Raw genomic sequence first — 256,209 nt, 5'->3', positions numbered from 1 at the left:
TTGGGTCCTTTAGGGCCGGCGTGTCCCTGAGCTGTTGTCCGGCCCTGGTCTCCGCAGGTCCTCTAGTGCCGGCGGGGTGGCCTCTTCTTGGGTGGTGCAGAGGCCTGGGAGGAGCTGTTCTTCCTCTTGGGGGCTCGCCGGGGCCCCCCAGGTTGGCACCCTGTGCCCCGCCTGGCACCGGAGGGACCTGGTGCAGCCTCCTGTGGCTCCTCTGGAGGTGCTGCCTGCTCCATGGGGACCGCAGCAGAGGTGGAGTGAGGGCGGCTGGTGTTCCCTCGCAGGCCGTCCCTGGAACTTGCAGGCACCTCATCCCTGCTGGAGCTGGTGGGCTGTGGAGTGGGGGCTGGGACAGGTGGAGGAGCCACCCCTCCGTGTCCGGATGGTCCGGGTGCGGGGCTGGCCTCCCGCTGCTGGGCTGCAGGTGGAGCGTTCAGTCCCAGCAGGCGGTGGGCCTCCCTGCTGCACCGTTGCGCGGCGACTTCCAGGAGCTGACTGACAAATGTCGCCGCGTGGTGGCCGAGGTCGAGCTCCACCAGCTGGACTAGGAGGTCTTCCTCAAGCCCAAAGAGGCGCAGGCTCTCCATGACGGCGTTCTCCAAGATGAGAGCCTCCAAACGCCGTGCCCCGAAGACGCTCCTGAGCTCCCGGCGCACCCAGGAGAGCAGGGGCCGGAGGAGAGCAGGGTGCTCCCGGAAGAGTTGTCCCCAGGTGTCCGCGGGGAGGCCGCCAACGAAGGTGATGGGAGCCCAGACAGGCGGCCTGTCGGCAGATGCCACAGCCGATGGGCTGATGATGAGCTCCTCGAACTGATCATCAGCCTGCACCGAGTGCACTAGAGATGTAATTCTCCTCTTGCAGAGGGGGCACTCGGGCTTGCTGTCCGCCCACCGCCGGATGCACGGATAGCAGAACTGGTGGCAGCACGGCATGGTGAAGGCGGCGCTGCCCCAGGTGTCCAGGCATATGGGGCAGCGGGTGTCCAGTGCCGCGGCCATGCTTGCCACAGTCTGCGGTGGGCTGGGAGGAAGAGCAGGTGACAATCTCCTCCCAGGCACAGGAGCTGCAGCGGCGGGTGTCACTCTGGAAGAGGAAGAGAGGGGTCACCGTAAACCTCTGGCGTGGGGAGGGTCCCTGAAGGAGGAACCTCCTGCTGCCTGTGCAAGGTGTCCCCATGCAACTCACCTCTGCTGCTGCAGGTGCTCCTGCTGGATGTCCCAGCTGCCTGTTGGAAACAGGGCTGGGAGAGAAGCAGAAGTGGCTCTGGAGACGTGAGCACGTTCCAGAACCAAGGCACGCTTTGTTCCTCGCTCCAGTCCTCGCAAAGACGCTCGGATAGAGGGGAGGCACAAACTGGTGGGCTGAGCCGCTGTGCCCAGATTTAAGCAGTGAGGGCCACGCAGTCACAGAGCATCGCCTGGAGACATCGCAGCGCATCAGCGAGATGTCACAGACAGCCACCGGGCACATGGCCGCCCCCCAGTAGGGGACATCGCTGGGAACATCACAATGGGCCATCCTCACCTGCAGCACGTTCTCCAGCAGCTCTCCAGCCCCAGCACATATTTCTGGTCCCCCCCGGGGACCTCCACTAGGAGGGCTTGCATAGGCTGCAATTAAAGGAAAATAAAAGCCGTGACTGTTGCACAGACAGTGTCCTGGTCTGACTCAAAAGGAAGCTCACGGCAGTGCCTGTGGGTGCTGCTAGCCATGGCGTTTCTGGGGGACGCTCGCCTTGAGTCCTGGAATGCTCTGACTCGTCAGGACCCTCTCACACTTTGTGACTAAAGAAAAGGTCCCTGCCCATCATGTGGTGGGGACCCCAGGTCTGAACGCAGGGCTCCAGGTGGGGTCTCACGAGAGCAGAGCAGAAGGGGAGAATCACCTCCATTGCTCTGCTGGCCACGCTGCTTTTGGTCCAGCCCATGGTATGGTTGGCTTTCTGGGCTGCAAGCACACACAGCTGGCTCATGTGGAGCTTCTCATCAACCAACACCCCCAGGTCCTCCTCCTCTGGGCTGCTCTCAATCCAGTTTCTGCCCAGCCTGGATTTGTGCTTGGAATTGTGCTGGCCCAGGTGCAGGAGTTTGCACTTGGCCTTGCTGAACCTAATAAGGTTGCACAGGCCCACCTCTGAGGCCTGCCCATGTCCCTCTGGATGGGATCCCTCTCTGTATGGGCTGCTGCAGGGGAAGTTACCATTCCATGCAGACCCAGTACACTCCCCTGCAGCACGTTGACTACACCACACAGCCTGGCGTTATTGGCAAACTTGCAGAAGCTGCACTCGATCTCACTGTCCATGTCCCCAAGAAAGATGTTAGACGGCGCCGGTCCCAATCCTGAGCCCTGAAGAACTCCACTTGTTGCTGATCTCCAGCAGGACATTGAGCTGTTGACCGCAGCTCTTTGAGTGCGACCATCCAGCCGATTCCTTTCCCACCAAGTGGTCCATCCATCAAATCTGTTTCTCCAGTTTAGATACATGGATAGCCTGGAGGGCAGCATCAAATACATTGCACAAGGCCAGGCAGATGATGTCAGTTGTTCTTCCTCTATCCGCCAGTGCAGAAACCCCATCCTAGAAGACCACCAAATTTTTAAGGCACAGTCTACCCTCAGTGCAGCCATGGAGGGTATAACCAATCTCCTTACTGATCTCCTCCTTGTCCTCCTGGACATTTGATTTGTGAAAGCAAATCAGAAGAGTTTTTTATGTACATCTTGGAAGAGAAATGTGAGAGGGAAATAGCCAGATAACCTAACATGTTTCAGAAGGTCTCAAATGCTGTGCAAAACGAACCCCAGAAGATGCAGCATAAAGCCCTAGGGAAAAACCATTAAAGATGATACAAAAGAGCATAACTTGTAGAGGTGAAATGAGATGATGAAATTTGTTCTTGAGGATGAGTCAGCGTACAGAGGAGCCCATTTCTAAGAAATATGACAGAGGTACAGTCACTGACTAAGACTGAATAACATTCGTGGAATAGCGTAATTGCTGCACTGATGAGGATTATGGACTAGGTAGTGTCTTCTGTGTCTAGGTTTTGTAATTGCCTGGATTTGTTTCCTCTTTCAGCCTATGGCACATAATAGGATTTCATATTGGTGCGGCCCCTTTCAACGACTGTTTTTTAATAGCTTTAATTAATAGTTAAAATTCCTCTTTGAGATCAACAAGTGGTCTGCTTCTTACCCACGAGCTGGGAAAGGGAGATAAGTATGAAACGCAGCTCTCTGTAGGTGGGCGTTTACGAGGTCTGCGCATTACTTTGAATCACTGCTGCCAGAAGAAGAATGGGAAAATATCTGATCCGTGTAAGGAAGGAGCCCATCCTGAACTGTATGTATGAAGTGTCCAGCGAGACTTGCCAGCAGATGAGGAATTATCCAGTGAATGTTTGCAAGTTATTCTTATGAAAACCGTGTTGGACCATTTGACATCCGATGTGTGAAGAAAGTCAAATGAATTGGGACCCTGTGCTGAGCTGTAGGAAATCTTTGTTCAGGTATGGTTGGCAGGCAAGACTTTACCATGAGTTTTTACCAAATAGCGCCCCCTCAGCATTGTCTGGTGCTCGTTTTACATCCTGCAGGTAAAATCCAGAGTAGTGTAGTGAGGACTGCTGTGATTTGCTAGAGAAGTCGAGAATGTCAGAATCTGAGTCAGTGTTTGAAAAGAAGCAAAGGCTCTTTTGTCTGCTTTGACACCTGATACAGAGAGATTTCTGCAGCAAAGATTTCCACTTGCAATGCATAAAAGCGCTGTAGGCCCTGTTTCCTACTTGAGGTATCTGGGGAGTAAATCTCTCAGATTGTTCCAAACGGCACTGATACGTAACGTCAGGAGGAATGTGCAGAGAATGGATATAATGCAGCCAGTTCCAGTGCTGTGTCACCCTCACGGTATCCAAATGCCCTCTCATATTCAGCTGGAACTTCTTGCGTCTCAGTTTGTGGTCGTTGCCTCTTGTTCTGTCACTGGGCACCACCAGAAAGAGTCTGGCTCCAACCTCTTGACACCCTCCCTTGTGATATTTGTACATATTGATGAGATCCCCTCTTGGTCTTCTCTCCTCCAAGCCCTCCTCCAAGCAGGACAGATGCTGCCGTCCCCTCATCTCAGCTGGACTCGCTCCAGCAGCTCCATGTTTGTGGTGCTGGGGAGCCCAGAGCTGGACGCAGCGCTCCAGGTGTGGCCTCCCCAGGGCTGAGCAGAGGGGCAGGATCCCCTCCCTGGCCCCACTGGCAGCACTCTTCCCACTGCACCCCAGGCTACTGTCAGCCTTCTCGGCCACAAGGGCCCAATGCTGGCTCATGGATCTGGGGGTTTTGGCTGATGGGAAGTTGAAAAGCAGTCAGCAGCGTGCCTTGGCTGCCAAAAGGGCTAACCGTGTCCTGGGGTCCTCAGGCACAGCACTGCCAGCTGGTCGAGGGAAGGAACCATCCCACCCTGCTCTGCCTGGGACAGCCTCACCTCGAGCACTCTGCAGTTTTGGTGCCACGATATAAGAAGGGCATAAAACAATTAGTGCCTAAGGGAGGGTCACGAAGGTGGTGAAGGATCTGGAGGACAAGATGCACAAGGAGTGGCTGAGGTTCCTTGGTTTGCTCAGCCGGGGGAAAAGGCGGCTGAGGGGAGGCCTCATGGCGGCCTGCAGCCTCCTCATGAGGGAATGAGAGGGGCGGGCGCTGAGCTCTGCTCTGTGGTGACACCGACAGGACCCGAGGGAACGGCATGGAGCTGGACAGGAGGATTAGGTTTGGTATTAGGAAAAAATTCTGCACGGAGAGGATGGTCAGGCACTGGAACAGGCTCCCCAGGGACGTACTCACGGCACCGAGCCTGTTTGGGTTCAAGGAGCGTATGGACAGTGCTCTCATACACGTGGTCTGCTTTTTGGGTGGTTCTTTGTGGAGCTTTGTGGATTATTGAGTTGGACTCAGTGATCCTTATGGGTCCCTTCCAACTCAGGATGTTGTACTGCATAATTCTGTGTTAAAGGTTGACTGTTGGGCTGCGAGACTTTGGCTGTCCACATGGCTGTTCAGGACCACCAAAGAGTGAATTGCAAGGCCCAAGGAGGCCAAAAGATTCAAAGAACTTGCAAAATATACGAACACAGTGTATACGCAGATCTGTTTTAATGTGTCAGGAATTTCCTTCAAATGCTACCATTATATTTATATAAAATCAATAGTAAACACATTTTATTTTTGTAGGACCTAAACAAAACAATATCTTCTGCTCTGATGCCTGAGAGCCAGCAGAGGGAGTGAAAGTTAACTACTAAACCACCTTGGGCAACGCTCAATTGAGACACTGAGGAAAAAGCTTGTGCACAAACAAATTGCACATCATATTCCTTTCAAGTCCCATTAGAAATGAAGACTAAATAATCAGTCTGGCAAACAGAAAAATATGATAGTGGTAACAGAAAAAACATTTTAATTCCATGCTTCTAAGTGGGTATTAGCAACAATAACACTGAAGACAATTAAACGATAAAAAAGTACTCAAGAGTATCCTATTCACAGTCAGCATGTAGAACCTGATGAGACTTCTGATACATTCTCTCCATTACAGATGCTAGCAGAAAGGAAGTGAAAAATCTCTCTGTTGCCCTTGGCTTGTTCAGATTGTTGTTGTGTTTATTTCTATATTACTCTCTGTCTCTCTAAATAACTTATGGGTTTCAAACACTGTTTTGCTCAGTCACAGTGAAAGATGTTTAATGAATCTTCATTAATATACATGAAATGCTGTTACTGTTATCTGCTGGGGAGTTAACTGTGGCTTTTCCATCTTGGGTCTTAGCATAGTAGCTGTGGGTACAAGAGTGAGAAAGACAGAAAGAGAAACAGAGGAAATAGAAAAGAGAGTTGTTTTGTGTACATATCACAGAATCACAGAATTACAGAATTGAAGGGGTTGGAAGGGACCTCAAAAGATCATTGGGTCCAACCCCCCTGACAAAGCAGGTTCCTTACAGCAGGTTGCCCAGGTAGGCGTCCAGATGGGCCTTGAATAACTCCAGAGAAGGAGACTCCACAACCTCCCTGGGCAGCCTGTCCCAGTGCTCCATCACCCTCACCGTGAAGAAGTTCTTTTGCATGTTGGTGCAGAACTTCCCGGGCTCTATCTTGTGACCATTACTCCTTGTCCTGTCCCTGCAAACCACTGAAAAGAGGTTGGCCAAAGCCCTCTGTCTCCAATACCTCAGCAATTTATACACAATGATGAGATCCCCCCTCAGTCTTCTTTTGAACTCCAGGCTGAACAGACCCACGTCTCTCAGCCTTTCCTCATTAGGAAGATAGGTAGCTTTAAGAAAAAATCTCTTTTTCCTTCTTGTAGAATGTATATTATTTACCAAAGAAGCACTCAATGTAAAGACCCATGTCAAGCAAGTTGAGAGGGGAAAATACTCAAGTTTGGGTTGAAGACATAAGTGGCAGCTAAGGAAAATTAGCCAAGTTTGTACTAAGAGTGGGCACAGCATCAGGAAAGGGAGGAGCAAGCAGCAGGGGTGGGGATGGCAATGACCACTGTGCTGTTTGCAAGACTGACACGTTTTCTGTGATTTTATGATTTTATTTGTACTCTGTGTGGTGGAATAGGACCCTGATGACGTTTGGGTCCTTTAGGGCCGGCGTGTCCCTGAGCTGTTGTCCGGCCCTGGTCTCCGCAGGTCCTCTAGTGCCGGCGGGGTGGCCTCTTCTTGGGTGGTGCAGAGGCCTGGGAGGAGCTGTTCTTCCTCTTGGGGGCTCGCCGGGGCCCCCCAGGTTGGCACCCTGTGCCCCGCCTGGCACCGGAGGGACCTGGTGCAGCCTCCTGTGGCTCCTCTGGAGGTGCTGCCTGCTCCATGGGGACCGCAGCAGAGGTGGAGTGAGGGCGGCTGGTGTTCCCTCGCAGGCCGTCCCTGGAACTTGCAGGCACCTCATCCCTGCTGGAGCTGGTGGGCTGTGGAGTGGGGGCTGGGACAGGTGGAGGAGCCACCCCTCCGTGTCCGGATGGTCCGGGTGCGGGGCTGGCCTCCCGCTGCTGGGCTGCAGGTGGAGCGTTCAGTCCCAGCAGGCGGTGGGCCTCCCTGCTGCACCGTTGCGCGGCGACTTCCAGGAGCTGACTGACAAATGTCGCCGCGTGGTGGCCGAGGTCGAGCTCCACCAGCTGGACTAGGAGGTCTTCCTCAAGCCCAAAGAGGCGCAGGCTCTCCATGACGGCGTTCTCCAAGATGAGAGCCTCCAAACGCCGTGCCCCGAAGACGCTCCTGAGCTCCCGGCGCACCCAGGAGAGCAGGGGCCGGAGGAGAGCAGGGTGCTCCCGGAAGAGTTGTCCCCAGGTGTCCGCGGGGAGGCCGCCAACGAAGGTGATGGGAGCCCAGACAGGCGGCCTGTCGGCAGATGCCACAGCCGATGGGCTGATGATGAGCTCCTCGAACTGATCATCAGCCTGCACCGAGTGCACTAGAGATGTAATTCTCCTCTTGCAGAGGGGGCACTCGGGCTTGCTGTCCGCCCACCGCCGGATGCACGGATAGCAGAACTGGTGGCAGCACGGCATGGTGAAGGCGGCGCTGCCCCAGGTGTCCAGGCATATGGGGCAGCGGGTGTCCAGTGCCGCGGCCATGCTTGCCACAGTCTGCGGTGGGCTGGGAGGAAGAGCAGGTGACAATCTCCTCCCAGGCACAGGAGCTGCAGCGGCGGGTGTCACTCTGGAAGAGGAAGAGAGGGGTCACCGTAAACCTCTGGCGTGGGGAGGGTCCCTGAAGGAGGAACCTCCTGCTGCCTGTGCAAGGTGTCCCCATGCAACTCACCTCTGCTGCTGCAGGTGCTCCTGCTGGATGTCCCAGCTGCCTGTTGGAAACAGGGCTGGGAGAGAAGCAGAAGTGGCTCTGGAGACGTGAGCACGTTCCAGAACCAAGGCACGCTTTGTTCCTCGCTCCAGTCCTCGCAAAGACGCTCGGATAGAGGGGAGGCACAAACTGGTGGGCTGAGCCGCTGTGCCCAGATTTAAGCAGTGAGGGCCACGCAGTCACAGAGCATCGCCTGGAGACATCGCAGCGCATCAGCGAGATGTCACAGACAGCCACCGGGCACATGGCCGCCCCCCAGTAGGGGACATCGCTGGGAACATCACAATGGGCCATCCTCACCTGCAGCACGTTCTCCAGCAGCTCTCCAGCCCCAGCACATATTTCTGGTCCCCCCCGGGGACCTCCACTAGGAGGGCTTGCATAGGCTGCAATTAAAGGAAAATAAAAGCCGTGACTGTTGCACAGACAGTGTCCTGGTCTGACTCAAAAGGAAGCTCACGGCAGTGCCTGTGGGTGCTGCTAGCCATGGCGTTTCTGGGGGACGCTCGCCTTGAGTCCTGGAATGCTCTGACTCGTCAGGACCCTCTCACACTTTGTGACTAAAGAAAAGGTCCCTGCCCATCATGTGGTGGGGACCCCAGGTCTGAACGCAGGGCTCCAGGTGGGGTCTCACGAGAGCAGAGCAGAAGGGGAGAATCACCTCCATTGCTCTGCTGGCCACGCTGCTTTTGGTCCAGCCCATGGTATGGTTGGCTTTCTGGGCTGCAAGCACACACAGCTGGCTCATGTGGAGCTTCTCATCAACCAACACCCCCAGGTCCTTCTCCTTTGGGCTGCTCTCAATCCATTCTCTACCAAGCCTGGATTTGTGCTTGGAATTGTGCTGGCCCAGGTGCAGGAGTTTGCACTTGGCCTTGCTGAACCTAATAAGGTTGCACAGGCCCACCTCTGAGGCCTGCCCAGGTCCCTCTTGATGGGATCCCTCCCCTGCAGCACACTGACCGCACTGCACAGCCTTTTGTTATTGGTAAACTTGCAGAAGCTGCACTCGATCTCACTGTCCATGTCCCTAACAAAGACATTAGAACTCCACTCGTTGCTGATCTCCACCAGGACATTGAGCCGTTGACCGCAGCTCTTTGAGTGCGACCATCCAGCCGATTCCTTTCCCACCAAGTGGTCCATCCATCAAATCCATCTCTCCATCTTAGAGACAAGGATAGCATGGAGGACAGCATCAAATACATTGCACAAGTCCAGGCAGATGATGTCAGTTTTTCTTCCTCTATGCACCAAACCCCGTCGTAGAAGACCACCAAATTTGTTAGGCACAATCTGCCCTTACTGAAGCCATGGTGGATGTCACCAATCTCCTGCTTAATGTGGATAAAATCTTACCAGCATCAGCTCTATGGATGAAGCACCTGGACATTTGATTTGTGAAGGCAAATCAGAAGAGGTTTTTATATACATCTTGGAAGAGAAATGTGAGAGGGAAATAGCCAGATAACCTAACATGTTTCAGAAGGTCTCAAATGCTGTGCAAAACGAACCCCAGAAGATGCAGCATAAAGCCCTAGGGAAAAACCATTAAAGATGATACAAAAGAGCATAACTTGTAGAGGTGAAATGAGATGATGAAATTTGTTCTTGAGGATGAGTCAGCGTACAGAGGAGCCCATTTCTAAGAAATATGACAGAGGTACAGTCACTGACTAAGACTGAATAACATTCGTGGAATAGCGTAATTGCTGCACTGATGAGGATTATGGACTAGGTAGTGTCTTCTGTGTCTAGGTTTTGTAATTGCCTGGATTTGTTTCCTCTTTCAGCCTATGGCACATAATAGGATTTCATATTGGTGCGGCCCCTTTCAACGACTGTTTTTTAATAGCTTTAATTAATAGTTAAAATTCCTCTTTGAGATCAACAAGTGGTCTGCTTCTTACCCACGAGCTGGGAAAGGGAGATAAGTATGAAACGCAGCTCTCTGTAGGTGGGCGTTTACGAGGTCTGCGCATTACTTTGAATCACTGCTGCCAGAAGAAGAATGGGAAAATATCTGATCCGTGTAAGGAAGGAGCCCATCCTGAACTGTATGTATGAAGTGTCCAGCGAGACTTGCCAGCAGATGAGGAATTATCCAGTGAATGTTTGCAAGTTATTCTTATGAAAACCGTGTTGGACCATTTGACATCCGATGTGTGAAGAAAGTCAAATGAATTGGGACCCTGTGCTGAGCTGTAGGAAATCTTTGTTCAGGTATGGTTGGCAGGCAAGACTTTACCATGAGTTTTTACCAAATAGCGCCCCCTCAGCATTGTCTGGTGCTCGTTTTACATCCTGCAGGTAAAATCCAGAGTAGTGTAGTGAGGACTGCTGTGATTTGCTAGAGAAGTCGAGAATGTCAGAATCTGAGTCAGTGTTTGAAAAGAAGCAAAGGCTCTTTTGTCTGCTTTGACACCTGATACAGAGAGATTTCTGCAGCAAAGATTTCCACTTGCAGTGCATAAAAGCGCTGTAGGCCCTGTTTCCTACTTGAGGTATCTGGGGAGTAAATCTCTCAGATTGTTCCAAACGGCACTGATACGTAACGTCAGGAGGAATGTGCAGAGAATGGATATAATGTGAAATATCTACAAGGCTGAAAATAAAAACTAAACACCCCTCTGATCTGCACGCATAATCCCATGGTGCAGCTGACCCAGAATTGTAATGCAAATATTGTAGTTCAATCAGGCTATTTTAAGACAGGCTAGGAATGAGGCTTCTACTTTCCCCAGAAGGAATGTACATCATTGCCTCTTCTTTAATTTCCTTTTGATTAAAAAAATATTAGACTGTCTGAAGAGTATGTGCTATCTTTTCTGTGAGTTGAGGAAAAGAGAAAAATCAAAAGGAATGAGAAATACAGGTGAACTTGTCAATTCAGGTTCAGTGGAAAAAGCTTAGAACTTTTTATAAGTTGCTTTTTATATGATTTAGTGTGGCTGATTAAAAAATTCAATTTCTTTCCTTTTGTCTTTCTAAAATTCCCAAATCCACAACGGAGATTTTAGATAAGGCACTGAGGGGAGGGAACAAGGGGATCTGAGTTAAATTTCTTCCCTTGGAAATTGTTCAAGGTTTATTTACAATTGTCCTAAGTTCAGTGGTTGGTGAGATGCATGTTTTTGATGCCTGAAGTATGCTGGAGCCAAGCTTTATTGTTGCCTCATTTATTGCAGCCAACAAAAATAACTGGTGGCAAAACCTTTGTTTTTGAACTTTGATTGTTTTCTGAGGTTTGCAAAATATTTGCAAAATGAAAGGTCTTACAAAATTTCTAAATGGTTTGCTGTGTTTTTATTATTTAACTGACTGTGGTGGCAATTTTCCGTATATTCTTTGTTTTTGAGCCAAATGGGTTAGCTTATTGTGGTTGACATGTGACTTTTGACCAGCTGTCTGAGCCTTTGAATGGCTGAACCTATCCAGTCCCAGGAGATTCAGCGGAAACTGTTTTTACTCCTTTTCACGTTCTTTACGAAGTGTTTGGGAAATGTCAGATGCAGAAAGCATCCTTCAAATGACTGTCCAGTCTTTTAAGGGTATAATGGGGATAGTCGCTTTCCTGACAGCTTCAGGAAGATACCAGAGAAGAGAATAATATTTCAACAAAAAATCATAAGATGATGGCTTTCTTGTTAAGAAGACAGTATCAAAGAAGGTTGAAGAAAAAAAGAAGCACTGATGCAGAGAGAGAGCTACAGGCTTTATAAGACATATCCTTAAGCAACCAAATGTTGAACTAGTTGAAGCTGTTGAGTTTCTATTTTTATATCTAGTTCTCCTGTCCCACAGCTAGTTTGCATTGTGTAGCTGTAGAATGACAATGAGAATGAATATAGAGCTGATGTAATACTTTTACATGAAGATTTGGATATGGGAAGTAGTAGAAAATCAGACCCTGCATTGTATGTATATACGCAGGAACACAGGTAAAATGATACATAAACCTTTTTAATCCCTGACTTGAGAGAGCCTTATTTTCCATTGATGTGGTTTTCTTCTCCTCTGTATGCAATATTATGTAACAGTTTCTATTACTTTGTTTGTGGCTCTGTCACTCCCACACTTCTCTCCTAAAGCCCAGGATGGTTGCTTTGCACATGAAACTTCAGAACATGGAATTTTGAACTTGCCATGGATTTTCATAGATCTCCCCTCCCACCTATGGTCATTCCATTTGATACAAGCTATGGAAGTTTTCAAGGATTCTAAAGCTTTGCAATATTAATTGATGGATGGAGGAAGTTATTTAGGTGATTCGGTCTTTGTTGAGTCATTGAAAGGAAGGCAGTAAAATCTCAGTTTAATGAAGTTTGGATATACCTAGGTACTGCATTGTGCGGTGCCATAAAACTGTTTGGCTAAAGCATTTCTGTGGGTTTAAGTGACAACATCCCAAGTGAGATGGTGTTGGTGTTTCCAAACACATGACCATAAAACTGTGCCTGCATTCTTGTTGTTGTTGTTGTTTTTTTTTTTTTTTTTTTAAGACACTGCCTTTGTTTAGTCTTTGTCATTTTTTTTTTAAATTTTAGCTTCTTTTTAGCTTCTTCCCTTTTGCAATACATTAGTTACTATAGTAACTATGCTGTGAATGGTATGGAAAGAGGCTAGTGCACCATGGCAGTGAAGTATAAAACCACTTTATATAATAGTTTGAAATTTATATCATGGTTTTGAAAATACAGCAGTTTTTGTGGTGGTTTCCATGACCACGTATGTGGTATAAGTATATATAGCACAGATCTTAGGTCATCACTGGTAATTATCCTGTTCTGCCAGCATCCGAAGGATGGTAACAGGCTCTTCTGAAACTCTACTCCCCAGACAAAGTGTTCATAAAAGGTACCTCCAAGTGCTTCACCACCACCCATTTCCACCTTCTGAATATGCCCAGCTGTTATGGAAAAGCCGTTTGTACCTGTGGGCACGACACCATATTACAGTGAACTTAACTTCTGCTCACCAAACAGGGGGCTGGCGAGGGGCTGTATGTGGAGCAGCCTCCATCCACAGTTTATTGAAATGCTTTGTATTACTCTGTTGCATCCCACCAGTAGAAAAGCCATAGTGTTTGTGCTGTGCTCATGTTATCTCCTAAGATACCCTGCTCCAAGTCAGTATTTTCACAGCTGAATGCCAAACAAAGCAGAAAGTAAAATATTACTGAAGCCACTTGTGACCTGTAGCTTCAGCATAGAAGAGACACCAAAGCACAGGGTAGTGGTTGATGATGTATTACACATCTGACTGATAACTTTTGCTTCTTCTGGTCATTAAGAGATGTGGTGGGGATTTGTTTTGTGTCTTCTATTTTTTTTTCTTTTTCCTGAGAGCAAATTTAAGCACAGCCTGGTATGAGTTCGTACTCTAGGAATCGTGTTGTACCTAAATTCTCCCTGGAGTTTTGAATGAAAGCACTGCCATTCATTACTTCCCGTCCCAAGCACGGTGCTGCCAGCTCTCAGCTTTTATTGAGTCTCAGGACAGTTGTTGTGTTTTCAAAAAGTTCCAGCACCTGAAGTAATGCAAATATGTGAAATAGACTTCATTACATAAAAGGTGTAATCTAAGTTTTTTCAGCTGAGGCAAAACTTGAACTAGAAACTCAGCGCACCATTAAGTCTAGAAAAAATAACTTAAACATGTATTCTTTTTTATATAGCCTCTAATTTAAGCAGGTGTATTTCCAAGTTCCTGACTTGTGAATTTTGGATTCTTGGACTTCACAATTATTTGTCTATTTTTTGCTGTCATACTCAATTCTAGAGTTTGAATGTATCCTTTACTGACAAAATGCTCGTAGAAGAACAAAGTGTAAATTAGAAACCCATTCAAAAAAAATGTTTTGAGATCCTTGGGTAGAAGCTGTGAAAAACCACCCATAGTCTTAAATATGCATCAACATACAAAATGAATGAAAAATTCAGTTCTTAAAACTTTATTGACATGCCCTGGATGTCCCCTGACATCTCTCTTTGACTCTCAATGAGCTGGCCAATTCCTTAGTGAAACTCCAGGAGCCACTTCATGGCTGCCTGGTTTTCTCGGGTGGGTAGGCCTAAGGAGTTCAGACCATCCGCACATTGTCTTTGGTTATGGAAACATCCTTTTTGTCACTATTAGGGTTCACTTCTTAGGGTACAGTGAGTAAAGGGCGACAGTTAGAAGAGAAGAATACCACAGTGTAGAGATTAAAAGGAAAAACTATGCCTGTGTTTGCCTGCATGCCTACATAGGTGTGTGTGTGTGCACAGTTGCTGGCATACTGCTTCTGACAGGTGTGTTGAGCACCGGTGTATAAGAACCCGTGAGCAGGTTGTTTTACAGCTACCTGCTTTCTGCAGGTTTTCTTGGCTGTTCTCTTTCCAATACCCGGAGCTGACCGCTGCCGTAGCATTTGGCTGACGCTCCCCTCTCCTCTTCTCTGCTCCGCTCACCCACACTGGCTGTGTACTGCATTTCAGAAAATAATACAGCAGATGCAAGCTTGGATTTTCCCCTTGCAAAGCAAGTCGGTGGAAGTATTCCTCGCTGTGCAGAAGTTGGATGTTTCTTTCGGTCACAAGAAGTGTTGGATTCCTGGAACTTGGAGCCTGGAGAAGGGGGAAGGAGCGGGAGAGAAGCTGAAATGTTGCTGCACAAACCTCTGGCTGTGGAGCACAGCAACCTCCCCAAAGCTCTGTCATATTTCAGCCAAGTTATAGGAGGAGTTGGAAGCTTTCTTCAAGCAGGCCTAGGAGGAACTTGCATTGTTCACATTACTGCTGGTATTCTCTGTTTTCTGGACAACAGCCAACAGGAAATTCCTGGGACAAATCTTTCCACTGTTTTTTTTTTTTTTTTTAATATATTATTATTATTTAAAAAAAAAAAAAAAAAAGGAAAGAGAGTAAAACTAAGTCTCACAGAACAAAGAAGCCAATATTAACCCCAAATCACAGATACGTAAAGTTTGGGACATCCTTTGTGATTTTATTTTTAAATCTGAAGGATTTATGACCTCACACTCCTTGTTTGTGTGACATCAGATGGCATTGCCACGAGAACCATCTTATTGTCCAACAGGAAAGAATTTTGAAGAATTCTGTAGCAGCACAGGACACAGAATACAAAGTATAAAGAAATTATTTTTTATGTAAATGATAAATCTGTTTTTCTCGGCCCATGATAGCTCTGTCCTGCAAGACTAGAATAAATCTGGCAAAACCAACAACTGTTGCACCTGTTAATCCAGGACTGAATTTGTCCCTACATGCAAAATCTTGGGGATTTCCTTTCTTGCCTACCCCCTCCAAATGACAGATAGCTTCCAAATGCTTTACCATATGAGAATAAACAACAATGTGCTCGTATGAGCTGTACCGTAGCAAAAGAGAGATAAGTAATAGGAAGTTTGTATTGCTGTGATTTAGGTTATTTTAAATTGATGATGTACAATATTGAGTGCAATTCATGCAGACTGAACTATTGAGGAGTCATATTTTGCTTCCATAATCAAAATCAAAGGCCGTGAGCAATTTGGTAGTTCATGTCATTAAATACAGAGCTCTCTAGATCATACCGGGATAGGAGCTGTTCTGCAACAAGGGAATTCCCACCAATGCCCCTGTGGGTAAAAAAGGAACAAAAGGTGATTGAGTACAGTTAAATGTAGAATGTTTAAGCCCTGGCTAAAACAACATGGGATAAACCTGCTAAAAACTAACCGTTAACATATCTTGTGGTTTTATATCCGTGAAAATAGCAAGTGTGTATGACGTGTGTGTAAGCATACAGATAAAATGTACTGATAGGTCTTGCAGTCAAATCTGTATGCAGATCTACGTACAGAATTAATCATAGAGTAGCAGGGGGACAGCCTAGCTTTCCTTACGAAAAAATATGAACGTGGGTCCCCAAAGAAAGTTGTTAGAGGAAATTTTAAAAATTCCTTTCACATATGTATCCTGCTCTAGTTAAGATTCTGCAGCTGCTGAATTTAGTGCCCCAGAACTGTTGCAATATTCCGAAAGACAAGTGATCTCATTGCCATATATTTGCTGGAGTAAAAGTAATATCCACAAGGGGATAGGTAGGTTAAACGCCATATGGTTAACCCCAACATTTCTGTTTTAAATGATTCCCTGCATTTGGGTGTATATCAGTGTTTTGAAATGTTTTGCTGATCTTTTCTTTTATAACGAGGTAACCTGGGGAGGGAGAGAATGATAGTACCTTTAATTACTACTGATTTATATCTGTTCCCTGTCCAATCCACCTCTAAAATGTATTCCCATAGACCTAAGCAGCTTAGAAGTGGATCTGAGGGAATATCAAGGATGCAGAAACCCAGCATGGGAAGGAGAAGCAAAGTGCTGCCTTAAACATTGACACATTGCCAGATGTAGTGCTTTTTAACATTGGTGTGGGCTTGTTCACACTTGTCAAATCACACTGTGCTTGCTAATGTTGCATTTTCATCAAATATATTAGCTCCCTCTCTGTTCCCACTCTTCAGCAACCCTTTTCATTTATCCTTTCTTCCCTTCATTCCACTGCTCTTTGTTTTCCCTTTTTTCCCTTATCCTAGGGCTCCTTTCTTTCCGCCTGACTCCCCCTCACCTGAAAAATCAGTCTGACCCAATCTACATTTTTTTTAGAACACGTAGGTTAAGCAGATGCCTGCCTGGAGGAATTTACAGTCTCATCCTGTGTACAACATGCAAGGAATAAATAGGCTGATATTCAAGAGTGGGAGTAGTAATTGTCAGTCAGCAATTGAAGGATACATGAAAGAAACATGTTTGGGATTTTCTTAGGAAAAAAAAAAGTGTAGCAGTGGATCGCTGACCTGAAGAAAAGGGATGCTTTTCCTGGTGTGCCAAAGGGGGTAATGAAGTAAATGAAGAAAATGAGGTAATGTAAATGTAGAAGTAAATGAAGTAGTGGAGTTCAGACCTGGGGAGTATTTTGTACAGAAAACCTGGATGCACGAGAAATAACAGATTACAGTGGGTGGGAGTTTCTTATAGGTGAAAAAAAGACTCTTAAATTAGTGAAAAAAATAGGTGGGGTTTATGAAGGGATTGAAAAAAAAGATACGCTCAGAGCAGCAGAACATCCCCTCTTCCCCTTTGTTTTTAATCTATGCAATAGAAGAAAGTATTCTAATTCCTTTGCCCCCTTGGCTCTTCTTCCCCATTTCCCTGTGTGATGTGGAAGGATAAAAAGAGAGAGCGTTGAGCTCAGGGTGTCTGATTTGGTTGGACAGGAGAAATACAGAAAAGATCTTTGCCGAAGGCAGATCTGTAGGCGGCAAGCAAGGGTGAGTGGAAAGGAATTGTCCTGAAAGGCTCTTATCCAGGATCTCATCTCATTTCACCCGAGTGGGGGATGTCTGACAAATGCAGCCAGTTAAGCAAGGCCAGTGTTAAACCAGACTGCTGCCCTTCAGTGGTTTGAGAGCTGCTGCTAGAGGGAGAATGCTAAGCAGTACAAAATCCTGAAGGATCACTAAGATAGCCTGAGCTATGTAGGTTATGCTGTTTAGCTGGTATTGGGTGCTCTTAGGGGCAGGTATCATGTTATAATCTTTTTTTTTTTTTTTTCTTTTTCTTTTTTTTTTTTCTCTAGGTTGGAATTCTTTGTGTTCTTATGGTGAAAAATGGTAATGGGTTTAAATCTTCTCTTCAGACTGACAACCTTTTACAAACCACAAAGAAGATTTTTGCCAAGGAAGGAGTTTCTGGTCTCCTGGTAATATCTGTCCTGCGATATGAATGTGTAAATTTGTACAAAAAAAACACAACAAACCAACACAACCAACAAATGAGTTCTTCTAGAAACACAGACAGTGGGGACTCAGTTCCTAAGTTCTACCAGCTCCTTTATGGACTCAGCATCTTTGCCGAATGGGTCACAAAATGGGCTTTGGGCTTTGGTACCTTTCTCAAAATCTGTATATTCAGCTCTTCATCTTGCAGTACGGCTGTTATTCCTCATATTCAGGGACTAAAGGTACAGACTTCGGTAGGATTCTAGTGGGCACTGCTGCACTGGAAGCCCAGGGAAAGTTCTGGTCAGTTATGCTGTGGAAGCAGATACAGCTTCTTGACCCACCAATATTATGGAAGAAGAACTACAGTACTCCTTCACCTCCATCTCTCATTATCCTTACAATGGATAATCACTGCTTTTGTGGCAGCTTAGTATGTCATATCCACACTTGATGTAATACAGATTACTAAAGGTGATATTTATCAACCACAGCCTAGGCTGTAATAATTTTGAGTCCTTACATCCTATGCACAGCATGGGAACATAACCAAATACTTTTCAAAACAATTATGTTTCTTCCCGTTGTTGAGGCAAGGGATACGGTGTGTTCAGGAAAGCGATACGATTTGTTCAGACATAGGCTTACCATAAGCCCTCCATCTTTCCACTGAATGTAATCTGAGGCTTTCCTGTGTTTGGGGAAAGATTTGCTGGGGACTTAAGTAAATTAAGGATGGCTACATGTTAGAAGATACAGAGCTTCCAGTACTCACTGTAATGGTTGTAGATACTGTAATGAACCCTTATCAGAATCCCACTTGCCTGAGACCCTGCATCAATGATTACTTTTCATCTGAAAGAGGCTTTGCCTGAATTAGTGTTTTGATATGGAACAATAGTGCAGTTTGGAAGCAAGTCCCCATATCGTGTCTACTTGCCATGCATCGGAGTGGTTTTGGAATGCATTAACCAGGTTCTGTAGGAGGCACCACACAAAAGCTCCGCTCCAGGAGCAGCACAACCCCAGCAGGGATACAAAGATCCAAAAGAAAGATTGTTCTTACAGATATTCCTGAACCAAATATGTGACAGGAGTACTTGGTCCATGGAACTATGCTAAATGTAGTCCAAAGCTAAACTCCGGAATTGCATTTAGTGTGTGCTTTGATCTACTGATGTGCTCCTATTGTACAAAATTACTTGCAGGATGTTGGCAGAAGTGGCTGGGGTTTAAATCCCAGGATTAAATATAAAGATGAGAAACAGGAGAAACGAGAAGCACACCCATGGCAGTATCTCATCATGTAGTTCATCCCAATAGTTCACACCGTGAGCAGCCCTCTACTTGTCCCCCAGCTTCACATTTGCGTTAGCAGATACAAAGTTCTGGTCTTCTTTGCCTACCAAATCCTCTCAGTGAAGGCAACCCCTCTTTCCTGCACAGAGGAATATGACTGTCAACAGAAGATTTGTGAAAGTTCACTTATCAGAGAAGGACTAAAGCTAAACCCTGCTATCAAGAAGTGAGAACAGTAAATTGTGTGGTATGGGAAGTTATTAGTATGTGCTGCATGCCTATGCATTGCGCTGCAGATTGATCTCCCTGCTGTTCAAAGGACAAGGATACCTGAGACAACCCCAGGGAACTTTAATTTTAAATTCCCTCCCTTCCCCACAAAAGTCTTGTCTTCTGAAGAAGGAAACTGGAGGTAAATGTTCAGGCTTTTCATCTGTGGGGTGGGGCAGCGATTCTCAGCCCGTGGCTGCATGCCATCATTTTTGCCACTATTCTAAAACGGGAAAGGTTTGAAAACTTTCATCTTAGAATTAGAAAACAGCTGGGGTGATTCAAGCACTCCATGCCCCGTGGCTGTCTGCAATTTCCTCTTTCTTCATGATGAGCACAAGCGTAATTGTTTGGTTCTGTTAAGGAGAGAAGGTTATACTTGTTTCTTCCTGATCATTAATATGCATCCCTTGGATTCTGTATTGGGTTTTTCGTCAAAGAGAAGAGAACCACTATGAATGTGGGTGCAAGAATAAGAGATTAAGGTCTGGTACAGCCCTGAGACATGGAGGGAGATGGGACACAATGGATTCATGGGCTGAAGCAGTACTGAAGACAGGAATCCTGTTAGGGGACAGGGGGTTCTGCCATATGCAGTAGTTCATATGGGGTGAGGAAACAAAGGAATTCTTACAGAAAAGCAGCACTGACATTGTTTTCAAGTCGAGCTTTTTGTTCCCGTTAGTTCCATGAAATTTCATGGTGTACCAGTCTAAATTATTACCTCCTAACACTATTGTTGCTCGGCTTGTTTTTGTGAGAATGTTATAAATCTTAATTTTTATGGTGCTTTGCTTGATAATGCATGGATGTTTGGACACATGATTTCCAATGCTAGTTGGTGTAGTTGTTAGTATTATGTTATATGTAATTAAAATACATTAATATTGACCGAGGTTATGTGTTTCTACATTGTCAGCTGAGAGCTTGAACTCAATATGCATAGAAATAAAAAGAAGTTTTATGCACCCTACGTGCATGTAGGAATGAATTTTGGAAAGTGCTGAACATTTTAGCTTAAAACTGTTGAAGGAAAGACTTAGAGCACTGAAGTTTCACTCCTTCATACTATTTTATATCTCAAATTTTTAAAGGAGAAGAACTCCAGCTGACTTACATGTTTCTTTTATATGACTATGGAACATTCAAAGTGTACAAAAGTCATAAATCAGATCCCAGAAGCAAAGGTACTGTCCTGGCTTCTTTCCTCTTACTAGATGCCCTTAAGGATTCTGTTTTCCAGACTCTTCTACACACTTCAGAAACTCTCTTATTTGACAGTGATGACTGCTTTGTAATTGTCTGATTCCAGGAGCTGGATCTTCGTGGAAAATACGAAATACTGCAAGGCAAGACCAGCTTCCAAAATGTGATGTTTGTATATATATATCTGGGCTACAGCTATCTTGGTTGTTGTAGTCTGATGTATTCTGTGCTGTCTTAAATGGAATTTGTTCCATTTACTCCACCTTAAATTCTTCACCGTGGTCTGGCTTTTACACATCTGAATATCCAAAATAATCCTTTTTTCCCCATCACAGCAATCAGGATGACATGGGTCTAGGGAGGAAAACACAAGTACGATATAGTGGAAACCTTGCTTTAGATTTAATTTGGGTAAAATTAGTCTTGACATTTTCTTCCTTATCTTACTGCTTCTTTTCTGTGAAAGGGGAATGAACGCTAGGATTTCCAGGTCAGAGTACAGGAACATGAATCACACCAGAAGACTGCGGGAAGCTTGCCAGTGCCTGCCTACTCTCCACTTCTGTCTGCTACTCTGTAATGTGTGTGATCACTGAATACTATTTCAGAAGAAGAAGAGGAAAAGGACAAGTCTTCCACTGCATGGAGAGGGGTAAGATGAGAAAGCAAGTGACAGAATGTGATCCCAAACAACATGCCTGAGAGATTCAGTTGTGGCTGCAGCTGCTTGCACTACATTCAGTTCAGCCCACTGGGCAACATCAGGGTTTTGCCTTAGTCCCCACGTCTAGTGAATAGTAGCTCCTTCCCTTCATGGACAATTGCAAGGAATCTGTTCAGAAGTACTACTATGTGTGCAAGAGAAGAAAATTTATGGGGCTGACCAGCTCTCCTTTGCTGAATACTACCATCCGCCAGCCAAAGCTCTCTACCAGCTCTCCCCACTGAGCCACCAATCTTTATCTCTGTTGATTTCAACAGGAATAGCTCTGTATTGGCTTGGTAAAGGCACAGGAGCCATGTGAGATGGGCATCAAGTCCATTAGCTGTTCCTTCCTCACTTGGTTTTAGCAGGGGCTGTGCTGGCAGGTAAACTCCTCCGGGCTGTATAGGAAGCAGCTGATGCCGTGCTCCCTCCCCTTGCGCTGCGTGGCTCCACCAGCAGCCCTGTGTGCCTCCTTAGTTGCAGGTTAGAGGCAGTAAAATGTCCCCTTTCTGTCAGTAAATAGCACTTCTGAGTGTTTCTCAGCTGGCAGCCCCAGGCCCCTGCAGCATTTTCATTGATTTTGCTCTGTGTGTGGAGGGTAATTTCTGCCTCGGAGGGCGCAGGAGCCCCACGGTGTTCCTGCAGCTTGGGACGAGCCTGCTGAGCATCACATCCCTGCTACTCGGCTCCTTCCAGAGAGGCTGTCAGCTCGACTTTGCTTCAAATCTGCCTCAGTTTAACAAGCCTGTTGTTAGACTGTAAAATGAAAGGAAAGTTTTCAACTTCTTTGCTTCTCTGACATGATTCTGTATTATACGTATCAATGCAGGCTTGCAAGGCAAGCAGAAGACTACAAGCAGGTCTGTTGTAGGTACCAGTGTTACCACACGATGCCTCCGGGCTTTTCTCAGAGCTCCCATCTGCACACCTCGGTGCAAGTGACCTCTTCCGAAGCTGCCTCTGCCTGAAGGCATCCTGAAGTATGGATGGGCCTTTACGAGAGGCATCTTCCAACTGGGGTCGCTAAAACTCTGGCAGCCAAGCCCGACTCTGCTCGTAGCAGGTATTCGGACAGAGAAATGAAACACCAGTTTCACTGCAAATTCACAGAAGCAGTTTAGGAAGCAGCTTAGAAGCAGTCTAGCATCAGCTTGACTGCTGAAAAAAGGCAGGAGATTTTATTAGTGAAATCCTCTGACACCACATTTCTGGAGCCTTTCCTGAAGGAGCTCAACAGGAGGTGACTGGTGCAAGGAAATCCTTTGCTGTGCAAGTGAGGAGCCTGGGGCTGCAGTCCTGGGACTGTAATGTCCTGCTCAGAAGATCTCAGAGCTGCTATAGGAATATGCTGGGAATCCTGCAGAGTCAATGTGTACTCTCTTCACTTTCTAAATGAAGAAACAAAGTCACAGGCTGGCTTATCTGTGGCAAGCAGACTCTGTTCCACTGGCATGTGAGGCTGCCTTTCTACAGGCAGAGGAGAAAGGTGTCTGCGATATCTTGGTTTTGTTCTCCCTATCTGAAAGCTGTTGGTATGTACTTACCTATAGAGTCCATCAGGGAGAGATCCTACCATTTCTAAAGAGGAAGGTAAGACTTTTCCAGAATATTTGGGACCACTTTCATGCTTCCAATGCTCACAGACCAAACTGGAGAAGGTTTCTTGCTGCTCAGTTCCACTGAGGTCAGTGAAAGTCACCTATGCTCGGTGTTTCTTAGATGAGCGAAGCTTCCACAGAACCACTCCAGAAGTCCCCCCAGCTTGCAGAATTACTTGTTGTGGGTTTGTCTCTCCCTAAGAATGAATTCCAGCTATTGCACATCTTCCCATTCATTGCTCTGTGCCCGCAGCTTTTGGCATATGGGCTGTTTTGTGGAATGCTGTTTATTTTTTTTTTGCACTTCGTCAGGCCCCCGAAGTTACATAATGCTGTGTGTGTTTCCCGAGTGATACTTTTAAAACTGAATTATGGCAAACGCTGTAGCTTGGGTAGGAGTATTCACGTATACCCCTATGCGTGGCAGACATGACCATGCATAAGCTAATATCCATACTTCAACCTCAAGCAATCAAAAATCTTCTACCAGGACATTTAAAAAATAAATTATAAAAACAAACAAACAAAACCAAACCAAAACAACATCAACAACAAAAACCCACATGAGATTAATGAAACTGTGGTTCTTTTTCTTTTCTTTTCTTTTTTTTCCACTGTTCTCCACAAATGAAAAAAAATCAAATAAACTTAGAGTTCCTTCTGCTGAAACAAAGGTTCTTGGACAGTCTTGTGGCCAGAGAAACTGGGGCTTTAAGAAGAAGTTATAAAACTGAGATTCATTACAAGATCTTGAGAGTGGACAAAGCACTAGCACTTACTCATATACAACAGCTTTTGTTGTAAGCAACAAGAAAAGGAAAAAATCAAATACCACACATGAATTCTGAAAATTCACAGTTTTTCACACACGCGCACACACACACAAATAAAACAAAACCCCTAACCCATGTCATTTATTTATATTATTGTCTTCCAGCAGCTTTTCCACTGGCTAATTTTTCTAAACTACTTTGAGATCCTAGGGTCAAACACAAAATGAGGAATAAATTTCAGAGAGCACAGGGAAAGTGAACTTTACTGTGTGTGAGAATAACTAATGAAAAATTCTGGCAATAACTAATTTGTCTCTTTCACTGGTTTCCTGCTCATCTTTAACATTGTGTCCCTTTTTCTTTTCAGAATCTGAATGTTTTCATTAGAATAAATGATGTGACTCTGAGGATAACCTCGCTATGTGGTATTATTTGTAAGAGAAAAGGAAGAGATTTTTCTCCATTGGATGTAACTTCAGAACGTTGCGGTTTGTCCTAGTTTTATCAAGCCAGTGCAGGTTTCCAGGGGGGCCCTGTGCACAACCCTTGCTCTGCAGCAGCGCTGGCACCACACCGATGCTGAAGCCCTGTTCTCTAGCAGACTCTGTGCTGGACTGCCCTGGTGTTCCTTCTTCCCCTGTACTTCATATCCAGCATGCTGTGCTGAGGCTTATAACTCATCTCATTGTCATTTCAGGTTATGGAGCTCTGATCTTCTGCTGTTCTTTCCTAAACACATGTGCTCTGAATGCCTCCCATTTGCGTTAACCCACAATTCAGTAAATGGTAGAGTAAACAACCAGAGAGACTGCAGCATTGCAATTGTTAGTCTCCTTTTGCACAGCAGTGTACACCCACTAAGTATTGTTAGATATTTAATCCACAACCATAAAACCCATTCACAGCTTAAGGCGTTTTCTTTTCCTAAGACCACCTCAAAAAACCCCCATACAATTAGTAGTTATAAAACTCCAGCATTTCTAGCAACTGATTTTGTTGGTTCCTTCCTTCCCTTTTGGTCTTGCTGCTTGCATCCCACTTAATTTTTAATATCTTTCCTTGGTTTTGTCTCTTGTTCTGAAGTTCCTCTGCAGAGCAGCATTGTCCTGCAAGACCAGTTTGCCGGTGCCCAGGTACTACGTAAAGACAACTTGAGATATTATGTGTGCGTCTTGTAAGTTTGGGAAGGGTCTCATGTCTACATCATATTTTTTTTTCTTCTCTGTAACTCTTCTAAATAAGTTAATGAAAAATAAATCAAGTTGTGTGTTGATCATCCCTTTGGTTACCTTACCAATTTAATAACCAGCTGCTGGCCTTCGGTGTGCAGTGCCAGGTCCTTTGGTGCCTGACACTGAGAGTAAGCCTGGGGCTGCTCACTTCAGCTCTGTCCCTTGCCTCGACTACTCAGGTTTTTCCCCTCTTTATGATTTCCAGTTTCTTTTCTGTTTTGGACTCTGACAATGCCTAGGTCATTGGTGTCTGAGAGCAGAGGACATGAGGGGCTGTCCAAACTGAAGCCAGATTCCCCGAGAATTCAATATCCAACGTTGGATTCACTTCTGACAGGTACTGCTGGAAAACATTTGCTAGCAGAGTGTTGATAATGCATCTTTCCTGGGGCACCATGGCCATACTCTGGCTCCAGCTAAAGGCTCTGTGTAGGTTTCAGTATAGGGTCTGCAGTGAACATTTTTTCAGCTGAAAGCTGGATTCCCTAAAGTTATTTATTTGCTCCAAGACCGAGGAAGACCTCTCGTGAGGCAGGCTCTCTCAAGGTTCCTTCTGAAAGTCGCCCTGCTGTTTCAGGGTTTGGGGGTGTCTGTCTGTGAGGGAGCAGCGTGTACGTACAGCTTTTGTACCATGTGCTGTGGAAGTTGCTCTGGCAACTGCACATGGCTTATTGAATGCCAAGGTAAATAATGGCAAAAGACATGCATACACTATTATTCTCATAATTTCCTGCTGCCCTCAGGCAGTAATAACTTACACACCCTATTTTCCAAATGTTTCTAATTTATTTCTCATGAGCAGAATTATCTCATATGTAAAACTCCCCTTTGCAGCTAGTCATGCCTCTTCTTTTACAACTGCCACAAATGAGGTGACCAGTCAAAGGAAAAGATTATGGTTATCGTATTTATGGGTACCTAGTGAAACAGGACGGCTGGAGCAGGCTTAAACTCCTCATGCTGTTCTGCGAGTTGGTCTGCAGCTCTCAAATTCTGCCTTTCCAAGTATTAATTCTGCTTGCAACGCTGCCTGCAGTTCTGCAAACATTTTTCATTCCTTATAATCCTGGATGATGGTTCTCATACAGCTTCTGCTTTTATATCTGAATCCTAGACTGTGATATCCTTGTTATTCCAGTCCCACGTCTGTCATGTGCACCTTGAGCTTGATTTGCAACATGCCTTTTATATCAGCTACTAAGCTGCTCTTGAGAAAGAACAACATATGGAGGGAGTAGCCAACTTTTTTTTTTTTTTTTCTACATAGTAAAGCATAGTTACAGGCCTTCGGCTTTCCTGTGTGGAGGGGCATCTTGATTTTGTCAATACTTTTTCCACCTTATTATCATCTATGTGGAAATCTGAATTGGTTTTGAGAGCAAAGAGATAGCTAATGATTTCAAAATAATTGAAAATGTAAAACATAGAAAACATGCCTCAGAAATAGATTCTGAAGATTGGTTAAGCAAATAAAATTACTCAAAGATGCCATAAAACTATTTCAAAGAAAGCTGAGATTAAATTGCAGGTTGAAAGGAATGCACCTACCCTGGACTGTAAATCCCACTTTATGGCTCCACTCCTGCCTTAACATCCTTTAGCTTGAAGGTCAGCAGTAACTTCCAGGCTCACGAATGAGAGAATCTATCGTAGGGGACTCTGACCCCTGAAAATACACGTTTACATTTTTGGTTTTCTTTTTTTTTATTTTTTTTGGGGGGGGCTCAAAGAATTTACTATTTATGGAATGTGTTTTTCCATTTTAGGTTGGCATGGCCTGCAGTGAACGAGCACTGTGTCTCCATATGAGAGCACTGGCTGTGCATCTTCACTCTTAGTTTGGGGCAACCCTCGAAACAAAAAGGTTTTGGGGCTTCCAGGCCCAGCCAAAGCTCTGAGAAACTAAAAAGCTGCAGTACCCAGCAATAGACACTGACAATCCGTAGCTGTGCATCAAGCTGGTACAAAAATTAAATTATTGCTACAAATATGTAGCTAATGCAGTTTATTTCTCCTTTGTAATCGTCTAGTTTAGCGAGTGAGCTGGTTAAGGGAGCCGGACAGCCTGATCAGTCTTTTAACATGTTTCCACTCTCTTAGTCCCCTGCACTAACATGGCATTATGGTAACTGGGTTGCAAAACACATCTGAGATGTTATTTCTCTCAGGAGTAAATGAAGTAAGCAGGTTTTATTAGTGTATTGGAAAGTAATCAAGAAAAATAAGTTTTCTTCCTCTTTCTATGCTATTTATTGTGCACCCTACCCCACTCTCCCCCCTCCAACTTCCTGCAGCAGACCTGACTCTGCCGACTTCTGCTGCCTGCTCTGCCTTCAGCCAAATAACTCATTATTTTTTTTTCCTCTTGTAGCTGCCCAGCAGAGCCCGGCAGTTGTGGTGGTGGTGTGAGAAGCAGGAGGGAGAGGAAAGGATGCTGAGGAGCAGGGCGGTCGCAGCGTGGTCAGGAGAGGTGGCCGAGGTAGGCAGGCCTGGTGGCTCCCTGCAGTGCTGCCCAGAGAACATTTCCAGGTGGTGGAAATGGTGGCACAGAGTGGGATAAACCCATGGAGGTTGCATCCAGGGTATGGAACTGAGAAGAAAACGTGAATGTGGTTAAAAAAAAAAAACAACACACCAGCCTTTTAGCCTTTTCCCAATTGTATTCAGGTTAGGCTTTTATAGAACTCTTTACTTTTCTTCTTCCTATAACAATGTTTATATGCCACTTTCTTTGAGTGGCCCTTTTCAGGGAACTCGCTTACAAGGGTTTAATTTTGATTTAAGACAGTTGCTTCTGTGCTAAATAAAGCAGCAATTAATTATTAAAAATACACCTTTTGTGGCTGAACATTCCCCTTCATGGCTGTTAAACTCTGAGACATGTTTTGCTTTTTAATAATTAATTTTTTTATTTTTTGAGGATACAATAAGTGCTTTGCGGGAAGCTGGGGGAAGGATGGTCTGGCTGCTGCCTAAGACTGCTGGGTGACCCAGAATAGGTTCCCAGCTCTGATAGAGGCTTACTGAATGGCTGGGCACATATGGGGAGGTACCACGTACGTCTGCCTCGATGTCTTTTAAAAACAGCTGCCTGGTTGTTAGTGATGAGCTTTGTACCTCCTGTGACAGGCTGAGGGGAGTGCTGCAAGATACCTGCTCAGGGGGCTGTCCCACAGATCAGAAATACCTGACGGTGCCAGGATCACCGCAGGCACAGATCAAGTGTGCCATGCATGCTAACACAAAAAGTTGAACGTCCTCCTTCTCTTTCCCCATTGGCAACCTGTGAATCAGAGCAGTACAAACCCAAGATTTTTGTATGAGCTGAGCCACCTCAGCTCTTCTTAATGCTGAGAAAAACTGGTTCTGTATGACAAGAAAAATGGCCAATTTATTTGCTTAAGGTTTAAAAAGTTATTTGTGAGCTTTGGTAAGGAGGAAATTTCATCGTTGAAGAAAGCCTTATGCACTGGGTTCTTTGTGACCAGCACTGCCTCAAGCCCTGTTCTCTAATTACACATCAGATCGGTATGGGGTGGAATCGGCACGATGTCCTCCACCTGACAGACTGACCCTCCATTTTACAGCACTGCTCCTGAAATCTTTGCCTGTGTGCTGGGAACACCACAGGAGCCTGCGAAGGGCAGATCTTAACTCAGCTGGTGCCAGCAGTGTGTGCTGTTACGGCGTGGGAGTATGAGTGGCAAAGCAAGAGCATTAGGAATTGCATAATGGGACCAGATAGGCAGCACCTCTTGCTGGTGTGTTAGGGAGACTTGTGCTGAAAGAGCCTTTTTTTTTTTTTTGGTGAGATTTAAGGCTGTAGCTCTGACCTCCCGTTGCATGTTAGCACTTTCTGCAAGAGATGAGAACTGTTGGCTGGCCAGGTTCCAGTTCTTGGGCTTTGCCTGCCTGGATTCCCTTTGCAGCTTCAGGTACAAGGAGCGCCCAGCTCTGACTATCCTGAACAGTTTGATCACTTTTTAACACTATGCTGCGTCTCTCTGTATCTATCAGTTTCCTCTCCAGAAAGGAGTACACTGCAGTGTAAAGCACTCTCAGAGTTTATACCATTAGGTTTATTCATGTATATGCAAGCAGAAACAGGGGATGAAGTACTAGAGTTGATGGAGAAAGAAAATCCATCCTTCCCTTCTCCCCTGGTTGCCTCACCATGAATGTGAGGGGATGCCTGTTCTTTTGGGGCACGATGATGATCTGAAACAAGGGATGAATTTCCCCAAACTGACTGGGTTATTTGTATAATTTGCTACCAGCCTTGGATACTGCTCCTGCAGAGGGAAGCTGTCTGCAGGGTATCGAGGCCAAACCGTTTAATGATTCAAGCAGAATAATTTTCATCTCAGCTCCCATGTCTATTTACTGCAAAGAGACAAGCACTTGTGAGAAGATTCAAAATGTCCATGGAGGCTGTGAGGGAACAACTGTCTAAAGATAGCCTCAGGATCCGTAAGTACAGGGACTTCAGTAAACTAGAAGCTATGCGAATTTGCTCCCTAGGGCTAGATATGATAAGAGATTTTATAAACTATTCACTAACTGACTGATGTGAACTTGGAGAACAGTCCTGGAAGCAGGGATCAGAGCCTAAAACTCCTTTTTCCAGGTGAGTAAGACGAGTAAGATGCACAAAAAGGCTGGCCCTTTCTGGACAAATAAATCTCAAATTATTTCTGTACAGAGGTGCAGCAGGGGCTGGCTACTGTAAGAAAAGTGAATTCTATCTGTCAGAGCTCCTGAGTGTTGTTATGAACTGAAAGTCATCTCTCTCTCCTTCATTAAAAAGAAGCTTTAAAACTCTAAAAGAGAGGACATCTAGATTAGATGACATAAATTCTTTACTTGGAGGGTGTTAAGGCTCTGGCACAGGCTGCCCAGAGAAGCTGTGGATGCCCCATCCTTGGAGGTACTCAGGGCCAGGCTGGATGGGGCCCTGGGGAACCTGATCTAGTGTGTGGCATCCCTGCCTTGGCAGGGGGCAGGAACAGGATGGTCTGAGGTCCCTTCCAACCCAAACCGTTTTGATTCTGGGGTTTTAAACCAAATTGGGTGGAGGAGCCTGTCCAGCAGAGGGGCTGCCAGGTTGCAGATCCTGGTAGTGCCTTTCTTCGCTCTGAGTCTGACTCTGGGTCATGAGCATCAGAAAATGGAGAGTCCTTGTCCTTGCTGTCTGCCTTGTTCTTGGGGTGCTAAGGAGGACTTCGCTTGGGTAACTCAGGGCTTTGGCATCCATCTTGAGCAATAACCCAGGAGCTCTGCCTGCAGTCTGGGAAGGCTAGAGGGCAATTCCAGAGGGAGAGTCATTTGATCTAACTTAGATGTCTTCCTTGTATCACCCTGACAGAGGTGCCTGGGTCAGGACAAATAAATCTCACTCTGGAAAGCTGAGACTTAGGGATTTAGGCTGGCTTTTGACACAAAAATAAATGGAGGAAAGTTTATATATATGTATATATTTTTTTGGAAACCGGGAATAAATAGGAAAAAACATATTGCATGGAAGATCATAAATTGCCAAGGAAGGCACTGAGCAGAGAAAGCAAATATCTTCAGGAAATACCTGCTGTAGTTTTTGTTTTCAGAAAATGGCATTCAGGAGACAAAGTATAAAAGTGGGGAAGTAGGACTAAGAGCAATCAAACTAAGCAGATCTGTAGTCAAGGATGGTCAGGTTCCTTTCCTGAAATTTCAAACAGGATTTTCCTGTGCTGTTAACATTTGAAGTGCTGAGAATGTATTTAATTAATGACACATACTTGTTATAGTGAAGGGGCACTGAACGGTCCACAGCTGGGCCCACTGAGTGAAATCAAAACAGGAGTCTTTCCCAAGGAGCCTGCAGTTGATAAGAAGTCAAATGGTTAAAAATAAAATGAACAGGGAAGGTAAGGCCAGCAAAAAAAAGTCATGCTTGCTCATGATTTTTTTGGATAGGAGACTCTGGAAGTAGATCAGAGGTAGGAAAAGGCAATAAACAGGAAAGGAAGGCAGGAACAAGTACGAAATGAGCCTGAGGTGTAAACACTGGGAATATCTGGGCGTGAAAAGAGTGACCAAACAACACAGCGTGAAGAAATCTTGATCAAACTCTGGGAAATACTGTCTGTGTTTATCTCTGTCTATACTTTTCCACCGCTTTCTATAGATTCTTCTCTGCTGTTTCTCTGCATGTTGATGTCCTTCTTCTGCACTTCTGATAGGATGTGTACTGTTTACCAGGTACTTTTCTGTAACCATCAAAAATAAAAAAACCTCTCCATTCTCTCTTCCAGTCCAACAGGGGATCTTTGCTAACACAGTGGCATAGCTGTGTGCTCATCTCCAGGTCTGCACGTCTTGCACACTGGATTAGCAGAGGCATGCTAAAAGGAGCAGACTCAGGCCTTCGCTGGAGGTAATTCATTGCATAAGTTCTCTTCCTGTGCCAATATTCAATCACACTTTCTTAGGCTCATTAAGGGATATCTCAATAGATGTAAAGAAAAAATGAGCATTATGAAGACAATTCAGGAACTTATTCATTACCTGGTGGCTGATTCAGAATAATCCTCAATAAAAATAATTAATATTACGAGTAACTACTTTGTGGGCTCCTAGAGTAACATGAGGAATGATGACACTGGCCTTTGGCAGGCACTGAGGAAGAGTTTACTGTGCAGGCTTCCCTGAGAAGTTATGTCAGTGCATATCACATCTGACTTGTTACAGCTCCGCTTCCAGATTCTGGTTTCCAGCTCAGGTCTTGTCTTGAGTAAGATTTTGTCCTTCACTACAATGGGCTCTTTGCATGATGTGTGCAGCTAGAGTGAGGCTCTTGAATCAAATTTTCTACTCATATATAAAATACATACTTTGACCTGTTTTTTTTTCCTGGTGGTGAAAAGCTGAAGAAGTAAGCCATGGTGATGTGGCATGATGGCAGTGGTGGAGTTATTATTTCTGTGCCATGTGTTTTCCAAACAACAAAAACAGAGAGTCTATCTTGAAGGATTTATAGTATGAAACAAGCGAGCAGGAAGAAAAAAGAGGAGGCAGCACACAGTTGTCAAACAGATGTCCAGGCTCTTGGTAATACAGGGATCTGTAGACTACCTTGATGTTAGAAATGTTGCAAGGCAAACTTGATGCAGTGCATGTTAGATATTTCGGAATGAGGTATCCAGCCCGGCACCATGACTTTTTCCTCTTTTGTTATGGAGCTATTGGAAGAAATGTTGTGAAAGTCTTGAGAGCTGGAACTCATCACCCTACAAGAGGACTCTTTTGGTTAGCAAAGTCTGCTTTCTCATGCTCTTAAAAAATAGTCCATTTCTAAGTCTGCTGGGATACCGATATTGTATTCCAAACCTCCCTTTATGAGGACTGTTAAAAATTAGCTTGGCTTTTCACAATGCTGACTCCAGCTTTGCATGTTGGGTTCTCTCAGTCCAGCGTTGTTCTTCTGGGTGTGATGGAGTCTCTGGTCAGGGTGCTCTTGGTTTTTTATAGCATCCATTTTGCCAACCAGGCATGGTCTTCCTGATGCCAGCTGAGCTTGGAGAGAGCTAGAGCTTTGTGTTGCCAACTCTTCCCACACATCATGTGATACCAAAATTACAGAATCGTCCTGATTTCCAGATCAACATAGTGACATGAGATAACCCATTTTTTCAGATGCAGTCTTCAGTATTCCCTTGGGTTCTTCCCCACCCTCTGGTAGAACCTCACCATGCAGGTGAATTTCCATACATAGGAGCTCCTTGGCATAGGTGCCTTCCATTTCGATGGTTTTATTTCTCTTCTGTGTGTGCCTGATTTTTTAGATCGTTCTCCTTGGGAAGACAGAAAACTTTCTTTATAGTGACTGGGAAGTGCTTTTGAGTGCATATTCTGGAAACCAACTTGCACTTCTTAGTGTAAATGATTATCCTACGCTGAATCCATTCAAAAGCAGTGATATTTCATGTTATGGGGGCAAGGGGAGACATGGGGCTTAGTTAAAATAGCACTCTGCATTTGGCAGGAACATACAGAGTAATGCTGATCAGACTGCTTATGAGAGCAGCGAGGCTGGAATGTATGCTGTGGAAGCAACGAATAGGAGATTTCTGCTATCTTCAGCCCAAATTAATTAGCATTATGTAAGTGGAGAGAAAAGCAAAAATTTAAAGGGAAGGGAGACATCTGTTATGTCTCTGAGTTTTCAGGCTTGCCTGCAAATACAGGTCTCCTGGAAAGGCAGAAGTACCTCTGTGCTTTTGAAACGGGGAGAGGAGTAAGTGATGAGGAGTCAGTGGCTAAACTCCAGTAGTGTGGTTATTGCTAATCCTGGCTCTTTCTTACCAGGGGTGGTTTGCTCTTGCAACTCTTTGTGGTTACTTATTCTTATATCATGATAAGGATTATATAGCAGTAGGACAAACCAAAACCTCCAAGTCCTCTCCCAACAGATCTGAGCAGAGTGGCAGCATCTAAGAAACTGATGGGTAAAATTCCCAAATATTCTTATCTACAGAATAAGGAAGTTTTCTGCAATACCGAGAAATTCTTGCGCAGGAATGTGTTCAAACAGAACACAGCTCTAATTTGCTGCTGGCAAAGGCACAGTGGCTCAAGAATACTCTCGAATATGTACCAAGCAAAGAGCTGATTACAGTGGCGAGGTGGGAGGTAATGTTCCAGCAATTTGGAAATCACTGTTGAGAGTTATAATGTTTAGCTAAGGAAACACTTCTCTGAAGTAAGACGTTAAGGCAGGCTGACTACTTCTCCCCCCACTGCTTTCCTCTGGTGGATTCTATTAAAGTGTGTTGGGAAGAATAAAAGGAGTGAGGTCAGGTCAGACTGCGTGGCAAGGAAGGTCAGACAGGGTTAAGCAGGTCAGGTCACATTTCTGTGTCTTCTGTGGCTCTCCAAGAATTTGGGGTCACTGCTTAGAAACTGTGCTATTTGATCAGCTGGTGGTAATTTGAACATTACACAAGAGCAAGCAGAATCAAAGATGATTCCTGAAGGTGAATGATTGGAAAGAGGGAATGAATGGAACACTGTTACATTAAAAAATTAAATACGCCAATCTTTTATTTCACCCCCCTTTCAAATCAGCCATCATGGCTGGTTGACCTAGAAACAAGTACTGTCTGGCTCAGCAGCCAGAAGCATGTATTTCACTGTGCTTAAGAAATGAATTCAGAAAAGACCATGTGTCTGGGAAAGGAGGACACAAAGCTGAGACATGTGCATAAGGTGGTGGTGTTCTGAGAAAATTAGCTTGTCACTTCAGAGGTGTCTGGGCTCCAGGCTTGGGCAGTAGCTGCTTACAATGTCTGGTAAGAGAAGGAATTCTGCTGAACAGCTAAAAATAATCTTTATCCAGTAATTGCAAGGTATTTAATAACTTTTTAAGAAAGTGTATTATGAAACAGTTTTCATCGCCATTCATCGGACTGGCAAATTGAGACATTCAGAGGTTAAATAACTTGCCTAAGGTCACAGCAGACCAATAGCAGTGCTGGCAGGGAGATCCAGTTCTAAGCCATGCCTGCTGAAATTACTGTCTTGGAAAGAAAGTAAATTCAGGGTGGATAAATTAACTTTTCTTGAATGATGACAATGCCAATAGGATCAAGCAAGGGGAGGAAAAGTGTGGTGTCGGTAGCTTAGAGAAGAAAACTTCAGGATGGCTTTCCTATTCCCAGGAGAATGCAGGTAGATAAAGGAAAACTCTCTCCCTATGTATCTTTATTTATTTATTTATTATTATTATTTTTCCAGATTGTGTTTTTTTGAGCCCTGGCCAAGAATTTGGCTCAGGTGTTTGTAGTCCAATCTCCTTATAAAATAATATTTTCAAGCCTAAAGGTAGCAACATGTAGAAAAGCAGATCCACGTGAGCCTGTTAGCTCATTAGGAGGCTCTCCTCTAATTGTTGCTCTGTCCCGAGCCATCCTTGTTCACATCTCTTTCTTGGTTTCCCAGCCCTGGGAACAGCTCTCCAGCACACACAAGAAAGGAAACACCTAGCAGAGGGAGGACCTCAGCCCTTTATATTCATAAGGAAAAGCCTGTTGCAAAGACAGACATGGAAGACAAAGTTTATTTGCAGCCCAGCAATGAAAGTGAGTTTCAAGGAGACATATTTTGTGGCTGTTTTACTGAAAATATACGAACTTCGGTACTCTCGCTTGTTATGTCACTCTGGAATTTTGTAATGCAGCTCAGAGTTCCTACTTCACCCTTTTCCTCTACCCACTCTTGCTTGGCAGCTTGATCATCTGAGCATTCATTTTGGAGCCCTGACAGATTCCTGAACAAAACAGCAATCGCTGCTCTGCGATTTCCCCAAGGTTCTCTCGTGTTCCCATGCACCTGCACCCCCAGAGACTGAACATCTCATATCCCTTTATGAGGAAATGGCTACTTCTGAGTTAAACTATTGCTAGGGTGGAAGAAGAAAGCCCATCAAACCGTCGTGTTTATTGAAGCATTCAGTGAACTTAGAGTGCATGTTAATTGTATGTACCATAAAACTGAAATACTGCAATAGCTTTATTGGAACCGGATGCTTTAAAGTCATTTAAGCCTAAACACATTTAATTCATGACAGAGTTTCTGGTTTCTGGGTCCTGAGAATCCTACTGGTGTTAGTATGGGGGAAAGAAGAAGCACAAAGATAACATCACGAGAACTTTAATGACTTTTCATCCCTTTCACAAACGAAGGAGCAGCCTTATACATGTGTGGAAATGTGATGATGGAGTGGCTTTAAAAGCAGGGTTGGAAAGGGAAGACTTTCAAGAAGGGCAGTGCACCCTCTTTTCCTGTGCCTGCTCAGTCTCTTGTACTTCGTGTTTTGGGTCCAGGTCCTGTGTTCTGACCATGCTCTGCTTCCAGAAAATAGCTGCATGAATTCTCTTCTCTGAAGGTTTGGAGGAAGAACAACCAAAGCCAAAATCTAGGGACTAATTCTGGCATTGACAACATGGCAATAAAAGTATTTCCCTCCGGTTATGAACAGGCTGAAAAGTAGACACTCCAGATATGCTACCTTATTTTCAGTGGCTTATTAATAATGTGTACAGTTATTTCTCCTCCATAACACTATCAAAAGCAGCTTGTTTAAAAACAACACGCAGGCAAATGTATCCTTCCTTTTTATAGCAGGAGAGAGAAGGATGAGTGTCAGTCAGTCAAGACTGGTTCCAAAAACGTCTCCAACGAGGCTCCTACAGAGTAAGTGATGTTGGCCAGGGGCCATCTGGAGTACACAGGGCTATAACTCTTTACAGAGTGTTTGTTATGGATTTCTACAGCGGAGATATTTACCCCAGAAGAACAAACAGATCCTGCTACTGTGTTTCCTTGTGCTTTGTAGAAGTGCTTAACTATTCACAGTGTTGCCTAATACTGTCTAGATTAGTTTCATTTTCTGTGCATTCTTTCATCCCACTCTGTGTTAGGGTCAGTGTGGATGCAAACTGCCCAAAACAACACATCTAATTCCCATGGTACCCCAGTGTTGTTGCAAAATCTCACAATCACTCCTCAGGGAGTATGGCAGCGTCTGCAGAAAGCATCCCAACTCACTTGCTCCAGAGCAGTGTGACTGCAGAGATAGCCAAACTTGGAAGTAATTTAGCCTGCCCACTCTGCAAATGTCCTCGAGCTTAATCCAGTGCAGTGCTTCAGGGTTATTCACCAGTGATTTCTGCTTTGGACAAAGCCTGGGAAGTTTATGTTCAGGACACAACCCTCCTGAAAGCTTTTGCACCTCTTTGTTGGAATAAGAGTGTTAGGATTTCATTGTACCTCCAGGAGGAGGTATGAATTCCCTGTCCTTGGGTGATATAGGAAGCTCAAGGTAAACTAAGGAGTGAATTTCACTTGATGCAATAACTAAGTCATTTTTGGCTTTATCATAACCTCAGGATGTTTGCCTTATTCAGAGTTTTCTTGTATAATTTGATATTGCTTCTTTGCTTCCTTTAAGAGATATTTCATACATTTTTTTCAACTTTTTACGTACCTGTAGTGCTTAAGGAATTATTCGACTTAGAACACAAAGCAACAAAAAGTAACTGTCTGTGGACAAAACCAAATATTTTAATCATTTAAACTATTATTTTAAATGTTCGTATAATCTTTCAGGCATCTCCACATGATATTTGCCATTTTTAAAGATACTAAGATGATTTATTCTCCTATGAAGACCAACTTACGGCTATTTTGGTTCCAAGAGGACAGGGAACTGGAGAGCCCTTGTGGCGGCGGAGGGACAGAAACTGCAGGGACTGTGGGTGAGTGGTATCTGCTGCAGGAAATTTGGCAGAAGAAAGCACAGGGAGAGGAGTGTGGGCTGCAGGAAGGTGGGCAGGGATTCTGGCTGGGTTGAAGGTCTGGGACTCTGGCTGGAGATGCAGGGACATTGTGGTATTAGAAAGCAAAGAGATTTCTGGGGAAGAAAGAGGCATCACATAAAAAAGAAATAAGCTGTGTGACTGATCAGTGCACCAGTGAGAAGGCGTCCTTGCACCAAGGATTCTTCAGAGGCCAGCACCACTGGCCTGGTGCTCAGTATTTGTTTTTCTTTTCCTTGCTTGTTAATTATTGAAGCCAATGGCCATTAAGGCAGTGGACCTCCTGCTATTGGGTTTATCTCTCCTTTTACAGTCCTGTCAAGCAGCAGTAATGTAGATAAGCTGCTGGGTGGCGGCTCTTCAGACAGCAATTAAAACTATACTCAGAATTACAAGGAAAAATTCAGCTGCGTTGATACTGGAAATAAACTTTAAGTAGAAGAGAAATCAGTTTAACCCTGGCAGTCAAATGGCAATGCCGAGCTCTGCTGGGTCACCTCCTGCCTGACTTAAGGTTTAGACAGACCTAGTAAAACATATAATAAAAGTAAGGCTTTGCCAAGAATTACACACTCATTGCATAATGTCACCAAAGCAAGAAAGCAAGCCCCCCTATAAAACAGTCGGTTCCTGATAAGCTTTTATTTTCTACCATGGTACTTCCACTGATTTTAGCAGGGCTCAAGAGCCCCATGCTTACACAGCAGCACAGACACATGTGCCCTCTGTCAAAGGGTCTGTACTCTTTGGCTGAACCACAAGAGGCTTCTGTAGTCTTTTGCCGGGAATCTTGACACTATCTATTATTTACAGTTCTGTGAAAGGAATTCAAGAGTTGAGGGCAGCAGAAAGGATGCAATCTGGAAGGGTGAAAATGTTACCTTTCGTACGGTGTGTGTAACTGGCAAGGTTCAGTCTCACAAAGAGCAAACATACCACTTTCATATCCATCCTGCCAAAGGATGCGAATGGCACTGCTTATTAGGGTGTTTCATCTGAAATGACAAACTTCAGAGGCCAGGGCAATTTGAGGACAACTTAAATGTCAGAAGGTGTATTGGGAGACAAGGGGAAGGATTAGAGTCTGGAAGTGTAGAAGGTGGGACGGAAGATGCCTTGCTGCAGAGGCGCCGTTGTTCTGGTAGCTGGATGTGACACAGACAATGCCTTGCTGTGCATCAAGGGCAGAACATACGTCTGCCTCTGGAGCAGGGCGTACGCCTACTAATCCCTCAGAAGCAGCTGCTTAATTAATAAAGCCATGAAGGAAACTCTCTTTGGCTTTGTTTCTCAGTTTTTCTGACTTCAGGGTCGATGAGTTTGAGGAACCACTCAAAAACTGTTTATTGCAATGTCTTGGGCGCTTCCAGCAGGAGAAAGCTTGCTTTTTTAACAGCTGTTTTGTTGGAAATAACAGTCACGTATTTGCGGAGAGTTGAGGAGCGCTGTTTTATTCCATGCAAGTTTTAATGTGGCAGCTGAACAGCTCCTGCCACACGAAAATTGCAGCATCAAGTAGCACTCGGGCCATATCACTCTGCAGCAGCAAAACATACTAGAAAGTAGGTCGTGGAAATAATCCTGCTGGTTCCAGTAATCAGAGTATACAATGGGGTCGAAAGTTCAGGCAGAGCTGGGGAATGCAGTTGGAGAGTTTCTTCGGCCTGAGCGCTGGACACGGCCTGCGCCCTCTGAAGGGCTGCGGGAAGGAGGAGCTGCTCTCAGGCAGGACAGCCAGCGGCTGGGCTCCACAGCAAACATGAAGTTTACAGGCTCATCTCATCCCTGGAACCTGGTTTCTTCCTTCGTCTCTGAAGAATGAAGTTCTCCAGAGCAGAAAGTAGGGAGAGGAAGCTGGCTAGTTTCTGATGTGCAGTTCCCCATACCAGAAGTGTGCCTGGGTTCTGCGCAGCTCTGTGATGGTTTCTTCATTCCTCCTCGAAGAAGGGGTCAGGGAGAAAGCTGACTGGATGCAGGTCAAGAATTTTAAGATGACTTAAGATTAATTTTGGGCTAGAAGCTGTGTATAATTATTCCTCTTTTTTTTTTTTTTTTTTTTTTTTTTTAAGTGGTTAAATTATCTTGTAATTTCAGATTGCTTATCCTTGTGGTATTGTGGCTGCTCCTGCCCCAGGATGAGGACCCAGAATCCAAAGCCATGCTGTGACCTTGTTTCAGAACCCAGACCTCCCGCAGAGGGCTGCTTAAATGTACCCCTATTTATCCCTGTGCTCCCAGTCAAAGTAGAAATTCTCTTTGAAAACTCTGAGGATGTCAGGGCAGCTCACCTGACTTCTGTGTATTTATGGCACCTGAATAATATACAACCAACAACTGCTCTGCTGGGTAAACTAGGGCTGCATATAGGCTATGCATAGGATAAAGTCCTGCTTTCGTGTCCTCCTGGCCCCTTGCAGTTGTAGTTTATGGTGTATCTTTATATGAGGGACTCACCTAAGTCATGATGTTTAATACGTAGCGGTGGATCAGTCCTCCATGGAATATTTTAAGGCCTTTCAAGTCATGTTGCCTCCACAAAATCCTGCATCAATGAATTCGAGTTTCAATTATGAAATGTCTAAAAGAGAATGAATATCTTTGTTTTGTCTGGTTTTAAACTAAATTACTGCATTTCTTCACCATGGATCCTTGTTCTTTGTAATGTGAGAAATGTTAAATATTAATATTTCATCCACTTTATCTGCCCTACTCAGGATTTGCATCTCTCTTCTTTACCCCTTCTCCAAGCTGAAGATAAACAGTTAATACAACTTTGTCACTGCTGCAGAGTCCTTGCGTGGCTCTGCTCCTTAGTGTCTCTGCATGTGAAATAAGGACAATACTCCTTACACGATAAGGTAATTGGTGCTTTTAAAGAACTTAAGGACCATTATATAAAAAAGGTATCGCAGCATTCACAACCTAGAAATTAATTTACAAGTATGCATACCGGTGACATGAGTATAAATTTGGTCATTCTCATTCACAAGTTGTTTTTCATACAAAGTACAAATATCAATTACAGGCATTGCTTTTGGCAAATAAGACCATTATTTGATGGAAAACGCTCCTAAAATTTTCTTGGTTCTAAAATATGAATATTGCTATGTAAGAAAAGTATACAGTGAGCCCATTCAAAATGTTAATTGCTGTTAGCTGAAAGAAATGTCCCCCACACCTCCTTATTCATTCCCTCCCTCATGAATCACAATTCATATAATGAATCCATCATTCCTGGACCAAGTGAAAGGATAAGACAAAAATCCTATGTAAGTATTTCTTAAGTAATTTAACTGTTATTAAATTGTGATTTGTCTCATTCAAACCCTTCTTTCCCTTGCTAAATCTTTGAAAGAGAGATTAGCTCTAAGTGAAGAGTTTTAATGGGAACTTTTAAGTTCTACCAGGTTCTCTTCTCAAGGATTTGGATATAACCAGGATCTTAATCTGTAAAGCTTTTTTTTCCCTTTCAGATTGTCTATTCAGATTGCTTTGTTTTCCTTAATGTAAATATTCCAGCAAATTTCAGAACCAAATAGTGATGAATGTGATTAGAATCAGAGCTTTGTTAAGCGGTATGAAAAGATCCTTTATTTCAACAAGGGAGATATATCACCTCTGTTGCAAATTATATCATGCTGACAGAGTGAAATGTACTGTAACCTGATGAAAAAAGAACATGAGCTAACTGTATTGATACAGGGGGAAAGAAATGCACACAATGTTCAAAACAAGTATGTCACTAAGAGTTTGGTTTTTTCCTTGTTTTCATTTTCTGAAGCAGATAGTGAGGTAATTGTTTCTCTGGCTATATGAGTACAGCCAGTGCCTGGCTGATAGGTGGGTCTTATTCATTTGCTCATTAATTGTCAGTTTTTGGTATGTATAAGAGGGACAATCACAGTAAGAATTATGAGGAGCCATCTCGAACAGAAAACATTACAGGATCCCATCTTCTGAAATTATACACGGAACCCTTTTTAAAAACCTTTTTTCAGGGAAACGGATTGTTTACAGGCAATAATTAAGACCATGTCCCTTTCCCAAAATGCTTTTGATGTCAGGGCCAATTTTCATTTACTATTATATCAAATCTCAGATTAAGTCATTATCTACCTCATCCAAGCCAACAGAAACAGTCTGGATTAACGTAAGGGCTGTTGGGAGGAATATCTCCTTGAAGCACATAGATGGCAACAGAGAAAGGAAAGCCAAATTATGAAAAGCAGTATTATTGAACCCTAATACGAAGCAACATTGTTTGGGTTTGACATCTGTTTTACTTCTTTGCTGGATACTTTGCTTTGCTGGAGAGATCCCAGCATGAGTTGCAACTCACAAACTCAGCTGCTCATCTGAAAACTGATGGAGATTTCTTGAGGTCAGGTAGAGTGGCAGAGCTCACAGGTGGTTGCTCACACACAGGATTTTACAAATATGTAAATACTTTCATCTGTCATTGATGCAGGTATCTGTTAAAGGCATCATCATGTTCAAGCTAATGAAAAGGAGTAGCAGGAGTGCTTGAAGCACTGTCATGTGCACATAAAATCCTCTATCATTATTCTCAAAGACTGATTAATATGGGAGTTGAAGCTAGAGCTTCTTGAATGGATTTAATATATTTTATTTTAAAAAGTAGTTTATCTGTCAAAGCAATTTCTTTTTGCATCCTGCAGTCATTGACACTGCTGAACCTGTCTGTTTTACTGCTCCATCACTGCGCTCTTAATTCTATGCCACTACTACAAAACACGTTTCTAGAGAAGAAACCCATTTCCAACTGAAATATAACACAAAGCTTCCACTACACTTACTTTGTAAGCATAAGTACCCATTTTTCACATCATCAGGTGTATCAATAAATGTACCTACTCTTTGTAAGCGTTCATTAAACCCCTACTTAAATGGGGCTTTGAAATGACAGAAAATTGCATGTTGGATTTATCATTAATGGGGGGCAAAGAGGAGGAAAGAAGGAAAAAACATTGTCTAGTGTACGAGTAAAAGAACAAGGAAGCTTTTTATTTCCTCATCGCTCATTTTTCAAACAGTGGAGGTTGCAGTAAAGATGGAAAGAAATGTCCCAGGGCACTCGTGATAGTCATGAACAAATGTGTTAAATCTGAAACGTAACCCCAAACTTGAAAGAGTGCTTACCCACTTCTAAATCCTCGACTATGTTTTCAAAATGTGTTACATGGCATGCTTTTCTTCATGTTCTGAACTGCCATGAAACACTGAAATCCCGATATGACCATCTACTTCTGCTGTCAAAGCAGTCTCCTCTGACTTCGGTGTGGTTATCGCTTGTTCCTTAAAGGCACTGCCTTTCCCCGCATCAATAGCGACTAGTTACCACGGCACATCAGCTTAAGTTTTCAAAATTGTTTTGAAAATTAGTAGGCAAATATATATATACATACATACCCTGTGTTGTTACCGTCAGTCTTACAAACATGTGGAAATAAAAGTGTTTTAATAAATAAATAAAAAGTATTTTTGCAATACTTGGTCAAATGACAGCAAAGTTGCATTTTTTAACTTTTAAACTTCTGAGTTCCGTATTACCCGAGCGATCATTTTCTGCACTTGTGTAAAACAAAAATAGTTTTCCTCTTAAAAGATGAGATTTGGCACTCAGGGCAAAATTTTCCTCTCCAATCTGCAATGCAGATGCCTTAGCCGCAGAGCAGATTTCAGCTGCTTTTCTGCATTCATTTTATGCATAAAACTTCCACTGACGTCTATGGGAGCTCCATGCACGGGCTCTGCTCAGACGACACAGAACAGGCCAGGGGGAAGAATATTCCCCTGGTTTACCTTGAATGCCTAGGACCGAGATTAAGCCCAGGACTGAAGTCAGGCTGCTAGCAAGCATTTTAAGCTGGTTCTTATGGGATTGAAAAATTTTCTTGGAGGAACTGTGAACAGTCTGTGGTCTGTTGGAGAAGTTGGCGAGGGTTTGCACACTTCTGTGACTAGCTTCTCTAATCTGACTTCATCACGAGGCGATAACTCTGCAAACCTGCTAGCTAAAATTTGCCGTTAGAGACAAATCCCTGCAGCCTGGGTTACGGGCAGGGCTGTTAGCAGCATGTGGGAAGAATTAATTTCCCCACAGTGCTGCCTTAAAGATGTCTGCATCACCTTCATTAGCAGCTGGGCTGGAGTGGTTGGCTGGGGAAGCTGTTGCTGTCCCTCCAACCCATCCTTTCTGTCATGTGCAGAGAATTCCAGAGGGAGGAGACCCCTAGGATGAAATGGATCTGAATCCTTTCACTATTTGTACAAGGGAAGGTAACTTTTCTGTCCCTTGTGTAGGAAGAATGTGTTAAAGCCAATGTCAATTGCTGCTTCTGCATGCCTCGAGGCAATGCAAGCAGGATTTTCTCTTTAAATTGCAGCTAATTAGAATGAATAAACCCAATGAAATAGCAGCAGTGAATATTAATTGGAATAAAATCCTAAATCTCACCTAGGTGTATTTTGGATTTTCTGTTGAATTTTTTTGTCCGTCCAGACTCATACAAATACATTTGCGTGTGTCCATGCCTACAGCAGTGTGAAAAGCAAATTAAAAATCACAAACAGCAATAGAATTGTATTTCGGTAGTAATTTCCAACAAAAGTATTTATGTAGCCATTTTGAAATCTGTGTGCTCCTGCCTGGAACACTTTATGCGAGAAAAGATAGAGGGCAAGACAAGGCATCCAGTTTAGATTTTAACCCAAGCCATTGTATAATTTCCATGATATGTATGGCAAATAGATAAAGATACAGGGTGAAATTTTTGAAAATTTTCGTTGGAATGGGACCTGGGCACCTGACAGTCCTGAAAATCAGTGGGGCTTGGATAATTTCATCAATTCTGGAATTGTTAGAAATTTTGTTAGTAATTACAAATTTCATTAGTAATTACATTACTAATTTTGAAATATTATTTCTCCTGTTGCAAGGACAAAAGTCAGTTCAGGAGACCTGATGAAACAAATCCCCAGGAGTTGGAATCTTCATGCATTGCAGACTGAAGAATGGGCTAAATCCATGTGCTACAGATGTTTGCTGAGTGCAGTTGGATGCATATTTCCAGGAACAGAAACTCACCCTACTGTAAGTCCTGTGCTCTTTACTCTCCTTTGATTTCAGTGAGACCATGCATGAGAGGACACAGTCTTTGCAGGTCCAATTTCTAGATAAAGCAATTTATTTATTTGTTAATGATAAAATAGAAAATCAAAAATGTATGCATTTTCCCTGTGTTTTAATGATGTGGTAGAAAATTCTTTTACCTAATTGTAACAAAGACTGGCAGTTTCCCACAGTAATAACACTGGATGGGATTGAGGACAGTAAAAGTCTTTCTGGAAAACAGATATTAGAACATAAACTCATAGAAGTTTTGTTGTATAGGAAGAATAGGAAGACTTTCTTTACATCTTACTACTGGCTTACTACTTAAATTACTGGCTTACTACCTAAAACTATTTTCCTTTACAGAACAAGCAATTTAAAATGCAGTATTACAAACACCTTTGTCTGGAATTCTGATTCTTAAAGATATATTATTTTTAAAATTCTTGGATGGGGCAAAAGACCTTTTAATTTAAGTGTTTGACTTGGATCTACAGTTTCTGTCTGGTTGTTTCTCTATACATTTTTTCATAATGCTGGACAAGTCACCTCAGTTTCATTCAAGCTCAAATTGGATGCCAAGAGCTGGAGCCTGCCTGCTGTCTTTGCCCCCTTCATAGCCTTAAAGAGAAGCCTCAGTAAGAAGGAAAGTGAAGGATTAATTAACATCACTTGATCTGGCATTATTCATTCACTCAAAAGATAGCATGTGAGAGACAATAGGATGGAACGATTGAGGTTGATTAAATATGTGAAGTGCATCTTTTTCAAAGAGTTGGTGCTGGCTCAAGCTTTGAAAAGGTTTTGAGAGATATTGCTTTGCTTACATGATTTATGTGTGGTTTGTTTTTTAATGTGTTTCTGGTCTTCTCGATTCAATGGAAAAGCTGAAAGAATCAAATTACCCTTTTCAAAGATAAAATAATACAAAAAGGGAAACAATTATTTTCAACCTCTTCCTTTTCAAGGTGTAATCAACACAAAAGCTAAACACATTGCAGAAGGTATATTCTATTCTGCTGTTTGCAAAATTACCAGTTCCAGTGCCCAAAGCAGCTTTGAGCTGTCTCTTCTCATACTCTAGGACAGCCTATCTCCTCTCCAGTGAATTTAGTGGAAGTCCTTGTGATCAGTGTCTCTACGAGGGCCCATTTTCCCATCCCCAGCCTATTACTGCATTACACAAGAAATCTCCAATTTAGCCTCTAATCTTGGCAAGCATTTCTTGGACCATACCACTATCCTTTCATGTTGGCCAAGTTTAAAGGGGGAGAAGGAGGAGGCGAAAAAATAGCCAGCTGCTTTTAAAAACCATCGGAGCATACTGTATTTACTGAGATGGGTAATAAAGACAAACTTTGGTTCTGTTGTTTTCATTTTGGATGAAGCCTGTGTTATGTTTCGGGAACAGAGATCACGTTTTCTTGCACTTGTGTCCTATGATTGGCGTCTTGCTTAAAGACTGTGAGGAATAATCTTGTGCTCCAAAGGAAGTTGGCAATAAAGTTTACTCTATAAAAAGAAACATGCAGTTAGGATACAGTTTCCTATTCTGAGTCAAAGCAGGGTGTCGAGTCAGAAATTCCAACCTAGAGGGTCAGGAAGGATTCCAGGACTTCCTGAATCACAACTGAAATGTGCAGCCACCCTCCTGTTCCCTTCCTTTCACCCTTTTGGCCCAAGTCCCACTGGGCTTACTACTCAGACTTACTTGATTCAAATCACTGTATGGCTGGTGCTTAATGTGAATAGATACCATGCTTTCCCGTGCTGTTGCTTCTCCTCATGCGTCAGTTGAGTACTCTTGTTTCTCCCCTAACATGCTGTGCACATGACCAGTTTCCCCCCATATTTAGGAGACTTTTTCATACCTAAACCACAGGAGACACTGAACTCTACCCTAAACTGTTGTAGATAACAACTCTTGTTTCCAATGTCTTTGCTCACGACATTTCACTTGTAAAACAGAAATACTAATGAAGCTCTTTGGATAGGGATTTTATTCCATACCCACTTCTTTGTTAGAATTATTTTGAGAACACAACTTTTTAAGCAAAGATTTTTTTTCTCCTTTAAAAACCTTTTGACAGTAGAACAAAAGCACGCGCTTTTTCCGTATGATCACGTTTACAATAAAGACAGCTCACGGTGCTGTGTTTATTATGTGGCAGAGCGTTCTGTATTGGCTGTGACTTTGCAGACACACTTGTGTTGGGAACTTTCCTCACTTCTCTGTTTCTACATGTAGATGCTTGGCAACTTAACCAGAGAATAGGAAATATTTCTCATAGTTTTCATTCTCACATCATTCTGGCTCCCAAATATACGGTCACAAAGTAATATAAGAAACCATAAATGATACATGCAGTGTATCACATTGTTCTGTAATACTTTATGATGTGAAGAAGTGAAATTTCAAATCTGCCTGGAAAGAAGGCAAAGTGTAAAATGAATTAATATCTCTTGTAATGTAGAACTGCTTAAATTTGATGAAGTGGAGCTAGTAGAACTGACTTACCTGGATGGTTTTACTGAGTCATTTATTGTATCCCATCCCCCCGGTCTTCTTGCAAAGAAATATTAAATGAACTTATGACATGATTTCTTTCTCTCCACCAGCACTTGCAAGCAGCACATGCAAGGGATGAAATGTTCAAATGTAAAGATAATGCAGTAATTAGCAAAGACAATAGGAACCTAAAAAAGAGAAGAAAATCTAAAAGAAGTAAAAAAATTAGAAGGGAAATTAACTTGTAGGCAAGTGAATTCATGAGATGAGCAAATTCACTGAAGGATTGATTGGGGGTTCTGTGGATCAAAAAGCATCCTTTTGCAAGGGGCCTACCATGATGTCATTAGGTAAAGCGGTAAGTGGTAAAGCAAGGCAAAATAAGTCGGTGCCTTAATCACTAGGCTTTAATAATTCTCCTTCTCTTTTGTCCAGTGTATCTTTCACTCTGCCACACGCTGGACTATCATCAAAGGATGGGTGGAGAACACTTCACCTACAACACCCTGTAATTTAGCAGTTAGGTCATTTTCATGGGAGATGCGGGTTTGAACCTCCACAGGCAGATGTCTTCCACTTCCTTGTTACTGGATTCAAAGGGGACATTACCCCAGCATCTTAAGAAAATATTTTCTAGAAAAAGACCTTAGGTTCCTAAGCTTGAGAAAAATGTTCTTGGCTGGGGATCCAGTTGTGTCAGAGTTGAGCAAAGGTGGCCATGAAGGTCATAATCTTGTTTCTGAGGACCAAGAGGCATACAGATTTGTTGAAGGGAGAGGCTTCATACCATGGTTCTCTTCAGTGTTTCCCCCTGGCTGGGCTGAGAGTCCTCTCAGCAGCACATTATCTTCTGTGACTGCCTTGCTGAGGAATCAAACTTTCTTCATGATTGAATGTCCTGAACACATGCCTGTGGACACCTTTCTGGAAGAAGAGTGCCTTCTTTCAGATAGGCTCATGCATCAGCCTTAGTTCCTTGTAAATCTAGCCCTCAGTGCTTTTCCTGTCAGATTAACTTGTCTGGTAGCTCTCAGGTGTAGACCAAACCAACTAAGTATGATGCCAACACCTCAAGCTCTTGATTCTTCTCTGCTCTTCTTAGCAGGAAGGTGTGAAGTGGTCCTGAATCAAAGACACACTGTTCTACATTGACTTGGCACATCTGTATGGGGCACGTGTTTGGATAACGCAGAATCTAGCCTTTATTCTTCCTTGACATGAAAAAAACTGCATCCCAAATCCAATGCCACGCTGAAAAAACTATCTCAAGCTCTTTCCCCATTCAAGACACTGGCAGTTGTTTGTCTTTCTTATTTCTCGTTTGCTATGTAACAGCCAACAAGATGTCAAACTGAGAGCAAGCATGGGATGGCAGTCTCTCCTTTACTGCTTTTACTCAAGCATGTGCAGGTTATTTTAGATGATGATTCCTTTACAGGAGAAACAATGAAGTGTATGAATCAAATGTTTTCACAGCGGCTGAAAACTATAGCTTGGCAACAAATGGGAGCGGGAAAGCATTAAAGCCAATGTAGTAATAACAGGCAGGGAAAAAAGAGAGAGATGGGGTGGAAGATAACAAGGTGTTGGGTAGAGCGCACAGGAAAAATTAGATGAGGAAAGGAATGTGAAAAAATGGAGAGGTAAAGGTTGAGGAATCTGTCTGGCCAGGTAAGTAAGCTGTAAGAACTGCAGACTGACCTCAGATGAGATAATAATATGTATTTTCACAACAACTTAATAATAGTAGTGAAGCAATTGGATTGCACAATGGTCTGAGAAATGGATGCTTCTAACGCTGATTTCTAGCACCTGGCCTTGTATTGTGGTGGCCAGGAAGCATCTCTCTGTGCAGTAGGATACACCAACATTTGGCTGTGCAGGGGACTGGCAGATGCCTTGCGGCTGCCTTCCATGAGCCTGGCCACTTCTGAGCTTCAGCTTCTGTGGTGCTTTTGAGTTGAATCTCCATTGCACTCTTCTGTGTCCTTTAAGTGGGAGTTTCTTTTATCTGAGCTGCTCTTATGCAGGTGAAAGAAAAGGTTTGGCGTCCGGCACTTCAGTGAAATTTTATGGCTTGAGGTTTTCGTATAACTTGTTCAAGGAGTTTAAGGCACATGGCCAAGCATGCAGCTGATCTGTGTTTTGGTTGTCCCTGTGTCGAAACCTGAAGAGCTTTTTCTTTTCCTGTTCTTATCCTGGAAACTACTCTTAAATCTGTGTCCAACAGATGGCTCCTCTGCATTCACCGACAGACTTAGGGCTCATTGTGGGCTGGAGTGACCATACTGCAAAACCCCCAAACCAACCACGTATTTCCCGAAGGCAAAGGCTGAAGACTCAGAGTTTGTGGGCCCATTTTTGTGGTGTGCCCCTGTGGCAAAGGATCAGACCGATAGCATTTGCTTCACAAGCACACATGCCTAAGCGCACTGCCTTTCCCACTGAGCACGGCTTTCCTTTATTCCCCTTTTACATCACGCTTGCCTTTTCTTTGTTGTTTGTTTGGGCACAGAATCTCTTATACACGCAGTCACTTCATAAATCCTGCAGAGGATTGCCTTTTTTTTTTTTTTTTTTTTTTTTTGAACCTGAAGGCATAATGTAGCACGTTTCACAGCCACAGCCGTACTGATCTGAAAACCTGCTGGTGACACTCACGTGCAGTTTGCCCTGCAGCTGAATTAACCCAGGTCTCTAGGAGAAAAGAGCAGACCTTGAGCTGCTCTGCTTTTCCCTTTCGGTGTACCTAAGCCACTTCAAAACACGGCAAATTTATAACGTGTGGTGTCATCTCACAGCCTCTGCCAATGAATGTAAATGGCATAAAGAGCATGTGGAACAGATGGAATGAGACATGCACGTAAAGAATTAAAGTATTTGTGAGGGAATTTGGCAAGGATATTGGAATGCTTCAAGCTCTGTGTACGGGGGTGGCGAGAGGGAGACCGGGATGAGTTGGGGGGGGCTGTATTCTGGTGATCCATTTCTTTCAGAAACAATATGTGACCTATTTCTGTAATTGCGCTAAACACAGCAACACATACTCCTTCTTTTCCCTGCTCCTGATACCTTTCAAGGAGGCTTGACAACTTCTTTATATGGAGAAAATGTTTCCTTTGGGAAGAGATGTGAATTTTTTTTTGTTTGTTTGTTTTTTTTTCAAATACTAGAGGAAATTAAGAATAGCAAAGAGAAAAAAAACAAAACAAAACATGAGGAGGAACAGACTGATGTGTTGCACTATCAGTAGTAGTGCACTTACCTGTGCCCCATGCAAGAGAGTGGCATAAGCAGCAAAGGAGGTATTAGGTTAATGCAGTTTTTAAATTCACTTTTGTGAAATGACTTAGGGTTTTTAATCTGTAAATGGTCTCGAGTATTGACTTAGTCTGTTTTTAAAATTACTTGTTAGGATATGTTGGCCACACACAAACGAGAGCTTCTTGAGTGGCTAATTAAATTGGAAAGGAAGAAGTGACATAAGGAAAAGCCAATGGAGAATGGAATAAAAAGCAATAGGCTTCTACTGACCCATTCCTTTCATGCTTCCTGTAGGTATACCAGGGACTAACATGTTCAACCAGTTCATTGCACAGCCCTTACCTTAGAAGGTACTTCTGGAAGCTCTTGACCACAGCTTGGATTTTTTTGAGAGTAGTCTTACAGGGAGCTGCCTGCTCAGCTGCAAGCCACCGGTCACACACTTACACAGCTTTCAGTGACATCCCAATCTGAATCATTTCAAACCAGGTCTGTCACCTTCAGCCTCCCTTTCTCAGTGAGGGGTAATAGGAGCACTAAGTCTGGATAAAGGTCTTGTTTGCTGCTAGTTTCATACAAGTGCAGAGAAGGCTTCTTCCAGCCTCAGGAAAAGCAGACACATTAACTGAAAAGATTTTTGGAAGAAAATAAAAATGACTTTCAGTTGAACAATGCAGACTGGCAGTCCTAAGAAAAGGTAGCACCTGATGGTTTTCATTAAATCACTAACACAGCTTCTAGCGGTGCTACTGGACTTTAAAGGAAGCCCACATCCAGTTAGTTTGCCCCAGAAGAAATCCTGAAACAATGATGTGTATAGAGGAGACAACTCGGGTTTCCCTTGATAATCATAAAGGGCTCAAATTACCTTCCTTTCCATCCCCAAAGGGGGCATAAATACTTCATTTATGAGATTGTTTGCGCATGACTAATCTATTTCTACTTGCTAATTGTAATGAGTAATGCATCTTACAAGACAAATATTAGCTTGTAATAATACCTGAACAAGTAGATTTATAAGCGTTAAGTGAAAATACAAATAATTAGCAGAAGCTGACTGGTATTATCTTCTAATTAACTGTGAAGACACTTCCTATTTGGAAGAAAAAGTATCAGGATCTCTCAGGAAGCTGTAGAAAGAAGCAGGCCAAGCTACTGTTCTCTTGAAAAGGAGGCACTAGTCAGGTAATATTTAATTTTCGTGGGAGCTGAATTCAGTCATACTTCCCCCACTGACGTCAGTGCAAGAAAAGCACTTTCAGCCTGTTCCTACCTGCTGAGACCATATGTCCACTGGGAAGAATTTGGCAGCCATCTCCAAGTAGAGGTAATTATAGGAGACAGGAACTGTTCTGGTAGCACAGTTCGGGACTTATTTCTGCACGGCCCGACTAGCTGACCACTACTTAACGAAACTTGATCTGAAGGAATGTTGTTGACCAAATACTGGGTTTGATACGTACAGTACGTCCGACCTGGGCTGTTGTGCCTTGTCTAAACAGACCGCCAGGACTCTGCAGCGAGGTTACAAGTGCTTTGGTAAACGTGGGTTCTCCTGAAGTAAGGTGGGATATCAGAATGGTTACGGAATACATCTCCTGATTGCTTTGTGTTTATTGACACAAACAGTGCCAAAGTGATTTCCCAGCTGTTGGGCTGCAACGTTTGTGTACGGGCTAAAGTGCCACAGCTTGTATTGTATTTGAAAACTGAACTTAAAGGAATTCTGTTGCTTTTGGTACCTCCTGAATGCCTGCTTACATGCTCTCCGGGGACTTCTGTCCTTGCTGCCGAGAGGCAGGGCTTGAGTATTGATTCCCACCCTGCGCCAGAACGTCCTTGATAGGGAGATCGCTGGCTGACCCCAGGCTGGAGCCAAAGTACACAGCAGCATCCCGGCAGCGGGCGTGATGACAGAGTTTGACCTGAGGTATTAGCCTGCGGCAGAAGCAAGCATGACGCTGTAGACACAGCGTCTGCAAACGGATGGAACTGATGGACTCCTGGCTCTGAAGTTGCAAACTGGATTTTGGCACATACATGGTATCATTACTTCAAAAATAGTGTTCTGGAATAACTTTTTACAGCGCTGATGTAATTCTTTGTTTAAAATCTGCAAGAATTACCTGAAATACTGGGCCTATATTACAGACAGACATTCAGAAGCCAACTGACTGCCCTAAAACCGTGAAGGGAATTAGGGATAATGCTTTAAATGTTACCCAGCTCTTACGCTCCCAATTCCTTTCTTCAATTTTGCCCTCTTCCATGTTCTTAATACCCTGAGGAGAGATCCAAAGACTGGGAATTTGCTCACCCTGCAACTCAGGGGGTCTGTGTCCTGTTGGATGTTAGTAAAGACTTTCTGTGTCTGCTGTGCTAAACAGCAACAAAATAATGACTTGCATGCATTCATACAGTCCATCATCCTGGGTTAACATTAAAAGACAAAATAGAGATTCAGTAGCATGATTAACTTTCTCATTTTCCTCAAGCTGAACAGCTGTGATTTTAGTTTAGATTTTACCCAAAAATGTTTCTTCCAAGTATGAATTTGGAACACCAAATGTGTTTTGTCAAATACTGTATTAGCTTGGAGTTCTAGAACAGAATTTAGACACTGCTGTGTGCCTGACTTGTAGCTTTGTCAATCGTCTTAAAAAATCTCTGTTAGCAACATTTGCTATACCTCTAACTAAAAAAAAAACACCCTAATCTCAGAATAAGGCTGTACCCAAAAAGCTGGCATAAATGCAAAATAATCAGTGAGTGCAGCTACTACTTGTTTCCTAATATAACTGGAAGGGTTTGTTTAAATCAGCAGAGCTGATCTTTGCCCAAGTTGTATCCATGTGCCAGGAAACCGAAGGTCATCCCGGATTAGACGAGAACAAAATCATCTACAGCCTTCAGAAAATAAGGTTTCTAATATGAACTGCTCTTAGTCCAAGCAGGCAGTGGATGGTAAAGAACAAGAAGGCAAGGACAATTCCTGCTTTGGGCCAGAAAGCCTGCTGCTGTCGTAACCAGGTCGATGTTACTCCTTCCATCTGGTTTTGCAAACCCATTCACATTTTGAATGCTCTTCTGCATAAAATCTCAGTCAAAGGAATTTCAGCAAAAATTGTTAACTGAGATGATATGCAGGTATTAGTTTTGTTGTATGTCTTAAGTGAGGCCAAGAGGCTTCAGTCTGCGTGCAAGAAAACAGTAAATATTACTGTAAAAATCATTTTATCACATGGCATGCAAGGACAGCCATTTCAGTTTCTTCCTGAGATGAGTGGTTTCTGTCAGAAAAATTCAAAAAAACAGTAAAGCAGCATTCGCTGGCCTGCAGAAAAACAGAAGGATGAACAGATATCTCTAAGCTTGTCCAGCAGTCTGAAAGATAGGTTCCTGTTAAACAAACATTTCAAGCCATGGCTATTTTCCTGAGTAATCAAATCAAAAGCAGTTGAAATATTTTATTACCTATGAGTATAATTTCTTCTAAGACTGATCTTTTAAGTTGTTAATAGTAGGAGTGTAAAATAGTATCCTTGTAAAAATCCTAGTAAAATAGGATTTCCTCTGTAATTCCTTTTTAAGGTTAGGGCCCGTGAAACCTTAAAATCACAGAGAAATGAATTGTTTCATTTAACAAGGCTTGGAAATGGGAATGTCAACACAAGGCATCTGTGGAAATGCTGTGCCTCTAATTCTTTTATTCATTCTCTGAATTTCAGCAAAAGCTTTCAGCACAACATTTATCTGCAGTTGATGGATAACTGAATGCTTAAAAGTGGAAAAAAAATGAACATCAAAGATATCTAATGAATTATTTTAATACTTGGATCTTTCACAGAGCAAACGTCATCTTCCGTATGTTTTGTTTTCTATAAAAATACAGTTTATATGTGGCTTGAAGACAGAATTTAGCTAGAATTCACTATTTGCGCTGATTTACATTTCTTACAACTGAGCTGTGAGTGAACTTGACAGCTTTGTGGCCAAAAGGAAATCCTGGTACTTGGGGTCCAGAAGAAAAGGGCCTTAATGAGGGAAGAGAGCAACAACAGAATGTAAACCAGAACACTTCTAATTCAATCTCATTATCACTGATGGGCCTCCAGTGGGTCCTCCCTAGTTTTTCACACTCCCAGACTTGGAGCAGGACAGGGGAAAGCAAGGACAGAAGGGAGAACAGGCATCGAAAGTGAACAATGTAGAAATTAATACAAATACTGTAATGTGTGTGCCTGAGGAAAGTGAAATGCATGGACATAACCTTTTGCATTTTTGTCAATGTGCCTGTGACTCACTAGCTTTTTTAGTTTTTAGATGAGCTTCTCTCTTTAAATGGCAAAGCCCATGACAATGGCATTTACTTCAGACTGGTTTCTGTTCACCCCAGTTTTGTTCAGGATATGGCAGGAACAACTGCACGCCCCTTTTCAAGTCCCAAACTTATTCAATGGTTTCTCTCTTCAGCAGTTTGCAACCTAACTTTTTAGCCTGAGAAATCTGGAAGTACAAAAAGCTGGGGTGCTACAATTTGGTATACTTTTAATGATAAGAAAAACAAATCTAGAGGAAAGGAGAGGAAAAACTGCAATTCAAATTTAATAATGCCTGTAATGACTTGAGTATGAGTGATGGATATATGTACAATGAGATATTAAAAATGATCCCTTCCTTACAAAGAATCTGCACATTGATTGCTAAAAGACCTGAAGTTCTGGAGCTGTTGTCTAGAAGTTTATCGTATGTTTTCAGGTGGTGGCAACTCTTTCCATATATCCATATAGAAATGCGTTAGGCAGCGCTTCAGTTGAGCATATACTGTGATTTTACTGTGATGCTGTTTTCTAAAGAATCCTGGTTTTCTTTCTTTCAACTGTGTGTGAAATTGTTTACATCAGAGTACAATCAAAATAGCCCTACACAAGGATGTGTTAAAGTCAACTCTCAGAGAGCTTTTATTCACAGTTACATGATTTGCAAGAAGAGAAAGGGTATTTCTAGAAAAGAAAGAATTCATATTTGAAGGGAGATGAGTTAGGAGATAACTGAAGACAAACTGGCAACAGAAACCCACGAGAGCTTCATCGGTTCAGGCTCTAATGTGGTCAGTGATCACAGACCATAAGCCACATTTTTCATTCCTCTGTTGTAACAGAACTTGGACATGACTCAAAGAACAAAGATTTCTCAGGGCTTATAACAAAACCTTTATCTTATCTTCTTCTGATACAGTAAAGTAAGATGATTTTTAGAATTAAAAAAAAATGACATTTGCTTATATTTTTCCTGCACATTTTTTCTAAAAAGGCCATACTGCCTCTGACAGACTTTTTTTCTTTTTTTTTTTTTAATTCTGAACTGCAGAGTAAACCGTGTAAGATTTGCAGGATAAATCCATATGTATTTCAGGGCAATATTTTGCAATTCTTGTTTTAACAGCCATAAACACCTTCTAATGCCAAAGGGGAAGAGGACTTTAATCCAGATAAAATAAATTTCTTAAACACTAAAAACTGTACTCAGATTTATGGGCCAATTTTAATATTTGAGCTCCCATGCCAAAAGCTGCACATTCCACATGTGCAGCACGGGGTGTTGCCTGACTGCCTGCTTCCAAGGTCAGAGCACATCAAGCTACATCACCCATCCAGACCTACCCTGCGATCTATTCCAGTGAATAAACTTGGAGTTTTGTTCTCAGAATGTGTTCGCCAAATGTTATTTCCATATTTACTTTGCCTTTTAGCCTTAAATCTTTTAAAATTTTTTCTCTTGTAGTATTTTTATCCTGTATCTTATTTCACACCTTTTAATAAGCTGAATTCTTACCAAGCGAGCACAACAACATCTGAAAGATGAAATCTATCTCTTTGATGGTATGAAACCATGACCCAACAGGCCCACTCTCTGCCTAGAGGGCTAGTAGGAGCTTCATGTTAGATTATTAAATCCTTTAGAAACTCAGGTATGTTTATTCATAATGCAAGGTATCTAGCAGACATCACAATTCTTTCCTCTTTTGAGTTCAAAAGTAATTTACAATTAAAAAATATTTGCCATTTTGCTCTGCTTAAATCATGCTCCCCTTTTATTCTGGAGTACTTTCAGTTGTCGTTTTCTCCTTTCTGGTTTTCCAAATAGCTTGTTTGCCTCAGTCCTACAGAATATTTAAATGAGAATTCACAATTGTGTCTCACAGAAACCAGCAGGGCATGCTGATGCACAAAACTGTTCTTTACCTCCAACTAAAAATAAACACACTCCTTGGGCAGCTCCCTTGTTGTAAGTCCTTGCTGGCCATCACCCCATGTGGAGACTTCGACCACTTACACATCAGCTTTGCAAAGGTCCTTGTGGTGTGTATATATATATATATATTATTTTTTTTAAGTGAAAGCTTTCTACCACATCAATAGCATTTTGACTTTCAGATTGGACATCATACACGGGACTGCCTAAAGCTTTAATTATTAATCTTATTTAGTACTATTTTCAACTATTATTTTTAGCATGGTATTTTCTTGAGAGTAACGGTTTGCATTTGGCTATGATTTTATTCATCCCTTCCAGTTACACCTGAAATGTCATCTAAATATCACCATGACGTGGGAAAGAAATCAGGGTACTTCTCTGCTCCTGAATTAGTTTTATCCTGCCATCCAAAACCACCTTGTAAAGAGTTTCCTTATTTTTTTTTTTTCTTGAATTGTTTGCTGGCAACTTAAACTTAATGTGACCAAAGTTAGCCATCCTTTGTCCCTGACTCCCTTGCTTCTGTCACTAGTAAAGGCACTGTGTTATTGATATTGCTCTTTATAACAAGTCAAGCACCTCTGGCACCTTCCTGCCTTTCGTTGTTCATTCCTTTGCTCATACCAGTGGTCACCACTCTTACTCTGCTCCTGCTACTACTTCATCCTTAATAGTAAGAAATGACCTTTGCTCTTGCTTGCCGGTAGAAGACCTTACCTAGGCTCCTCTTGCCTGCCCCTGCTTCCTTTCCTGCCTCTCTTCTCTCTTTTACAATCCAGAAAATGAGGAAATACTAAGGTAATTCCTCTGATTTTTGATAAAAATATAGGAGCGTTTTCTTGTAACCCCGTATGCAGATTTCCTCCTGCTTCACCAGGGTAAGTGTAATGGTTCATGGTAATTGTAATTATGGCTCTCCTATTAACCTGGACTTTTCTTCTCTTTTCACTTTGCGAATGATACGACCTTCAGTTAATCTGTGTCCTCTAAAACAGTTTGAAGATTTCTTTCAACATTATCTTCCAGGTGTGTAAAACTTCCCAAAATTGCCTTTCCAGGTCATTAACCTTTCCTCAAACTACTCCTTAATAGGCACTGTTACCACAGTCTTCATTATGAGCAAATAAAGTGAATTTCAGGGAATTTTCAGGTGTATAATTCTCAGAGATGTGTTGAGACATTGACCTCTGCCACCTGCGTGCTTTTCTGAACCCCACCAGGGCCTGACCCTGAGGCAGCTGTGCCATGTGAGGTTTGTTCACCTAAGAAATTCCAGGGACATCAACAGATTTAGTGGGGTGAAGCTGTTTGTTTCTGAGGGCATTTGCAATATTCCTGCAGAATAGCAGCTGGGGGGGGTCTGGCATCACATCTGGCAGTAGCCTGTATTTCATCTTTTCTTTATCCAGGACAAGGAACAGAAACTCCGTGAAGTCCCAGCAGATGATCCCTGCTGCCGTTGATTGTGAAAGGACAATATTCAGGTACCAGAGAACATAAAAAACCTCAGACAGCCTCTCTTGGGCAGGTTTGGGGTCACGTGGGATGTGGTTGTATTGCTTTTGTGCACGATAAAATAATCTGCTACTCGTTTTGATTAAAAATACACTGAGTGTCTATAGCTATTCCTATACTTAGGGTGATCATAAACAGACCGCCTGGATTTATCTTGCAATGTTTATTGATAACGATGGTGAACAAGGATGACTAATTCAAAGGCCACAGTCTAATCGCTCGCTGGGCTTAAACTGTGGGACTCATGTACTACTTCTCTACAAACAGATCTTTTATTGATGTGTTTATTTTCCTCTTAGGTAAAAGTACCTCCCTTCAGAAACACGGTGTCTTGTTGTAAAGCTGAGGTAATTTTTTATCTTTATTGATACAATGAATAAATTTACTAATATAGCCAGTCACATATCTTAATGATATTAAAAAGTTACTTAACATGCAATCTCTAGATTATGAATGTTTAAAAAAATATCCCAAAGGACTGTTTAGTATGGATTTAATGTATGATTTTTTAAAAAAATTATTTTTATGTTAAAGTTAAATGCTGTTAATTTATTCATGTCAGTGAACTATTTTTCTTTTCTTTTAAGTGTTCAATTTGTGGAAGTAAAGACATTTGGTTTAAAAACAAAACCATTATGTGTTCTTATTCATAACCACTTGAACAAAAAATGTAATTACTGGATAAATTAAAAAACACTTAAGAAATGTATGCAGCCTCATAAAAAGTAGACAATGAGCCTACTGGAAACATGTTTGAAATTAGCCTGTTCAGCTGCACTGTATTGCAAAAACATGCAGTAACAAACTACATGAATCATGGACAATGAACTTCTAAAATCGTTGGGGTTTTGAAATCACTAAATTGAGAAGACTTCATTTAAGAGCATCTCATGGGTGGGCGGGAGGATCTAAACATTTATTTTTTGACTTGGAGAAAAGTTAAAGACCATTTACTTGTACTATATTCATAATTTTATTCTCCTCATTTTCCTCTACCCTACCCTTTCCATTACTGGGAATTGTAGGCATCTGGAGAGGAAAATGTGGGAAACGGTAAAAATGATGCTTGATTAAATTAGACACAAGACAATCCTTATTTATACTGCAAAAGCTAGAAGTTGTGCTAGTGAATAGCCATAGTGTCTATCTCAAATGTGTGAAAAATTACGAACACTTCAAAAAAAAAAAAATCCATTTGCAGCTCTTCCAGCTAATGACTAAAATTGTCCAGAATTTATCTGAAACTTTTTATCAAGACTGTCAGTCACAACAAGCAAGCTCTTATTTTTATATTCCTGGAGGTTAAAAAAACAAACACAAGTGTATATAACATTAAAATAAACCTTTCATTTTTCTTACAAAGTTTGCAAATCTTAGTTTTCTAAGTGTAACTTCAGTTAGAAAAATCCTTATAGATTTATCTTTATTAAGCTATACAACTCAAAAATAAAATTTGAGCAGAGAAATACAAGATTATCTTTCTCTTATTGATTTTTGTTGCCTTGCATTTTGAAGTAATTTGTATTGATCATGTCTTTGTAATATTTGGATGTCAGAGAAGAGGCTAATTTCTAAGAAAATTGGAAAATGACAAGATGTAGAATTATACAAAGCCAGTAGCATAGCTACCACTGTTGCATTTCAGTTAGGATTTGGACTTACTCTCATACAAACATGTGGGCCTATCTTGACAATAATGACTGTGCTGGAAACAACAATTGAGAGGGGGGTGTTTTGGCAACTTAGGCTTCTAAGCATTTCTTTTGCCTAGAAATGCATTATCTGACGTGAAATGCCAAACACTTCTTCTTTTTGATACTGATGAAACTTGGCTGACCTCCAGTACTGCTCCTGATGTAAGAAGGGCCAAACTCATAACACTGCCTGAATCCAGTGCTCGAGCCAGTTGTATTGCTCAAGTAAATATTTTTGTTATAAATCTGCTGTGCTTAAAAGCACAGCAAAGTTGACGTACCTTAATAACAACAAACCCAAGCGATTGCTTGACATTTTAGATTTGCTTTAACTTCCTGACATCTTTGTTTTTTCCTCCATGTTTAGTTTGAAGCAGAAGCAACACCTGCTGGTGAAAACAAAGTCTACGAAACTGCTGAGCCATCCTCCTGGAAGAACAGGTTTGATCATTACTGTAGGCTTTAGTAAGGTGTTGTAGAATAAAATAATCTTGCCTATCTCTATTTGGACTCTAATTCTGGGAGGTGTCCAGAAGGGTAGGTAACTGGCTCCTTTCCAGAGCACTTACCAGTAGTGAGGGGTAAGTGTGACACAGCTGATCTCCAGGAGGCTGGAAACTCCTTTCTAGTTCAGAGTTTTGGTCTTGCTGCTTGCAGTTTAATGCTGGCAGAATTAATTAGAAAGTTCCTATACCTTGCTACTACAGAAAAATGGTTGTTTGGTTAAGATCGGAAACCCAGTGGTGTTGGGCATGTTCATCGATAAGTTGGCAGTAAAAGAAAACAGGGAATAAAACTTGAATACCCTGAGTTGGGAAACACGTTCCACCACATACCATCTAGGATAATTATGCATGAGCAAGTGTCACCTGTGCTTGTATATGATATCCCTAAGTGGAACAACTTCTGTTCTAAGTAACACTATTGACAGAAGACAGCAAGGGAACTCTCCTGGTTTGATACACAGAAGTGAATGATTAGGCTATAGTGATTTCTCTTGTCTGATAAATTGAACATAATATGAAGTCAAGTAACCAGTAAAAGACTTAAAGAGATGGTATCTTTTTTCAGTTTAAAAACAAATTGAACTTTGCAATGCAGAGACGTGGCCAAAACTTTAAACTGGTAGCTCTGCACAAATGCAAACAGAACAGCAAATCTTTGACTTTAAAACATTCGCTCACAAAGGGAATGTAATTACACTGAAAGATATTTAGTTTAAGGAGTTGTTAGCTTTCAAAAGAATCCTGAAAAAATGGCAGAAGCAGCAGTGTGAGTATATTAACATTTATCCCCCAAAAACAGATTTGAATTATGTGTTAGGCCGCAGTGGGGGTTATCTTAAGATCAGGAGAAAATCAGGCACAGTAGGTCATTTTACTTGCGAGATACAGAAGAGAAATGCTGACAAGTGGGTGTACCGTTTGGAGGGTAAGCAGTGCATGGAGGAAACATGAATACACTGGTCTGCAGGGTCTAATTCTGCACACTGTTGTTGCTCTCTGGGATAAGTAATAAAGTGATCCTCGATTTCAAAATATTTTTATAATAAGAAAAACATTATTTTTTTCCTGTTAATGGATGTTTTATTTCAGAAATGGAGCGGATGCTTTATAAAAGTGTTTGTTGTACCCTAGGCATTACTTAGTAATTGGACTTATAACTGAAGCTGGAGTGTATTAATGTGGAAGGGTGAGTTTTTCAACCTTTGTGGTTAACACGTGTTGCTTGACAAATTTGCAAGTGTCACATTGTGTTCTCTGTTTATGAGACTTGTCTCTAAAACAAAGGGGAGTAATATGGACCAGAGTACTCTACTCTGCTGATTCTGCTCTGCCAGCTTGCAGCAAGTGCTTCCTAGAATATTGGCAGTTTGACTACTTCGTCAGCTTTGTCCCTTACCAATTCGGAGCTTTCACAACACCTTTGTGGCACTTTGATCTCCTGCATGAAATGAAGGAAGGTAAAAAGCTCTCCCTAGGGTGAGTTTGGAGTTTATTTGGTGATTTAGCATGTTCAAAACTAAAAAGTGCACTTGTAGCTGAACGTGAATATTTAAATTGTGTGTTTGGAAACACCAGCAGAGCCCCAGCCCTTGCAAGACAGAATCCTGTTTGGTGTGACAGTGACGTGAACGGGGCACAATAGATTTGTCGGTGGCAGAACGCACGCCGTGAGAACGCCGGCCTGGGTGGAAATTTTCTTTTAGCCCAAATTCTCTCTCTCGCTGTGTGCGTAAGTTGGGTGAATGGCAGTGATGCCTGTTTGTCTTAGAGGTTTGTTACTGTGAGGTAAGTCCAAACAAACGCCATTCAGTTGTTAGAACAGATGCTAATCTTCTTAATTTATTACAAAGAAAATAAATTGCAAAGCAAAAAAAAAAGCCTAAATAAGATTAAAAATCGTGATAAGGAAAGCTGCCATTAGGCACGGAGGGAAAACTTTTCCCACTGAATGACAGCACTGGAAACGTGCTACATTTTCTATGGAATCATAGAATGATTCTATAGGTCCTATGATTCTATGATCCTATAGATCCTGTGATCCTATAGGTTCTATGATCCTATAGATTCTATAGGTTTGTTGATCCTATAGGTTCTATGATTCTAGATTCTATGATCCTAGGATTCTATAGATACTATACGTTTTATAGATTCTATGACTATAGATTCCATGATTATATAGTTCCTATAGATCCTACAGATTCTATGGGTTCTACAGTTCTATAGATTCTATGATCCTGTTTCTGTCCCAAAGCTTGAATTTCTACACAAACTTTGTTTTTTGGACAGTGACAGTCGCTTTCTGTCCCCCGTGCAGGTCGCAGCAGCCGGTCCGTGTGATGTTCAGGCTGCTGAACTGTGACCTGCACCTGTGGGTTCCTCCGGGCTGGACCCAGCGGGACACTGGGGATGTAGAAAATCCCCAATTTTGGGCTTTCTTATGAACAAAATCCGCAATAATGACACGAGACAGCTTCACCCTGCGGCGTGCCCCCCCCTCCCGCAGCCGCTCCCCGGCCGGGGTGCCCACCGGCCTCCCCAGACCCCCATTTCCCTCCCCCCCCTCCCAGTCACCCCAACCCCCGAGCGCGCTCCCGCCTGCGCGCCCCCGGCGGGGCGGGGCCGCGAGCCGTGAGGGGAGGGAGGGGAGCGAGTGGGCGGAGCCTCCCGCCGCGCCCCGCCCCCCTCCCGCCGCGCGTCACGTGTGTCGGCGGCGCCCAATGGCGAGGCGCGGTGCGGCGGGCGGCCGCCATTGCTGTCAGAGCGGCGAGAGGCAGCGGCGGGTGCGCGAGGGCGGCCGGGCGGGGCCGCAGCGGGGCCGCCGCCAGCAGCGCTCCCGCGGCCGGGCCCGGGCCCGGGGCCGCCGCCGCCGCCTCTCCTCGTCCCCTTCCTTCCCCTCCCTCCGCTCCCGGCCTCCTTCGGCCGCAGCAGCGAGCGGAGGAGCCGCGGCCTCCGCCGGGCGGCGCCCCCCCGCTCCCCGCCGCCTGCAGGCCGCGGAGCCGCTCCGCCCGCCGCCGGGGGGGGGCCGCGGCTGGGCGCTGAGGGAGGCCCCCCCCCTTCTTCTTCCTCCTCCTCCTCCTCCTCGCTTCGCCCCCCCCTCCACCTCCCCGCCGGGGGCCCCCTGGAAGCAGCGCCGTCCCGGCCTCTCCTCCGCCGCCTCACGCCCCCTGCCGGCCGCGCTGCCCCCCCCTGCCCCGGGCTGGGGTCGGGGCTTAGCGCCCGCTGCTCCCCCAGCCCCGCCGGGCCCGGCCCCTCAGACATGCCCCGCTCCGGCGGCGCGGCTCGCCGAGGATCATGACGGCGGCGGCCAACTGGGTGGCGAACGGGGCCAGCCTGGAGGACTGCCACTCCAACCTCTTCTCGCTGGTGAGTGGGGTCACCGGGAAGGGTGAGGGGGGGGGGAGACAAATGATTTGGGTACCGGGGGGGAGGTGGGTCGCGGCCAGCACCCCCCCCCTCAGGGGGGGTTGTTTTAGAGCCCCGCTAGCGTGGGGCTGCTCCTCCCGCTGGCTCCTCCCTCGGCTCGGCGCCCCGGGGTTGCTTCGTGCTGCTGCGCCCTCCCCGCTCGGCTGCTGGGGGGCAGGAGCTGGATGGAGCGGCCCCCTCCCCGGTAAGGCGCTGCCAGCCCTGGGGGGGTCCCTGCTGGCAGGGACAAGCGCCATGTCGGGGCTGGGGGCCTCTGCCCTGCCACTGTGTGTGTGGGGCTCGGATGGGCAGAAACGCTGTTTGTTTGTGTTTTTTTTTTTTTTTTTTTTTTTTTTTTCGGTGGAGGGAAGCAGCTGAAAATGGGCTCTGGTGGTTGGGCGGCTAGCGGAGATGTCATCCTCCCGTCTGGTTGGCGATCGACAACTTTGTACTCGGCTCGCTTGGTTTAACGCTGCAGGAATTACGTTATCAGCCAGCTGCAGCTTCGTGAGCTAAATTTAAAGCGAGAAAACGGTCTGGTTCCGTGTCAGGGCAAGGCCGCTTGGAAACGGGGTTGTTGCCGTGCCTTATTTTACCTGCCACCTGCAGGAGCTTCGTCCCTTGTGGCGGGGCAGCAGCCGGGTGAGTGGGAGGGCTGCTGGATCAGCCCCAGCCTTCTCCTGCTGCTGGGGCAGGGGGAAGGAGGAGCTCACGGTGCGTGCTGTGGTACGGCTACCACAAACTTGGAACGCAGGCTGGGTAGTGGCATACAAAAGCTCTTGGTGGGTAGCATCTCCCTTAGCTGGTGCTCTGGGAGAATTGGAGGTGGGTGAACATGTTGATTTTTAGGTTTTGTTTTCCTTTCCAACAGAAAGGAAGAGACTCATGTTAGCTTTTCTAGGAATTAAGGGGGGGGGGGGGGGGGGAAGAAAATGAGCTCAAAATGATCAATCTTTTTGTTTAATATTTTTTTTTCTGTTGCTGTATGTTTGTTATTCTGCTCCTGATGGCTTGTTATATCTGTGTGCTTTCTGTATTTTGCTCATACCTACTGAGAATTTGGGACAAGAGCTGTCGTCACTTATGCTGCTAGGAAACTGGCCCAGAGATTCTTCTGCGAGAATAAACGCAGTTCTTATTTCTGGCTCTTTGATGAACTTTTACGTTACTTAGGCTTGTACATAGGCTTCTGCTTGACAGAGTTTTCTGGGACATGCTGGTGTGTGGCAGCGCTACGTGTGTGGAGGTGCAGGGATTGTTACAGTGATCCTGAATACACGCAGAGAAAAAAAACATAAGCACGAGGGAGACGATTGGATCAGGTTGTAAGAGTGAGGTAGTGAATGTTTATCCTTTACGTGTAGAGTTGTGAGGTCCCCGTTTATTCACGGAAAATCGATTAGCGTGTTTCTGAGGAGCATAACTTCACGTAGCTGCAAACTGCAGGTCTGTCAGCGCCAACGTTAATTGGCGGTGTGCAATTAGCATGCGTTAGAATGTGGAGTTATTTCATAGTCGCTGTGGTTTGGTCTGTCTGCTTTGTTTTTTCACCCTACTAGGGAAATGTGAAATCTTTACATGGGTGCGTAACACTGTCAAAATAAATCCAGCTGAATTCTTTTGCGAGTGGGCTTACTAATGATAATGAGTTTAACGTGCCACCCTTTAATCTCCCGTGTGACTTTGTGGGAGCTCTCCATACCTGGCGTGCGGTGCTGTGCATCCAACTGCAATGCTTTTATTGTTTCCTGGCCCTGTGTGCAAAAAGTATCCAATTAAATAGTATTTTTAATGTATATACACGCATATATACAAATGCACGGTGACTGTTACTGTGAGTTACTTTCAGTTACATCAGTGTTTGTCAGGGTTTATGTACCAGTGCAGGGTACTGGGAAAGGAAATACTGACTGGGAACCTGTGGCTGACAGCGGTTGACCTTTTCACCTCAGATTGTCATATTCTTTTAAAAATTTATGAAGTGTTAAAGCTACAGTAGTCTGGGTTACTAATTAGAGAAGCTTTTGCCAATCATTTACTTTTGCAGTGCAGCAGAAGAAGAGGGTGTGCAACCCTGCCAGTCGGGGATGGGAAATCACCCCTCTTTAGGAGCGCGGTGCATTGCGAGGCTGTCCGAAACCCGTCCCACTGGTAGGCGCCGGCTACTAGAGGTCATTGTTTATCTCCAGCTTTGTTTTGGGCTGGAATCGAGAAGGAATGCTCTTGCCTGGAAAGCTGCAGCTCAGAAATGGGATGTCTGCGTGCTGGTGTTGAGGCACACTTCATCCCACGAGCACTGGTTTCTGTGGAGCGGCATCTTCCCCGCCCAGAGCAGCTCAGGCTCTGCTGCGAGTCTGTGCTGGTCGCTGTCGTGGATTTGGGTTGCTTTGGCAGTTCAGGAATTGTAGCTTATTTTTCTGTCAGCTGCAGGCAGCTTAGAGAGATGACAGACACTGCTTTTTATTTGAGTCTCTTCAGGGGAAATAATTTCTGAAAGTATTTTATGTTTGTATGAAAAACATAACCTAAAGCTTTCTAGTAACCGATTCTGCTTTATCGGTGATGTCCAGACTGTGTGCAGGTTTGTAGCTTACAATATTTCACGTGAGGGGAAGGCGTAGCCTGACATGAGTCTGACAAACCCAGCTCTGAGCATCCAGCCACTGAAAGAGCTCTCGGGCTTGCGCAGCTGCGTGTCGTGAGGTGTCCCCCTGGACGCGGCGATGCGCAGGGCTGCAGCCTGCACCGTGCATTGTTCTGTGCTGAGGCAGGAATCCAGCGCCCTTCGAGAAAACGGGGTGGTGTGTGTGCGCTCTGTCGGGCAGGGCAGTGTGCACAAAGACTTCTGAGCTTCTGCTGTAAACGTCAAGCGTCTTTGAGCAAGATGATGCAAGGGTCGCTTTGGATATTTGTCATCGGAGTGCACCTTGGATGAGAACTTGTCTGCGCTCCGTGGAGAGATGGGCTCATTAAAACACACCAGCGGCTGCACTTCTAGCCCAGCAGGAGAAGAAATGATATTTATCCAAACTGTTTCGGCAGCAGTCAAAATGTCTGCTGCTGTTTTGGAAAAAAGACTGTTTGTTTGTCAAAACATTACTTAATAAACCGGCCCTTAACACTTTCTTATTTAAATCCTAATGAAGAGTTGGCTATTAACTACCTCCAGACATAATGCTGCGAGGTAACATGCTGGGCTTGGAGTTTTAATACCGTCCTCCTCTGAATAATCCTGAATCACAGAGGTAGCCTTACTGAAATTAATTTGGTTCTTCCTGTGCGTAAGGGTTAATCACACAAAGGTGAAGGCTCACACGAGGTACCGAGACGTTTCCTCACCTGTCTGGCTTTGCTGCTGTGGTGATCAACAGGCACGAGTCGCTCTGGGAAATGGGGCTGAGGTTGCACAATAACTTGTGTGCTGCAGCTGGAGAAAGTGGGCAGCAAGGTGTCAGGAGTGACCGAAAATCTGGAGCAGCTTTCGTGTGATGGAAGGTTAGGTGCCGTGGGAGGCTTCAACCTGGAGAACACGATGGTGTGCTTGGGAAGCTATATGAATTTATGTAATGCTTCATAGCATCTGCTAGCAAAGAGGTCGGGAGCACTTGTTTGAATGCATTCTTACAGAAACCTGCTGCAAGAAAGGGATGGAGAGCAGGGATTTGGTCTTTGCTCCTTTTGGTGCTCCAAGTCGAACTTACAGGGTCGCTGGGGGGGTTCTGCATTCGGCTCACCAGCAGTGACAGGAGCCGACTTTGATCAGTGGGTCTTGTGGCTGTTTTCATAATGAAACTGAAAGGGGCCGAGGAGATGTGAGAGGGTGTTTGAAATTTGTGCTTAAAGGTTTTTTGTGGCATCTGAAAGCAAAGGTCAGGAATGCAGAGATTGCTGCAGAAGTTCTCTTGGTTCTCTGTGGTGGTGCATAACTATCAGTAAAAGACTTCATCGTAAATGGTTGGTTGCCCAACCAAATCCATAAGCAGTAGGAAACGAACCCGTATTAGCTCTTGGTTATAAATGCGGGGCTGCAAGGCAGGTAGGATGCTGCCTCTCTCCATGGTAGGTATCGTGCTTGTTTCACATTCTATGGAGGTGTGACTTTATGTATATATTTTTAAGAAATGGAATTAACTTCTGAAACTTCCCAGCACTATTGGATTCTTCAGTTACTTTTTCTTCTGAGTTTTATTGGGTAACAGGATAGAAGTAGGAAAGCTACACTAGAAAGCTTGCTCACTTTAATCTCACAGGAGATTATTTATTTGGAATTGGAAGAATCTCCAGGGGTAGACTTTTTTGTCCTGTACGAGAGTATTCAGGAGTTTAACGGCGTCCCTCCAGGTGTGAACTTAAAGAAAATAGCTGTGGGTTCCCAAAGAGGTTGGGGCAGAGCGGCCTTCAGAGCGGTGCTACCTTTAGCCTGCCCCCCCCCTTGGGGATGGAGTCAATGTGTTGGGTAACCGACCTCTTCTGAATAACACACAAGGAAAATCAGGAGGAGTTATATTTGTGGATCAGGACAAGACGTGCCCAAGGGTCCCGAGCTAGCCAGTGGGAAATATTTGAGAGAGGATTTCTTGACCTCTTGATGAGGTTCTGAGCACACACACGGGGCTGGGAAACATTGCCCAAGGACCGCATCCTGCTTCTTGTAGCAGCATGAGTCCTTTGCAGAGAGGGCTGCTGTCAGCATTAGCACAACTCAGAAAATACATTGCAGTGATGCGGCTGACCTGCTTATCTAGGATTTTTTTTTTTTTTTTTTTTAGGAAACACAACTTTCACTTGCTCTATTGCTAGCTGAAAAAACCTTTCTGGATGTTTCTACATAACTGGTGCAGCATTGACATCAGAACCCCGGTTCTCAACAACGTTTTGATCCCAAGGTTTTTTTCTTTCCCTTCTGCTTCTGAGAGCACCTCCTCATGTGAGAGAGATTAAAGAAGGAACTCTTTAATCCTATACGTAGACCTTTCTTCTATTATTTTCCTTCTTTGCAATACAATTATCTTGAAGAAATCTATAGAAACTGAAATCTTTAAACTTCAGGGAAGAAAATTCTGTGAGATAGCTGCTAGCTGTTAACTGGATCGGGTTGGTCACTAGGTGAAAAAGGAATTTTTATGGATGTTCTTCCCTTTTCTTTGTATCTCTAATTATTCAGAAATGCTATTCCTTGGTGAAGGGTGTGTGTGTGTGTGTAGATAGACTGCTCTTCAAATGCCCGGAGGTATCAATGTTACAGGCATGGCATACTTTGTAATCAGCCGAACACTTGTGCTTGTTGGGGAAAGCTTTCTGGTTGCTGCTGAGAGCTCTCAACCTTCTGTCTCTGCTCTGCCTTGGTTGCTGCAGGGAATCCCCGCCCCGTCTTCACTTCTACCCCCTTTGCTGTGGCAGCATCCTTTTGTCTGTTTGCCTAAACCATCCCTGCTCTTACCAAGAACGCTGCTGCAGTTTTCTGTCCCATCCTGTGGCTGGGACCGTGTTGTGCCCCTGCTTTCTCTCGTTGTCTTCCCTTGCTCTTGCATCTCCTGCATTACTGGGACTTCTTCCAAAGGTGTCAGCCCTGTTCTGCCTTTGATTTTTTTTTTTTTTTTTTTTTTGGTTTGTACCAAGTGAATCCTAACTCCCATAGGTGCTGTTGTCATCAAAAGTGAACTACCATCTTTTGATTGTTTTCCTATTTTTTTCTAGCTCGTGGTGTTTGAGGAAGGTTACCAGTCGATGTCCATGGGCTTAACTGCATTGCTGTCCTGAACCCTTTCTTAATCTTGTGTGTGTGATGCCTGCAGGCAACTGAGTAGCTCTGGCTAGATGCAGGTCTGTCCTGGCTCTTGTCCTGAGGCCGACCAGCTCAGCTTTGTACTCTTTCAATCCCCGTATTCCTTCCCCCCTTCGTGTTCTCTGCGTGAGCCGTGCGCTGCTGTTTTCCCGCAGAGTCCAGCACAGTGGGATTTGGGACTTGGTGGTGCCATGGTAACACAAATAATATGAAAAAAATACTGCACTGATTAGAAGCATGCTTGTTTTAGTGTTATCCTGCCAGTTTTTAAAGTGCACGAGTGTTTTCCCACATCCCAGTCCTTCTTGATTTGTTTATACAGAGCGTGTATTTACGCGGGGGGCATCCTTCTTGCTCAGCCCAAGCTTCGCTACTGCTTGCATTTGAAGCTCCTCTCTCCCAGCATTTCCTGCCATCAGCTGGCAGTTTCCAAGAGATATCAGCTAATAAAGACATATTCCTCTACCAGACCCCACAGCACCCCTCAAACACGGTGCTGAGCTAGATTCCCTCCGCAGGCGCTGTGAGGTGCGTACGCAATGCTCCTGATGGCCGTGTGCGTCGCTTCCTGCCAGGGCTTCAGTGGGTTATGTGGTCTGGGGTTTCTGTGCTCTAAAATGGTGATGACGACTGAAAACAGACCATTTTGCCTTGTAGTACGTTTAACTTTTGGTTCAGGAGCTTTCTCTGCTTGTTACACCGTAAGGTGATGCCTGTGTTTTCGTAGATGACAAATCTAAGAGGTCTAAGTGCTCTTTTTGTTGGCTTGTTTGGGGATTTTTGATTAGTTTTGATAAATCCTGACTTGCTTCCTACCTCAGACAGTGTTATTTCTCACTGACTCATTTGTGGCTTAATTAACTTTCCAAAACAGAATTGCAATGGCGCGTATGGAAATACAACCTGAGCTTTTAGTGGCATTCTCTCCTTTGTTTCTTTGAAACAGGAAATTTTGTGTGTTGCTGTTGTGTAATGTGCCTCTAGGCAATATTTATGTTTATGTGATTAACACAGATGAGGTCAAACATACACAAAGGCCTTGTCCCCATGCTGAGGAACGAATATAATTAACTTATGAAAATGGAGAAAAATGGCTGGTCCCCTAAAATTAATTTTTAAGTGTAAGATATGACATGCTTTTATTTCTGTGTCACTTCTAGGTACTTTCTTCTCTCTCCAACCACAGTTGCAGTGTAATGTACTGCTCTCAGCTTTCTATGAAAGGAAAATAATATTAATTACAGGGAAAAGTTGTGCTTCCCCTCGACCCTTTCATTTTTCTCCCTCCCCCTTCATTCTTTTCTATGCCTTAGTGACCGTGAAAGGATTCACGAGCTCGCGTTTAAGCCCAGATCAGGCTACTGACATAGTGAAAACCTCTTCCTCTGAGCTCTTGCCCTGTACCCCTGACTCCTTCCTCCCCCCGCCAGTGTTGGGCAGCAGCATGGGTTGCAGCCAAGTCTGAGTGGCTTTGTGACCCCAACCGTGTGTCAGAGAAGGACGCTTAAAGCTTGTTCAGTAAAACTCTACTTAATTCATCCTTCAGTTGCAAAGGAGTTACACTGCAGGCAATGCCTTGTTGTTCTTATTGCTCTCTGTTTGTGCATAAAATACAATAATTTGTCAGGACAGAGGATCGAGAAGAAAACTTGGAGGTAAAGTCCCCTATACTACTGATCCAGGTGTTTGCAGTCCTCTGTTTTTTGGTAATGGTGCTTTCAGAGCTAACGGGTATGAGATACAAGTTTCAAAATGTGTTGGATTGTGACAGTACCAAACCTTATTTTTTTTCTCCTTGGAGTCTCTAGTTTACTCGGAAGCTTTCAGATCTCATCTGGTACATCTGCACTTGCTTAGGGTTGGGTTTTTCTAAGTCTCAGTTCACAGTCATAGATGGTCCGCGCTGCTACTGAATTTGTAGCTGGGGCTAGGCAAGCTATGAAATCAATTCCAGGAATGTCTTGCAGTAACCATGCCAAACACTTTTATACAAAAAAAAAAAATTAATTTATTTGCTGGCAGAGTAGGTTAATTGGTTAAATGACTTTGTTCTGAATTTGCTGGTTTCATTGTAAGCCTGGTGTTTCTGATTATTTAATTCTGTTTGTGTGTTTTAATACAATTTTAAGTTGAGTTCTCTGAGTTTCCAGAATTTCCTGCTGGTAAAAGGTGCTGGATCCTTATATTTGCAGCAGTGACAGTCAGAAAGTTGGCAAAGTGAATCTACATGACCAGTCATGTAGTGGATTTACGCACTTCTTTCTATATTAAGGAAGATTCATATGGAAGAATTCTTGAGAGGGGTAGGCTTTGCCTTTTTTTTTCTCCTTTTTTTTTTTTTTTTTTTTTTTTTTTTTTTTTTTACAAGGCTAAGGGCTTTTGGCAGACTGCCTACCAGTTCAGGCATTCCGTGCTGTCCCCGCTGAGGGTGGATGGTGTTGGTGTTGGTGCTGGAGGACGGAGGCTGCCCGGCTGCAGATGTGCCGCCGTGACCGTCCCAGCCTGCGGCGAGGAGGCTGGGCCAGGGCCGGTTGGGGCAGGCAGCGCGAAGCAACCATGTGAGCTGCTGGTGGTGGTCATGAAGCAGCTGCTCTTAGATGTGGTGTTCAAAAATGTTCGAGTTCTCAGCTCTGAGATGCCTTTTTTTTTTTTTTAATAAGGGAAGAAAAGGAACTGCAGCCTTTAACTCAGTAGGCCAAAGTTTACTCTGCTTGGGTTGTTATTTCCTCTCCCCCCCTTCTCCTCCTTTTTACTGCCCATATGTCAGATTACTTGGTTTGGGAAACATCTGATAGTCCATTGTATGACTCTGATGTTTGATATTTCCTTCCTTCAGTTAAAAATAAAAAGTTAAAGTTGGGGAAGAGAGAAGATTCCTTCATTTACTTGCAGATTTGCTATTAATTTCTCTTGTTGCTGTTGATATGTCTTTCTGTCTTCTTCTTTCAACTTCTTCTGGACAACTTTTCTGTGAGAGGGGATTTACTTATTTTAAAATTTGGAAAGTGGGCAGTTACTTAGTTTGATTATGGCCTTTTGAAGGGAATGTGGAAACCTAATCCTTCACTCCCTCTAGAGCGAGGGAAAGGATTATTTGGTTAGTACGTTGCACATTTGTTTGCTTTCTTTTGTGTGCTATCTGAAGTGGCTGCAGAGTGCAGTGGTAGTTCCCATTTTATTATCTGTTCTCAGCTGTCTGCTCGGAAGCACAATATAATGGGTTCCCTTTTGTGAAGAAACTGGCTGGAGTGCTGTGGAGCTCTGTGCTATCTTTTGGCCTGCTCAGTAAAATCGTGGCATAGCCTGACCTGCAGAGGTTCAGCGAACAGAGTATTAGGGAGACCTTACCACAAATCTTCTTTAAGTGCATCAACCACAAAAGGAGAGTTTTACAAGCTATCCTAGGAGCTGGATTATGGGTTAGTAAACACGTAAACCTAGGGTCTGTTAAAATGTAAATAAAGCATTTAGTTCCTTCTGTCTGTTGACCTGGAGAAGACGTTGTGCTTCCAGACATTATAAAGCATACATTGATAGATGTTTGTTTATTCTCCCTGCTCACTTTTGACACGGGTAAGCTTCATTCCCTTTCCCCTATTCCACATAAAAATGCCCAAAGCAAAATCAAAACCCACCATGTCTTGTTTTTAAATGCTTTTGTCTGGTTTTGGTTTAAGGGGTAGGGATGTTATCCATGTAGGCAGATTGATCTCACCTAGTAGCTAGCACCCAGTGAAACCTGGGTTCCTACCTATTTGCTACCTGTTTTGTTGTTGAAATTGGCTTTTAAATTTCCCTTTTTCATGCTGTGGCTCTGACATGACAATGTCCTGGTTCTTGCACTCAAACCGGTAAGCAGGGGTGCGTGCGAGTGCATGCCTGTGCGAGATTGGGTCACGTGCCTACCTGAGGTGTTGCTATCATATTTCACTTTCCTTATCTTGTGTATCTCGAATATTTTTGACTTGAAAGCATCTTTTCAAGTAGTGGCTAAATCTCAGTCTTTTGGCTGCTGGCCACGCTTATCACATTATCCTTGTACATCTCTGGTGAACCTCATTGCAGTCTTTATGGTGGAAGGAAGAGAGCTGGAGCACCAGGCACCAGTTTGGCACCATGCAGTTAAGGGGCTGGAGATCTGTTGAGCAAAGCCATTTGCTGCAGTAGAAAGATGTTGATGTACCCTAAAGGTCATCTTCCAAAAATTCCTTATTTTTTTTCTTGCTTGTGTAAACCCCACTCCTGATTTATGCCACCCATATTAAGTCAGTGTGTTAATTCAGTGTAGATTTCTTCCACTGTGTGTAATCTTTAAGCTCTTCTCGGTGGGCTCTTATCCTTCCGACTCTAATTTTGTAAGCAGATTTTGTTGTTTAGCAGGTTTCCTCCTCTCCCCCTTCATTTTATCATCTGTGAAAATGTTGAAAAACACTTTTCTATGCATTGATTCCAGGTGTTTTCTGCTGTGAAAGTGGAAGACTTTTCAAGTCAAGTGGCTATTTACCTGCAGGAGTGCTTTTCCCTCATGGCCTGTGCTTATTTGGCTTCTTTATTAATAAAGTATATGCTGATTTCTAATAAATGTTTGAGAATATTTATTAAGGTCTTTCATTTCCACAGATTCTCCTTCTCTAATGGAATGTTTAAGAAATTCTGGGTTGTAGCTGTCTGAGATGCTGGACTCTAGGGAGGTGCTGTTCTTTATGTCATCGTGCACTTCTTTCTTCTGCTGTGTTTTATTTTAGACTTCTCATTTTCCTATTTAACCCTGAAGTTCTGTGACTGTTGGGGTATATATCAGCAGTTTGGGCCTTTGTATCAGGTTACTTTCTTTTATGATTGCCACTCAAAATTCTTTGTTGGCAGCTTCTCCATCTGCCAGGACTACTGAAACGAGCATTAAACTGGAGCCCGTTTACATTCTCCACTGGGAAAGCTGGTAACCACCTCCAATTCCTATTGAGACTGGGGTGACTTCTGTTTTTTGAGCAATCTGCTAACCTTCCTAGCTGCCTCTTCTCCCTCATACCCCTCCTTGGCGTTGCGCTGACATCTAGGAGGGGAGGGGAAGAAATTTTTCTGTCGCTACTGGTTAGTTTTTAGGCATAGCAGCTCCCACTGTTTGTGGCTCTTACCAATGGTATGTGTGGACTTTGTTCTAAATATCTTGGTTTTCTGGTCGTCAGGACCACGATGCAGTATCTGAAATGTTCTCAGGCACAGGACTCCATCAGGAGTACTTCTGATAATAGGATTTTGCTTACAGCTAAATCCTTCACCAAGACTTGCAAAGATAAAAGATGACCTACGAGTACCCTGATGCTGCTGCTTGTCACCAACAGCTCCGAAGTAGCAGCGTTCAGATAATCTGCTCCGGGGAGAGAGGGCAGCGTGCTGTGGGGCGAGGAGAGGGATCCGGCAGAGAGCAGTTTGGGGCATGCTGCGTGCTGGGGTGTACTCAGGTGCTTGCTGGCTTTTGAGAAGAAAAGAACAAAAAAGGGGTAACTTGTTCATTCTTTTTTCAAATGATTGTTAGTGGCTCTCCTTTGTTTTCCAGCCACTTGACAGTGTGTGTGGAGAAGGAAGGGAATGAAGTCTGGCATCATTCTGTTGCTGATCAGGTGCACACGTAGGAATGGTGCTCAGCCCAGCTGATGGCTCCGCTCTTTGAAGCGTTCAGCATTACATGGACTTTCTGTTGGCCGTGTGAAGGCCGTTTCAATGCGAGATTTTTTTTTAATTTGCTGTTTTTTTTCATTCTTGTATTCGAAGTATGAAAAAGACTGGTGCAGGATTGTTTGCACAGTCACTCTAGCTGGTACCGGCCTGCTGGTTTCTTTGCAGGAATGCCCTCTGGAGCTCAACACTGCTTGTGTGGCATGGGACGAGGCTGCTTTGTTGCTGTGGGGTTCCTGCCTTTCCTGGGGACAGGAGGGGTAAGCCCTCAGGGAAGGGAACACAAACCACTCCCCTTCTTTCCAATGGAGAGGGTAAAGAGGGGAGTGATATGTACTTCATTAAATGGCATGATTTCAGGAGACTGCACAGCACTGGGGAGGATTTGTTTTATTATTGTTGTTTTGAAACCAGAAGAGTTACAGAGCTGGGAGTGTGAGAGGTAGGAGACATTGTCTGCCTGCAGCTGCTTGCTGCTGCCTCAGTCTGGCTGCAGCCACTCGCACGACCCAAAAAAGCATCTTTTGAGCTAAGCCGTCTCCTCAGTTCCTTGGGGGATGTGTGTGTGTGTACATTATTTTTCTTGCCTTTGTTCTTTCTATTCACTTGACAGGGACTTCGGCAGATGTTACTAAATATTTTATTTCAGTGGGAGTGGGGGACGAGAGTTGCTGTCGGCGTGTGCTGTTTGCCCCGCTGGAGGCACGCGTCTGCAGTGCTCCTCAGTCCCTCTGTCTCCATCCTTTTGTCCTCCCTTCGTACCGAGGTGTGTCGGGGTGGCATAAATTTTGTCTGGTATTTGAGTGGCTCGAGCAGAGTGTGAAGTGGTATTTTGTTGCCGTGTGAGGATGATGTAGTGAAATGAAACCCTGTAACCAAAACAGATGGTGCTAATCTTGAATCTGTCTGCAAGATCTTACAGCATTTAATTAAAATGGTGGTGTAATTCCCATGGCACCTTTAACTACAGTTTAAATTCTTGGACTATGAACTAAGGGCTTTCTTATGCAGATTTTTACTCCTGTGAGTAGTCCTTAGTACAAGTCTCTAGTGGCTTCGGAATAGCTACTTACTTGAATGGAGCTCTCTGAGATGAGACTAATAAAATTGGCAAATATATATATGGCACTTACATTTTTTTATGTTCCAATTTGAAGCATAAATTGTAGACTAAAGCTACTTAGCAACTACAGTTTCCCACGCAGAAGCAAACAAAAGTTGAGACTAGAGCAAGGGTTTAGATTGCACCAAACATGACAGGCCAGCAAACAGATGGGCGGTACTCCGGGCAGCGTAAGATCCTTACCTTGGCAAGAGGGACGTGTGATGTAGCCTGTTCTCATGGTGCCACATCGTGGCTTGTCCTCTGGACCATGGCACAGTGTTCTTCCTGGGTGGGCTGCTATGCACACTCCTCTTCGTCTCGGTGCTGCACACGACACATGCTCAGAGCTGGGGCTCATTGGATTTTGGGGGGCTTTTTATACCCGTTCTGACTGTATGAGCTGTCCTAAACAGGAGCAAATGTTTTCCCACCAACTGAGATAATTTACCTACATACAGAGTGCCGTCTTCAAATGCTGATGTGTTTTCTTCATCCACAGGAAATATTTTTCTTTTGTTGTGCTCCCTCCAGTTAACTGAAACTTGTTTGTAGAAGGTGCCTGACTGACAAGATGGTGTTTTTTTTTTTTTTTTTTTTTAAACATTACTTGCTTCTCGAGAGAGTTAGAGAAAGCTTGAAACTCCATGTGGACCTGACTTTGAATCATATATTTTGGACAGGTAATTGGAAAATATATTAGTATTTTTTTTTCCTGTTCCAGGTAGAATTGAGAAAGCGGAAATGATCTGCACAATGCCATGTTGGAAGTCTTTGAGAAAGTCAGGGCTGGAACTGAGGGCCTGGGTGATACCAGGTGGTCCATTCATGAGAGTCTCCAGGCTTTTTCTGTTGATCTTTGCCTCCTGTTTGCATGTTCTTCCGGTGTTGGAGGTGCTGGGGTGCTGATCTGCCACACTCCGGGGCCATAGCTTTTCCTACCCTTCTGTCCTATATAAAGCAGGAAAAATGGTGTGTGGCTGTTAATTCTGTATGTTAAAGTGATGGCTAAAGTTACATAATGTGCAGGAATACAGAAGGAACTCCGCTTTACACTTAGCGTGCCTGAACGCGAGCACTCCAGTTTTGATGCTCTGCCTGGTCCTTGCTGTATCCTGGTGTAATCTCTCCAAGGGAGCTTTGTGTTATAAACGAGTGGACTTGGTAGAGTCTTCTGAGAAGTTAATTTTGAATTGGTCTGTGGATTTCCCATACAGTTTATGTAGTCCGACAAGCGTTTGATGGAGATGAGAAGGAAAAAAAAAAAAAAAAAAAGAGGAGGTGGAAGATCTGTTTTGTTTGTGTTCCATCTGCAGGGGCTGCAGAAGAGGAGAACAGTCACAGTGGCTACACAGCACTAATTAAATCTTCAGGACTGCTGGTGGCGTGCCAGAATCAAGTCGGGCGGTGTTACTGGGGAATTGTGATTTTTAGCAGCCTCAACTCTGCCAATCTGAGCGGAGTGCTATGAGCTCAGCAGAAGAGCCTTCCTGCCTGTCAATTATTCGGATTTAAGCCGGGGAGGGAAGAATCAGAGCTTAGGTTTTATCTCTACTGGGAATTTATGGTTCTGAGTGCTTCCTGGAGTGAAGATGGCTGCAGCCCCCAGCTGTTGTGGATGGGTGCAATGGTGGTGTCTGCATTTAGGGCAGCAGACGAATGGTTGCAAGAGAAAGTGCTAATCTGCTTTCTCTGCCTCTTCTTGCTGGTATATATTGGGGATATCAGAGGACTGAATACTCCTGGTTCTTTTTTTTTGAGGTGTATTTTTTTTTAAGGGGAGAGCTGTTTTGCTCTGCGGAGCACAGTGGTTAAGGCAGTCAGGAAGGAACCCGTGTTCTCACCTATTTTCAAAGGATGGTGTGTGGTCTTCTTTCTCGGGCCGTGTTTCTGAATGAAAGCACTGGCACGGCTGTGTTCATCACTGTCTATTTCTTGGGTATGTTTTGGGTGTGTTCAGGTGCTTCCATGGAATTTGGGGTCTGAATGCTGGCACTCTTCTACCTCGATAGCTGCTCTTGGTTGTGTCAGAACCAAGTCCTGCAGTGTCTTGGGAATTCTGTCAGAAGTTGAATGTTAAAGACTTCAGATATTATTGTTAGACTTAGAGGTCTGTTTTCTTTGTTTCCTTACAGTCTTGGCCCAGCGCATGCAGAGCAGGCTTCTTAGAATCATTTCATTCTGTATCCAGCTACAGTTAACTGAATCAGATTTTTTGTTTGTGAAGTTGAACCTTTCACAGCCTAGTTCTCCAAAGAGTATGTTCCTTTATAAATCAAAGCAAAAAGCCCTTTGCATAATGCATGACTTACTAACAATATCAGTTAATCGTAAGTATTTGTAAACTCTTTCATTGTCATCATTTTTAGTGTTTAGAACACTTTAGCAGATAAAATAAGCCCAAACTATGCATATGGAAAAAGATGCAAGAAACACAATAGATTGCATCACCTGGCAAGACTTTTCCTATATTCTGCATTCATTTCTAAACAGTTGTGAGTAGAAAGCACTGTGTTCAGTTTAGCACTCAAACAGAAACCAAGACTGCCAATGTCAGCGACTGCTCAGGCTGTTCTAAAACCAGCAGCTCGAGGCTCCTGGACCTGCTCTGCTGTCCTCCGTTGTACTGCAGCAAGTCTTTCTGTGGCTGCTGAGAGCAGGGCAAGCTTTTGGTGTGTTGAGCTGCTGGGCTGTTCTTCTTGGTTTCCATCTTCCAGTTGGTGAGCTGACTCCGTTCACCCAGCGATTGTGTGATTGCTGGATCTGGTGCAGAGCTGGAGGTGGACATGTGTGGCTGGCGATGAGGAAGAGGCTGCCATTTGGGTCGCAGCCTGTGCTTACTGCTGAGGTATGTGTGAATGCAGCCACCTTTTAGTTCTTTAATTGGGTCACTAGAACTGCAGGAGATTGGCTGTCTTGTCTGTGAAACCCGGCTACAGGGTGAGGGCTTCTAAAACTAGTGATTTTTGTTTAAATAACTGAATATTTCAAAAGCCTCAGTGTGGGTGCCGTTATTCTCCACACAGTGCGTTAATATTAAATGGAAAGCTGTCTGTAGAGGTACAGGCTGTATGTGTTTGCCTGGTGCAATCTCCTCATGTGTACTACTTCTAGATTCAGATCTTTTCCTGTAATCAGTTTTAATTAAACTCAGGGACAAAATCGGGAAGCTTCAAGGGATTACTATTGGTGCTTACCTATTAAAAATGTAAGCAGAAACAGATGTATCCAAATAAATGCACTGAGCAGCATCTCTGCTGCTTTGACCAGGAAATGGCATGTCTGAGATGATATTTGATGCTGCTAACTTCCAAACCCCCAGTCCTTGCCTGCCTTTTCTTACGTGTCTTGGTTTTTTTTTTTTTTTTTTTTTACATGGGTGCTTGCTAGTGGTCCTGGTTAGCTCCAGCACAAAGTCATCCCTCAGTCTACAGAGTTAAATGCTCCAGAAATGTGTTAGTGTAGAATTAAATTAGAAGCCATGAGAGCTGCATCTGTGCTCTTAACTGTATTTCATCAACGGCATGGATGGGGAGTCACAGGTTGATACCCCTGAGCTACCAGAAAGCTGTGTAGGACCTTGTCTGCTGTTCCACACAGCTGATCTCTGGTTGTTGCTGTGCTGATCAAGTGTGTGGTGCTGTTGAGTAACTTCTTTCTTTTGTTATCCTCCTGTTCCATGTTCTTTGTGACCTACTGTATGTTTCTAGAGGATTACAACATAAACATCTGAAGTAATTTTTTTCCTGGGTTGCCTGTGCTGGCACTGATCTTTGAGGCTTTGTGACTTGTGGCAGTAGCCACCGCTGTGTTTCAGGAGCTCTGCGTGTTGCTTTTCTAAGCTGTAGGTAGGGATCTGTGTAGAACAGATGCAGATGTTTTGGAGCAGCGTGCCTAAGTACTTTCTTTTAGGGTATTATGTAATGTGTGAGGTATTTCAGCACTACACAGCAGCCCACTGTGGAAAAAATAGTTTTTTGGCCTTCCCGTTTGCCTCTTCTTCCTGCTCTCCTGTGCCCTTTCTTGTGCCAGGAACGTGCCGTGCATGCTGTGCCCCTCTTGTAATTTGATTTTCCATCACTCTGTACCTCTCTGAGTGGGGCAGCATCTCTGTGAGCCCAGTGTGGCAGTGCTGCTTGGGGAAAATCCCCAGCGTGGGGACTCTACTGCTTGCTGTGGTTTCACACCAGTTGGCGTCCTGCTGCCCCAATACAGGGTAGTAGCAGTGTGGGGGTGAGGATTACCAATTTCATAGGAATGTGCAAAGAGTATGGGCAATTTCACTTGATGTTGGCTGTCCCATTCCCCGTGAGGGCCACTGCTGCGCTCCTGTGTGCAAAAAACTTTCCCTGAGGTGTAGCCCCAGGAACTTTGGTCACAGGTGAGACCCCTGCTGTGCCAGGCAGCTTGCAGACAATGATGGAAACTTTTACTGGATGTATCTGTAAGGCCAAAGGAGCTTCAGCACTTTCTGCCTATGTTGTCAGTACGACGAATGTTACCTTTAGCTTCTCAGCAGCCAACTAGCAGCCAGCTTGTTAACAGGTAACAGCCTGCTTCCAGTTACTGCAGCAAAAGACTTTTAAAAATGGATAATAAAGTAAATTTGTGGCCTTGAAAACAAGGATCTTTGTGTATGTGATGCACGGTGTGTGGTGTAGACCAGTAGGCAAAGCATCCTTGTGCGGAGGAGGCACATGTGACTTGCAAGTCTCTTGTTTTCTTTAGGACTAAAACTTGGCCCTCTTTCTTGTTCACATTCCCCATATGTACTGCCCAGAGAAAAGCTACATCTAAATAGCAGGCATTCCTTGCCTAACTTACTGCTTGCTGGGGGACGCTCCATTCCTGCAGCTAGGGTTTCCACTGCTGCGCCTCTCCTCTTCTGCCTGGCAATGACTCCTCCTGTCAGGGGGTAGTTGCTATATTTGAGCTTTTGCAGCTTGCTCCTGCAGACCAGCTGGCTTTTCCTGTAGGACCATTTGCAAGCTGAGTGCACTGGCTATTTCTGAGCAGTAAAGTGGAGGATGTGAATGCTTTCAATGAAGCAGTAAAGGTAGTAACAGCAGTGAGAACAGGGTAACATGGGCTAGAAACTAGAATACAAGCCCACTGTGGACACAGAGCACATACATACTGCTGCTGTCTTTGGCAATGGTCCTCACATGAGTGAGTGCTCCTGCTTGTGTCCTGGGCAGGCTCTGGGGGCAGCGGGAGGTGGAGAGCAAGGATGGAGCAGCAGCGGTGTGGGGCTGGATGGGGAGTGCAGGAAAAGCAGGGTGGGAGCCAGGCCAGTGGGCTGGGGAAGGAAAAGGAGGGGTGTGATGGGCAGGGTGAGAGAAATTAAAAAAAAAAAAAAAAAAAAAAAAAAGTGGCAGTTTGGCAGTCAGAAACCAAGGGAAGCAATATTTGATAGCTATGAGTCTCCACTGCTAAAAATGTAAAGGGAAAAAGAACTGTGGCTCTCCCAACCTGGCTCCAGCTGCCAGTTCTTTCATGGAGTACTTCGGTTTCTTCCTTTCTGGTAGTTGGTTCTTCACTTGGCTAGGCAGTGGAATACCTCCAGACTTACTGATTTTCACCCTCTGTAGAAGAACCTCTTCCCCAGAAGGTGTGGTGGCCATTTTCCTGTTCTTTTTATTTTTTCTGGATAACTAACACAATATTATGAGGTCGAGAGACAGTAAATGGCAACCATCCTTATTCCACTCCCATTCACATGAGAAAAACAAAAATAAAAAGCGTGCATGATAAACATAAAACATCACAGTCTGAAATTAGTTTCATGCTATTTTCTATCAGTCAGTTATGTCCTGTAGCACCTGCTATTTGTGATCTTCAAGTTTCTGGCTTTCAGGCTGATGCCAAAATCACTTAACCTCCAACCAGCACGAGGGAACAGGCCTTATTCCTCCTCCTTGTTTTTTGTTTTTTTAAACCTGTTTTACAGTAAAATAACAGTCGGGTTAGGAATGCTGAAAATAAGTATGGTTGTGGTAAAACCTAACTGAAAGGGTAAGCCAGTTTTCTATTCAGTACTGTTTCTAAAATTGTGTTTTGTTTTTTTTTTTTCCTTGGATGAGAAAGGGGAAAATATGGGAACAGGAGGAGTTCTTAAATTTGGCTGCTTAGAGCTTAATTCTAGGAATAAACAACAAAGAAATGAAACAAACCAGTAGTATAACTATGTTTTGAAATGAAATGATTTAATGTTTTTTTTTTTTTTTTTTTCTCTCCTTTCCTTAGGCTGAACTCACAGGCATCAAATGGCGTAGGTACAATTTTGAAGGTCATGGGGACTGTGGCCCTATCATTTCAGCCCCAGCACAGGATGATCCAATTCTGCTCAGCTTCATCCGCTGCTTGCAGGCCAACTTGCTTTGTGTGTGGCGCCGTGACGTCAAACCGGATTGTAAGGAACTGTGGATATTCTGGTGGGGAGATGAACCAAACCTAGTAGATGTGATACATCGGGAACTGCACAGTAAGTTGTTCTTTCTTTGTTCTTGATTTATTTATATTTTTTTCAGTGGAAAACAAACTCTTGTTAAAGCCGTTAACTAGCTACCATATACGATTTTGTCCCAACTTGTATGTTGAGACCTAAAGGGAAAAAATACTTATAAAATTGACTTTTCCAGTGCAAGTGATCTGCAGATAAAGCGCAAAACAGAACTTGAACTTAGGTACTGGCATTGGATATTCTTCTCCTAAATTCCCCTGAAATCTGATGCACTGTAAAATTAGAGTAAATTCTAGTTCAAAGAATAATTGCAACAAAAATTTCTGGCATAAGGTAATAGTTGATGGAACAAAATACCTATCCTGCAGGGTCAGCTGAACTCTGTGGCACCACAGGTAAATCACTGAGGTTCTGCAAGGTCAGAATTTGCAATGTTGGTCATGCTGCAGGGTTTGAGCATAAATGGAGGCAAGTTGCAACAAGTGAGTGTAATAAAAGAAAGAGGAAGGTAGGACAAAGGTGGCAATAAGTTTATGTGACTGTATGTTTCGTGCTTGAGTGTCCTCATTGTTTCCAGAATATGTAGCCTTAAAATGACTGAACAAAATTAACTTCACCTGATGTAAACCTTTTTTGGTTTTGACTACATCCATATTCCATCCGTCTGTCCATCTTTTCAGTTATATGTTGTTGCTGTGAATCGACCTAGTTTGCCTGAAAACTCGTAACTTTGAAAAGGTATCAACCAGACCCCATGAGTACTTTCATTTAGCCTCATCTGAGATTAAAACAGTGAAAGTTTACCAGTCCTGGAATAATAATAATAATAAGGTCAAGGATCAGTTCTTTGGGTTTTGCAACAAACTTTTCATCCTTGTAGCCTGTCATACCTTCTGGCTGCTTGGTGATAAAGATTTGTCAGTTCCAGCATATACCATATCATATTTGTCAAGTGTGCTTTAGTTGCCTGTTATCTGCCCACCTCTGCCTCATGCTGTTTCGGTTCTGCTTGATAGTATGTTCATTTTCTTCCTCATTAATCCTGCTCTAACCACCTATATTCAGATGGTTACAGACTTCATATTTCACAAATACTGGATTGTTTGTTTGGTAAGATAGCCTGTGAAATCAGATATGAAACACTTTCCATGTATCTTTAGGCATATTTCATGCAGGTAGCTGCGTGTTCATGTATAATTAAAGAGATGGCTCCGAAGTGCTGCACTAAGCCATTCCACCGCTGTGAATTTTTTATGAGGCACCTGTTTTGAATGAAGGCATGGGTAATATTTCTATGCGCCCAGCAAAGCTTTAATAATATATGTTTTTCTCTTTGGGAAATCCAGTTTACTTAATATTTCAAATATACTATATGGGACTGAAGTGTCTTTTTATTAAAGGGGAGTTGGAGGCTGTGGCTTCTATTTCTGTTGTGAATTGATACAGCTTATTTGGAACTAAGATTTTGGTTAGAATAATATAATGCTGCACCCAGTAATAACAGTATGATGAAGCATTTAAATGTTTGAGTAGCTGAACCTGCTTGAGCATAGCACGGGACAGAGTATACCAAGTGGTGAGTGGCATCGCTTTGACTCATTTCTGCCTGGTCCAAAATGTTTTGAAGGCTGGAGCCTTCGATACCAAAACTTTTAAGTGGAATTAAAGCTGAAAATTGGCTGCCAGAGCACTGCTTTGTGAAGTGTCAACTGTAGCAGTACCACATGAATGAAAAATAGTCTGAGCTTGGTGTATTTCACAAACACTACAGCCAGCTGTACTGGAAAAGGTATGTCTGCCCTTGCACAACAGCACGGCTTCAATTTGAAAGAACATTGAAGTAAAGATCGCTCAATGATAAAGTAATGTCTGGAGGAAGGACTGTGTAGAGGGAAGTGAAGAGATGTGAAGTCGAGTTTGGAGTTAGAGAAAGGAGGACTAAGCGTGATTCATTCAGGGGAATGAAATACATTATAATTGAAATAAAATTGCTGCTGATAGAGCTGTTCTGTTTCAGCAGTTTTTTTTACAATTCAAACATCCCTATTGATGAAATATTGAACATCTGATTGGCAAAATGAGGCATTTATGTACATTGATTCCTTGAAATATGACAAAGGACAGTGTTGAATATTTCCTGCAAAAGCAAGGCATAATACACGAGGCTATTTTGGTTATTATTTTATAAGTAGATCACAGTACTGAAATACTAGAAAGTTAAAATTAGTTTCCTCATTTTGAAAATACAGTTTAGTTTCCTCAGCTCTCGAAAATATAAAAGATTTTTGCATTTTGGCATACAAAAGGAAAGTAAGTTAGTGAGTATACCAATAGACTTGCCTGTCAGCTGAGCCGTACTAGAATATTATGTTTTTTTAGTATAGCTTAGCCATAAAATAAACTATAGTAGCTTAAAATCTCATTCATACGGGTTGGATTGTCACCGTGGTCAGTAACTTGCTAGTTCAGTGAGCAGGGCTTTACTTTTGTGATTGCACGTGTGCGTTTAAGAGCACAGGTCCCAGAAATCTGAAACTGAATTCCAAGTGGAAGATTGTACTCTATCTGCAACTTGCTGCTTTACCAGTCCTGCCTTTATTACATGTGAGCTCTAGGATGTAACAGTTGTTCATAAGATCACAAATTCTTCCTGAGTATGAAGTTGTTCGCAGTTCTGAATTTCTTGTTTTCTGCTTAGGACTTGTGTTTTGAAAGTGAAATTAGAGAAATAAAAATATAGTGCCAACTTTAATACTTCTGTTTATTCAAGTAGAGATTGGAATTACTGATTTATCTGAAGAAAGCAGCCCCACACTTAAATAATGATACATTGCATTCAGTACTTAGGCTTAACAAATGAGAAGTCTATACTGAGACTTCTCTTTCAGAAACACCTCTTAGTTCTGCGTCTGCATGTGGATTGCCTTATCTAACATTCAAGATAATTTTGTAACCAGCAGTCTGTCTTTAATATAGCAAGAATTCCAAATAGTCGTAGCGAAGACAACTTTAGAAGTTACAAACAGACACGACTACCAACAATTGTTTATGCAGCAGCTTTCCAAAACTGTGTAGATAATTAAAGACTGTCATGGAAGATTAAGTAAAAACAATTATTTGTAGAACAGCTCTGGATGAGTTAAGCAGCTAGATTAGCTAGGCAGCTGTGAAGTAGATAGTGCTCATGGGTGTGTCTTGCACATACTCCTACACTTCTTTTTCCTGCCAGCCTCAGCTGTTCAGTTTTGTTTATTTTGATTGAATTCTAAATTGGTAGAAAGAAGATGGAAGATCTCTAGTCTGTCCCAAGTGAAAGAAGATAATTGGTATGGGGTCTCCAAGTGGAGGAAAAAACAGAGTGATTTTACAAGTTTGAAGAAGTTGGAAATGTTCTGATTTGTGAAAGCAGTGTTTTCCCAAGGAGAAATGCTGTTTAATGGTATTACTGCCTGAAGAGGTTTGACAAGTGTTACAGCTGCTGTGCTGTTTCCCACTAAAATATTTTTTGTAAATTCTACATGAGAAATAAATGGAGAGAGGTAGTATCTTACTGTTGGCACGTTTTTTGACAGCAAAGTTGTAGATTTGCAAGTTGCAGTGCTCTCATTTGCATTTGGTGACCAAATGCCATCTGGAGCACTGTAGAGAATTTATACTTGACTCCTGTTTTTATTTTTTGTTGTTTTTTTTCTTGTACCCTGTGCATTCCACTTAGATTGTAAGCAGGTGGTAATTGTTTCTTTGTTAGTTGCTTGCTTTCTTTTTGCTAAGAGTACTTGCATCTGACGTTTTAAACACCCTTTTTGTCTGACAGTTTAGTCGATAAATTTGTAATCTGCATATTGAGTTTATGGATATATTCTGTTTTGTAGGTTGCATCTGTGGCAGACAATGCCTGAATGGTCAGAAATAATGCAGAGATTAAGACGTGCCTCTCTAATGAGAAAGGAGTTTTGTGGACTTGTAAGCATGACCCTAGGGAGGGGCTGTGGAGGTCTCCCAAATCGTTAGGCAGCACCCGTGAAAACAAATAACTAAGATTCGAGGTGTTTGAGAGGATGTGGTTTCATTTAAAGAACTTCCAGACTAATAGCTTGTTTGCCTAAAATCACTGTTTGATCCTGGTAGGTATTTGGGATTGCCATGCCATGCTCCTCTGTGGAGCTACCCATGCTGACAAACCAATAGGAGGAACTTGGGGCATCTGTGAGGAAACCCCCGGTACCCACTGGGGGGTGAAAACACCACATTGTGTTAGTGGCTTCTTCATATGGCTCCAAAATAGATGCTCAACAATCCCAAGCCTGTTAAGAGAGAATAAATGGAGTCTTAGCATTTTGCTACTCTTGGGACGTTAGTCATCTTGGAAGTGTTGCAATAGTTGTTGACCTGCTCTCATTTCAGATTTAGAGACATCTTTCCCTTAGATGAGATGGATGTTGCTTTCCATGCCACTGTTCTCTTGCAAGGAGAAGAGCTTTTGAAGTGAAGGCAGTGTATATGACATACTAGTCTTCTGTGGGTTGAATTTTTTTTGTCAGTCCCTTTTTTTCAAATGTATTCTATATTTTGCACTTGATGTGTTAATGGGTAGAGGTAATTCCCCCCAAAAGATACCACTAACCTTTGTAATAGGATAGATACATGGCAATATTTTGATGGAAACTTTTACGAAGAAGATTACTTGGTGTAAATTGGGTAAATCTTTCAGGAAGGAGTAATTTTTTTTTTTTTTTTTTTTTAAAGAATATTCACAGCTTGCTAAGTTTGAAAACTTAGTCAAAATCTGATCTGTGACAGGAAAAATGTGGTGTTTCAGCCTTTTCCTGTTCCTGAACTGTTGCTGTGCTGGACTGACACAGCTGTAATCCCATGTGCTGATAAATGTGGAGAGAAAAATCGTTAGCTGTGGGAAGGACTTCTTAAGGTGTCCATATTAGACCATACAGCTGGGGTCCAGACTTAATTTCAGCTATTTCTGTGTTCAGGCTGCTGATGGGTAGATGTAAGCTGTATGTTTCCACCTGTGGCTCTGGAGAGGAATAACTTGTCAGAGCTCAGTTCAGGTGTTTTTACTGCAGCTGGATAGGATTCTTGATGTTGGCTTGTTTAAGTTAACAAGTTTTTGAAGTTAATTTTATTGGTGAAGATGTACAGGTTTAAAATCTACCTAATTCAGAGGATTTGAGTACATTGTGTTTTTCAGTGTTTAGTAGGAATTAAAAGGAAAACATGTAATTTATTAACTTCTTTGTTCCTGTTAATGTAAAAAAGATGTAGAAGCAGTGAGAAGTCTCATTTACTTTCTATCTCAATTGGATTTACTTAGAACCCTACTTAGGGTTCTTTCAAGGTACTGTGACTTACTGTAGTTTTAAGGAATGGGGAAGACTTTCAGGGATATAATGAAATATATTCTTAGCTGCTGTGTAGTGCTAAATATTGAATAAGATATTCCTGTCTGTCTGAATGTGTGAAATAATGCATAAAATGGGGAATAAGCACCACTTCCTGCGAAATGGGTATACAGATTAATAATACTGCTTTTAATGAAAATGCTCTTAAATATTCCACTGTGTTGCAAGCTTATAAATAACTGAAGGTGGGAAAGAAGGGAGTGTCGTCTGCTGAAGCTGCATCATGGCTGGCTTTGATGCTTCTTTGAAATGACCAAGAGGTTATCTCCTTGTTCCCTGCTTTGGTGGGCTCAGCTGAAGAACATATCAGCACGGAACATGTATTACAGTGAGTTGTTTTGCGTACTCTAAACCACACACAATTCATGACTGTTGTAAGGCACAGTATTATTTGGAAGGAGAGCAGCTACTACATGGGAAGGCAGCTTACCAACAAGGAATAGAAGGAATCTGGCATGGAAGTATTTTTGAAGGCTTTTTATTTGAAAGGCAGCTTCTAATATCAAGCAGCTGAGTACCACTTATTAATAATTTGAAGTTAAATCTGAGAATGGTTAATTGCCAGCTCTTGAGCTGAGAGTGGAATTAACAAGTAGGTTCATATGACACAAGACTTTGTTGGAATATTAAGTTACTGAAAAGTTTCTGGGCTCGTTACTTTCAATACAGTAAGCTATTTGCATTTTCTTAATTGCCTAGCATAGATTATTTCCAGAGACAGGAAAACAAAGTTAAACTTTTAAAAAAATCTTTCAGAGAAGAAGATAGGATTTAGGAGTGAATTCAAACTTTCTCAGCTTGCAGAATTGTTCTGTGACCCTTATATTTGACACTGTTAATTGGTGTCCAGTGATTGCCAGTTGAAGTTTAGCATAGACAAAATAAACTTTTTCTTTTAAGGAGGCATTTGAAATGAGGTTATTATGCCATCATTTGGGATTAAGGAATTGCTTCATGGGAAAGTGTCAACTCCTTTTATAGAGAAGAAGTTGACAAGAGCCTTATTGTGTCTGGACAAAATGTCTTCATTTTAGTCTGTTTTATTTTTTTAAACAAATATTCTTTCCTCCACCCCAGCTTCTTCCTTATTTCTGCTTGAAAATTGGTTTATGATTATAGACAGCCAGCGTATGAGTTGTGTGAAGGAATCAGATCTGACTCTTCCATCTAGACATCAAATCACGCTTTATTTTTCTTTAGTTCTTTTCTTCTGTGGTTTTCCTCTGAACATTAACAGTGAATCTCAGTGCTTAAAGTAGCATCAAATGAATACATATGGCAGTCATGAATTCATTATCGATTCTAGTCAGCAGCATACCATTTTAACGTTCCACCTTTTTCCCCTTTTTACAGTCTGCAATACCTTGGCCTAAACTGTAATGAGAAAAATGAAATTGACCTAAGGGCTGTGTAAAAGAGCTGAACACTTCCTATTTTCCCTCTGTCCTGAGAATTAGCTTTTTAAATATTTTCATACTTGGGAATTTGGTGATTTTACTGCTAACAGCAAAAAAAAAAAAAAAAAGTATAAAGGAAATATGGTGGAAGGTAAAACCAATAAATTCTCTACTGGACTTTATAACTTTTTTCTTTACTTACTTCTCCTGCTTTCAAAATATAATCTCAATTCAGTTGAAATAGTTGAAATTCTGAATAACTAATCTTTAATTATTGTCAGTTATTAAATAACTGCTATTAAGTAACTTTTTTCCTGGGGAAATAAAGAATTGGCATTTATTGTGAAACCATACTAGCTGCATTCCATGGTGATCATTCATTGATTCTTTTGCAGGACTTTTTCACTGAGTCTAGGCTCCGTAGGAAATAGTGTATGTCTAGGGGCAGAACAGAATTGGTGCTACAAACTTGGTAGTGTCCAAAAGTGTTGGAAATTCAAAGCCGAGATCATAATAGCTCAGAACTTCTTTCAAATAAAAGCTGGAGTGAGGTATTACTAGGGAATTGGAGCGAACTTTTGTATAAAATGTGCTTGGAATTAACAAGAGTGTTGAGACCAAACTGAAGTCCAACTTTTGAATGTAAATAAAATTGATGTGTTACCACAGGCAACTCAGTGAACCACGTAATTAGTTTTTTTCCATGAAAAATGAGACATTATGCTGCAGCTGCAGCAAAGCAGTATGTAAAGGATTTATATTCTAGTTATATGAAAATTAAACAATCATTAAAAGATTGTATTTTTAAAAGTGCTGCTCGAGGGGGGAAAATAGAAAAATCCAATCAGACGAATTTATTTTTCAGCAATGTGTTGGGCAATATCATCCACAGTAGTTGATGGTTTTTGCTTCAGGGAATCTTTTTTTTTTTTTTTTTTTTTTTTTTTTTCTCAGTGAAATGAACTCACTTAACTGTGTGAAGTAAATCTAAGTTAGCTTGAAGTGAAATCTGCATTAATAGAGCTCATTACTGATGTTTGTTTTTTCATGTACTGGGTAGTCCTAAGAACGCAGGGTAAACTTTACTGGAAAATATCATCCTTTAAAAAAAAAAAAAAAAAAGAAATGCTTTTTTTGAAAACAACCATATAAACATACACTTGCATTATTGCAAAGCAATACATGGAATAGTTAATGAACTTTTAGTGATATATTTACATGCCGCTGCGTTGCAAAGACACAACATAGAACCACGACTCTTCTGAAGTTAACCCCTGCTTTCTCTTTAAGGAGGTATGTTTTCCATTACATAAAAGTTACTTGCTTTATTTTAACACTCCTATTAAAGGTTATAAATCTCGATACACAATTTTTATCCTCAAGCTGGCAAGTCATTTTGAATGGACTTAATTATACACGTGCACTTACTTATCCATGGATTTGACGGTAATCTGTCTTAAAGTCCATTGGATACCTAAATGTGTACATATAGCAATTTGAAAGTAAAAGATTTGATATATAGTTCAGCATGTCAGTGAGCAGCCCTGAAATCTGAGAAGCAATGTGGTACAACGAGAATGAAGGTTTTTGAACGTGAAGTCTGTTTCCTGAGGTTTATTTGAAACTACAGGGCATGGTATGGTTATAATACATCATTTCCAAACCAGCATGCCATAAATACACAAATAAAAAATATTCTTGCATGGAATTAGGGGGAGGAGCAAGCACAAAACAGTTGAGTTTTAGTACATACAGTAGCTTAAGGACAAAGCTGAATTCTTACCTTTGTTTCTTGCCCATGAGAATTGTGGGTTTCAGTGGGAAGACAAATAGGTGGAGTTCTGCTGTTAGTGAAGTTGAAGCTTCCTGTTTAAAAACAAACCAAAAACTTGTGTGTTGCAGTCATTCCTATAATGGCAATTGGAACTTCCAGCAAAACAATGCTAAATTGGCTTTCAGTACTTACCACTTAAATAATTTGAAGGAAAAGCATACAATAGAGGAAAGGCACACTACTGGGATATGCTTGCATTCTTAGTGCTCTAAACAATGCGTTCTAAACAATGTGGCAAGTGCACCGCAACTTTATATTTAAAAGAATAAATTTCCCTTCCACAATGAGGAGGGTTCAGTGGAAGGTCTGGGAACTTGTGCATTTGAATATTAGAAATACAGAATAAGAGGGAAAGGAAGCAATGAAGTAGTGAAGTACTGATTGGGGCTGTTCAATCTGTGATTCCCAGCCTTGAGTTTTACAGTAAGGTCTTGGAGATGGGAGGGCTGGGCAGTGGAGTGTAGAGGTAAATCCTCACTGATCCTTGCACAGTGGTGCTGGTGCACATGTGTGTAACAGCTCATAGCGAGCAATAACAGCTCTGCCAAGAGCTGGTGGGATGATTGGATTCCTCTTGGCTCGCTCCAGCACCAGCTAATCACTGAATGGGAGAGGATCCCTTTCCCAGTTGCCCCGTTGTGCATCTCAGACTGGTTGCAAGGTGTAACTAAGGGAAGGAACTGCCTGAATGGGAGGAGATTTATCATCTCAATAGGACAAAAATGGGAGGATACCATTAGGGTTTTTCTTTATGGAATTGAATTCTGTAGTGAATGGAATAGAAACAGGTTTAGTGATCCAAAAAGGTAGTTTTTGAGGAGTTTTACCAAGTAAGATGGAGGGTTTCATTAGGCAAATTTTCCATAAATTCTACAAAAAGAATCAAGATTGCTGTGACAGTAAAACAGAATAGCCTTTAATGTTGCAGAGTAACATGGTAACGTGGCCACAATTGCACCTTAATTTGACCACGCTGCATTTTTATTTCCAGAGATAAAATAGAAGTAATGCATTCATACAGTTGAAAGTGCTCCTCAAAGGCAGGGCGCTGGGAAGGAATTAAAAGTTGGTGGTGGTAATTGCCCTGACAGGAACGCTGGGGCAATGCCTTTGTGGAAAAAGGCTGATGTAATCTTGTGAATTAAAAAGGTGTTTCAGGTTGACTTAGATGCTTCTGTGTTCGGGACCAGAGATTAGTAAAAATGCACCTAGATTATTGCATACGGTCCTGGTAGCTGCCATCACAGATGTGGAAACTTCCATGATGCAGAATCCAGAAAGATTTGTTGTCTTATGAAGGAGCTGAGATAAGGTGAGGGGTGACTATTATTGCATGTACACATTTACACATGGAAAAGAAATTTGGGAAAGTGTCTGCATTTGGCCAGAATTCTTCTAGAAACAGAAGAAAATGTCTGTGCTAACAAATGGTCTCATGTCAGAGTTGCAGAGTTCTGGAAGATCCTGCCAGTGAACGTGGTAGGCAAAATTGTATGTTTTACAAGTCTGAGACTGGTCAACATACATTTTTTTGGGATCTCCTGAATATGTGCTCTCTGACAAGGTTGAGGAGTGGTGATGGGCCTTCCTCGTCCAGGGTTCTGTGGACCCTGACTCCACGTGGAGTGCAGAGAGCATCCTGAGTACTGCTGGTCTCGTCACAGTGAGAATAGTATAGCTCTCAGTGTACTCACTCATGCCCTGTTTTTAAAAACAAGCAATCAAAAGCAGCCTCATAAAACTTGAAACTTGATGCTTCGGGTTGCTTTTCAAAATGGACCTATGTTACATGGTTCTTATGGAGAAATTTCCCAGGGCAGGCTGGCACCAGGTTTGGGGTTTTCCTCTTTGGCACGCAGCACGAGCTGATGTCTGCCTGCTGGAGTTGTCTGGGCAAGTCTCACCTAATTATTTCCCTGTCACCCCAAGGGTTTGGGGCATTTGTGACAGCACATGGGTAATGCTCAAGAAGACATCAATCTGTGCAGGGTAAGAGGATCCTCTTCCGGAGAGAGGGGAATAATTGTTGACAGGTCTGAACTCCTTTGCTGGTGTCAGGCAGCTTAATTCAAGTTGTGAGAATTTGAGGTTGCACTGCAGAGCTACCAGTGGCCATGTTCCCTGTTGAGTTGCTTCCTTAGGAAGCGCATCGCGCTGTAATGTGCTGGCAAAGTGGTGCATTTGGCAGCAGTTTATCGAAGGCAGTTCGGCTTTCCCATTGTAGGTAGCATAACAGGAAAAGTAAAATATAGCAGACCTTTCCATCTGAGGGAGTTTTCACTTTTCTCTCTCTTACTTACCCCCTTCTTACCGCAACTATGGAGAATAATTTCTATTATTTCTTAATAAGAAATCTTTTACTGAGATCTTAATGATTGTGTGATGGGCTGGAATGCACCTTAAAAAGTTGTTTTTTTTTTTTTTTTGTTTTTTTTTTTTTTTCCAAAAGCACGATTACTTTTTGTTTGTCAGAAAACTTTGTGACAAGCAGTGGATTGCAGATGGGGAATTACCAAAGGAACATTTTTGTCCTTTACATGTATTTGTGACATACGTTGCTGTTGAATCATTTTCTGTAACTGTACAGAAATGTTCGCTTTTTGTTCATTTATTTGGAAATAAATGTCTTTTTTCCCCCCAAAAACCTTTTTTAATAATTTGACTTGTTTGATGACATAGTAGTTGTTTTCTCTCCTCTGAAATGTAAATAACATTTTTAACAGCTATGAGGAAGTTCCAATTATAGCATTGTATTTTTTTTCACTTGAAATTCTTCAAGCCATTTATATATATTCCATAATGATTTCTAAAGAAATGGTAAGTATGAAGATTATTACTGTGACTACAGGGGGAACGGGAGAGCTTATAGTCTTAATGTGTTTATGGTTCTGGGAGTTGGTTGGCCAATTGTGGAATGGAAGTTGAATCTCTTGGTCTCTTCGAAGCTCAGTAAGATTTATTCTGTGCAATATTTTGTAACATATGTTAATAAGATTCAGTGGAATCTGTTCCATAAGGTAAATGAGGGGGAAGTGTGCATCCCCCTCTGTCACTTTTTTCTTCTCTCCCATGTGAGTATGATGCTATTTTTGATAATATCATGGTAATAAACGGTGTGGTTATAAAGCAAGTACGGCTTTTGTGTTTGATTGAAGTTCTGCTCTGGTGAAGTAGTGGATACAGAGCTGGACTATGTTGGGTTGGGGTAGAATAATGAAAAGCTTAACTGAAAATCCTGCTTTTTCCAGTGGTATTCCCAAATGTGCCTGGGAATCAAGAGGAATTTGTCTGACAAAAGTTTTATGTGTTTACTTTGACTTTTAGCATCGTGCAGTTGGCTTATTGAAAGATTGCATTTTCATGACTCAGTGCTGGATGTAATTTTTTTTTGCTAGCGTTTCATTTTGCATATAGGCAGGGCTAATGGCTCCTTCAAACTAAGTTAAGGATTCTGTTGCTCTCCATAGCAGCCCTTAATTGCTAGTACAACTCTGATTTTCTTTAAAAAGCAAAGTAAGACGTTCATTATTGTAACATAATGAAAGCAATTAGGAAAATAAGATTTTTTTTGTTGATGCAAAAGAGGTGCAAGTATTCAACACCTGTAATATAAAGGTTCCCCTTCATTCCTTGTTTGTTAAAGTAACTGGTGAATATGCTACTACTCTCAAACTGCTAATGTGGACGGTTACCTCCTTTTCATACCAAAAAATCACTTTAGAATAAATAGAGAATTTGAGAGGCTGCTACGCTTCTGTCTTCAGGGAAAAGGAAGTGTCATTCAATTATAAGTTCAACAGGTCAATTCAAACACAGTAGTATTTGAGAGTATTATTAGACAGATCATTATCTTCAGATGATTATTTTGAAGAATATGAAATATCCAACTAGAGTTCTTATTGAGATGGAAACAATCTTAATCTAGCTTTGTTGCTCAAGTCCTACAGCCATGGACGATCTTCATCAGATTTCTGAATGTACATCTGCTGCTGCTCTGCTCTGGTCTAAAATCCATCTTTGTCATTGCTAGTGAATTTAAAAAAACAAATAAACAAAAATGTAATAATTATTGTGGTTTTCATTCCAAATGTATATGCTTCAAGTGCTTAAAGGAGAAGTGGCATGAGATTAATTCTCCTAAAGATACTTCATGGTTTTCCAGGTTGCTTAATGTTGTGTAGTGCCCATGAAGAACTAGCAATGCTGCAAACCAAACTGCAGTGCTGTGGAGACTTTCATATGCTGCTTTTCTTAGTGATCTCTGAATGTTTGTGCAGCTCGACCTTTGTGCTGTGTATTGCAGTGAGTGTCACCATAAGAACTGCATTTCTTCCTGGAGATCGCAGTAACGCAGTGTTAGGTTGTGTGTGCAGGAGCTGTGTATTGGAGGTATGACTTCTTTGTAATTCAGCAATATAAAAAAAGGTTTTGGGTAAGTGAAATGCTGGGTTATTTAATAGGACACTCTAAAAATACTTTGAAACCTTGCTGCAGTATTGTCTACATCCTTGTTTCCTTGTCTGCTTGCTTGCCGGTGCTCCCAGCTCCAAGTCTCTGATCCATCTTGTCTTGGACTGTGCCCAGACATTGAGCTGCACTTTATACTCAGAAGAGTTTGCAGTCCAAATGGAGGAGTTTGCAGTTGTCTGTTTTCTTTCCCATTCTTTGGGAAACAGTTTGTTCAGGAGCTAATGAACAGATGAGGTAATGCTGAGAGGAAGGAGCAGCGACGTGTTCCAGAGCGCTCTCTGGAGACATTCGCTTCTTGGGAGAGGCGATCCCTGGAAATGGGCAGCCTCAGATGGATGCCCATGGACCCAGCTGTCTGTAAAGCTCTCGCTGAGCTCTTAGTCCATTTGGAAAGACTGAACGATGCCCCTCCGTCCCCCCACTTCTTAAACTAAACCAGACTGTAGTAAGCATAATTTTTTATTACTTCTTGCTGGAAACTGCAGTTAAGGCGTGGAAAGTGGGAAGAAAAATGTTTCGCCTGTGAGGCTGTGCTTAGTTTCAAAAGAAGTGTGCTGTAGTACTCGGACTCTTAACTCCTCCCTTTCTGGAGTTCTGCCTGGTCTTGTCTTAAGAGTTTCTCAGTAAGCCCATGAAATTGCGTATAGCTGGCGAGCAAACGTTCTGCTCAAGTAGTCCTTATTGTTTACTTGAGTGTCCATCCCAGATTTTAGGATTAAACTTTGTGCCACAGGGAGACACTCAGCTTTTAGTATGGCTGAGCCTGTGCTTTAGCAACACAAAAGTAATTTGAGCCTTTACGTTCAGAAGTTAATTATCTAATCAAAAAATTGTAAAAAAAAAAAAAAAAAAAAAAAAAAAAAATAATAATAAAAAAAATTAAAATATATATATATGTATATCTGAGTAATTTGTATTACACCTTTTAAAAAAAAATAAAAACATTTCAGGGGAAATATTTTTTGAGTTGGGAATCTACATGTTTAGCTCTCGGGTTTGGGTTCCTACAAGTACTTTGTATTTACAAAATACATTCTTACATTATACAAAATGCAGTATGTACAATACAAAATGTATTCTTACGAGTATTTTGCATTTACTTATTCTTTAGAGTAAGCTTACCGGCAATCTCACGTTGCATAATATGTAGGAAACATGTTTACTTTTTCTTTCCCTCTTCAGTAAGTGCGTATGGTTTATTCTTTACCTGTTAACATAATGTACTGAATAGAAGCTAAAAATAAGTTCTTGAACTTACTTTGAAGAGAAGGGTATGGGGGGAGGCCTCCTGGTTATGTTCCACTGCCCTCCCCAAATGTCAGAAGGAGCAAATGACTTTTTAGCATTTTATCTGAGTTTAATTGCTCGGTTTAACTGATGTGTGATCACTACTGAAAAAGCAGAGACCTTGGATTAGTCGTAGATTGGAAAATCTATGGTAGCTATTCATTATTAAAGATACTATTTCATATAGCTGAATGGCATATACAAGAAACATGATGCTGATTTAGCTGAAATAACAGAGGAATGTGGAAGGAGCTGCACGCTGATAAGGCTGCATGATTCATTATTATGTTAGCTCAGAATCTTTCGCTGCTCAAACTGCTGAGCTGTGTGGTTTTGTGCTGTCATTTGTCTTTGTTTTAATGGGATTAAGTAATTATGTGTGCATTTTCTTTCAACTAACTAGCTTGATAAAAGCATGCAAAACTGAATAGCCTATAAATTGTCAGCTCTTCTGTTCTAGAGAAAGTGCTTTGATTGCACTACAGTTTTTAAATCTTGGTGCATATATTTAGATGACCTACTGAGGTGGGTAAGCCTGTAGAAGTAGTTTATGTAACTAATGGGCTGAGAGTCTCCCCTTGGGAACATGGCTGGGGGAAAGCAGAGCTCAGCCTGCAGTACAGAACTTTTGAAATAAAAATCTCCAGTATTTAAAAACAGAAATAATGGATATGTAACCTAGTGCAGTGGCCGAAGTGGCTATTCAGCTGTTGTCCCAAGCAGTGGAATAACTCTTCATTCATAGCCATAGCAATGGTATTTGGTATTGACACCTTACACTTTTGCTATGTAAGTAGTAGTTTAAATACACATTTTTCCTACTACTTTTGAGAATCTCTGCTGCTGTCCCACGGCTGTTAATACTTTGATTAGTGCTTTGTTAGCTTGATATCCATCTGATTCCCAGATGTAAGTGCTAGTCATACATTAGAACTTGTCATGAATGAAAAGGGGAACATTTGCATTGAAGTAATTGTGTGTTTGGTATGTGATGCAATCAGTCCACTTCTGTTTATATACCTTCTGTATGGCTTGTCTACATTCAATTTTATCTTTGCTATTAATTTGATTTAAGTTTTACCTCGTGAATTTGTATAATCACTTACCCGAAGTGGCTGTGTTTACTTGTTGCTTCCTGTTATAAACGTTACAAATGTTGGTTGGGGTTTTAATGCATTCAAAATGATAACTAACAGTAACTGGTGCTGTAGTCCTCTCTGTTAATCCATTTTGAAGTGATCTGCATATAACAAGATTGTTTGCTGTTGTGCTGTCTCATTTCATGCTAGAACAAGCCTCTATTAATTGCAATTAGTGCTAGTCTGTACGTGAAGCTCTATGGTTTCTGTCTTGTGGCTGCAAGTTTTGTTGTCAGCAGATATGGTGTTTCTTTTCCGAAATTTGTATTTTATACTCAACAGCACAGTTTCTGAATTTTGTGGAGTTGTCTTTATTTCATCACAGGTAGCCATGTAATGAATAGCCATGGAGATGAATAATGAATCACTGTATACAAAACACGCTTATCCTTGTTATTTGTACACTTTTTTAAGAGACACCTTTATTAATGTAGCCCATGTTCATTTCTACCTGGATATTGGATCTTTTGTGTCTTTATACTAACTCTCAGCTGGTCCTTAAAGTGTTTTGCAAACCCTTCAGTTGAGTACTGTAAGAGCAGGAGATGCTAGTGGGTACCCCTGCTTTGGGACTCGTAGCTGCTGTGCTGACAGTAACCAGGCACACTAGGGTACTTTAGCCTAGCCAAGGTATCTGCTTTTGTTTGTCAATTCCCCCCCTGCCTCCCACCAGCATAATCTTAAGTTTCCTCAGCATTTTAATTCGTGAGGTTATCCAGGATGTGTATCCAGGATGTGGGCTGAGGAGGAGGAGGGAGTTCTGGTCCACGGCTGCTTTTACATGCTATGATAAGCAAGAAGGCAATGTAAATGATTAATGAATGTTAAGGTGTGCTTGCTTATCACTTTGCCTTGTCTTACTGTGTTCTGGTAGCAGGGGCAAACTGGGAAAGGCAGAGGTGTTGTGGGATTGTTTTAAAAGCAGCAGATAGCCAGTTGCACTCCTTGCTCCCAACGAAGTCTTCATGCTGAATCTCACATGATAAAAACGTTGGATAATGTCACAAAGACCTCTGCAAAGTGATGCCTGAGGAAGACAGCCTGCTGTGTGCATTTGATGGCACATCTGGGATGAGAGTATAAATTAAAAAAAAAATAAACCAACCACAACGCCAAAATCCCATGAACTGTGACTTTTAAAAAGCCATTGAATACATGGAGCTTGAAGAAAATCAAAGCAGTTGAGATACTTTGTATAAATATATTAGAACAGAATGGACTGCAGAAGATTTATTTGCCATGGTGGTTGTCAATACATAGCAAAATACTTAGTATTGTATTATTCTGTCACTGTAATCTGTCATGCATTACCAGTTGTAAATCCCTATCACATGCCAGAAATAATAAATTTTGCAACCCAATAAAAATATACAGAAACTGTGGACTCACAAAACTTCATACCATTTACCATAACTTAGATTGTAGCTTCTGTTCAGTGTTGCAGCTGCCCGTTGTGCAAAGGGAGTTCTTGAAAATGGATGTACTGTGAAAATGTAGCTGTGTTTATGTAAGGATAGTTTATTTAATGAAAGCTTCAAACAGAATTGGACTGCCCTGTGCAGCGTCCAAGGATGAGATGCAAAAGAAGTGCTAGGACACTGTCATCTTCAGCAGAAGTTACACGGTTTGATTTCTTGGAAGTATGTTCAGTTTCTCAGAAGTGGTATCTGTGTTACTATTTCAGTGAAATAAAAGCAGTTCAATAGATCGAAGCAATCTGTTTTGAAGGTCCTGTAGTCCACACTTTGAAATCTGGAGTTTTATTTCAGCTGCACCAGAAGACCTCACCATGCATGGTTTTTAAATCAGTTCAAATTACAAAGTGTCCTTTTTGCTGCCCGCATTAGCAGCTTGGGTGTATTTCAACACGCATGTGGAGCAGAGATCCTGGCTTCATTGCCACCAGAAGGAATTGATTTTGCTTGTCCCAGAACTGGCAGAGTGATAAGATAATAGGCGATCAAGGTTAATCAGTATTTATACCTAAATGCTACTGTGGTCGTTGGCTTTTTTTGCCTACAAGCGAGTGCATTGCATGGGTGGTGTTAGGTCCTGGTGACAGTTTACCTGAAGAGAACCCGATTGTAGTGATGGCGTGCATTTGTGTCTGTGTTGTTTGAGTGTGTAGGAGACCCACACCTTGGTGTGCAAGTAAGGAATGTCTGCATGTGTGTGAACAACCTGAGGAACCCAGGGTGCGTTGAGTTGATATTTCGTTGATATTCTGCTGGTCTGCTGCAGTGCTGGCTTATGGTGGTCATCTGGGTGAGGCTGCAAAATGCCTGGAAATTACACACAAAGGTTGAAAGTCCTTATGTGTCAGGCATGGTTTCTAGTTACAAAGAGATAATGTAGCCAATGAAGGTTTGTAGATTGTTACCATGGATGTGTTTCCTTCATGATGCTCTACATGCTTTTCTGTTCCAAACCTTGGTATCGTGCTTGTGTGAGGGAGTGCCTGTGTTCCTGGCCCTTACAAAGCAAACAAAATCTGGGATCGAGTGTCCTTCTCCTTTAAAGTTACGAAATACTTCAACATGTCCTGAATATTCATGAACTATTTAAAAAAAAAAAAGTGCACCACTACTAAATCAAATTGTAAAGGAGCTTTTGGATGTTACGTAGGCATTGGGAGTTGGGAGAAGACAAGAAGCCTTTTTTACTGACAGCTGGATTTCTCTCAAATTTAGCCTCATAAATAATACGGCAGTGGTCAGCTCCATGTTGTTTTGGATTTAAACGAGAACATCAGATTGTATGACTTACATAGTTCAAATTCTTTTACTATTGTTATATTTATATTAGACCTTCTGTCTATTTTTGTTAAGCCAAATTATTTCTTGTTAAATATTTGCAAAGAGTATTTCGAAATACTACAATCAGTTCCCTTATTTTGAAAGAAATAGTTAACAAATAAGAAAATGCTTTTGGAGTACTGAGTTTCTGGCAAGTACCAGCAGTACAGAGTGTACTGAACTGTAAATGTTGCAGAGTTAGCACAAACTGTCTGATATAAAAAGCACGTTTTTGTTATAAACACTGGCTGGTTAGCAGAGTTGTTGGTCTTGCAGAACAGCTTTAAACAGTGACTGTTGCTTTTGAGTAATATTAAATATTTGTCTTTTGGTGAATGTTGTCTTAGGGAAAATCACTGTAGATAACAAACTGATCTGTTTTATTATGCAGTATAAGCGTATGTGAACTTCCTTGCTTTTATGTAGGCTGTTTCAGTTCAATTTATATTTTTGGGAGATTATTCTTCACTTACATTAAAAAGATATTTATACAGGTGTCTTCTGATTTCTAAATGAGCTGTGTTTTTTGTAAGCTTTGTCTGTTTTCTTTCTGGTTTTGTACTGACGCTTCAGTGTGTTGGCTATTGGCATGCTTCGAGGGACAGGAGTCACAGCAGTGATGGAAAACACCGACTTGCGTAAACATTCTCAGGAAGTGTAAAGCAGTGAGTGTGGAAGCCCTTCCAAGCTTAAACTTGATAAAAACTTTGTCGAATCCTGCCCTGTGAATGAGGGGCTTGTAGACTCTATTTTTCCCGTGTTTCTCTTTTTAGTATAAAACACTACAAACATACGGCACGTGGGGTATCTCTAGATGCTGTATCTTGTGAATGATCTGGGGGGTATTTCCTTATAGGATTGGCTGCTTCTGATTATACAGCGTGATTTGTATGTTCTGAGCTTCAGGCTTTGTCACCATTCATTAGTTCATCCTATAGTCTGTATCTATCTTTTTCCCAGCTGTTTCTAAGAACTCAGTTTTGGGGTTTGGGTGTGGAGAGATGTATCTTTGTTTTTGCAGCAGTACATGCTAAGGAAGGACAGAAAGGAAAAATTGACATTTTAAAAATAGTGTTTTGTTAATCACAACAGCTAGGTTACAGTATGGAATTTTTGAGCTGACTGCGTGCAGACTTTATTTTCATTTAAAGAGAATGACAAAATGTTATTTTGGTTTATTTTGTTTACCTATTTAAAATGAAAATACTCCATTTATTTTGGTTTATGTGACTTGACATACATCCTCATGACTTTGCCAGAATTTTTTTGTAGGGTTGTAGACAGCCCAAGTTACTTACTGCTGTTTGCTAGACCTAATGTAACAGAGGTCTTCTAGGATCTTTAGGAAGGGGAAAAAAGAGGAAAAAATCATTTGGATACCTTTGTTGGCACAGCAATAATTTTGGGGCATTGTTCTATGGTTATCTTAGCTTCAGTTGAAGTCAGATGTCTGGGACATCTTGAGAGGCCTGCCTACACCTTGAAGTATCTTAGTACCTTTGAAAATTTGCTTAATATGCAGTGAGCCATCTTCTGAGCCTACTGAAATTTTAAAGCTTTGGCTCAAAAGTCATAAGATGTGTGCTGAGTGGCATTCTAAATACCTGGGATGTTGCATGTTCAAAACTCCCAACCTGACACTGCAAGCTTAATTATTGAAATGTATTCATTAGACTATATAAGTCTAAAGACAATACCCTGCAAAAACTGCAGTGACATGAAACAGGTCAAGACTGTCTTAGATTTTTGTGATTAGTGAGAACCTACTGGGTGTGATGTTCTTGCTGTCCTTTTGCCAGTAAAATTTAGGTCTGTTGTGTAATTCACTAGGAATATATCAGGTTTTACCCTTGTCCTTTGTTTTTCTGTGATCTACACTTGGAAAATTCTTGGGGGCAGTGGAGGCCTCAATTCCTTTTCAGGTCTGTGCTGATGATGACCCCAACTTTACACCAGTGAGGCCAATGGGGGCAGTGTAGGAAGGGACTGGTGTGGGCTGGTGCAGACTGGTACTATTTAGTCAATAGCTGAGAAGTTGTTCCTAGCCCTGCTGCTGCAAAGCATTGAAGCAAACGAGTAAATGTTCTGGAAAATGCTGCCACCTCTTAGTGCCCCTTCAGAGTAAACATTTTGGTGGGTAAAAGCAGGGGGAGAAATTTGGGTTTTAGATCATAAATGAGCAACCTGTTTATCCCTTGTGTAACAAGAAAAATCTAATTACTTAATGCTTAACAAATGAGTCAAAGCAAACCTTAATCCAGTCTGTTTCTTTTTAACAAATTAAGCATCTATGTCATTATTTAAGTAACTAATGAGATTCTGGCAAATTTGATCAACATACTAAGAAAACATTGCAAAATGCAGCAGAGATGAAATAAGAATTGTACTTATTGAGATATATAATTAGTTCTATTAATCTGATGGTGTCTCTAGCAGTGCTTGCTAATGGAGTATGTGTTTCACTTTTTTTTTTCCCCCTTCTGTGGGTATCAGTCTCTTGCTGTGTGTTCTGGGAATTCTGTTGTAGTGGGATGCTTGCAGGATTGACAGTAAGGAAAGAAGGAACTTGTTTCTTGCCAATAATTTCTCCAGATATCAAGGGAAGAAAGTATCAAAAAAGAAACTCCCTTGAGCTGAACAAATTTTGGTTGGAAGTACAAGATTTGGAAACACAAGGCCAGTCTGAGAGGAAGATGGAAACTTGACAACCTTCCTACAAAGCATGGCCTTTTTTCCTTGCATGCTAAGTTTTTTGAGCCCATCAGGCTGCTTCTCTCATTGCTTGTTTTTCTGAGCACACTCCCTATGTATAGATCCTTATGCTTTTAAAATAATTGAACTGGCTTTGTTACTGGGTAAGCGGTTAGCAATGGGAGAATGTCAAACAAGGAGTATTTTGCAATGTGAACTGTGTTAAATGTAAGGACTTCTTTTTAAAATAAACCTGAAGCAAATTCTAGCAACTGTTACAAAGAGGAGAGAGCTGTGGAAGGATAGACTAGATCGTGCTTGAAATAGTTTTAAGGGAGTCTAGAGATCTGCAGTGGCTTTCCACTAGCATTTCTAATGCATTTTGGTGATACTGTGCAACTTATAATGAAACTGCTGCATGGGATCAAGTTTTTGTATTTCTCCTCAGATACAATTTTAATTTTGAAGTTTGAGATTTGGATAAAAAACTCTATTAGGAGATCTGAAGAAAACTCAGTTTTGGATTACTCAGTAAGATACTGGCAGCAGTAGCTCTTGTATTTAAGTGGGTATTTGGTTGTGTGAATGTAGGTGTGTTAGAGTTTAGTTACCTCTTAAGAAAACTATAAAAACAAACAAAAAGCATAAAAAAAAATCAGAGCTGAAAACAAAACCAGGGTTGGTTGAAGTATCTTCAACTTTAAGGCCACCATAGTATAACTAATGCAATCAGTGTTACGAGAAGTGACTCCTAACAGAAGTAAAGGTTACTATAAAGTCAACGAGGGTGGAAAAACAAATATTTCAGGCAATGCACTCCCAGATGAAATGAGAAAAATGTGGCTCTCTTTGCTACAAATTCTCTTGTTTTGAATCTATTTATAAGTCTCGCTTGCTCTTTCCTAAAATGGATGAGAAGTTATACAAGGTAGGGACTTTGAAAAATAGATGTGCTGTCCCGCCACAGCATAAGCAGTTGTACATTTGTATGCCTGCGTGTCCACAAAGCTGGGAAATGAGGGCTGTTCTTCCTGCTTAAAGTGGGACCTAAAAGTGACTCTACCAGGAAAGCTGTTGGGTCATTCGTGGTGTTGTGTATTGTGAGGAACGGAGATTCAGTCTTAAGTAGCTCCTGAATTCTTGCTCGAGTACCTGGAGTGCAATGTATGTCAGCAGAGGTGCGTGGTAAGAACTGCTGGTGATAATGGGGATGAATAAATATCATCTTCATTTGGTTAGGGACGATTCCCCTTCACCCCCCTTCAGCATTCAGTGTGCAAAAAGCACCCTGCAGAACATCTCTTTGCTTTCCTGCTCTGCTACAGCAAACCACAAGAGTTGTTGTTTAAGCTGAATGACACCTTTAGCAGTTGTCTTGCCAAAGGGAAAAAAAGAAAAAACAAACAATAAAACAAAACGAAACCTCTTTTGAACTGTTAACAGTTTCTCACTTTGAAATAATGATTTTTTTAATCTGCATTTTTCGCTACAGCGAGTCCCTTATTTGTAGAAGCTTATTTTTGTAAGGGTTTTCCAGATTTAGGATCTGCATTTGATGACTCATAGTATTTTTTTCCCTTTGCTTTATGCCAGGTATGAGCAGCTGTGTACTTGATAATTAGCTTACTCTCTGCCTTCGCTTAAACACAGCATTCTTTTCAGTGTGTTCTGGCTGAGGGGGGAAAAATGCCGAATTTTTCTCCTGTTTGCTTTTTGTGCGCTGCCCACAAAAGCCAGTTTTACTAGGCTGTTGAGGCAGCCAGAATATTTAAATAGAACATCGAACTAAAAGGAGCCTGTGGAACTGCTGTAAATAATCCTCCCCTCCGCCCCGTGTTCACTTTCTCTGAACATCGTCGCTCTGAATACTATTGTATAAGTACAGAGGCAACAAAAAGCAGATGGTTACTATAGCTCCAGTGAATGAAGGCACAGTTTTCCTTGGCTGAAGGTATTTTCTAATTTCTGTCAGCTTGCCTGACATTCATGAAAGGCTTCTATAAATGCATTGAAGTACCGACTATTTTCATATCTCATTTGATCTTTCTTATTTATAAAAGCAGAGTACCATCTCTGATGTTTAAGTACATCCTCATGCTAACAGTTTTATTGCCACTAGGGTTTACTCATAACTGTCTCCCAGCCTTCTGAATTGCAGAGCCAGGTTTGCTACGCACCAGTCACCATCTTCTCTGAGCAGCCACCCCCTGATGGACAGAAGGCAGCCGTAGCTTAGGGCAGTTTTCTCACCTGACCTTCACAAACCAAAGCAGCAGCCCTGAGTTCCTGGTACTGAGTTGAGGTTGTGGCATGGGAAATCTGAACCGTTCGAACGGCAGAGGAAATGATTAGATGACGTTTTTATGAATCTGCAGTATCTGTATGTCTGTCTGCGGTCATGTAATAGCTGAAGTTGGTAGGTTTTACGCACGGAATGTTTACGATAAAACAGACACTTCAAAATACGAAAGGGATTCTGTTCGTTTACCATTGCTTTATTAAAAAGACGCCTGCCCTGTGGAAAACCTCATTTCAAGCTGGTGTTACAGTGACTCAATCCAAAATTTCTTTGTGAACTGCGTAAACTGTCGCCTTGTACGTAGATTCTTCTGTTGGAAGATCTTACTGTTTTCTGTGTAAAGCTTGCTCTGTACTCCCCCTTGTTGAGGCTGTGTCAGGCCATTCGGTACCTGAAAGCTGCTGTGATTCTGTATCTACAAAGCAGATCCCAAACCAGATTCCTGCCACTTAGCAAGTTCAGGAGGAAAATTATTCAGCAACAGCCAGATGGCAGAACAAAAACAAAAAAACAAACAACACCAAACCTACTGAAAAGAACTCTTACAAACTTCTGGCAAGGAAAATCTGCAATATGTAGGCCTTGCAACATCAAGAAAATGTATTGCTTGATATCTAATATTGGAGATTGTGCTCTTAGATAGAAAAACATTTTCAGGGAAGAGAAATGTCATCAGAAGCAGCAGAATAGAAGCACCAGCAGAAGCATCCCAAGTGGGTCTGTGCATATTGCTGGTGTTAGATGCACGTGGACACACTTTGTTCTGATTTGGGTTGTTATTCAGGAAAGTTTGAGGGATTATTGATTTGTGCTGGAGACAAACAGGTTGCACAATGGATTGAATCCAGTTAAACAGTGCAGCATGGTCCTGTGCTGAGTGAGTGGGTTGAGTGTCATGTGTGCAGGACCTGGCCTCGTGCAGCAGGAGCAGGTTGGCTGCTGCTGGCACTGGAGCACTGGTTCAGGTTGTTCGCGAGGGAAAGGTGGGAGCTGCAGCATTGAGCTGCAGAGCTACGAGCCAGCCTGACAGTATTGTTTTCAAAGCTCTCAGCAAATCCATGCTAGTTTTTATTCTTAGACCTGAATTGTGCGGTGGTTTTTGTTGGCTTGTACGGCTCGATGGTAAGAATGCAAATATGTTCAGATGTGAATGCAGGCTGCTGAGAGCATTTTAAGCAGTACATTGTCATTCTTGTTCAGAGCAAGTGATCGTGAAAGTTATAATACATCATATCGGTGGCTGCTGATAGCCGGTCCAAAAGAGATGGAGAATCCAAAAGAGATGTTGATAATGGTAGAAAATAATAGACAAGAAGGCGTACAATGTTGACAGCAATCCGTTTTGCTAGGCAACTGATGGGAGCCTAAAATACATCATCTCCCAAAGATTTTGAAGAGTTGGTGATTCTTGTAGATTTGCTTCACAAAGCAAGTAAGATGAAATGTACTGTATCATCTTATACTCTGTATGGCTTTGTAGTAGTTGGTAGGCTCTCAGAAAAGAGGATTTTTGTGGTGAAACTGTACTCAAAATACAAATATTTTTCAACTTTATAAAAAGCTCTCATTATAAATGCAGGTGTTTTAATCAGAAATGTTTACTACGGGCTCAGTAAAATGTTTCCCCATGGAATTACTGAGACTTTTACTTTATGGCTTAAATACTTCTGTTTGAGAACCAGAACACCTTAGGCTGATCTTTTCTGGTTACTTTGGATAAATGAAGAGTGTGTACACAAACTTGTGTATGTGTCTGTACATATGTGTACATACATATATAAAAATTAAATTGCATTTGAATGCAATACTAAGCATCTTTCGTGCTTCAAATCCAGTTAGCAACTGGACATTTTCGTAAATATATACAGGACTGTTCATGTTTAAGAATATTATTAAGGTACACACATGTTATATGTGTAGGCACATGAATCTGAAACATGCTGGGTGTTTGCAGATTGCTCTGTTCTAAAGCGGACTTAATATTTCTGTATTGTGTTGAGGCTTTGACATTTGTGAGGTGCTCACTTTGGCAGCCTCTCTGTTTTCATCATTTTTTCACTATTTGAATTGGCAGTAGAGCCGAGGAGGAGTGAACAATCCCAACTATTTTAAACTACAGTTAACGTTTGTTTTTTGAGATTGGATGAAATTCAGCTTAAACTTTCTTTGTGCCAGTATTGGAGTAGCAAGTACGGGAAGAACTTGACTTAAAAAAAAAAAAAAAAAAACGAATGTGGGGAAACTACTAATGAATTACTTCTCATTAATTTATGTCACCTTGAGCTGGTAGGGTTTTAAGTTTATCCCTTTTCCCAGGAATATATATTTTTTTTTGTTTTAATGAACATTTTTTCTTGATAGGCATAAGTGTGACTGTCATACTGTTTTTGCTTTTGAGTCTTGTTGCTGTTGTTGTCTTGAATTCATGTACTCTGTAAAATTCCCATACCATTTTGCGTTAATTCACCTTTTTCTTTATTTTGTTAATCCCTAAGAAACATCTAAGTGACTAGAGCAGTAACAAGCCTAGGAAAAGCTGTGTTTGTTGGAGCAGTGACAGGAAGGGCAGGCAAGCAGGCAGCTCAGAAAGGCGTCCGGGCAGCAGCCCCACCAGGGAAACCACTGTTCTGTGGAGGTGACCAGCCAGAGGGGTCTGCAGCAGCAGGCAAGTCCCTGAGCAAAGTGGGTCTGACAGCCAGCCCCAAGGCTGCCTCTGGCTCAGAAGCAGAGCCTGGGGGGGACTCTGGTTCTGGAAACCCCAGCAGTGGGAGATTTCTTGGGGGACCTGACAGAGTTCGGATCAATGATCCGTTTAGTGTCCTGCAGCTGATAATGGCGTAGCAAATGTCCAAGGAAAGGATGCAAGAGCAGAGCAAGAATGTGGGTGGAATGTCTTGCAATTGGTCTCTGAAGTTCCAGCAGTCTCCAACTTAATGGCAGCTCTTAGCCAGAGATGGCTTCTTTGTATTTCAAGTGTTTTTTTTTTTTCTGTTCATCTTTTTGTCTTTCCCTCCACCCTCTATAAATTTGTCAGACCTACAGAGTAAAACCCCATTAATCACTTGACACCATCACCTCCCTTGCTGTGAAGCGTTCCCCTGTGAGGTCACTCATGAAGCCGACTTCTCTCTGAACATACTGCCTAGAGATTTCTGGGGGTCCCCCTGCCCCTAGGTGGTGTATGCCACAGGGAATTCATTCTTTGTACCAGCAAACCTACTTCACAGTCTTGTGTTGGACTGAAGAACTGGCTGGGCTGAGATGGGCGGAGTGGAACTGAAAAACTGGATTGGGGACAGAGGGAAGAGTCAGAGGGCAGGGACACTCCTCATACCCATGTTGGCTAGCCAAGTAGCCATGTTGGCTGGCATTCTCTTTAAAGGGCGTTGGGAGCACAGTACAGCAGTGCAAAGGGGTTATGTGGGAAAAGTTTGGACTGCAGGCATCTCAGTGAAGAGAGGCTGTCCTTTTGTCTCCTCGCTTAATGCACAACTTGAATGATACTGCTTGCAAGTTGTTGACCTGAAGCTTGTAGAGGCAGAACTGAGGAAGGCTTAGACAGGCAAATTGTTTTGCATTCAAGGTGGAAACTGCCATTTCTAACTGAAAATTAAATAAGCTAGTAGAAAACCTTGCTTTGAATCTGCCTTGTTTAGTTGTGCTTTTCCTTTCATTGTCCTTTTCTTTTTTTTTTTTTTTCTTCCCTGTTGTCAATGGCTGTTTGTTTGTTTTCTGCTGTCTTCTCTCCTGCCAATTTTTTTGGTGTTGAGAGAGTGCTCAAGTCAAAGGCTGGAGTGGAAACAACAACGGGAGAACAACTGATGTTTCTGAACTAGGGAGAGGAAAAGATCGTGGTGCATTGTAGGTAACAACCGAAATCTGTGCAGCTTTTTGTCTTGGATTTCTGCCCCTACCTCCCCTTCCCCCATCTCTCAAAATTTGGTTTTAATAGATGCCTTTTACAGCTTTGGCTGCAGGCCAGGTGGACGCTTCTAAGAGAAACTAGTGCCAGGACAGGAAAAAATCTCAACCAGAATAACTATTTCTAGTTAAAAGGTTGGGTGGACTTGAGCACCGAGAAGTCTTTGCGCAATCTGTTGCAAGGAAAATGAATGATTCAACAGTGTTTCCATTTAAGAGAGTTATTAAGTACTTCTGGCATCATCCCTTCATCTTCAAGGAGCAGCTGTTCAAATTGGAGCAGGCCAAACTTTAGCAGCTTATCGAAACCAGGTGACAAGAAAGTAACTTCAATCTGTAGGGGGAAAAAATAGTGTTCTCTCTAGGCAAACAGATTGTTGCTCAATTTATCTGTGTCTGTGCAGTCCTGTAGAAACTAATATCAGACGGGCTCACCCGTTATAACTATCAAAGAAAGCTGGAACTGGGTTGAGAAGCCTGCTAATAAAACAAAATAACAACACAGCGCTTTATGCCAGATGAAGATTTATGATATGGCTTTTGAATAATAAACCGCAATAATTCGGCTTTAGCAACAGACCTTTGTTTTGAAGGACTTGTGTGTCGCTGACATCCGGACTGTTTGTTTTTGGAGATGTCCAATTTATTCCCGGCAGAGCGGGGTAGGGTGGAGTGCAGGGTGGGGGAAGGCTCGGCTGGCTGTGGCCGTGTCCTGCTCTGTGAACCATTAAACCTTGCCAAGACGTGACTTAGATCTCTGCACTCCAATCCTTGTACACAGAAATGCATCAAATTTGTTTAGTTTGCTTAAGCAATTAGCATTCCTGGGGGCAAATAAAACTTTGCTATGAGCCAGGTCTAGTGGTCGAACCACTAACTGGCCTTTGCACTTTTGATTTCTACAGTCACCTGGCTGTGTGAAAATCATTGAGCAAAAGTGGGGGGAAAAAAAAAAAAAAAAAAAAGAAAACAAAGGCCCTGAAATAACGTTGATATGAGAAGGTAAAACATTATTAAGCAGAAGCCTAAGACCTGCAGGAGCTTCAGCTCTATTCCTACTTTGGTAAGCAGTGGGTAAGTCCAAACCTGAAACATCCCGGTCTCATGAAAGGTAGCATAGGTTTATTCTTTCTCCTGATAAAGATGAGAGATGTAGAAGTTTGTAAATATAAGGGGGGTAATTGCAAGGCACTGTACTGTACACATATCTTTATAGTAAGAAATAAAAATATAGATGAACCGTGATAGGAAGATAACTCGCTGGAGGAAGAATTCCCTGGGACACTCAATTATTCCCAGTATCTACTGCTGTAGTTGTTTGTTTCGCATTGCAATGAGCAACATCTGCATGTTAATGTTGCTCTCTCCTCCTGACTACGCTATAAAGATGTGTGATGTTAAAAAGAAATCATTTTAAAAGCTATTTTGCTTACTTGTTTCAGAGGAAGTTCAAGATTGATCCAGGGATTGGGATGATTAGGTGGCTGGCATTATCTGTAATTTTCAGGGTATGTATTTGGGGGAGGATAAAAATGGCATAATCTCTACTTTTTATGGTTTAATTTAATTTAGAATAGTCTTAGAAAATTAATAATACTGAAAATAATATTGAAAAATAACACTAGAAAATTAATAAACGTCTCACTCATCTAATGAGTACTAGAAACTTGAATATCAGAAATATAAATTAAAAAATAAATAGTAGGGGGTCTCTTCTGCTTGCGGCTGGAACTCTGAAGTATGACTTCATGAACACGTATGACAAAAATTAAGTGTTTGGTTTTGTGTTATTTCATCTTCAACATTTCAGCATGGTAAAAGAGTTTCTGTAGAAAAATCTCTTTAACATGCGCTTCTGGAGCTGTGGGCTTTGTATTTCTGCTTTCCAGCAGAAGAGCAGTACTTACTTCGCAGTAACAGTTTCATCTGCAAGAGGCACAGCTAGGTTTAAGATAAACATCTCTACTTCACCACATTTCTGAACCCTTGGCTTTCCCTTGTTAGTACTTCCTGCATTTGTATTGAATGCAATGTACACTGCCTTTTTGTAATAATGATAATAAACTATCCCTTTGGATTTCTGTTGTTTTTAGATTTCTGTGAATCCATCATCTTTGAATTGGCTTGACAACTTAATCTAATTATCTTCACTGTTGCTTGCTGAATGTATTTGAACAAGTAGAGCTGCAAGTTTCTGAGAACTGTCAGAACTAGTGCAGCTATGCTATTGTTAACCTTTTTTCTAATCCTTTACTTTATTGGAAATGCATATGAAGCATTAAATAAATCTAAAATATAGATTGAGCTGCTTAAAATTCTGAATTGCCAACATAGCATTAGACTTTCAAAATATACTTTGCAGTCATACGCGCGCCCTTTCTCTCATGAGCTTGTTATCTAAGATCTCATTGCCTAGAGCAGTGCAAGTAATTTTTTTTTTCCACGGAGAAAGCGCAAAAAATATTTCAGAGAAATCCTCTTGTTGGGGCTCAGAAGTTATCCTTTTAAGTGGTGGATTTTTTCAGGAGGCTCTAATGAGTGAAAACGTCCTTCACGTTTGGTGAAAGGCTGTGGCTCAGCCCAGATTTTCCAGCCGTGCTGTTCTGTGCTCTGCTGTCTGAAGTCTTGCAGGTGAATTGTGCTCGCTGGTCGCATCTGAGGATTAAGCTGATAGAGAAGGTATCTGGGACTGCAGTGTCCACAGTGGAAGTTCTTCCTTCCCCAGTAAAGTTATGGGGCCACCCTGCGTGCCGGATTTAAAGCCCACTAGAAGCTTGTTTCAGTCAACAGCCCAAATGGGACCATTAAAATATTCCCACTTTTAGGGAGTGGGCTGATGGGTGTTTGCTCATCCCACACCAAAAAGAGATGATGGCTGGATATTGTTCCAGAAGTTGCTTTCAAGTCCCGAGTCTGGCAGGAGATTATTTACAGTTGGGAAGCTGGGAGCAATAAATACCCCAGTGCAGTCCCACTGCTCCTCTTTATTTGTGTTTGTGTGTTTCAACATTGTTCAGCTTTCCTGACGCTTCTGAAATGAAAAGGCATTCCTAGGGCAGCGTAAATACTGACCTCTCTGATGACAAAATACTGGTAAGTAAATTGGTTTTGCAGTGGATCTGTGCAGCTTTCCTGGTGGATACCCTCGTGTGGGAGCAATTCCTTGGCCTCATCTGGAGCCACGGTGCTGCAGCCAAAGCCATTGGGGTCAGGGGCTGCTCAGAGGCTGCGTGGGTCTGACTGGCCAATAAATCCTATGCTGGTGCTGTGCTCACAGAGAATGCCCTTGCAGTTTTTCTCATGCCCATGAGCATTTATTTTCTTCAATAAATTCTACCAATCCTCTAAACTTCTTCAGAAGTCAGCCCAGGCTCTTCGCTGCTTTGAATTACTTTTTCTTGAAGCAGATCTGCGTTTTGTCAGTCTGTTGTTGCCTTTGTGCTTTTCTTTTGGGGGTATAGTACTGCACAGTGTTTATCTGCACTTCTCATGTTGGGCGAGACAGCTCTATCAGCTGTAAAAATATTGGACTGCTCTGAGAAGATGTTTATTTGTTTAAGCCAGGAAATACTGTCACTGAAAAAAAAGCCGAGGGGAAGATGCTGCGTGGAAGTGGTGCACTGTGGTGTTCAGTCACGTTAGGGGGCTTTATTTGTGCTAGCTGAGACCAACATTAAGTTATTTAGGTTATGAAGCTTGTGGATGCTGTTAAAAACAGGTTTTTGGAGACATATTAGTGAGTTAGCATTGATAACAAGATAAATGTATTCAAGTAACCATCTAGTCTAATTGCTTAAGCTGTAGGGTAACGTCTATTGCAAGGAGGCTGGTTTTTCTTTGTTTCAGGTGAAAAATAGAAAAGACCTGTGGGTTTTGCTGAGGTCCCCTCTTTCCTGTGAAATAAACGTCCTGTTCCTGTGTTGCAGTGTCTCATTTTTGAATCCCCTGGCTACAGAGCCCAGTTTTGAGCAGGCTTCTGGTGGCAGCGAGGGCCTGACTCCTGCTTAGGTGGGGCTGAGGTGAGGCTGCCGCAGGGCAGTGAAACCTCGGTAGCAGTTGGGGATGCGTGCTGGTGTGTGCCTATGTGTTTATATTCTTCCAGGTCTGAATTCTGGATTTTGGGGGTGGGACTGAGGGGTGCTTAATGGGCTTTCTCAAGGCTTTCTTTAATCCGGACTCCCTGAGCTGCTGCCTTTCTCTGCTGTGGTTCAGCGGTGCAGATCCTGTGCTGCCTCTTCCTTGACATCTTCCAGAGAGGAGCTGGTGTTCTTCTTGAACAGAAACAGAAGTGGTAGCATTATTCTTTGTATTTTTAAGTAATTTGTACTAATTTTTGGATTATGTGATCATCGTGTTTGTCTTGAGTGCACTCAGCTTTCAATATGTCTGGGTAACTTCTGGCAAATAATTAAAACCTCGAATCTGCAAGGTGTTAGGCTTTGCTCTTTCCACTTAGCTGCTTCTCCCACTTTATAGGAGAAGAGAGAACTGGTTCTGTGCGTAACATCAGTCTTCATAGGTTTTCTCTGGCTGTTTCACTGGCTGGTCTCTTAGGGCTCCTGGATTGTATCTGTTAGTTTTCAGCTAACCAGTACTGTGTGTACACACACAGCTGTCCTTGATCACACAATGAAGACAGAGCTACCTGGGTGAGAGGGCTTGTGTTTAAAGTGCCAGTAGGGAGAGGTTTAAACTACCCTGTTTTTTGTTTTTTGTTTTTTTTTTTTTTAAAAGAAAAAAGTATAAATTCTTAATCAGTCATTGTTCAAGGTTACTCCTTGTTACTACTCCTTGTTACAGCTCTGATGTATAAATCCAGAGGTACTATGTAAGGGAGAACTTTGTATGCTACTTAAAATGAGAAAAATCCATTATTTGTATTCTTAAGATACTTGTAAGCTCCACTCCTGGAGTAAAGCCTCATGGGTGGTGTAAGTTATTCTAGCTGAAAAAAAATGAAAAAAAATCTTTTTACTGAGTAAGTCTCTAGAACTGTGTTGAAGCATTACGTCTGTAATCTCTAATTCTGTTGTTAAATTTAACGATTCATTTTTTTAAGAAGATCTAATTAAGTGAATCTCAGAGTTTTAACTCAGCAGACGTCTGCTGAATTCTTTCAGATGCTCTTTGACAATAAAGTAGCCCCTGTGAGGATGAAGGACAGCAGCTATGTGGAACTGGAGCTGTGTGTTTGGGTGACCTGTGATGGCGGTCTTGGAGCTGTCTTTTTCTCTCCACGAAAACAGATTTGTGGGTCACTGATGCTGTGCACTCAAGTTTTGAAACATGTCTCTCAGAAGGACCCTACTAAGTAAACACCTGGACAAGATCATTGAAGTAAATAAGCATTTCTTGACATAAACACCCTTGTTTCAAATTCAAGTCCAAGGAAGCCCTGGATGTGTTTTTACCCTGCAATGGTCAGGGGAGTATTATATTACAGGGAAGTACGTATTATTGTCTTCTGAGAATATGTTGGAGTAATTATTTATTACCTGCCTTTTTGGAAGTACTTTGTGCTATTGAGATAAAATTGTTGCAAAAATAAGATGGAGAAAAAGTAGTGGCTTAAGTACGTCTAAGGAATCTCTTTATTAGCTCGGACCAAGTGATGCCATCTTTCTTGGGGTGAACTTGGCCCATAATTTTAAGTGAAATTGCTGAAGTTTGGAGTGTTCAAGCCAAGGGCAATAAAGGTGAAAGCAAGATTTGATCACAACACCTGTTCAAGGACTTATCTTGCAGACAGTAAGCAATTGTTCGATTTAATGGGATCTGTTTAGTAGAGTGAACAGTAAGTGCAAACATATGGAACTTATTCCCTTGACAGGCCGTGCCAGCTTTATTTGGATACATAACGAGCTGCATGTAGCTTTTGAACTGCTCGCATTGTAACCAGTGCTGTGACTTCGCTTTTGCTGTTTTGCTCTTTTTTCTTATTTATTTTATTCTGGGCCCGTTGTGGGTTTAGATAGCTCAGAGAAAAAAGAAAATGTATGTCTATCAAAGTTACAAGGCATATTTTTAGATTCCTGAAAAGCCATAAAGCTGCCTCTTTGTTCATTACTTCAAATGGGATGCTTTTCTTACTGTTAAATGTTGTTGCACATGCTTCTACGCAGGCCTAAGGCTCAGTATTACACATAATATACTAGTTTACGGATGTCTGCATAGTTTAGGAAGATGCATTAAAAAAGCAGGTTTATTTATTTTCAAATTAATTACAGAAGTGCTCTTTTCATCTTAGAGGGAAGGTATAGCCTCATTTGCATTCATGAGAAGAGGCATTTCTAGAGGCTTTCATGAGTCAAATGTTTTTGATGCAAAAATTTATGACCTTTCTCAGAATTTAGTCTCTGCGGAGACAGAGTAGGTAGTGTTGGAAGAGAGATTTATTTTTTTAATAGGATAAATTAACAATCAAGAAACCATAATAATTTGAAAGGATGGTAGATTTTTTGTTTCAAGTACGAGATCATAAATACAAACATCTCTGAGGTTGTTTTTGATTTCGTGAGCTAAAAATCTGATACGGTGTAGTGAAAAGGAGAAATAACTTTTTTTCCCCCTAGTCTCCTTTCTACTTATGTTTTTTCAAGACTCTGAAAAACCTTAGACAGTTTAAAGATTTAAAGTCATATTTAGGGGTGTTTCAGTCTAATAATAAACCAGAGGTGCTGGAAATTTGCTGCTCTTAAAATCCTGTCAGGCTCTGTAGCGTCTTTGTAACAGACATCACATCATCTGTCTTAGCTTAGAGTGCTGTGTTCGGAAGTTTGCTGCTCTCTATGAGAGCATTTCAGCTCATTTCAATTGAAATCCTATTGATTTGTAATGAAGCTTGTTATATATTGACACTGGCACTGGTAACGCTAGTGCTGAGCTTGATGTTAACCTGTGTTTGGGATGGCATGAGAGGTCTGCATTTGGCCTAGGTGCCAGAAAAACTTGTCATTGTGGGTCTTGGGGACGCCAGCAGGCTTTCTAGGCAGATGTGGGATCTAGGCAGCTATGCTTTCTTCTTAAGCAGTCGTTTCATTTGAAAGCCGTCAGAATTCCTAAATACAGACTGGTATCAGAATAATGTGAGGTTTCAGCTAACATGTCATATGGCAGTGTCAAGGAGGGGCAAATCCCATTGTTTTGGGAAACCAGTCGAGGAAATGCACAGCTTTCCCTATGGCTTCAGTAGTAACTGACTTCAGTAGTAACTCTCTGTCTCCTGCTCTGTAAGTGATGGAAAGGTAAAGCTAATTATTCTGTTTTTATTTTTTTAATGTACTAATTTTACTTTTTTAATTTCTCTGGTAAGCATTTTTAAATGATTTTTAGCATGGTAAATTACTTTCCTGGCCCTGAGACCAGTGTCTGTAGATGTTGCTACTGGAAGTGCCTGTCATAACTTCTAGAAATTGGGAAGCTCTGGTGCTATTAATTCAAGATTTCTCTTGAAATCTTGGAGTTCAAGACGAATCCAACATTAGTGGTATTTCAGGAGAGGCCACATTGTAATCTATGGATGTTCTTCCTGCTTTATGTTGAGTTCATAAAACAAATGTAGAAGCAGTAGCATCGATGCTGGAATTGACCTTCTTGTTAGCTTCAGTAAATGGACCACGTCATGCCTTGGAAGTGACATTCCTAATCACTTGTCAGTATGTTCTTACAGAAGTTAGAATTAGGATAGGTATATCTAGTGTTTGCATAAAGTAATGAAGAGTAAAGCACACATTTACATGTGTGTGGTTCTTTAAACCAGACGATAGCGCCCAACATTCTTTCTCTCTATTAGTTCACCTGCTTCAGGCAGTCAGAAACAGCTCGGAATGACCTTGGCCTGTATGGTGCATTTGGAAAGCAGTGGAAATAAAGAAATAACACTGACTTCATTTTTGCCATCCTTTGGGATACCCCAGGTTCATCTGAACTTGCGTGTGAATTCAGGATTAAGAGGAGGGAAGTGTTTGTAGAAACAGAATTTGTCTCAAATGTGCCTGTACACTCTCGAGCTGTTAACTGAATAAGGGATGTGGAGAACTTGGACTGGGTTGCCTTTAGTAAACACAGTGATATAATTTAGTAAATACAGTGATATAACTTACTAGGAATTTTTTTAAGTGTTCCTCAGCATTAAAATTAAGAAGACCGGTTTGAACAGGAATGAACTTGATTAAAACAGTTGGATCATCTTTCAGAGTTAGCAGATATTGGTCATGTGTAGGTGGACTCTTTAAAATGTAAATCAGGATGAAATGAGCTGTTACAGGCATACTGTGTAAGTCCTGTTGGATGTGCTTGTGATCAAATAACGCAGGCAGAGAATTGTGAAACATAAGAAGCAAAAATGCTTTCTTTGTGGATAGTTTTTGATACACAAAAAAGTAATATCTCCTTGCCTCTCAGCTTCCCCCTCCTGTAGCTTTTAATATTGCACACCTGTAGCTCAGTCACAGTGGTTCTCCAGCACAGTAGAGAGAGGGCATCCATATGGATAGCAAATTGTGTTTTGTTTTTTTTTAAATAATAATAATAAAAAAAAAAGCTGAGAGGGAACAAAACCAGTTTTTCATTCTGTTTATCCTTACAAAAAGCCAAGTATTGTGCTCAGTGATCCTGCAGTTAGGAAAACAAACGGCAGCCAGATGGGGTTTGCCTTCTACAGCGAAGATGTTTAATTATCTGACTTTCTCCTGCCCTTACAGACTCACAATGTGAGAATTTTAAGGTATAGCATTAGGCATTTTATTAGACCGACTTTCATTATTAGTGTTACTACATGTCTGTTGGTGCTTTTAAACTGAATTTCAGGTTTCACAGCAGTTGTGCTTAGTGCTTCAGAAGAGGGGAGTGAGGTGAAACCATGAATAAAACCCACCCTGCTTTTAGTAGTTCTAGAAACAGCATCATTAGGTGGACAAGCAGTAGCAGGGTTTTGTAGTGAGCTGTAACTGTAAGCCTGACGTTCAAGTGCTCTTCAAATCCTGTGTTGTGCTAAGCAGTGAACCAAAATATGTTGGCTATTATATTATAACTATTATATGGAGACTTAAGCGCTCTTAAGAGTCTCGTGTGCTTGTGTCATGCTAGTAGACAAACGATGTGACTTGATGACTTTATATTGAGTTAAAACAACCCGTGGTTTCCAGTGCTTTGTCTCAGAAGAGGCATACAGTTGTTACTTCTGAAAGGTTTTGCAGTGCTTTTACTTGAGTGGAAGTTGAGTTTGTGACCTTTTGTCATTATGAGATACCCATCTATTCATGGAAAACTGTCCTGATTTCTGTGAGTGTCAGAAGTTTATGGTCATGTGTTGCTGTTTCTATTTACAAGCATCCATTTAGAGACTCTTTCCTAAGTTCTTTTGAAAATGCATTTTATTAGAGTAGTCATGGCATTTAAGACTTGTTGCCAAAATCAGATTTTTCTTCTGTGTAGCTGTATAACGTTAGATGCATTTATTTAGACATCCTTGGCTTCCTTGCAAGTTAACTTATCAAGGTTTACATCTTCCACAGTATGTTTGGAAACAATGGTATGTGTTGAACAAACACCATAATTACATCAAATAGTAAGGCTTTGACAGAACTCCATTGAGGAATAGGTTAAAGTTGGAGTATTAGCAGCGTCCAAATGAAGTAGTTGCCTGTGAATTGCAATTTAACGGAAATAACATCACAATTCCCTGAATCATTTTGAGAAATTAACCTAAAAATCTCTTCCAGCATGTTATGTTGTACTTCAATGTTGTTATAATTATTTCAATTTTTTATCTAAGTTCTTCTGTACAGCAGGTGTTGGATTAGGGCAATAGATTAATTGCTGCTTAGTAATAACCTTCTCTGGCTTTAATGTTCTGCTAATGAGAAGCCTTTTTATAGGTGGGTGAACCAAACTCTTTTTGGACCTGGGTGGTACCGACCCAGGGACAGGGTGGCTGAAGATGTCATTGGTCAGTCCCCTGCCTTGGCTGAAGGAGCGGGGGCCACTGGCACACCTGCCATTTCCCAGGAGGACTGGCTTATGGAGACTTTCACTATTCCACTTCTGCTTTATCTCATACTTCTATGTTTCACAGTTTGGAAACTGATTCTGTCTTGTCTTTGTTGGGGCGACATGAGAAAGTATATTTGTATTTCCTATTTCATAAATAGGAATATGAACTGTAAACAGGTAGGAGAGTCCTAAACACATCTCTTCTTTGCAGGGAAGACTATGTAGAAGTACTTGAAACTGCCTTTCCTATCAGGGTTGGTTTGTGTACAATTTCTGTCTGCGAGGTAGAAAATGGGAGATAAAGTAGTAGTTCCTGAATTGTATGAAATGTAGGCATTCTCCTGGCATGTGTTGACTGGTCATTTGTGCTTCTTTGCACAAAATGCTTCCTTCTCTGCTGCCTGTAGTGGCGGCTCCTCAGGCACTAGCAGGAGCTGGGCTAACTTTTCCTGTTTGCTGCTACCTGTTCTGGGATCCAGAGGCTGAACTCATGGAAGAAAGCAAAAATTCCCTTACAGGGATCTTGACAGAAATGTAAGCTTCGTAGTGTCTGATCAAAGTTCTTCTGGCTTTTCTAGGCAGCAGCAGGCGGTATTTTGATCAGGGAAGGTTGCAGTTTCTTCTCTTGCAGCACTCCCCAGAACTGAGGTCCTTCTTTGGTCAAGTAGCAGAGATTGTCCAGTGCTGCACACTCTGCAGTCCTTGTTCTGTGTGTAATTACTTGGCTTAAACTATTCTTTCTTGAAAGCTTAAAACTTCACGTTAAGTAGCGTGACATCTGTGAAATTCAGTCAATTAATAGCATAGTACTAATGAAACTTCTGAAGCTATGGGCTTTCCAATGCTGAGATGTCCTTTGTTAATTCTGTCATTCCTTTGACTTCTACAGATTTTGAGCTTAGCTGAGGAGTTTTTAACATGTAAATTAAAATAATTTGTCTTGACTGTCATTTTAGAAATGATCTTGAAATGATCTTGAATGTTTTTGCTATCATACGATTTTTTTTTGGGGGGGGGGAGGTATTGCTTTTATTTTCATTATAATTTTGATTTTATTTTTATTGTTAATTTATTTATTTGAGTAAAGCTGCCACATGCGGCTTTTTCAATATGAGTAGACATGCTCCCACCTCTCCTGCCTCCAGTAAACTGGTCTTTTCTAACCTCACTTCCACCTTTTTTTGTTTGTGTCTTCATAGGGAATGACAAAGTAGATGCTTGAAGTGCCATGAAAACAATATAAAACCCTGAAGGCATTCATTTATTCGTTCATGATTTATGGGCTTGGAAACAAAGGTCTTATCTTTCTCCAGAAATAAAAGAAAACAAAATGAACAGAAGTGCCAGAAAATAAACAGTAGCATATTTCTGGTTTTAAATCAAGTTACAAATCAAGAAAACAAAACATTTAATACTAATCTATAAAATGGAGTAACAGCCATTCTTAGATTCCTAATTTATTATCGTTTCATTATGCTCTTATTCCTTACTTCGTATGTTCCGAAAACAGCTGAAAAAAAATGTTTTTTCTGTATGTAGATTCTTGATTAAACTTTTTTACCCTATTTTTTTTCTTTTGCTTCCTAAAATTGAATTACTTTTTATAAGAAAGTGAGAGATGTTTTCCAACGGTTGTTGGTTTGGTTGTGTTTTGACTTATTTTGTGATGTAAGTATGCCAGTGTTTCCAGTCGTCTTTGTACTTCTTTTTCTTCAGGCAGTGCTTAAAAAAAAAAAAAAAAGGAAAAATGTTATTGTTTGAAGTGTTCAGCTCGGGAGAGATATTTCTGGCACAGAATGTGCCTCCTCTTAGCCATCTGCATCTGCAGCTTCGTGAGTGTTTCCTGTTGGGAGGCCTGATCCGTGAGCTCTTTCCTGCTAGAGTGGCCGGTGAATGAGAATTTACATTTCAGAATCTGCATGGCAGGGAACGTGGAGTGAGAGATGGGGCTCACGGATTTGTTTGCAGGTCAGTTCTGTCAGCTTATATTGGGGTTCACCCTTGTGCAGATTTGAGACTGATGTAGGAGGCAGGATAGTGGCATTACTCAGAAAAAGGGGCAAATCCTGCATTCCTAGTTCTGTTAACCAAACCATTTTAGAAGGCTTGGTTACTGCACTAGGTGTAGTTCACTTCAGGTATTGAATTCATAGTAGTTATGTGTATATAATTTAGGTATTAAAGTTTGAATAGAGTTTGGTAATCCGGCATGATACGTAGGAGGTGCATGCACGGGAGCTCTGCAGGCAAGTCCGAACCAGCCTGAAACCCTTGTGCCTGTGCTGGTGAGAGGACTGTGACCTCGGGCACAGCAGCGTGGTACGGTAAGAAGTGGGAGGCTTTCTTAATACAACTGAAATAGGGAAAAAAATCAAAAATATGGTATTTTCAAATGAAATACTTTGAACAGCTGTGCTACCTTCAGTATTAAACACCACTTTCATACCTAAATGTCTTAATGGATCTTGCAAGGTTTTTTCAATTCCAAGTCAGGCTTCCATTTCTTTTGCAGAAACATGTGTTTTTAATATAGTGAAGAATAAAGTTGAATACTTCTTTAGAGCTATGCTCTATTACAAATATCGAGATACTTTATGCGATTCCATAAGAAAAAGTTTGTTTAAAAAGAAAGTTTGTCTAACAAGGTCACGTATTGAATGATAACACCTATAAAAGATTGCAGTAGCCTTCTGAGGGGATGTGCTTTTGTAAGGTAAGCATTTTGTGTGAAATGCAGTACACAAGAGGCAGCGGTGTAGCACATTGCCTAGGCATGGGAAAGCTCCTAACTCCATCGGGGGGGAGCAGGGCGTGCTGGTGTCTGCACTCCTGGCTCCTGCAGACTTGCATGCAGCCAGGGCAGACTCTTTTCTTGCTGCTTTTAAGAGGCTGGCTGATGTCAGAGAGAAGCCTCCCCCACCTTTTTTTTTTTTAAGGTAAAGCTCTCCAGGCCCTGTGAATTATTAAGATCTGCTAGCAGCCAGTTGCTCTTTCTTTGGGAAATTGGCTGTCAGAAGTAGCAAGAGAGCTCTTATGGGTCTCTTTGCTTTTGATTAAGTGGAACAGTTGGATGGGTAACAGATCCCAGATTTTATATGACAGATACTCACTTCTTCACAACCTCTGTGATAAGAACAAATTCCCAGAATTATGCACGTGTATCTACATGCACATGCATATGTAGTTACAAGATTTTGCCCTAATAGGCATTGTCTGTACACACACACGAATGCAACATAATTTAGATTACAGTAGTTTTTCTCTTCATTTCTTAGAGCACAAAACATTCAAAAATGATTATGGAGATAGCGCAAAAAAAAAAAAAAAAAAAAAAAAAGCCACCAGTATGAAATCTAAGTAGAATCTGCAGTGATAACTACTTGTCACTTACAATGTGGCATAATTTATATTTGCCACCTATTAATGAGGATATATAAAAACTCCGTAAAATCCTGAAGTGTTGGTTTTGATAATAACCTTCAGAAGAATCAAACGGCGCATCTTTCCTTTTCCCTAGAAGCCTGTCACTGTATTATGTTTTTGACGCAGTTCGTCTGTTTTTGTTATTTTTTTAGTGGTAGAAGAGGGTTTCTCCTTGACAAGTCCATCATATCCATCTGTTATGGACAAATGGATGCACTCGTTCAGTTTTCTGCTCAGGCCATTTTCTACTGTGCTGTGGCACATTCGGTTGTGTGCAGGCTATGAATGTGTATTTATATGGAAAGCTGCTTTTGATTAATGTTTTGAAGCTTTGCTCTGCCTCTTGTTGAAATAAGTTTTCAGCCCTGAGGATTAGGTTACCTGCACTGTTAGCATGTAGTTCTGCGAGTTGAGGTACGAGTAAGGTGCTTTGTTAGCCGGGGTTTATAGTCTGTCTTCACCCTCTGCAGTTATGAAGCAGAACAACTGTTAGCAGACTTGCATGTGTGCTGATCCATGGGCTTTACTGGGGTGAAGATAGCTTCCTGCAGTTTGTTCAGCCTTACATTGTTTATTTTGCTGTTTAGTTATGTTATACAAAGGAGTAGTGGTGCTTGAGTTACCTGGAAATCTACTGCTGGGTCAATCAAGTCAAAGTCACATTATCTTATAGCATTCCTGTAAGATTATGTGACTCCAAAAAGGTACGAAATCTTCTACAAAATATAGAGTAATACATTGGTGTTTTCTGCTGAGTTTTTAAAAATAGTTTGAATGACTTCAAAAAGACAAATCGAGCAAGGATTTTCTTAATCTTTAAAAGCAATAGTTTTTTTCCCTTACATGTAATAGACTGTTAGCAGTTTAAATGGTGTGCTGATAACCTTCAGAAGAATTAGGTAATGATTTGATCACCAAACTCCTACATTAAAACAGGAGGTCACCTAGAAAGGAATGATGAAGGCAAAAAGCCTAGGAAATATTACTGAATAAGTTTTCTGAAGTGGGTGACAAATAATTTACGTTATTTGTTTTATAGGAACGTATTTTGTTTTGAGGTAATGTCACTTTCTGTAAGGTGGGAAGAGATTTTATTTGTTGCACTAGCATGATACGAAACATACACGTACCTGTCAAAAGGATTTTGTGTTCTTACTGGACAATTCTGGCCTGTGCCAATTAAAAGCTGGGAAGACCATGGAATGAGCTTTCTGATTTCAATGGTGTCTTCTGGACTCTGCTTGGATAAACTTACAGCTGCTATTTGAATATTTTTGATCTCGGGTATTGGAGAACTGAGCTGCTAGGTTCCACCAGAAATGGTCAGTGGTTCAGGCTCCAGTTGGTGTTACAGATTAACAAAGGCTGTTTCTTGCTAGTTACTACAGGCACTGCAAAGTGCTGTGCCTGGGGTCATGTCATGGGCTGCCTCGTGCAGGCTGGGGCCAACCGCCTGCAAAGCACCTGGGGAAAGTGATCTGGGTCCTGATGGATGCCAGGTTGAGCGTTGGTGGTAATGCCCATGTGCGTAGCTGCCTGCTGCTCTGGGAATGGCTTACAGCTTCTGATGAGGAACTTGTGAGACCCCATCTGGAGGATGGGGTTCGGGTTGAGCTCGGGATAAGGAGGGTGCTCTGACCGCTACCGCTGGCTACCTGCCAGGCGGTTCTGGGGAAGAAGGAAGCAGATTTCTCTGTATTTTCCCAAACAAAGCAAAAGACAATAGAAACAAGGTACCACAAATAGTGAAATTTCACTTAGGCATCAGAAGCTGTTTCTTTTTCCAACAAGGTGGTTAAACACTGGAACAGGTTGTCTGGAGAGGTGGCGGAATTTGCCTTTTTGGAGATGCTCAAAATTGTCTGGAGCAAATTGATTTAACCTCAGGTTTGGCCCTGGTATGACTGGGGGGTTACAGCAGTTAGCCTTGTGAGGCTTTCAGTCTGAATTACGCTGTGATTCCTTTGCTTATTTATTTATTTATTTGTTGTTTTTGTTTGTTTGTTTGTTTTGAAGCTAACATCTTTCTTGAGGACTTGAGTGACCCAGAACTGCTGTAGATGCAGGCCTTCTTTACTGGAAGAAGGTTGCTGATTTCTGTTTTAATATAGGGTTGTTCTCTAGAGATTAGATAAAATTGAATAAATATTAGAAATCTAATTTCTCTAGTTAGTGCTCTCTGCCACACAGCTTTTGCTTTGAGAAACGTACCCCCTTTTTTCAGCTTGACTTGTTTTCAGAAATAGAAACGCTTTCTATAGTATTTCAGTCTTAAAGAAATTCATGTTCTCAGAATGAAACGCCCTATATGCTGTTTAGAGCAGTTTGAACTTTCATCCATTGATGGTGATGCGTTGTGCTTTGACCCCTTTTTATATCCTGAAAAACATTTAGTTATCTTTCTGTAATACAGCGCTGAAAGAAGAATACATTTGCTATTTTATCTATCCTTTATTCTTGTTTTTCCTCTTTTTTTTTGTATGCTAGAGTTGCTTTTCATTTGAATTGAGTATTCTAATTTCTTGATGTATAACAGTCAAGACTCAAGATGATGTCAATTGAACAAAAAGAGTATTTTATGCCAAGTTGTACAAAAAACATCAGAATTAAGACTAAGGGCATTGATCTTTCTTAATTAAATGCTTGAGCAATTCTATACTAGTTTATGGATTTTACCTGGTCTTTTGCCTAAGAGGAACGTATTGTTAGAGGAACTCTTTGTTAGAGCTTAGAGAATGATTTTTTTTTTTTTTTTTTTTTTTGTGGGAATGTGTGCTGTAGTTGGTTTCAGCTACCAGCCTATCCTCTTCTTTACTGTAATTTGAACATCACAATGTTATATCGCTTTCTGTGAAACCCTTGGAATAAGGGAGATACTTGTTTGGAGGGGACCTTGTTCTTAATGAAGGACAGGTGTATCTTTTTTGGTGGCACTGGGCTGTTCCCGTGTGAGATCCTGGGTGGCTGGCATGCTGAATAATCCATTTTCCACCTAGAAATTCTGTTTTAGAAAATTAGAGGAAGTAGGTAAGAGGGAGTGAATACTTTGTGAGATATAATCAAGCTATTTTTTTAGTGTGTTATCTGCTTCCTCTCGTAGGAAAATATTTCCTCCAAACTATCATCATATAAAGGTCCATCGTGCAATTTTGTATGCTGAAACCAAAGCCAGTTACATGGGGAAGTGGCTAATTAGGCACAAATGGGATTTAACCTGTCTTATCTTAAATGGCCAGTTCATCCTGTCATGTTTATATGCAGTTGTTAAAGCACAAGTGTAGCATGTTCTAATGCATAAAGTCAGGCCCTGGCTTTGTCGAGTAGAACAGCACTTTCACCAATTTCTGTTGTTGTTCCATGTTACCGGACAGGTTTTGGAGGAGAAATGGCTTGCTAGTTGCAGTGAGATTACTTGATGTGTGTTGGCCATGAAGAGTTACTGAAATGATGACATAAGCTGTTGGCCAACCTTCATAGCTTTAATATTTTAAAATGCTTGCTGCCTTCCTTGTACTGTGAAAAACATTGAAAACATCTTACTGCAACCTTTTTCCTCCCATCTGTGAATTCTCTGTAATGACAATTCAGTTTTCCACGGTTTCCCATACGGAGCATGAGATCCAAGAGCACAGCAGCAGGCCCTATTCCAGAACAGGGCCCAGAGAGGGGAGGGGGGCACTGCCACTCAGCTACTGCAGTGTGCCTGTTGTGACCTAAATTCAATTTTCAACTGGGTAAGTAACACCAGACATCTTAAACTCTGTGTTAGTGTTGTCTTCATTGAAGTGAAGCTGAGATGGGAATAATTGTCTGCTGCGAGAAGCTCCCACGGGGTTAGAGGAGAGAGCCAAGGTCCCAGGGTGCACACTTTGAGACTCCTGGAGTCCTTGGGAGCTGCAGTCCAAGGAGGATTTTTGCCACTTGCTCAAGAACTTGGGCTTAAGTAGGGGCCAGTGAGCAGCAGTTTGGGAGACGTGACAAACTTGTAACTGAGCAGGAAATGTTGGCTTGAGATAGCTTTTACATTTTAAGTCATGAAATACAGAGTGAAGTAAGTATGCAACATTTCAAATTAACACAAATTAAATAAGAATGTTTGAAGGGTAAGATAAAAAAAAAAAAAGTTGAGTGGCTTCTAAATATGCTCTTTTTGTTCTTTTGAGTCTGTTCAAATGTTTTTGGAAATGATAGAAAAGGAGTGGGGCTAGGTCTGTGTAATAGCAACCATGTATGTTAAGTGAAGGCAAAATTGAATAATCCCATTTTTGTGTGTTCATGAAACTGTATCTATAGCTACCAAAAACACAAACGTTTTGGAAAGGCTGAGCAAAAGCTGCACCAGGCGAGGAGGTGAAAGGTTTCCTGTGAGGTAACGTGGCAATTGCAAAAACAAGAGTACTGATTAGTGAATTGTGTGTTTATTTTAGAGAAGCAGGAGAAAATATTAGAGAAGCTGGGTCAGGAAAATTGGAGCCATGAGCAGAATCAACTTTGGAATGGAGCCGTAAGAAAACCTCAAACTGTTTGGATCATTTGTTATATAGAAGGAAACTTGGAGCTGTGACCAGAATTGCGATTTCTTGTTGCTTGATTTCAGCTCTGTTCAAGGAACTGGAAAGAATCTGAGGATGTGGCCATAATCTCTTTTTCTGTAATTGAAATATTCGAAAGGTGATGTGCCTAGGATTGATTTTATTAGGCATTATGCTTTCTAAAGGCAAAATGTGCAATTAAAACTGGGTTCAAGTCTGGATCCGTATTGCTTTGTTAAATAGATAAATAGCTTAAGAATGCTTTTGTTAAAACCTGTGATTACTTGGTTATCATCTGTGCCTTGGAGGATGTTGGACTGGTACATTGGGTAAAGCGTGACACTTAAAACTGGAAAGCTATTGGGTTTCATTGTCAGACAGCTTCCAGCAGAGCCTGTGGGCTGTCACATTCTTTGTGTTTATGTTGCTCCTTGCAATTAAAAAGTAAAAAAGGAAGGTACTTCCTGAGCTTCAAATACTTCTTGTCCTCTTAAACCATTGCAAGGAATGTGCATTTGAAAATATTATGATTAGCAACATGAGTTGCTAATATAGTAGGGGAAAGAAAAGTTAGAAGATCATGGTGCTTTATATGTTATATGTGTATAGTTCCTTTTTGTTCAAATTAGATTGATTCATTAGATTCATTTAAGGGTCACATAATTAAAAAAAATAAATAAAAAATGTTTTACTTTGTTGCTGTGACCCACAGAACAACTTCAAACAGTTCTGCTGAGCCTTCAAAATAATCATGCTGTTTAGGAAAAATAAACTATAAGAAAAGACCCCTTCCTTTTACTTCTGTTAATATGCATTGATCGTCTTCCAGAAGATACTTACAGGTGATGGTGTGGGTAGTGTTTAAAGCAGTTTCTCCATTCCGAAAACAGAACACAGTAAGCATTGCCAGTATTTAGAAGAGGGCTTAGGCTCTCTCTCTTCCTTCCTGTGTTCCAGCTTTCTTCAGCTATTTTGTTTCTCAGAATCGGTTTCTCATTATAGCTGTAATGTAGCATTGTGAAACTCCAGTGGAAAACAGTAAAACGTGGAGCAGTGGGCCTGTTTTTCAGGACCTAAGGTAGGGAAAAGCTCAAAATGTGCGTTTGGGTAATAACACTTCTCAGTCTCACACTTAGAGGAATTCCAAATGTACACAGTGGGGTTAGTGGTGGTGATTTATTGTTTGCTTTATCTCTTTTCTGTAGGTAAGCTTTAGATGAACTATCTAGGGAATGTTCCTGTTACAGATTGAGACACTTGTTGCACTTGGTTTTATGAACTGTGGGTAGTATCTGTTGTCTCTCTTCTTTTGGTTTCAGAAAAGGCTGTAAAAACTTGGAGCTGAGGCAGTAGAAAGCACAAAAACAAATATGATGGCAAAACTTCAAATACCTTGCAAACTTAAGCTAACTAGTGAAAGTAGGGAGAAAACACTTGTTCCGATTTATTGTCTGAAGCTTCCAAAAACCTTTGATTAATAGGAGCCGTTCATATATCTGGCCACAAGAATTAAGCAGTCTTGATGTGATTGTATATCAAATAGATTTATTTTTGTTTGCTGGACAGCACTGAAAATAAATTTCATAATTTATTGTTTAGATGGAAGGATAACATTTCTAAGTTATTATGGAGTTCAAGAGTTAAGTTTATCTGAAATGCTTGGATTGCTTTTGAATTTATTGGTACTCTGCTTTTTTTAGTGGTGCACATTTAGGTTAAATGACAAGCAGTGTTCTCAGATCTTTCTAACAATGCAGTTACTTCTATAGGAAGATGCAAGGAAGCAATTAATTTAAAAAGTTAATTCATTGTTCTGCAGGCAAGAGGGTATACAGCAGCTAATAACTATTGACTCTAGAGCCTTTGGGTGTGGAGGGTGGTTCTGAATGATCTTTAATCGAATGCAGGTTAATCCTCAGGAAAAGAAAGAGAATATTCTTAATGAAAGAGAATAAATATAAGTGATGTTTTGTTTTCCAGCAAGTAAGACACTTTATAAGACAAAAATGCAAGTAAACTAACCTAATGTAACATTTAAGATCTTTTTCCTTATTAGCTGAAATAGTTTGTAGCAGTTGTAAAAAAAAAAAAAAAAAAAAAAAAAAAAAAATGCATCTAATCAAGTTGATGCTGTATTCAGCTAAAGACAAATCTATGATTTCCATAAATTGGCATGTTTGCATGCACATTGCAAGTGGTACGCTGCACTCCTTCATTTTAAGCAATTAGTATTCTCTTAAGGTTCACGAACCAAAAAGCATGGTTTAAGAGGTGAAACCACGAAGTGTAGAATGTAGTCGCATTTTTAAAATATCACTGATGACAATTGAAATGCTAACAGTTCTTGGGTGGAATATGATAAAAAGCCGAAGTCACAGTCTTTAAACTTGGCCCTTGATTTATGTATGGTTGTAAGGCAGTAGATTTTGCTGCCTTCTCTATGTTTTTCCCCATTTTCATCTTAGTGGTGAGTGAAACATTATCTTATCAATTTCTTCTTTCTTTAAGCTACAAATTAGTGTAAATTAATCACAGTTAATGGATGTTTCTGAAGGAAGCACTTCTAGGATGGATGGCTTTTGTGTGTGCTTAATATGTTGATACTTGTCAAATAGACTGCTTCATACTGAGTGTTCTCCGAGTAATGGAAGATGAGAGGGTGAGGGAATTAAATCTCCATTTATTCAGTGGCTTATTGTTTCTCTGTTTTGTCCCTGAAAACCCATGCAAGATTAATTAATGGGTGACAAACAGCTTGGCTTCAGATATCTATGTGAAATAAATGATGTATTTTATAGCTCATGATAAATTTATTATAGCATTAGCAATAAAAAGAAATGAAATAATGCAAAATTGCCAAACTCAAAAATTTCCAGGTTAATAATGATATAGGCACAAAGAATTGTTGCAAAGTTGCAGTACTGCTTTTCCAATCAAGAGCATTTAGCTCTTAATCACTGTCATCCTAGCAACCTCTGCACTATGCCCTGCTTTTCAGGAGGAAGGCAGAGCAAACAAGCACGGGGGAGGCTGCTGTGCTACTGGATGTTGTCTTCCTCGTAACAGCACAAATAGGGAGTTTCTTGCAAAGCGTGACAAAATATTGCAACAGAAAATGGCCTCTTTAAGGTCTCTGTGGATGTTTGGAGGAAAAGTTCTTTATGCGTTACAGCCTTTTGCTGCCAAAGCAGAATTGCAGTACCTTAGATATTAATGCAGTTGGTTTTGAGTCCTTCAGGCTGCACAGAAACAAGATAATGCATCGGTAATTATGATGCGTGTTACATATGTAGCTTACGTCGACTTTTTAGACAAGCACATGGCATTTCTGGCACATGAACCCTAATTTACCAACATGTATATTTCAGAAATTCTGCTTAAACAGTGAATGATTGTGCCATTAATTTTATTTCTGTGAACCTATTTCCCCCTAAACCTGTATTCCCACAGGCAGTGCTGGAAATCTGATGTGCCCTTGCCTCCTGAAGGAGATGCTTCCAGCCACGTCTTCAGGATCATCTTAATTTGAAACTAATCTCCTTCCAAAAGCTACAGGGAATTAAATCCCCCTTGCCTCCAGATGTGCTTTTCTACCCCTGTCTTTGTCACTGTGGCTGCAGGTTGCAGACGTCTGCGGGCTTGTGGTTTCTGCCAGAAGCTGAGCAGTAGTGTCAGAGCGGGGGTGACAAGGGAAGAGACACAGGGGAAGGAAAAAATGATGGAGAGAGGGGTCAGGCTGTATACGGCGAGGAGCAAATGTCACGGCAATGATGGAAAGCATAGGCAGGCTGTGTTGTGACATGGATATTAAGCCGTAACGGTGTAGGCCTCAAAATGCCCTGAGGGCCTTCGGTGCAGCTGCCTCTCAGTGCCGGGAGGCCAAATGCCTGTGCAGCATCCTCACAGAGCCTCCTCACTCTGCTTGCCCACAACATGTTTCAGTACCTTCATTCTGGCTGGATTGAAGGCTTCTGTGCTCTGTGAGGAAGAAGATGACCTTAAACGCGAATTGTTAAAAACATATAGTGTGGAATTTTAGGCCATCCTGAAGAGAGAGCCACATATAGCGTAAGTTGGGGCCTAACCTCTTGGAGGTGATGGCTGGGCTGAGTCCCGAAGAAAATCGCAGAAGCCAGGAGAATTGAATTGGGCAATTTTTTTATTCTGTATTTTTAAGAAACCAAATTCTCAGCTTTTATTCTGTCAGGTAAGTGGTGTTTTTAGATAAGTGTTTATTTGCTTTTGTGGTTCACTTGCTCTGCCATTTCTGTGAGGTTTCTGTAATAAATATGATGAACACCTTGAAACACTGTATGTGTAGTCTAGGAAGAATAATGAATCTAGGTAAAAATTAACTAAGGGATGAGAGTTTTTAAAACAAAAACCCTCCAAAGCCCAAAATAAAGTCATCTGTGCAGTTACAGATAAAAATTTCATGATTGCTTGTTTTCTTTAAGTATTGGTTATGTGCATGTGAGTTACTTATTTTTGTGTGGAAGTTGAAGTAGTGCAGTTGAAAGAAGGGCCTTGTTATTAGTGATTTCAACATAAATGTTGGAAGAACATCAGAGTGCTGAATCAAATTGATTTATTTTCTGACAACCTGTTTAAAGTTGTACTGTCACAGAACGGTGCATCTATGAGTAGGTGATAACACATTTGATTAAAGATTAGGACTTTTATTAGAGACCTTAATACAGCCACAAGTAATAGGCTGTAGATGTGGTAATGTATTACATTACTAAATTGTAGCTATGCAGCAGGGAAGATGATACAAGCGTGTTTACGTTCTTACCTGCAGTAAATTAAACACTACTTTTCTGTTCAGGCATTGATACCTTCTCAAATACTGCCTTTTCTTTTCCTGGATGTTTGCATAGAACGGCAGTAACGCTTTCTCTCTTTTTTGTGCTGGTGTTTATGTGGTGGGTTCCTCAAGTATTCCCCTACCTTGGTGCTGGTTTTACTAATGAAGGGAGGTGGGATTGTAGCACCATACATGTTGCCTTGTTCTGGTTTTTAATCTGATAGTGTTCATGCTGACAGCCCAGGCACACCCTGTGTTTGCCTTTTGTAGCATTTTCCTCACATCGTAGTCTGAGGATCTCAGAGGTGTTCAGATTTCCATATAGTAAAAGTGATCATCAGTCAGGCAGAAACTCTCTTCTCTGAAATCTGAAGTACGTTTTACTCCTGCCTTAAGCGTTGAGCAAGCATGACTGGGTCACATTTCCTTCTGGGAGAAGCTTATGCATGTCTCCGAGACCTTCAGTCACAATTTCAGCAGACCTGCATGCAGATTAAATCGAGAGCAAATCCTAGTCCACACCTCTACCAAGGTATGTAATTGCTCCTGCTCTTGCAGGGTGGTATACACAGCAGCCATTATCAGATAGTGTCTGCGCACATAAGGATGTAGGTGATTTCTGCTCACTAGGAATTTTGTCCTGCTCCTGATCCAGAAGCTATCTGTAGTTGCTTCTTTTTGCTGCCTCTCAAAGAGAGCCAGGACAGGAATGGCCAGTGTTCAAGTCTGTGATCACACAGCTGCACATTTGTCTGATGTTACAGCCAGAATGTAGATAGACTCGGGGTGTGTCTGAAATTCCTGTAAAGACTCCAGTATGGTAAACATCAGTCATTTTGCCTGATGATACAACAAATGTTTTAGGGTGCTTTAATAAAAAAAAAAAACAAAAACAACAACTATTTTTCTTTCTCTGACATAAACAAATATTTTTAAAGTTAGAAAGCAAAAGAGACCTAAGTCTTCTAAATTGTAAGGTTAATTATAACTTACACTGCATCCAAAGATTGAAGTAATTGGTGGTGTTTGTGCAGAAATGTCACGGCAGGTTTTCCGAATTGTAAACAGAATTTGGACAAGTGGAGTTTCATTGATTGAGGACTCAATTTGCTAAACACAAAACCCCTCTGCTCTAGCAATAACTATGCACCTTCACTTGGTTTTGAGTTGGATGAAAATTATTGCAGAAATATTGAGAATAAAACTAGATTTGCTGCAGGCTAGCAGCTTGCTTGGATGGATGCCGTTGGGTGTGTTGTTACATGTTACTAATTGAACAGAGTGAAAGATGAGCATTGGTAGAGAATGTAGGAGAGGTTATAATTCTTCAGGCTCCTCTCACTTGTTACAGTCAAATTTGAATCTAAGACGCCAAGCCCTATTTTATTGTAAGTGATCCCATCACTTAATTTAATTACTAACCTTTTATATGTATGTGTATTACTCATATATCTGAAAATTTGTTTGGGAGAGGGGGTTGGTTTTTGGAGAGAGGTTTAGGTTTTGCTTTTAAGGTGAATGAATTTGTACCGTTTGGCCTTTGTGAGAGTTAGTGCAGATTTACAAATCTTAAGTTTTTGTTAAAGTCACGATCGTATGAACAAGAGGAAAAGGAACAAAAGAAAGGGTTTCTCATTTTTATTTATTTTTAGAGCCATACCCAATACTTCCTAACGTTTTAAATCTTTTTAAGTAGTAAGTCTTGAGCCATAATCTTTTTCTGCAATATTATTATTTCCTTTAACAAACACTCTAAGTAGAAAATATTCCATTGCCTTACAGGAAAAAAAATAATAAAAACAAAACCACCACCCAAAGCACAACAAACAAACAAAAAAGCTCTTAAGTGAAAAACAAAAGCAAGCCAAACTGTTTTCATTTGAAGCATTAGTTTCTATTTCCTTGTGGTTCTAGCTTAAAGTTGTAGATCAAACAGGATATCCAGTGTGGTTTGGGGAAATAACAGAGTAAAATTTCCCAGTACATTGTTCAAAACCTTGTTTTTGGTTCGTAAATGTTAAAACATTTTAAGAATGTTCTTTATTTAATTTACTCTGTAATTTTCACTTGGGTATTTTGTTGCACAGTAACTGCAACTATGTCTTTAAAAATAAGTGTTTTTGAATTCTAAAAAGTTAAAAAGGTCTTGTTTTTTTGAAAATCAAACTGTTCCAGATCATTTTTAACCTAGATATTTCAAACGTGATTTAGTTTGATAGAAACAGTTCTGTGAATGCTAACTAGAAAATATATCATCCCTCTGGGCAGATGCCATTAAATAAACATGTGTTCACTACTACATAAGAATATTATTTTTTCTAATGTGGCATATGCATGACAAGCACAGAAGGCTTAACTGTCAAACTTGAAAAAATATCTGTATAGCTAATTCTGTGCTTGCTCTTAAACTAGCTTTTGCATATGCTGTAAGTGTTGTTTTTCTGCATAAAATTCTTTACTTTTTGCTTTTAAATATCCATTATAATACCGGGACTATAATAAGCCACAAAGTAATAGAACAGCACTGAACCCCCCTCAGGGAAATTCTTTAAAGTATCATATATGCTGCTCTAAATCACATGCTATTATAGCACCTGACAGTTGTCAGTATCACTCCTGATTATTTTGATTTTATGGAATAATTTTGGAGAACTTTCTCCTTTCCAGCCATTTTGAATTGGAGGAACAAAGTCAAGAAAAAAAATCCTTACCCTTTTTTCTGAAAATGAGCTCTGTTACACTGCATTTCAGAAAATGTAAATTCTCTTGGTGTAGCTCATCTGCAGAGCTCACCTTTTTTATTAAAAAAAATAATAAAATAATTAAATAAAACACATTTCTTTTGCTTCTATACATTTTCTGGCCTGAATGAACAAGCTAGAAGAGGTGCAAGGCTTGCTTGATATAAAGATGTTTAACTCTAAACTCAAGACTTTTAATTATCCTCCATTAGTATTACCAACAACCTGCCAGAGCGAGAGCAGGGCAGAAATCCTCTGTGGTTAAATAATCAGATTCTCATTTTAGCTGTTGAAAATGGGCTGCTTCTAAATCAAAGTTACTGGATTATGATGTTGTGTTGTGTATGCTGATGAATGTACGCAGCAGTACTCTGCTGGGATGTAATAATGTTAATTTTTCAAAAGTGTTGCAATTTACATTGAAATTAATGAGAAGAAGGAAAACATTTTTCAACTACTTGGATCTGGGCAATTATAGGTGATGTTTTTCTTCTGTTAGGTTTTGTTCTCTTCTGGGGCTTTCCTTGCACTGGTTCATGAGGAAGTGGGCGATTTGTTCCTTCTGCTTGTCCTCTGGCTCCCCTGTGTCAGACGGGGGCTGTAGGGTGGGGAGAGGGCGAGCACAGTGTCCCTGGGGAGCATCAGCAGGTGCAAGATCCCTGCAAAAACTCCAATCCCTGCTCTGTCCTTATTCCTTGCCTCCTCTTTCCGTCGCCTTGAGAGTTTTGTTTTTCTTTTTTCTCATGTGCAGCCATGTGAAAATACAGCGTTTACTTTGGGCCACTGGGAAGAAGCTGTTATGAGCATATGACGAAATTTGCATTTTGGGCAGTTGATGTTAAAGGCTTGGCCAGCAGAGTTGTTGGTAAGCCACTAGGAGCTGGTAGGTAGGTCTGTGCTTGGGACGAGCTGAGGGAAGAGAACTGGTTCTGGAAAAGAAATTCTGGCTAAGAAATGCAAAAATTTGGTGAAGGTGGTCTTTAATCTTTGCAGAAATTCTATCAGTTTCTTTTTCATCATTTACACTTTAGTTTTCTTTGTATCCTATGTAGCAAATACCCGAGTACGGAATTCAGCAGCAGATACTAGTTTTGTCTGTTTTTTGGGCAGGGAGATGAGTGGTTTTAGTGTGTCTTGAGCAATTGTCAGGATTCAGTTATGAAACTTACCAGGCCAAAGACCTCAGAAAATCACCTTGATTCTACGTGTCCTGTCTCTGCTGGCCGGTAAGTGCCATCTCTGCTCACTTGGCAAAGGTCTGTGGGCACGGGGCAGGCAGCATGGCAGGAGGAGAGCTGCTTCTGTGGCTGCATGGCAGAAGCAGAAGGAAAAGATCGCTTTCAAAGCGTCCATTGTAAATTTAAATAGAATCGTCAATAAAGATTACGTTATTGTGTCTTCCTTTCCCAGATGCAGTACAACAATTACCAAATTATTTTGACTGTCCAGTTCTATTTAACTAACCACTCCTGTGTCCAGAGAGTAGGAGGAAATGGGCACCGTCTGCGGACCGGGCGCTGGCACCCACGGGTGGCATGCCACTGGGACAGGACTCACGGGTTCTTCGCAGCTGAAGGTCTGCACCCCCTAGGCAGTCTCCTCTAACACCCCAAGTGAACCGGTTTGGGTCACAAATTCATCTCTGACTCATTACAGAGCCAAAAAGTGATCCAGCGAAATTAAGTTGCTTAAAAGCTTTGCTCAGACAATGGAAAACAACTCCATTTACAGAAGCTGGTGGTTAGGGTGGCCTGCAGCTCATGGGAAACACCTACCAGCCGTGTATTGTGGCCTGATAAGCAATAACTGGCTTTTGATTTTAAAGGACTGGGTTTCCCTAAACTCAGTAAAAACAACGCTCAAAAATAAACATAGCACGTTGGTGCCTTGGTTCGGTTGCTTGCTGTGAGTCCTGTTACATCTTTTAGTAAGTTTTGAGAAGTCAGGGCCTTTTGATGCTCTAGATATATGGTTGATTACTTGAAGTTTGTTTTTTTTTTTTTAAACTGAGAATTGTATGAGAATCTGTGTATGTTGTAGATTTTTCTAAGTAGTAATCACAGGGCCTACTTAACTAACTCCATATGGCCAAAAGCATGTAGTCAGCCTTTAAGTGGGACAAAGAGTGTTGGAGTCTTAATGAAATATGCAGTAATCATCAGGGCTGTGTTAGCTCTTTACATTATTTCACACTGCTGCCTTGAAACAAAGGACAGGATGTGGCACATTTAATGCTTTCCCCTTGAGAATCAGTTGGAGTAAAGTTCAATTTTTAATTCAAAAGGCAAGGAAAGCTGTTACGGAATTAAAGATGTGGATGCTGCCCAGATGAGCTATAAATAACTGATCCATGAACAGCAAAACCTCTCTAATGCTCAAGTAAAGATAAATGCACCCCCTACAACAACATACTCATCCTAAACCTTTCTCTCAGATCTTTTTTTTTTTCTCCTGCTACTTTAACTATAAAAAATGATAACCAGTTAAATTGAGTCAAACTGGGAGGTAGAAATAGGAATCGTACCTTGCAAATATAATTGCAATAGTCTCTGGTTTCGTTGTTAAATGAACCTTTTCCTTGCTGGATGTTTTGCTATCGGCACTTTGTGTGGTCTTGTGTGACAAAACATTTGACGCTCGTGCCTACTGGGGTGTGCGTTCAGCCTGCGCTGCACGTTGCTCTGCGGCTCCATCGTTACGTCTGAAGTGAATTTCTCTCTCCAATTTACTGCTTAGCTTTGGGTGCTGAGCTTGTGTGGTCAACAGTTCTGCTAAATTTTGAGGCATAGCAAAAAGGTTTTGAAACAACTTCTGTCTGTTCCACTAGGACTTTGCAGCTAATGTCAAAATTGGCTCTGCTTGTTTCAGGCATCTAAAAATGTGGGAGAGGTGAGCCAGCAAAGAGTACTGTATTCTTTGACTGTAATTCTTGGGTCATGTGCCAAAATCAGGCAAATGGTACTGCAGTACCTCTTTGACTGGTGAATCTGCAATTCCTTACCAGTAAGATCATGGAAGGATGCCTCTTGCCAGCAGTCTGCAGGGGGATCCTCCCGACTGATTTGCCTATGGCTCTTGTAGGTGTTGGATCCCCTGCACTCCTTGGTATTTCTGGCTGCTCAGAAGACAGCCAACTCAGACGGTAGGTGTACTCCTCTGTTAAAAATAACATACCAAAGAGCAATAGTTACTGTAGGGTAACTTCTCTTTTGGCAGAACTCCCAAAGTAAAAATGTTGTTATTGTATTGAGGTAATATTTCAATCTTGATAGATTTGAAATTGCTTTTGAGCTTCCTCCCTCCCATTCTGTTGTTTGGATTAAAATGTATTCTGGTATCCACTGGGCAGCCAGCCAGTACTAAATTAACAGCTTCCACTGAAAAGCCTTTGTGTGTTCCAAGGCTTCAGTGCACACTTGTTTGACATGAATATCGCGGAGTTTGGAAGGTATCATTCCTAAGCATTATGAGTACTTAATGTAGTTTTTCATTTTGTTTAAAATGGTCTGTGGAGCTTTCTGTAATATTTCCGTGAGTAGTGAATCTATTTGAAAATTGATTTAATATTTTAAAGGGTGGTGAAGACTATAAGACAACTCTTGTTTATGTGTGTATATGTATCTACATCTTCCTTTGATGCATGGAAGTAAGTTTAATAAACAACTACAGGATGATGCGTGTCACTTCCACGTCTTTTTTCACAACTTGTGGTTTAAAAATGAACCAAACTAAAAGAAAACTCACTTTTCCCCTTAGTTAAGCCTAGGTAAATTTGCTTCTGTAACTGTTGCCAAGATAGCTCATTTACAAGTACCTGTCTATACCCTTTGGTGCTTCCCATATTTCAGTAACCTCTGCTTCCAAAATACTCCTCAGAGTGCTTTTAGCAAAACAGGTAAATAATCCTGTTCTTTAGCGTATCACTTAAGCACATACTTAAATCCTTTTCTCACTTAGTATCTCATTTCATAATTACTTGTAAGGGGTTCAGTCATCTCAAAAATGCCTCAGTCACCGTGTAGATGGCATTTGGCTGTGTTTGTTACAGGAAAGCATTGCTGCTATTTTGAGCTGCTCACTTCTTGTAAGCGAGAGCTGCTGAGAATTAAGCAAGGAGTAGGTTCAAAGAAATTTTCATTAATCTTGTCAGTACTTTGCTATTGTCATCTTATTTGCTTGTCCAATTTGGGGTTGGAGGATGGTGTCCCAGTACTACTATCAGACACGACACCTTGTGTGAAACAAGATGTGAACCTGGAATCCTGAAACAGAAATGGGCCGCATGTATTGGGGAGCATCTTTAAAGACCAAAGTGGTGATTTAATCTATCTGTATTTCATAAACATCTGCCTCTTGTTAGATCTTTTTAATGTTATTGTTCATACTGTTCATACAGTTATGATTCTTTTCTAACCATCTCTGATGTCAGTATCTGAGAGTGAGTGTTGTTGATGTAAGGTGTCCCTGGCCGAGGACGCAGGACACGGAGAGAACATCTTGAGGGTTCTGAGCTTCTGGAACAGTATGAGGAAGGAGATGCTATCAGTTAATCAGGATCTTAGCGTTTCAAACACTGAGTATGAAGAACGCTTGTGAGGTTGCTGGGTGCACGTATGTGCTAAATATTGTCCTTAACCCTGTCTCACAAGCCACCCGTGGCACCCATGGGCGTAGCAGTGCTACGGCTGTGATAGCTGGCTTGAGCTACTGCTGGCAGCGTGCAGTGAAGCAATGCAGTAAGTGAAGTCTGGAGTTAATCTGTGACTGATAGCATGTTAAAAGGCATTTTAAAATATATAGAGACCAGGAGTAAGTTGAGTGGGGTAGATTTGTCTTAAATACAGAATAAATATATCATTGCAATGACACCTTGTCAAAAGAAAAGACATTCAAAGCAGTTCTTGTGAAAAGCAAAAAAAATGACAGTAGTGAGAACATAAAGTATATATTGCCTTACAGATTTGCTGAGAATTCTTTGCAAATTTGTCAGGGATGAGAATTTTAGGTATAAAATGCTTCTTTACCAAACTTGTTTTCCCATTGCAGTATGAGAGTCTTTCTGCTTTATGTTGAGAAAGATTCCAGTGGAAATTAAGTACTTGTTAAATAATTTGTCTGTCTCTCTTACTGTTCTGTCTTGAAAACTATCACCAGTTGTGAAATTATTTCTTATGTGTAAAGGTAGGAATTTAATACATTGTCTAGTTAGGTTTTGGTAAGTTTTGTAATTCGGTTGATCTGAATATTGCATGAGTAAATGAACATAATTTTCCAGAACTATCCAGGCTGACCTAATTTTAATTCCTTTCTGAAGGCACTAGTAAAGCCTGGCTTCCATGACTCAAAGTAAGATCTGGAAATGCAGGTTAAATGCAGTGGTAGTGGCTTTGTTTATTTACTTCCTAAATTTATTTTTAACTAAAACAGAGGTGGTGCAATTACTTTAGAGCTGTAGATCTTCTGTAATAATTGTTAGAAAAAAACCTGCATATTTACAATTTGAATATGGTAATGCTTCAATGTAATAATAATGGAAGGAAAAAAAGAGCTTACATATTGCTTACTTGTAAAATCAAGATAAATTTTGCTTCTCACTACGCTTTATGCAAAGTACTAGAGAAGTCTTCATGCATCTGTAGAATTAAGTTTATGGGAAAGAGGCACTGCTGTCATCCTATTGAGAACTAATTCTTCAGATGGTGGCTCAGAGCAAATGGATCTAGCTATTAAATGGGGATTATCCCCATATTTGCTAACCTGTCTAAACAACCTCTAAGTTTTGTAGAAACTTAAATTTATTATATCTGGATTTTTAAGCCAGCAGACTAATATCTAGAGTAATTGTAAAGTTCTCTTCTTTAAGGTGAAGGCATTTTATAGGTTATATGAATATCAAATAAGCAAGGGGGAAGGCATAAAAGAAAACAAATGTGATTGTCAGTAACGTTTATCATTGATCTTTTGATTATGTTTGATAATTCCTTTTGACCAGAGTAGGGAATATGTACTTCAGTAAATATTCAACAAGATACATTTCTGGTCCTTCATTTTCTCCTTGGGGGAAAAAATAAGCAAACCCCAGCCTTTCAGTAATTTTCCGTTGGAAGCCTCATTTGCTGTCAGATTAGGTTTAAGTGTTACAAGCCAGTGGAGTACTTTGGCCAAGAAAGATCAAGCTGAGCAGGGCTGCCAGCTTGATGTGGTATTTCAGATGGGGACTTTTCATTGTTAATTTACAGCTTAAACATGAGCTCTGTGACTGGTATTTAGCAATGATGGGAGTGCTTGTGTATGAATTCAGGAGTTGCTTTTTGCTTCTGTAGCATGACCAAGTCAGTGAGGTACGGTATGTTTGCTTCCATCCTCTGTAGGTAAAGATTTCAGGGAGTGATTTATCATATGTATAAAACCAGCTGATTATTGACTACACGAAGAACACATACAGTTCTTGCAGGCAGTCTGTTGGGTATATAGGTGAATGTGTATTTTTGTCACAAAAATCTTTGACAGAAAGGCAAAATGTCCTTTACAGCATCTACTTGTCGGTTAAGACATCCTGGCAACAGATTTTTACTTCGTTTTTCTCTTGCATTTGTTAATGATCTCACAGATTCCCCATCTTAGTCAGTCAGCATCCTGGATTGCTTGTTAAATTTCTGGAGTGTCCAGCGGAGATGGTTTGATGTACGTGAAAGGAGGCTGTGGCCTAAGGCAAGCACAAAAGGACGAAACACTTCACTGCTGCGCGAGCGGTATCTGAAGCTAATGCACGGCGACGTGGGCTGCATGGTCAGCCAGAACAGAGTTTCGGCTTAGGGCATGTGAAGATTGCTGGGATCACAGTGTCAGCTCTAATTTCAATTAAGTCTTTGCAAAGAGCTCCGTGCGTAGGTCCTTCTGCTTGACAGCTAAGGTCTTTCTTTCAGGATGCATAAATAGATGGCTGTTATTTACTGAAATATTAAGGAAAAATGAAGTGGGCTGAATTACAATCTCTTTAAAGCTGTGTTTTTAAACAGGGGTACATTTTAAATAAAATAAAGCCTCATTTTTAATAATGGTTTTGGAAAAGCAGCATTTTTGTGTCCTTATGCAATGGAGCACGGAGCCAGATGCACAGAAGCACTTGGAGGCGAGGAGCAGCACGGCTGTGGCCACACCACGGGTCCTCGGGTGGCTTTGGTTGGGTCTGTTCCAGGGGCCGGCTGGCAGAGCCTGGGCACTGTGACTGGGGCACGTCTGGGACCTCCACCTCGGGTTGTGTCCTGCAGGCGTTCCTCAAGTGGCTGTGCAATCCTTGGTGCCACTTCTGTTTGGTGTTTCTGCATGGCACTACACTGTGTTCTTGGGGTTTGGAGGCGGGCTTGTAGACTTGCCTGCTTTTTATTACTCTTTGACACTGGACTTGGGATTGCAGGAAGGATAGCCTTATCCTTGAGGGAGGGTTAATTCTTAATATTATTCCTTGTTACAGTAGCTGCTGTTTACCTGTTTGGAGCTTGTCAACACAGCCAAGTTTTGGCTGGCAGTCAGTCCGGCAGCAGAGGGGCAGCATTTCTAAAGTATGCCGGGCCTAGGAATCTAACTCAGCCATACTGACCCAAAAATGTTTTGAAAGTGAGAAGTTAATGTGGGTCTGCAACCTTGATTTCACTAAATGGGAATGAGTAACACAATCCCAGTATGCAGAAAAGAAGGTTCAATCAAGTGAGGGGTGGTAACCCTCCTTGTTTCCTTCAGGTTGCACTTCAGAAACAAATCTGGGAGTGTGGCAAAGCTGTCCATGATCTTTGGCTTGCATTTGGTCTTAAACTAACCCTCCGCTTGTGCATGAAGTCTGGCAGGTGGAAGACAAGACCTCAAGGCCTGCCTGCTTTTCCCCAATTTGAATTTTTTGTATGACATTTAGCTTCTGCCCTTTGTTTCCAATAGCCGGAAAATGACTGCATCTAGTGGGGTGATGGCAGCTTGTGGCTGTTCTGCCCTTTTAAGCTTCTGAATTAGAGACAGGAGCAGGAGCACAGTGTGTAGGTGACCCTTTCTGAGTGCAGAATTATACATATTATATGGATTATTAATTCATATATTAATACACACAATTCCTACATTATATGTTAATTATTATACAACTCTAAAACACCTGATACACGTGTGCACCTGCTGTAGAGCTGATGCCAGTGGTAACCTCCCAAAGAAGTGCACCTCACCATGCAGTATCGTGCTTTCTGTTGAACTGGAAGGGTTACTGCTTGTTGTGTGTTTTACTGCCAGTAACAGATCTCATAAGCAAGTGATAAGACAAGGAGTTATAATATCCAAAAACCAGGGGAGTTGTAGTTGCAGAACACCTTTCTCAGTTTTAAGATGTCTAAGAAAAAAAATATTTTTCTCTGTTCAGCTGTTCAGAAGCCATTTGAGGTTTGGAGAGATTTGAATGGCAAGTGGTTCTTCATGTATTTCCCTTTTTTCCATGTTCTTTTTTCCCCACAAATTGCTGTGGGCATGGGAACAAAAATGTATGTAATGAATTATGATGGAGAGCTAAGCAGGGAGAGACTTACAGGAAAAGGTTAAGAGTCCTCATTAGATTGAGCAGGGAAGCAGAAGCTACAGATTAGACGAGGGAAAGTAATCTTACATCATGAAAGATCAGATCTGTCCTCTTTTCTGATCTTTTATATATATATCAGATGTCCAACTTGAATGGAAAGGCTTGGATTTATTTTATTTTCTAATACAGAATTCAGGTAAGTTTGAGGAGGGTTGGAACGTTTTAACACTTTACATACCACTGTAAACAGATAAGTTGTTGTCATTGTATTTAGGCTTGGATGTGTCGGTGACCGAGGGGGCACTAAATGGGTGTAAAATGTTCCCTGTGTCGTGTGAAGGGTCTGAATCCCACGTAGTGTATTGCTTGGCAGGTCGGCAGCTCTGAGCAGGCAGAAGTGCCCATTCATTCCCCAGTTGCTGTGTGTCTTTTGACTTCATTAAATCCACTTTGAGAAAAGCTAAACTGTTTGGGAAAAAGATTAAACAAGAGCTTGACTAATTGAAAATGAGAGAAATCCTGGATTCTCTCTTCATCCTAAAAGATGTAAATGGACTATGAACAGTGGGTGTGCTTTGTACTGTACTATGCTTTTCTCTGAGCTAAATTATTCTTTCCTTCTCTCTTTGTGTATGTGTGCAGATAAAATAGATGAACTCGTAATCTTAACTACTGTTTTAATAAAACAAAGACAGATTTTATCTTTGTTTATTCCTGGAGTCCTTGAAGAACAAAAATGCAGGAATGTCTGTATGATAATTATTTTTAAGGGCAATCAGCAACCCTCATTTTTCAGAAGTGAGGTCCTTGCAGTTTTCTTGCTTTCGATGTGGCCAATTTTATGCAATAGATGTAATGAATGGGCCAAAAAGTAGCTTAAAATAAAGGAAAAAAGAGGAGAGAGGTCACACAGGCATCACTGGGGTGTGTAGCCACTGCCCGGTACATGAGGTGAGAGTTCAGAGCCAGCCCTTCTCAGGCATGCTGAACAGGTAAACTGCAGAAATATTGTTGTATTTGGGGCTGGGGAGTTCCCTCCGTGTACATAAAATTAAATAGGTAATTTGTAACCTTCAAATTCATTCTTATGCAGTGAAAGAAACATACAACAGTTCTGAAGTATAAATCTGTGCCTTTTTTGACTTGTACAAGAGTTGCTTCTTAAATATGGTTCCTCAGATGAGTTCTGGTTTTTCTGCTGCTTGCAACCCCCTTCATTTTGTTTCTGCAATGAAGATATAACAATTTATGACATCACATTAATATCCATGGCAACAGACTGTAAAGCGAACAACATATTACATTTGCATTGCAGAACCAGCCGTGAGGAGATAGCTCCTATTGAAACACGGCCGTGTGAAACAACTCCAGCAGTGAGCGCAGGAAACGCCTGGGAAAGGGATTGTTTTGGGGATGGGTTGTCACAAATGTTATTAAACTGATTTTTAAAAGCAGTCCCAGGTACAAAAGGGAGTTTGAAGTTGTATCGCTTTGGGTTGAATAGAAAGTCCTCCATCCTCCCTCGCTGGGAAGGAGGTTCTGGTTCTGCCAGACCTTGTGTTCATCGGGGAGCCTCCTCCTGTCCCACCTCCTGACTGCACCAACGCCTGTAGGGGCTGGGGAGGTCTCTACAGAACAGGACTGACTTTAAACAATTACTAAATAAGTTGTCCATTCAGTCCTGCTGATTATGACAAAGATCTAATGGTCTCACGTAGCCTGCAAAATCTTGGTACTTGTGCATGTTTCCAAGGATCTGCATATTTGCAGAACAGCTTTTCAGTCTTCAGTCATTTTTTCGTCTGCAATGCTGTATGCCCTATGGGAGCTAAGTTCTGTCACTTTTATTATCTTTTTTACAGTAAAACCTTCCATTTAAGGAAAATCACGTGTGGGCTCACAACTTGTTTTTCTGTCTCTGGCAGAAGGAGCATCTGTATTTTTCCCAGCTTGAAAATGGCACTTGGTGGGGTGGGGAGGGAGAGGGCTTGTTTTTTACTAGGGAGCTTATTGGTAACTGCGGTTTGGGGTGTTTGTTCATCCTTTTCGTCAGGCCAGCCGTACAAACAGCCGTGTGTTGTGCTTGTCTTCTCATGAGCCTGGGAAGGAGGTGGAAGTGTCTGGGTACATCTGCAGCAGTTAGGTTTGTAGCTGAAGCTTTCTGTGCTGAGAGGTGCTGCCAACATCACTATGGTAAAAATCAGTCGCTTTAGTGAGGCTCAGTGTTAGTTAAACACAAAACAGAAACACACCACCTCTGAGTCGGTCTCCTATTATCGCGTTGTCCTGGTTAACTGAGAACTTGAACTCAGAAATCTTGAAACTTTCCAGGAAAGACTGTGTTCACGAGGTGTGGTCTTTCACACTCTGCATGGCCCTTAATTCCATAAGGCTTAATAGAGATTTGAATATTTTCATGTATCTTCGGATTTTTGACTAAACCTATCTAGCCTTTCTCAAGGGGCCATTATACAGATTTGGTACCGGACACTTGGGACTAGGTCTTTCCTTTTTTTTTTTTTTATTTATTTTTTTTTTTTTCAGGCATGTTACTCTGCTTTAAAAGCTGTTCTGTATGGAAGGTTTCACTTGGAAAAAAAAAAGTGATTAAACTTTTCCTACTCAAAATTGGCGTACTTTTAATATATTTGTTGTTGAATGCGGTCATTTCTGTCAGAAGATGTATTTTTATCATCTGTGATCTTGCATCCCCTTTTTTTCAATCTGAAAACCAGATCCTGCTGGAGTCCAAGAACCGGCTACACGTAGCTCCCTCTGCTGGCTCTTTATCAGGAGATGCCAAAAGCGTATTTAAAAAACCTGACACTCAGCTGCCCCAGGAGCATAGCCCTTCCCTGGGAGGACTCGATACATGATGCTGTTGCAAAAAAAAGCTGTCATTTCACTCTAGCTCAGTTTAAATAGTGGCAAACTACAGTAAACTTGTGCTCACAGAAGAGCACAAAGTATTTTGGCATGCTTCTTGGGGAGCACTAAAATCCAGTACAGAATAAACAAAATGACAAAAATCTGGTCGTGTTGTTTCTGAAGTGTTTTTTTAGCCTTTTGTTCTGCAACTGTGGTTTTGAATGTCTGCTGTTCTCTCCAAGATGATGTGTGTATGAGAGAAACTGTTTGTACTGTCATATTTTTTAAAAGAAGTTTTATTTGAACCACTTCTCCTGCTCTTAATACCTGAGCTGAAGATGCATACTCTGATATTTTTTTTTCCAAGAAAAAAAAGTAGCAAAACTGGGACTCTGGAAACTTACTGTTTATTCTGATATTGTGTATAAGTGCTAAGTCTGACCATAAACACTTTTGCGATGTTGTTAGGCTACTGCTGAATCAAGACCCTCTGCTTCTTAAGTGTACATCAGTATTATAGCTGAAACTTAGTGCTTCATTAAAAACAAACAAAAAACAACAAACAACCAAACAAAAAATAAAGCAGAGCCAGTAGCATTAAATTTGGTCTTATTGTTTGCATTTGCTCTCTACTTGCATATTTGGAGCTGGTAGGCAGTGTTTTTGGAGTTGTGTTATTGTGCTTGTATGTGGTTGGTTTTTTTTTTTTTTTGCTGTTGTTGTTGAAATTGCTTCAACTTCTCCTTCAGCAAGTTCCTCTGTAAACAAATTGCAGAGTCAATTTTGTACTTCACTCCTGTGTACCCTGTTATAATGAATTCCAGTAGCTAGGCAGGAAACATTATTTTCGAGTGGTGTATAAACAAGAAGCAAATGTGCTTGAGCAATGCTTTTTCTAGGTTTCAAAAAGTACCAAGAGGAGGACTTAGCTTGGATGTTCTGCATATCCTGAGCTTGGTGCTGTAGTCCACTCCTGTAACCATTAGTTCTGTGTCTGTGTGACGTGGTGGGTGTTTAAAATGGGAAGCTGCTCCAAAATATCTTCTGGAATTCCTCAAGTCAAAATGCAGTCTTCTCATAATATGTTGCAAATAAGTTATAGTAGACTTTTTGATGGAAATTGTAACTTCTGTAATGATTAGATTAAAAAGCATGAAGGAAAAGAAGGAAGTGGTAACGCAGGAGCTGTAAGTAGTTCAGGTAGAGCAGGATGGCAGTACCAGAAGGACGTGTGAATGAGAAGGAAATGAGTGAAATTTTAATTCTTATGCAAAAAAATAAACTTGGATTTTGGAGAATGGAAATCCAAGTATTTCCTTAGTTACAAACACAAGCGTACAACTGAGATGGAACATTGTAGCTGGTTGTTCCCCGAGGCCCAGGCTGGCTGGGAGGAAGATACAAGTGGCCAGGGAGGGGCCTGGCAGCATCACACCTGTGAATCTCTGTAAATATCTCTCTGGATGGCTTGGAGATCTTGTTTGTATATTAAATTTATAATCTTAATGTATTGATTTAAAACTGTGGTAGCCTGCACGCATATTGTAAGACTGAAAACCAACAAAAAAAAGAAGGCTGTCTTAAAGATGCTCATGTTTTTCCCTGTCTGTAAGTGTGCTTGTTGTGCAGCAGGAATGCATTCGCCCCATCGAAATGCGAGCGATGAAAGGCAGCAAGAAGCGGTGCCATTGTTATCTCTCCAGGCATGGCTAATGAATCGTGTTTCCCTGTTCTCTTGGTCACGCTGCGCGGTGCCCTCAGCCAGGCTGAGCCTCCTGGAAAACGCTCCTTAGGACTCTTGTGGAAGCACAAACGCGGGCTGCAAGGGGGTAGGATGAATGCTGATGAGCACCTGCATCGCTCCGGCTGCAGGGGGATTGCTCATGGGAGGCGAGGAGAGGGCTTCTCAGGGGCTCAGTGGGTTGCAGGTTAAAATGGAGCCTTCCTTCCTGAGCTGTGTGGTCAGATTGAAGACAAACCTGTGCTCGGGGAGAGGGCAAAGAGCATCCCTGAGCTGCTTTCCAAAGTGCTCGATCTGCTTGTCAGGAGTGACGTCTCACATACTTTACAAATGAGGAAAGGCTTTCAGTTCCTTTCCCTTTCCAAGTATGGATTAATACCAACCGTATTTTTTTTCTAAGAACAATCTTCATGTTCCTCTGGTGGCTGGACTTGCCCGAATCCCTCCTGGAAAAGGTTTGCTGCCCTCTGAGTCCTGTTGCATCCTGCAGAGACCCTCTGCTGGGCGATGCAAAACAACATTTGTCTTTAGAAAAGACAAATAAAGGTCTGTATTTTCTTCATTATCAGTGGAGAGAAGAAGATTGTACTGACGCAGATTTGGTAGATTTATTTCTTTGAAGCTAGGAAGATCAAAAGGCAGAAATTGAGGGGTGCAACTAGTGTGGGGAACAAGGGTTGTTGCACTGGCTGGAAGTTGGTGAAATGGAATGAAATGAAGAAACCGTGGAGATCTAAAGGGGGAAGAAGAGAGCAAATGAAATTCCTGGGAGCATATTCATATTTTAAAAAATATTATACGACTTTGGCTTACTTCTGCATTCTTTTGAGTAAATACTTCTTAATACTCTCGTACCAAAGAGCTGAAGAGCAAAATGAGCTATAATGGGAAGGCAAAAGTTCAGAAATGTGGGAGGAAATGCCGGAAATTCCCCGGAGTAGCTGTATGAGAGTGCTGCTTTCTTGGTGGCATCCTTACCCCCGAACTCTTGAGAGGAGGATGGTGAGAACCTCTCCATACCTGTAGTCCGCTTTCACTATGGTCAACTTGGTTTTTGGCTTTTCTTCTATAGGAAGGGCTTCTGTAGATAATACAAGGTAGCTTGAAAATTAAACTACTTTAAAAAAGGGGGAGGAGGTAAATGAAACATTTTAATTCAAGGATTTTGGGGGATTTTCTGTAGCATAAGGGCAGGATTGACATTGCAAACAGCTTCCCACTTTGCTGTAAGCTGCATACAAAATTGTGCCCTATTTATGTTCACTTTGCTCTTTCTGGAGACAGAGCTGGTGATTGTGAAAGGCATTCAAAGCAAAAACCACACAGCAAGCTTAACTATTTTATTTGGAAACATTTACATCTCTGAAGCGAGCTGCTCAGCTCTCTGGTATAGCTAATTTTGCATTCCTACATAGAAAGCAGACTTGAGCTATAATTACACAGAAATGTTTTTACTGACTTCATGGATAATAATTTTGGTTTTGGAGAAGTTAGATATTACCCCGTGATTTTTGGAGTATTTTGAAGTCAACTAAAGAAATTTTTATGTGACCAGTTTGTTTCTTGTGCCCTTTCAGATGTTATGTAGCCGATTGTGAGAGTGCAAAAATTTCTCTATTAATACCTGAATTGTGGTGTTTGACAACAAAAAGGCAAAAAGACCGTGCAGGTGTAGAAGAATGTGAGAGGCCAGGACAGGAAGAAGGGAGGCAATGCAAGATCTAATCTATATTTGTTAAAATGATTTTAAACCTAACAGGAATGAGGAAGTACTGCTGCAAGTAGCGCCAACATACTCTAAGTGCAGATACTTACCTACCATCTGTTTTTCAATAAATAGCTATTATGCTAATTTTTGTTTCAGTGCGCAACAATTAAAGCGTTGTAGTATTCCTGTGATATTCAACAGCTGTTGCCTTTGAAGATTTTATTTATCTTTTTTTCTGAAGTGCTACAATTTCACGTTCATAGTCAGCTCTGCCAGAAAATTCTAGTGCCCAGATAGAACCTCGTGATCTATTGAAATGCAAACTCGAGTCACGTCTGACCAGCAATCTCTGGCAAGAGCCTTCATTAAGATTCTGATTGCCCCGGCCCCGCGATGCGGGACTCAGGCTGGCAGGGATGCCTTGTTGGGACGTTTGTTGTACGTGCTGCTGTGGATTGGCAGCGCATATTTTCAGAGCTGCACGTTCTGTTTGCAAATAAATTAGAAAAAATGGATTATTCCGGTGAGCATTTCTTCTGAGTTGGTTTTTGGCTGATGAATTGACTGGGAGATGGAGAGACAAGATGAATTCTCAGTCCTGTAAGAGTTAGCAGTACAATTTCCCTACGATCATAACCAGTGCAAGGAAATTAGATCTCTAAGTGGGTTGAATCTGATTTAGTAATAAGTCAATTTAATCACTAATGACTTCAAACACAGATTTTACAAGGTGATCAATGGCAGTATAACAATGATCGATCAATAGCATTGCATTTAATTGGATTTTTATGGGTGTAATATAGTTTTTCAGAATTAATGTACCATTGCATTGCTTTGTTACTCTTTTAACTCAGTTCTTTAGAAGAAATGCTGGTTGGTCTCTGAAAAATTGTTTTCAGAGCACAGTTAATAAAAATTAAAATGAAATGCTTACTTTTAGTAATTGAATTTCTGATTTTGTTTGAATTGTTTGGTGATGTGTTTTTAAAAGTTGTCTACACAGGGAAGGAAAAGAAGCCATGTTCTTTGTTTCATGGTATGGTAAAAGGGACAAAATATCAAAGAGTAAAGGGGAACATGCACTACTCCAAATGTGAGTCCTAAGTAGCCGAGTAACTCCCCATCCTCAGCATTTTGACATAGTAATCTTCCCTCGAAGTAATCTCCTTGTCCCATGTGTCCTGCTTTAATCTATCAGTATTTCTGCAGTGTGCAGCAAGAAATTGATTTTCAGTAATTTTAATGGCTGAATAACTGGTCTTGTCCCAGAGTGTTTTTTCATATTTGCAGTGGCCAATGTGGTTACTGAACTCAATGTTCTGGATAATAGGTTTCATTAGTTTTGATGCCTGAGGTAAAAAAGCAGTAGGTGGGGATAAAGACTGTTTTTGATGTCTAGACGTTCATTTCAGCTGTTGCTGCAATACGATACATTAAAAGGAAATATGTAACATAGCTCTGAGGAAATATGTATTCTTTGAAACTAATTCCACTTTTTAACTGCATAAGGCAGTGTGACCTGAATTATTAAAATGTGGGTGGCTGAATTTCTTAAAGGTATAACTATCTCTGCAATGCCCACACAGTCTCCACTTGCTTTCTCTCCTTCCTTCCTCTAGTTCTTTTAAGTAAAATATGTCAGTTTGGTCACTGAAGCAGAACAGAGATCTTATTATCTTTCCAGTGTCTCTGCTGGGAGACCTAAAATTATTGAAGTATTTGCTTTGATATTTTGCTGTGACTTTTCTCCTTGAAATTTTTATAATGGCTTTTTTGAGAACACGGTTGGCTTCATAAAAATGGTTGGACACTTTGAAGACCTTAATACTCCAATAATTTAAAAGTAAAAAGAGACTCCAAACCAACTAAGGTGCTCATTAATGTATGTTTAAATTATAAATGTACAATACGAGTCTAAATTATTGTAGTTTCCTTTAATTTAACATCTGATCTGTAAGGGTGAAGTTAAAAACCAGCACAAATGTTCTGTTCATTTTTGGAGCCAGTGAAAACAAAATAACAAACACACTTAAAAGCTTTATACGTGAGGACTACTGATGAATTCCTGTCCTGTAGAGACCAGCAGCAGATCCTTAGCCCCCCAGTCATAACCCAGTATGATGACTGCCAAATACGCATTTTTCCTTTTTGGATTTTCTTGTTAATGTCTCAGCAACGAGAAAATAAAAAAGCATTTTTTCTGTGGAACTTCACTTGAGAAACAGCACGTTGGGTTCTCTTTCAGGTGTTGCAAGCAAAAGGTTTTTAACTTAATCCTGTATGCACACATACCTCGGATAATGGTAATTGGCAGGTACTCAGCTGTAACTAACTTATGGTTTTGCTACAGAGCACCATGGCAATTTACACAGAAGTTTTTTTTTTTGCCATTTTAACTATTAAAACATGGTTTTGGTGCTTTATCACCTTTTACATGAAAATGCTAGTGGCTATTTTCATTTTCTTGTATGGATTACAGCAATGAGTTCTCTTCAGATGTGAACACAATGTTCTTGTATGGAACTGGCTATTGAATCTTTTTTTGAGGTTGAAAATTTCACACTTCTCTTTAGATCCATATGCTTCTTTGGCTTTCTCTTATCTTTGTGGGGTTTAAAGAGTGTGAGAATGATGTAGTAAGGACGGTTAGACTGAGTATCTCAACTAAGCAGTTTATAGAGTTCCAGTTAATGGCAGAGATACCACGGTTTTATCTCCCTGCCCCTGAATCCAGATCTGTAGAGACTGAGCAATAGTAGATTAAGTTGTTTATTCTGGGAGGTTATTTCATTTTAAAAACCAAAACAATAGATGTTGCGTATTTTTGACAAATGTAGTGTTTAAACCACCTCTCTCACAGGACCGACAGTGAGAAGGGGATAAACTCCTCTGCCTGTTTTTACTGGAAAGGATGAGCTGCTCATGTTTCAGAGTAGCCAAGGACAAGTGTACATATGCAGAGGATGAGATAAGGTTGTTAGCATATACAGACATACAGGAGGACACACGTAAGCATAGGGATACCTGCGTCTATCCCAGTAGAGTATCAGTAGATCTCACAAGATCGCACAGGTGGGAAGGGGCTAGGACTCCCAGTCTGATGACCAACTCAAAATGGGATTGCTGCAAACAACAGATCCCATCAATAATGGTTCTCTACTCAGGTCCTGGAAAGTGATGGCCTTAAAAACAATGTAGATATTTAATTTTGGAAGAAGGAGTTAATCTTATGATACTGTGAGAATTGGACACTAGCTGTTGTTCTCATTCTATTTTTTTTAAAGCTATTGGGAGAAAAAAAAAAAATTAAGGTGGCTCTGTTAGTCATTAAAGGTGGAGGAAATGACACACAGGCTTCAGAGACTGGTCTGTTCCACCAGCCTGCTGTTGTCAGCCCAGTCTGAAAGCCACAAGCTGGCAGTTTTGTCCTGTTTGCTTTGTTGCTTCTCCAAACTCTGATTTCCACGGAGGAAAAAGCACTTACCTACTCTCTCATCCTTTTTCTCTTATTAAAATTCAGTCTTAACTTGGTTCTTGCTCTAAATTATTTTTTGGGGGGAGGTGAGATGGCTTTCACAGCTGTAGTATAGTGCCAGCTTTGCTGCTTCTAAAGAGAAATGTTTCAACCAGAGTAACAGAGCATACCTTCAGGACAGGATATAGGTGCTTGGCACAAGCTTGTTTCTGAACCTGAGTAGCACCTGCTTTCTCTTAGCTGCGTGCCTGAAAATGCTGCCAGGCAGTGCTGAAAAACTGGAGGGGAGGGCTTAAGTTGAAAGCACCGAGTGTTAAAAGCATTACAAATCATTGTGCAGACAGACAGAGAGCAACGATTATTTCCTAGTCTTCAATCTTGTGTAAGGAATTCAAAATATTCTTCAACATCTAAAATCTAGATCTATTGTTACAACAGGAGGAACTTTGCAAATGGCAGAGAGTCTAAGCTTTAGTGTTTTGCCAAGTTCTGTTACTGGTCACCATTTGCATCTTGAAGCTGTAATTTGTTCCAGTTATTTAAACCCTTTTCTTAGGAAAAGTGGATCAGGAAGCCAGAGAGCAGAGAGGAAGTGAAATTCTGCAGTCCTAATCCCACTCACCCCCATTTTCGTGGTAACAGGCACATGTATGGGCTCTCGCTTGTGAGGTGAACGTTTTCAGTGGGATAAGGAAGTATTAATTAAAAGAGCGGGACCACAGAGCCCACAGAGGAGATGTAGCACACATAGCTGATCAGGGCAAAATGATCCAGGCAGTGCCAAGTACCTAATGAATTTGGTAGTGATGTTCTGTAGGGTTAAAATTGTTTTACATTGGAAATTATAAAGCAGTATGATCTGAACTCATTTCTTCTGGAGTAAATGGCAGAATTATACTGGCAGAAAGTGGTTCCGGGAGCTGTTCTTTAATTGGGGCCCATTAGTCTGTTGTGAATACTTTGGAACAGAAGAAAAGATGGACAGCGAGTTATGACTGGGAACACCAGAATTGGCTGTGAGAAGTTTCCTGTGAAAACGTGGAATGGATTCCTGTCCTCATTTTGCATGAGGTTCTTAATGCAAATGCAATGCTTGTTTCTGGCACAGATGCTCTAATGGGATTAAGTGTGGAACTTGAGAATTGCTCAGTGCCATGTAAGTGAGTTTCTTTTGACTGTTGGTACAAATTCTGCCATATTTGTGGCTCTGTCCAAACAAAAAATGAATTGTGTTGACGTGTGGGTTTCCATAGGAATGAAATCAGGTGTGATATCTCTCATGAGTAGCTACATGTCACAGTATATACTTGACAACTGTTGGTTTTGAGTGCAAGACATTCATGAGGCAGTTTCTTAGGTTTCAGTAGCTACAAAATGTATAGACATATCAACAGTTCTCAAAATGCATGATTTTTTAAGAATACTGTTTTAAAAGTTAAATCTGAGTTCATGTGAAGAAGTGTGTAGTTAGATGTCTACGGCACACTACATATTTAGTAATAGTAAGCCTTTGCGAGCATTAAAAAGGACTTTAATGGTTTTACAGGGAAAGATGTTTGGCTTATGATTTTGCCCAGAAGCACAAGTCTGCTTTTTCATTCTTCTGAAAAAATAACTGTGGTATTCGATAAGGTGATTTAGGTACTAAAGCCTTGGCTTATTCATCCTGTAAAAAGAGAGACACTGTTACCAGTGTTAGCATATCATAACATTACATGTTCAAAAAAATGTGCCTCTTCTTGTTTGAGGTATATGACTTAAGGTTACTGGGAGAAGAAGCAAAATAATGAACAATGATGCGTTTTGAGGCTTTGAAGCTGCAGTTTGAAGACTGTTGACAATCCTAATATTTTTCATACAGCAGAAACTCCTTAGAAGCTTTGCTTTAAACACCTAATGTAGAGTAAACTACACTTGGATAACGATCTCTGCATGGTAGTCATGCTGTTGGAAGGTTTCATCCTTTAAATTGGCCAAGGAGGGGTGTTAAGTGTTCAGTTCTTAACATGCTGCAGAATTTTGTGTTTGCATTTCTTAAGATCTGCAGAGTATTCCTCTTAAATTGAAATGACAAAACTCAGACAATTAACAAATCCATACTCCTTGACAAAGATATTTAATCATTTGCTTTTGCACTGTGGCTAAGATTAAATTTTTTTCAGCCAGGAGATACAGAATCGAGAACAGGTATCCCAAAAATGTTTTTACTTTTGGTAGTTTTAGAATCCGAAAGCAGCAGAATGAGGACAGCAGATATTTCTGAGGTTTGTAGACCCTTCAGATACTCATTCAGGTGGCTAGTTTATGCTCCATTCCACTGAGGGAGATGAATAGCTTTTTTTTCACGCTCATAAATTTTTGCAGCTCTGTTAGCAAATTTTCAATTTTGATTTTTGGAATAAAAATCAGCTGTGTATTTTCATTGCAGTTTCAGTCAGTACAATGCAGGAACTTCAATTGCATATGAGTGAGAGTTTGGCAGAGTTCTTAATATTTCTTAAGTTGTATGAATTGATTTTACTCCTTTAACTATTCACGTTATCCGCATCTGCACATAAATTCTAAAGAATCTGTCAGCAAAGAAAGATCGTGAACTCCTCCCCTCCACTTTTAATATTGAATACTTTTACTATCAACAAATGTGTTTGCTTTTATATAGTTATGTTTTCTTCTTATGATTTAAATTCAAAGTTGGGGTCTTCAGCTAGTAACGTCTAGATCTAGTCTGGCAGTGTTCAATAATTGAAATAGCTTTATGAAACATGTTGCTGTTGGAAATAAAAAATGTTGGAGTTGTGTTTATTGAAATGTCTGTACTTCCCTCTTCTGAGCATGTTGACATTTATGTTTTTGTAGTGGTGGAAGAAGGATTGTGGGAGAATGGACTTTCCTATGAGTGTAGGACCCTGCTCTTCAAAGCAATTCATAATCTTCTGGAAAGGTAAGAAATTCTCTATCGCACTCAAGATCCTGCAGTATTTTAAATATAAAAATGAAATATTTATAGACCATTTATATTACCGATCTTAAAATAGCTTTTTTAGAGGCAGAGGTTCAGTACGAGAAATGCAGGGTAGAAATGGATCTCATAAGTCACTGAATCTGGTAATGTATCATAAAGGTCTGTGCAGATTAATTAAATGTACGATAAATAATATCAATATATTTTTCTGCTTAGATTCTTCTTGCTGGGGAACTGTTTCAAATGGTTAAAAATATGTATAACTTATACCTTCTTACAGAGAAGGATACTTGCATAGAATTATTATATCACATCCCTAGCCCCTTTGAGGTTGAATAGTATGTATCTTAACAGCTGATATTAAAAGATCTTAATTCCATTCTTCCAGTCATCCTAATTACATGCATGTTACAACCTGACTAACTTTGTGCACAATATTCGGGGTGAAGTTTAACAGTTCTGTCTCACTGCCCTAGTATAACCTAGCTTTTTGTCTGAATCATTTTTAAATCATTGTATATGTATGGCTTGACTGCAAAGTTATTTTGTGATTTATTAATATACTTAAGGCTTTTTCTTAACCTAGCTATCAGATTATAAGCATCCAGAAGAATAGCTTGTTAGTCCTTCAGTGTGTGACACTGCACCCAGACTGTTCATTTTATTCCGTGTCTGTTGTTGCAGTTCTTCAGGTCTACACCATCTTTTCTGTGTTCTATTTCAGCTCTTCTTGTTACATATTTGGAAATCTTCTCAGAATTAAGTGTCACTAGGCTATTCCTGCTTTTCTTTTAATATATAAGAATAATAAAAAAAATGTAATGCATCTCTTGTATCTCTGTGTTAGAGTAATTTTGCAGAATGTAGCAGTAAATATTTTTCTCTGAAAGCAAGCTAATTGAAAGTACTTTCATCTTGTCTCATTTAGTATACTGCTTGCTTTGATCTACTTACTAGTAATCAGATTTGCATTACGTTCATGAGGCTGTGTTTCCACGAGCATAGTAACTTCCCCATGACTATCAGTTACCTGTTCGTGCCTGCTAGCAAGTTGAGTAGTTGCCTACACAGGTGTAGGACTAGGTGCTGTATTTCGTATTTTTCTGTTTATCAGTCTTTTTAGGGGATTTTTAATGCAAGTAACAGACTAGACTACTTTAAAACAAAGTGAATAAAAGTACAGGAATTCAATTCCCAGTCTGGAATGGTCACTATCTCTGTTAGTCACTTTGCAGTGTGTAAGTGAAAAATACATTTTACACACGCTTATTGATCTGTGGTACCCAGCCAACTTGCTTTTAAAGCACGGCTCCTAGTGGATATTCTTATTTATTGGAACACTTTAAGCTCGTGAAGCAGAATTTCCAAAGCAAACATCAACTACAACTACAAACTGTACTGAAAACAGTTGGCAGAGCTAGTGAAGTTGCTCAGTCACAGCTGACAGAACACCTTCAAGCTCTCTTTCAGCAGTAGCTTTTGAAATTGTGCGGGCTGGCACACGGTGCTGGGTGTTCATAGCGGTACTGGGTGTCCCCTGGGCTGAGCAGACATGTGCCCTGGGCTCAGCCTCTTGCCGTTGAAGTTCCCTGTTCCTTGCTGTGGGCTGGTGGTGGCTGCGGGGCAGAACATGGCGGCCTGCTCCTGAGGTGAAACCCCGCGTTAGCCTCATGCTACAGAGGAGCCGCAGTGGAGGCCGGTGGGAAGCCCTTTAGTTTGTAATCCTAATGAAGTAGTTGGCAAGGTGACTGAGGATGGTGGTTTGCCAAATATCTATCAAATTAGCTACCTCAATTTTAGGCTGAGTTTATTTTACAATTATCCCATTTTTGGCGGCTTTCTTTGCCATACGAAATCTTAACATCATAATCATTTCATTAAAAATAACAGCAGTAAGCGTGCAGGCTTTATTAAAGAGTGAAATACTGTTCTCTCTTTCTTAAAGACCCATTTTATCCTGTGCTTAGGAAAAGCTTGATTAATCAACAAGAAGTCTTGAACTTCTTTTTGATCTTATCAGGAAGTGACAGGGCTGTGGCCTTAGCTTGAAATAATTTTTTTAGTTGATTTTACAGTTACTGAAGGGCAGGATTTTCCTGTCTCTGAAACCTCTTATGTCCGACTAAGACATAGGTTTCTCAGTGGGGTGGTTTGGGCTTTCCAAGCAGTTAACACCGTTGCTCCTCGGGGTTGCTTGGCCTGTTACGGAGCGTCGGCCTCTGTGGGCCGAAGGGGAGAGTTGTGGCTAGGAACGAGAGGGGAGCTTGTTTTTTTTCTTAGCACCCAAATTAGTGATCAGAAGTTCCTGATAAATGGCAATAAATAAAAATAAGAATCCCCTCAATCAAGCCCATGTTGGCTGTGACAGGGTACGAAGAAACATTTCAGGCTACTTTTGTCCCCTTCAGCCTGCCCCTGAATTCAGTATAACTGAGTAAAGACCAGAGGTATGTTGTCTGCTCTCCCTGGTGTCTTGGTGGCTTGCCATTTAGAAAATGTTAAAAGATATGAGGACATAATACTTAAAATATTACTGTACTATGTTATAATCATTAGTATAGCCTCCTCAGGTCATTTTATCTTAGAAAAGTAAAATCAGAAATATGGGAGGTCAACTGACAGTGAAATGCTTTAACAGCTGTACTGTTTATGAAGAAAATATAACTCAGCCTTAACTACAGAAATGAGCCAAGGAGTTCAAAGTATTTTATGTCTCTATTTCATATGATTAAATAACTGCTTTTAAGTGTATATTTGGGGGTTTATGACCAGCATCTTTTTTTTACTCACACTCATTATTACTGCTTACTGTTACTGCTCTTGTTACTACTGGACACTTCTATAGCACCAAAAAAAAAAAAAGCAATGCTGTTGATAGTTGTTCACTTGGACAAACCTTTGAGATCCATGCTTCTGCAATCATGCTTCCCCTTTCATAGGGGATTATACTTTGAATAACCTGAGAGTTAGCTTAGCATGCAAGGGGTGGCTGATTTTTAAGGCCAGCTCTACACATGAAGACTCTTTGCTGGGAAATTACTATTAGCTAGAGGCAGTTAAACCTGCTGTCCTGAGACATGATGATGTGGCATTGAAGTGTGTGTATGTGCAGGGAGTTTATAACTTTTTTTTTTTTTTGCTAGTATAGGTTATTTTCTTTAGGCATTTAATGTAAGCACTACAGACTTCCTTTGTTTTTATAAAGTGTGCTGACAGTGAAAGACTTTCTCAGACAGCAAATCTTTCCTAGAGAAACACTTACTGAAGCGCTTTTCTTTTCTGTCAGCACAAGATCCGTGTCTTCAGATCTCTCCTGGTTTAGCTTCCCATTTCAGTTAAAGATATTAGTATATTCAATTGAACTGGATTCTTTTTGCTTTAAATGAGAAATGCTGCTCTTAGAGTTTTCTTCAGCCTAGTTTTAATTTTCGAAAACCCTGCCAAATTTATACCAAAGAATTCGGAATGTATTGATACTTACATTGTCTGTTGCCTGTTTCCTATATATCTATACTAGATTTGCAAGTTTTAAATTATGTGTCATACAGTTTTTCTCAGTTTTGAAGAATGTGCTTTCCCAGAACACTTCATATGATTATTTTTTTAGCTATTCTCTAGCTACTGCTATAGAAATAAATGATTGAAAAACTTTGGTAAATGGAGATTTATAATTCTTCTATCCCAGGAATGAAATAATATTTAGACATGAAATGTGCAGGGGAAGCTTGTGTAATGCTTGCCATTTGTAAACATATTGTAATATGAACCACTGGCAACAACCAATTCTTCAAAATTTTCAAACCATAATATTTACCTTACCGAAAAAGAAGCCTTTCTAACAAATTTCTGTATGTGATCCCTTTAGGTTGTATGTTCAACTGCAAATATAAGGTACAAAAGCATATTTAAATTGTTTTAGCATATTGCTAGTGTGATTGATAGGTACAGGTGGACTTAGGCAGTCATCAAGCACTTCTATAACTTGTCAGCCTAAAATGATTATCGATTGCTTTGGATTCTCACTGCTCTCTTTAAAGCCACAGAGCCTGTTAGAACCTGCTGTTTCTGTAAAGAACTTGTGCACTTCTAACAGTATCACAGAATGCTGACAACTTGTTGTTCTGAATTTAGTCACATAGGAATATGTTTGCTATAGAAAAGTTTTATGACAGAGAAAAGAGCAATTATCTAAGTTATCTGAAATAATGTTGTGGATCATGTGAATAAAAAATGGTTCTTTGTTAATTTTGGTTAATGTAAACTAACAATGGCATATGAATTACAGGAAGCTATATTATGTCATTTACAAGCCAAAAATACGTTATTCTTCATCGTGAAATCAGTGTAGAAAATGTGTTATGAATCATCTTTGTTCAGGAAGAGGGGTTCGAAAAATAAAGCGATGGATCATTCAGCAAAAAGAGTAGCATGGAGCGGAAGGGATTCTGTCAAAGATGGGGCGGAATGTGTGTGTGGAGATCAGCATCGGTGAGACTGGACAGTGGTTGTGCTGTGACTCGTGGGAAAACAGGAAGTGGAGAAATTGAATGGAATGCTGAACCCAAAAGTAACAGAGTTGATTTCAGTATGATGGAAAATCAGCTGTTTAATCTCTTAAATTGACAGTCTTCAAAGATTGCTTTTAATTACATTTTAAGATGCAGTTATTAATTGTTGATGTAATTATTTTCTAGGTGCTTGATGGATAAAAACTTCGTGAGAATTGGAAAATGGTTCATAAGACCCTATGACAAGGATGAGAAGCCTGTTAATAAAAGGTAAGGTGATCTATGTAGCAAGTACTTTTCCTGTCAGTGTTGTATTTCACATACTGATAATTTGTTGCCTTCTGATGGTAGTTTTCCATTTCCTTTTTCATATAACAAGGAAAAACACAATCACTATTCACCTCAATAATTCACTGAAAATAATTAGTTTTGGTTTTGTTAGTGATGATAAATTGAGATAAGAAGGTGAGGATAGTATTTGCCCATTAAGCTTATAGAAAGGTCACACTTCTTGATAGGTTTTGAATAGCGTGTCTGTTACTCGTAAAACAGCATTCCAGATAATTATTTAAACATCTTCTGGAATTTCTGGACAATTAACCCCAACCTGAAATTTTAAGCAGTAAAATAAGTAGTCTATAGATTTACTTATAGATTTACTTCTTTTATTTACAGTTTCCAGCCTTGATATACAGTTTTCACTGATGAGGCAGACTGACAGGTTGGACTTTTATGGCTGATTAATGTGCTGCTCTTGCAGCTACAGAAGCCTGGAAAGGGGTAACTGTCTCCACTTGCTCATTGCTATTTCCTCTCCTAGCTCTAAAGGTTACAATGTTCTCAGATCTTCTGGTACTTGCATTTATAGTCATCCGCTAAACAAATTCTGTCAAAAATAATCTGAGTTAAGCTGAAACACAGATTTTCTAACGGGAATCATTTTGACAGAACTGGGTTAGGAAGTGACTAAACATGCAGTTATGCTGGGAGATTTGAAGGTAATGAGCAAGTGGAGATGAAGTGGGGTGGCAACTTCTTCATCCAGTGTAGCTGGTCACAGTGTGTCTGAGGGCATCTATAGGTACAGGTGGAGATCATTCTGTAGGCCATACCGTCTGCTTCTCATCTCTTTATCTCACTGTATTATCTTAAAACAGAACTGTCTGCTGTTACAGTGAGCTATTACAAACCATTGGCTTCATTCTGTCACAGAATTTGTGTTAACTGGATACATCTAAACAGAAGTTATTCTTAAGATACAATGTGGTAATTAAACATGAATTTGTCTTTCTAAAAACTGAAAGCATTAATTTAGCATGTGAAATTCTCTTTTGCACTACTTAAGCTCTTCGTACCTTAGTAGGCTTACACTGTGTATTTATAACCTTTGTGATTTCCCTTTTGTCCTAATGACAAGAAGCTGTTGAAACATCCGGTTTTATCCATGCCTTTGTATGTCCTGACTGTATGTAACCCCTACCCCCTCATGTTTTCTGTTTTTTTTTTTTTTTTTTAATCGCACCAATATCTAGTTTAATTTTCTGGAAGATTAGTTCCCTAAAGTGGCACCAGAAATGGTTTGGTACTAGATCCTGGAAAAGGGAGACAATTTCTTTCAGCAAAAGTTTTTCGCTCTAAGGCTGCAATGAAGTTGATAAAAACAAATTAAATGCATTTGTGAATCTAATATTTACTCCTGGCGTGCGTCAGTCTGAAAACTGAAGCATCTGATACAGTAGACTGTCTGTCAAACAGCAGCAGCACTGGCATGGAAGGGATCATTACTTCAGAATTTTGTAAACTCGCAGGTTCTGTGTCTTATTTACATCTGTGAAATACCAGATCATTTGTAAGCTGGGTGATCTGTAGGGGATCATTACATTTGTTTGTAAATGTATGTACAATATGCACATAAGTATATCTTCTCTGGAACATGGTACAAAAAATGAATTAACATTGAACTTATAAACCATATTTGAATTATTACTGTATATAAAGGGACTTCTCTACAGAATTTTAGGGCTGAAGGGTAGACTCCTGATTTGAAGAAGATACTGATTGTTGTTTTCTTCATGAAGTAACTGTCACTATAGATCCTATGGATACACAACATTTTTAGGAGCATTTATTTAGCAATATAATTATGGCCTAATTCGAGATTGGTGATTTTTCTGCAGTATCTGTATCACAGGAGTTGGCTAATCTTACTGAAAGATGGCAGTAAAAACTGCAGAGGTTGGCAGTAGAGTCTATTTCAGACAGTAGCAGCAAATATCAGAAGGCTTTGGGGAGTAATTTTTCCTGACTTTATTTAATCTCTTGTGCTTTTTTCCTTATACTTGGTCTCAGTACAGCACAATAAGTGATCTTACACAAATTAACTTATTCACATTGGTTCCATATAAATTATTTGTGAAACCTTGGTTCTAAGCAGCAGCTTGTAGTAGATAATACAATAAAGAGCAGTTGCAGGAAGAAGAGGCCAGCTGGAGGTCTCTAGGTATTCTAGCACTGTGGATAATACCTTCATGACCACAAAAAAGTGGTATGTGAAAACACAGTAGCTAAACCTATGTTAATATATGAAATACTAGAAATAAGTTACACCTATGTACGTTAATTAAGTTGGTTTCTGAGAACATGTAATCTATGTTGAAAATGAATGCAGTATTGCCCTTGAAAGAGGGAAGAGATATATGTACAAGCATATATATTTTATATATATGTTTATAGAATGAACATTTTTTCCCCTTCTTGAATGGAGGAAAAAACGAGCAAATGTCATTCAGGCAAAGAAATACAAATGGTTCTGTAATTTGTTTTTATACTCGTGGCAAAGGTGTAGTCATCTCAGATTTTGAACAGCCTGAGTTCCTAACTTCATTACAGAAATATACTTGAAAAGTCTTGAGAGGGGCATAAGGAGAGAGCAGAACTCAGGCAGCTGGTTTTCAAGAAGTATCATTCAAGGAGTAATCATTCAGGGCTTGTGATTTTTGTGAATGGCATTAAAGGAGAATGGCGAAGAGTTGTGTGATTTTAGAATGGAATCAAAGATGAAGTGGAGCATGGCAGTGGCCGTGACCTACGTAGTCCTGAGATGTGAAAAGGAGGTCTAAGAACAGCAGATGACCCTCTGAGAAGGCATGAGAACCAGTAGGCAAGATGAGTTTTTCCACTCTTTTCAGAAGCGAGGGAACAGCAGAGGGAGTTACAGATCCATATGCAATTGTTTTGCTTACAGTGGGAACCAGATGCTTTTGAAAGGAAACTTAGTGTTGTGCTTGTGGGTTTTCTTTCCTGAGCTGTCTTTTTGTTGGTAGCATCATTTAATATTATGTGTCTCTTCCTAAATAATACTACATGTTTTATTGTCTGTTCTACAGCAGCGTGTGTCTAAATATGTTTCCAAGTGACTGCTGGAAAATATTAAGCTTTATTTATCTTCAGAACTTCCTAAAGGAGATAATGTTTGTAATTTACAGAATTTGTCTGATACAAGGAATTGCTCTTTGCACTGTGTGGTGAAAACTCATCGTCAGTATCTATTCACAATCACTTCCCAATTACTATATTGGGGTTGTGGGTTCTGAAAACACTGCCATCAAATTTTTAATGTGTTACTGATAAAAAAAGAAAAAATAAAATCCTATGACCACCTTATGCAAGGATCTTCACTAGTTATTTCAGTATCTGTTTTCTTGGTGTGTAATAGAAAATTGAGAAAGAAAATAGTTTTTAGTGAATTGTGTGAACAACTTAACGTAAGTTAAGCTATTTTTAAATTGCTTAAGTAACTGATGGGTCAACTCCTTTTTCTGAAGACTGTTAGTTTTTCTTATTGTTAAGAGGAAAAAAGTTCCATCAGTGAAGTATTTTGAAGTCAAATTTGTTTTTCTCCTTAAAAGGTGAGAAATCTGAAAACGATGATGTTTAGGTAGCCATTCTGCCCTCTGTGCAGGTAGAAGAGTGGAAGTACAGTTAGGCTGCAATGAAAAATAGTTCTTTAATTTCAGTTTCAGAGCAGGTTTTTGGTTTGTTACTGTTCCGTAAGACAGTTGATTGACATCCTCGTGTAAATGCTCATAGAACTGTTTAAATTAGGAGCTCATGGGCAGTGTCTTCATAAATACATTATCCTAAGTCCCTTGTACCAGTTTAATGGAGTTCAGAGTACATCCATATCCATTTTGCTCAATAGCTGTATTCGTCTCTTTGCAAGCATCAAAACGGTGTGCTATTGAGTGCCATTGAAACCTGAAGACTGTATCCACCTTAAGCACAGCTTCCTCTTTGAGATCCTGAAAGTTTTCAATGCCTTCAGTTTCCTAGGAGTAGTCGTAGGACTTATCCAAGAAATATTGGTATCAGTGATACCAACAATGATATTCAGCGTTGCTCGCAAATAACATTGCAAGGTGCTTTCTCTTTCCACCATGCTAGGAATGCCAGTCAGTCAGTATCTTCATCTGAAAACATCAGTTTTAGTGAGCCCTGGAGAAAAAACTGCAGTGCTGTGCTGGGAGGAACTGGAAACCAGTGGAACTGGTGCTTGTCTAAGGCTGGAGCACCTTGTCTGAATCTGATATGGAGGCTTGGTTCTGGCACATGACGTTGCCCAGATTATGTCTTCTGGCAAATGGTATCAAGGTGATTCATTAAATGATGACATAATTCAGTAAGAGCATGGTAAAACAAGTTTAACTGATCTAGTTAGATTTTTAATAGGATTTGAATTCCTCAGCTGAGAAATGGTAATTGATTGATTGTGCATGTATAGTCTGCTCCAGTGCAATGACAGTGCTTCAATTAGAACTGGAGGTTTTTTTTTTTTTTTTTTTTACTTTCTTCAATTTGGCAAAACCAAGCTATTTAAACTGTTTTAATTCTATAATCTTATTTATGTATTTGTATTTTAACAGTGTTAAGAAAAGATTTGAGTAATGTGATTGTATGCATTTCTGGAAGATACTGGTACTCCAATAATACATCTTCACAGTGTAGCCAATGAACACTGTTGTGTCTGAGGAAAAGACAAGGAAAGAAAATAAAAATCAACCTGATTTTAATTCTAAATCAGGTATGATTATTGCTTACTTCTCATATTAATGAGATAGAACTACTGGGTGGTAAGAAATACTGCATATTTTCCAAAAATTGTTCCTACCCTCGAAAAAGTAGGCTTTTCTATTTTGGTTCGAGAACAGGCTTACTTCCCAGACAAATGTTTTTGTACCTCCAAGGTTTAAATTCTGAAAAGTAGTGGTAATCTTTTTTTCTCAGTCTTAGGGTTTCAGCAAAATTCATATGCCAAGCTTATATTGTGTGTTTTTTTTTTTTTTTTTTTTTTTTAATTATATTGCAACCTTGTGTACTAAAGCTGACTTCATTTGTACCTGCTCTGAAATATTGGGTAATGTAGCCATGGGAATGCAGTCTGTATTCATATTTTAGCAGAAGGAATAAGATATAAAATAGAATGTGAAGTACATGTTTTCACATGCATTCTTAAGCAAAAGCTCTTATATCAATATGTTTATATTAATAATGTTCTAAAACATTTTAATATATTTAAACTATATTCAGGTATATTATTCAAACAATTTATATGTACAATAAATATTTTATATAGACAGTAAAGCAATTAATTAGGGATACTTAAGGATATAATTAAGATAATTTGGAAAAACTATATTCAAATAATAATTGCTAATTACTGTTATTTGTTGTGGATATATGCTACTGGTAACCTTTGATTGTATCAAATTTCAAGAATATTGCATGTAAAACTTGATTGAAGATGCTAGCACATTGCAGGAAAAAAGTGGTTTGGACTGTAAGCCTTCACGTGTTTTATTACCAAGGTAATTCTTAGATAAGCTATAAATTTAGTAGTATTCTTTATTCAATCTCCTGATACTTTTCATTTAATAACGAAAATAATAATGTTTTGAAAAAGGCAGTAAGAACTGTCTCAGCGCATACAGTAAAATTTTCATTGAGTGTATTAAATACACTACCCAGCTTGCATTATCTCTGCACTGCTGTGTGTTTTGGCATGTAGCCACCTACATTGTTTTATGGCTGGCCTTCAGTAAATGAAACAAGAATCTAGAGCTGTGTACCTGTAGCAACCTTTGCTGAGGACTGTACTTTCTTCATAATGACCCAACCTTTTCATCTTCCTCCCCTGGGGTAAGAGCAGGAAAAAACAGTGGCAAAACAACCTCAGGCACCGATTCCTCAGATTCATTGACCCTTGCCAATCAAAATAAAGTCCTGGGAACAATAGAAAGACTCCCAATGTGGGGTCACTGGTAAGATGTCATAGAAGCGGTGCTTCTCGTATGCTGCCTGTATCCACTTCAGCTAATTCATGATGCTGGAGAATGTCTTACACAGTTGTTTGCTGAAAGTATGGAACTGAGCCAGGCAGCCAAGATAAAATGTAAGGGATGTTGATAAGTGTGCCGTTTGTTGCTCAGTTCTGCGATATTTTGCATTTTGCTGATAGACGTGAGTTTGAAATTCCATCTTTGCAAGTCTACCCTTGTCTTGATAGCAGGGTTTATATTATTGCAGTTGCTTCTTTGTGTGGATGCAGCGTTATCTCAAAATGAGACTGTTGCTTGCTTGCCAAATGAAATTTATTGTGGTATTCGCACTATGTTTTGGAGTGCACTATAAGTTTTGGAGTGCCTGCCTATCTCTGGCAGAGACAATATAAGATGTGGGTCCCTGAATTCATGGAGCAATTCTAAAATATGGGCAGCTTGGTGCGAGGCAGGAGGCTGTGAGGCAGAGGGTGGCATCCTGGCATTCAGGAGCCTTGGAAAAGGACGTTTGTAATCTCCACTTTGGCTTCTGAGGAGTTTCCAGCAAGGAAGCAAGGCACTGCTGACAGACCTCTACCAGTTCAAAATGAAATGTTAGCAGAATTCTTACCCTTTCTGCCTTGGGAAGGAAATATACCCTCTGGCCTCTAAAGATAGCCTTTTTTCCTATTCTGTACTTGAGGCAGTTGAAATATTCAAGGTGCTGTCACTGAGTATCATGGAGCTTTCACAGATGTTATTTTGGTGAGCTGCCTGAAACTCTAGATTTTTTTTTTCTCCTCTGGAATACTCTGAATCCATGCATTTTCATCATATATTTATAACTACTGTTTCTGTATAGGATTTTGAGAAAACCAGGATATGCAGGAGGTATGTTTTTTCACAGGTATCTAATTGTACTGTTTAGGTCACCAGTTTCACCAGTTTGGGTTATATGGTGAAATACACTGGTAGATAAAAATGCAAATCAGTTTTCTCTAGAATTTTATAGATACAAGATCATTTTGCTGGTGTGATGAATGCAAACAAAGTTATATAAAAATGTTCTTCTCATCTCTAATTGCTGCATTTTGCAAAACTTTCTCTTCTGGTACTTATTTGCAGGCAACATTTATTTTGTATACAAATATGTGCACATATAAGGTTACTGGAATGCCTACATGTACTCCAAATGTTTACATTATTTAATGTAATTGAAACACTATTTTTCACACTTGCCAATTTTTAAAAGATAATTATTTAAAGGGTTGACACGTTTTGGACTAGGGCTATAGAAGTAGCAAGTAATTCAAGGAAAGCATGGTTATGTATTTCTATTGTCGTCATCTTATTAGTCATTTATACTTATCTAGTTTAGAAATTATTTAGTAGCTTAACTGTTTTGAACTTCAATAATTATATATGAAGCCTGGCTTAATCAGGACTTGGTGACCAATTAGTGAAGTCCCACTAATGTGTAAGCTTCTTTTCTCATTATACACTCGCTATTGGCACTGTATATAAAGGATAAACTAAGTGCCCCTGATGTGCTGTTAATTAGATTTGTCAGGACTCCCAGTTGTACTGTCTGCCAAACACAAGTGTTGTCACTTACTGTATCAGTAATGAATTGACTTAAGGGCTTTTGTAGATATTTAGAGGGCCTTAGTTTTGAATACTTATTCTGTTGCAACTATAATTGTAGTTACAGCTACAGCTCTGCTTACTGTATTCCAAGATCTTTCACAAACAGACGAGGTATCGGCTTTCTTGAACTTCTGAAAAATCAAGCTGTATTTTGTGCTTAAACTGATTTATAATCCTTGTAGGCAGCAGGTGGTCTCTTAAGTTCTGGGAAAGCAGTGGCACTGTATAGGATTTGTTTTGAGTCCAATTCAGAAGTGAAATATACTCTTTGTGTTCCCAAATCAAATTGGTGCCTAAAGCCAAAAAATTGTTCAGTCTCTTCACAAACAGGAGGAAAATTCAAATAAAGAAATTCCATTGAATTATTTTAGTCAACAATAATACCTTTTTCATTTATCCTTCTGACATTTTTATGCCTCTTTAAAATTAACTAAACTCCCTTTGGAAACCAAGTTCTTTCAAGATTATCTAGGTTATTTATACTGAAAGTGTTTTCTGAGACTTATGTTCACCTAGATGTTTTTCTGCTAACCTTTAATTTCTGAAGACGTAGGCTATTTCAGCTGCAGTGGGTTTGATGTTTTTTTCCCTTTTAATTCATGGGTAATCTTTTCTGCACATCTCCAGGCACTCATGACATTTTGCTTGTTTGTTTTAACTGGTTGCAATCACAATTTCAGGCTCCTCTCTCATCTTCTTCCCCGAAGTCTTTCTTTCCCAGCCTGATTTCCTGATCATACCTTCCAGGATCTCTCCTGAATGTGAGCTGTAGCAGGTAGTATACCAGCACAGTGTTCTGCACATCTCTGTAGTCCGTAGAAACAAGCATTTTAAAATACTGCACAGTGGCATCTTTGGGCAATACCGCACCATCAGTCAGACATTGTGCAGTCAGGGTGCTTGTTCAGGAGATCACTGGGAGATGTGATATAAATAGTCTATTCTGTGAATGACGTTGTATTAAAAAAAAAAAAAAAAAAGTTTATGGAAATGCCTTTTTTTTTTTTTTTTTTTAAATAATTTGCTGGAACCATACATAAAGAAGAGAAAGCTGAATTACACTGTTTTCAGAATCCTTTTAATGTTTTGGCTTATTAAGCTTTCAGATTCAAGATAATAAAACACATTCAAAATAGCTCGTCTTTAGTTTTAATTTACTGCTAGTTTAGAGGATAGGGAACTTGAATGAACACTGTGTCATAAATAATATAAATAAAGCTATGTAGTTCTTCTGTGTAGGACTAGTAATATAAATAAAACTCTATTCTTCCTTTTAATAATGAACCAGTGAGCTGTAGGCCATCCTTCTCATGACTGAAATGAACACTGCATAGGACCCATCTGCTGATGTACAGTAATTAGAGAAGATACATCTTCAAGTATATCAGCATTAATGAACTCTATTAGCTTCAACTTTCTTGATAAGTGAGTAAAGCAAAATAAGTCTTCTGTACTTTCAACAATGAACTGGAGAAGTACATGAACTAGTGCTTGCGGAGTGTCACCTTTTCCGTCCTCTTGAGAATTTAGTCTGTCCTTTCACCAGGAAAACCTTCCTGTCCTGTTTGGAGTTTGTACTGTACACCTTGTTCCTTCAGTCTGAACTTCAGACAAGTAAGATGTGGTCTAAGTCTGAGGCAAGATGAAGAAAGCATGCATGGAGCAGGTCATTTCTCAATCATAAATACTGGGCAATTTTCAAGTGCTCTTAGATTGGCAGAGAAGTGACTTTGTATGTTCTGAGTGCAAACGCTTGTCCAGAATTTCTCAACTTTGTAAATGAGCAAGGGGTGGATAAATTTTCTGAAAAGAAAAGTGGAGCTCATTGCTGTGTTTGAATCCCAGCTGAGTTTTACTTCAGGTTGGATTTATCCACCTGCATGGCATTCTTGCTTCTGACTTAAAGTGTAGGCAGTCGTCTTTTTCACCGTCAGTCACAACAGATGCTATGTTTGTTTTTCTTTCCTGAAAATCAGTGCTGATAAAAATACCCATACTAAATACAGACTGCATTTAGTCTTACTGGACTTCACCCTGATACTAAAGCTGAGAAAGAGAAATCACTAAGGAGAAAATCTCTTTTTGCTGGCAAAGGTAGCCAGCAAAGAGCTCGTTTCTTCAAGTATTGACAAACTGATCTCTTTACCAATAAGATGCTTCATACTGCCATCTACTGACCTCACCTTCTGTTCCAGCAGGGGATCCAGTCGTGGCTTGCATCTGTGGTAATGTGTGGTCCAAACTACTTCGTTATAACTGTTCCTCTGCAGCTCTGTCATTATAACACTTGGATTTGGATGCTGTTTTTCAGGATTTAAAGTACTACTTTTGGAATAGCTTCTGTCTGTTACAAAGCGTTTACATTAGGTAGGGAAAAGGCACTCTAAATCCTAAAACTGTACTTGTGTAAAATTATTTCAGTTGGTATTTTGGTCAGAGGTCATCTACGCAGGGAGTTACAGATAAAAGATACTCTAATCTCACATCACTCATGTGACAATGCCTTTTGATCCTCGGAAATTTGTAAGAAAACCAGTCATCCTCATGCATTGTTGGATTTAGTAATGTCTCAGTGAACCTCTTCAGCATCTGGCTTTCAAGAGGTTTTCTGCCTGCAAAATCAGCTTCCCCATCCTTCCCCACCTCTTCTTCTTGGCTCGTGGTTCAAGTTCTCTGTGGATTTCTGAGAACCAGTTCAGGTTTGGACTGAGAAGCAGTTTTGTTAATTAAGCTGTATTCTGTAACAATTGTCATCTTTAAGTTCCACATAACTAGACAGACAAGCCAATAATACCACAATATTTAGGTACAAATTGAAACTTGCATGGAAAACAGTTGTGCTCCCTTGATTTTCTGTTTTATCAGTCAGAATGTCATGGTGACATTTGATTTTAAAATTTCCTCTTCCCTGTTGGCGGGGAGCAGGCATTCCTGGTGACGTTCCCTAAGATTTTTTGTCTGTTTGGTGTCTTTTCCTTTTATTTTAAATAAACCAAGCTTTAAAAATTACTTTGAGGGCTCTCAACTCTTTAATCTCTTCTTGGTACCAACTGTTAATGAGTAGAGGAACTGCAGGTATTTTTTGTATGATGGTATCAGTGCATTTAATTTTATAATTTCCATCTGTTGACTAGAAAGAATGCCCATTGAGGGTGATAGAGATCTGAAGGAAGAACATTAAAATGTATTCCTTCTTGCTGAGGGATCTGACAGTCTAATTTATGGAATTGGATGTCTAATGTATGGAATTACCTTTTTATTAGTCTTCAGATCATGTAAAAACATACCTGCATGCATACACACAGTTTTGCTTCAATTATAACATATAGCTATACTTATGACCTGATGTTTTCAAGAATGGTTCTCTAGCACGGGAAGATGTAGTGGAATTATTTACTGTCCCACCCAATTCCTACAAAAAGATTTAATTTAAGAAGGAGCAGAGATGTTGCCTGAAGTGTTTCAGATCTTGTCTGCTTTCGGCACAGTCATGAGACAGGCATGACATTTAACCAAGTAAGATAAAAGGCAGTATAATATAGACTCTGTGGATGTTTCAAGGAGCTGTCTGCTATTATATGCTTTTAGTTTCTTAAATATGCCCAGATACACTTCTTGAATAATCCCTTAATGTAAAAATTGTCTCCAGCAGTGGTCAGAAGTGGAACAGCTTAGGGAAAAGTATAAGGTCATGCCAAGAATACAGTGATTTTCTGTATTCGTGGTCAGCTTCCTGCTGATTTTGGCAATACAGCTTGACATTTTTTTGTGTTTAATAACTGTTGGTGAATTTTTTCTTATGTGAGTTTGTTTAATTGAGTTTGAACCCACACAGAATTTTCGTATGTGCAGATATTTGTTGGTAATTAATACCATAGTTCATCTATGCAATGAATGAAAAAAGTTGTTTTTTGTTTTATTTTAATGTTCCGGTACACTAGTGTGGCTTTGTCTTCTACTTCCAGCGTTAAGTAGAAGATGTAACTATTTCCTTTTTTGTCTCAATCCTTTAGTTATTGCCTTCACAATGAAGACTCTTTTATGTACTTAAATGTACATACTTAAGTATGGATTCCATATGAGTACCATTCTATACTTACCTTTTAAATCAACTCCTCGTGCGTTTCTTACTTCTACTGTCATTTCTTCAGGTTAAGGAGATTCAGAAATAAACCTGTTAATCCGTGTTTAACGGGCAATTGCTATTTTTCATGGGTTTATAGGCTGTTGCAATGATATCTTCTGTTTGTTCTTTATAGATATCTGAATTCTGAGCATTGTTGTATTTTATTTTGTTTGATTAGGATTTTTTTTGTTATTTTTAAACTGATGCATCTCTGTAAAAACGTTTACTATAGATCCGGTAAGCTCTTTCCTGGCCAGCAATATCTTGCCCCAAACCAGAATCCCTTAGGAAGAATATGTGTGTTGTATTTTCCCCTCCTGCACCTTTACTTTGCTTTTCTAATGAATTTCATTTGTGAGTTTTCTCATCCTGCCAGTAATGCTGGTGAAGGTGTTCTGTAATTCTTTGCCTTGAGTTCTGTTTTTTCACATTTTTCAGTATCCTAGCAGTAGCAGAATGTTATTTTTTCTCTTCCTCATTTTATAGGGATTCTTGTGATTCTCATTATTTAGCCCAAATAATTGTGACATTTCTTTTATATGGGAAGTTAAGTCAAGGAGTGTGCCTCAATACAGTGGGGAAATAACAGGAACCTGAGTGATCTCAGGAGAGGTACTCAAGTAGCTATGGTGTTTGTATAAATGAAAGAACTAAAGGAACTATAAAAAAAAAAAAAATCAACAGAAGTATCACTGATGGAGTTTAGGATAGAAAAAGGTTATTCTGAATGAAGGAGTTAAATATTTTAAAGCAGTTGATTGAAATTCCACTAGCCAATGGACTTAATTATTCCCGCCCCATGCATCACTATTGCTTTTCTTTACAGGAGATAATACAATTAATGGGACTAAATTTATCTTTTCTAGTATGGTGAATGTTTGTAATATGTATCAAAGTGTGCAGTATAGCAGGATTTTCTGTTGTACTTCATCTTTCTTAAAATGCATCTTTTCATTGCAAAAACGTGAATGTTCACAATGGTGTCACATGCTGGTAATCTCAGTTGTATTCTCATTTTCCCTTTATGTAGTATTTATGATCTCTAAAGATGTATTTTGAATGTAAGTGACTAGTACAAGAATATATATTAAAAAAAAGTTTCAAATGTTGAGTGACTGTTTTCTGTGAGTGAAGATTATATACTTTGAGTTGAAAATAAACTAGTCAGTCCTTTCACAATATGTTGTCATAACAGATGTGGCAATAAGAGTGTTAGTTCAGTGATTTTTTTAAGTTGAAAACTGTAAACCGCTGTTTTGAGACCGGACTGACTTTTAGTGACATGTTTTTTTGTGAAAGTACTCTTGATTTATGTATCTGTTTTTAAGAACAGCTTCATACACAGCAGCTTTGTCATTTATACAGCACTAGAGAAAAAAAAATCCAACATTCCTGGAGAACAGATGGACCAATAAACTCTTCACCAACCCCTGATACTTATTTTAGAATCTATTTATGGTGTGGTGCAATCAACAGCAACAGAAATTTAAAAGTAGTGTTGCTTTACCTTAGACTTTCAGAATTCTTTCTGACAGCAGAGACGGCTGCTAGCAGTTGTGCTCCCTCCCTCCCCATCTTGTTGCTGATTTCTCTAATACAGCTGAGTGTACAATTTCCCTGATGCAAAACTGAGGATGTTGAACCTAAGAAAACTTGGTTTCCATCACCTTTTTAAAAACATTATTTCTTTAAATGAGTAGTGCTTTCTTCACTTTGTCAGATTAAGAGTTTTGAGGTACAGTTGCTACACAGTTCAAACATTTCAGATGTGTTTTAGAGGATTAAGCATTACATTTTCAATGAAGAAGTTGATCATTTGAAGAAATACTCTTGACTAAATTCTTTTTAAAATAGCAGGGTTTTCGCTAAATCTTAATAAACAGTTGGAATCACAACTGAAGCCAAGTGCTTAGACAGTTTGCAGTGCTGCAGGAATTTCACCTGTCGGTGCTCTTTGCAGATGTGTACCTTACTGAAGTTCCAGTACTTTGTTTCAGAAAATATGAACTTAATTTTATTGACATGATTTTACTGTTAAACTTTTAAATATTATTACTGCTTATAAAAGTCTCTATAAATGCCAGTCAAATTAATTTTTACGTACTGCATAGGTAGCATATTAAAGCAAATAAACAGATTAAAGCATTTTATAGGAAATAGTACACTGGAAATGTAAACATATATTAAGTGAGAAAAAGATGTGGCTGCTTCGACACATGGAACAACTAGAAGATCAGAGCAGGTCAGCCTGATTTATTAAACAGTCAGATGGCACTGCGAAATAAGAAGTCGTCATCCTGCCAACAGTAAGCAGATCACAGCTGAACTGTGCGAAAGACTCAATTCTTTTTTCCTGGTCCTAAGTCTGTAAGATATTTTTTCCTTGTAGTTAAAAACCTTGATAAACTTGTTTGGGGGGGCAGTTAATTGCATTTCTATGATTTAATGCACAGGTAGCCACTTGGAGGGCATTCAGACTTGTTTAGGCTCCTATTTCATGTTCCTTTCAGCAGGAGTTGGGCAAAAATGGGTTAAGATTCTGCCTGGTGTTATCATCTTCTGTCTTAAAGCAATTCTGTAAATCTTATAAAAAACCTTGCTCCAAAGTTAGTAGGTGGTGTAAGTCCCCTGTTCAGAACTGAGTGAAGAATATTAATCCAGCCAAGGTTTTATGAGGTTTAGTATTTTAAATACCTGGGTGTTTTTCCAAAAGGGAGTGCTGTAAAGACTTTAATTCTGTCACTTACTCCTGTTGGCTTTCTTTCATAGTCAGCTTCTCAAACGATTCATGTCACGTGAGGAAAGGTCTTCTGCTGTTCTTGAGGATGGTGATATAAATAAATATTTATTAGCATCTTTAATTATTGGCAGAATCATTTAACTTTGCATTCATATGGTTGTGTATGCGCATATGTGCCTAATTTAAAATGCAATTTTTATGCATGTTTCCATCAGTGTACTAGAGCATGTAGTCTGAGCTAAGAAGAAAACAAAACCCAAACCCTCAGTTGATACAGTGCTCTTCATGGCTGTCTTTGTTTTGAAACAATTCTGGAGCATCTGTCATTGTTTCACACAATTTCCTGTAAAGCTGCCTGTGGCAGTCGCACTCATTCTTTATTACCCAAGGGCTTTGCTAGCTATAAAATAATGTATCTGAGTACCTAATAGCCTAATATTCAGCCTTCCCTGGAGAAGTGGGAGTGGAAAGCTGTTTTTACTTTCCTTTTTGCTGACTGTGCAAAGCTGACCCTTGGTGAGAAGCTTTTATTTGCGTTGTCCATGAAGTAGAAGGGATTTCCTATGCTAATGGCTCTTCTAGCTACTGGATGGCTCCTTCTATGTCCCAGAAAATGGGACTGATCAAATTAAACTTATGCCTTAATACAGATGACACAGCTGTATGTGATTAGCTTTCTTAGCAACCCCTTGGACTTTTGCTTTGCTTGTTTATTAGTTTAAAATGCACTGCAGAAATGGGACCAAAAACTGATGCCTAGCCACTGCTTGTGGGACCATTCGAGCATATACACACACGTTACAACTTGCTATGCATCCATAGACAGATACCTATTGCCACTATTCCTTGTAGCTATTTTCCTAGGGAAAACATTTTTCAGGTATTTTTTTAGTAAGAAAAATGAAATGCTTAGACACAGCTGCTCTTCTGTGTTGTAGCTGAATATATGAATGTTATGAATGTTTTTCTATGGATTTTCTTTCTGTAAAAAAATAAATAACAGCAGTTGCAATCAATTTAAAATTCCTAAGCCAAACAGCATCGCTTAAAGATCAAGATGTGGTAAACACTTCACAATTATTTGATTTTGCATGTGAACAGTTCCACCGGGGTTACTTACCAAGTCATGTAAAGGTGTTTGAGGAATTAAATCATGCTTGCACATGTCACTGCTGGAAAACCCCAACCATAGGCCTAATGCACTAGTCTGCCTGTAACTTAATTTAAAAAAAATCTGTCCTAAAATATTCAGAATCATAGCATAAAGGAACACTTAACCAGATAAGTGTTAGATATTTTTACACTTAGTGCTTAGATATTTTTCTTTAAATTAGTTACTTGCCAATAAAATATTTAGCATACAATTGATTTATTGTCTTGTTAATAACAGAAAGCGAAATAAACTAATGAGAGCAGTGGTCAGGGAAAACAAACTGAGGGGGGGGAATTCCTCACAGTGAGCATGAACTTGGCACACATCTGTATTGTAGAAGGTAAAAGTGTGTGAACTAGGGTAAATAATGAAATGCATCTTTAATACTTCAGTTACATTACAACATGTGAAAAATATTGTGTGATGCATGCTGTTTTTAATAGTATTATGACTCCTTCATCTGCAGTTTGATTGCTTCACGTTCTTACTTAAAAAAACACTTGAGCTGCACATAATTTCAAAGTATCACATTCCACTGAAGCCATTGTAACCACATGATTGTTTAAAGTTATGTCCTTACTTCCTTGTCTGGCTGAATTAGGATACAGTCTTCATTTCTACATTCCTAACTCATGAACGGCTTCAAAGAGATTCTTTTCCCAGCTGAGTAGCTGCCAGTGATGCTTTGTGATCTGAATGTGAAATTGAAATCTCCATTTTAAATCGAGTTTGGGGGCTATTTCCTAAAGGATATGTTAGCTATGTTTGGACTATAAAATTGTCTGGTACACTGACAAGTCTAGACTGGCACATCAGTTTTGGACTTTCCGTTTCCAAAGCAGTCCAGCTATCCTGAACATGTATTAATAAAACCCCTCTGTAGGTAGCAACACACACAAAACCAGGATTTGTTTACTCGTGCTGCAGTATCTTCTGCTAGATACTTTGATTTCGCATGTTTTTGTGAAAAATTCATTTATTGTATACTTGTCATAAACCTACAAAATCTTGAATCTTCTCTCCAATGTGAGATTAGGTTCTGAAGAGCACTGTGTGTTTGCCTGTATTTATGCACAGGACCAAAGGCGTCTGCTTCCCTTCCCCACCCCTCTACGTGAACCTTTAGGTTTTGTACAAGTGATCGTTTCAGATCAGTCATGTGTGTGGATGTGTATTCCTGTACGTGTGTTTAAAAATAATCTTGATTTCCTCATCATCACGTTATTCTTTCTGTTTTTCTAATTAAAACCCTATTTCATTGGATTGTTTTGTTGGCAAAATGCACACAGTATAATTTGTGTTTCAAGAAACACTTCAAAAATGTAATCATATTTTTAGGAGTCTAATTTTAGTTTTGAGTGCTGTGGCCAGGTGATTTATAATTTAATATTTAGATTTTTCTCGTTTGCAACTTGATCTGTCCTAGGCTTCATAGTAGATTGCAACTTTTTTTTTTAGGCTCATTTCAAATGTCTTCCCGATAAAACATTGCCTTTCAGCAGTAGCATTATGGAAACATTTCCTAATGGTAGAAAAATGTTAGCTGAGCTGTTCCACCCAGATCATTTTAATATTGGGAGAGTATTTGTTGTAGAAAGTAAGAAAGGAATGCAGGTGGTCTGATTCCTTTCCCATGAAGTAAGTTCTTCTCATGCAGAGTTCCTATTTTATGTCGGCATCTTCAAAAGCAGGTATACTACACTATTACTTTTTCATTTGCCAAAATCCCATTCTGCAAGGCTAATCAATTAAAATGCAGCAATCACCTTACTGTCTTAGTCTGAAATGACAAAAAAAAAAAAAAGAAGCAGCTGAATCAATATACAAATAAATAAATAAATAATAAAAAAAACCACACCTGCACTTCTTGTAGTGACCTCCGTAAGAGATAGTACGTTGACCACCTCCAAGCAGTAGCGTAACACTTGCTGGGATCATCTGTGCAATAGTTTGCCCATACGTGTAAAACTAAAAACTAAGAGACAAAGTAGGCTAGGAATTCTCTGCTGACTTTGTAGTGCCCTCTCTAGCCTTGAATAGCTCGATCTGTGTGGAAGCCAGCGCTGGGAAGTAACACCACTCGATAGCTGGAGCTGGTTGGTTTAGTTCAGTGATCAAACACCTGGTTCTGGAAAGGTATGTTTGTTGAAAGGTATATCTGTGTTTTTTTTCTCACCTCTGTCAGGAGGAGCTTGTTATAGAAAACCTGCCTGAAGGAGAAAAACAGTCATAGTTTTGTTCCGCTGCAGGGAACAGAAACTTCCCACTGGCGTGGCATAGCAGGCAGTGCAACCACCCGAGTGCTGTGAGTTGACAAGGGTTAAGGCTTGCAGGGAGTCCTGCTGCAGTCATCTTGGATGGCAAGAATTACAGTGAAGTTTTTTTTCACTTGTCAGGAGTTTTCAGTGAAGCCAAATCCCATAAAGTGGTTGAATTCAACTTTTTTTTGAACATCTGTGTGTGTTTTAATTCAGATTATTTTCTGCTGCAAATCTACTTAAAGTTTTGAAATTGAATATGGACTCTAACAAAAGAATTAATATTTTCCCAGGTTTATACTGTTTTTTATCATTGTTTTAAAAACAAAAAATGAAGGACCGTGCCCTGAGATACAGGGTGGGAATGCAGGAAGTATAATCTACTAAATCTTTTTCTGACCACCCCTAATGCCTGTATGCTATTGGCATTTTTTGACCAAGACCACTTAATTCTGTATGAGAAAAAGGGATAGTTCTTTCTTATGTGTTACAGGACACAAAGGTAATATACAGTTGTTGTAAAAAGGCTACCAGATTGAAGTGTAATCATCTTCTACCCCGTCCTCTGGAACAAAAAGGGTCAAATCATGTTAGTGTTTAAACCTAGCTACTGGTACTGCAGAGCAGTAACTCCAGGAGTCTACAACTTACATGGGGCTTGGGGCTTGTGTTTGCCTCCACGGTGCTATGCATGGTTCCTGCAGCACAGTGTTGCAGTCAGAGCTCTGACAAAGGAATCGTAGAGCAACCAGTTTCTACAAGTGACCTAAATAATTCTTTGTTCCTCAACTCAGCTATGTGTTACTTATTGCACGTGCAACATTTAATGGGATCAGATAGTATTGAAGGCTCGTGTTTTTCATAATTATCTGCTTAACCTTGTAATTGAGGGTAATGTATCTTCTCCATCTGTTACTCATACAGCAGAAGTAGAACTAGTTTGTTTGGAGGCTGTTGGCTTAAATGCTGATGAATAACTGTGAGAAGCCATGAATAATGCAATTAACTGACTTTGAATCGTTCTTAAAGGTAAATATGGTTATTGATGCAGGCCACCAGTATGACTTCTAGGCCAGGAAATTTCAAAGCTTTATTAATTCTGATAGATGTTTTGCAATCATTGTGCGAAGGAATTTTGTAGATACAGTTTCAACTTCCATGTTCTGAAACTCATCACTGCACTTCACACTAATGAGCAGACTGGGGAAAGAAGCCAAGAAATTAATGGACCATAGAAACTAAATTACCCTTTCAACCCTGAAGGAAGTCTTCTCTCATACTCAGCTCATGAATTGATCCTAACACAAGGAAAACAGAACCTGCTAAAGCCATTTGATGGCAGTGTCTTGCCTTGGTACTAAATCTATGTAGTTTTTACAAAACCAGACCATGTTTTGTTTCTAAATAATTTTCTTAGTTATAGATTTCTTTCACACTTTTGCATGTAATAAAATTTGCCCTCTGTCTGAACTGATTTTTTCGTCTGCTCTTTTGAATTGCTGTGGTTGCTGGAAAATTGAAATCCTTTCTGCTTTATGAAGAAAGGTTTAGACATGGAAATTTTCGGGGTAGCTTGGATCAGCATTGCACAATTTGTGATTAGTCTTTGTTAGGTTATGGAAGAACAAATTGCAAGGAAAAGCATAGTTAACTACAAAGTTCTCATGAGGGACGTTTAGGTGCTTTAAGAATCTTGGCATTGTTTGCTTAAGAAAAAAATAAAGCAGTATGGAATCCAGTCTGTAATTAGTTTCATATGGTTTAATTCTTTGGCAACAACTGGAGTGTGTACACTGTACCCAAACAGGGTTATACATTACTTCCTACCAAGGCATCAGAAGTTAGCTACAGTGCTGGCTGTTACTTGCTACAAGGTGGTGTTTTTATAGTCACTGCCAGTGTTCCTAGTACCAGGCATTTCCATCATTACATGTCTTGCTCCAGTAGTTTTGTACTGCAAAAAGTTCTTCTACTCTTCCCCAAACCCAGAAAGTCATGGTGTTTCACAGCTGGCTACAGTTTTGGTTTTTCCCCTAGATGACCTTATGCTTACAGTTCACGTATACTCTGTATGATAATTAAATGGGTACTTCTATGGACTGTTTTTAATAGATAAGTATGGATGCCTCGTTTCCAGTTGTCACTAAATATGAATTTGTGATAAAGACGTTTTTTCTTTCAGTCTGTGTATGTCAGAATTCCTACCTCTAAATATTGACCATAGTGACTGAACAGCTACAACTACTGGAAAGTCTTCCTCTACTTTGGATGTGAAGACATGAACCAACAAATCTGCCCTATCCTACTACAGCTTACATTCACAAGAATTATTTGTATTAAAATGGCTTAAAGCAGTTATGAACAGAAATAATTCATGCTAGCAGAAGGTAGTGCTTTGCTTATGTAGATTCATCTGTGGTAGGGCCATTGCCAGCATCATTACGTCTGTGAGGAGCGGGGATGATTGGATCTTCCCTCTTCATAGCAGCAAATGCTTTGATGTGTTGGCTGTGTCCCACTCATATTTTTACACCCGAAAATCATATTGAAGCGTTCCATGCTCTTTTCAGCTTAAGATAAGCAATTGCATTTGTTCTCTTGGTTCTTCTGTTTCTTCTCCCCCCCCACCCCCCCAAGAAGAAATCAGTAAAACGGATCGGAACTGACTAAACATCTTGAATGAGAGAAGCTGTATCCATTTCTTAACTCTTTTTACGACTTTAATAGGAGTACCAGAACAAACAGCTTCTGCTTAATCACACAAAGTCTTCCACCAGGTCTGAAGTAAGAAGAGCATGATGCTCCCTCCTTATCCATGAAACCTCTCGCAGAAGGGCCTGCACCACATTCGCTTGGCAGTTGGAAGCCGCTGCAGAGCTGCCAACCCCTCCAGCTCCCGCGGCACTGCTGCTGGCAGGAAACAGCAGCAGAATTAGCCAGAATTCTCCATACCGGGGTCTCATTTTGAAACTGACTGCTTGTGTGACAAAAATAATTGTCATGTATGAATATGAAATACATTTGCGAATATATATTTACATTTTTATCATTGAAATGTTTCTTCCTCTGAGCAGATACTTGTTGGGAGCTATATTTATGTAAAATACAAATGTGCAGCTTTTTACATACTGTTACAAATTTGTGAAGAATGCATGCACACTGACAAAACAAATTGTCTCATTACCGATACTCACGGCAAGTTGCTCCATGTCTAAACAGAAAATGTTCACAATTTTTGTCATGTACTTAGTATTGGCCAGTGGAACAAATAATCTAACACTTGAAATGTTAATTTTAAACTTCATTTTAGTACAGAGATATTCTTCTGTATTCCAGAGAAGCCTTTACATTTTCTCTGAAAGCCTGCCTTAACTAAACTGACAGCATCTGAAAGATGGAGAAAGGCTACGGGATGTGTAGGAAATGCAGGGCCTCAGAGCCTTACAGAGCAGCCAACTGCCAAAGAGCCACAAAATCACTCATGTCCTGTTAGTTCCACTGCTTGGTGTAGGGGAGAGGGGTGTGTGTTGGGTTTTCTCCATTTATTCATTTATTTATTTATTTATTTTGGGGCGGGGGGGGGGGGGGGGGTTACTTGAAAATTGAGAACTCCTATTGAATTGCGTTGCTGGTAGTTGCAGGAAGATAGCATTTAATAACTTAAAACTAGTGGTGGGTTGGGCTTCAGTCAGGTGATTGAGATGCCACTAGATCTGCTCCTTTCTCAGCATCATAACTGTTCTGCTCTTTTTCTTTATGGGCTTTATGAAATAGCTGAATAAGCTTCATTTCCTAGAGAGATGTAGATGTAGTTGGGCTAAGTTCCATCCTAAAGCCTGTGTGACTGGGTTGGACCAAAAGTTACAATGATGAGAACATAAATACCTTCCCCTGCTCTGGTCTCTTGAGTATATTGTCAGCCACGGCACCCTTCAGGTCTCCCCTTTCTCTCATTAAATTGGCAGTCCTCTGGTTTTTCAGACATTTTTCAAATTCATTCATTCCTATATTTTGTATTTTCTGTCTTGAGTGGAAAATTGATTCTTGTAGAATCCTGCAGTAATTAGAAGTGAACATTGAGTCATTACATCGGTACAATGTATAGTTCCAACACTTTTTCAACATTGCTCAGGTGCTTTCTGTAAACTGATTGGCCTATGGCATCTTATCTTAATCTGCAGTTGTATTATTTTCCTTTATTCTTCCCTTCTGTCAATTTATTGCCGTTAAGGAACAACTTACTACAGTTAAAGAAGTACATGAAGTTACTAATTGTAAGTGTCAGTTCTCAGTTCTCTGTGAAGAGATGTAATTTTGGAATATGTCAGAATAAAATAGATTTTCCTGCTACACACCAACTTAGGGTATTCTCAAAGTTTTATTTAAAGTCATGATGGAATTACTGGGCTATAGAAAATTATTTTAAGAGCAGTTTTTAATTCTTTTACTCCTATGTAGCTTCAAGTTCAGAAAGGGAATTTCTTCAGTGACATGAGAGGCATTATAATGGAATTGTTTTTTGTCGGCTTTGTCAGAGAGGAAGGTGGTGTTACCAGGGATATGCTTAGTTTAGTCTGTTTCTTATTGGAGAGTTAATGAAAGAAGACAGAAATGTATGAATGCTGTGTCTAACAAGCTGAATTCTCAGCAGGAATGCAGCAAAATCTTTTATAGCTTCTGACATCCTATCTGTTTGCTGCTCCTGGACATAAAGTACCTCTGTGATTTTCATTGCAAATACATTACCAATAATCAGTCGATCCACTTTCAATCTGCATTCATAATACTCACAAATACTACCCCAAAACATGCATACTAGTGCTACCCCAGTGATGAAAGACAGCACATTTTCAATCTAGCAGTGAATGAGACTGCAAACGCCAGTATCTTCTCTGAACTCCAGAGTTCCCTGGCACCAAAATGAGTATGGGTACACTTGGGAATGAGATACCTTCGTTCTGAGCGCTGCGAAAGGGGGGTAACTCCTTGGGGGTGGGCAAGATGAGGTGCCCCAGTCCCTGGGCAGTGCTGGGGCAGAGGGCCAGGTACAGAGGTGTCTGAGCAGTGGTGTCTTTGGGGGAGGCATCACCACCGTCCTCTTGCGTTTTGGATTTAAATTTTGGAGGGAAATGCAAAGGGGGACTTGTCTTTCGGTAGGTAGGGATGATTCCCCAGGGCAATCCTGGCATTCCCGTGACAGTAAGGCCCCCAAAATTTTTTATGACACAGTGAAGAATCTCAGTATTGTTTTGTGCATTGTGTCTGTTGCTGCCTTTAACAAATGCTATCTGTGAATCTCACAACCCCCTGTAACACCTGACACCAGTCTGTTTACAGTGGGATTTTTGAATAGGTCACTAACCACCAGCAAAGAAGGCCTGTGTCTTTCTAATAGTTAAACCAGGTGGGTGGCCTGCATATTGAGAAAAATCATCCACGCTAAAGAAGAAGGTGAAATAACGGCCTAAGTTCTCTGTTCCTTTCAGTCATTTTCAATGTTGGTGTTACCAAGCTGTTCCACACACAAGACCCCACATTAAGCTCTCCACTGTGCCTTTCCTCTTTGCTCTTCTGCTCACATGTATTTACGTGCCCTTTCTCTAGAACACTTGAATGCATCTCATGCACTAGTTGATTGTGCTCGAAGAAAGGAGCTTGATAAAGGTATATGTGCAGACAGATATTTAAGTGTGTGATGGAAACCTGACATCTCTGCGGGAACAGCGTTAAGATTATGCAGGCTATTGTGCTCACATCTTCAAAAGCCTTCTTGCGTGCCTTGTTTTCCCTGATAGAAATCAGGTTGGTGAGCAACCCCACCATTTATCAGAATATTTTCAAAAGGAAGCGACTGCCTCCTTTGTTGGTGTAGAAACAGCACATCACAGAGGCTCCGCCTGTCTTCAGATGTCTGCATGAAGAAAGAGCAGTTTGGTGTTAACAAGAAACTTCTATTTTCTGCTGTTAGCTCTTTTTCCACTGGAACAGAGGGCATACGAGAGGTTATAGCTACTGGGATGCAGTGGTTCCGGACAGCTCGGGTTTGATAGGCAGCACTAGGGAGCAAACTGAGGGCTTGGTGAGGCTGCACGTTGCATACAGTAATTGTCTGCACCACTGAGAAACAGCTGTTCCAACACAAAGACAGGAGTCCAAGGAGGCAGCAGAGGCTCTGGCTGATGTTGTGGCAGAATTTCCTGGTAGTGATGACATTTGACCATTTCTTTAAGTAGCTTGGGTTGTTTCAGTTGTCAGCTCTTTACAGCACTATTTCTTTTCCATGGTAATATATGTGCTGGTAATGCTCACAGGAGTGATTCCTGCCCCATTCCAGGAATCCTGACCAGCCAGCAAAGAAAAATATTTTCAAACTGCTTTGCTCGTTCTGAGCTGCAGTGAAACAGCAAGTAACAGGGGTATAAAGCATGTTGAATCGGCCACGGCCTGGGTACCGCTGAGCAGAGAAACCTGCGTTAGGCAAAGTTATGGCAGGTTCTTTGGGAGGGCTGGTGGGGATCAATGCAGGGATTCCTTGGGAGCAAAAATTCTGCATCTGGTAATCTCAGCATCACTTCTTTGTGAATAAACCACGTGTGTTTTTATAGGGGATGGCATGTTGCTTTGTAGGGCTTGCAAAAGCTAAAAGCTTACAAAACAGGAGTAGAGGAAATAATAGAGGTATAATTCCTTTTCTTTTGTTCCCTTTTATTAATTCTGTTAGGAGACTTTTCTGTAAAGTAGACTGAAAAAACTTGGATTGTGAAGCCACAAATTATACCGAAGGATATCAGCGTGATTTCAGTCTCACTCATTTCCCTTCTCCCACATCTACTGGTAACACCTGTGTTTTCTCTGTTTCTGGATTCTTCAGGAACAGGACGGCAATGGTAATAGCTCTAGCAAGGACTTGAGTTGAAACGTTCAGAAATTTTGGCAGGCTGTCAAGTTATACTTTGGGGGGGGAGCAGGAAGGTGGAAAGAAGAACCAGAACTGGGAAGCCGTTATTTATTTTTTCTTCACCCTGTAATTCAGTCAAAATTCAGCAGTATTTAATTGAATGCGTGAAGAGAAAGTTTCTGACCTTGAGGAAAATCCTGCCAAATTTCAGTGACTTGTTGCAAATAATGAAGTCTTTGGGGTTTTCAGAAAGGTTTCATGAACTTTGTACAATCTAAACACTTCGTAGGTATGCGTCAGTCTAGCTGCTTTTCCTTCCAACAGCACATGCAGACAGCTTGTGGAGTTCAGCTGTTCCCATGATTTGGATTTCTTTACCTGGTCAGGCTGGTTTGGAGATGAGGGCAAACTGCGTCTTTTTTCCTAGCATGCTGTTGGTCTGTGGGTTTATGTTGTCTGCTGGAGCTCAGAATTACCTGTGTACATCTCTGCACACAGGGCCTGGATACAAGCAAAAGCAGCGCGTCTTCTGCAGGGATGTGAGTGGCCTAAGCTAGCTCTTAGTTGTAATTTTGCTTCCACGTTTGGACTGTAATCATTCTGAGCAGCGTTGTTCCACACTTGCGAACAAACACGTGCCATCACCACAATAGCTGGTAGCACAGAACCAGCCTCAGTTTGAACTGTCTCATTTAGCTACGTGGGTGAGAACTCTGTACGAAATGAGTGCTTGCAGCACATTCCTTCCTACGGAGTTGTTTGGACTGGCAGCGGTCCTGAGTCAGCAGTATAGATGGCAGTAGAGGCTCAGGCACTGGGTTTGAAAGAGAGAAAGCCTACTTAGGGCTTACACCCAGTTCTCATGTGTTTCAGAGCAGAGAGATCTGTAACTCTCTGCACTCAGCTCGCTGTGGCATTACCACAGCTAAAGATCACAGATGAACAAATGATGCTGGCTTCCCTTTCTCTGGGGGTCATCGGGCTTCACGGAGTCACAATTGGATGGGTGCTGTTCACCAGAGCCTTCTGCTTGCTTCAGCACGCTCTGCAGCACGATTTGTAGTTCCTTTCTTGTAAGGCACATGACTGGTATGCTTGGCATTTATAGAAAACAGTTCTTGCCACAGAAGTGTTTTTGTGTGTGGTGTTTTTTTTCTTTTCAGCAGAAGTTTCAGCCAGAGACTGGTTGTTTAATACAAGGGAAAAACTGAGGAGGAAGTAATTTGTGTTATAAGGTTGCTTGGTAGAACTGAAAATAAGAAATCTTACATTTAAAATGATAGAAGAGTATTTTTTTCCTTCTCACGTTATTTTCTTCAATTGTGTTCTCAGAACATATGTTCTTTGGTTTTCAGATGATCTGTTTATCATATGTCTATGTAAATGTTAAAAATATTATAGTACATCTTGGACAGATGTACCGAGATGATATCTTCCTTTCATCTGTTTAAGCTCTATTCATTTGAGCTTCGTGTAGTTTCAGGGGGTGTTTTTAACTACGGATTATTGAAAATAATTTTTCTTTTCAGATTTCGTGCTTGGTTGGGTAGCTTATAGAAAAGGTGACTCATTTTCAGAGGTACTTTACTGGTGTAGCAGAGAAATTCCATGTTCATTCTATTATCATTCAGTGTGTTATTTTAAGGGAAAGCAAATGTCCTATCCAGTTGTAATATCAGTGAGATTTCAAGTGGTTTTAATAGGAAAAGGTCTTTTTCCCCCCTCTATTCTTCCCTCTCTTTAATACCAAATTATTTTCAAGTATCTCCTAAAGATGTTGTGGTCTCTGTGAAGCGATATGAAGTGACACAGTGGGGCTAATTTCATTAAACTAGGTATGGGAGATTGGCAATAAGAAAATAAATCCTGATCATGGAAGAGTAAACCTAGAAGGAAGGTGGTTATTAAAGAAATTGAAATTAAGTCAAAAAAAAGAGAGGTAAATAATGTGTTACCTTAATTAAGTCCAATTTAGTGTTAGTTTAAATATAAAAGAGCTAGAAGAGAAGACCAGGTGCCATAGAGAAAAAAAACTAGTACAAATGAAGTTGTCATGGAAAAGAAGAAAACTTTCAGGAGGTGAATAGGAAGTGCAGAGGTAGGAAACAGGGAATACGATTGACTGAACTGCAAAGCTTTGTTTTATAGTTTTTAATACAGTTCCTTCTCTATTGCTAGACATGAGTTGTGTGCCACCCGTTACAACTGCATTCACTCTTCAGGGACATCAAATGGGACCCAGCATGTAGACGCTAAATTATTTGGAGAGGATTCAGTGATTGACTTAAATGCAAAGGGATTAATTGGTCTCTAAACTAGTCAATTAAAATGTACTCTGAAAGTGGAAAGATCACAAATGCATGGCAATGAATAAATTAATGCATTTTTCAAGGTTTTAGTATTTTCTACATGTTGTTTAATATGGTTTTGGATCATAAAATTTATTCCAGGAATTGCGATCATACTGCATAATGGGTGCCTGTGAAATAATTTTCCACAGCCATCTTCTCAAAGCACAGCTGGCAGCAGGCTTACAGCATTATGTTCAATGTATATTAGTAGGTATTTACATCTTCTGCAGTCTCTTTTACAGATGATACAGCAAAGGATGACAAATTTTCTCTGAAACCATGCCATAAAATGAGTCGGGTCCAGGTCTCTCCAAAAACTCAGGCCCATCATGTGTAGCTCATTAAGCTTTATGCTCTTCAACAGGAGGGTGAAGGACATCATACCCTTAGCTAAAAAAGTGCTCAGCTCCTTGGTTCTTGACTGAGGTGTGCAGCACTAAGAAATGCAGGGAGATTTAAGTACTTCGGGGATTTTCTTGTTGTTTTTAATGCAGTCGACGTGTAGTTGTTTTTTTTTCTCTTTTAGGGGACAAAAAAAAGGCATTCATTTTATGGGAGTGCTGTCCTCTGGCTAAATGTGAGAGTTTGGCTGCAAGTCCTAGGAATATTAAAGCTCTCTGTCAAGTTTCATATCACTTCATGTTCTGTAATTCAAATGCAGGCTTGGTGTCCTAGCTTTATAATCATATGAAGGTATCAGAAGATTTGTTCTGGGAGACAAAGGAACACAGAGGGGAGTCACGTCTTCTCACGTTTGCCATTGTCATTTTGAAATTGATCTGGGATGGTCACAAGGTATCTCGCTGCGTGCTCGGGGAGCCTGGCTGCCTCTGCAGCAGGGAGCTCACAGAGCTGGAGTTTACCTGCTAGGTAAACTAAAATATGGCTAATACTGAAAAATAGATATATATATTTAATGCCTGATGGGGGTTTGTGTTTTTTTGTTCAGTTCCATGTTAAAGATTCAAATAACCTTATGATATAATGCATTTACTTATATTTTTTCCTTGAGGTGCCTGTTGTAAGCAGCTGTTTGAAGGTATAAATCAAAACCACATTGGTAGTTTTTAGGTTTCTTCCTAATTTTTCTATGTCGAAGAAACTAAGTAGCATTGTTGATACACGTTGTGTGAACGAGACAGATAAATGTAATTTCATCTTCACTGAACTTAATGACAACAAAGTACGGGCTTATGTCCCTTCTTTCCCTTCCAGTTGCCCTATTTGCTCAAGAATATTCTTTCTGAATGCCCTTAATCTAATATAATGCTACTTTGGATAATAGCATTCAGCTTTCGTGGGGGTGAAGAGAAGAGTGGTGCATTAACCTACATTAGCAGACAGGAAAAATAAGCGTCTGTTCAGAAGCCTTGCTGAAAAGGGGAGTGGTATTTGAGATGCTGTGTTTTTATTTTTATAATTTAAACGTCAAGTGTGCTACATATTTGTGGTCTGGTATCTTCGTTGTGGTGACAGAGCCTGTGTGCATGTCTGGAGAGCATATTTGTGAGTGATTGAAAAAGTAATTTCAATTGAGATCCAGCAAATTAATTGTAGTGTCTATTAACTTGTAAAATACTATGGATTGATATTACTGTGCCAGCTCTTCTTAAATTAGTCAAAAAGCAACGACGAAGAAGACTGCATGCTTTTTAGAAAATTAGCTTCCATTATTATTAGGGACATTTGTCTTTTTTTTTTTTTTTTTTTTTTTTCCCACAAGACCTCAGGTTTCATTATTTTTGAGCCCCAGTTTTGGGATTTATCTCTAGCAATCTTATAATCTTTGAAGATTTGGAAAACAATAAATTGAAGGCTGGACACGAGCCATCCATCTATTTCAAGACGTTGCAAGGAGGAGTGCTGAAGTAGCAATGTCTCGCGTCTGCTTCACTTTCATTCCTTGTGCTATTTGCCATCTGAGAATCATCGTATGTTCACGTACTGTTTCCCCATATATTTTATGGTTTCTGCTATGGTAGCTGTAGGATCAAGGCTCTGTAGCCGTGTTAGAACAGTACTGGGGCAGATTGTTCAACTAGCTGTTCCCACACAAAGACAATGTTTTCTTGGTTACTGAAATAGAGAGCTATGTTGTACAAAGATGGCCACATATATAAAAAAAAAAAGTTGTGGTATTTCAGATTTTACACACATAATGATATGGTAGCTCCCCAAAATGCATACAGTAGTGTTTATATATGTCATAGTTAGTATTCACTCAAGTTGCAGAGCTGTTGTGAGTGATGGTTGTTAACAAACTGCTCTTGAGATCAAAGCCTTTTTAGGGCAGAATAGAGAGTTGTGAACCTGAAATCCGTAGCCTTCATAGCAAATTTTGACATAACTGTCCAAATATAATTTAAGTGTGTTTGGGTTTTATTTACTTTTTCCTTTGGAAGATATTTTGTATTATCCCATATAAAAAATCTTTTCAAAAATGTGTATTTTTAATCTTTTGGTACGCAGAGCAGAGATGGATTTGCAGACATAGCTGTGCCTTTGAGTGAATCTGTGCCACAAGGGTGCATTTAAAAAAACAATAAAACTGTCTAACATGCTTTTGAATTGCCACCTAATACCAAAGGACTGATAATAACTTATGGCTTTGCTTCTAGAGTAGTAGTAATGCTACTTAATGCGCTTACTCTTATGAAAACAAAGCTCCTAGTGTAAATGTGGCTTGATACTCCGATGTACCTGTGTGTAAGTATTCTTTTCCTTTACAAGCTGAACGTGATTAGATCACTACCTTGCCTTGGTGCGGTGATAACTCACAGCTGCCGGTGGCAGAGCAGCGTGACGCCACTGGCAAGGGAAGGAAGGTCAGTTTAATCCACGGTGCGACTGCTGAAAGCATCTTTCTGGGGGACAGTGGGAAGCCTCCTTGGCTCCTTCAGCTGCCCTGGGGGTCTGTGACCCGCCGGTGGATCGCCCTACGGATGCGCTGGTCAGCAGTTTGATTGCAGCTCACTTCATCAGATAAAGTAATTGAGAGCTGTACTATCTGTGATAAAATTACTGAGGGAAGCGTAATTTGAGGGAGATACAGAGTTTAAACTTCGCAGTACTGAGCTGTTGAGAAAAGGTCAGTTTATGCCTTAGGCTTAAAAAAAAAAAAAAAAAAAAAAAGGTTGGCCAGCTTCCATCAGCATTAGTCAGGCTTGTTCTTGATTTTAGGTTATTAACATTCAGAAGGATTTTTTTCAGTCCCAGTCTCCAGAGCAGAACCGTTCATGACAATTCAGAGGTGATCTTATGCCTGCGTAGTATTTAATAAAAAGCTAAGAGAAATAGCACAAGAAGAGTGCTTTTTTGGGATACCACATGTTACCTAACATGTAACTTACTCAGCTACCGTGAGTATTACGTGTCACTGCGGTTATATGTGCTGAGCTGGCTGCATTCCTGTTTTAAAGAGAGATCTTCCGTGGAAATGAATTTTCCCATGGAGTCTGTTTCAAACTGTCCGAACAGAAAGAGTCAAACAGGGAAGGTAGGGTGATGATAAGGCAGGTCAGAAGGACGGGAATAGCAGCGATCTTAGAAACTGTATGCACAACTTTTCCTGATGTTGTTCTCTTGAGTATCCTAGGGCAAGAAAGCTTGCAGCCATTCTGACAATTTTCTAGTTAACTATAATTCATTATTGCCAACTGGGCTTTTGTTTTCAAAATAACTGGGAGGACTGATACTGTTAAGAGCAAATTCCTTATTTTTTAATTTTTTTTTTTCCCCTACAGAAGCTTAGAATTTTCAGTGAAAATGTGTGCTTATTTGAACATTAACTTGCATATCCCTTTAATATCCTTTGTTTGTTTTTTTGGTATGTTTTTGGATTTTATTGTAAAGACTATATATCATTTCTTGCAATAGACGGATGGTTGCAACAATTTTTATTTCCTAAATAGGCAGGATCCAGTGTCTTATCACAGCGATTTGATATTCATGATGTGTGTGATAAACTCGCAGAATCATTTTTTTGATAATGCAAATTGAAATAATTGAAAACAGCCGTAGTTCTAAGTCAACACTACTTTGAACTGCAACACAAATAAAAAGAAAATGCATTCAGTAATCATTGGTGCCTCAAGCTGTACATTGTGGTATTTGGGGAGTCCAAGGTTGGAGTGCTGCCTCTGTCACCTACCTGCTGCTAAGAGAACATTATTTGGGATTTCACTGCAGAAGTTTTACTTCGTAGCATACAAAAGACCTCTATTTTATCGTTTTCATTTGGCATTGAATAGAATTAATAAAAATTGGATTTAATTAAAGAATCAGTATTTTTTTTTTTGTTTTGTTTTTTAAGTATGCTGAATCTCTTTTAAGTTTATTTCACTCTGATAGAGTGAAACTATCTTTTTATCTCACCTTCTTATCTGCAGACTGTGTGTTTTGTAACCTGCAGCACCCTAAAGCTTCCTAAATGTTAACTGTTTGTAGGCAGATGCACGCAGTCTCCTTGTGCTCCACAGTGTTTGGTTTCCTGCCGTTTGATGTGCAGGTGGCACGCTGCTGAAGAGCAGGATGTCACATCGCTTGGTCTGAATGAGCTGTGCCACTGGGCCTGAAGTGCCAACTGAACAAACAGCGCTGCCTTACTCTGATTTTTAACTGGTTTGTATTGACCAGGTTTTTCTTGCCATCTGTCATTGTCCTGTATTTCCACTTGGGGGTGTGAGGATAAGCCTCATCCTTGATCCAGGGGCTTTCAGTATTCCTTCTTGCTCCAAGTGGCATTGACCGAGATGGAAAGCAGGATTTGTCCCTGTGTGTAGCAAAAGGAAAAACTTAACAGTGGGCAGGCAGCCTAATGTCTAATTATTCAGTAGTGCTGTGTTAGCCTGGGTTATTTACTTGTTCAGTAACTATCAGCAGTCGAGGAATTACTGCAGTTCATCTTCAAAATAGTAATAATGAGATTTTTGATCAAAACAGCACATTTTTGACAAACTGCATGATACACGTGTGCAGCTACCTATAGCTATATCGTAAAAGCTTGCCTATTTCTGTACAGGTTTAAGGGAAAACTCGGGGGGGGCTAGTGCTGCAGAACATGTTCTTCCCTCCACAGTTCGTGTGGCAAAAGCTTGGTGGTCTTCTGTCTGCACAGGGGAAAACTCCATGAAGCTGGAGTGCTGTCGCAGTGCAATATTCTTACAGTGCCGAGTGCTGCGCCGCTGCTCCATGTACAGCCCCATCCATCTTTATTAAGGACATGGGGAAAGAAAAGAAAACAAACATGGGACTATCTTAATCTAAGAGATCATAAACAGCCAGTGCAGAAAGCACAGAGCAGTTTGTCTGTGTTCCTGTTAAGGTTACATATGTTGTACGTGTCCTTTCCTCCAGCACAGACCCGCAGTGCGCCTCATACGCAGAGCCTCTGATAGAATTACTCGTCCAAGCACTCACTAATGCAGTGTGCAGCAGTTTCCCCTTGACTTCATGGAGGTGTTCGTACCGCTGTTAGCCTTGCCGTGCTGCAGATTGATGTACCCATTTGAAGTATAAACACCTGTGTCACTCCACGTACATTTCTGTGGAGGGAAAGGACCGAAGGCTGTGAGGGGGGATCAGGGAGAGCAATTCTGTGGTGAGGTGTGATAGCCTTGGCAAGAGGTTTTGTCGGTGATGACTGAGGAAGTGTTAGGATAATAAGTCTAACACAAAAAGTGTTTAGATAATGCTATCTAAATGCTTGCTGCATTGTGAAACTGCTAGCACACTGGAAAAACACTACAAGTAATTATATTTATTCTGAGTTTCTGGGTGCGCATCTCATACATTTAAAACAAATTCCAGCACAACATGTGAGACGACATACTGGGGTTTCTCCCAGGGTCAGTTTTCCTTGCACAGGAGAGCAAGGAGCTGGCTCTAGGTTGTTTCACCTATCTGCTGAGGGGCTGCGTCTGAGGCCACAGCACAGGGAACCACCGGCTCTGGTGGGCTGCCGACCACCTGCAGCAAGGCTGTTGTATCCACAGAACTCACGTGTTTGTCCATGTCTAGCACTATTTTCCATTCTGGTTTTGTTGTGGTTTCTGCAGAAGTGGTTACTAATTACACTATGTTTCTTAAATGTTTGTATATTGCAGGCTACTGAAGCCGCACCTCTGAGTAACGCACTTTGTCTTCTTTCAGCCTGGCCAATGCTCGCAGTCCATCTGCTAGGCAGGGGATGCTACGGGTTACTTGTGAGCATGAGAAATAGCACGGAAATGTTTTGCTTCTCAGGCTGTATGTACACCAGTTATTAGACCAGACAGGTCCTGGTCTCGAGAAGGGGCCTGCAATCATCCCGCCTGCCTAATTGCTGCGTGCTCCCTGCTTGGCTCCGGGCAGTGGCAGCCAGCACTCGACCAAGGCAAAGCCCAGGAGAGGTTCTGGGGCTAGCAAGGGCCAAGGGCTGGTTCCAGTAAATCAGTGTGGATAATGCCTCCCTTTGGGGGAGAGATGAGGAGGGTTTAACCATATGATCCTCTGGCTGTGCTGTTTCTTGTAAGGGCCAGAAAATAGGTCCCAGCCTTTTTTTTTTTTTTTTTTAATTAGCTGCTATTGATGAAGTCTCAGTTCCAAGTCCTCTTCTGCACTCGCAGTATGTGCGGAGAAGCTTCCTCTTTCAACACAGCTGCTTGGCAGGTCCCTGCAGCTCCAGTTCCTAAATTGCACCATTGTATGTCATAGAGAAGTGTCCTGCAGATGCGGGTGCTCTGGGAGCGCACCACTGCTCGTTTAAGGATGAGCATAGGAGCTGGGAAAGGTGTGATTAAAAACCAAAGCAAAAAGCCTCTCTTCTCCATTCCCAATACATTCAATCTATAGTTGGAGGAGCTTTGTCGAATTCGGACCTCACTGGTGATATTTATATCCAGATTATTTAAAAAGAGGTAATTTTCAAACTGTGCTATTGATGTCCTGACATGTGTTTGCGCATGCTGGGGGCTGTAGGTGTCCAGGTGCTGCCGTCTCCTGCCTGGACCATCGCTGTGACCCGCTCGTAGCTGTCCTGCTGCTTGAGACAAACGCGGAGGAAACTGTCATTATGTTCTTACTCTTATGTTCCCAGTTGGTGCCGAGCCTTTTCATGTGCTCTTTTTCGTATACCGCATCAACCAAGTGATTAGGAAAACACACCATCATACAAATGAGGCTAATGCTCATGGCTTACTGCTGCCTCTTCTTAGATCAAGCTTTCTGTTAATAAAGCTATTTTGGGGTAACTGTGATTAGGGGACTTTCAGATCCCAACCCTAATTTTGAGGGGAACTAGAACAGCAATAGAGATTATTCTTCATTAAACAACAACCAAAAAATTATTAAAGCAGTCAGTGGCTTTACTGACAATAGCTTACAAACTAAAGGAGAGAAACATGACAGCCAGCAGCCTGGCAGCTTGAGCTCAACGTTCTGGTGCCTGTGTTAGGAAGGGAAGTTCTGAGGTGTGCTCCAAAAGAGCAAAAGTGTACCCAAGACTGGGGTTACATTTATGATGATAAACAACCATTTCAACAACTGTACCGGTGATGAGAGGGTTTTAGAACATGTAATACATACAGTCTTAATTTAGAGTAAGAGAGAATAACATTTGTCAAAGTGCTTCATATAATCCACGTGTGCATGTTCTCATTTTGTACATGCATTCAGAGCTCAGTTATGAAATGCAATTTTTCAGCATTTTTTTTTTCATTGACATTAGTTGTAGGGAAATAAGCCCTTTAAAATTTGAATGCAGACTAGCTCATTTTCTGTCAGGTATTTATATAAACCTACTACATATGGGAAAAGTAAGATAATAAATCCATCAGATGTTCTCCTTTCTCTGCCAATGTTGTGTAGTATAAACCTCATCATGTTTTCATAGTTCTCATCTGATTTTTATATATACATAAATTTAAACTCATGTATTTCCTTTAAGTCATTTATAGTAACGGAGGGAATGGTGTTCAGAAAGATTATGGGAAGTCCTAAATGTTGCATTAAAAAGAGATTTAGGTACCTTTTAGGTATCTCAGAAGTTATTTAAGGGAATGGAGATCCCAGAGGAAGTATCTGAAAGACAGTTATTGCCAGTTGCAGGTGATGAGGTGCCAAACTGAAGGTCTGATAAATGAAAATAGTCTTTATTGAAAGGATTTTCTGTGATAAATCTTGTTTGCTTTGTATGGCTAATAGAGGAGAAAACAAAAGTACCTGTAGCACTTAGGAGGAGGACACAGATGTTTGCTTGTGTTACAATAAAAAAAAAGAAAAGATAACATTGCTATTTCTTTTTGGGGTTTTCCTCATCAATTTCCTTGCTCTTAAAGCATAGTAGGATTAGTTTCCTACACAAAGAACAGATTCAAAGTTCAATTAAGTGAAATGACATGCAATATTTGTCACTGTGGAATTGCAGTGTGATTTTTTTCTTTATATTTCTATTAATAGAAGCCTTTTACTTAAGTAATGACTTTAATTTTAGTAAATAAGTCTCTTTTCAGCAAATAGATTGGAAATAGTCCTTAAAGTATATGCTCAAGAATTTGCTGGCTCAAGACCACAGTGCTCAGCATTCTTAGAGCTTGGCCTAAATGCAGCTACAGCTGGAAATAGCACAAAATACTCTGTTTGGGAATGTGACATCACAGCTGCGGCAGCTGTCAGTCACCTCTCAGGGAAAGAGAGGTTTTTGGAAAAAACGCCTGTGAAAAGGGGATGATGAGTCCTGCGTGGCATAGCAGAGGTACTGTATAGATTTGCATTCCTTTAAGATGCTTTCAATTTTTATAAAAGAGGGTAAAAGAATAGGTCTTACGAAAATCTGTATTGAAGTTTTGTGATGGGAAGTCACTGCAACTACCACTGGCTGTGGTGGCACTGTTCGTATGCCTGGACAAAAGAAAAAAAAGGAAAGGAAGGAATTAAAAACCTTAAACTCTAAGCGGTAGCAGGCTGAGTAAATCCAGCTGAAGTCTTTATCACGAATATATGAAGTGTAAGGTCATAAAAGTATCACTAAGCATTTCCACTTCATACTACACCCAAGGCTTAAATAATTCTGAATGCTCCCAACATTTTTAAATCCATCAGATGCTTGGGCCTCCTGATTCCTGATGGGGAGCTCCCAGGGTCCGTGAGGCACGATGCGCTGCCTGGCAGTTTGCTCAGGATGGCCATCCCGCTGTCACCCTTCCACCTGAGGACGTTTTGGCCCTTCTTCCTTTCATTTGCGTAGCAATACAAGCTCAAAAGCGTGATTGTAAAGCTGGTCTCGTTCCCTGCGCAATCCTTTAATCTGTGCAGAGAGAGCGTGTAACGCAGCTGTTGAAACGTGGTAGTGCTTCTGTTACTGTGCTGGTTCTGAGCCGCTATGAACTGGCAGCTCAAGGTGGCGCAGCAGACTTCAGAGAACAGGGGAGATGGCCTGGAAGCCATTTCACAGGCCTCTTGGTGCTTTGTGATAACTTCAAATGGCAGAGAGATAAAAGAAGGCACAGAAACAGGTAGGTTTATGAATCTGTAGAGATTGTGGAGTGGGATTCCAAAGCCTGACAGCTTCTGTTTCTGAATGCATTTAAATTTCAAAAAGAAAATCAGTCTGAACATGGTGCTGAGCATCTTCAGATCTCCAGCATGATGTACCCTGTGTGGAGCTGTTGTACGGCGCCTTCCTTAGCCCTAGGAGAGCAGTAGGTTGGTCAGCAGCACAGGGCGTGGAGAAAATGTGGTTGGAGGGTTCTAGTGAGGACTGGAACAACGTTTGGGTTTTAGAGACTTGGGCTGAAGTACCTAGGTCTTGGTGTATGCCGAGGTGGTTCCGAAAAGCAGAGTCTGAGAGCTCGGTCTGCCTGCGAAATCAGGCTGTTGGTAAATTTGCTGCATGAATTTCATCCGGCCATGTGTCCCGTCTGCAGCCAGGGTGATTTCTGCAGCTTGGTATTTAAGGAATTGTGTGAAATGTACTAAAGTCAGGAATGTCAGCAGGCTGGGGTGGACGTGCCTTAGTGGAATACATCACCGGGCGCTGACACTATTTTCTTGAAATAAAATTCCTATTTGTTACTCAAGTAAATATTCTACTCAGCATCTGCCAGAAACTTGTTGGGAGTGCAGGAAGTCTCCAGGCCTTGATCTTTACAATTTTTGTCTTGAAAGCTGATCTTGTGGCACCAATGCTGGCACCGGAGGGAGCATAGCGTTCCTGTGGGTGCTGGGGGCCACCCCAGGAGGAGGGAGGAAGGCTGAGGAAGAGGAGCAGGAAGGGCAGTGGGGTGCAGCCGTGCCTGGCGGGTTCTGTGCTCACCGTGTGTGCTCTGTGCATGCCTCGTGCTGGCCGTGCTCCGTCCTTCACTGCTCGAGTGTGTGCTGCTGGCCACGCTAGTGTGGTTCTTCTGTGATGTGCCATGGTTTCAGGAAACAAAACTGGACCTAGTACTGTATTTGGATATTTTTTTTGGTCTGTAATTAGCTGTATGTTTTTTTGTTTGTTTGTTTGTTTGTTTGTTTTTTAATCTGAAGCTATTTCATTTTCTGAACTTAATCATTAATTTCAGTGTTAGCTGATTCTCTGAAAAAAATAGTGAGACGTATTCCCTTCCCTGGAAAAACAAACGAATCTTTTGTCTCTCAAACTCTGGTTTTGTCTATTTCTGATTCTGACAGTGTTTATGGTCGGTTGTGACTGTTGCATAAGATGGCACGTGATTTGTTCGTGCCAGACCTCTTTGCAAGAGGCTTGAAAGGGTCCCTGTGTGGTCCCAGAAGGCTATTTTTCCTGCAGTTCAATAGAAGACAAGCAAGACTTTCATAGGCAAACACTGTAGGACGCTTGCAGAATCAGGAGGATTTCTGTGTAATATCCTAAAGACAGGAGTTGAAAATGACTCCTTTACAAATAGCTTTGCTCTCTCCTTTAGAGAGGCTGACCTGCTGCACGCAGAACTCATTGCAGAGATTATCCTCCCGCTTGATCTTACACCAGATTTCGCAGCCTTTTGTATTTAGTAGGATCTTCTTTACATTCAAGGCTATTGTCCTATGTCAGGGAAGTAATGGGTTTCGATGGTATAGTTGGTCTTTTATTTTTGTGTTTCTTGGATGCACACAGTCCATTCCTGTTAGTTGCTTTTCCCTTTAACGTGGGGCAAGAAAGATGGGCGGGTAGGAATACCTGGGCCCCTTTGTTCCCTGTAACTTGAAATTTCTTTTCTTTGTGAAAATGGAAATCTACAAAACCCTTTTATTTCATAGTATTAAATAAATGCCACAAAGTGCCTCTGGGTACAGAATGGTAGCACCAAGGAAGTCTCGCTGCTCTCTTTCACTTAAGGGACGTTTTCCCTCCAGATTTTCTCAGCTGACCATTTTCTGTTTTCCTCTGGAAATGTCTGAGGCTTACAGATGGCTAACTTGTGCTGTGGGATGAAAACTTGTTCTACATGATGTGTGGAGTCATACCGGGATTTAGTGAGATGCAAACAGTGTCCTGTTCCAGCCCATCAGTGCTTTGTTTAGAAAGAAGCAGTAGTTGAGCAGTTGGTCGTATTAAATGCAGTTGCCTGCGTTAATCCATTTTGGTCAAGGTAGTTAAGAGGTGGCTTGAAAATGATGGCTGGTCCTGTGCCAAAGCCAGCAGCTGTAAAACTACGTGCAGCCATTGTATCGGACCAAAAAGTCACCGCATCATTACCACTGCAGCTTTGTACATTTTTCGCTGATCACAATGATAAAAAAGCATGAAACATGGTTGTGCGTTTTTTTTTTTTTTCTTGTGACTTTGTTGCAAGGGATATTTAGGTAAATAGTTGGCAATGATGGGAGTTACTTAATGGGTGGAATTAAGTAGGAAAGGTTTAAATAGCATTCACTTTAAATCAAATTTGATCATCAGTAGCTGATCTGTTGTTCATCTTAGACCATTGCCAGCTTCTTGTAACAAATGCTTTTATTTCCTCTAATGGAGGTTCTCATGAGGTGTTGTACAATCATCTTCCTGTTCCTTCCCTACTCTTGTTCAGCTAGAATCAGTTTCAGAGTTAATTTTGAAGAACTGCCTTTTCTTTCTGAAGACCCTTATTTTTACCTCTTAAATCCTGGTTAAGGGCCTCTTTGTTAGTAATGATCTTATTAACCGAAACAGGCTGGAAAACGCATCTTTGAGAGAGGTGCCAGCACTGTTAAATAGCTGTCCAGGGAGAGGTCATTCTGTTGTACAAGATCATCAGTCTGTCCTTGACACTGCACTCAGTAGCCACAAGTGACAAACCCTAAGAGCGTATTTTGAGCCAGTTTGGCCTCTGAGGCTATGAAATCACTCCTGTGAGTTCATTAACATGCTAATTACATTTGTTTCTTTTTTGTCTCCCCACATCTCCAGTGAACATTTGTCATGTGCCTTCACATTCTTTCTTCATGGGGAAAGCAATGTGTGCACCAGTGTGGAGATTGCTCAACACCAGCCAATCTACCTGATCAACGAGGAGCATATCCATATGGCCCAGTCCTCACCATCGCCATTCCAAGGTAAGGGAGGTAGTTTGGGAACGTCATGTGCTTATCCTCACTGCTGTGTGGCTCCTGGTGATGTTATCTTCAGAGGTGAATTAAAATAAGATTAAGGAATTCTTCAAATAACTTAAATTTCTTTTCAGGAAATTGTGGACATGAGGCAAAATGTTGTTAGGACCTCAAAACTATAGCTAGCCATAAATCGTCTGCAAATTTTCCAGAGCTTTCTGTTCATTAATATGGGTTCTGAAAGTATGCATATATAGTAAATAAAAAGAAGTGTATATTTTTTGTTAAAGGACTTATTATTTTAAAACATGAGTGCATTGATTCCATTTTCTTGCATGGTGTCTAGGTCAGTGGGTTCAAACCCATGACTTTAATACTGCAGGGATACTAATACTGAGGGTTGAAGGTACATCAGAAAGAATGAAAAGTCTGATTATATATTTGCCAGTGTAAGAAATTAGGGTTTTACAGAACTAAGTTACAGCTTCTTAAAATCATGATGCAATTGCAGTGCAAATCTCTACCCCCCAAGTTTGGAATAATTCAGTCATTGAGTTATACTGTTATTACAGTCTGAAATTGTAATTTCAAAGTAATCAAAGCAAGAGATCTTTATAAAGTTAAACATTAAAGAAACACCGAGAGATTAGAAAATGAGTGCTTATAGAAATTTTGTTGAAAAATGTTTCATTACAAAATGTGAAGTTTTGGCAGAAGTGTAGACACTTAAATCATTTAAGATTTTATTTCAGTGAGCTAAGTTGATTAGTCTCTCAAATCAAATATGACTAAAAGCAAAACTGAGTCTGAATAGAAGTATCTGTCATAGAGCAACTAGTTTTCCCTGTTTGTCATGGCTGTAGTATTCTTCAGGTACTGTTTCTATCCTTTTTAATGCTGAGAAGGCCCTAGCATCATGTGTTCTGGTAAAAAAAAAAACAAAAAAACACAAAACTGTTGTTGAGTATCTGTCTCCCATTATTTCCGTATATGGCCATACCTTTGCCATGGTGAGTATCATTCCAGTACACGTGATAACTTCAGTGTTGATATCATTAGTCTAAACTGAAAAAAAAAAAAAAAATGTTTTTTGGCTCAGTAAGTTTGCTAATGCAGTGACATGAAGCTTTAAATCCATGCCCTTACCTGATTTTGCAGTGGCTTTTCCCTGAAGACAGCTCCTTAAATCAGCACACAAATGGAATATTGAGTCAAGCTGGGCACAGAATGCCTGATATTATTGGAATACACGTACTGTAGGCACTATTGTTTCTTATTTTGCAGTTTTGGTGAGTCCTTATGGTTTGAATGGTACACTCACGGGCCAGTCATATAAGATGTCAGACCCAGCAACGCGTAAGCTGATGGAGGAATGGCAGTATTTTTACCCTATGGTGCTGAAGAAAAAAGAAGGGATGAAAGAGGAAGAAGAGCTGGGATATGACAACGATTTCCCTGTGGCAGTTGAAGTCATTGTTGGTAAGTTTCAGTATTCTGCCTGAAGGATTTTCTTCTTCCACATGCTTAAAAAAAATCTAATTAATCAGAAACAGCTATTATAATTTTCCTATCTTCTCTTGTAGCTCTCTTGACACTGGAACATCTGACTAGTTATCTTGCCTCAAGCTTCTTTACTCCCTGTATCCCACATGCTATTATTCACATTATCAAGCTACTTGTTTCATCCCTGTACTGGTTGTAGAGGGCTGAATGTTTATTAGTATGTGAATTTCGTTAGCTCTTTGTATTTCAGATAAGTTTTGTCTAATTGACATTGAAAACAAGTAGAAGAGACTAGGGCTGCTGAATATTATATGGTATGTTTAAGACTTTTGTTCTTCCATTTCTTTCTAGGTGGTGTAAGGATGGTGTATCCTTCAGCCTTTGTTCTCATCTCCCAGAGTGACATTCCTGTGTCACAGAATGCTGCCAATACTGGAGGCCATATAAATGTGGGACAGCAGGGACTTGGAAGCATGAAAGATCCTGCTAGTACCTGTGGGATGCCACTCACTCCACCCACTTCTCCAGAGCAGGCTGTTATGGGTAAGCAATACGCCCAGCAGGCTGCAGTCATTCTTCCATTTTTGCGTAGCTCACAGTGGGAGGAGAGTGTTGATTCATTGTTGTACAAGGGTGTAGTGAACGTACAGGAATATGTAGCTCATTTTGACAGAACTAGAAATAGAGCATTTAACTAGTTATTTGTGTTGGTGGAATAAAAATTTGCAAATACTAGCTACCCACGACAGCTGGGTTTTAATTAGGGGCCAGTCAAAAGAAAAGTACAAGTCTCCGGAACTGGTGACAAAGAGCTGGGCTTCCCAAATGGGGTCAGATATGGACTTGCATCATCTGCAAGTGGCACACAGAGCGCTGCGTTATACGTGCATTATACCCATTTTGTCTGGGTGGAGTATGCCCCTTTCAAGCAATTGGATCCACAGTAGTTGTAATCTTGGAAGCTATCCAAATATTTGGTAGGTAGGGTGCTAGATCCTTAGTATTTTGCTTCTTATAAATAAATAAATATATCCTGTTGCTCCTCAGAAATGAAAATAAATATATATACAGTCTGTTGTCATCCGGGATGCAGATGAGATCTTCACATTAGTTGTTGTTAGGGAAGTTACGTTGCAACAAATTCAGGATTGCAGTTTCAAGTGAGGACTAAGGAACAGAGGAGTCATACATTTGTGTGCAAACAAGGACTTTGGAATAGAGGAGTCAAACGTATGCTTGTGTGCAAACATCTAAGATGAAGAAGTAAAAGAAAAAAATGAACTATCTGATACGGGAAAAAAATAAACTGACTTTTGTTCAAAAAAATGTTTTCAAGGTGTGTTTACAGCTATTTTTTTCTGTATAGATTGTCTTCTGAACATGTTTTTTATGAACCTACCAATTAATAACAGAATCACAAAATAGTTGAGGTGGGAAATGACGTCTGGAGATCATCTCATCCAATCTGCCTGCAGAAGGCAGGGCCAGGCAGAGCAGGCTGCTCAGGACATCATCCACTTAGGTTTTGAGTATCTCCACTATCAGACACTTCACAGCCTCTCTGGACAGCCTGTTTCAATAGCTGACTGCTTTCACAAGAAAAAGTTATTTCTCATGTTTAAATGCAATTTCCTGTATTTCAATTTGTGCCCACTGCCTCATCTCCTTTCAACGGGTACCACTGGCTGTATCCTCTCTGCTCTCCGCAGCAGGTATTATTTATCCACATTCCTCCCCCAGCATTCTCGCAATTGCCTTGTAACTTTTCTTAATAATGATTTCACAAGCACTGGCATGCTTTATGCTTTGCAAATGAAAATTTTTCGGAATAGAGTTCTCAGTTCTCAGATTGTCTCAGTTAGCAAAATCGTTAGAGACCACTCCCCACTGGACAGCCTTCTGCCAGAGGCCTCTCAGAAACATTTCAGCCTTCATTGCAGTGGAATCTTCAATACACATCTGTCAAGGAGCATCTGTTCATGCTGCCCAAAGTACATGAGCGGAATAATGGATTTAAACTTTATTTTTGAAAGTATTTGAAGCAGTTGCAAAACACTAAATACACTTTTTTTGAGCTTGTTGATTAGTGTCTGCCATGACAGAGCAGGAGACATGAAGTTCCTACAAGTTTCTGGGAGAGTAAGCTCCCAGATGGGGCTGAGGAATCCTTTCAATACCCTCACGGAGGCGTAGGGAGATACTGGGCTGGCTTAGCACTTAATAGATACCTCTGTCAGATGAAGAGGATCAATCTTGATGCAAAACCCAGGAAAATCATCATCATCTCCACTGCCATGGAAGTACTTGTCCATGAACAGTGCTTGTGAATGAATACAATAAAAAAAATACAGAGTATCTACTGCTAATAATTCTACTCAAGTAGAATCTGAGATATAAACTCACCTTGAATAGTATTTTTCAAGGCAATTGATAGTTTAAATAAGGAAAAAGCAAGTTACTTTATTAGTAACTGAAGCAAGACAATCTACTTCTAAATAATCTAGGGATTGTTAAAGTATCTGATGCAGATTAAAATGTTCAAAATTGCCATTGTATTTTTAAATCTTTCAGATCCCTAAGAAATTTATATAATATCACAAGTGAGTTCAATGCTTAAAAGCTATTAACATCTAAAAAATGTTCAGACCATTCGATCTGGCACCCACAATTTCTGTCAGTTTTCTGCTGTTGTTTAGGAGGGCAATATGAAACTGGTGCCTCCCCAGTGAATAACGAAAGGATTCCATTATATTGTATCATTTACGATTTTAAAAGACCTTGACAAATTGGAGAAATGGATTGGAAAAACATGGCATGCTGTTTGGAATTGGTAAATGGGATACATAAACTGGGTTAATCTGAGGCACATGAATAATCCTTCAGTTCTGCCCTGGACTGGTAAAAATGTGGTTGTAGTTCCATGTCCAGTTTTGAGCACCATTATTAAACAAAGATGTGGACACACTGGATGGAGTCCAGAAAAGTGCAGTACGAATGGTTATAGATTTTGCAAACAGGGCCCACAGGGAAAGATGGAAAGAATTGAGGTTGTTTAGTCTAGAGAAGAGAAATTTGAAGGAGAGACAGTGAAACAATCTTCAGAGACATAAAAGGGAAAAAGACTAATCTTTTCTCTGCAACCAGTAAGTAATGAATCTAAACTAGAGCAAAGCAAATCTAGGTTAAACATGGGGAAAAACTTTCTCTGGGTAAGGATAATTAAGTGTTAGAATAAATTGGCTGGTGGGAAGCTACCATCAGCAGAGAGGTGCAGGGGTTGTTTCTTTTTTTTTTTTTTTTTCTTTTCCTTTTTCCTTTTTTCAATTCAATATTTGATCAGGGATGAAACGGGATAGACTTCCATATCTCTTCAGTATGCTCTACCAAGCATACTTTATATGATTGGGTCTTAATTATGGAACAAAATAATTTGCCACTGAAACTAGGGAATGGGATTTTTTCACGTGTAGGACCAGGGTGCAGCAGTGGGATTACCAAGTGACCACTGGTGAATGTCTGTTTGCCTCCTGTTGTATTTACACCATTATATGACAGTTATTTGGATGTCCATGTGTGTTCCCATATCTTGTCAGTGATTTTCATGGCTAGAAATTAGTGTCAGAGTATGAGAATGAGATGTTTGTGCCTGCTGTGAAGTGCCATTTCGTACTATGGCACATCTAGCTGTGCTGTGTGTATAAACATACTACAGAATTTTGGAAAGCAATAGGTAATGCATTCAAATGTAATTTCAAAGCTTTGGTAGCCCATTAGTTATCCTCCCTTACCTCCTATCTCCCCCTGTCCATTGCACTATTTTTTCCGAACCACCACTTCTAACTCTCCTGCTGTTAACTTACACAATGTGTGTGTGTGTGCTCTGTTTGTTACCATGTCATGTTCATAAACAAAGTAAAACATCTGAAAGCCAGTGAAACAAATCGTCAGAGCCTCTGGCCTCAGCATGTCTGGGAACGTGTTTCTGACTGCCTCCTTTTTATTAGCATTCTTTGCCAAAAGAGAAGCAGGAAAGTTCCGACTGGAGGAAATAACTGTAAGCGTGAAGAATGAGAGAAGATAGGGAGTTAGGCAGCTTGTGTGCAATTTTAAAAGGTGTATTTTAAAAAGTGACCTAGTGGAAATCAGCAGAACTGCCTTGTTAGATGCAGTGATGTATGGCAGTGAATACTTTCAGCGTTTCATTCTTAAGGCTTTTAATTTGAGTCAGGCAGAAGGACAAAGTGTTCTGTACACTGATGTGACCTTGTTAAAATGCGGCATATCCTTACTTAGTTTTCCATCCAGAGCACAGAATACAGCGTTACTCAGCTGCCAGGCCAAATGAGCCTAAAGCTCCCTCTGCTGTTCCAGTTTGGGTTTTTAAGGATGACTGTAGTAGACTTCCATTAATATGAACAAAAACATTTCATAGTAGAGAAAGAAACATCTGCTTATTTATCAATAACTGATAAAGTTTCTGTATCACAGACAGAAAGAAATGAAGTATGGAATGTAAATTGGAAATTTCAGGTTATTAACTGTTGGAGTTATATTTTCACTAGTTATCTCTTCAATAATCATGCAGTATTATTGAGAATCTCACATACTACGTTGCTAGTATATACTAATCAGTTGTTGAACAATTTCTGTAATGTACACATCCAAATTGTAAGGTTTTACTGAAGCAAGTTTTGATTCTGATATATCAATTCAAGCATAACTTAAAGAAATAGTGTCACAGTATTCCATTCATTTCTTCATTGAGGTTTTATCTTGAGTATAAACAACTGGTTCTTGCTTTCAAATAGTATACATAAATTATGCTCTAACATTAATTCTTAATTTATATTCCAGGAGAAAGCGGATGTTCTCAGAGCAGTATCAGCCATTCAGCTGTACAGGAGGGGACAGTCAGTGTACACAGTCCAAAGAAATCAAGCAAGATTACTCCAAAATTTCACAATCATATGGTTCACCGTGTCTGGAAGGAATGCATCCTCAACAGGTCACAGTCCAAGTAAGGCAGCACTCCTGATATTTTTTATTATTAATAACACATAATATGTAGTTGAAATGTTAATAATTGTGCCTTAGATAATGCTATTCTGACAGAGTTTTTTTTGACACTAATCAAAGCTAATGATGCAGAACAGCATTATCAAAGAAAATTTGTTACTGCATTCAGCTGAAAACTCCTAACACTATTAACATTGTGTTTGCACTTGCATATGTTAATTGTGATAGGCTTTGAGGTTAAAAATCTATAGTAGGTGCCTTCAGCTAGATATTTTCAGTTTTAACGATTGCAGTGTCTTGCTCCAGTTTTAGTTCCTAGACTACAAGTAGTGAAGAACAAAGAATATACGTTTGATATTTAGAACCCTATGGGTAATATTTGTAAAGCATTACATTACATATGCTGGACTAAAATTCCAATCAATAAGGATATGGTAAAGTATTTCTGTTAGTATTGTATGCCTTGAATTTTAAAGTCTATTCATGGCATGATGTGCCCTAAAAATCCTTATTTTTTCAGTATTTCCGTACAATTTACTTATTGGATACGTCAGAAGAATTTTCAGATGCAGTTTAAATTGCTTGGCCCTTGTTTCTTGTGTTCAAACTCCAGACAAAACTATCTGTTTTAGAGCTGGTAACATCCTCCCATACAAATCAGACTGTGAGTTTCTAGGTGTACCAGAGGGAATTACTGTTAAATATGCAATTCTATTTCAAAGGTGAAGTAGAATAAAGTAATTTATTTGAGGCTAACATGTGAATTTATGCATGTGTATTCTTTAAGTTTTGTTTTACACAAGGTGATGATTACTAAAATTGTTTATTCCTCAGGAGGAGTCAAATTACAACTGCAAATTTGGAAGAGGAAGTTCCTAACAATACTGTTTCTTGGGATTTTGTGGATCCAGTCCAAAGAGTCAGTTGTTCTTGTTCCAGGTGAGCTTCGAAGACAGTAAGCATTTCTCATATTGAAAGAGCATGTTCGATTCAAACAGCGGCGTGCTTTTCAAAGTGAGTTATGTTTTAGCTCCGAAATGAGGAAACTAATATCAAAACTGTGCACATCAATCACATTCAGGTGATTAATAAGCATCTCTTGTCATTGTCCACTTGCCGCACTTTCCACCTTAAGTGGAAAAATGATCCCAGACTGAAGAGTGGGGACTAGAATCACTCACACATTTCTCATTTGTAATGAGCTCATCCTTCAGGCTTTTCAAATAGAAACGCTGATCCTGCCATGCTGATTAAATCCTTTGGTATCTGGTTGTTTGATTTGTGTTTTTTTTGTTGGTTTGTTTGTTTGTTTTGTTTTGTTTGTTTTACTACTACAAGAAGGATCTACTCAGGAATTACAGTCAATACAGTGGCTAGTGATGTGGCTGAAATGATCCTCTGCTTTTTGCTTTTTGCAGAGGATCATTTGGTTTAGGCATAGCTGTTTTGTTGTTGTTATTGTTACTGTTTTTCTTTTAATAGCAGGGCAAGCTTGAGAATAATGCTGTAGTTAGTGATATTAAAATTAATGCATTGTCTCACCAAATCTTTAAATGTGTTACCTGCCACAGCAGTCTCTGTAGAGCTTTAAGTATAGATTTGGCTGTCATAGAAATTGAGGAATATAGCATTCTCTGGATCTCTGAAGAGTTGTTGTTTAGAAATTTCCATTGTACAAAATGAAATGAAGCATGATTGTGCCCTTGTACTTTTTGTGTTTGACTTCTCATGAAGCAGGTTCTTCTTTGTGTATTTAGAAGAAGAGATAAAGGGATGCAGTGGAACTGTGTGTCATGCAGAGGGCAGAGCGTTCAGTCTGGACAGACTGTGATGTATTCTAAATGAAAGCGTTGCTCTTCTGCAGCCTTGCTCTTTACTCTTGATTATTATTGGCTGTATATATGCTTAAGAATGTGGAACAGATAAATCTTTTGTTGAGATACCGAGTGCTTTCGGTAGAAAACTGAAGTCCAGACTTCCCTGGAAAGCTTGGGGAACCAGTAATGGAAGCCTGAATCTATAGATAGGTTCAGCTGAATTTCACACAGTTTCTTAACGCCTCCGCTGATGACTACATCATGCTGAAGGTAGTAAATACAGCAACAGGGAAATTTAAACATTATGTTTGAAGTGAAGGAGGAACCTGATTTCAAACAGCAATAAATGTGTGCCATGCAGTTCTCTGTACAGCCACAGAAGCTGGACAGCTACAGTCATATGAATATAATTGTTTAGTCATATGTGCCCATGTACTGTATAAATGCAAGCATAAATATGAAGATGTGATCTTAAATATGGAATCATAAAGCGTTGTCAGATAGCAGCAAATGCAATCTTCTGTTGACCAGCTTTGTGTGTAGAGTAACAAGAGTATCTAAAAAAACTTTCTGGGGTCACTGAGTTCTGGGGTCACATTCATGTGGCAAATGATAGAGAAATCAGCTCAAGGAAATGCTGTAAGCACGTGCTTAAGGCAAATCTTCAGTTACTAGGGCATTAGGTCTGCATTACGGGTGATTGCATCTAAGGACCACCTATGGCACAGAGAACTTGTAACGTTTCCTGATAACACAAAGAAAACAAACACAAATAAAGTCAGGACAATACCACACAACATAGATAACCATCTGAGGAAACAGGAAAAAGACGTAGTACAAGTAGTTGTGCTTTGTACCATTTGACAGCCACTGTGTACTATAAAACCTGGATGTTTTCATAACTAAGTCATAAAAGCAGAATGGGTTTTCTTCAGTCTATTAGTCTACCTTATTTGAAAGAATGTAGTTTATCTCATCTTTGTGAATAAGAAGCATATTACATGTTTTGAAGGTTTTTTTTCTTTAATAGATATTGCAGTTTATAAACAAAAATAGGGATGGAGTGATTTATGTTTCCTTCATATATGTGTGTGTGTATGTGTGTATATATATATATTTTTTTTATTTTTTTTTTTAAACTAATTATACTTACTTATTTAACCTGACCTGGAGGAAACTGACATGAAAGTACTCTGCTGTGTATTGCCTCTGTGGACTAAAACAATTCAGATCTATATCTTTAGTAACAGATGCTCAGCAGAGTACAAGAGCAGTGGTGTAGTTCCACAGCAGTCATTTTATTGAAAAGCTATCTTTCTTTAGGGTAATGAAAACAGCAGTCTGATTTTTATTTTATTTTTCTCATTACCTGCTGATCTGAGCAGTACTGAGCTTTTGTAAACATTAAATCCTCTTTGCTTCAAATCCTACTTTCTGGAGACTGTCATTCTCCATTTTATAGGTCAGAGATGCTGCAGCCAAGTTGAGTTGAACAGCCTGGTGCGGATCACATGACTTTTCCAGAATCTGTTAAATGATCAGGAATAGATTCAGATTCTTGATGCTATCCTTTTTTTATCCCGTTAGATTACATAACTTTATAAACCATCAACTGAATTGTTCTTGTCTCTGTTTCCAGGCACAAGGTTTTCAAACAGCGTTGTGCTGCTGGTTCCAGCCGTCCCCCAACGATAAATCAGCCAGGATTCAGTGTGGGAACATCGTCATCTTCGTCGTTGCCACCTCCTGCCTCTTCAAAGCACAAAACAACAGAAAGACAGGAAAAAGGAGATAAACTGCAAAAAAGGCCTATGATGCCATTTCACCATCGGCCCTCTGTGACTGAAGAGCTGTGCATGGAGCAGGACACGTCAGGGCAGAAACTGGGATTAGCAGGAATGGATCCCTCTTTAGAAGTCCCTAATTCCAGAAAATATGAGAAGCCGCTATCTATACCTGCTAGAAATCCAAGCAAGCAAATTAATATGAATCCTATGGATTCACCCCATTCCCCTACTTCCCCTCTGCCTCCCACACTTAGCCCCCAGCCAAGAGGTCAGGAGGCGGAGAACCTGGACCCTCCTTCCGTACCTGTAAACCCAGCACTCTACGGCAGTGGGCTGGAGCTCCAGCCGTTGCCCAGCTTAGAAGATAGGACAGTTCTTGTTGGACCGAGGTTACCTCTGATGGCAGAGGTCAGTGAGACAGCATTATATTGTGGGTTAATTCAGAACAATGAGTCACTAGATATGTGGAGGACCTATAGCGTCCCCCCGAGCGATGATCCAGAATTCAGGCCACCGGATCTTCCATGTGAGAGGTATGATTCCAAGATGGAAGTCAACTCGGACAGCACTGCACTGAAAAGGTAAGAGTGAAAATTGATCTGAACGCTGGTTTTATTGTATTAAACAACAATGAAACTCTGCTTTTGGTTGTAAGCATGCAATTCACTTTTGATACCAAAAGCATAGGGACGAGGAGGGTGTAGAAGGTGGGACCTCTCCCTGGTAATTTTGTGTGACAGGGATATTTGGTAGGAAAATAACCAATGAAAAGAGATTTTTAATATCAGTTTTCTCATCTAATTTCTTTGCTGCCAAATAAAAGTTCTGCAACAGGTAGAAGACTTCACTGTAGCATCAAAGGCAACGTGTGCTGGAGTCAACATTGAATACTCAAGTAGAATTGTGCTGTTGTAATACACGTTGTTTTTTCATATCTAGCCTTCTGTTGGACATTGGAACAACTGATGAATCTTTTTTGTAACCTATATCAAAATAATTGAGCAATTGGAAGCAATTTAATAAGCTTATAAAAACAAAATCTGTGCTCAGTTCTGCAACTTTACAGCAACATACGTGTTTGGTTTCAGCTAGCGAGGCGCTGTTTATGGCACTGGAGAGGCACTTCAGTGCGGTTTCTCCAATTGTGTGGTTTTAAAATTGCACTGTACCCCACGCTTTCTAGAAGTAATAGCTGATTCTTTATTATGGAATGAGCCTGCTTTTTTGTAATGGCATCAGTACTGTGAAGCCAAGATAGGTCCTTTACTGTTTGCTTCAGCCTCTGTGGTGTTGAAACTGCAAACACTGTCAGACTGCCTTGTCTACAAAGAAATTAGTAAATGTGATTTCTTAGAAATGCTGCAGCTTCTAATAGTGTCTCCTTCAGTAGGGAATGTGAACTACCTAATGTTACAGAATTTTCAGCTTTTTTTATGTGTTTCCTTTTATGCAAAGATATTTCATATCAACTGTAGCCTGAGTGTCTGAATTAATTACATGCAGGCTTAAAAATGAGTTTTGCATTCTGACAATGCGTAGAAGAAATGCAGCAAAGAGTAGTTAATGAAAATGACTAAGCTAGAATTAATTAAAGAACACTTTTTTAGTTGTGACAACATTGATTTTGATAATTACTGATAATTACTTTGATAAAAACTTGCTAGGCTGAAAAGGTTGTATGTATGTACTTCAAAGAATATTGATTTAGTAACAAGTTTCACTTTTCTCTCATTGTCCAAGTATAAGTTCTTATTACAGTGGGGTGTTTGATACTAAATGTAGGCAAATGCATCCTTTATTAGAGAAAATTTGTATTCCTGCTATATCAAAAAGGATGGAATAAGACATGGGCTGTATTTGTGTGTGACAGCTACAGATCTTAAGAACTGTTCTTTTTCTCTGCTGCAAAAGGTATGCTTGGTTTGTTTCATGGTGACTTTGTTTGCTTGTTTATTTTTACTTCCAGGCTCTTAGCACAACCTAATAAACGGTTTAAAATTTTGGAAGAACAGAAACCAGTGCAGACACTGAACTATCTTGATCCCTTGCCTCTAATACAACAACCAGGAGAAGGCTTGGGAGATGCTAGTGACCCTTACACTTTTGAAGATGGTGACATAAAGTACAGCTTCACTGGCAATAAAAAATGCAAACTCGGGGCAGAAAAAGATCCTTTGAAAAAGAACAAGGTAACGTAAATCCAGAGTTTTTGTCATTAATGTTCTCTCTGGGGGGATAGTACTGTGGTGCACTATTTGCTCTACAGCTCTCAGAAAGACACAAACCTGTTACACTGGGCATGCTCAGAGGGATTCTTTCTTGCTCAGGCACACAGGAAAGAGGTTCGTTTCAGCGTGGTATTTTGGAACCAGCATTTGCTGGCATCCCTCTGAACCCATGTGTAGATGAAAACACTGCTGTTGCAAGGAACGCCTACTCTTTATGTATATTCAGCTTGACCACAGCATGTTCCAGATTTAAGCCAAGAAATAAAATAATTCAAGCCTTATATTCGCTTGTAGAGACAAAAGGATTTGCTGGACATTTTTCTTACTTTCTTGAGCTTCACATATCACGTCACCGCAATGAAATTTGCACTTAAAATTCTAGATGTGTTTTCTAAAGAAATCAAGGTGGCTAACTTTCTGTACTGCCTATCGGAGCTATCTGATGTGTGCGGAATCCTTTGTAAATCGTATACTATGTTACTTCATGTTTTTCCTGATACTAAGATGAGTGTCAGACAACTGTGTTCTTTTTCCTTCTTAAAATGTTTTGTACTTCTCAAAACATTGAATCAAGAGCCCTGAGTTTAGCTTGACATAGGAAAGCCAATAATACAGCAGTCATTCTTATTCAGATTGAATTCATATCCATTAAAATTCTTGGATTTTTTTGTATAGTCAGAAGATGGAATTGGAACCAAGGAAATCCCCACAACAGGTCATTCTACACCAGTTCCTGATGGAAAAGATGCCATGTCTATTTTCAGTTCTGCACCTAAGACTGGTGAGTAAAATCTCTTTAATTCACTCTGCAAATCAAAAATACTCAAAGCTACACAAAAAATCCCAAAGAAAAAAAAAAAAAGGATACTGAACACAGTACCATAACATGAAAGTTACAGACAGCTTCTGATATGGAGCTTGATTCTGCTTGTCCTTCTTATGACAACATAAATATTTTTTTAAATATTGAAGTTTAACAGTAGCTGCCTTTGTTCTTTCCAAGTCACCATTGCTTAAAATTTGACTGCCAAGCTATTTCTAGTCTACATCATAGAAAAGGGACCTCAGTGATTCTTGCTTCTTCCCTGTTTAGAGTGAGAAGTAAAACTGGAAAAAAAAAAAAAAGAAAAAGAAAGAAAAAAAAGGCAATTTTTTGGTTTTTAAGTTTGCTGCTATTTTTCATCTATTTTTTCCATTCTTTTTGATAGATACCCGGCAAGACAATGCTGCAAGCCGAGTAGGCTCTAGTAGCCTCACACAGGTGACAGATCTGGCACCATCACTTCATGATCTAGATAATATCTTTGATAATTCAGATGAAGACGAGCTTGGTGTAAGTCTTTAATTGAGTGTTCTGTGAATTTAAACCCTATCAAAAGAAAGATGCTGCAATTGTAGTGGGGAACAGTTATCTCTTAATAGAGAGGAGGGACAGTTTTCAGGGCAGGCTTCGTTTTTAACTAGGAATAATTGAAAGCAAACAGACGTATCCTTTAAGGAGATCTGCAAAAGAGAAATCATCACTGTGTACAGTTCGGGAATATTAGAAGATGAGTTAGGTAATGTCAAAGCTTGTGTCATCTGACATTTTTTTGGTCATGAAGAGAACCTGTATACTGTGAGGAAAATCAGCTAACTTGCTGTTACAGTCATTGCAGAGACAGGCTGTAAGAGTAATTCCTTAGGTAAAGCAATGCAGTTGCCTTTTGAGTGCATTAGATCTAGTTGAGTGTCTTTAGATTTTTGTCAGTAGTTCGTGTTTCTGAGAGCTGTGGGAAGGATTTTAGTTTCATTGACTGATGATTTGTTCTTTAACCATGTTTGAGAAGCTGCACAAAGTAAAAATAAATCCAAATTTATTGAAGTGATTCTTGGAAGCATGTTTCTTTGTATGTCTATGAGCAGTTTATTCTGTGCAAAGACAACAAATTAGGAAATAGACAAGGAAAAGCTGATTTACATTGATAACCTGGAAACAAACAAACAAACAAAACCAACCACAAGACTCATGGAAACTTGAATAATTACTCTTTTTGAGCTTAATAGCCATGTTGTTACAAAAGTGATCCTAAACTGACTGATGATAGATAATACGGCTTAAAACTGTAATTTCTGGTTCTTGGCAGTACTTTTCAAGTACACCACTTTCTTTCTTTATTTACCATTTCTCCCTGTTCTGTGGTTTCACACAAACTGCAGTTAAGATGTCACCGTTAATATACCAATCTACTAGAGAAATATTTTGTCAAAAAAAAAATAATGTTTTTCTGTGAAGTTGGCTTGGGTGAACCTCATGTTCTTCCTGCCTTAAAACTTGTGATGTGTTCAGCTGTACCCTGTAGTCTCTGTTGATGGCATTCTTACTCTTAGTGACACGTCCTCAGTATTACCTCAGTTCTTTGTATTACTTTAGAGTAATCCAAACATGGAAGAAAGAGTAGTCACATGAATTTCAAGCTCAGTGTTTGTGATAATGATTTGTGTATATACAGATACATTTGTGTGTTTCTATGTGTCTGTGCATGTGTATACCCACATAAATATTTCAAAGACTTGTTTTGGATTTAGTATTGAAATAGGGGGGAAAAGAAATCCAAATTCCTTAGTGGGGCAGGATAGGAGAGCAGAAAAGTACAGTTTTGTTTCTTCTGTTTTTGTGAAATCTCATTCAGAGAGTTTTAAGAATTTTTAATGTGAATTCTAATATTTCATATGTTTTTAATATGGTATGTAATTATTCTGCTTGTAGGCTGTATCACCAGCTCTTCGGTCATCAAAAATGCCTGCAGTAGGGTCTGAGGAACGCCCTGTAGGGAAGGATGGTAGAACAGCAGTACCTTACCCACCAAGTAAGTAGCAACAACTGATCACCGCTTTGTTGACAGTCAGAATCTCCTTATAGTGACCACACTCCCTCTTTTGTAGGAGGATTGTAATGTCACTTTTTAAGAACTATGAGCTAGTGTGCTTATTTTGTGCTGTAATTGCTGGATGCCAGTATTAAAAGAGGATAAGTGTATTTTAATGAAAACAGCGGATGGTAATACAGACATACATTTTTAATGTGCCTACAGAGATTTAAGAAGCTCTGCTTCTGACACTGTTGTCTTGGAATAGAAGCACAGAAAGGAGTTGTTAAAAATGTTCATTTGGAAGCTAGCCCTGTATCCTCAGTTCGGTGTTTAAACTCATTTAGTCACTTACACCATTACCATATGCATTTTTAAGTACAAATCTTTTGTTACATGTCTGTTCAGGATTTAAAGCTGTGACTTACCAATTGGCCGTTATGGTGCAACCTGTCAATAGAAAACTGTATTCAACATGTGATGAATTCAGACTAAAATCACTTTCAGGATTTAATCTAGGTGTGGAAGAATCCAGAATACAACAGAATAGAACTACTAGCTTCTAATTTCAGACACGTCGTAAACCTGTTACAAATGCTCATGGTAGAAGTGAGAAATGCTTCAGGCAGAGAAGGACCTGGGAGTGATGGTTGATAGTCGGCTGAATATGAGCCAGCAGTGTGCTCAGGTGGCCAAGAAGGCCAACGGCATCCTGGCTTGTATTAGGAACAGCGTGACCAGCAGGGCTAGGGAGGTGATCGTCCCCCTGTACTCAGCTCTGGTGAGGCCGCACCTCGAGTACTGTGTTCAGTTTTGGGCCCCTCGCTACAAGAAGGACATGGAGGTGCTTGAGCGGGTGCAGAGAAGGGCGACGAAGCTGGTGAGGGGCCTGGAGAACAAGTCCTACGAGGAGCGGCTGAGGGAGCTGGGCTTGTTCAGCCTGGAGAAGAGGAGGCTCAGGGGTGACCTTATCGCTCTTTTTAGGTACCTCAAGGGAGGCTGTAGCGAGGTGGGGGTTGGCCTGTTCTCCCACGTGCCTGGTGACAGGACGAGGGGGAATGGGTTTAAGTTGAGCCAGGGGAGTTTTAGGTTAGATGTTAGGAAGAACTTCTTCACTGAAAGGGTTGTGAGGCACTGGAACAGGCTGCCCAGGGAAGTGGTGGAGTCACCATCCCTGGAAGTCTTCAAAAGACGTTTAGATGTAGAGCTTAGGGATATGGTTTAGTGTAGGGCTGTTAGCGTTAGGTCAGAGGTTGGACTCGATGACCTTGAGGTCTCTTCCAACCTAGGAAATTCTGTGATTCTGTGATTCTGTGAAGTGATGCTTGTGCAGGCACTACACGTGTAATACAAAGAGGTATAGAAGTATAGGAAATTTAGAAATAGTACACTGAAAATGTGTTAAGCAAATTAAAACAATAGGGCTTTTTTTATAAGGACTGTGGCAGCAAATACTGGGAATGATAACTTTTACTTTCTGAGATGTATAGGTTTTCTTGCATTATTTATGTAGGTGGTATTTCTCCTGAGAGTTGTGTGTATGTATTTGTGTTCGCATGTGTATGAGGAGGAAGGTGAGAATTTTTTATGTGATACTAACTGATCAGGTTATGAATTACAAATTACTTTGTGGTGAGAAGGAAGAATACTTGATTTTTGTAGCTGCTATAAGCAGAAATCAAATCTCTCTGCAAATCATTCTTTAATGCCTTCTCATTAACTTTAGCTGGTAATGAGGACAAATTGAGGGGAAAAAATACGGTGTGAAGGAGATGAGTCAGAGTTTTATGGACCCATAAAAGCTGGGCTGATTTACTCAAATGTAGAAGTCTGAAGTATACAGAGATTGGATTTTGACAGGTTTAGTTGATCCATAGCTTTTTTAAATATGCAAAGCTTTTTCAAGCATAACACATATGAAAATGAATAATGATAGCCTGTTGCTATAGGGTTGGGGGATTTTTTGTAATTAAACTTTTTTTATGACTCTGCATTGCAGAATTTTGCTAACTGGGGCTTGAATGTGAGCAAGCTATATAGTATAGAGCTGTATGAAATAAGATAGACTTCACTTCTGTTTTGTAGCCATCTCCCCTTGACACCAGCTGTTGAGGCATAACAGTATATGCAGGGAACTGAAACACCTTATACATCATAGTAAAGTCCTACAGACCATGTTGCATTTTAACCTTCTTTCCTGTCTTCTTTCTCTACTTTCTCAAGCACACATCTCCTTGAAAAACAGAGGCAGTACTTAATCCCAGTGGCATCCTTCATACTAGCATTGCCACTTATTTACTGTGCTACTTCAGGTTGTGTAAGACTTGGGTTCAGCTTTGACTGTTGTAATCACCAGAACTCCATTTTGGGAGGACTTCACTTGTTCAAATTGATTAATTTTGTCTTAAGAATTATATAGGAGACAGAAGGTCTGTGCACAAAAAAAAGAACAAAATTCATGTTTTGGCTCTGTTAAGGTAGAGTGGAGACAGAACTTGAGGTCGCAGCATCCTACAAAAATATACTGTTTGCTCTTTGTGTGTATGTACTCATAAACTATATATAATTTTAATTCCATCGCTTAGTTCCTTCCTCTCCAATTAGTTTTTGAGACTTGGACTGTTTCACCAGTTTTGATTTCCACAACTCATTGTTTTCCAAGTCAGAAATTGATCTATATTTATTAATACATTTTCCATAATCCTTAGACTGCATACAAGTATGTCCTTGTGTCCTATCAGCTACGGCTGGATGGTATGTATAGGTATGGAAAAGGAATTGGGCATTTAGTCTGTCAAAAACAGAACATCAGAATAGACACCTGCGGGAATTTATTCTGCTCTAATTTGAGTGTTTTAACAATGAATTCACCAGAGTGATTGTTATGTTCAGAGAATAACTGTCCTAATTCAAATAAGGAAAAGGCAGCACGTGTTCTGAATTTTAAGCAAAATAAATATGGAAGCTGATAGCTGGAGCGAGAAAGAATGTAGCTGGCAGAAAATACAGAATTTTGTTCCGACTTCTGTTTGTACAGACTACAATACATTTTATTAAGCATTTCTGTTTTGTGTGTGTTTTTTTTTTTTTTTTTTTAATTAAAAATATATGATGGAGGATTACAGTGTGTTAATATAGCAAGAGGAAATTTAGGGATTTTCCTGGCTTAATGTCTTGGGATGCAAAATCATAATTTTGCAGCTTTCTCTGAGAACTAACACTTTTGGATGTCTGGCAGGCTGATTCCTAAGCAAAATCACCCGTGTTTGTGTTAGCAACAGTAGCCTGTCTTTTTGTCAGGAGTTTTGTTGCTATGGACCAAATGAGGCTGCAATGACTGCATGTCAGTGGAAAAATGGAGCTAAGTGCACGCTAATTCCAAAAGTCTCTGCTTTAGGATTCGGTGTCAGCTCTAAAAAAGGGAAGAAACAATTCTGTATCTCCTTAGTAACAGCTGCTGGGGTGAACTTTCCATTAGTGTCAATTAATTTCTTCTATTAAGATTTTTTTGGTTAAAATTTGTATATTTAAAGTTGTGTATCTACCAGTTTGCTGTTTCTGCTGAACAATAAGTTTGGAAAGTGTCCCTAGGAGTTTTTGAAATGCATCACTTGGAATTAATTTCTTGTCTAGAGTCTGGCATCAGACCTGTAGAAAGTCTGTAGAATCTTTACGATGTTTTAGCTGACAAAATAAGAGCTCGTACTGAGTTGTCTCCTTTATTTTATTGGACTTCCGTGAGAATTTATACTTGAATGACTAATGGTGCATTATTTCATCATATTTAGCTGTGGCAGATCTCCAAAGGATGTTTCCAACACCACCTTCTTTAGAACAACACCCTGCCTTCTCCCCGGTAATGAGTTATAAAGATGGAATAAGTTCAGAGACTGTGACCACCTTGGGAATGATGGAAAGTCCCATGGTCAACATGGTTCCAACACAGCTTGCTGAGTTCAAAATGGAGGTGGAAGATGGATTAGGTAGCCCTAAACCTGAAGAAATTAAGGTAACAAGCTGCACGTGTGGTGTTCTCATCATTTCACCTGTGTATGTTTTGATTTTTACAAACAAGTTACTTGTAGCGTGCCTGGCAGACTACTTTAACAAATGTGAATGAGATCCATATAAAGTTTGTATTGGTCTTTAGTTGGAAAAAGAACTTCTCTAGTAAAAGACCTTTTAATTGTTTCTCTGATTTTAACTGTAGGCATTTTTCTTCTCATATGATAGGTATAATTTTATGTTTGTAATGTTTTTGGGTGCTATTAGGAAACAAAGAGTATTGTATGTGAAATGAGCCCTCTGCCTAACAGAAAGAATGAACGTATTTGAAAAACGTGGTACTTGTGACTATGTGGCTTTTAAATGATTTATTTCTTCAGATAATTTTTCTGTAGCACCTTTTATGTATAGCCACTCCTTGCTGCCAGTCTCTGGGGATGCAGCTAGGATAAAATCATGCATGTAGAAAGGCTGCCTTTTTCTCTCTGAAATGTTGCCTTTTTTGGTTAGGGTTGAAAATCACTGAGAAAGCCCAGGGGTTGAACTTGCTCTGTTTCTTCTTCAGCTGATGTTACTTCACAAGTTTTAAGGCCAGATGGGACCATTCTTATCTGACTTTCTGTATAACACAGGTCAGGTAATGTCACATAGTTACTCCTCTATTGAGTCCTATAGTATATCTGAGTAACGAAGTATTTTTAAATGGGGACTCTGCTACTGGGTACTAGTACTCACCTCCCCTGCTTTACATATCCAGATGTATCCATTTTTCCATAGCATCACATAAAAAGACTTAACATAAGCACCCAGTCTACATTGATCTGTATTTCATTGTTCCATCTTTAGCCCAGGTTAACAGGTAGGTTACAGTCATTCTGCCTGATTGTGTACATGCTGCATTACTTAACTTGTTTGGCCAATTTTTGTCACTTTTGTCGGAAGTTATCTTTATCATATTTCCATGTGTATAGCTTGAGGGATTTTTTTTTTTAATTTAAAAATGCACATTTCCTTTTTCTGCAGCAGTGTGAACTTCTTTGTACAAAGGTAATAAGTAGACAGATATACACAAGAACTCCGTCTTCCTGCTATTCCCTAACCTTTGATTTTATAGCCCAAGTCCTCTCCTTCTGGCCCACCCTTTCCTTAATATGCCACAGCCTGTTCGTTCTATTTCAGCAGCCATTTCTTTCCCCAACACTATCTACCTCCCTTTCATTTTGTGCTCCTAGGAATTAGCTGAGGGCTTATTTGTAATTATCCACACTGCTGAGAGAGCTGTGCACATAAAGAATTTGTAGTTGCATGGACAAGAAGTGGCTATAACTCAATATGGGAATACTGATATATAATCTTGCCTGAGTGTAAATGATTTAGTCAGCTATGAATGAGTAAATTTTCCTGCTAGGCAGTATTGGTGTAACTTAAGGCAGACTGAAAGTAAAGTACAGGCGAGCCACGGGGGGACTTCCTCTGAAAGAGCGTTCAGCTACCTCCATGGGAGGAGATTGGACAGATGGTTGCATTCAAAGATTAAAGCTCCATATACTGATAAATTGTGTCTAGTCAGATCCAGGAGTTGCCAGCTAACAAACAGTGCTGTTGAGAAAGAGAAACTTTGCAGAAGTGTAAGGAAGTGAGTTAGCAGTGGCCCCCTTCTGACGAGTTAACCACCTGGAAAATCAGGCACTTAGCAAGTCTACTGTGTTATTGCAAAACCTCTTCTTCCTTCTCTCCTAGCTTGGTAACTTGAAGGCATGATGAGAAAAGGCATCTTCTTAAAGGCTTTGCTGATGTACAATTGTCCACTCTCTTTGCATAGTTTGTGCATCTATCAATTCGGATATCATTATAGAAGCTTGAAATAAGTTTTTAACAAGGTTTGTAAGGCCTTGCCTTGCCACGGACCTTGCTTTGTTTAATTCTTCTATTTGCAAAGTAAACTATTTGCTAACAGTAGGATAATTTGGCCTTGGTAAGAAAATCTTTACTGTGATTTGATGAGCTGAAAATTTGTGAGTGGGAACAGAGTTCAGGATGTCATTGATACTGAAGGCACTTTAATCTCCCTTGCAACAGTTTTAGGAGTATTAAAATATACATTTTAATTTGCTGCCTGATAACATTTCCAACAAGCACAGTTTACTCTGCTTTTAAGTGTGTCACACCTGCTCATATACACCAGTGGGGGAAACAAGCACCTAAACCCATTGCTGATCATTTTGAGAACATGTAAGTAGATTTCTTGTGCTGAATTTTCAGCAGCTGAAGATAGTAATCCACGCATTTCTCATCTCTCAATGCTGTACAAGATGTGAGGGAAAAATACTGAAAGATCTATTAAGATATAAAATACTGAAATTCTAAGAAAGATTGCTGTTAGTGTTTTAATAATTATTTTTACTTTGCAGTAATGCCTCAAAAGAATCAGTTCTTTTCTTCTGAAACACAGAATAGCTTTAGAAACTTGGCTGAAGTTCTTGTAATCATTATCTGCAACGAACCATGACAGCCATTGGAAGTCCAGTTTGACTGGATTTAATTTATATTCAATATTATGTTTATTGTATTGGCTATATTATAATAAATGATTTTATAATAATATATTATTTATATTTAATACTAGGAGTGGTGCTAGTGTAAAGTGTCCACTGTTATTATTTGGATTATATTCATCCCCAATGTGGGGGTTATTCAAAGAGGCTGAGTTAAAGGCATCTAAGTTTTCTTCACAGTGTGACTCAACCTCTGCATTATCAGTACAGAAGTCTTGTGAACATGAACCTTTTAAGTGCCTAAATTAGGTGCTTTAAGTCAGAGTATGAATATTTCACAGTATATCATTTGCTTTTCAGACAGACTTAATGAGTGTAGTCTAATTGTCAATCTACTGCCGCTAGTTAAAGCTGTATGGTATCTTAGCGTACCAAGGAGCCTCAGCTGAGTTTCCTTGAAGGATCTGCTCTTGAACGTTTTGTAGAATGAATAAATATTCTTAATTATGGGGAAAAAAAATGAGGTTATAGAGGGTTCAAACAGTACAACAGGTTTTAATTAAATATGTAAACATAAAAATCCATCTTACCACAGTGTTGTAAATAATGTCACTTGGATGTTACAGGATTTTTCGTACGTGCACAAAGTTCCATCATTTCAACCTTTTGTGGGCTCCTCCATGTTTGCTCCACTGAAGATACTGCCAAGTCAGTGCCTCCTACCTCTGAAGATACCAGATGCCTGCATTTTCAGGCCTTCTTGGGCTGTTCCTCCTAAAATTGAACAACTTCCTTTGCCACCTGCAGCCCCTTTCATTAGAGATGGCTACAAGTAAGTACAGTCTTGCAGGAAATTACAGAGTTTGTCATGCCCACACTTCAAAGGGCTAGTTAATTAAAATTCTTGCATATATTAAAGGGTATTTAGCTAAGCACCAGAACAATAAAATAGCCTGCAAATGTGTTTTAAACCTTTTAAATCTGTCATTGCCTCAGATCAGAGAAGTTCTGATTGTAAGAACGTTTGAATTAAAAACAGTTTTTGGAAAATGTAGTACATTGTTTCCACTGCACTCTTAGTGCTTTTGAAAGAACAGGAACAAATGGTACTTGAATTAATTGCAATTTCTGATACAGGAATATATTGTAATTCAACGTAAAAACAGAAGAGCTAGGGAATAAAATGAATGCACTTAGCCTCTCAGGTCTCTGTCCTCCCATTTCAGCACTGAGTTCTCTGGTCTACAGCTAGGCTCCGCTCTTATTTGTACCTGTATATTCAGTTTGAGCTACAGTCAGTCGATGAGAGCTGGTCCCGATACCAGTTTGCCTTCTGCAGGCTCCTAAAATTTTGAGTAAGCCTGTGACAGCTCTCTGTGAACCCAGTGTTAGCTCTTCTGAGTTCCCGTGGTTTCGTCTGAATGGGTCACGTACTAAGCTGCTGGGATAGATGCTGATTGGATGTGTGCTGTCATCTTCTTTCTAAATATTGCAAGAAAAGATGCCACACCTCTTTCCAGTATCAGTGCTGTGACCTATAAGCCATCTCTGTTAGTAAACTTTAAAGATAGCCTTCCTTACTCAGTTCTCAGAAATTAGCAATGTTTATGGAAGAAGTTCTTTGCTGGACATCTTCAAAGCTATCAAGAATTTCCACCATAAAGTTCATAAATCCTCTTAAAAAGCATACTGTAGTATGCTTTTTAAAGCATAAAAGTCTTCTTTCTGCACTGCACTAGCTTCTAGAGGAAGTAGCCTGTATCTTTAAATCAGTCTATAACTCCTTTAAATCAGTCCCTTTCCAGCTCCAAAGGATCCTTCAGTGTTCTCAAAAGAATTGCAAAAAAGAAATTGTAAAGCATTGATAGTGCCTAGGGAGCAATCTAATTCTCAGTTTTTTTCATAATAGTAACTGATTCACCAGGCCTGGGCTGCTTATTAATTTCAAGTATTTGTTGGGGGAAAAAAAATCTTTCATTTTCAATATAATCCAATTAGAGTGAAGATTATTAGCGCAGGCTTCCGACAGAGCGGTGATTGCCAATCAAGGTTTCTAGGTCACCTTTTCTTGTTAGTCTGAGGCATTCAGTATGCTTCAGGTTCAGAATTCCTTCAAACCTTTGTTCGTTTTTTTCCTCTTGCTTTGAGTTGGACACACATGAGTTCAAGGTAATAAAACGATCCTAAGAAATAAGGTCTTCACTGTTTCCCTTTTCAAGCTGCTAATAATATGTAAGCATTAAAATAGTACTCATTTTATATAACACGCAAAATACACAGTAAAAACAGACATGGAAAAAAAAATCCATTCCTTTATCAAGAGACATATTGAGCTCTTACGCTTTTTCCTTGCCCTAATGTGTAATGAAGACATTTCAAGAAAAATGAGCAACTTATTAGCAACTTGGAAAGAGCGAAGTAAAGCTTTTTTATTCTGGTTGGCTCCCTATTACCTGTTTCTTGATAAAATGAGTCATTCCAGAGGGAAGATGGATGTCACGGGATTATACAAAATCTGGTTTGGTCACTTGAGTTTGGCAGCAAATGATAAAAATAGAGTAATAAAAATCACTGAGGACAAGAGGTAACCCAAAAATACGGTTCTTAGCTTTAGTGGATTAAAAGTTTGTTAGGGTACCTGTCATTTTGTGCTGCAGATGATGTAATGCTAAATGAATGAGTATTTTTGAATTTATAACATCTAAAATGCTATCGTCAATAGCAGACCGCCATTTGGCAGTACCTTATATAAATGCCACATGCTGCATTTACTTCTGAAAGATACTTAAAGAGATAATTTCTAAATAAAGTAACATTTCTATGACTCTGAAATATTTTAATTTTCCACTGATGTATAGTGTAATTCTTTACAGGTAATTGTGTTTAAAAGAATAACAAAACGTAATTTTCCTTCTCTTTTTCATAAAAGAGTTACAAATACCCTAAAAACTTAATTTACCTAGAGTCTTTTAAAGAGACTTTTTCACAATTTGAATTTTATCCCATAGAAATAATCTGCAGGAGGGTTAAGTGCCTGAAAGGATCCCTTTTAATCATACTGATAAGAAACTACTATGTTCATGATGAGAATTAAAATTTTAGTTGAAAGAGACGTAAGTAAAAGGTTCTGAGCAGCGTGTCTGAAGGTGTTCCTTCTTTACTGCAGTTACAATGAATCCTTTCAGCTTTAACCATCTCCCTCTACTTAAAAATAGTTCTCATGAGCTCAGTCTTCACAACCAACCAATTTGTTGCATTTGTCTCTGTTTTTCTCACACTCCTTGTAGCAATGTGCCTAGTGTTGGGAGTTTGGCTGACCAAGACTATCTTCAGATGAACACTCCTCAGATGAATACACCAGTGACACTGAATAGTACTGCTCCGGCCAGCAACAGTGGAGCAGGAGTTCTGCCATCACCAGCAACTCCCCGCTTCTCTGTCCCTACCCCACGCACTCCCAGGACCCCAAGGACTCCTAGAGGTGGGGGTACTGCAAGCGGTCAAGGATCTGTAAAATATGACAGCACAGATCAAGGTTCACCTGCTTCTACCCCGTCTACGACGCGACCGCTTAATTCTGTGGAGCCAGCCACTGTTCAGCCGATCCCCGAAGCACACAGCCTGTACGTCACCTTGATTCTCTCAGACTCCGTGCTGAACATCTTCAAAGATCGTAACTTTGACAGTTGTTGTATATGCGCCTGTAATATGAATATTAAAGGTGCAGATGTTGGATTGTACATCCCAGATTCATCTAATGAGGATCAGTACCGTTGCACCTGTGGCTTTAGTGCTATTATGAATCGCAAATTAGGTTACAACTCTGGGCTCTTCATTGAGGACGAGTTGGATATTTTTGGCAAGACCTCAGACATCGGCCAAGCCGCAGAAAGACGACTGATGATATGTCAGAGCAACTTGATCTCTCAGATGGGAGAGGGAGCTAGAAGGACCCAGGAACCTCCAATGAGCCTCCTCCTGCTCCTCCAGAATCAGCACACACAGCCTTTCACATCTCTGAGCTGCTTGGATTACATGTCCTCCAATAACCGTCAGACACTCCCGTGTATGAACTGGAGCTATGACAGACTGCAGGCAGACAGCAATGATTCCTGGATAGAATGCTTCAACGCCCTTGAGCAAGGCAGGCAGTATGTCGATAACCCCACTGGTGGAAAAGTGGATGAAGCCCTAGTAAGAAGTGCCACTGTGCATTCTTGGCCTCACAGCAATGGTAGGGATCAGAACAAGTTTTTTTCTTTAAATTTTGTGACCTTTATGACTTTGTTTGAAACTTGGCAATCATGATTTAATTAATATTTATGCAGGAAATAAATGCATTAAAACATTCTAGAAGTAAAGTAAGTTTTTGTAAGCATTATGAGTTACACAGAAAATAACAGTAGTCCAGTTGTCCTTAGCATTTAGATTTAGTGGTCTAAATTTACTCAGAATTTATCTTTTAACAAATCTGAATCACAGATGGAAAGCAGCGTCTGGTACTGGGGGGGAGGGCAGAATTATGGCCCTTTTTTGGAGAAGGGTGTAGTCATCAGAAAAGAACTGCACTGTATGAATGTGTTACTCGAAATAGAAAAGTGATTTTGTACTCAAATACTATGTGTTTATATGCTTTTACATATATAAAATATGTATGTAATAATAATATATATGCTTTTCACATATATACACATATGTGTTTATATGTGTTTATATGAAGATGAGCTGAGCTGGGCAATGGTAACATTGAAAGGTATGTGAAAAGGACTATGATGACAGCTTTATTTCATTGTTGGTTTCATCAAGTACCACACCAAATTCCGTTGAGCTAATTAGAGTTATTCAACTCCTGTTCCTCGCTGAAAATGACGGGTGCTCCTTTGTCTTGCAGTGTTGGACATCAGCATGCTCTCCTCCCAGGATGTGGTGCGCATGCTGCTGTCGCTGCAGCCCTTTCTCCAGGATGCTATCCAGAAGAAGCGAACAGGACGGACCTGGGAGAACATCCAGCATGTGCAGGGACCACTCACCTGGCAGCAGTTCCATAAGATGGCAGGACGAGGAACCTATGGTATGTGTATTATGTTACATACAGTTAAAATGAAAGTATAGTTTTCTAGAAATGCGTGCTTTCTTCTGGAAATACATCATTACAGTCGGGCTCTTCAGATAACTTTCATGGTCTTAAATGGCCTCTGAAGTACACACTTCAGTACTACAGTGGAAGTTTTACCCTCCCAGATGATGAATGCTTAGAGTGCAGAATTGCTGGGTGAGGATAAAGATGAATCTCTTCTTTGGCTTGCACTTTATATGCATAACGTGAAGAGGGGAAGCTGTTAAAATGGTACCAAGTCATAATGGGGAAGAGTGGCTTTGTGAGCTAACACTCTAAATACAAAAATGCATATACTACCCCACAGAGCTGTGCTGCTCATGAGCTTTCCCATAGTCTTAATGTTCAGTTCCGTTTCAGTTCAAGCACCTCCTGGTTATAAGCCATACTTCTCAAAAATACACATTACAAAATAGATTTTGTGTGTGCATGACTTACCTTTAAATATGTATTTCTTGCTTGCAGTTTATTTCAGTCTTAGGTGATGTAGTCGTGTTTTTTTCCAAGGTTCTGCAGTGTTTTTTCTCCTGCTAGTATTTGATATATTGCTACTTTGTTTCAAGGCTAGGACAATTAGGCTAACAACAGTTCCTGTCTAAAGCTGTTGTGCTTCACAAGAAGTGTTTCTAATCTAAACTTTTATCCAGCATTTGTAAATTTAAGTTAGTTAGGACCTGCCAACTGTTACCAGAGAGTAAAACCAAAGCTACCTCTATAGTAAGCAGCCTTTGATACAGATTCAGTGATTTTTACTGAATGTCGGCTTTTCAATAAAGTTGTATAATACTTGGCAGAAACTAGCAGCATATTTTTATTTGAATATTTCAGCAGCATTCTTCTAATGAGCAGTGGCTGGGAGATAGCACATTAAACTTGATGGTAATCCTCTCAGCTGTGACAGCAAGTGCGCTGGTACGGAGAGGAGAGTGGCATTTTTTTGAATTAGGATAACTTTGGTTATTATCATGTGCCTTAGAAATCTAAATTTTGGCTAACCATTTTATTCAGTAATTGTGCACCCCCATCTGGAGGTAGATGAACCATAGAATCAGATTTTATTTTATTCATGTTACTGCTTTTGGTTGAATAGGCACTCATGAGATGTGGTTGTGGTTATGGTTATGACAAAGTAAAACCTCTTCTTCCTAAATCTGTGAGAGTAAGCCTCAGGGAGGGCAATGGATTTATTTACAATACACTGAAACATGTTTTATTGCAGCTTTCTAGGAAAGCTGTAGTGATGCTTCAGTTGGCTGAACTTGTTTCTTGACATTTCTGATATGCAATGTAAATCTGTCTTCTCCTTAATTAAAGGTAGTTTTTTTTTCCATGGAAAAGTCTGTGGAAGGATGTGGTTTATCAGGCATGATACAGTCTCTGTATATGTTCCTATATTGTGGTAAAACTTCCAGGAAACTCAGCACAGCAAGGGATTGGTGATTTCCAATATTTCTGTCAGACCACCAACCTCCTGTTACATCAGCGAGCCCACTGCAGTTAAACCAGCTATGTTTAACATCATCTTTTCTTTCTCTTTTTCTTCTCTTTAAAGGTTCTGAGGAATCTCCTGAGCCTCTTCCAATCCCAACTTTACTGGTGGGATATGACAAGGACTTCCTGACAATCTCTCCATTCTCCTTGCCATTCTGGGAGAGGCTGTTGCTAGACCCATATGGGGGCCATCGGGATGTTGCCTACATTGTGGTGTGTCCAGAAAATGAGGCCTTGCTCGATGGAGCCAAAACTTTCTTCAGGGACTTGAGTGCTGTATACGAGGTTGGAAAGAGGAACCCCACTGAATTATTTCTTCTTTATGTGTCATTTCTGCTTTACTGCATGTTCATTGAGAGACATCCATGGTTTTTAAAGTAACAGTTGCTTGTATAAGGATTTCTTCTGTTTTGAGAACTTTCTACACTTTCAGAGCCAAGAATGATATCTTGCTGAGCTTATACTGTTAGGATCTTGACTAGTCTGTTTCCTATGAAAGACAAAATTTAATCCTGGAATACGGCCATATGCAGTGCTGGTTAATGTTTCAGTAAAGCCAAAGCAAAGCATTTGGTGTTTTTTTCTTAGCTTGTCTGAATAAGGTCATATGGGGAATAACCACATGAGATGTTCCTCAAACATCACACAGATGAACAAACTATAAGCAGCTATAGCGGATAAACTATACAGGGAATACAATATGAGTATTGATACAGGTGCAACCTAGCACCCAACCAAACCTACAGAGCAATTAAAGAAACTTGCTTATGCTGGAGATAAAACCTTTTTTTCTTTGTTTTTAAACAGTGCTCATTGTGTACTACTGAATGTATAAGAGTATTTTGTGACTTCAGTTTTGCTCTAAGTGCAATTCAATACGTGAGATAAACCTAGCCTTTTGTTTTTCTATTTATTAAGAGGTCACCAGATGTATGGTGGTCATGAAGGGTTTAGGCTGCGTAACTTCTTCAGGTACTTTGCATCTAGTTACAAGCATTTCTTCTTTCCTCACCAGATGTGTAGACTTGGCCAGCACAAACCAATCTGCAAAGTGTTACGTGATGGGATTATGCGGGTGGGAAAGACTGTGGCACAAAAGCTAACGGATGAGCTCGTGAGCGAATGGTTTAACCAGCCTTGGGGCACTGAGGAGTGTGACAATCATTCCAGACTCAAACTTTATGCGCAAGTTTGCCGGCATCACCTAGGTAAGTCTACCAGGGTGCTAGCAAGGCTGTTTTTTTTGTTGTTTTCTGTAGGTATTTTAGATGTTATTTGCAGCAGGTGGGAGCAGAGGAGTTTCTGTTAAGATACAGATTAAGATCTGCTTAGAAATAAAGAATAAAAAGTATGGTAACACTTAATCATTTCTTGATCACTTCCATGTTATATTTGCATATTTTAGAAAGTTTTGTTGTTCTTTATCAGTCTGGTGGTCATGTTGGAGATTCATCTTGGGAGAGCTATGCTTGTTCCATTTCAGAAGGGATCCAGAAGCAACCTAAAGTGCATGGCATAGACAGCTTGGATTAGCACAAGACCCAGAACCATCCAAAATGTCACTGGAAATACATTTGCTGAGATAGTGCTGGTCAGCAAGGCAGGCAGTGGTCACAGAAAACAAGCCATGTAAATCTCTAATTGAGCTGAAGCATGCAAACTACTTTTTGTTTAAAAATATGTAGGAACTTGTAAGTAGTTTCTTGAAAAGCACTTACTGCGTTAGTTCTGAAAAAGGACTGACTGTTCTTGAGTCTGCGTGCTGTGTGGAATGGTCATTTGGTACTGGAGAAAAGCTTAGGAAAGTGTATGGAGATGAGAAATAGCTGGGCAGTTCTACAGTCTGCTGAATGCTCACACCATCCTTTGAGGAAAGTCTGATGAAAGATAGGACTTACTTATCTCAAATGATTCTGTTACCACATCCAGTCTGCTTTTAGTTTTAATTTACCATATAACTGTGAGGGAGGAATTATTACAACACTACTTAACATAAATCCTTAAGGCTTACAGGCGTAGCATATGCACTGCCAATTGAGGAATTCATTTATTGTTATTCATTAATTATTTTTAAATGATCACTGTGGTATCTGTTTTTCTGATGCTCAGGAATAGAAATAACTACATTAAAGTTTGCCGTTATTTAGCTCAAGTAAAAAGGACTGAGATTTTCAGTCTGATTAAGATAACCTGTAACAGACTGCAAAGCCAAACACTGTATAAAGGTGTTATCCCAACACAATCTAACCAGAGGTAATGATGTGTCGGAACCAACTCTGATTCACAAAGCTCCACAAAGTCAGTCCTGTTTTTGAAGACATCTGATTCATATCGGTTACAACTGAAACCCCGACGAATGAACTCCAAAGTAAATATTTGTAATGGAGATTATATTCACTTAGCATTTGTACAGTCTTAGAATATTCTAAAAGCACAGAAAGTATTGTATGACTTTATGGTTAATCCAGTTCACTTTGATGTGAAAGACTGTCATTAATCTCCTTTCCTTTTTACATGCCATTTCAGCACCTTACTTAGCCACTCTGCAGCTTGACAGCAGCCTATTGCTACCACCGAAGTATCAAACCCCAGCAAGCCAGACGCAGACAATACCTGGGAACACTGGACCTGCACCCTCGAATTCAACATGTCTTTCCGCTTCTGGGGCAGCACCAACAGGCAGTTCTTTTAACTCCACTCCCAATGGAGGGACTACGAGCCTTCCTGCAGGAAGCAGTTCATCCTCTGGATCCTCTGTGCCACAGCTGTCAGCATCTTCTGCAACACCCAGCGTTAACCAGATGACCACTACCTCTACTCCAGGGTTTAGTGGGAACATTGGTTCAGGGCAAAACGCCAGCACCGGGGGAAATACAGCAGACCGTTCACAAGGAAGCACAGGTCCTGGAGGAGACGCAGAATCTGGTCAAAACATACCACAACAGCAACAAGAAGGGCAGGAAGGGTAAGTTACTTAAGTGTTCAAATTACTTGGAGTACTAAATAAATCCATTGTTCTGCTTTCATACAACTCATAATCTTTAAGCTTTATGTAAATCCTTGAAATGAAAGGACCCTCTGATGTGTGCAGTACTACTGTCCAGGTATAAACGGAACGAGGCCCCTTTTTATTCATTTGTAGTCATTACTGACAAGAGTTGGAAAAAACTGATCCCCCCTTTTCATTATAAGAAACAAAGCTTGATACAACCACATGAACATGGGTGTTGTCATGCTGTTTGAGGTGCCTTAGGGTACCCCACCTGGCCTGCATTTGCAGTACAAGAAAACCACAAGGTGTCTCAGGTTCTGTGCCATATCTGCTAGCTCCATCTCACGTCAGGTACTGCAGTATATCTCATGTGGCACTGAATGCCTCTTACACAGGCAACTCCATCGTGCCAGTATTATTAACAGATACAAAATAAGAGCCGTGGATTTTTTTTTTTGACTTGTATTACAAGTGTTGCTTTGTGCAGAGATATATTGCAAGGTCAGAAAACAGGATTATATTCCTGTTACTTTAAAATAAATTTTAGCAGCAAAACATTTTTAAAGACCTCATTATAATAATCCATCAAACATTAAAATTAGGAAAATATTTTTTAATATTTTATGTAAGTAACTTCCTGAGCGAACATGTTTTTCATTACTTTTCATTACTTTCATAATAATGCATATTGCTATTAGTCATGATGTATGTTATGAAGTTCCTGTATCTTAAGTGAAAAGCCCACATCCTGTACTGGTTCAGGTTATTCTTAAGGCATCTGTTCACTGGATCTATGCAAAATACCTCTTTATCAATTGCACTGTGGTTTCTGACAAAGTGAGTCTGAGCTGCTTTTTATCGCTTACAGATGTTGAGCCTCCCATTCACTGTTGAGGCATAGAGGAATATTTTACCAAGATTAAAAAAAAAAATAAAATGTTTAGCTGCTCTTCCCACTACTAAGGGAACCTTTTCTGTAACTAATCAGAGGACTTCAGTCTCCATGAATATTACTTTGGCACTTTTCCTCAGTTCTCAGTTCCTTCTCTCCCTCTTCCGTCCCACCTCTCCCAAAAGAAAACCATAAACAGCAGCACCAAAACCAGGCATGTGCAAACATCAGAAGAAAGCTCATAGACCTAGCATTTGTCAGCTTTTCCATACTGCTTAGATCTACACTATTCTGATTACTATAATCTCATTTAATGCAGACTTTACAGTGTCTTCAATGCATCATTTCTAGCAGGTATTTTGGATTAAGTAGTGCTCTGAATAAAAGTCATCCCTACTTAATCACTGTTCTTGTGCTTTTTAGTTTTGTTTCTGAACGTAAGTTGCTACTCCCCTGCTTCAGAATCTCTCCCTTTCAGAGCAAAACCAATAATTAACAACTGTAATTTGCCTTTGAATTTAACAACATGCATGTCTCCAGTGTTACAGAGAGGGAGAGAATAGGGATTCCCACTGAACCAGAGTCTGCGGACAGCAATGCCTATCCTCCAGCAGTTGTCATCTACATGGTGGATCCTTTTACCTACACCGCAGATGAAGAATCTGCCTCAACCAACTTCTGGCTGTTGAGTTTGATGAGATGCTACACAGAAATGTTGGATAACTTGCCTGAGAATATGAGGAATTCTTTCATTCTCCAGGTAACTCTACCTCACTTTGCATCTTCACACTGGAGAGTCATTCTGTCACAGCATGCTTTGTATATGTGAGCTATACTGAAGGAGACAAAATGCAAGATGATACATAAACTCTAGAAAGCAGTTACAATTACATTGTTGAAAGCACGTGGCTATATATTTATAAATGTTTTTATTTTAATTAAGAGATTAATTTAAAGCAGCTACAGTATCCTTACAACAAATCTGTTGCATGGGTCTAGCAATCGCATATGCTAGATGCTTTCTGAAGAAGGATTTAACTTGCTATTTGGGTTGCCAATGCCAAGCAGAAAGTGTCCAGTTTCTCCTTTGATTACGTTATATGTTGAGTTGTTTGCTTTCTATATTCTCTCTGAATTATACTGTTTAATCCAGAAGAGGTATGTGAAACCAGACATTTAATGCATAATTTAACTAGTGTATTGTTATTATCTGCTTCTTAAAAATAACTTACCATGTATCTTGGCATATAATAATAATAATAATTACTTACTACGGAATTACTTAAGTATTGAATTTGTGTAGTCTGAAACAGCTTGGCCTATAGCCCAGACTTGCCTGCATTTGGCTATGCCTCTTTCACAGCAACCCAACCTATTAAATAACTAGGGGGAAGAATGGGAAGCCAGAGATTACAACCTATGCATGTGTGTATGCAGCACATGCAAGAAGCAACATGTGAATGATTTCTGAATGCCTTATTCTTGTGTGCTCAGCTTGGCTTAAATATATTTTAATTAAAAGATGAATTAGAAGCTATTTCAAGTGTATCAAATTGGTCTTGGAAAGCAGTTGTCGTTTTTGGTAGTCTTGACCTTTTGCTTAGTTGCCATTTTACCGTTCCCTGAAGTGATGTGGAAACTGTCACCAAAATACTTTAGGTTTGGGGATGAACTGAAAAGCAGTTTCACAATTGCAAATTGCGGTAGTCTGCAGGCAATTTACTTGATTCAGAGCTGAAGATACTAAAATAATTGACAGCCAATGACATCACCATGTCTGAAAAACAAGAACACACAAACTGTATGCTGAAATTGTATCTTTATGTAAGATGACTAATGAATGGGCTTACGAATTTTTGATAAGTGCTGTTATTTTCTGGGTGCTTACTGTTCACTTCTCAAAATATGTGGCATTTTGCAAGTCTAAGTCAAAATAGTAGACAATTTTCACTAAGGGGTGTAGTTACCAGCACAATATTCTCACAGCTGTACACAGTCTATACAGATCTACATTTATTTCAAAATAAACCAAAACAAATTACGTTTACAGATTGATATGTAGAATAGAAGAGCCCAGGTCCTGAAATTCTCGGCTAAAGAAATTATCTTAACTAGAATATCAAACCGAAGTTCCAATGGTTCAAGCAAGAAATACAGAATAATAAAAGTTGTGTGATACTTAAGTTTTGTTTTGCTTTTACTACTTAAAATATTTTTAAAAAGAATCTTCTTGGGTTAGATACAGCATAAGTAGTTTGGATTGACGGTTTCTGCTCCAGTGATCTCACTGTTCAAAAGAAAAGCCGTGTTTCCACAGCCATGTGTAGGACATTGTGCTTCTCAGCAGTACGTTAAAAATGAGTTTACGAGGATTTTATTCTGATTTTAAAGAGGATTTGAATTGAAAAGATTATTTTTGTTATGCCTTGTTTACTTCTGAAGGAATGTTATTCCATTTTTCCTTCATGTTCTTACTGTGCAGGTGGGTCCTAGCCACCAATCCTCAGTGTTATAGGCAAACCTTATTATGGTTATGCTTCTTGCTGGTTGAACACGTACATTTAAGAATTTTGCTTCACATTGTTTTCTCAAACAAATAAAACTGAGCAGCAGCGTAAGTTTGCTGAGGTTCCACTGTTTACTACATTGGAAAGGAGAAGCAAGACTCTCAAACCACAAAAAACATTGCAATATCTTAATTCTGCTCTCTACAGTAGGTAAGATCATCACTGTAGTGCTGATTCCTATATGAACAGCAAGAAAATCTTGATTCTAACCACAGACTGTGGAAACAAACCTGCTGAAACACAAAATTCAGAATATCAAGGTTTTAGTAAAGACAGCCTGGAAATGAAGAGGTTGATCAGAATTTTATTTTATTTTTTAATTAAAGGTGATTGACTATGGGTTTTTGATTTTGGACTTTTTTTGTGTGGGTGTAGTTGATATAGTTTTTCATTCCATGATATTTAAATCATAGAAAGTAAAGTTTGTTTAGAATTTCTAGTAAGATCTGCTTGTCATCTATTATAGCCTGAATTTTGAGTACCATTCAGTTGCCCCTGTTAGAAGACTTTTCCGTTTACATTGGACTATAGAAGTCTTAGCTATCTCAGAGACTTTTCAACCTTAAATATTGTGATAATGGAATCAGCACTTTTGTATCGCAGACTGTAGTCAGCAAATAGTGCAGCCATTCATGCAAAAGGGCAGCAGCCCTGATGGGAAACTACAGATACTGTAATGAAAATAATTGAATACAACATACAAAGTGTCATGGATGTTAAATGACTAATGAATGTGTGAATCTGGGTTGGTATTAATGAACAGCTCTTTGAAGATGTTCAATCATGTTTTGTTGTTTATGTGAATTATATAGATTGTGCCTTGCCAGTACATGCTGCAGACAATGAAGGATGAACAGGTTTTCTACATTCAGCACTTGAAGTCTTTGGCATTTTCAGTGTACTGCCAATGCAGAAGGCCACTGCCCACGCAGATTCACATCAAGTCTCTCACAGGCTTTGGGCCAGCTGCCAGCATTGAGATGACCCTCAAAAATCCAGAGGTTAGTATCAGTGTCAAGAAAATAAACATAAAATAAAAAGTAAGGAAAGCACTTTTAGGAGTATTCTTTCAAGATTATTTCAAGGTACAGAAAACAAAGATAATATAAAGGGAAAAGGTAAGATAATACTGAACAGAAAGTAGTAGAAAAACGCCGGATTACTTGCTTTCAAAACACGTCAAGCTTATGGTTTTGAATAAGAGTAAAAGGTCGAATTTAAGCTCAGAGTGAAAAAAGAGAAAATGTATGTTGTTATTTGGGATTCTGAGATATTTTAGATTTGTCTATAGTAGACCTACAAGAAAGTAACTTGTATATATGCATATATATGAACTATATACATATATATGCATATATATGAAATAGGTTGCTGTGCATAATTATGTATGTTCTACTAATTCCCTGAGGTAATGGAGAAATCCCCCTACTTCAGTGGGCTTATCTTTCATCTGATTTTTTTAAACTGTAAGTATTCAAGCCCTCTTTCTGGAATTTCAGGGATTTCAAAAGAAGAATAATCCATCCTACTTTCTGTGAATATTTTTCATTCTTTCAAAGATAACGATGACTGATTTATTTAATTTAATGAATCAACTAAACACTTAAACATTTACCTTGGGATCAAGATCTGCTTGTTAGGGTTTATAAAAGCCTAGTTTCAAAATAATCATAAAACCAAAATACCGGTATGTTACACTACTCATATAAAAGCAGAAGCTCTCGCAGAAAATGTCTACAAGCAGCATCACCCCTGGCATATCTTCTCTGCATTCTGTCCTCGTCCTTCCCGCAGAAGGATATCTTTTCCACAGGATGAATTTTGCAGCAAGTGAGAATGGTTAAACTTCAGGGAAGCTAGGTATAAGGGGAAGAACAATAAAATTTCAAGACCCCTGCAAGCATCTTCCTCCCTTTAATGACCATCCCTATAGTGACGTAAGCAGAAATCTGCTTGCAGATTTTTTTTTTCATTTCACAGTACAGCTATGAAAATACCATAACCTTTTTTCATGTGAGCTGATTAACTTGCAATTTGCATTTTGTGTTGAAATTCCTGAAGAGACAAAAGACAAAAACTGGGGGGTGAGGGGCTGTAAATGTTTTCATGAGCAGCTGCTCGCATTTAGCATAATTACGTTAGATTTCTGCTTTCTCTATTTTACATGCGTTTGCTATCAGTCTGCACCGCAGACTGCCAAACTTTGCCTGAAAATTTAGGAAAATAACCTATTTCTAAATTATTGTGTATATCTTGCCAGGCCAATAGTTCTTTCTTTGAAGAGGTGTTACAAAGACAGGTTTGGGGCCCATCATCTGGAAAGCAACTTTGCAGAAGACCTGGAGGCTCTGTTGTACAAGTTGAACATGAGCCAGCAATATGCCCTTGCAGCAAAGAAAGGCAACAGCACGCTGGGCTGCGTTAGGAAAGGTGCTGGCAGCTGAGCCAGGGAGGTGGTTTTTCCCCTCTTCTCACACTGGTGAGACCACACCTGTAGTACTGTGTCTGAAGCAAATCCAGCAAAGTGCCACAAAGATGGTTATGGGACGGGAGCATTTGACATGAGGAAAGGCTGAGAACTGGAGTGGTCCAACCAGGAGGGCTCTAATGGGAGCCTGATGGGAGAGAGTAAAGATGGAGACAGACTCTTCTCAGTGATATCTGGTGATAGGACAAGATGCAGTGAGCACACATTGATATACAGGAAATTCAGTTAAAATGAAAAAAATCCATGTTGTAGTGCTGACTGAACACTGGAAAAGGTTGCCCAGGCACTCTGACCGGATAAAGTCCTGGCTGACCTTACGTAATGGACCCTGCTGTGAGCAGGAGGGTGGGACAAGATGTTCAGACATCCCTTGTAGTCTCAGCCTTCTGTGATTTTATGAAGAAAAAAAAAAAAGAAAGATTTAATGACTTGCTCCTATCAGACTTAACAGAACTGCATATGATATTCTTTACAATACTAATTTGCCTCTGCTTATCATTTAATAGTATTAAATGGCCTTGATTTCTTACGATCTTCTACAAGTTGGTTTTCTGAGGGACTGGGGGGTGGCTTGTTTCTTAAAGATAAGCACTATAATGCATATAGAGGATCTTATTAATTAGCAGGCCAATGTTCAGTCGTTTCAAAGACCAGAGTATTTCTGAAATTAAACTGTGAGATAAGAGAGATGTAAAGCATTTCAAACATCATGGTTGATGTTCATGAAATTATGTTACCCCTAATGCCTAGATAGAAATCTGTACGTGAAGTCTGAGCTCTGCCTTCGCCGCTTTATGTCCTTGGAACCTTACATTAGATCATGATGTCCATTGTTCTACAGTCAGTATGCGAAGAAGTGAGCAGATGCCATCAATTTTAGCAAAAGGATACATAGAAGTACAGGCTTAAGCTACTCCTTGTTTCAGAAATTGATAGCACCCTACACAGAAACTGTTTCATATCTTTGTTTCTCTGTATAAAAATAAATCTTTAGATGAATTTTGAAGTACATCAGTTTTAACTAGCAAAAATGATTTGTCTACATCCACCCACAAAGAGATACTTTTTCTAGTATCTCTTTTAACCATGAATGCCTTGAATTTATCTATTGTTTCAAATTCATAATTTTCTGTACTCACTGACAATCTGTGTTGTATGTTTCTTGCATGAAATAGTTTGTGATATGCCTGCTGATTATTGTGTTTACTTTATTGCAGAGACCCAGCCCAATCCAGCTATACTCACCTCCTTTCATATTGGCACCCATCAAAGACAAACAGACAGAGCTGGGAGAAACATTTGGAGAGGCCAGCCAGAAATACAACGTGCTTTTTGTTGGATATTGTTTGTCTCACGATCAGCGCTGGCTTCTGGCATCTTGCACTGATCTTCATGGTGAACTGTTGGAAACCTGCATAGTAAATATTGATTTACCAAACAGGTAGAAACCTTTAATTTTACATTAAATCTAGGTGTATAGTTGCTAACCCTCACTCGCATCCCTCGCTGTATTTGTTTCTTGCACCTCCTGTTCTAATCATATTTCCTGATGTGACCACGATAATGTTAACACTGATAACATTTCATTTGGCACTTATAAACTGCAGAGGGGAAAAGTTATTGTATTACATTTGTTTTACAAATGCTGCCTACACCTACAGATCTTACCTTCAAGTACAACTGGTATGCTGCTTATTGACACTTCTCACATACCATTGCAATGCTGGTACTGAAAGCAGACGTAATTTTTCTGCTTGCTAGTAAAACATTGGTTAGGCACTCCACAGAACTGTAAAAACTGCTATAAATGGGAAGCAGTAACAGATCTGAATGTTGTCCTTGGTTCTCTAAGTTTTTTTTTCCCCCCTAATCTCCAGGTCAAGGAGGAGCAAGTTGTCTGCACGTAAAATCGGCCTGCAGAAGCTGTGGGAATGGTGCATCGGCATCGTGCAGATGACATCGCTGCCCTGGAGAGTTGTAATCGGCCGCCTCGGTCGCCTCGGCCACGGGGAGTTAAAAGGTACACGGTGCCAAGCTGTCTTGCCTGGGGTTCTGCAACAGAGAGAGAGCCGTAGTCTGCAAGGCAGGATGATTTACAGGGTTGATCATGAACCTTTACAACCAGGAAATGTAGAATGCTAATCCTGCCCTGGCACTGGATTTGTGTATTGCTTTGTATAAGTCATTTGCTTCAGTCTGTCCTTGTTTTTGTACACTAGGCTTGACACCCCTCTTGCACATCTTGTAGTGTAGTATATATTAACAAGCCTGACCTTCAAACAAAATATTCTTGCAAATAAAAATACTGAATGAAAAAAGGTAACTTTTTTCTGTGGTACAAGAAACTAACTGATAATGGGCATTAGCCAGCAATAAGACTCCCTGCAGCCTGCAAAGGGGTCTGAAGATTTAGCATTCCTACCAGCTCAGTGGGAACAGAAATGGAGGATTGGAGTGATTGAGGATTAAATGCCTTAACTCAGTAAGGGTAGGAACTGCCTTGATTCACTTCAGCAGTGATTCCTCTCACTAAGATGCGTTCAGCAACTCCTCTCCAAGTTCTAGTGCTCTGCTCAGGTTTTGGTTGGTAACTGCAGAAAATGGTATTCTGAGAGGGTGGTCCAAGTCTTCTCACACCTCCTTAGTTGGAACATGAAGACAAATTATGATTTGAAGATGATTCACGAGTGTTTGTCACTTTCTGTTAGTAAATGAAGGTGACGTTAATTCCTCTAGTTAGCTTATTGTAAGAAATTCTGTATTTCATGGAATTGGAAAAAAAAAAAGAAAACGTGCACAACAAATAACAATTTAGTCTGAGAGCACAAGGAAATGCTCTGGGGGCAGGAGAGGTGGGGAAGCACCAGTTAAATGCCTTCTTCTATATAGTACATGCAGGGAAAAAGATATGTTGTCTGTCCTGGTAGGGGAATTCGTTATCCTTCACATACATGGGAGTTAAGCAGAACAAAGGCAGGAAGACAAATTTAGAATTCAACAAGCAACACCTTCCTTTATTATTTGAATGCCAGTTAAATGGCTAAATGTATTTTCTTGATTGTATATCTACACCTACACCACCAGTGAAAAATTTCTGATGAAACCTTCACTTTGTTTTATTTAGTGTATTGTATTCATAATGAGGTTTCACAAAATCTCTCTGACATTAAGGATGTGAATTCATGTCTATTTGCTTAGATTTCAAGTATTCCAATTATGCAGCATGTTAGATGAGAATGGATAGCCCTTTTCAAAAAAAGAATCAGCACAGTTCAGAAAAAGATTTGGATGTAAATAAAAACATTTCAAATAAGAATAAGAACGGTATGTTGCCCTGTTTCACATCTTGTATCTCATGGGTAAATGAAAAACTCATTTTTAAACTCATCATTTTGATTGATTTGTCAGAGTAATGCAGTTAGCTCATGGGAAAAACCAACAAGCTATCATTGCTTTGCAGTAATTGCTTCAAAGCACAGTTTGAAGAGTCATACAACTTTACATGGGGTAATAGTCCAGAATAGTCCAGTATTAAAGAAATAAGTGTTTATTCATAAAGTGTTACTAATATTCTGCTAATTTCAAGCAAATTCTGGATTTTTCACAACCCCATTACCTGTTCTGTCTAAACTTCTTCATTTCAGACTGGAGTATCCTCCTTGGGGAATGTTCCCTGCAGACAATCAGCAAACAGCTAAAGGAGGTGTGCCGCATGTGCGGCATCTCATCAGCAGACTCTCCTTCTATCCTCAGTGCCTGTTTAGTTGCCATGGAGCCACAAGGGTCATTTGTTGTGATGCCAGGTAAATTTTATCCAGCTATTTAAATTTTCTTCTTTTATCATACTTACCACATCAAAAGCAAATCAATTTTGGGAGACTCTAGAGCCCAAGAAGACTTGACTGGTCTGGTAGAAAATACGCAGAAAATACATTCTACAGTAGAAAATAGGTTGAGCCATCAGAATTCCCAAAAATATCAGAAAGAAGCGCTTTGTTGGGAGCGTTAACTCCTAGCAAAAGATTGCTTTCTGCCACTGTCAAACTGATGACCTTTTCCATGGGGAGGTTATGTTTTGAGGAAGACAAGTTCTCATCAGCTGAAGTCTGATGTGGTAGAAATCCTTAAGCAAAGAGGACTGCAAATGCTGCACAAGTCTGTAATATGAAAGAATTGGAGGTTGTGGATGTTGAGAGTAAGGATAAGCCTGCTTACCTTTTCATATGCTTTTTTTGTTTGTTGGTTTGTTTTAGAGAATTCTATTATAAACAGCAACCTATAGACTTAAGTTGAAGGTTTTTAAGTTTGAGGTTCTTCCATAATGGATTTTTTCCCTTCCCTAATTTGTTGTACACATACTTGTGTAGGTGATGAGAGATCTTTACAAACCTACTCTGTTTTTCAGTTTAGAAAGAAAAGATTACTACACGGAACAGAAGTAAATGAACTTAAAAATTACTCACTAAGTTGAATAATTTTTCAAAAACCTTTCAAAAGTTTTTGTAACATGAGAAAGTAAATGGCAAGTTATCCCTCCTTTAATGCCATCCAAAGTGGGGTGTTATTGCCTAATTTGGAGTTCTACCGATGTGCGTGTCCAAAATAAATTTGCCTTGCTCATTTAACAAGCAAATCAAGGGGCAGCAGAATGAAAGGAAAGGTGGGGCATTGTATGGGAATTCACATCGCTAAACATTATCTATATGACTTGTGATCTTAATTTCAGTCTTTTCTAGTAATTTATTCTTTTTAAGATAAGAACCTTTTAAACATTTTTATTAGCATGCAAACCCAGATCAGATGTTTAGAAATTTAATTGAACACAGAACATACATTTTGAAAACGATGCAAATTAATGTCTCTGCCATTGTTTCTGTTCTGGAAGATGCTGTCACTATGGGATCAGTGTTTGGCCGAAGTACTGCACTGAATCTGCAGTCATCTCAGCTGAATACGCCTCAGGATGCCTCCTGTACACATATCCTGGTTTTCCCAACCTCTGCTACTATCCAGGTAGCACCTGCAAATTACCCCAATGAGGACGGATTCAGCCCTACTAATGGTAAGCAAGCACATATGTCTGGTGTGAGAGGTGAGGTACTTGCTCAGTGGCCTATTTAGAATAGAAGCAAAGCCGTACTGGTTACTGGTAAGAACTGAATGGACCGGTCTTCTCCCATGAACCCTATGCCACCCTAATTTAATTTAAAGAGAACAACACCTACTTGCTGGTTAGAGGATAATATACTACATTTTTATGAACTTTGTTTTCAGATAATCCTACTGATTTATTCCCAAAGCAATATTGGCCGATTAATATGCAAAATGGCACAGACTATAAAATGCTTTTTCTCGTTGTGACTAACTTGTGACTTGGTCGGGTCTAACTGCTTTATGGGTTAATAAGGGTTTGCTTCATGCTCTGTAGTGTACAAAGGTTGTGAGGAGGGGAGGTGTTTGTTTTAGAATTTTAATCCTCATGCAAAAATAAGCAAAATAGATGGACCAACTTGATAGTTCTTAATAGTTCTTACTATCAGCAGTGTGGTTTTCCTAGTATATTTAACCCTGTAATTTGTATCAGCAAGACTCTGCTTAATACTTTATATCAAGCATTTACTGGACTGTTTTGTCACAAGTCTTTAAAATGAGTATAAAATAATTTAAAGTAACTACAACCATTTACAATGAAAGTATGTCATTAAGAGGCAAGTTATGGTATAGAGAGGTAGAAAGGCACACTATTTTTAATGAAAGAGTCTGCTTTGATCTGTTCCTCCTGGAATTTCAGTGGGCCTCACAGAAGGGAAGTTACCCCTCTTAATACTTAAGCAGCTGTCCTTTCAAGGCCCCAGAATCCTGACTGAATGCTGTGCTGACAAATATTTAACCTGCATTAACCTGCCCTTTACTGCTCAGATGCTAATTAGAATCAGGTACAAGAACTGGCGTTTTCCAAAATGGTGTTAAATTTAATTTTCTTAACTGTGTTCTACTTAATGATTAAACTGCTTCCTATGCTATTAGCCATTTCATTTATGCTTTGGGGGCTAAGCAGAGCATGACATTAGTTCTGTTTTGTTTACTGAGGTTGTAGGACAGAAGTTAATAAACGGAGTTAATTCATTGCTTCTGCAATCTTGCTCTTCAGAAGATGAAAAACAACCACCTGCCTATTTCAACACTAGGACTTGAAGTTGAAATAAATTACTTCAAGACACACATTCTTTTCTATTTCCATGTGAAGCAAGTTATTTTTCAAGAGAAATGATTTATTACACAGCACTTCCTGAACTATGTAGATACATACAACTCTTAAAGTCTCTGTGTTAATCTACTTGCAATTATAATTAATCCAGCTAATTCAGACAGCTCCCAATGTCCATTTTTGTCCCCTAAATTGTACTTTAAATGTCATTATTACTGCTTAAACATCTTTGCTGAAAAACCTGGATAAGGAAAAGACTTTTAAACTATATTGCGATGTTTGTAATTTTCTACTCTGTGTTTCTAATGTCTTAGCTTTCCATCATGTAAATTACCCATATTATCATAACTTGTGTTCCAAATGACTGAGCAATGGAATGTACTTCTCATAGAATGCAAACACATTTTCCCTGTATCTTTACTCCTTTCCCACATATTAACATATAGCAAATTAAAAGAACAAGTTATGATAATACAACTGTATTTAATTTCTGAGATGAAAGTGAAATGTTAAAAGCTGAGCTGTAGGAAATCCTGGTGCAGTATGTGAAATTATCATGAAAGTACATTGCATGTGAGTGAGGAGCAGACCTTGCTGCTCTTTTGCTGAGTAGTACTTGATTCTGTGAGCAGCTTCCTTGAAGTATCCCAGAGTATTGAGCAAATGTGCCAAAGTGCTGGTGTGTAGCCCTAGAAGTCTGAAGAGCAACACCTGCTGAGGGTAACATACATTGGTTTGTTAAATGTATTTCAAGTATTTTTTAATGGATTTCTCTGAACAGCTGCAGAGAGATGTAATTTTTTTATGCTACAAAGTACAATTTGGATTGTTATCAGGCTGGCATAACAGGGTTTTTCTTCCCTCTATGACCATTGTTAAAATACGCGATTTTAATAGATGTCTGCCAACTTTTTCTTCCAAGTCTGTGTGGTTGTAGTCAAAGGTACTAAGGATTAAATACTAAGATAGTAAAATGTTCATCACTGCTTTCATCTGTCTCAAGTGTATATTAAAAAAAAAAGTCACTGCCACTACATTTCAAAAATGTCAAGACAGAAACGAGTACAGCAAATTAAAATTGATTTTTTTTCATTCTTTTCAGATGATATGTTTGACCTCCCATTCCCAGATGACATGGACAATGACATTAGAATTTTAATAACAGGGAATCTTCACTCTTCACCAAATTCCTCCCCAGTTCCTTCCCCTGGATCCCCATCTGGCATTGGAGTGGGATCTCACTTCCAGCATAGTAGGGTAAGCACCATAACAGATATGCTACTTAAAACAGAAAAATACAAATCCCACAACAAAACCTTTTTTTACTGTTGATTTTGAAACAGTAATTCAACAGTAAGCAGAAATTAACGTTAAAAGTGAAGGGACTGGATAAATGCTATTGTAAAAGGTGCCTCTGCCGTGACTATTTACACCTCCAACTTTAAAGTTAATTGTTACATACAAGATAATTGAGAGGAAGAGAGGAGGCTTTGCTTCTTGTTGCAGAGCCACATTTAATGACCCTGTGTAAATTTAATGTGTTCATCCATTTATCTGTGGAGGATCACATGGAATATCCCTGGCTCAAAGTGACAAGTCTTTGAGAGAAAAGAAGGCATGGCAGCTCTGATCATGTGAATTTCTAGGGAAGCAAGAAGGGAGATAATTCTCTTATTAATAAAACCCTATCAATTTAAACTCCACAGGTGCTGCATGTTTATGCAAATGTTGTTTTCTTAGTAGAAATTAGCCCAGAGCACATAGCGTTTGTAAGTTATTTTGTTTGAAGTGGCTTTTATAAAGCTAGTTCCAACACCAGTCGTTACTTAAAATGCAAATGATTTTTGGTAAATCAAGGTATTTTTTGAATCAGCTTTAGTTTGATGGAACTCTTACTCACGCATTTAGTTGTGTAAGAGAGTTAGTTGTACGTCTAGTTTTATTCTAGAAATGGTACATTTAAAGCAGTAGCATATTACTTCTTTTCTAAAAAACTCACTATTTTAATAATGAATAGGCCAACTTTTTATAAGAAATGGTTAAATCCATGCATTTAAAAGGTCTGTTTTAGTGCTCTGCAGTAATTTAAGAAACTGAGTCTCTATCTGTGATTATCACTGGTGGCTTGAAACAGTCAAGATAAATGATACTTCTGGTATGGAAGGAAGTACAAAAATACTTAGAGGTGTATGTGCAGCTAAGATATTTGACTGCAAATGATGTTGCTCATTCAGCCCCTGTACTAAAACAGCTAATTTTTCTAAGTGTAAATATCTTCTTAAGAATTCTTACACCCTGAAAATGACTGATTTTCAAGGTTAAGAGATGTGTCAGTTTCACCACCGGAAGGAGAAAGTCATCCCTGTATTTTCTTTGTAACCTCAAACAAAATGCTTCAGTGGTCAGCTTAATGCAGTCTGTGAGTGAAAAATCACTTCTGCATTAGCCACAAAAATGCTAATACTGTATTTTGTGAATGCGGTACGCAACCACCTCACCTTTATGTTAACACTCCAACCCACTTGTCAAAGGGTAAATAATTGCACGTTTCTGTCTTTTGGTTATTTCGAACTGGTATGTGGGCAAATTAAAAGTTTTAAATTCAGTTACCAAACCCTCCAGCCATAAATCACAACTCAGCACTCATTACACTTTTCTCTCTTCTGTACCACTTTTAGAAAAATGCATTTACAAAGCTTAATCTCAATGGAACTCCATCCAAGGGCCCTAAGAACAGCACTGAAAGGTTAATGACCAAAGAGCTTAGAGACCTGGACAAGCCATTTCTAGATGAACCTGTCATAGTAATTCAGTTTAACCATTAACAAGTGCCTAGTAATTGATGTGTAATTTTTGGTTTTAAAAAAGCAACAGCGTGTGATCATTACCTTGTGGGTCAGGGAAGGTCAAGCCTTCGTCCATGTAACCCATAATTGATTGCTGCAGCTTAGCAATGTAAGTCCTGACTGCTCAGCAGCCAGTTTCAAGGTCTGCTGTTTGGCTTTCCAAGCGCCTACAGCCAGGTGAGCTGCAATCTTCTGCAGGCTTTACGGACTGTTTAACTTCCTCTGATTCCTGTTCAAGATACTACTGTTGGAGAAAGACCTGCTTCAGGGGCTAGCATTGAAGGCTTGGTGATTAAGCCAGTTTCTTTCAGTGAAATCTGTTTTACCTATTGACTTAAAAGATGTATATGGGTTAAATGGCCTAAGTTATGGATTAAATGAATTAAATTTACCCTCTATGAACTAAAAAGTGAAAGCAAAATAATATTTTCTTTAAAAAAGTAATATACTCTAGAATGGAATGTCAGTAACCTTTTCTGATACCTAAGGAGATACTTGTAGGTATGGTATTGTGGTCCGTCATATACAAGGCTTTAGAGAGGGAGAGAGAGAGACAGGATGAGGAAAACAAACTCACACCCAAATGTTCCTGTACGACAGCCTCAGATACGGAAGGTTCATCTGTCTTGGTTTTAGTCTGCAGAAATAAAATCACAGACATATATCCTGACAAGCAGTGACCCCAAATTTGATGAAATTAATTTTAAAGCCTCTTATAAAATTGTTTAAAACTCTCCTCTCCTAATAACTTTGGTCCTCATATAAGAACAGAAGTGACTAATGCTACAGAAATGCAGTATACAAGTAAATAAGAATAGAAACAAATGCAGGACAGCAGCTTCTTTTTTGCTCACACTTCACCTCTGCTTGGTAGTCCAAATACAAGGCATAGTTTCCTCTGCCCAAGGTATTCTCACAGCAAATAGTAAATGTAGCTTTTTTTTTTTTTCTAAGCTATCAATGTAACTAGCTAAAAGAGGAAACACAATGAAGTTAATGAAGATGAAAGTCTTCTTTTTTCTTCCATGTTTGAGTGGAAGAACAGCTGTATTTGGAAAGATTGTCAATTCAAGCAGATATTTTTTTCCAGGTATGGGAAAATTCTGTGAAGCTATATAAACTTTGTGAGGCTATATAAAGTTAAATTCAACACCGCTCTACTCTGCGCATACCCATGAAAAGCTATTCAGATTCATAGCCAGAGCCCAGTACCTTTAAGTTACTCTGTAGCATCAAACTCCACACTGAATCACCTTGGTTCAGGAGGCTGATGTTGCTGTTAGAGGTACCTAAGGTGATTCTGCAACACCAGCCTGGAGAACCCAACTAAGGAAGTGATTAGACATCTTTGACTAAGATTCACAAATGACTGAAGGATAGCTCATTAATAGCAAGACACAACTGGATCAAAGACCGAGTGATTAGTAAAAAGAAAAAGAAAAAGAAAAAAAAAAAAAAAAAGAATGTTACTGGGGGGGATGTAATAACATAAAGCAACAAATGTACCTTTAAATGTTCTTTCAGAGCCAAGGTGAACGTCTCCTTTCCAGAGAAGCCCCTGAAGAACTGAAGCAGCAACCTCTTGCTCTTGGATACTTCGTATCAACTGCCAAAGCTGAGAATCTTCCACAGTGGTTCTGGTCATCCTGTCCTCAGGCACAAAACCAGTGTCCCCTCTTCCTGAAGGTCTGTCTTGGTAGCCTTCCACAGGGGAAAGGGAGGAAGAATTGTATTTAAACCATATAAATTTCCTTTGAAAATGGTCGGTTTGTGTGTTACTTCTACTGACAGTACTGAGAACGGCAGAATTACAATTGTAGGTTTAAATTTGCTTAAGATAACTGGCTAATAGAACTTACTCTCCTCTATTTCTAAAGCCATTACCTGAAAATGGAATAGCTTGGCAGCTTCTAAGTACAGATTCATCAGAGCTGTATCCACTGTTACGGAAATGTCCCAATTTTCATTTTCTAAATTTCAGTTAACCTAAGCCAGGAGGGATGTATCTCCTATTCTGCCATAATCCAGTTATGATACAGAGATTAAAAGCTAGAAAGGGGAGTAGCACTTCCATATAGAGCACTTAGTGTCCATTTCCCTAGTTGTAAAAGTTGCATGGTATAGTCTGCATTGTCAGTGCATCTGATACCTGCTGATCCAGAAGATTGCTATTTCTTGCAAGAGGTATTGGTATCATTCTTGCAAGAGCTGAATTGCTTCAGCTAGAGATTCGCCAACCTCTGTAGAGTGACATGCAGCTTCTTATTGCAGTGATGCCAACTAATGAGGATGAAAAAGGAAGGTGAAAAATCAGCCTTGAGTAGTGTCATGTAAATACTTGAGCAAGCAACATAAAAACTAATTAAGATAGTACCACTTTCTTTATCTATTCCCATGTTAATTAACAAATGCTAAACATTTTTGCAAGTCTCCTAGCTAAACTCTCTCATCCATGTCTATCAGGCAATTATCAGAGTAAAGGTGTTTGATATTTCTCAGTTCTTTCCTCATGCAAAAAAGCCATTTAAGAACGTCCCTTGCAGTCGGCAAGGCAGGCTTTATATTCAGTATAGCATCTTCACCAGCAAAGTACTAAAGTACTCAGATATATGAGATCAGCTGCCTACTTCTTTACACCCTCTACATTTTCATGGAGACATTTCCCAGAAGCATGTGCTTTGATCTAAACCTATGGAATGGAGATCTCAAAATAATGTGAAAAATAAGGCACCATATTTTTGGAGCTAGAGATAAGTTTTATCCTAAACTTAGAACTACCTTTTTTTGTGAATGAATAATATGAAGACTCTGTTTCAGTTCCAGCATTAAAAACGCTGTCAGAAGAGCTCCAGGCAACCTCATGAATTCCTTCCATAAGCTTATACTAGATTTGCTCTAGAGAGGAGCCACCACCCTTCCCCCTACTCCCCCTCAGCCGAACACAATTGCTCTCTCAGATCTAGGCTGAATTAAATGTTTAATTTGACTTGGAACATACTGTTTTGGTTTGGACAATTTTTAATAAAAGCAAGGGGCTGAATTCATGCAGTAACTTGTACGCTGTTCAGAGAGCAGGTGGTGCCTGCCGCCTTTATGCTGCACAGTGCTGCAATTAGGAAACTTGTATGGCATGTGAGACATACAGATTCGAGTCATCTCTGTCTGATTTGGATTAAGTATTTTTGAGTTGAAGTATTTCACCTCTACAGTGCATGCCGTAACTGGAGGAGTATAAATTAGAGGTTTTGCCTCAGCAGGCTGTGTGGCCTATTAGGCTATCCACTTGAAAGGTTGGCTCTACCCCTGGCACATCATCAATATGAAATCCCTTTCCTGCTCCTGCGTAAAGTTATGCACAAAACTCACTCCAGAAAACAGATGAGAGCTATTCAGAAAGCACGGAGCAGGACAAAGGCTGCACTAAGTGTTCTGGTTGGACATCTCACTCTGATGGGTCTGGTACTCTGTGGTGGGTCTCCTATGGGGAGAGTCTGAAGAATTAGAATGCTTTGTTTCGTTTGGTATTTTACTAACAGTGACATATGCCAAGCGTTTTACCTTATTATTCCATGACTAAAACTAAGAATAGAATTCAGCATGCTTTTTAAAGATCCTTGATTCCTGTCAAAAAGCATGTTTTTTATATTCAAAGATGTAGTCAGTATAGAACTTCAAAATACACTTGTTTATGGTGGATTCAAGAAAGAATCGCTAACTTTCCATCAGAGACAATTCAGAATATATTTGTTCACTGTGAATCTTCATAAGTACTTGCTATATGAAGAATTACATTGTTTGTGGTTTTTTTTTGCTTTCACAGGCCTCATTGCATCATCATATCTCTGTAGCACAGACAGATGAGCTACTACCTGCCAGAAATTCTCAGCGAGTTCCTCACCCCCTTGACTCTAAAACTACATCAGATGTCTTGAGGTAATGTCTTTTAGGTTTCGTAGTGCTTCCATAAGGCTATGGGAACTCTGGAATGAAATTTCAGAGGGACTTTTTCTTGGGTGTATCAACAGTTTACATCTCTATTATGCTCTACACCTAAACGAAACAAAACAAAAAATATATATAGCTCCTGTGACTACCAAAGAGCAGGACTTGGAGAGTTACTTCATCAATTTTTCATACTACTCTGCAAAGCTATGAAAAGCGATGACTTGTGCCTTATAAAGTGGACTCCTTGGTTTGCCTCCCAAAGATCATTCAGTTTAGCTGGCAGTCTAATCTGGCCTGTGTAAATAATCATTTTTACTCACCAAACCAAATGGAATTATCAAAGGAAATAGAGGTACTCTGCTGATACCCGCTATCTTAGCAGTTGGGGTATAAAGGGGACACTTCCCAAATCAATAGCATTGTGTATCTATCCTGTTGTAGAAGATAACTTAAGGACTGGTTTGCTCTATGCCACCTGTTGGAGACTGAAAGTAGATCTGTTTTATGACATAGTATGTAGGGTGGAACACACCAGTGCGCAAACATGTAAATTTCTACCAAGTAGAGAGTATTGGCAGAAAACACGAAAAACAATCTCCTTAACTCAATTTGGTGGTGTTATGTACCATTCTAGAACTGAATTTGAGTCCTCTTAGAGAGAGGATTGAGCTATCGCATCTTCACATTGAATAAAAGGATGGTGCTCTTGGAGATAAACAGGGAAAGAAGGAGACAAAACAGACACACGTTAAGACATAAGAAATTCAAATCAGACATAAGGAAAAATGTTTTTTACAAAAATTGTGATCAAATACCGGAACATTTCCCAGAGAGGCTGTGGAACCTCCATCCCGAGAGGTGTTCAAGATTCAAGGTTTCTAATACAGTAGTGGATTAAACTTGTAGAGGTGCCTTCCAGTGTAAATTAATCTATGATTCTGTAATCTCTGCTGTGTAATGGGGAAGGGCCTGGATTCAAACAGCATGGACCCAGTTCAAATAAGCTAAAAACAGAAATTACCCCCATGCCCTAAGGCACACACTCTTTGCTCAGTTTCCTACTTTGCCAATACCACAAGCATCAATAGTCAGGCAGTCCTCACCACATGGCACCACCAGAACAAATCAGAGAGAAGTTGAAGTAAATCTTTTAGAAAAAATGAACGGTAAAATTCCAATTTCATTTTCTCTGCATTTCTCTTCCACAGGTTTGTTTTGGAGCAGTATAATGCACTGTCCTGGCTTACGTGTAACCCTGCCACTCAGGATCGCAGCTCCTGCCTTCCTGTCCACTTTGTGGTGCTCACCCAGCTGTACAATGCCATCATGAATATACTCTAATAGATAGAAAAGCACTTGTTCTTCTGGCTTATTCTCCCCTCAACCTGAGAAACGTGCCACAGTCTGCAAAGATCACAATTTTGCTTCTCTTCAGACCAGTCCTGTGCTGTGCTTCTGTTCCTCCAAAAGCACATGTGAATTCTGCAGTGTTGAAAAGTAAAACACCCATTAACATCTCTGGCAGCTTCAGTCCAATTTCTGGGAACATCCAAGAACAGTGAACACAGAGTAACCTCAAGCCAGTGTTAGTTTGGTGGCCCAGTAACTACTGGTCAGTCTGTGTTTTTTTGTTGTTTTTTTTTTTTTTTTAATATTATTTTATTTTTTTAAGGAAGACTACAGTATCTTTTTGGATTAAGAACTCTGCTAAACAGCTATAAGCAGTTTCAGCCCTGCGAGTAAATACACCTTGTAGTGACCAGTTTGGGTTGTCCAAAAGCTAATTGTTGTTTGATCATCGTAAACTGGGACTAGGCAGGAAAAAAACAAACATGCAGTTGTGGTCTCGTATAAATATTGCAGTTTTCTGTCTACCTGGAGTTCCTGTCAGAGTGGATTGGGATGAATGCATGCATTTGTTACCTGTCCATGTAGATATGAATGGTCTGGAGATATTTTATTTATTTTTAGGTTTGGGGAGGGGAGGGATTAAATTATAAAGGACCAGGAACAGTTGAATATCTTAAAAATCCAGCTCCGTTCCACTCACTGTAGGGTTATTTATCTACATACCTCTCACTCTTCTGACCTAGAAATCAAAATGAAGCTAATAACAATCAAAATTTCAAGTTGGGAAGAGGAGCGTATCCTGGTGAGGATGTGCCTGTATTTTAAGGAATTCTCACCTGCATTTAGCCTGGTTAAAGCAAGAAAAGGCCAGTGTTTAATGAAGGATAACACTACCTAGTGGAAGAAGAGTAACTGAGAGGTAGGGAGGAAAAATACTTTAAAGCCCAATGTAAGGGCAAATGGAAAGTGGTAAATTAATCTATTGTAGAGCTATGATTGAAATATATTTCCAATAAATTTAGTGATACTAGAAAACTATTTACTGAAACCCAAGTCGCCCTTTAATTCTGGGCAGACTCGTCCATGTACATATCCAAAAATATGGTTTTTGTTTACACTAAATCAGTTACAAATCTGGTGTATTTTTTCTGACTATAGGAATATTATTTCAAAGAAATAATTTTTAAAAATTATATCATTAAATTAGTACTTGAAGTTATACCACTGTGGTGGAAAAGTTACTTTGTTTAGTAAAATGATTGCCATTTCAAAGGTTAATGGCTAATTGAAGTATTTTTATGACTCCTTCATTCCAGGCTTCAAGGGGTTTATATTTAAACTCCATTTTCTAATGTTGTTGCACTGTGCAGCAGGCATGGACTGCCTTATATGAGGGGTCGGGCACTTTGATCAGGCTGTGTGACCTAGTTATCTATCTGTGGAGAAAAACCTACAAATTTTAAAGTTCTTCCAAAAGACTTTCATGTTCTGGTTAAAAAAAATGAAAATTCTATGATTTTAAAAAATATTTTTCTTGAGATAATGTAACATTTAAAACAAATTATATAAAAATAAGAATTGCGTGTGTAATGAGAAGGTGAAGTCAGAGAAGTAACCTGTAAATGGATTATCTCATTCTCTGCACCAAACCTCCCATGTGGGTATCTTCTTTGCAATGTATAGGTTTAAAAAAAAAAAAAAATCTGATATCAAACCATTTGTATCTAATGTGTACAGTGTAAAATTGACTTTAAAAATATTGCAGTACTATTTTTTCTTAATCAGAAAAGAAAATTCTCAAGGCCTTTTGAAGAGCATAAAAAAATGAAGATTGTAAACTTGTATAAAAAATTTAACTTGGGGAGGAAAAATGTAAAGTAGACATTTGTAATCTTTTACCATTTGGGGGTTATTTGTTCCCAAGATCATCTGAACCTTGATTATTATTTTGTTTGTTCTTTTTAAATGGGCCATTTTTATCCAGGGGCATTTCTTCCCCAGAAACCTGGTTCTAAGCAAAAATTAAAAATAAAAAAGGGCAGCAAGGAGTAGTTTTCATCTGGTGTCTTTTATTTAATTTTTTTTAAGTTAAGAGAAGCTGGTGACATATTTATACGTTTTTGTGCAAAATAAATGAATGGCAATAGATTTTAAAGAAAAATCTTATGTACTTCAGTGTGAAAAGTTCTGTATAATATTTCCCTTAAATATGCATTATTTTACTTGTGAGTTTTTTACTGAATTAATCTGAAATGTACAAGCCCTGGCTTTCCTACAGAGTGAAGAAAGTTATTTTATTTTTTTTTTTAATTTCTAACTTTGGAAATTCATGCCTAAATCGGAATTATTATTACAGTTGTTTGAGCTAAAGGGAGAGGGAGGGGGGGTGGGGAATGTCCAGCATGCTTGTATGTATATTTCAGAACCTTTTTTAAATGTAAAAGCTGTACATTTCTGGGGAGTTCTGAATTTCCTTTTTTTTTTTTTTTTTTTTTTCTCTGAGCATTTTGCAGTGAGCTTCTTTTATATATAGCCGACAATTTGAAAGAAAACAAAAAAAAATGTGAAGTTCATTTTAAATCTACAGTATATCGCTGGTACAATACACTAAAAAAGACTTTGATAAAAAGAAACAATAATAATAAAGACCTCCATTTTAAATGTCATTCATATATACCTTGTGGATGAGAGCTATATACTTTTACACACTTTTTTAGATGAATAAATTATTGAATTACTGAAACAATTGGTGGAGTTTTATTCTTACGAGTAGTTTCTTAACTCTGAAGTTTTAGCATTCCTAGTGAAGAAGGGCTTGCATTACAAGGTATAGATTCCACGTGATGTGAATGGAACTGAAATTCATTTTAAAGTTTCTTTAATATTTATTTACTTTAGAACTACAGCTGCCTTCCATGAATTAACTCGGTGCCTGCTTGCCTTTTAGATTTGCTGCATGTTGATAAAGCTATGGCTTTGTCAGATGCCCTTTCACAGCACTAAGGCTTATTTTAATTTTAAAGTTCACAGTGCAACAGTACTTTTCTTTAAGATTGCTATCATGCAAAATAGAATAGTGATTCTATTTAGAATTATGCCTTTGGTAGAAGGAAATTGGTGCCACTGCTGTTAATGTTGAGATGAAGAGATTTAAAATTCTGCCAAATGGGGTGGGTGGAAGCAACCTTGGGTAATGTGGTGACACAGCAGCAGTAGCTGCTTTGTGTTAGCAACATTAATCACAAGAGCTTCACCAATTACAGATGAAATTTCTCTGTATGCACCAGGTAAGTCTGTAATGGGAGATTTTAATGGCACATCAAAGTCTTGAAGCTCCTTCCCCCTGTAGCAGGATTACAGATAAGATAACTGAAGTGCAGTCAGCCCCAGACAAGAGGAATACAAAACCAGATTTGCCACTTGAGGTTGCTCACAGAAGCTGTACAATCTCCATCCTGGAGGTGCTGAAGTCTCAGCTGGACATGTCCCTGAGCAACATGATCTAATTATACCTGGGATTTGTTTGGACGGTTAGTCTTCAGCAGCTCCCTTCCAAACTAAGACATTCTGTACTTAGCAGGTTCCTTTCTAAACACAGAAGTGCAAAATTTGACAAACAACTAGACCCAAGCCCTTTCCCAGTGCTACACTTCAAGAAGTTTGTATATAAAATGTGAGGTCTATTTTGCA

General features: G+C 40.3%; 1 protein-coding gene across 6 annotated transcripts; it reads left to right on the top strand.

Annotated features, from left to right (window-relative positions):
* Positions 1 to 44,046: 44,046 nt before the first annotated feature.
* On the top strand, positions 44,047 to 255,265 carry MED13L (mediator complex subunit 13L). Of its 6 annotated transcripts, XM_084539088.1 has the most exons (34): positions 44,047 to 44,179; positions 57,641 to 57,715; positions 58,046 to 58,093; positions 59,808 to 59,881; positions 82,158 to 82,395; positions 156,320 to 156,404; positions 161,120 to 161,203; positions 200,785 to 200,930; positions 202,209 to 202,403; positions 202,779 to 202,970; positions 207,282 to 207,444; positions 208,278 to 208,382; positions 210,900 to 211,628; positions 213,014 to 213,236; positions 213,951 to 214,056; positions 214,484 to 214,608; positions 216,025 to 216,124; positions 219,913 to 220,133; positions 223,251 to 223,456; positions 225,912 to 226,858; positions 227,516 to 227,695; positions 229,293 to 229,516; positions 230,247 to 230,439; positions 231,758 to 232,196; positions 233,656 to 233,875; positions 236,495 to 236,683; positions 239,388 to 239,611; positions 240,048 to 240,190; positions 241,815 to 241,973; positions 243,056 to 243,232; positions 245,481 to 245,635; positions 248,749 to 248,910; positions 251,045 to 251,157; positions 252,378 to 255,265. In XM_084539088.1, coding segments are annotated over exons 5-34 (6,339 nt in total). In that variant the 5' UTR covers positions 44,047 to 44,179; positions 57,641 to 57,715; positions 58,046 to 58,093; positions 59,808 to 59,881; positions 82,158 to 82,394; the 3' UTR covers positions 252,511 to 255,265. The 6 variants fall into 6 exon arrangements, with proteins under 6 accessions (XP_084395214.1, XP_084395215.1, XP_084395213.1 ...); XM_084539089.1 differs by lacking the exons at positions 44,047 to 44,179; positions 57,641 to 57,715; positions 58,046 to 58,093; positions 59,808 to 59,881 and adding an exon at positions 62,722 to 63,309 and having other exon boundaries at positions 82,158 to 82,182; positions 82,281 to 82,395; XM_084539087.1 differs by lacking the exons at positions 44,047 to 44,179; positions 57,641 to 57,715; positions 58,046 to 58,093; positions 59,808 to 59,881 and adding an exon at positions 62,722 to 63,309 and having other exon boundaries at positions 82,158 to 82,182; positions 82,262 to 82,395.
* Positions 255,266 to 256,209: the final 944 nt, after the last annotated feature.

The sequence above is a fragment of the Aythya ferina genome (genome assembly GCF_964211825.1).
Source record: "Aythya ferina genome assembly, chromosome: 17".
Taxonomy (NCBI): Eukaryota; Metazoa; Chordata; class Aves; order Anseriformes; family Anatidae; genus Aythya; species Aythya ferina.
Note: the sequence above shows the minus strand (reverse complement) of the source record. Positions and strands in the feature narration are given on the sequence as shown.

What these genes read in the sequence shown, in the direction of transcription:
- MED13L (XM_084539085.1), top strand. Translation starts at nt 63,238, where the DNA reads ATGACGGCGGCGGCCAACTGGGTGGCGAACGGGGCCAGCCTGGAGGAC. An exon ending in GACAGCACTGCACTGAAAAG is followed by an intron (nt 211,629 to 213,013) that starts GTAAGAGTGAAA and finishes TTTTACTTCCAG; the next exon opens with GCTCTTAGCACAACCTAATA. An exon ending in ACTACATCAGATGTCTTGAG is followed by an intron (nt 251,158 to 252,377) that starts GTAATGTCTTTT and finishes TCTCTTCCACAG; the next exon opens with GTTTGTTTTGGAGCAGTATA.